Source organism: Pezoporus flaviventris, unplaced genomic scaffold (assembly GCF_033815535.1).
Source record: "Pezoporus flaviventris isolate CSIRO_AGI_PZ_B2104156 unplaced genomic scaffold, CSIRO_AGI_Pfla_v1 ptg000005l, whole genome shotgun sequence".
Taxonomy (NCBI): Eukaryota; Metazoa; Chordata; class Aves; order Psittaciformes; family Psittacidae; genus Pezoporus; species Pezoporus flaviventris.
Window position 1 is genome coordinate 18,325,487 of NW_026892553.1, and position 243,793 is coordinate 18,569,279.

Consider the following 243,793-nt stretch of genomic DNA (forward strand, 5'->3'; position numbering starts at 1 on the left):
AAATCTTCCCTGAGGGGTTTAGGGAACAACACGATGTCACTCAGGCTGTGGCTCTGCAAGTGTCCCTTCCCCTGGTGCTGCCAGCAGGATGGCAGGGACACACTGGGTATGGGATGGAGGATGTGCGGCCAGGCAAGAAGAAGCAGGACCAGGAGGAGGTCACTGGTGGGAATGGAACCAGAGGCTCCTTATTCCCAGGCCCCCATGGTGCCAGCATCCCAAGGCACTGTCTATCCAGCTACCCCTTCAAACACAACCCTCAGCTCCCACCTCAGCCCTGAACACCTGGGCCAGGGCAACATCAGGGTGGGAAAAAGAAGCAGGGCTGCATCCAAAGGAGCGTGACCAGCAGGTTGAAGGAGGTGATCCTGCTCCTTCACTCTGCTCTTGTGAGACCTCACCTGGAGCATTGTGTGCAGTTCTGGTGTCCTCAACATAAAAAGGACATGGAACTGTTGGAACAAGTCCAGAGGAGGCCACGAGGATGCTCAGGGGACTGGAGCACCTCCTGTGTGAAGACAGGCTGAGAAAGTTGGGGCTGTTCAGCCTGGAGAAGAGAAGGCTGCGTGGAGACCTCAGAGCAGCTTTCCAGTGTCTGAAGGGGCCTATAGGGATGCTGGGGAGGGACTCTTCATTAGGGACTGGAGTGACAGGACAAGGGGTAACGGGTTCAAACTGAAACAGGGGAAGTTTAGATTGGATATAAGGAGGAAATTCTTTCCTGTTAGGGTGGTGAGGAACTGGAATGGGTTGCCCAGGGAAGCTGTGAATGCTCCATCCCTGGCAGTGTTCAAGACCAGGTTGGACGAGGCCTTGGGTGAGATGGTTTAGTGTGAGGTGTCCCTGCCCATGGCAGGGGGTTGGAACTGGATGATCTTAAGGTAATTTCAAACCCTAACTATTCTATGATTCTATGAGGACACCACTGTTGTGTGTCACTTGAAACAGAGGTGCTCATCAGCAGCACTGCTCTGTCAGGAAAATGGCCATCATCTACGAGGGAGAGGACAAATCAAACACACTGCACAAACTAATCCTGCACTGGCTGGAAGATGAGGTCTTTTTCATCCTTAATTTCTGTAATTCCCAGTCATGCTGAGCCTGATGCATCCTCATTTATAATGTAAGAGTTAAGGCTGGGGCAACAATTATTTTCAGGATCCTATAATCTCAACTGTAAAATTTCACCCCAGGCTGGAAATGAAAGAGCAAATCCTTCACTTTGGCATGAGCTGCATAAGACACAAAGCAGCTCCACTGCTAGCGAGTTACGCAGATATAAATGCACATTAGGTTCCCCACTTAACTTTGGTTTTCTGATCTTGAGCCAAAAATAAGATCTGAACCAAAATATGAATTTTTCATTGCGTGGTTCTGATTTAAGATGTAAAACCAGACTTGCGAGGCTGCATCTACCTGTTCCCCCCCACCTCCGGAGCCCTGGGGATGGGTTTGCTGAGCACACACCCTGCAGACAGCTACATCCTCTGCTGTGCTGCTGAAATGGCTTGCTCTGGTCCTGCTCTGGATCTGTACCTGGCTGCACGCTGCCAGCCAGCTCTAGGCATCAAGGGAAAGAAATCCCGGCTCCACACAGGAATATTAGCAAATCTTAGAATCACAGAATGGTTTGGGTTGGAAAGGACCTGAAGATCATTCGGTTCCAACCCCGAAGAGCAGCATTGGGAAGGTCTGCACAGCAGCACGCATCGATATGAACACAGGATCCCAGCCCTGTGTTCAGGGATCCCGTATGCAGCCTGGCTGCATTCTCTGCTCTGCTTCATGCAGCAGCGAGCTCTCCTGATGGAGCCACAGCGCTTTGGGAACACCCAGCCTCAGAGAGGACCTGGCTTGATGGGGAAGTTGAAGCTTTCCCAGGTCTGCTTCCCTCCAGACCTCAACAGGGAGGTGCTGGTTGAAAAGGGGATGCTCTGCCATGAGGGTGTTTGGGAAATCAGGATACATAAGCCCTGCAAAGCACAGCAAGCACTGAAACTGGGAACTGTTGGGACAGGGAAAGCAGACACCCACATGGATTGACGGATGGGGTTGGAACTGGATGATCTTAAGGTCCTTTCCAGCACAAACCATCCTATGATTCTATGATGCCAACAGCACCCACCACCAGAAACAGCCACCCGTGTGGGGAAGCCCAGCCATGGCACAGTGTGTGCTCTGCTCCTTTGGTTCAGCTTATTTTGTCCTTCTTTTTCTGGCTCTTTAAGGAAAAGCAGCATTCCCTGCCCCTGGATCACAGCCCAGCAGGTTGGGCAGGGCAGGCAGCGGGCACAGAGCCTGCCCAAGCACAGGGACACAGGAGAGGAGGTGGTCAAGGCTAAAGGAATGCAGCACTTCTTCTGGTCATAAAATCTGGCAGTGCTATGACAGGCTGGGGAAACATTAATTACTGCTATTGTTACTCCAGCCATTAAAAGGAGGAATGGTCCCTGCTCTGGAGATGTCTGCCCTGGTCTGGTCTGGGAAAGCATCCCAGGACAGCCCTTCTGAACCTGCTTAACATTCAGCTCATGTCCCAGCGCTGCCCTCACTGGGGCTGGAGTAAGCAAGTGCTTTCTCCAAGCAGAGCCAGACCAAGGCCACGCAGACACAGGGTGGGAGGAAGAACAACAGGGGAGGCTTTTCCCTGTCAAAATGCCTGAAGGACACAGCAAGGCTTTGCAGGAGAGCCCACGCTGTGGGGAGGAGATGATGGGTGGCAGAGCAGGCCACAAGGGAAAGGGAAGCAGTGAATCTGTGTGCAGCAGCAGACAGATGTGGGTGCAGAGCCTCAGGCCCCGTGTCTGCACCCACCAAAAGCACCCAAAACGAGCTTCATGCAGAGCCCTTCATCTGAACAGTGTGAATGGCTGATTTAAACCATCTGACTTACCTGGAACAGATGGTAGCAGGGTATGCTCTGTCTGCAGATAGTGAGGGGCAGCCCCAGACAGCACCAGAGTGGGATGTACCCCTGGTACCTGCCTGAAGAGTGGACACCCCATCACTAGGCAGCATTCAGCAGCTCCATGGGGACCTCCCTGGTGATGCTGATGATGCAAGAGGAAAGTCAGAGCCCCGGTCTCGAACCCAGCTGCAGTATTTACACACATGCATCAGTTTGAGAGATGACAGAATTATGTAATTTGCTCGGTACAGATTTGCTGCTCAATTTTGCAAACTGCAGCGTGTGTGCTGCGGATTGCTGCGAGTGTTTGTTTCTAAATACCAGATTAAATGGGCACATAAAATTACCGTAGCCTTGAGCTGATCCATTGCTCTATGACATTTAACGTTGGGTTGCATCAGTCATGCCGTGTTGCGCTGCATCACATAATGTAATGTGACATGACTGATGAAGCCAGACCTCCCGCTCCATCACCAGGGAAGCCTCACCAGCCTGAGTGCCATTGCTCAGACCGATGGCGCAGCTGGTGCTGCCGTGCTGCTGCTTCTCCATGGGCTCTCCATCCAGGAACCCCCAGGATGCACAGGCATGAGGGAGGGACAAACAGGATCACTGGAGCCTAAACATGCTGCAATAGGCTATTTCCTTTTGTTAACTCCTTCTTTTGGCTCTGGAGCTGCTCCACAATGTACTCGCTTGGGGCTCAGCATCCTCACTTATGCCTCAGCACCTCAGGGTTGAAATGCCTCCAGGCTGGCAGAGGGCTACACACCCTAAGTGGGCTGAGGAAATGGGGATGGAAATCCATGCTAAGCTTCAGGGAAGCAAAAATGGATTGAAGAGAGCATTAACTAAATCCCCCAGTGAAAGGAGCAAGGGGACTTGCTGTGCCGATGGTGCTGCCTTTGAAGCATGGGAGATAATGCTCCTCCTTGGGATGGGAGGGTGGAGGAAGCATAGGGACCTTGAACTGGATGGATGGAGGCGAAGGGGAAAGGACAAGTGCAAAGAGGCAGATAGAGCTGCCAAAGGGTGCCCTGCACCTCCTGTCTGTCCTGAACCTGCTCTGAGAGGGAGGTGAAGAAAATCACAGGATTTCTCTCCAAACCCATCATGGCTGTGTCATGGTTAAAGCTGTGCAAGCATCAAGTCCACCTCCGCAGGCACAGCTGTGCTGCAATGATGCAGCTCATCACTCTCGATGATGAGAGGGCGCCTACACCCTGCGAGGTCCCTGCTTCACCTCCCAGCATGGGCTGCAGCCTCGGCCTGGGATGCTCAGCCCCACGGCTTCTCCCTGCAGCTCCTTCTGGGCACAGCATGTAAATCAGAACAAGAAAATTATCTGGGTTAAAAATAACACAGATATAATCCTTTAAACTGCTGGGGAGGCAATCAAAATCACGATATTTAGGGATCTGCATGCAGTAGCTAAATGATGGTGTCTAAATTAGCATGGGGAGGAAGGTCCATGGGGCAGGGCCAAGGCAGTGGTCCACAGGTACCCTGCTCGCTGCCCCTTCACAGCAGAGCCAGGATCCAGCCCATGCCCACGCTCACCACCCCAGTCACACTCGGCAGAGACACAGTAAATTGTAGGAAGATGGAAGGAACAAAAGGAGCCAAACTGGCATTTAGTGCTTGGAACAAGTGTCATCCCCGGCAGAGCGTGCACAACTGCCTTCTAGAGAGCGGCGCAGGGCGCATTCCCTCACACAGCACTAAATAAGCACGAGTTATTCATTCACAACCACTCACAGAAGTTTCCACAAGTGATTATTGCCCACATGTGCCACTCCCCCTGGATGCTCAGCACCAAAGGCACGGCCGGAGCAGGGTCAGCCTGTTTTCTGCCCAGCACACCCGCAGCAGCATGCAGTGATATATCCAAACACATGCAGTGGGAAGGGAATGGGCATGTCACTGTAGTCCCTGGGTGCTTGCTGGTGCCTAAGGACTCCTGGGATGCACAGGTTTTAGACACCAAAATGCATGGGATTTAGGAGCCTCACCCCTGCTGAGCTCAGAGATGTGGGCTGGGACACAAAAGAATGTGCAAACACCCCAAACCACTATAGAAATGCTCCATGGAACCAGAACACTGAACCAGACAACTTCCTTAAGCCCAACATGGGGTTAAGCTTTGAAGCATCCTGCCACAGCGTTTTGCAGATGATAAAACTCCACTTGAGTTCAAGAAAAGAAAGGAAATGAGTAGGAGAAAATTCCCTTGTGGGCTGAGGCATCCCATCCCATCCCATCCAGCCCTCCGCAGTGCAAGAGCCCTTGGGGAAGTGATGGGATGGGTTTGCCTCTTCCTACGCTCTTCCCAGGGCTTTGGCCAAAGGACCAGCAGCTCGGGAGGGCCGGCCCTTTGCTGTGGCTGCTCTTAAATCCTTAAACCAGCTTAGTTTAAATGTCAGTGAAAGATCACAGAGTAAGAGCACATCCGTGCCTGGCCATCACGGTTCGGCTGACAGGAGGTAATTTGTTATGCTGCTCTAGCTCTAGCATCTGATCTGATCTCAGATGTTAACTTCTGTGTTGAAAACAGGGTATGGGTAATCCGGACACCAAAGGGGTCTGGAAAGCTTTGCTTGGGATAGAGGCAGTACCATCAAATTCCCTCTTACCTCTTTATTCCAGGCAAAGGTGGGGTTAAACCTCCCTCTGTGATCCTATATCTCAGTGTGTTCTTTAGCACCCTTCCATGAAGACTCGCAGTGCTGTAGGCGGTTGCAGGAGCACAGCCCCAGCACAGCTCTCCTCTCCTCTATGATTCTCTGGACACTGTAAATAAAAATCCATTTCTAAGGTCTCAAACCAATGAATTTTCCCCGTGGATCTTTACGGAGTTATTTAGTTCAAGCGCCTTTGTAATTGTGATGGATTGAGACAATCGGGCCCAGCCGTGGAGCGGGCAGCAGGAGGGAGCAAGCATGAACACGGACACTGGCTCGAGCCCCTGTAACAGATTCTATTTACACCAGGGACATCCATCAGGGCACGGCAGCCTGAGAGGCACATTCCATCTTCAGCTCAAGGGGGAACGATGATGGGAAGTGCAGCCCTGGGAACGAGCTTGTGTCAAGGGCTGTACGGAGGCAGGCTAAGGACTGCAGCCCGCCCCTTCGGACAACCCATGGGGCTTATACAGCAAAGTCACCAGAGCTGACTGTTGAGATTTAAAAGCCTCCCAAATCCAATCCTTTAAGGAAGAAGATAGAAAACTATGGCACTTCTGGGAAAAATAACTCGCTAATACACCCCAGCTGCTGAGAGTGAGGCAGTGGAAGCAGTGAGGAAGCTGCTACGGCACAATCTGCTGTGAGGTTTGATGCTAAGAACGAATGAATTAAATGTATAATTTTACACAGCACTTAAAAAAAAATCTATTTTCATTTTCAGAGATTGGATTTCCTCCTTGTCCTTCTCCCAGTTCATTTTCTCTCTCCTCGGCCTTATCCTGGTGATTTCTCATCGTGCTTCCAGCAAGTGTGAATGGTGAGTTGCTTTGCAAACTCTGCTCCCTCCAGACTTAGATTATTATTCGCTATTGATTCATTGCATCCATCCACAAAGATGTGTATTGCAAAATATCCAGGAGCAGTACAAGGAAAGCAATACAAAATACCATTAAAAATGTAAAGAACCAGTCATGCAGACAAAACACAAGATATGAGCAATGGCAGGTTCGTCAGGCTGCGGCATTGGCTCCCAGCTTCCCTTCAACATACCCTAAGGAATGTGAAGCTGCAGAAGAGAAAGAAAAGGCTTGTGTCTAATCCTGGCTTTGCCCACATAAGCACTTCCACAGGAGCAAAAGCAGCAGCCCTGGTAGGAGGTGGCAGCAGCAGGTCCAGCTCAGTCCAGCCAACAGAGGGGAATACACAGTGGCGTGCAGCAGGGAGAGATCCCAAATCCCCTAAAGCCCAGTCTCAGGCGTCCCGCTCTGGTTTCTAGTGATCTAGAGCACTCTGTGCAACGTACCCTGAGAACGTACCACCAAGAACATACCCTGTGGCTGCCCAAAGCCATGGATAACGTTAAGCTCCTCACAGAAGTACCTGGTTGTGAGAACCCGCAGCATCAGATTTACTGAAGGTGCTGTCCAATGGACCTCTGGATCCATTGGGAAGAGCAGCAAAGGCACTTTCCCACTGCCCTCGCTCTGCCTGTTGTAATCCAGATGTGCAGTTTAAAGCTCACCTTTGCAGACTCCTCTATGAGCAGCACCTCACAGTGATGCTCCAAGGGCACTTGGATATCCCAGTCTCCCTTCCCTTGGCCATTGCCTCCCGAGCTCACATTGCTCCTCATCCTGTGCATACAGAAAATGAAAGAGAAAGGAAGGGACAAAAACATGGCTCATTGTATACTCCAAGCAGAAAAACCTGTGTGCACAGAGCACACAAATCATCTAATTCAGGGATTTGCTTGTGGGAGTTTAATATTCATAATGCACCTATTTTTATTTTAGTGCTGCCCATGAATATAACTGAACAATTTCAGTTGATTAAAGGCAAAAAAGAAAGGAAATGCGAACACTGAGACAAACAAGCACCGACTGGGTGGTAAATAGAAACACTCAAGGGTTTAATTCCCTCAATAAGAGAAAGGAGGTGGCAGTGAGAGCAGAGAGCTCCTGCCATTGAATTCCTCAGGACCGATTGTTCCTGGTTGTATTCTCCTACAAATAGTTTACAGTGCTGATGTAGCTTTTGCTTTACAAATGGTTGTAGCCCCAGTGCAACACTGGAAGCTGTTCTTTGCCTATTAAATACAAGGCTAAATTCATGCCTTCCCTCCTGTGCAGCGCATCACTGCCACAGCTTCCCCTTGTAGTTCATATGTCCAGCTATGTGCCTATGTCCTGCTGCAGGGAGGCTGGGACCACTTCAGCAGCATCCAGGGGATGGGAGAATGCCACTGGGAATACAATCCCTCTTCCATCACTTAGCCCTGGTCCTTGCACCTCAGCACAGGGAAGCACCACCAGCATTGGGAGATGCGCTGTGCCCCGCTGCATCCCTGGCTTATTGCTGTGAGCATCCCTGGGTCCTTCTTTGTGGTACCAAACTAAAGGGCTCTGCATTAGGCAGCAATCTTGGGGAGGGAAAAGCAATTGATTTTCTGACTCCTGCTCAGATTTTCCACCAAATTTAACACCCTCCAAGTCATGCTCAAAACACAGGCTCTAAGAGCATCGGGCACTTATTGTTAAGGTTTATTTTATTATACAATATTACAGCCATTCGAGATAGATTGTATCCCCTGGCAGTTTCCTGAGAGTTCTTTTTTTTTTTCCCTTGTATTCATTAGAAGGAAAAGAAAGGGCTTGCAAAAAGTGGGAAATCCCCAATTTCACTTAAATTGAGAGCGTTTCAGAGACTTCACCTTCGAGAAGGCAGTGAGATAATTTACATTCTGACCTAGATTTCTAACCCAAATGTATTTGCCTGAATGTGAAATGACATTTCATTTGCTCAAGGGTTCTCTTTATTTATTTAATTATCAAAAGAAAGGGGGAGGGGGGGGTCGGGAGAATCTCAGATCCTACAAAAAGAGCTGGGAAAAGACAAAACGAATTCTCTGGTCACACATAAGTGAGGGAAGAGTGGTCCCTGAGAGGTGCCCACACATTGCTCCCTGTGAGTGGAGCAATGAGTCCAAATAAGCTCAAGCCTAGCTTCAGCAAGTGTTTTTGCCCAGTGGGACTTCAGCCCCCGTCACTCTGTGTTCTGGCCCATGTGGCACCAGGAGCTAAGATGACAGTGGGAAAGCCCAAGGATGTTTGCGATCATACAAGACATTTCCTAAATGTTTCCAGAAAGCTGGAGCCCCAAACAATGTGAAATCAAGATTTTATCATGAAGGAAAAATACTATCTCCATCTATGGGAGAGTCCATGAAACAGCTCTGAAAGACCTTCCCCAGCCACTGAACATTTTACCTGCAGTTTGGCACTTTCTGGGCTTCTTTCCCCACTAACTCAGTGCTGAGAATGGCCAAGAGCTGCTGTTATGCAGGATGAAGGAGAGCAGCATCCAGCAACACAAAAGGCAGAGATGGGAGTCCTGGTGACTCCATGCTTCCTATGGGCACCTCCAAGTCTCTTCCTTGCTTCCATCCTCCTCTAACTCACACCATTCCTGATGCCCTTATAATGCCTGATCTCACCAAGAACAGCCTGTGGCACTTAGTTCCATGTGATAATCTTTCCCTGTGCCTCCTCCCTCTCTGCACATCCCTGATGGAATCACGCTGTGTTGGGTGGCTTCCTGCTCCAGGAGGAACAAGGGCAGCAGCAGATCTGAGTCAGACAGCGTCAGGACTCTCTAGCAGCACCTTTAAAGACCCCCACCTAACACACTCTGTAAAAGGCATATAAGGAAGGAAGAAAGAGCCTTAATATTGCACCATGGAGCTAATCATCATAGGGAGAAGCCTTTGTGCACTGTGAAGAGCAGGTCAAAGCAGCTCAGCTCAAGTGCAGTCAACAGCCCCTTGTTCTGACACAAACAGATGCTCGGGGGGACAGATGAATGGGAAAAACAGGAGAAAATGATATAGTCATAAAGGAGCACCTTTGAATATGAGTGTGCTAAGATAAAACTGCCCCTGCCCTCCATCCGCTTACCAGCAGGTCCCTGGAATAGTTATTCCTGGTGTATGATGAGAAGCAAGTCATTAGCTCTGTACTTGCTGGCAGCCAATGCCTGACCTGCTGAACGCATCTGGCTAAGAGGTTTATTTTCCTCTATTCCTGACAGAGTCATCCTTCAAAAGGCACACATCTCTGTCCTTAGCACAGTCCTCTGAGGACAGGAGATGCTCAGAGAGATTCCAACTGAAACACCTGAAGTGTATCTGGGTTCCTTTCACTGGGAACCTCTTCCTCAGGATGCATGCATCCACCAACACGGTTTAAGAGCCACCAGGAGCTAAAACTCCCTTATGGCAACCATGGGGTGTCCCTGAGGAGCTCTCCTTTGCTGCTGAGCTTCTGGCCATCAGTGTTAGCCCCATCCTTGCAGCCTGCAGCTTCATCCACCCTGGAGGAGCCCTGTCCCTTGGCACCAGCCGACAACCACCCCGACCTGCATCCATCCCTCCCTTGTTCTGACTCGGAGATGCAGAGTCCAGCCCCTGCGTGAGGCTCATCTGGGTGTTAATGAGAGGGGCGAGTGTTTGCGCTCCACGGAGCTCCCATTGTTCCCGGCCCTTTGTCTTCCTGGCTGATGTTCACTGGCCACCTGCCTTCCTGCCCGGCCTTTGGAAAAGGGATTCTTTGTGTTCCTTTGTTGTTCTCCCTGCCCCAAGCTGCCCACGCCGCGGCGAGGCGCGCTCCAGCCTCTGACAGGAGCCAACAAAGAGGCAGGGATGCAGCTTGTCCAGACAGGGAGCGCAGCGGCACCGGGCCAGGGATGAGCAAGACTGAAGAGTGGGCATAGACTGCATCTCCCATGATAAAAGCAAACAGAATTAAACAAACACAGCAGAGGGAAGGTGTGAAAGTGAGCCTGATGCTCATTATGGGGAATATTCATGCGGTGGAGGCTACTCTTGAATTATATGGGAGCTTCTCAATGAGACAGGCAGTAAGCTTGGCCCCACCAGCCCCACACACCGTGCCCATCATGCCCAGTGCCCCTTGCACACCATGCAGCAGCAAAGGCTGCAGCCAGGACATGGGTTTGGTCTGGGTGTGTGGTGAGACACAGAGGTTGCACATTGAAGGCCAGGGTCTGCTCACAGCATCCCTCAGCAGCGTCTCAGCCCTAACAAGACCTGCTCCAGGCAGGAACATGGGTTGGTCAGGAGCATCCAGTTTCTATATGGCTCTTTGCATCATCCAGAGCCATTAGCTACAAAACTCCATGCCTTTTCTGCCATAGCAGTGGCTCCACGAGGCTGGAGCACTCCAGCCCCACATCCAGCAGGGATAATCCTAACGCTGTGAGCAGCTCGTGGCCAGCTGCCCAGCACACACACTGCTCCCTATTGGAACCCACTCTGCATCTCCTTCCCATGGCTTCCCTGTCAAGGAGGGGAACAGACACTCGGGTACCACTGAGGAGGGACTCATCTGGCACCAGCCACAATGAGCAGAGCTACAGCAAGAAGAGGCTTTGCAGCACAGGTCTGTTCTGATGCTCCGGAGCCACCTCCAGCCCACTCTGGGAGATGGGGTGCCTGCTCAGCACACACTCCTGCACTGACCTCTGCTCAGGACAGAAGACAAAGCTCTCCATGGACATAAAACCAGCACACTGAACTAAACAACATTGCCTGCTCAAAGCCTGCAGACTGTGAATGCAGTTAAGTGAATAGATTGCTCCCAGCTTCCCTGTACCCTCCTGGCCACAGCAGGTCTCATCCTGCATCACCCAATGCATCCCCAAACGCCCTCAGGTCAAAAACCCGGAGCTGAATTAACTATGGAAACCACATCCATGCATTTCTCCCACCAAACCCAGGCACCTGCAGAGCCAGCTCTACACTGACATTGCCCTGTCACAGCCTGCTCCTGCCCAGGTGGCACCTGGCTTTGGCTGCATCCCCTTCCCACCTGGAATGCTTGAGTACATGCTATACTGCTGAAGGAGATAACAGCTGGGAAGCTGCTTTACACTACAAGGAGCACTTGCATACAAAAAAAAAGCTTACAAAAAGCTGGTATAAGGAAGCTACTTAGTGCTGTAACTCCAACCTCGTGGAAGCAGAACGCATGCCACAGCGTACAGCTGGTAAGACCTAGCAGCGTAAGGTTTATTTTTCACCTAGGTTATTTTTTACCTCCCTCTAGTCCTTGATTTACCCTGCATGGGAGGATTAGCGCACTCCAAAGAGCCTGCAAAACGCTCTGCAGAAGAGTGCAAAAGCAGGGCAAGAGCATTTAGCAGAGATGAAACACACGTGTGTGCTCTGTGCTAGCGTTCACTGCTCCCGCAGGCTATCGAGAGGGCTGGAGGCAGCAGGGAGGGGCTGCAAGGAGCACTGGAGGAGAAGGAAGGGGTTGCTGGGGGGCCACACAAGCTGCTCCAAGTCTATTCCCCCCCCCTTTGCAATGGGAAGAGCATCACCTTGGCTTGCTCATCCTGCAGCTGTGTCCAGTGTGGGCACATCAGTTTGCCCCCTGCAGCCCAGGGAGCTGGCTGAGAGATGCAGCTCACCCCTTGGCCATGATGGGAACCAGTGTCCTTGGCCAGCACAGAAGGAAGGGAAGGACAGCAGGGCCAACCGCCCTCGAGGAGCTTGGCTTCCCACCATCACTAACAGGGACACAGCTGCGGTGCTGGGAAGTTGATGGCAAAAATCCCCTGGTGTCAGCACACTGCATGAAGGAGAGGGTGGGGGACCCCCCCCCCCATCTGGTTCCCATTCCCACCCTGTTAGCACATCATCCCCTGCACCTCATCCCAGGGTGCACGAGCACTCTCACCCTATCCAGAACAAGGAGCTGCAGCACAAAGAGAAGCACACCCCAGACACCCTCCCGCTGCTCGGCCCACAGGCTGGGTGATCAAAGCCTTGCTCTCCATGAGAGCTCATCCGGGAAGGTCCAGTGGGATGGAAAGCATCCATGGGGCAGCGGGGGGGGCTTTTAGCCCAATTTCCTCAGGAAATGAGGCCGGTTGAGTCACACTGTTAGTCACAGTGCCTAATGAACCCTGAGCCCCTTGGCCAGCTTACAGCTAATGACTGAAACGGGAGTCCTCGAGGTATCACATTGCTTTGGGGGTGCAGCACAGCCAGCTCCAAAGGGGGATGCAGGTACCAACATCACCCATCCCACTGCTTGTAAGACTGATGCAATTGGGAACCCCAAAAGGGAGGCTCACCCAAGTGAAACCCCACAGCATAAATGTGGGTACCACAAACATCAGGATGAGCTGTATCTCACTCGGAGGGGCTGTCAGCAGGAGCAGAGGGGTTTGCTCTGCTCTAGCCCTGCTTGCTGATTTATGTTTAAAACATAGACAATTAAATTACACGGGAGCTGATGCTGCTTAATGCATAAAGGCACTGAAATGCCAGACCTCATCGGGTTGCCATGTAAATCACCATGGTTAAGAGGGTAACGGACAGCACAGATAGCAGGGGCTGAGTGTGCATCACCCAAAACTCCCTGCCAGCAGCAGAGCCCAAGGGCTTCCCATGAGGATAAGCTGGGATGAAGGGGAGCAGCCCCACTGGGGCACAGCCAGCAATGGATGGGCTGGCATGGGGTGCTTGACACCCCAAGGGGGAATTAGCTGTGGGGATTACACCCCAAATCAGAGCCATCCAGAAGGGAGAGCCAGGCTCCAGCGATTTACACACCAAACGGGTCAGGTTGCGGTGAAGTGAAACCAAGATGAATAAAGGAATAATCAGAGATGCTGCAGGGATGGAATGGAAGGAAATAGCAGAGCATCCTGCTGGGAAACAGCACAAACCCTGCTGAGATCCAGGCAGGTTCCTCTGGGGCAGATTTAGGGTGCTTTACATGTCCCCTCACCCCAGTCACATCACCCTGCCAGCACTGGTGCTCAGCAGATGAATGCTGAGCTGATCGATCAGATGAACCAGCATTAAACTAAACCTTTAAGGTACAGCCCCATGCGGGTGATGGAGCACAGGAGGAGAGCCCCCGTGCTCACCCTGAGCACTGCCCCTGGCTCAAGCCAAGGCTGATGGAGCAGAGCACTGCCCGGCTGCCAGCCACATCAGGAGCTTTTGCAAATCACCATCCAAGCCATGCCAGGATGTCCTCCTGCAGGGAAGCGTTTGCTTCTCTCCGGGACGCAGCCCAGCCTGGGAAGCATCTGCAGATGTGCCAGTTCCCTAAATGCTATCACAGAAACAGGCTAGAAGCCACCAAGAGCAGTGATGCTTTGCTTTCCTCCCTTAACAAATCTGAGCACCGGACTTCTGCTGCTCAGTCACTTACTCATTGTGACAAAGCAGCTTTCCAGTGTCATGGAAGGAGTGGAGTGCAGGGAAGGAGTGGGAGACCAGGGGAGCAGCTCCCCTCCGCAGGTTTTCCCAGCAGCAGCAAGGGAACGCCTGGAGCTTTGGGGATTGCACAGGAAGCATTAGCACTGCCAAAGGTCACCCATTTCTACGAGAGCTCCACAATTCAAACAAGCAGCCCTTGGCAAAGCCAATTAGCAGCGAATGTGACAGATCTGGATGTTCTTTATGTAGCATCGAGCAAACAGCACCAGATTTCAGCCCCATCTAACAGGGACGCAGAGGCTGGCAGGGCCATGTGCCAGGTCACCTCTGCCCACTCAGTGCATTCAGTGTCCCCACGGGCATTGGGTCTCCTACAGCACCATAGGTTGTGGCAAAAAGAACACTCTGCAAATTACCACTGGTGCCACGGTGACAATCTCAACCCTTCCTTGGGCAGCTGAAATTATTGGGTAGTAAATTTAAGCTGGAAAAAACATAGGAAACCCTTTTCCACGCGGAACGCAATTACATGGAGCAGTTTATTACCACCAGATGTTGCAGCAGCCAAGAGCACAAGCTGCTTCGAAAGAGAGCAGACACATAAAGAGGGCAGGACATCAGCTGGCTACCAGGCCTGGCTGCCATCCCTGGCTCTGGGCATCCCCTTGCTGCTGGAAGCTGCCATAGGGAAGCTCAAGCCCTTGCTTCCAAGACCTTCTCCCTGGTGCCTGCTGCTGGCCAGTGCTGGAGGATGAGGATGGAGCTGAGCCCCAGGCTGGGCTGGCAGAGCCACCCTCGCGCTGCTCGCTGGTGGGAAGGAGCTAAAGAGCAAACCCTGAGACAACGGCACCCGGCAGGAGCCTGCAGTTATCCCGCTGTGCGCCGCGAGGCAGGAATGAGAGGGATGGTTAAGATCCAGGCATGAGCTGAGTGCTCCTGGTTGGGGGTGGCTGCCTGCAGAGGATGTGGAGCTGGCTTGTGAGATCAGTACAGTGTGCAGCGGGTCAGACCGTCCTCACAGCCTCCTATGGGGCTGTGGCAGACCATGGGGATGAATTCCACATGCCTGGGATGGACTGGAACCCATCCCAACAGCCCAGGGGTTCACATCAGTGCCCCCCACACACACACACCTGAGGACAAGGAAAACTACTCCATCCCCTTTGTGACCAATTGAAATCCAATGTGCTGTTGTGCTGCTCAGCACAAAACCACATGGCACTGTTGGATTAATCACTGCCACTCACTGGCACGGTTCACACACACATCAGCCCAGCAGGAGTAGTACCGAGCTTTGTCATGGCAGAAGTACTTCTCAGATATACATATAACAAACCTAACATCAAAGATCCTGAAAGGGAAACTTCTTTCAGATGATATCCCCGGCTCAGCCTCTACAGAGCACAAACAGAAGGGATGAATGATGCTGGAAACAACAGAGAGAAGTAAATTGTCTCCTCTGGATGAACTCAAGCTTAAAATCTAAAAGAGGATTTTGCTTGCTTTTGTCTCTGCTGAAAATCCACCTCCTCCATGGACAATACACGGTTGTTTGGGAGGCAAGAGGCAGCCGGAGAGCTGGGCTGGAGCTGGTCAAGCTCTGTGCGCAGCTCACCACAGAAACAATAGAACCTGAGCGCTTGCCTTCATCAGCCTATTCAGATCTCTATCCTAGCAATGGAATGTGTTACTTAACAGCAATAGGTCACACTCCTGAAGTGCCTTTTATTCAACAATCAAGACAACTCCACCAGTGCTCGCCTGCACCCCCAGCGACTTGAGAGTCTTGTCTCTCCCTCCAAGATGATCAAACAGAGGAAGAAGGAATCTGGAATGCAAATATGCCCAGGATGCTGGGGAGAGACTCTTCATTAGGGACTGTAGTGACAGGACAAGGGGTAATGGGTTAAAACTGAAACAGGGGAAGTCTTTGATATAAGGAGGAAATTCTTTCCTGTGAGGGTGGTGAGGCACTGGAATGGGTTGCCCAAGGAAGCTGTGAATGCTCCATCCCTGGCATTCACAGTTCTAGGCCAGGCTGGACAGAGCCTTGGGTGCCATGGTTTAGTGTGAGGTGTCCCTGCCCATGGCAGTGGGTTGGAACTGAATGATCTTAAGGTCCTTTCCAGCTACCTAGCTATTCTAGGATTCTATGAAATGGGCTTTGTAGGGTGGCGCTCAGACACCCACGGATGGTTCATACAGCATCCTGCTGGAGCCGGACAGAATAGCTTGGGATTCAAACCCTCACTGCAAACCACTTGTGCACAGTCCCCAGGGTGGCAAACGTGGCATGGCAGCATCGCACCCCTAAGGAAGCAGGAAACGAGAAACACCACTATCCAAAACGCAATGATGAGCCAAGGCTGGGAAACATGGAGCCAGGCCAGACCACGGCATGTCACGTAAGGAGAGGCATCCCCAGCCATCCTATAAATCGCTGGTTCTCCATTTAACAAGTGAGCATTAATATTTATTGCAGCATGTTCACAATTGTAAAGATCTTCATTTAAAATGTTTTGTGCCTCACACCCTGTCAGCAGGGAAAGCACTATAAGGCAGAAAGCAGGCTTGCAGGCTCTAATGCAAAGTGATGGCTCCAGCTTCAGAAGGCAAGCCTATTTCCAGCAGGAACATCTGCTCTTGGTGTGGAAAGCGGGTACCTAGTCGAGAAGGCTGGGAGCAGATGGAATGGGAACGTTTCTCCTCCTCCTGTCTCAGAGCCACAGCGAGCGAGGTTCACCACCTTGCCAGCTTGCCTGCTGGGTGATGCCACCATCCCAACCTGCATCCCTACGCTCGCTTCTCTTCTCGCTCCGAAGCGGGCAGCGAGCTGGGAGGAAAAGCGCTTTAATTGTTCAGTGCAGCAGGAGCAAAGCTGATTTGGATGTGGTGCCAGGAGCCACGCTGCTGGAGGCGATGCAGTTCTGCACCTCGCACATGTGGAGTCATGGCTGGCCTGGAGACGAGAGGTTTGCATGGCTGCATCACCAGCATCACGGGAGATGAGAGCTGCCTGCTCATCAGGAGGAGAGGTTGAACCAGCAAGGAGAAGGTGAGAGGACCGAGAAGCTACATAATGATTAAGGTGCAAAAGTGAGAAGAACTTAATGCTAAGATCTGTTAAACCTCCCTCTCGCAAAGCCTTATGCAGGTGCTTAACTTTGCAGGCTGCGAGTAATCCAATTAAAGTTGTTAAATCCCACCGAGCCTTACATGCAGGGGAATTAATGATGGCGCAAAGTTAAGCGCCCGCTTACCGGGTAAAAGAGTGTGAAAACGACCCCTGAGAAGAGAAAGCTTCGTGGCTTGGGACTTTTAGAAGCTGAGAAAAAACCCCACCATCAAATAGATCAGGAAACAATCTTGCGCTGGGGTGGAGGAAGCATTTGATGTGACCTGAAAGTCTCTTCCATCTCTGACTTCTATTAGTCTGTGACAAGACTTAAAAGGTCACCTAGTCCACCCCTTTGCTAATGCAGGATGATTCCCCACTGCACACTGCCTGCTACTTTGGCCACTCCAGTTTTAAATGAAAAGCCTTGCAAAACTTCCTCTTCCCAAGGACCATTATCCTCCCTATTCTAATGTGTTTCTTTTTGTCAATACTTCTGTCAGTATAATGAAATCCTCACTGTGCTAAATTGCTAAAAAAGATCTAAAAGTCGAATCTTCTTCTAATATGACATGAAAGTGCTAGTATAAAAATAGGATTGTATTAGCGATTCTCCACTGTATTGTATTAACATCCTATTTCAGCGGAGAGGCAGGACTGAATTATCTGCAGATTCTTCCAGCCACTACTCTTACAAAGCTGTGTATTTGGGGTTCAGAGCTGCATGACTTCCCATTACAGCAATACAATAAGAATCCTATGCGGCATGCAAAGTGCTGAGGCAGGAGCTTAGGGCACCTGCTCTTTCTTGCATCCAAGCAAGGCCCGCAGGCTCTGTGAAGGTGTGGAGGATGTGGAAAGAGGTGTGGGAAGGCAGCAGGATAAGGCTTGAGGCCCTGGGGGTAGGATATAGAATAGACAGGAGTCTAAGACAATGAAGGATTTATAACATCCACTGTGGAAGTGCGAAGTAGAGGAGGGATGGGGATGGAGTCCTGTGTCTCCTGCTCATGCTCAGCACTCTGGTCCAGCCCAGGTAAGAAGAGGAAGGATCTGGTGGCAGAGATTCAATACAATCAAAATGGGCATTTGTAGCAGTTTTGAAGGCATGCCAAGAAATTCAGCTGCCAGGAGGAGGAGGACTGATGCTCACAGCACACTTGAAGGAACAAACCTCCTGGCATCCTTCAGGAGGGATGAGGAGAAGCAGTGCAGGAGTTTGGGACCAGCATCCTCGGCTGGGAGCAGGGACAGACAGTGCCTGAGCAGGCAGAAAGCAGAGGGAGGCTCTGAGCTGTCTCCATCCCATCAGCACATCCCTGTTCCCAGCCTGTTCCCACTTTGTGCAAGCCATTTGCCTGCTGCTCAGCAGCAGATGCAGCGCTTTCCAACTGCACTGTGGCTTTGAACATGCTTTTAAACTAGAAACTCTGCACATCCCATCCCTACACCAGGATTCAGCAGAGTTTAATACAGTTAACATATTACATTGCAACAAATGCCAACACTAACATAGCACCAGTTTTTTTCCTTAAACCCAAGTCTGGATGCTTTGGAGACCCCTGAGCTTCATTGAAGCTGTTGGTAGCATCCCATCTACCAGGAATATAGAAAAAACAGCTTCATCTTTGTTCAGCCTGGTTCTAGTCACTATTTCTAGCAGCCATGCCCTCCCTGGGGTTTACAGGGGTTTATTTTCCCAACACATGCCCCCCTCCTTGCTATTCTTTTCCTTCCTTCCCCCCCCCCCCCCTTTACTGCATAGCAGAAAGCTATTGAGCAGCAAGCCAGTGGGAAGCCACAGCTATTGTATAACTGGTTTAGCTCCTTATCTGCTGAGGGGTCCTTTTGTGCTTGTGTTGAGGAAGGACATGCAGACAGCGCCTTTTATCACCAGCACAGCATCTCCAGAATGAAAGGAGAGGCAGCGGGGATGCAGATGTGACGTTAAAGCCTAAAACCCCACCATATGGTAAAGATTGCTTCAGCTACGGGCTGGTCAAGATGTTGACACTTTGGTTATGAAAAGCAATATGTATCTCTCTCTTGGTGGTTTCTGTTCAAATTAAATGCTTTGTATCAGGCAGAGAACTAATAAAGAGCCAGGTTTTCCCTCGACAGAGGAGTAGTTACAAATACGGAGTAATGTGAAAGCTGACTTGAAAATTACTATTCCCAAAGAGGCAATAAATGTAGAGATAAGATTTGCTTAGAGGGCTCGGGTGAGGTAAATGCTAAAGGTGCTGCTGGTGGGGGGGAGAGAATCCAAAGGGAATGGGCAGGAGAGAAAAAGCACCATTTAAAAACCTCAGTCTGACCTGTCAACATTTCTGTTAACACCAAACACCTCCTGGACATGAAGCACTGAAATCCCCTCTTTCCTGCAGCGAGGAATAAGCAAAGAGCCAGGATAAGGGACCTGGGCATACTGAAGCCAAAACAGCGAGGCACACCTTTGATAGGGATGAGCTGCCCCAACACCTATGTGGACACAGGGTGCGCTGCAGGCAGGGGCCCCACAGCCAGGGATGCGCTGGGAATGACCTGGGAATACGACTGCAGCAGCAGCACCAAGAGCCACGGAGGCGCAAACCCAGCCCCAAACCAGCCGAGGCTGCTCCTCCTCTGGAAGTGCCGCAATTCCTGCCTGGCTCAGGCTAAAATAAACTCACACATCAAATATTTAATCCCCGGAAGCCTCTTTCCCGAGGCTGCTCCCTGTGGCTGCGCATCCCGAGCACAGGATCCCATCCCGTGTGCTGAGCCCTGCATCTTCCGCAGCTTAATGCGAGTTAACAGCAGCGGCGATAACTTATTTAAGAGCAGATCAAGAACTACCCCGGCTCTCTTTGGAGACATCAAAAGCAGCTGAATGCTACGGGTATCCTCTGATAAAGACACAGCTTTGCTGTGCCATCTGCCTCAGGGGAGCCTCGCGGTGCCACCACAGGGATGCTGTCACACAGGGGTACCTGCCACCCTCCAGCCCCAGCATCATGGATGCTGGACCTGCTGCAGGTGGAGGGGAGCCAGGATAACCATTGTCGTGCCAGGGACCGCATCCTGCATGTGGCCCTGGTGGGTGCTCAGGCTGCCCAGGCAGCCCCCATCACCTGTGAGGAGGTGGGATGCAGTTGCCATGGCAACAGGAGGGGAAAAGAGGGGGGGGAAGTGAAAGGCTGTGGGTGTCAGTGCTGGGCACCATCCCTGTGCCATGGGGCAGGGGGATGCAGAGACATGGTGCAAACAGCCAGAGCTCACTCCTGCTTCATCAGCCAGGCTGGCCATCATCATGCTACACCTTCACACCTATGGGTGCCATCCCAGCAGAGGCAGGGAGTAAGCAAGGGGAGGGTTGAAGGATTCCCACTGACATTTAGGGCAGGACACTTCAGCCCCTGTCTCAATTACAAGCACAAGCATGTGGGGCTGGAGCAGAAGGACACCACAAGTGATGTGCTTTAATTGAGACCTTGGGAGCAGCTTGCTGGACAAGGACAAAAGCATCCTCCATCAGCAAATGGCATTTCCTCCCTGGGAACCAAAGCCCCATGGCCAAAAACTCCACCCCAGGCTGAGGCTGATAGGAGATTTGATATTGATTCACTGGGGCCAGGATTTCATCCTGTGATTTAAACCTAACTCCTCCAAAGAGAATAAGATCAATTTTACAGAGAATCAAATAAATAAAGAACAGCCTTTGAGCCAGCGTGCAGCAGAGGCAGGGAGGGGAGGGGAAAAAAGGCTCTTTCCTTATCAGGGAAGTTAAAGAAAGGAGAGAGAACAGAAAGGAACCTGGAGAATGCTGTTTGCTCATTTTCCCTTTCCCAGTCAAAACAACCCCGCCTCTGCCTGCTCTCTGCATGGGTACCAAGGGAGCAGCAGCAGGTTTCTCATAGCAGGGCTGGGATGAAGCAGCCCTATGGTCCCTGGACCCCTAACCTGGCCCTTGCCATGCAGCCCCTGCCCTATGGAGCTGCCTCAGCACTGCGGAGCGGGTCTGACGTGCTGGGGTCTCATGCCAGCACAGCCTGACACAAGTGATGGGAGATGCTTGAACACACGGGTGATACAGCATCTGCCTGCGTGGGCTGGGAAGCTGCCTCCTAAAGGGGCTGGGGAATGAGGGTGCATGGCAAAGCAGAGATCTGGGGGCTGGAAAGAGGAGGAAAGCAAGGGAGCAGGGCCACACCATGCAACCAGCACCCCTGTGGTCCGTGAAGCTGAAAACCCTTGCACTGAGCATCTCCCTTGGAGGTTCTATTATTGCGATTCCTTTTTTATTTCAGCCTTGGAACACCATCCATCACCCTCAGGCAGCACAGACCGGCCCTTGCCAAGGCTGCTGCTCTGCTCTTGCACCCTCTATCCTTAAAGCACTGAGATAACGATGAGTTTCCTCCATCCTAAAGCTTTCCAAGGGATCAGGTTTGCCTTTGCCCCTCTGCTGCCATCCCAGCCACCTTCCCTCACCCAGCACCCATAGCAGAGGCTCCTGCAGGCAGCGATCCCCTGCCCATTATTTAACTGCAATCCAGAGACAATTTTTCTTGGGAAAAAGCTTTTAAGCTTGATCAGTGATGGGGTTAATATTGTTTGCCCTGTGTCTCAATCCTTTATCCGTATTAATGGATAGTGCCACGGCAGGGTTTTCTGCGGCAGGTTTTGCTTTGCTGGGGCTGCAGTGACAGATCACACCGCAGCCACCAACCACGTCCCCACAGAAGCTGCCCAGACACCCCCAACCACGGGGCGATGCTAAAGGGTCTATCCCCAGAGCAGCATCCATCCTGCTGCATCCCGTTCCGTACCCGAAGGAGCAGAGCACGGCAGTGGAGGTGAGCTCCGTACACCTGCCTGTGTTTGTTCGCTGATGGCTCTTTGGGGACCGCTCGGTTACATCATGCTCCGAAGAAAAGGACAACAACACAAAACAGAACCCAGATGCAGGTTAAAGCAGCGGAGGCTCCGCTGAGGCTGCCAGTGCCATTGGGTTTCTGCCCATGGCAAGGAAGTCACAGACAGCCGGTCCCACACCTTTCCCTATGGGAGCAGAGCCTGGATCTGGGAGCAATAACAACGCCGGATGGGGACCTTTGCTCCCCCCTGCAATACTCTGTTTGCAGAGCCCTGCTTCAAGCAGCAAGACATTATATATACATATTTTTGCTCAGTACTTTCAGGCCTTTGATCCCTCCAATTTATTTGTTCTTGTCTTTGTGGGCTTAGCAGTCAAAGTGTATGATAATTCATTGCTGTTAATCCAATTTGGCTCCATTTTGATAGCCCAGTTTAACATAAAATATAACATAAAACAGTGTCCAGAAGACACAGAAATGAGATGCACATCTATGATCTGGCTCTGAAGCCCCTACCACTGAACCAGTGAGGGCTGGCTGCTTTCTTTGCTAGCTCATTCTCCCTGGCTTCACTGAGCTGGTCTTGGCTGAGCCCCTCACCACAGCCATGGGGGGGGGTCTGCAGCACAGCACTATACAACCTCTGTACGATCAGCCACCAGCACAGCATCACCTGAGGATGCTGGGGGCTCAAGAGACCCCAGGCTGTGTCCCCAGGGGCAGTTCTGGGGGGCAGCAGCTCCCAGATCTCCCATTTATCGCCAAAGTGCTTGGACCTCACTGGGGCTTGCTCCAGCTCATGAGCCTTGGAGCAGGGACCAGCAGCGCTCCCAAACAGGCGTGCTGGGGAGCAGCATCCCTCTCCATCCGTCCGCAGCAGCCACTCCATCGCACTTCCTGGCACTGTTACTGATGCAAACTTCAACCCTGCTGCTGCTGCCTCAGCAGAGGAGACGCTGCAGCTCTTTGGGGAGTGCCGGAGGGGACAGGGATGGCAGCGGTGGCACGGCGGGGACATGTCACCAACCTGACATCGCTGAGCTCCCAACGGCATTGGAGGAGGGGTGTTAAAGCAGGAGCCAGCCCAGCGCCTGCAAGATCCCATCAGGTTCTGGGGCCAGATGTACTGGGGTGCCTGGGGAGGCTTCAGACCCATTTCAGGTCTCAGGCTGGGCTCTGCATTGCCCCAGTGAGCCCCGCCGCAGGCAGGCAGCCCCACATCCTTTGCCTGCCTTCCTCCACCTCACTGCTCACCAAAGCCATTCCCCGCAAACAGCATCAGTTCCTACCTGGGAGGTGAGCCCATGGTGCTGGCCCTGGGTCCCCAGCTTCGGGATGCTGCAGCACAGCCCCCACAACCTCTTCAGGCATGGACACCCACCTGCAAACCAGCCCAGACAAGCAGCAGCCTCCCCGCACAGCCTGCCTTTACCTCCTCTGACCCACCTGCCAAACATCTTGCTAACGAGGGTCAAATCACTGCTGGGTGCTGTGCAAACACAGCTCCACCTGTGCTGGAACTGACCCAGGGCATTGGCCAGACCCCCTTTACCATGGGGTTACAGTGGTGGGGGGCCCATGCAGGCATGGTTAAACTGCTGCCCTCTGCCCCCTGTGTGCCCCAGCCATACAGGGTGATGCTCGGCCTCAGCTCAAGCATCTTCCCACCCCAGGGAAGGGGCTTCTCATGTTGCTGCTCTTGTTCCGGTTCCACTTTAGTGTCACCCTGGCTGAGTCACTGAATGAGCAGAGGCCACTGGGGAGGACATTTACTCCCGTTAGCCACAGAGCTCTTGGATGCTCCATGCATTAACGTGCTCCATCAATCCAGAGGCAGTGGATGCTCCTCGCCATCTCCCCATAGTGTCCTGAAATAGGGAAGAAAAGTCCTCTTCTGTACCATGCATCCCGTGTGTGTTGGAGATGGGGGGGATGTTGGGATGGTGACAGCCCCTTCTTAGGGGGGAAAGCTCTACCTGAGCTTTGCAGCTTCTTGGGTGCCAAACAGGGGGAGCAGGATGGCAATGGGCTGGGGTAGCACCCAGGGGACCACACGGACCCTCAGCCATGTGCTGACATCTGCAGGACCTGGAGCCCATCAAAGCAAACCCACTCAGGCGTGTTTAACCAAACACTTACTTTCCATTTTATTCAATAATTGCTTTAATACTAAAATGCATCGGATGCTCAAAGCAGAGAAAAGAAAATCACATTGAGGTGGAAAACAAAGTTCTCGGATGGGAAAATAAAAACCCCAACCCAGTGTGGTTCACCATTGAAACAGAACTGTAATAACTTAATAAAGCTGCTTTATCATCTTCATAAAATAGACAGAATGGTGCTGCTTCTTTTTATCCATGTTGCTGTTTACAATGAGTCAATCACTGTGGAAATGTACATAACATACAGATCAGCATATACAACAATTGATTCTTCATATACTCGGCAACGGAGACACACCATGACGAGACGCGCCGCGCTCAGTCCCGCGGCAGCCCTGCCTGCTGGCATCCCGGCTCCCACCAGATTAGCCGGTGTGGAAAACCAGGTTGCAATGGGTGTGTTTGAAGGTTCTACCCCAGCTTAGATCAGCTGAACATCAGCTGATGCTCGTGAAGGATCCGTCTGGGCAGTGCTTGCAGCCGGGCTCACAGGCTGGACCAGGCATCCCCCAGAGCTGGAGCAACCAAGATCATCAGTTTCCCCCAACGACAGACAAATGTGTTTCCATTCATCATTAGGTATTATTTTCCCCCCTCCCCATCCCGAGAATAATTCCAACATATTCATCAGACAGCATGTTCTTTACAAAAGGAACTGGTTCTCTCCTATTTGAAAAAGGAAAAATAGAAATGAATAGAAAGGAATTCACTTCTGCACAACATGTGATCATCCACAGGCCACCTCCAGCTTCACAACACACAGGCAATGGCAACAACCTCAGCAGGACGGTGCTCATCCTCCCCATCCCTCCATCATCCCATCCTTAGGGAAAGGCTCCCCATGGAGCAGGGAAGTGTCCCTGAGCCAGCACGGATGGGGGGGGGGGGGGGGGGGGTGGGTCACCCCCAGGGATGCTCCAGATGGTCCTCATCATGCTCGGGGGACAATCGTAGGTGGGTGCTGCTCTCCTGGGTAACGGGAAGCACAGCGAGTGTGCCTGCAGGAAACCCAGCAGATCCCAGCGATTCTTCCTAAACCAAATCTGAGGACAGGTTTCAGTTACTCAAAAGCACCATAATTACATCTGGAACCCCTTTCCCAAGCGCTCCCTGCCCACCCCACAGCTCAGAATGGTTTTGCACGGACAGTTTCAATGCAACAAGGAAAATGACCCCGAAACAGATTTGCTCAGGAGCCCTGAACTTATCTCCAGTGGCACAGAGGGACAGTGACAGGGGTAGCAACAGACTCAGGAGCCTCTCCCCTTGGCCCTGCACAGTGAGGATGTGCCAGGAAGGGCCCCTCACTCAGCATCCCTGGCTGCAGCCCGGAAAACTGGTGTTTAAATGTTTTCTTGGAGGCATAAGGGTTTAGTGACCTCTTTAGTTCCCCCTTTTAATGCAGAATTATTTCACATCCCTCCTCGGCTGCGCTGTTATTCAGGGTGGCACGGAACGTTAACGTCTCCTCTGGGTGAATTACAGAATGTTCCTGGTGGGTTTGTTCTCTGTTCCTTTTCAGTTAGCATCTACTTTTCATCCAAAGCACCGGGCTGGTGCTGGCAGCTCTGCAGGCAGAGGGCAATGCTCAACAAGAACCAACAGCCAGGGCTCCTTGGGCAGCTGGAGGTGATGGTGATGATAATGGGGAACCTGAAATGGGGGGCAGCCAGCTCCCATCCTGCTGGAGGTGGGGACAGACAATGAGGTGATGTGAGGCTGCTGCCTTGCAAAGCCAAGAGCCCATCCTTGGCAGTGTTCAAGGCCAGGCTGGACGGGGTTTGGAGCAACCCGCTCTAGTGGAAGGTGTCCCTGCACACGGCATCTGGATGAGCTTTAAGGTCCCTTCCAACCCAAAGCAGTCTGGGATTCTATGATCTGACATCACAGGCTCTGTCACTCAGCAAACACATACAAGAAGCTTTTTCTCCCCTAAAGAGCTGACAAAACCAGGTAACATCAGCATAAACCCAGCCTCACAGTTCCAGAACATCCAGTTACTGCAACAGCCCCGAGCCAGCCCCTTTCTTCTTTGCTTGTGTTAGAAAAATACACACATTTGGGGAAAAGAAACACAGATTGAAATGACAGCAGTAACAGCACACAGGCAGGAACAGAAAGAACATATCCCTGAAAAATGGGCTCAAACTCCAGAAGAGAGGGGAAAATCCCTGTTTCCCTTTCCAGAGGGATGCAGGACATCATGTTAGCGCGTGGGATGGGAGCTGAATGAGGTAGTCATCAACACCAGCGAGGGAAGCATCACAAATCCCATCTTTTGTCAGTTCTTTCCCAATTCCTGGCCCTAGGAAGTGGCAAGGGGAACAGAGTGACTGCAGACCTGCCTGGGACCAGCCACGCCTTCAGGCAGGATCCATCTGCCCTGAAGAAATAAAAGCTGGAGCTTCATGTAATTTGGAGGATAGTAATCACTGGAGCTTGTTTTCTTGTTGATGTTTTTCACTTAAAGAAATCAAAGTAACACGTTTCTTATCATAAGATGTAGACCTAGAAAGACTCTTTCTCTAGAAACCACTGATCTCAACTTGCTGGTACAGCAAACATTGGCAAGAGCTATGTATTTCCCCTTCCATAATCCATTTTCAATTCTAGGAAACATCATTTGGGGGAGGAAAATCTGTCCAGTGAAGGGTTAATCACAACAGTAATACACTAATTGTGTATTATAAATCATAATGGTAATACACTAACTGCAATCCTCCTACCTCACTGAGGAATCATCACTGCTAGAGAGCAGGGAGCTGTGAAGCCCCTTTCCCTCTCTCCCTTCTACAAAGGGGCTATGGAAGTAGCTCAGTTTTGGAATCATTTTTATATGAGTAAATTTGTACCCACACAAAAAAAAGAAAAAGTCCTTAATTCTGAGCAAAAATAATGAATTGCTTTAATTTTCTCTCCATTAAGAAGGCACATTAATTGAATTAGTAGCATTGTTACATATCACCTGTCTGCCCCTAAATTAACGTCGCTATTGCTCATTCCATACTTATTTATGATGCAGGGACGGAAAGAAATCAGAACAGCCTGAAATCCATGCCATGGTGACACATACAGACACATACTTGGCATAATCACGCCTGGGAAATGCTGACTTGGAAGTGTGTGCCTAATTGAGAAGGTGATTGAGATCTCTTCAATAATTCCATCCCTTTGGCTTGGATACGATTGGAGACGGGGGATAGCTAAACCTGGGAACTGGAAAAAACCCAAACCAACCAACTCGTGGAAAAAAAGCTTTCCATGCATTGCCTTGAAATAATGGAAAAGAAATGGGGAAGGGGAAAAGTTCAGCACAGCGCATCCAACAACTGCAATCCAGGCAGAAATTCCCCCCAAAACCTCTTCCCTTAATGCCCTGGCACTGCCCTGCAGGAGCTGGGGGAGGCTTCAGGTGATGGAGGGCTGGGAGAAGCGCTGGCTCCAGCAGGTTGCAGGCTGCAGGGTCCCCAAAGTTTAGGTTAGATGATGGTGAATTATGTTTCTTTCCATTTTTGTTAAGCTTGGAAGCCTTTTGCCATCACCAGACATACAGGAATTTGCAATATCAAATACAGGAATAGTACAGAGAAGCATGTGACAGCAAAAGGATTCATAAATGCAGGGGGGTCCATAGCAAAATAGCAACATCTTGAAATACAAACAGCGTCGTGTTGGGTGAATGAACACTCACCCGAGTGTCACATTGAGCAGTGGCACGCAGGGAACGGCCGCTGCTCTGACTGGACTACAAAACCACCAGGGTGATGACTAGAGGTCTGGATAAGGAATTTGCCATTCAATTCTCTCCAGGAATGGGAATTGATATAAAAATATAGAAACTCCGAGGAGGGGACACCGAGCGCTGCAGGGGACCACGGAAGGGGAACGTCTCACCTCTGCCCCCCACCACCCAAAAGCAAACCACCAGCTACTTTGCTCGGGCTGCACGCCCCTGCTGCCTGTTGAGCCAAGTGGGATTGTCACATTAACGATAGCTTCATTTATAAACAATACATTTAGGGAAAGCTTTTAAATACAGCAATCTGTGAACCATTGGTAAGCGGTAAAAACAATCTGCGCTGGGAGTCGTGCGGTCCCTCCTCATCCTCCTCTTCCTCCTCCTCTCACCGGGTGCTGCTCAGAGGACGATGTCTTTTAGTCTCCGGGCGCCGGGTGAGTCCTTATCCCGGCGTTCCTGCAGGAGCGGGTTGCCCTCCTGCCCGCCGCTCTCACTGTCCGCCCCGCGGGGCTCTGCCTCCGTCGGCCGGGAAGGACCAGTGTTCCCAAAGGGCTCCCGTTCCCGGTTGCCGGCGCAGTGCCCGGCACTGTACGGAGCCGACGGCTTGCCGGCCAAAGGGCTCTTCAGGTGGAGGGGCGAGGTGACGGGGCTGACGGCCTCGCAGCCGTTGCCCGCCTCGCGGACGGCGCCGCTCACCTTGGGGCTGCAGGCGGCCGGGTCCACCGTTCTTTTGCCTTTGGGGTTGGCGAGGCGCTCCTCGGCCAGGGGCTCAGCGCCCTCCTTGCCGAAGGTGGCGAAGGTCCTTTTTGTGCTGCAGTCTGCGTAAGGCTCCGCGTCCACCGCCGTGGCCTCGATGGACAGCGCGATGACGTTCCTCCCGTGCTCCGGGGACTTGGCGCGGCTGGGGACGGCGCCGCGGGGCATCCAGCACCGGTCCGAGTGGCCCAGGATGCGGCACTCCTCCCTGCAATGGAATCCCTCGCTCTGCTCTGCGGGGAGAGAACACAAGGGGTGGTGAACGGGGGAAACCGTGCTGTACCCCAACCTGCCCCACCGAGCCAGGCGCTGGGCATCACTCCTGTCCCATACAGCAGCCACCTACCGAGCAGCAGCTACCCTACCCTATACAGCTCTTAAGGCAAGGCTTGGAAGAGGGATCTTTGCTGCTGTAAAGGCTGGGGTTCCGTTTCCAACAGGCTCTGTGTCATCTGCCACAGCCAGACACGCAGCCTAAGGAATGGTGTCGGATGTGAATCCCACACCGCAGGGCCGTCCTGCCTGTTGAGCCCCTCTGAGTCAGCAGGTTCTGGGTTTAGTAACCAGCACTAAAAGACACCCTATTTTAAGCTTGGTTTGATGTGGCATTTAAGCTTGACTTTTTACAGAGGGGAGAAGGAGCAGAGGGAGGAGGGAGGGAGTTCTTTTCTTCCTGGTGTATACGGGTGGTTTCAGTTTTTGTTCAGTCCCCGCTGACCTCCCACACAACGGAGGCTTCATAAATCTCTGCGACTGCCCACTCCAGTGAAGATTAAATGTGTCATTCCCAGCGCTTGGGCTTTATTCATATGAAAGCAATAAAGATCCCGTCCCTGGACTTGGGGCTGTCCCGGCACCACTTCACAGGGCTGAATTATGGAGTGGTGGTTTAACTCTTCCCAAGGACTTTCCATACCCAGGTATGAGCTCTCCTAGGCAAGTGCAAACACTTGTGCCTGGTGCTTGTGTGCATGCCTGTGCTGCCAGCTGATCCCAAGGGACTGCACGGCCTCAGGCCCCCATCATGGATGGACAAACAGGCTCAGGGAAGCAGCTAGGCTCAGCCAAGTGCAGAGTTCGACATCACAGAATCATAGAATGGTTTGTGTTTGAAGGGAGCTTAAAGCTTATGCAGTCCCAACCCCTGCCACAGGCAGGGACACCTTCCACTAGAGCAGCTTGCTCCAAGCCCTTGTGTTCAACCTGGTCTTGAACACTGCCAGGGATGGGGCAGCCACAGCTTCTCTGGGCACCCTGTGCCAGTGCCTTAGCACCCTCATGTAAGGAACTTTTTCCTTATATCCAACCTAAATCTCCCCTGTTTCAGTGTGAACCCATCACCCTTTGTCCTATTGCTACAGTCCCTGATGAAGAGTCCCTCTCCAGCATCCTTATAGCCCCCTTCAGACACTGGAAGCTGCTCTGAGGTCTCCACGCAGCTTCTCCAGGCTGAACAGACCCAGTGCTCTCTGCCTGTCTCTATATCAGAGGTGCTCCAGTCCCTGATCATCCTCGTGGCCTCCTCTGGACTTGTTCCAACAGCTCCATGTTCTTCCTATGTTGGGGACACTGCACACAGTACTCCAAGTGGGGTCTCATGAGAGCAAACCCAGGAGCCTCCCCATCCCCAGCCTTTGCTGAGCATCAAGCCACCCAACACCACAGGCTGCTTCCCAGTCTCAATTTACAACTTCTCTTTCATTTGATAAACACTTATAATCCCAGCTCACCCTCATAAAGCACAACCTTTCCCTACACAAAGATGGAGCTCCTTCCTCCCATAACCTATACACACGCAGAGCAGCATTAAAGCACTAATACCATTGCCCACACGAGACCGTGCTTGGTCGGTGCCGGTTTGATGGATGGAGGGCTGTGAAGGTGCACACTCAGCCTGGCTTTCCTTCCTGTCTGCCTGCAAACGGCTCATTTTGATGCTCTGTACATCTGTGTGCATAACCTCCACTCCTCAGACACATTGGTATTTCCACCACATTCGAGCACTAGGGCGGCTGATAAAAATTCTCAGCACATAACACAATGCACCAAAATATGAGCAGCTTAACACTTCCCGAGAATAAATGAGTAAAAGGCAGACCTCAAAACACAGAAAGAAAGGAAGGAAAAGGATGTTTTTAAAGGAGAAGCCAATTAATTGAAAACTCTATAGGTAAAACATCAGCTTTTTCTCTGCCTCAGAGCAGGGACCCGGTGGTGCGGAGCATGGCTGGGTTTGGCAGCCACCTTTACAGCCCTTTGAGGGAAGGATGCTCTGAGCCTTACATGCAGATCTGCACCAAAATCTAAAAGCCCACGCTCTCGTGCTTTGATCGCCTTAATTTCAGGTGCTTGAGCAGAATGGAGAGGAAAAAACACCCCAAAAGATTGCTCAGGACGTGTTGCTGCCTGCCTGTTTATCCCCAGCCTAACTGCAAAAGGGGCACAGGCACACAGAGGTGTGTGGTGTGGCTGTGAGAGCACAGGACTTGGTGAGGGCTGGAGGAGCAACAGAAGCATCTTGGGTTCTCATCCCCAGTGAGACACTGATTCTTTGTGCTGTGTGACCTTGGGCATGTGGCTGGAGCACTCATCACTTCAGTCTCTCCACAAACATGGAATGCTGGATCCGGGCATCTGCTGGGATGGCTGGTCCAGTGTGGGCATAAGGGGACCTGCTGCTCCTCACCTTCCTCATCCAGCATCATGGCTCAACCCCAACTCCATGGGACTACTGCAGCAGAGGCAAACCCCCACCTTGACCCATTTATTCCAAGCTGCCTCATTTTACAGTTAAAAACAATGCTTACTGCACTGCAAGTGGATATTCCTCAAACCCTAGAAAGGGCCCTGTGCTTTAAGAAAGGTTTTATTAAAGACCACTGGTGTGGTACCTATCCACTGGGGAGATGATAAGCTTTGGACACCAAGATACTTGTAATAAGTCACACCAGTGGCAGTTGCAATGCAAGCAGGAGAAGAGATGAGAAGTATTAAATCATACCATTTCAACTGTTTGGTTTAGGAAGGGAATGTAATAAGTACAAAAGACACTGGGCTGACAGGCAGAGGGGCAGGTGTCACCATGCATCCACACACCTGAAGACAACAGGTCGCTCCATGGCGTATTCTGCCTCTCTGCTCCTGTCCCCACTGCAAATCTCAGCTTTGGTCTGTAGGGACCATATCCCACATCCTGCTCCTGGGGACAACACATGTCCAGGCTGACCAGAGCAGCAGAGACCTGCAAGAGCCCTGAGCAGCAGCTGCTTCTCTATGGCAGAATAAGGATATTCAGCTACTCATCTTAACCCTGTAGTTTCTACACCACAAGCACGCCCCATTGATATACAGGAACATCACACCACTCCTCTGCTTTCCCAGGTCCAAAGTAGGGAAGCTCAAAGGGGTCTAGGCTCTTCAGTGTGCTGAACCCAGGGCTGCCATCTCGCATCCTCCTCCTGTGCAAGAGGAGCTGCTGCCCCAAAGCATAGGCAGGCACGGAGCTGCTGTTCACTTTGCAGGTAGGTCTGACTCACCCAGCCTCAATGGCACCCAGGACGGTCATTCACATACACAGGCTCTTTATTGTACTGTTCTGCCTTGTTTTTTTACCACTTTAACAATCAGAAATAGGACAACAGGAAATTCTTTTACAGCCCTGGACCTGCCCTAGTCAATACAACTGCTACTATCGTATTGTCTGCACTGAAAAATGCTCAATGCAAGAAGCAAAGCCCAGGTAGTAACAACTGCAGGTTCCCACTGATGGCAAGGCTTGAGTGAGATGGAGTGGGGCCAGAGGAGAGGCAAAGGGAGGAGGAAACCACAGAGGGACAGCGCTGGGTGAGCATCACCGCAGCTTTGGTGCTGCTCTGCAGCCACCGCATCCTGAAAAGGGGTCCCCAAAGAGCCCAATGCAGCCAGATGGCAAGGACTGAGGGGGAACAACATGGCCTAGGGCTGTGCAAGCCACACTGAGCTGGGCTGAGCTCTTAGGAGCTGTGATGAGAATCCTATTGCAAACCTGGCTGTAGGAATACCCATGTTGCACGTAGGTGGTCCAGAGAGATTCTATACATAGGTGATGGCTGTGCCCAAGAGGTCCTGCAGCAGCAGTGTCCATATTCCAGCCTGTCCGCCTTGTTTCAGAGCACCTTAGGGCAGGTCCTAAGGTACAAAGCATCCTGGCAGAAGCCTCGCCATCAAATGAGCAGTTACTCAGAAGTCAGGCTTGGCAGACAAAAACGTGTCACTGCTAAATGTAAGCTTTCAGCTAGCAAATGTGAAATAAACGAAATCCAACAGCCACCTCTGGAATAAACATGCTCCTTAGCAAGTACAGCAAAACCCATGCTGAGCTCCAGATTTCAAACCTGCTCTACTCGCACCTTAGGGGACCAGCACAAAGACAACTAATAACAAGCCCCAGCCAGCCCTTGTGCTGCCTGCGGGGTGTGAGTCAGGCTGAAGGCTGCCAAGAACTGCAGGAAGACGTGGTGGGAGATAAGCCACCATGAGCAGACACACAGCCCATGTCACTGGTGGGGAATGGGAGCTGGGGACAATGGCACGGTGACACAAGAGGCACGGAGCTGCCATGAAACACTGGGGCTGCCCCAGTTCCTGGGGCTGAAGTGCTCAGCCGAGACCCTCAGCAATTCCCAATCCCACTTGGCCAACAGAGCAGGGAGATGCGATGGATGCTAAGAGCTGGAAGGCTCCAGGAGAAGCGTGGGGTGGGCACTGGAGCAACAGAGCCTCCAGCACTCCCCTCATTAAAAGGCAGGATTAATGAACATCCAGGGTGTACAAGCGCTTCCAGCCTCCTATTCAAAGCCTGCAGCATCCCTGCAGCAGAACAACACGAAGCCGGTGCGCAAGGCACCCATTCAGCTCTCAGAGCAATTGAATTATCTCCAGTGGAATCTCAGCACTGGCCAAAGAGACAAAGTTAAATCGTAGCAAGGTGCAAGTGCCTGGGAATGTAATATTCCTGATAAATGGCCAGATGACATGTGCTGTTATACAATCTAAGGTGCAATTTGGGCGATGACAATAGTCCCTGGAGTTTCCATTTTCAAAGAGCCGCTCAGTTCAATCCAATCCATGTCAGAGCAGCTTTGCCGAGGTAAGTAAGTAGAACTCATTTGTGCTATTACATGGGAAGCAAGGAAAAGGAGCAGAGGAGTCACTTGAGAATGAAAAAGAAGGAAAAAAGAGAAATCACAGCCCCACTGGGACGTGCTGGGGGTGCACGGGTGAACAGCGTGCTGGAGCAAGGCATGCGTGTCCATCCCTTGACCAGTACCACAGGTACCCTTGTGCTGGAGAGTGGCTTTATCTTCACATTGGGGTGTTTCTTCAGCAATCCTGTGATTATCCTGCAATCAGGATGACACTGCTCCTGGGTACAGCAAACAGCACGATCATTAAAAAATTCATTTCAAAATCTTCCTGGAAGCTAATAAATTTTACAGCAGTTTCAATCCTTTCTCATTGCAACAAAGAAAAGCTTAGTTCCAGACAAATTAAAAGTAAATTGATTGCCTAAGGGGAATCTATTCAAATATCACTTTTCCATGTTCGAAATCTCTTCCTGAAACAAGAAGAGGAGAGCCAGGGAGAGCCGGCACGGGAACAGTGTGGAAAAGCACATCATTAAATCTCAGTTCATGAAACTAAAGGGAGTAGGGGGATAAAATCAAACTTAAAATAAAATGCAAATGCCTCACTGGGGTGCGGGACGAACGTTTGTGATGGAATTGATGAATAATAAATAGGAATAAATAGTAAACACGCAGGGATCAAACACTGCTGCTGCTGTTTACTCATGGTTAGCCATCTTTCATGGACAATGCACAACTGCATTATTTAGCACGCCTCTTCCAGCTACTTTGGGGGGTTCTTTTCAACTCCCAGCACCTTCGTTTGCTCAGGGATAGATGCCACAGGGCACAAGGCACATCCCCCTTGGAGCCCACCTCCCCTGCATCCCACCAGGAGCTCGGAAGCAGAAACCCACTGCATCACACTCCAGATAAACTAATAAGCTCGAGCAAAATACAAACAGTCCCCAGCCATGGTTCATCATCTGCTTGTAAATTAAGACTCTGCACCTCTCCCTTATCTCCTGTAATAGCATAACATCAGGAAACAAGAGGTGGGGAACAGTGCATTATATTTTTGACCTATGGGCTTTTACAGTGCCTTCTTCACCTTCCCTAATAAGAAATCTCTAGTCAGTGTAGAAATGTAATCCTGGCATGGCTTCCCTTGCACAATGCTCTGAGGATGCTAATAACCAGGGACAGTGACAAATGCTCTTTAACACAACGAGGAGCCTTTATTTCCCTCTCTTTTGCTACTGTTGGGGATTTATGCAAGCTAAAAAATGCTGTCTTTTTAAGCCTGGATTGTCTGTCCCAATGCAGGGGGTCAGCAGTGCTTGGGCAAAGCAAATGCCTGCAAGGAATTCTTTTAATGGAACAAGGGATGCGAATTAGATTAATTTATCAGGCAATTGCTTATAAGGACCCATGGCTGAATGCAGCTCATAGGCAGCCTTTCTGTAATGGTCAAGAAAGATGTGATGGGCTTGCTCTGAGCTGCTGCACGCCTTCCCTCTTCCCCTGCTCTGCATGACCGTTGATAACACCATTTCATCTGCCGTTGATGCCTGTATCATCAACGAAAACTGACACATCTGTATCATCAATGAAAACTGCACTTGAGAGGGCTAAGGATAGGTTTGATGCAGGTGGGAAACCACCTTCCTGGGCATGCTGAAGCTTTTGGAATGAGAAGGCTCAGGGAAGAAGGGCAGTCACCCAAGGCAAGAGGAGCTGGTGTCTGGGCACGCCGTGTGCTGCAGCGGAGTCAGACCCAGAAGGTATTAGAGGCTGAAATGCAATTTAATGCTGGCTGCCCCCCTTTATCCGGGACCACGGGCCAATCCCCACCTCATTCACAAGGCAGAATTAATTCCCTTTCAGAGGGGCCAGCAGAACACACCATTTAAACTCCAATTAATCCTTCCCGTAAGTGGTCCGTAGAGCTCGTGATGGCCCCTGAGTGGTGGGGATTTCACCTCTGAAACTCCACTACTCCTGCCTCAGTACAGGGCTCATTAGCATCCTAACTGATAGGATGCAGGATCTGGTCCTCAGAGAGGAGAACACTCCGGGATCCGACAGACCTTTTCCATCTCAAACCATTACAGCCCCGTAATTCATCGGCACGGCTCCCATTAATGCTAATGGCAGTTACTGCACGAGTGCAGAATACAACCCTTTGACTTCATTACTGGAATTCAATTTCATTAACGCTGGATACAGAGGGATTGTCCTAAATACACTCTTTCTTATATTTTTTTCATGTTAATGTAACCATTTGAGTATATTATACCCTGCAGAGATGGAAACATTTCTAGTCTGTTTAAACACATTTCCCACAATTGGGAGCAAAACTTTGTCTCCGTTTATGCCTTTGACACCAGCTGCCTCCCATTTAATGGGACTTTAGTCACTAAAGCAAATTAATCCAAAGGTTACTTTTCTCTGCTATTGTCAGGAAACAGACGAATGCACCCATTCTGGTGGGGTAATGTAGGACCAGCCAAGCAGCCACGTTCCAAAGGCAGCAATAGATCGAATTATCACCCTGTCCCATTCAAAATTAGGCATTGCTCAGAAAACAGCTACTTGATAAAGATCCAGCAAACCAGGAATTGCAGTCGGGGGAGATAAGAAGCAATTCCCAACTGCTTGTACCAGGCCAGCTCCTGGCCCAGCCCCTGTCGGAGCAGCATCCCTGCCCTCACTGCAGCCATACCCATGTGCACCCACAGTGAATGCATGACCGCAACCAGCACCAGAACAACCCATCCTCATCCTCTTCCCACAGGGATGCAGATGGTGCCAGCAGGAGCAGGGATGCTAATGAGACCCCTGCCTGCTCAGCTGCCCAACACAGCCTTCCCTTCCCTAAGAGGTGGCTGGTGCTTCCATACAACAAGTAAGAAATAAAGGAGCCGAGGTTGTAAAGGCTGATACATAATTTACTCCTATTATCAAGATTAAACACATCTTTGCATGCTTAGCATAAACCAACTGCCTTTCCCCAGCTTTCTCAAGGACACACATAAACTTCATTATTATCTAAATAATCAAAAGAGGATTTCAATGGAATATTTAACTGTCTGCCTACTGGAAACTCACAGCCTTAATCTAACACTGATCCTCTGTTGTCCTTCATGTAAATATTGTTGGGATGTCAGCCAAAGCCTAGGGAAGCGAGCTTCATCTTGGTGGATGGGAATCTCTCGTGTCAGATACAGTCAGCCTGAATAATGAGACCTACAGCTTGCCAAAACCTACAGCCTCGCTGTCTGTTCCAGCCATTGAACGCGCTCAGAAACCCAGTGGCACCAGCCCAGCAGTCTACAGATCCCAATCAACTATCAATAGCTTAAGTGTAAGTGATTGTGTATGAAGTATGAGCCAAATGTGTTTCCTTTCTCAGTTTTAGGACTTCCAGTATTGTTATTGCACCAGTTATGCTTGCACGGAATTAATCACAGACGTACCCACAAGGCAAAACAATCTGAGGAGCTCTTTGTACTTTGTGGAAGTGTGCAGCTCTGAAGAGGAGAGGGAGCTGGAAGGCTTCCCAGCGCGATGGGGCGTTCCCCACCGTGGGGAGATCACTGGGGAATTAGGGAATTTTCCCCTTTTTGTTTTGTCTTAACCAAAAGCATTGGTTGCTGGCTGCCTCCCATCATGACATTGACCTCTCGCTCCTCCACCCTGGAGCCCAGCAGTATTCCCTCCTCCCTGGTGCTCTACTTCAAGTCTTATTTCAGATGAACACAGCGCTTTTCCAAGCTGGTGGATCCTCTCCTTGGAAGCACAGGGATGTCCTGTGATGAGATGCTGGCACAGGGGTGGAAGCATCAGATCTACATGTAGGGCTCAAATGAGGCTCCAGCTCCAACAAGGATACAGTGATGTCAGAGGAATGCCAGACATGGGTTACACTGGCCCCATGGCCACCAAGACAGATCGCGGCGTTGCCAAAGCCTGGGCATCCAGCCCATTTAATTCAGCCAAAACTTTGTTCTGGCAATTAAGTTTACCTTCATTAATTAAGAGTGTGATCACAGGGTATAAATATGCATGTAAAATTACTATGAGGCCAAGAGTCAAATCTGAAACCTCATTATCAACCTTGGGAAACTACATTACCTGCGAGTCATGGACAAGCTCAATTTCCAGCAATGCAGGTGGGGTCCCATCCCATCCCATCTGATCCCATCTATCCCATCCCATTGTCCCCACAGCCACTGGGGAGAGATGGAGAACAAGCCCTCGAGTTTGCCTGGGGCTGTAAACTGCAGGGAGACAGCTGAACATCAGGGATGGAAAATGATCGGATTTCCATGGCCTATGTAAGTACTGCAAGAAACACTCCATGGCTCCATCCCTCCTGGCCAAACCGATGCCAGCCCTTGGGTACTGATGCTGAGTCCAGTGCACGCTGCCCAGGGGGTCTGCCAGGACCTCCCTTCCTGTGATTCCAATGCAGGGGGCAGAGGCTGCTGGACCACAGAGGACATGTGCCCCAACCTCTGCCTGCACAGCCTTGGATGATTTCCGACTGCTCCGAGGCACATTCCTGCAGTGCTGCCCCGAGGTCAGGATGGATTGTGTTGGCTCCTGGCTCTGGTTCACAGGGCTGTCAGCTAAATTGCACCATGGCATCATTACTCCTGGTGATGCTGTGACAGACAGACAGAGCCCAGCTGGATTCTCAAAACCTAAGCACTTTGCAACACTGACAGGCAAGAAAAAAACAACCCACATCCCTCTTAGTCTGAGCAGGCTTTATCTGGAAACAGCCAAAGCTGGTAGGTGTAAAACCCCACAAAGTCATTCCTCCTCAACCACTTTTCTGACCAAACCTTTTAGCTGTCACTGGGAAATAAAGAGTGATAGGTACCAGCCCCAGCTGGCGTTACCTGCTGAGTCTAGTCCCCACCACATCCTTAGCGCAGCCTTGCTGCAAAGGGATAAAGCAAGGCTGGGATGACTGATGTGATTTGGAGCTTTCAGACAAAGTTAGTGTGAGAAGAGTCAAGTTCATTACATTGGAGTTCACCACAGGGCTTCAGAATCCCAGAAGATGATGATGCTGGGGCTGGGCGCCCACTTTGGACCACCGTAAGTGGGTAGGTTTAATCCAAATGTGTACTTCTGAGGTTGGAATCAGCCTGGTTTCCCCCTCCCTGAGCACAAGAAGGGGATGCAATGAAAGGCAGGCAGCGTGGTTCTGCTGGAGCCTCTCTCTAGGGACCCACCCTCGCTGTCTGCAGCACACAGATGTAATGCTGCCTCTTTGCCACTGCATGCTCACCTCGCTTCTGAAACACTTACACATGCAGCATGCATTAGAATTAAAAAAACATTAAACCTCGGGAAGGAAAAACTTTGACAAGATGCGTAATATACTAACTATAATTAATTAAATTGGATGAGGCACTGGGGGACAAGCGAAGAGTGGATGGAGACTGCTCTTGGAAACGGGATGGTAATGCACTAATGTTCAGCGTGTCCCATTAAGTAAGAAACGGCCTTGGAAGAGGTGAGGATGAGCGACTGGGGCTTCAAGAGATGGCACCAGCCAGCTGGGCACCTCGGATGCATAACAAAGGAGGTGATAGCATGAAATGCGGCTCTAAAAAGGATATAATGAAAGTGGAAAAGGCACCCAAGAGATGGAAGAGCAAAAATGCTATGCAGGCTGCTAAACAGCAATGCCCTACCAGTGACAGCATCCTCCAGAGTGATCCTCTCACCTACCCCACCAGAGCTTGGGGTGATGGACCAGCTTCAGCACCCAGCACCAGCTCCTCAGGGCCAGCAGAGGCATCAGGGCAGGGAAGAGGAGATTAATCCTGGAAAGCATCTGCCTCTCTGTGGGGTTATTCTTTAGTTATTTGTAGCCCTGGGCATGGTTCCGTAGTGTGGGGTAGTGCCCTGCAGCATCCATCCCCCCCCCCGGCAGAAGCTGAGCTGGGGTGGGAAGCAGCAAGCAAAGCTAGGGCTGGGCATCAAAGGCACCCCCAGTTGACACAGCAAGCAGAACATGATGAGACAGCCACAGTCTGGCTGTTCAGCAGGACAAAGTTTTAACAGGCTTAACAACAGCATCAGCACTCATCATTAGGCAATTACAACTGCTGAAAGTTGACAAAGCACCAGGACCAAATGAATTATCTCCCCAAATCCTGCAGGCAGGAGCATGGAAAAAGTCATTGTCAACAGCCTCTGATAGCTCACCGGGTGCAGGAGCAGTAACTAAAAACTAAAGGGCTGCTTGTTCACTTGCTGTTTGGAGAGATAAAAGGGAAAGGCCAGGAAATGAGGTTTGCAAAAACACTCTCATCATTTAGGGAGCGGCGGGAGGGAAGGTCCTGGAAACACTGATACAGCCAGGATTGCTCAGGCCCTGGGGACGTCTGATTCAGTGAGGATGGAGCTGTGTGCGTGCAGAAAGAGAAGGCACATTTTGACTGGGGGAGCTCACTCCTGAATCATCCCCAGTGTGGTTACTTGCTCCATCCTCCACATCCCAGCGCTGCCCAAGGGATCTGCAGAGCTCAATCCACGTAGGACCACTGTGACTCCCTGCTCTGCTCCCTTGCAAAGCAGGGGATGCTCAGCTTTGTCACACTGCGCTTCTCAAGCACAGCCCTTCACTTTGAGTGACTAGGCATGCTTTTAGGAAACACATGCAAATGTGATTTAAAGACTCTAAAGTGATACAGAATATATCACATCCCTTGGGTACCTGTTCCAGGGGGTAATTATTCTAATTCCTGAAATCATGTGTCTCATTTGCAGCTAGAATTTTCCAAGGCAAGCCTCCATCCTCCAGCATCCTCTGCCTGGTTCTGAATCAGAGAGATGCTCCGCAGCAGATGTCATCTCCCTAAGTTCACTTCTGAACACAGCTGACCGATGTCTCAAGCAAAGTTCAGAGCACATCCCCTGAGGATGCCATCTCTCCTGGGTCCTATTACAAGCCCAATGGTCTCAGCTGAAAAGAGTCCTGCTGGATTCAAAAGGTTTTGAGTCAGGTCTTAAATCTCCAGACATGTGTTTGGAGAGAGAAAGCCAATGCCTTCAGCTATACCCAGAAGCTCCTGATGCAGAACAGCCTCCAGGAAGCAAGGAGACATTTGTGCACTGATAAAGCATATCTTCTTCGCATGCTTGGCCTAGCTCGGTGGTCCCTGCAGGCACATCTATCCAGTGTAGGGCTTGAGGGGCTTTATATAGTGAATTAATTGGACATATCTACCCAGCAGCAATGGAGGATGTCTGACAATGAGGAAATGGGAGGCGGAACTGTTCATTTTACTTACTTGTCTTCACCAGTGTGAGGTTCCTGGACCCTAATGGGTCAAAGTATTTACAGGAATGACTATACTTTCCCAAAAGGACATGTAGCTAAAGGGTGGAACAGATACAAGGATTCCTTTGGATTGTACAAGATCCCTTCCATTGCAAGATGAAAGCGACTTCCCAGAGCCCAGCAGCTCACCAGACAAGAGCAACCCTAGAGGCAAGATGAGCATCTTTATGAGGCTCAGAAGTACCCAGACAAAGCAGAGCTGAAGGTGGAAGTAAGTGACAAACAAGGCAAAACATGGGTTATACTTGAGCTGTTTGTGTCTCCCTGGCATTTGGATGAGCTGGATACAAGCATCCCAGCTACCTGTTCTCCTGACAGCACTGAAAGGAAACAAAAGTTTGGAACAAGCCAAACACATTCAATTTGCCTGAATAATTTAGGCTGCTGAGTTATCATGTGCCTCATGGACTGTCATCGAGAGCAGCTCTATTGCAGAGGAATGATCTGTAAATCAATGCATCCCAGGGACCAAACTAATCAGAGAGCGGCTGCAAAAGCACCGCCTGTCACAACAGATGCAGGACATGGAAGTCAATGGGTGACTGCCATGAGGCAGATGCAGCCCCACGCTCCAGGGATGGCTTCTGGGAGCATCAGGAAGACACGGCTCCTGTTGAACCGTGCTGGTGAGCAGCAATGGCAGCAGCATGAACAGCTCAGCTGGTAAACACAGTGAAAACCAGAACAAAGTCCTGTATATATATACATATGTATATATATATATATACATAGGGCCCACACTGGGACCCACCTGAGTGTGCCAGACCCTCCCAAAGGTATGTATGTGCATCACTAATGCACCTACCGCTCCCAAACACACAGCTGGCTCTCTAAACTTTCCTGAATTACTACTATGCACTGATTTGATTTCAGGTTTCCAGCTCAGCTCCTCTCCCCGAACAGAAGCTGCCCCTTTATACCTCCTCACTGAGCTGTATCAAATCCAAAAGCCCATTTAGTGGAGTTGAGAAAAGCCATTCCTCTCGCAGGGCAAATCCGGAGGCTCCTCGCCTGGCTGAGGAGCGGTTTGACTGCTAAACCAGCTGACTGAAAACGTGCCCGAGCAGATGAGGCAGCACTGTCTGTTCTCCTTGCACCAGCCACCCTCCTGCCTCGATCTACAATGAAACTGATGCTTCCAAAGCAGTCAGAGGGAATCAAGCACCAACAACCTTCATAGACTCAGAATGAATCCCAGACTAGTTTGGGTTCGAAAGGACCTTAAAGCTCCTCCAGCTCCAACCCCTGCCACGGGCAGGGACACCTTCCACGAGAGCAGCTTGCTCCAAACCCCTGTGTCCAACCTGACCTTGAACACTGCCAGGGATGGGGCAGCCACAGCTTCTCTGGGCACCCTGTGCCAGCGCCTCAGCACCCTCACAGGGAAGAGCTTCTGCCTAAGAGCTCAGCTCAGTCTCCCCTCGGGCAGGTTAAAGCCATTCCCCTTGGCCTGTCCCTACATCCCTTGCCCAAAGCCCCTCTCCAGCTTTCCTGCAGCCCCCTTGGGCACTGGAGCTGCTCTCAGGTCAGGCTCCATGGACTTCAGAACCTGCAGCTGACACAACTGTTCCTGCAGCCACGTTCCTTCAACTCAAGGCTGCGGTGACAGCTTTCAAAAGGCTGAGAGAACATCACTGAGTGTCCTGTCCTGGCTTGGGTCTAACGGTTCTGTCTCAAAGAACAGCAGAGGAACCCATCTCCAAAAGGCACAGGAGTGCAGAGCACCACTTTATTTCACGTGCAGGATCAGTGCAGGTGCTGTTTCACTTGTACTTCATCCTGCAGAGCAGCACGGAGCCCTGCTGAAAGCCGAGAGCATCACCCAGCACATGCACAGCCGCGACAGCAGCAGCGCTGCTGAAATCACAGCGGGGTTACTCCACACAAGAGCCTTGGGGCATTTCTGCACAGGGGGAAGGTGCCCAAGGGAGAACCTTCAGGTCTGGGCACTCTGATGCCCAACGCTGCAGCCTTCCCCATCCCGCCTTGGGGACCAGCTCCCCGCAGCAACGGGAGGCAGCATGGCCCCAGCAGCACAGGCCAAAGGCAAATACAGTTGGGGTCACTTCTCAGCTCTAAACAGCTCCCTCCAGGAGAAGACAACGCGGCTTTCGAGCAGCTTCTGCTGCCTTCCCCTTCCTGTTGCCAGGAGATGGGCACCGTGCATGGAACCCTCACGGAACCCTCATGGAACCCTCATGGAACACTGATGTCACAGTGATGCTGGAGGACTTGAGGGGCTGCTGGGGCCACAGCCCTTCAGTCTGCTGAGCAGCAGGACCCAGTCTGGCTGCTTGGGGGACTTCTGGAGCCAAGGGCAGGAACCAAGTGGTTTTGGAGACGTCTTCAGGGGAAGCATCCTCAGCTTCGGCCATGCCTCGAAGAGGTGACACGGGAGCACCTTGGGCTGCTGCCACCGCACCTCCCACAAAAGAAAACTCCCTTCAGGGTTTGCCTGATGAACCCTGGGCCCTGACCATGCGATTTTGTGTTTCAGAGACCTCTGCACCCGACTCCTTCCCCGTTGCCCTATGGAAGCTCGTCACCTGCCTCCAGTTCCACTCCATCTGGTGGGGGGACAACGGGAGCTGCGTGGTTATCGCAGATAACCTCTTTGAAAGGGAAGTGCTTGGGAAGAAGGGAGCACGTCGGGTCCTTAAGGCTGAGAGCATGAATGAGTTCCTCGACCGGCTCCACCTCCATGGCTTCTGCAGGATGGAGGAGGACATGGTGATATCTGTGCCCATCAGGGAGCTGCGGGCAGTAGCAGCAGGGCCGTTTGTGGGACAGGTACGTTGGTTCCTCACACACAAAAGAACCCTCAATCATCCTGTGGCAGCTGCTCAAGGCTGACAAGATACACGGCAGCACCACCATTATTGCCAACAGGCCCATGCCACACTCAGGTGCTCTAAAACGAGACCTGTCTGGGTTTCTCCATTGGATTTTAGGCTTTTGAAGACCCTACACTTCTCTGCTCCCAGCAGCTGGAAACACAAGGGTGGTTCTGACTGACCAAAACTCTACCCTCACATTGCATTCAGCCAGAACAGCTGAGCTTTAAAATGCCCCAGAAAGTCCTTTTGAACACCCGTGGGTGCCTTTTCCAATGCAGATGCCCAGTTACCGGATCTCTGTCTCTCTCCTCCTTGCACCGATGCCAACTGACTCCTCCCCTTTGCATTTTGTAGCTGCTCTTCTTCTACCACCCCTACTTCCAGCGGGATTACCCCAACCTCAGCAAGATCCAGGGGATGGCAGAAAGAGCCATGGAGCAGCTGAGAGCGGCCACTGCAGCCCCGCCGGGCACCAGCGTCGAGGGCACCAGGCAGAGGAGACGCCGGCGTGGTGCTGAGCCTGGTGCAGGAGCTGCAGAGGAGCAGCACAACACCCAGCCCTCTGCAGCCACCCGCTCCACCCGCACCAGGCTCAGGGCTGCTGCAACCACCCCAAGAGACACCAGCGGCCCCTCTGCCCCAAAACGTAGGCATAGGTAGATAGGAACAGCCATAGAGTAGAGATAGGGAATAGGTTAGGGTAGGAGTAAGTTACTGTTGTTGGGGTTTCAATAGGTTATAGGTTAGGATAGGGGTAAGCAGCTCTGTTGTTTGTTCTTCTCTAGAATTAACTTCTCTTAGAATCACAGAATTATAGGATATAGGTCAATAAAAGCTGCCGTGTGCTGTCTCTGCAGTCTCACAGTCGCTGTCTCCACACCCAGGCCGGGGGTTGCCTTCAGGGACGTGAAGGGTTTGGCTCCAGCCACAAAAGCCAAAGGTCCCAGTTCAATGTCAGAGGTTCTGCCCAAGCTGCTCTGCAAGGCAGGGGAGTGCAGGAGCAGCCTGGCTGCTCGGCTTCTCCTCTGCACCTTAAAGATGACCTCAAAGCTCCTCCAGCTCCAACCCCTGCCACGGGCAGGGACACCTTCCACGAGAGCAGCTTGCTCCAAGCCCCTGTGTCCAACCTGCCCTTGAACACTGCCAGGGATGGGGCAGCCACAGCTTCTCTGGGCACCCTGTGCCAGCGCCTCAGCACCCTCACAGGGAAGAGCTTCTGCCTAAGAGCTCAGCTCAGTCTCCCCTCGGGCAGGTTAAAGCCATTCCCCTTGCCCTGTCCCTCCATCCCTTGTCCCAAGCCCCTCTCCAGCTTTCCTGCAGCCCCTTCAGGCACTGGAGCTGCTCTAAGGTCTCCCTTTCAGGAGCCTTCTCTTGTCCAGGCTGACCCAGCCCAGCTCTCTCAGCCTGGCTCCAGAGCAGAGCTGCTCCAGCCCTCGCAGCATCTCCGTGGGTTCCTCTGGCCTCACTCCAACAGCTCCACATCCCTCTTGTGCTGTTGCCCCAGAGCTGGACCAAGATTGCAGGGGGGTCTCCAAAACCAACCACCAAATCCCCAGCACACACCGACCAAAGTCTCCCCCCCGGAAAGGGCCAGAAGCAGATGATCAGAACCCCATGGGACCAAGCATCTCTCACTTTGCAGGCAGTCCTGCCCCAGGGAACCTCCTGCTCCTGTCCTCACACCTCCACCCATGTGCTAGGGTAGCTTTGTGGTGTGCAGCTCCCCAGTGCTTCCACAAGGCACAAGGTAGCATCTGTGGTGACATCTCACCAAATGATCCAAGATAGTTTTCTCCAGCTGGGACTGATTGAATATAGCCTGGGCACCGGATGATGTGGGAAATCAGTCGTAGCTGAACACAAATTGCATGCATAGAGGTAATTACTGCAGCACAAGGTTGGTAGCACCACTACCCACATGACAGCGTATCTCAGCAATTTTCATTTCCTATTGCTTCAATTCAGAGAGGAGGTTTTGTCATCTTTTATTTTTTTTTTATGGTTCAATTTTCTCCTTTTCCTACAGGGACTGACATTAACCCAGGATTTCTCCAGGGTAAAGCTCCCCTTTCACTCCAGCCATCCCACATGTGGGATATCCATATCCAGATGTCCTCCCATTTACACCACCCAGACTTCAAGCCCAAACCATCTCACCCTGATGCCTCTTCCCTACCCCAAGTGTGACTGTCACTGCCTGATGTGATGTGACACAGTGGGGACCACCGGTCACCTGCTGCCAGCAGTGGGTATTGGTAATGGAACACAACATGCGAGTAGCTAATGAAGCTGGTCACAAAGCAAGTCGTTCTTCACACTTGAGAAAGGGTGAAAATAAGGAAAATGGAGTAAAAAAGGGTTTCTTTTGAAAAATAGAAACACTAATGCTGAGAGTAGGGAAGCTGATCATTACTATTACAGATACTCAGCAAAAATAAGGCCATGCTATACTTACTGTAATTACACACATTGTGGCTAGCATATATCTATAATATACTTCCCATAGAGAACTTATTTCCCAAACAGACACAGGGATTAAATGCAGGATGGAGAAGGAAATCACTGAGCAAGGGCAACACAAACCCAGGCAAGCCCTGGCACAGCTTCTGCTGCACAGCCCAGCCCACTGTACCTTATACCCGCGTGTCTGTGTGAGAAAAGGCAGCCAAACTCCTTCCTAATTCCATGACCCATTTAAACCTACCTGCTCTCTCACATTCATATATGCTGTATGAGAAATAAAACATAGCACTTCCCAGCTTTGAGTGGCAGCACTTCCCTTAAGACGGATAAAAGCTTCAAGTTCTCTGCTGTTTGGTGCCAATTATTACAGAGTTTTGACTTATATATTATTACATAGATCACTTAGTAAAACAACCTACATACACACCCAGTGGTACATCTCCCGTTAGCAGTTATCTGCTGGAACTGAAGCAGTTTAGACACTCACCCATAGGCACCGATGGGTGCAGCCAGGGGAGATGCAGCTCCCTGCCCTATATGCAGCTGAGCGCAAGTGTAATTAAGAGTTATTGCTAATGCACTAATTGCTAATTGCACCATATCGGGGGGGGGGGGGGGGGGGGGGGGGGGGAACCCAACTTGTACCACCCCTATAGAGATGCTGTTCCAGCGCTGCACCAACTGTTTCAGCACAAGGGGATTTAGCCTGATGGCAGCCCATGCCCAGAGGCTGCTCTGAAGCTCACCGTACCCGGGCAGTGCACTGTTTGTGGTGGTGATTATTCCTTTAATAAAGGACCCTGTATTTTCCAGCGGCTGCAAAATTGATGCGGGTTGCCATGGTAAGCACACACTTTCCCATTTAGCAGCATAAGAGACAGCTTTGTCTAATTCACTGATTTCAGATGATTTCTCACCCCGAGAGCAAGTCGCTCGAGTTACAGGAGTCACCTGTTGTTTAGTCAATCTGGCAATTTTAATTAGAATAAATTCGGATGATTCCTCTTTGCAACACTTAGAGCTGCTCTGCCACCGGAATGCCGAGATGCCGGTAAATTATACGGGCTCCAATCACATCTCCTTCTTTTTGCTGTTTTAATTACAGTAGCATCGCGGCATTAATCATGGAAGCCTCTGTTAAACAAGTAACAGCCATCCTCCATCATAATTAAAAAGAAAGGCCAAGCAAACAGGAGCTCTGGAGTTTAGCACATTTCCTCTGAAAATTGTATTTTGACTTCCGAGTTTCCCAAACACTACTTTTATTTGGCTCTAATTAGTGCTGTGAAGGAAACACCGAAAGGTTAATAAGAGATGGTTAGTTTGTAATGCAAGTTTCCTGGTGCCAGCCCCAGCAGTTCTGTCTGTTTTCAGAGTCATTAACGATGTAGATTGATTACAGGAGGAGATGGGGAAGCGCTGCCTTGCTGCGTTAGCAGAAGGTTTGGGTTTATTCCTATACCTTCCCTACTGTTAAATACGATGGCCATTACCTTGACCATTTTGCTAGTCTTAACTGCTGTGAGACACAAAGTGTTAATGGTTTCCTTAGAGGTTACTGGCAAAGGGAAGGAAAAAAAATAGTCCACGTGAGCCCTTTTTTGGCTTGTTTATAAGGGAAAAGGAAACTGCAGACTTGACTGAGCTGTTTATTTATCTTAGAAATACTTGAAACCCCAAGTATTGTGCAGTGGGTTTGGACAAGGATGCTCTGGGAGAGCCAGGGTTACTGAACACCACCCCGTCCTTCAGCTGAACCCTGGCTAGGATCTTCTCTGCTTGGGCTGGAGTTTAGGAGCAGTGAACAAACTTAAGCACAAACAGAAGCTGAAAGCCTCTAATCACAGATACCACTCCTCCATAGCTCCATTCACCAGCAAAAATCTGGGTAAGCAGTAACTAAATTTGACAAAATCTCATTAAAAAGCACAATAAACCAGGAGAAACCCTCCAACTTTCTGGGTGGATCATTCATCCATCCTAAACCTACACAACAGGGCACGGAGCCAAGTGTTAATTTTCCTCACAAAGTTGCCAAAATGTTCACATCTGGTGAGTGTTTTCTGTGCTGGGATGGCAAGGACTTGAGGAGCTAAAGGTTGTTACTCCCATGACCCTGGACTGAGTAACTTTGCTGATGAAGACGTTGCAAGAATTAGCTTTGAAGGAAGGAACCTGAAAACTGAAGAAAGAGTGCCAGGAATGTGGGATATATGATAATGCTTCTTAAGCAAACAAAGGAGCTTACACATCTGTTTGCTATTTAGCTCTGCTGTTGCAGAAAGGGCTTGGTGTTCATTTACTGCTATGGCTATGACTTCAGTGTCACCCCTGCCCCACCAACAGTTTGCAGCAAGGAAACTCCAAGTTCTCCAAGCTGTGCTCAGTGCTACAGAGCTGTGAACCTGAGGAAGAAGTAACATGAGAGATCTGGCTGTGCATGGATTAAACCTCCTCAAGTGACTGCCATCCCATTCTGCTGCAATGCAACAACCAGATCCGCTGCCCAACGCAGCTACATTCATAGCCATAGATGTAGACACCAAAGATACTACATTGAGTAACGATACTGGGCGCTGGGGAGGATGGAGAGAGCGTGTACAAAGCATCAGTAACCACCACGCAGCCATGCATGAGCTGACTGAGCTGCTCAATACATAATCATTTAAAAGCATAGGAATCACAAGACAAGTAACTCCTCTTCCCAAAGCCCAGCTTAGCCGCTTGTCATAAATAATCCTTCTCTGGGGCTTCAAAATACTGTGAGAAGCTGCCTGCTCCCTCCAGGCTGGCCACTGCAGGAGCACCACTGAGCTCACCAAGGCTGCTGTGCTGAGCCATCCACACCATAATACAGAAATCAGAAGAGCTGTAATAATTGACATTGCTCTGTAAAGAGAGCTTACAGCATTTATCCATCTTAAGGGATGTGCTGCCACTCACACATGGATGCTGTACTTTGTCTTGTGCTGCATATATGAATACAAGAAAGTAGGTATTTTTGCTAATTTGAAGAAACTTGCAGAGAAATGCAGCTGTATTTCCAGGCCTCCAAAGCCTTAGAGTATGTCACTTAGGTCTTCACGTACATACAGCTCTACAGAAAGGCTTTTCTGCAGAGTAAAAGGGAGTTGCAGGTGGAACGACTGCTGGAAATCAGCTTAAAAATTCAAGTTCCTAATACCTGTGTTTGCCTCCAGTTAATACTATTAGTCATGTTCTCAGTTCAAGACTGAAATGCACCCAGATCCTATGGAGATGAGCATAAGAACCAACTGGAATATTCTAGATAAAGCCTCATCCCTGAAACGATGATGTACCTGAACAATTGGGGATGCAACCAGCAAGAAAGCTTTCAGTGAATATCCTGTGCCTGGCTCCCCTTCACATCCAAGCCTATTCCTACACTGTGCAATAGGAGAAAGACTCAAAGTAAGCATAAAACACAACCCATTTCTATACAAAGAAGCCTTCATCTTGCTGAGTTTATGAGACTCAGGCACAATTAAACTACCTACGTGAGCAAAGCTCCTCAGCTGTGGCAATGTATGCAGGGTCAGGTCTGAGCCGATGACATGCCAACCTTTACTGCTGATCTGGCACCAGGGAAGTGGAAGTGATGCTTTTAGAAGCAATTCTCTGTAAAGACACATCACTGATGTTGCTTAAAAACCCTCTCGCTTTGATTTTTTCACTCTTTTATGGCTGTGGTGACTATTTCTTTTTTGTGATTAATGTGTGTTTATTATTTGTCTGTTTTCTTTCAGATGCTATTTTTACCTTACACAGTGAACCACTGCTTCTATGATTCATTGAGTCAATGTTTTTCCTTCTACAACTGATGGCACAAGTACTGGCCAGCACTGGGAATTAAGGTAAGTTCGAAATCTGTTGCTTCTAACGTTAAAACCGCCTATGTAAAATAGTTCCTTTCTGACGTTTATGCTGGCATAGAGCTCCTATGACCTATAGAGGACAAGTACGGCTCTGGATCAAAGCAAGTGAAAAAGGTAATGGAAAACATTTAAGGAGATCCAGGTGTCTGTATCCATCCACAAAACAAGCCAAAATACTATGTTGGGAAGAGGGTAAAGGGATTTAAAGAAGAAAAAGAAGTCCCGGTATGAGCAAAACCAAGGGAGGAATAACTACCTGAATGATAAAACAGAGTATCTAGCCTCAAAGATGCTAATTCAGGTCCTGAGGGATCTAATCAACCTCTTTGTTGAAGTAAAGATAAAACTTTTTGACAGCAAACGCTTTCTGATAAAATGGAATTTTCAATTACCCTGCAGAACATCTGCTCCGCACTGCCATTTCCCGGGAAAAGCATTGCCACCCTCTGCAGGGTTGGAAACGTCTCACACTGAGATTCCCCCATTCACTCCTGATGGCAAAGCTCCTGTAGCCCCCAGATCACCCACCACTGGGCACAGAGGTGATGGTAATGGTGAGCCTCCTGCCTGGCACCTCACCTCCTTATGGAAATCAGGGTTTGCTCCAGTGCAGGACTTTGAGACAAGGTTACACCAGGACATGGAGAAAACCCACCTCACACTGCAGTTCAACAGGGCAAAGTGCTGAGTCCTGCACTTGGGTCATAACAACCCCCTGCAATGCTACAGGACTGGGGAAGAGAGGCTGGAAAGCTGCTCATGGAAAAGGACCTGGCGGTGCTGACTGATGGAGCTGAACATGAGCAGCTCGTGCCCAGGCAGCCAGGAAGCCCCCAGCATCCTGGTCTGTATCAGCACCAGTGCGGCAGCAGGATTGTACCCCTGCACTGGGCACTGGTGAGGCTGCAGCTTGAGTCCTGTGCTCAGCTCCAGGCCCCTCACTGCAAGAGAGATATTGAGGTGCTGGAGCAGGGCCAGAGAAGGGCAATGGAGCTGGTGCAGGGCCTGGAGCACAAGTGTGATGGGGAACGGCTGAGGGACCTGGGGGGTTCAGTCTGGAGAAGAGAAGGCTCAGGGGGGACCTGATGGCTCCCTACAACTGCCTGAGAAGAGGATGGAGCCAGGAGGGGCTGGGCTCTGCTCCCAAGGAACAAGGGATGGGACAAGAGGAAACGGCCTCAAGCTGCCCCAGGGCAGGTTTAGATGGAGCTGAGGAACAATTCCTTCCCCAGAGGGTGCACAGGCATTGGAACAGGCTGCCCAGGGCAGGGCTGGAGTCACCGGCCCTGCAAGTGTTCACACACCGTGGAGATGAGGCCTCAGTGCCATGGGTTAGTGGCGGCCTTGGCAGTGCTGGGGTAAGGGTTGGACTGGATGAACTTAAAGCTTTTTTCCAACCTGGTTCATTCTGTGGTTCTATGAAATAAGCTGAGATACAACAGGCAAACCCAAGATTTATCCCCCAGCTTCTCCATCCACCCCAAAACATCACTGAGATCTAAGAGCCCCTTGCAAACCTCTCTTTTTCAACTAATCCTCATGGAAGTTCAGCTGAGGACACTGTTAGGGGAGGATGCACATAAACTTCTAGTAGTGCTGAACACCTCTCCAAACAAACAAACAGCTCAACAGCAGGCAGGCAATGCGGCAATGGCACAAGGTGGAGCGGTGCCATGCCCGCCTCCCTCAGCATCCCATTTGGTGTCAATTAGCAGGGGAAGGAAAACAATTCCAGGCCATAATAAACTCCAAATTGGGCACATATTAGAGCAATTAAAGGCATCTTTTCAACTGATGAATTTATAATCAATAATTAAGATCCTGAGGTAAAGAGGGACTGGGCAGAAGTCCTGCTCCCAAAATAAGGGACGTGGCTGAGCTCCAGGCAGTATTTCTGATGACCTGCTGCTACCCACTACAGCTCAACACCCTCTGTGCTGTGGTTTGCCATTTTTTCTGGGAATCTAGGTCATTTCCAACGGGAAAAAGAGGGCTTCTGCCAGCAGGACTGGCAGCTGGTGACACTCCCACCCAAGAGTGGCACCGGGGCAGTGAAGGACAGTGCTGATGCACTGGTTTAAGAACACTAAAGATGCTTGGACCCACCCACGCCTACCTCTGTCTGCAGGAAATCCAGCTTCTCAGTAGGCAAAGCCTGGAGGGACAGGTCTGCACTAAGCCCTTCAGTGCCAGCACAGAGGAATCATCCTCTACACCTGATTTCTGCCAACCAATGTCTTCCCTTGGGAGAGGCAGGACTACCCACAGGCAAAGATTCCCAAATCATCGGGATGAGGTCTGAGAGCTGGCCACTCACAAAGGACTCGTAGTGTTAGAAGCCAAGATCCAAGCTCAGAATGGGGTCACCTCTCTGGGCTCCCAGGCAAGAGATCATCAGCATCAATGAGCAAACTCTGACAACTCTGCCACCCTGCTCCTATGGGATTACATGAGATGTGGTTCAGGCACAGACAGTGAGTGAAGGCAAACCATGGGGATAGGAGCTGCCAGGCTCAGGGATGTGGTTGGCCCACTGGTCCTGTACATCCTTGGCACTGAACTTGTGTTTCCTCCCCACCCTGCCACTCTGACCCGAAATGGGATACAAATTACCATGCCCAAACCATCGCTTTAATCAGGCAGTTATCACCATCATCTCAGCATCTTGATTTTCCTGATTATATTCTGCAGTCCCTGCTCAACAAATCAGCTCAGAAAATATTCTCTTTAACCTTCCTTTTCAGCTTCTGTGACAGTAACTGCTAACTTCCCTGCCTGCTGCTCCCCTCACTGCTCCAACACCACCCTGACAACCTCAGAGGCAAGTTCCATATGGGACATGAAGAACAGGATCCACATTCCTCACGGCAATGCAGTTTTCCTCCCCAGAATAAATCACAGCCAAGAGCACCAACCCCTGGCCATCGCAGCCAGACCCACAGGCTGCCCTTGGAAAAACTCCTGATTTTGGGGAGGGTATTTTAGATGCAATGAAGAGTTCACATTTCAATGGATTGGCCTGTCTATATTTCCATCTGAGTCCTGCGACGAGCTCTGCCTCCAACTCATCCTCTGTAACTTATTTGCATTGTTATCTGGTGCACAGCAGAGCCAGCACGCAGACTTATCACAAATGTAATCCCTGTAAAACCCTATCTGCAGCCCGTTGAGATTGGGGTCTTTTTATTTTTCCCCAAGAAATGTGACCAAAAAGAATTAGCAGATGTTGCTCAGACCATTCAACGGGACAGGAATCAATTATGAACATTCCTGCTCCTACAGTCCTCCCTTTCTGCAAAAAGCATCTTAGGAGACCCTCTCCTGATCAGAATGAAAGGGCATTCCTTTGTAGCAGAAGAATAATAAATGATAGCTATCAGCCTGCGTTTTCTGACACGCAGGATTAAGCTGCCACTGTACACTTATATAAATGTTTAATTCTTTTCATCTCTGGCCACAGTAGGCTTGTCTGGAAATACATTATCGCTGCGGATGCCATCCCTCTCCAATTAGTGTGGCTGGCAGTGTGGAATGGGTGGGTGACCTCCATGTCCCCCTCCTCACAGAGTCTTACAGGGTTAACTATGGCCATTTAGCAGACTCTATGGAGAATTAATACAGCGATCAGCTCCTCTCCAGAAGGAACAACCACATTCGGTGGCACAGATGGCAAGAACTCTCTCTCCCCCGTTTGACTCTCTTATGACAGCAAAACAAAGGCTTTTAATGATGTTTACCATGAATTGAATTAAACAGCTGAAGACCAGTACATAATCACAGCATTTTGTTTTCATATCCTTAAGTCTTTTAGCAGTGGGGCTTCCAGTTGAGATTCAGCTACAGCTTATCTCAAGATATAGCCAAGCGCCCTGAGGCTCCCCAGCACCAAACCACATTCAGGCTCCTTAATTGAAAAAGACAGGATGTTTGCATAGGATGTCTGCATCCGTCAGGCATTAAAAGTGACAGTCATGCCCAAGTACAAATGAAGGCTTGGGCTCAGCTGAACTCCTCTGACTTCTTTCCTCCAAGCTAATACCAGTCTGGTTTTGGAGCAGGACATCATTCCTACACATGGGGATGCGAAAGAGCTGAAACCCTGTCGCCTATTCAGGGGAGAAGATACAAACCCTCACCCACTGACCTGAGCTAATCCCTTGTGGGATGCCTAACTAACTGCTTGCACGCTCTGATGACCTTTAGGAAATGTTGCCTGGAGAGCACGTGGAGAGCATGGTGAAGGTGAACTGTGCGAGTCCCACAGAGAAGCACTGGCACGGACCAGCGCCAGCCCCTGCAGTTCCTGCCCTAATCCCAACTCTGCCACTTGCTGTCAGGCAGATGCTCAAGGCCTTGAGTTTGTGCCTGTGAAACAGAGGATAATCCTAACTGCTTGCTTACCTGACAGGCATGGAGTGAAGATTAACATCTGTGTACCTGGCATTCAGCATTATCCCCAGCAAGCACTAAGCATCCCTAATGTGCACTCACCGAGGCAGCACCAGAGCCACCAACGAGGCACAAGGGAGCTGGGGTGACGCTGGGCAGCACCACAGGACACACATCAGTGACTCACCTTGCTCGGGCCCCTGGGATCCCATGGAGGGGACGCTGGTGTTCAGCACGTCATTGACGGCCGTGTCGCAGTAGAGGCCCCGCTGGACATCATGCTCGCTGTCCGTCTGGTCGCTCTCCTCGTGCCCGCTGTCCTTCAGGCTGTTCCCCTCCAAGTCCTTGAACGTGGAGCTGCTGGGGGAGACACAGCTGTGATTTACTGGATGAGACGAGCAGCCCCATCACCCCGCAATGAGACCTGTGGTGATGGCACGGCTGCCGCCTCGTGCTCTGCAGAGACAGGGATGTCCCCAGCATGGGAGCAACCTGCTCTAGTGGAAGGTGTCCCTGCCTGTGGGCAGGGGGTTGGAACTGGATGAGCTTTAAGGTCCCTTCCAACCCAAACCAGTCTGGGATTATATGAGACCTGCACCCAGGGGCTGATGTGGCGTGAGAAGCCGTGGCCTGTGCTTCAAAGCCCCAAAGAGCTGGAGGTTTTCATTACTTTGAAAAGCCCTTTTGCGTCTCCACGGAAACCAAGCAGACCACCTACCATCTGATGCTTTGCAAAGCCATGCGAAGGGGGGCTCTGAAACCCATCTAAATTGGTAAACCCTCAAACATGACTTTTTAAGTAAAGATGTCCCTGTTGAAGCCACTGACTTTGATTCCAGGCGACATCAAAGAGTTTTTAAGTTTAGAAAGCACTACAAATGTACAATGCATTTGTGTGTGCATGGATGAGAGAGAGAGGCAGGCAGGCAACACAGGGAAAGTACAAATAGATTAATTAAAGTGCTTGGGTTTGAGGAGATTCACTCACCAGAGATAGGAGAGCTACAGCATCTTCATAAAGACAAAGGATGAAAATGATGCCACACTGTGTTACAGACAGTATTTCTTGTTCTTAGATGTCTGCACAGCGTTCCCAACACCCGTTGTACTTAAGATACAAGACAAAGGGGGGGAAACGCTGTCCTACCCGGAGCTGCTGTTCAGCAGGCGCAGGCAACCCCTGTTACAACGCATTTATCTTCCCCGCAGTGAACCAGAGGGGAATGCAGCAGCCACACGACACGTCTCTAAAGGATGGGCAGGTCTTGGGGAATCAGCAGCAGCAGCAGTTCCCAAACAATACAGCCTGGGAGCAAGCCCTGCTGCAGCAGCAGGAGTGCTGCTTGCCTTTATCTTAGGTGTGAATGAGGGAAGATTAATAGATTTGGTTTTTTCCCCTCTGCCTGGGGGATGTGGCGTGGCGTGGCGCATCTCTCTCCCAATCCCATTAGCATCTTTAAACACCACGAGCCACGCAGGCAAATATACCTTCCCTTGGCTAGCTGTACCCGGGCTGCTTAAACAATGCGCTCACAGCTCCTTGTATTTTTAAGATGTAAAGAAATGGGATGTCAGCCAGGCAGATAACTGGGTATTTTTCCTGCTCGGATCCCATCTCCACATTTGAGGGATAGCTCCTGCTCTCTACTGCACCCCTGCTACGCAGAGCGCCCGGGTACAGGCATGGGTATAGCTTGGTGGCTGCACACTTCTGCTGGTCCATAGCCGGTGGCCGCGTCCTGCGCTGCATCCTGCACAGGCAGAGAGCCCCTCCAGTGCTGCACAGCCGCCTCCTGAGCAGGATGGATCGTGGTGTGTCAGTGCCTTTCCCTGCCTCCAAGCAGCCAGGAGGCAGAGCCTGCCCCGCAGGGGGATGCTCACACAATCCACTGGGGTTCAGCCGGATCACTCTGGTGTTAACCTCCCAGCAACATTCCTTCACCACTGCTGAGCTGAGGATACGAGGATTTTATCCAAAGGGTTAAGTTCCCTCAAGGGCAGTTGCCAGGTCGCAGCTGAACTGATGATTTCCTTTTTACCATGGAAGAAAACAGCCTGGCTACGTGCTGCTTTGCCTCAGTGGTCAAACTAAAACAGTGAGTGTGCATCCAACCCAATCACCTGCCCCCAGATGAGCTTTACTTCTGGGTTCTCTTTCCCCTCACCTCACATGGCAGGGAGATCATGATCCAGACCGACCATTCCATTCCTATGCACTCAAATAGCATAAACTTTATGAATGTGAAAGTTGTCAGGGTAACAGCACTCCACCTCACGCACTGCAACTTCCCAGCGCCAAAGAGATGGAAAGAAAGACTTCCCCTTATTGCAAACCAAGAGCAATGGGACTTAATAGGAAGTAAATACTGTTTTGAAAAGCAAACTGTTACTCTGGAAATGTTTTACCTATTAGAAAAGGCAAACGGTATATAACACAGTAAGGAAGAACACCGAATAATCAGGATTTGGCTGGGCAAAGCCTACGTACCTCTTTATTAAATGAGCTCTGCTGTTCACGTAGTTGGAATCAAAGGAGTAGTTTTCAGTCTGGAAGGAGGAAAAGAAAAGGGAGATGGTTACAAGCCTGGTATCCCCATGACTGGGAATAGCAGGGGCAGGACAAAAGCCAGCACACCCCACAGGAGGGAAGCAGCATCCTGGCACAGGACAGGTCCAGTGAGTGAGATGAAGCCAGGCACAGAATCCTCCCATCCCTGTTGGGTCTATCCAACACAAAAAGTCTGGCTGGTGACCACAGACCAATTTGCAAAGAAGAAACAATGTGACTACGCTGTGTTACAAAACTAATTGCTTTTAATTCCCTGACGGACTCCGTTCCGTGTGTGTCAATCTGACTGGAAGTTCAAAAGGTATTTTTCTTATTAGTGTATAATTAACGTGTTAAAATATTTATTGCATAGATATGTAAATGCCAGCAAGGTAATCCCCTGCCAGGGAATTTCATGCGGGCACTTTTCTTTGTTCTACATCATTTCATTTGCAGAGACACTGGGCTCTGCTAGTAATAAAAGAGCAAACAACGGATGACATGCTTAAAAGTTGGAGGGGAGTGAAAGCAGGGCAGAGAAGTCAATGGAGCTGTTATTTGCAAGCAAACCCCACTCACGCGCTCTGCTCCTGAAGCATTGTCTTTTAACCTCATGTTACACAGCCCTGCATTTCTGGAGCTCGGAGCAGGTAAGGAATCAAACCAAGCAATGAGAAGGTAGGGAAGAGAGGAGGGTGTTACCATGCAAGAGGCCATGGTGGGAGCCGTGAGGTGGGATGCAGTGGTAGGTGCCTGCTAGGATGTGGTGGGAGACGCATGGTAGGAGGTGGTAGGAGATGCACAGCGGGATGTGGTGGGACCTGTGCAGTGCAATGGAGTGGTAGGTGCATGGTAGGAGGTGATGGGAGATGCATGGTACGAGCTGAGAGTCACACTGGAAGCCATGTGGAGGGACATGGTGAGATCTGCATGCCCTTGCCAGGATCCTTCCTGGGTTTCAGGGCCCCACAAGGGTGAAGGTCTCTTTCTATGAGTCAGGCACCCCACTCCATCCATCCATCCACCCAAAGTGCCCCAGGATCCGCAGGGATCCCACCTGGGCCCACACCAGCATCACCCCTGGACAGGAGGATGCTCCTTGTCCCCACTAGGCCTCCTGGCCAGTATAAGAGGCAATCTCCTCTTCTCCCTTCCTCCGGGCTGACAGCAATGTCCCCTAGGACACAACTGGGGACATCCACCTTTCCCACATCCCTGTCCTGCCTCCTCTGTGCCGCAGCTCCTCCTCACCCCAGCCCCACAACCACTCTCCTTCCCAAAGAGCCGCTCCGGGACACCACGGCCTGTTTTTATGCCAATTATGAACATGGTAAAAATAAATGCATGCATCTTTAATGTCTCAATAAATAAAGGCAAGCAGAGTCTGCTGCTAACGTAATCACAACGGCAGGATGCAGGGAGCAGGGCCGCCGCAGCCGAGCCCGATGTGAAATCCAATCGTACCCCAGTAGAGGTTACACTGCCCTGCCAAGATAATGAAGCAAAGGCAGCCCTGGTTCAGCGTAACCTTTGCTGGAATAGAGCACAATGTCTAATTTACCAAAGAGGAACCTCCCGGAGAGAAACACGCGAGGAGCTGGGAGCCGGGGGAGCCGGCACAGCTCCGTTATTGCTTTCACACTGTAATTACTGCTGGAGAGTCACGCAGGAGATTTACTGCACAGCCACCGGTCCCTGCAGCTCCTGCATCCGTGGTCCTGCAGGATGGCTTTGATGAGTAGAGCTCAGGAGCAGACAGACACAGGTGTTTTTAAATACAGGATGCCCGAGGCTTTAAATGCCACAGAAAATGCCTGATCTGGAGTTTATCCATCAATCTTGGCGCTGCCATCTTAAGGGGAACACATAGCATCCCCCCTCAGCAGCCCCATGGGAGATGCCAGGCCTGCAAACTGGCTCTGAGGGCAGCTGAGTGATGGAGCAATGGAGGGATCAGAGTAACCCCTGCTTGGTGGGGAGCCCCCTCCATCACACTGTGCTGGTGGACATAGGAATGGCTCCAGCAAGCCCAGAGACTCAGCTGACTCCATCCTTGTGTCCCTGGCCCCATTGCTGTGCCCAGCAGTAGCCTGAGACCCCCTGCACCCACCACCACCTCCATCAACTTCAACCCTATATCCGTGCACATCTCAGCCCTGAGAAAGCCAGAAGGGAGGACCCAGAGAGCAAATTCCAATGTATACAAGTACACCACAGAGCTTTAAAGTGCTCAGAGCACTGATGACGCAGGGACCAGGGCTGGGGGACCAAGGGATACAGGGGATGCTCAACCAGTGCCACTGAAACCCCACAGAAGGTGGAGGAAACACCACACATGCTGCCACTACATGTCCTTTGGCAGCCCAGATACAGACCTCACACTAAATCCCCTCTGACCAACATCACTGGGAGCTTTGCTATTGATTTCTGACCAAAAATAGATGACCAAATCCTGGCTTGACTGAAATCATTCACCAACAGCAAATACAATTGATGGACTGGAGTTATGTCCTTCCCATGAGGACTCCCTGCTCCACATGTTCCCCTGCTCGGGATGCTCCACACCACCTCACTAACACAACCCACAGCTCCAAGACCACACATGGGTTCCCGCGGGGTTGATCCCAGCATCCGTTCCCAGGCTCCAAATCCCCCCGTGCCACCGAGAGCAGGACAACCGATGCTAATTACTCCCAGATTGTGGACAAACCAAGGAATAAGCCAGTCACAGGGATGGGAAATGTGCTTCCCTGGGTGAGGGCTGCCTGTCCTGCCTGCATCAGCATGGTACCCTGCAGCTCCTCAGCCATGGGATTACCCATCAAGGTTATCCCCATGCAGACTAAGGGATCAAACCAGAAAAAGATAAACAAGAAATGAGGTTTTTCATGGAGAAGGGCTGCTTTCTACCTTGTAGTATTCAATTGAAGCTCACTTGATTTCATTCCAGTTCATCCCGCGCAGTGCAATTACTTATAAACAGAGGCAAAGCGACGGGAAGGAGATGCCAACATTTCCAATGTGTCAACATTTTAATTGGGAAAGGATCTGCTCCCTCTCTTAATGAGGCCCAAAGAACAAAGTCAAAGCATGGAAAAGGGAAAAGGTTAGGCTGAGGAACGCGTACTCTTCACAAAGCATCATCGAGAGCCCAGCCCTCATCTTCTCCATCGTTTTGGCAAAAGCAAACAAACCATTACTTCCTCAGCAATACTCCTATAGGGATCAAAGCGGAGCCCAGCCTCCAGCCCAGCCTCTCCTTTCCATGTCCAGAGATGGGTACGGCAAGGACCTCCCGAACAGTGCTGCCAATGCTCATAAAGGATTCTCATGCTTGTCAGGATCAGCTCCGGTGCTTTGCAGAAGGCAAACAAGGCACTTCAAAGCATCAGGAACAGTACCCAGCATCAAATCCTTGCTCTCAGCCTGCATCCCCCTTGGCGGAGACAAACCCTGATGATCTTTGGGCTTGGGATTTGCTTTCCAGACGCAGGCACAATGGTGTCAATGCCATCAAAGGCAGAGCCCTGGCTTGGTGAACAGCTTACCAGGGCCTAATTTGAAAACTGCTTTTAACTGCTGCCTTAGCAACACAAATACAAATATAACAACAGCCACGTTCGGAACGGAGCAATCAGCAGGGAAATTCTAAACTTGCCCTTTTTTTCCCTCACCCAGCTGCTGCTTTCAGATGAGGATTGCCAATTCCATTACATTAGGGGAAAAAAGGATGTACTAACCTCAGGACAACTCTTCCTGACCTGTAAACTGGAGGGGGGTGACTTGCCCGTTAGTAAATGGTCTGTTAGCAACAGGGCGCTGCTCTAACGGCTGCTCACTCTCTGCCTTAGAAACAGAATGAAACCCCTGAGCATCTAAAGGAGGTTTAAAGGGAATTACTGCAGGTTCCAGAGGAAGGGTCAGTGAGCTGTGGGGACTCAGGGCACAACCAGGCCTTAGAATGATGGAGAATAGAGAATGCAGGCTGGGGTCAGTCCTCAGGATGTGTCCCTGCCAGAACATGCCCAGGACCTGGCTCCTTCTCACTCTTCCCTCTTTTTCAGCTATTCCAAATGTGGTTTCTTCCCAAGCCAAACTCAATGGAGGTGAAAACCCAGCTTTCCTTGCTGTGTCCAGGCTCTTGATGGTCCACACATCAGCCCCCAGCAAAGTCCATGGTTGTTGGAAGCTGGACCCATCTCTGCTGACCCGAAGTGACAGGTATCCATCCCTGCGCCAGCCTCTGCCTCGGAAGCATCTCACACAGTGGGGTTTTGCCCTTCTTCTCACTTCAGGGTGAAAACACTTCTATCTTCCTACAAATTACTGTAAACCTGCTGCAACCTCCTGCCAAAGCATGTAGGGACCCTTCACACAATCAGCTTCATAAAAATGACACATTTAGCACCACTTTTTCAGGGTTATCCCTTGAGCCTTTTCTTTCCCCCCTCTGTGCCTTGCTAATAAAGCTAGCATGTCACCCTTTATTATCAAAACCCAAAGCAGACCTTTCTCCAAGGCTGCAATGTGCATCTCTTCTTTTGGGTTTCAGAAAATCCTCCCAAAACGTGCAATAACTCATCTCTGCGTCAAGCTGCATGTCTTCATCAGGCACAGCAGGCTCCTGACCTTCCCTCCATGCTGCAGGCATCATAAGGGACCACAGAAATGGCACATCCTTCCCCAAAAGCCATTGGCCTTTCCTGTTGGGAAGAGCAGGGGTTGTAAGACCTCTTCTCCTGTCTCCTTGGTCCTGTTCTCCACAGGACACTCAATCACAGTTCCAGAATCTGCAATAAAACTGTTGCTGCCTGTTAGGAGAACTCGCCAGCACTTCATTCTTATGGTTTGAACTCTATTGCAGGTGACAGAGAATTCATGCAAACAAAATAAAACCATTCCAGCTGCACTTGGGAAACGGGGAAAATACCAAAGCAGGGACCAGGTCAATTGAAGTACGCATCAGCAATGAGGGAAAGTCATTATCATTTAGCAAGCTGCTTATTTACCCCATGGGAAATAAATAAGCAGCCTGAGACTCCTTCCTGCCGGGAGCAGGCACGGTCTGAAACCCCATCAAACACCAAAAGCAGCCCCATGGCCCTGACGGGAACAACCAAGCTCGTCCTGATGCTCTCACACTCAGCAGTGCAACTGGGTTCTCTCTCCACACACAGCAGGAGACTCATCACATCCAGCTCCAGGCTGGGAGCAGATCATAGAATGGTTCGGGTTGGAAAGGACCTGAAGATCATCCAGTTCCAACCCCCTGCCATGGGCAGGGATACCTCACACTAGACCATGTCACCCAAGGAGAGCATCAGTCAGAGCTGGAGAGCAGCCTGGATGAGCCCCGCAGAGCCCGACCCACTGAAGAGCTCTGCTCCTCCTTCCCATGCTCACCACCAGCTCTGCTCAGGCACTGACAGCACTGGCAACATCTGCAACCATGGGTGAGGGTCCTGAGCACCACGGCCACAGCCTGGGAACATGCAGCAGGAAACAGACCCCTATCTCCTGGTTCCTCACTCTCCAGCATCAGCATCTCCCAGCATGGTGGGTATCTGAGATGTAACAGCAGCATCAGCCCAAGGCTTCTGGTTAAACACTACCCAAATAGCTCCTGGTGCTTGCACCATTGGGGAAACTCAGCACATGTCAACGGGAACAGGGCAGAGACCGATGCCTGCAGTACCCTAAGGAGCCCACCATGCTCTCCTCCATCAGCCAAGGTGTGCTTGGGGACCCCCAGCCTTTGGAAAGGACCCAGCTGGTCAATAGTCCCCATCGGCAGCACTGGAGCACAAGCTGAGGCACAGATGCTCCTCTGCTGCGTCAAGAGCCCCCGGCAACCTGGAAGGAAAACCTGAAGCAATTCAGCTCTTACCAAGGAGCATTTCAAAGGCAGTCACCTGGAGGGGTTCAATAAAGGTTAAAAGGATCTGACCTCTGGCATCTCCCTTTGCAGCCATCTCCCTCCACCCCAGCCCACTTCTAAAGCCTCTAACACAGGAGATTGAAAACTGTAAGCTCCCAGCAGAGTGTCTCTGAAGAAATAAGTGCGTTCAGCATCTGATATTGATGGTTTATAATTAGATGTAATACAGCAGATGATTTCCCTGCCCTTGATCAATGAAACCAGGGTTGGGTTTGGGGTTGGGCTTTTTTGCAGGCACTCTTGATTGCTGCCTAACCCAAATGGAGCTTTGCCTCGCTCGGTTCAGCAAGAACGAGCAGAGATGAGGATGTGCAAACACAGCATCCATTTAGATTTACTATCCCCGCAATATAAACAGAGTATTTATTTCTGGCCTTTTAAGCACTAATTCCAGATTTAATGAGGGACAATGAACATTCCTCAGAGCCAGGCTCCGGGCCTTGCTTAACACCACCGACCCTCTCATTACAACTGCAGCTTAAATAAAGGGCATTTGGTACTGATGGCCATTATTAAACACTGAAGAAACAGAGTCCAGCCTCCATTTTCTCTTGATGAAATAAAAAGCATTGCAGAGAAATCACTGGGAGAGTTCATCCTTTAGCATCACCCTGTTCATCACAATGAGAAGTGTCAAACCACGTTGTATTACGGCGCAGGCTGCCCACTAATCCACACTGAACTCCTGTCCCCTCCCCAAATAAATACAGGGTTTGGCATATTTAGTGTGAAAATGGATCAGAGGCAGGAGGCAAGGAGCTGCTGTGATGTGATTTCAAAACAAGGGCATAGGATTAGAAACCCAGACTGAATCCCGGGAGCGGCAACACACAAGGAAGCCATAATTACACTCCTGAAAGCCACAAATAGTGTCGCCCAATTGAATTTGTCAACACATCCGAAATGTACTGTATGGTTATGAGCAGCACAGATGCAATAATAAAGAGCTTTCCTTACATTCAGATGGCATCTATAACCCAAAAGCTCTTTGGTGGCCATAGCACAAGGATCCCTCCAGCAGCACCACCACCTGGCACTTACAACCCCCTCCACAAATCAACCAAAAAGCAAAATACTGACCCAAAATGGGGACATGCTTTCTAAAGAAGTTCATATCATTGCCTTCCCTGGACTACGAGGATGGTGATGCTCTAGCAGCTGCCCAATAGGGCTGGGACAAGAGGGATTTGGGGGCAGCAGAGGCAATGCCACCCTCCCATGTGTGCACTAATAGGCACAGACCTGAGCTCACCAGCTTTCTGCATGGGGGTACAGCCTTAATATGCCAAGGAAAATTCCCTGCAGGGATGGAGTAGCCAATAAACCTAATAAAGGTGTGTTTCCCATCACCTATGCCTGGGACTGTGCAATTGATCTGTGCATGCAGCTTCCAGCGCGGACTTTCACCCCTCTTTAAGCAGTGTGAGAAACAACATGGATCTAATCAGCAGCCCTAGGGTAATGGGGCATGACTTGGAGGTTTGTTAAAACCCCTTCCCGAAGTGTCCTTTCCTGCCTCCTGCCATTAGGAATGAAAACAAATAGAGCAGAGGGACCTGTTTCTAACTGTTCCCATCGCTGGGACTAAATAAACCTCCTCGTCAGTCACCTTCTAGAGCAGCGGGTCAGGGTGATGTGCTTGGGAGGGAGCAGGAGAAATCACACATTTGTCACTGCAGAGCAAAAATGGGAAGGAGAAAGCAAAACCCAGAATCACTGCAGCTGAGTTAAAAACAACAAAGGCGTGAGATGCTCCTGCCCTCAAGGCACATCCGGGGTGATGGGTGCCGGGGCACTTGCAATAGGGCAAGGTGCTTAAGCAGTGTCATGGGGGCACCTCGCTTTGCTTCTGCATCCCAGAGGAGACGGGGACACCCCCTGAAGCACCCCAGGATGATGGGGCTGGAGGCAGCTGAAGTGTTTCCTGCTTTGTGGGTGAGCAGGGAGGAATTGGGATGGGGGTAGCAAAATCCATGTGGTGGGAGCAAGGGCAGGATGGGCACATGGGGACCTCAGCCCTGCAAGCCCCATTTCTCCTGGGGTTTTGGGCAAGCAGCAAGTACTTCTCCTATCCATCATCTACACACCCCATATGTTTTCATCCTCATTAGAGGCCTGATCCAGCCCCCTTGTGCGCCCCCAGCACGTGCACATCCATAGCCGCTCTGGAGTGATGCCTCCACACCATGCAGCTAACATTCCCTGGCAATGGGGGATGATAAGAGGGAGGTGAGCACTGCCCCACGTGCCCGTCGTGTTATCATGTACACTGCTATCTACAACTGCACAGCAAGGGTCCCTATCAGGGCAGCCTCGGCCAGCTCAAAGCTTCAAGGGGACTTTGCTCACAACAAATTTATTTAGCAAAACAAGTTTTCCCCTGGTTTATTCATTTTCCCTGACTTGGGCTGGAAAAGGCAGGTCTGCAGCCCACAGAATTACCCTGCAGCCACGAGACAGGCAGCAAACCTGAGCAGGACTGGCCTTCCTTCCTGCTGCCATCGCTGCCATAGAATCATAGAATGGTTTGGGTTGGAAAGGGCCCTAAGATCATCCAGTTCCAACCCCCTGTCATGGGCAGGGACACCTCACACTAGACCATGCTGCCCCAGGCTCTGTCCAAGCTGGCCTTGAACACTACCAGGGATGGAGCATTTATCACTCCTCTGGGCACTCTGAGCCAGCGCCTCAGCATCCTCACAGGGAAGAACTTCTTCCTTAGATCTAACCTGAATTTCCCCTGTTTCAGTTTGAACCCATCACCCTTTGTCCTATCACTACAGTCCCTGATGAAGAGTCCCTCTGCAGCACCCCTGTATCCCCCTTCAGACACTGGAAGCTGCTCTGAGGTCTCCACACAGCCTCTCTTCTCCAGGCTGAACAACCCCACCTTTCCTAGTCCTCAGCACCATGTCCAGAGCCCGGGTGGGAATCAGGATGCAAAGCCTGGCTCAACTCAGCTCCCCTCAAAACCTGCTACCCCAAAGGTACCACACTGGCTCCAGCACCCTTGGGGACACACAGCAACCTCCACAGAGCCCCTCATCCCCTCTGAGCCATGCTGCCAGCTCAGGGATGCTGGGAAATGAGGAACGCAGCCCAATAGGAGCCAACTGTAGGGAACTAAATGACACGAAAGAGCTCTCCCGGTGCGGGGATCTCTGTTCTGGATGCCCCCTTCCACCACCATGCTGCCCTCTCCCACTGCCCGACAGCCACCCCACATCATTAAGAGCCCAGTAAACACAGCCCACTGGTTATTACAAAGATGCCAAACCCTTCCTAGTTCTTGTTCCTCCCAGTTAATGTACCATAGCCGAGGATAAATTGCTATTACAAGGAACTAAAAATAAACCTGTTTCAGAGGCCATAATTGGCTTGTCTTGTTGGGCTTTTTAAGGAGCCAAAGTACCAGTTCCAGGCTATTAGCCCTAAGGTTGTAAGAGAACGGTGTAAAATATTTCTTCATTAAACCCCTACCTTCTCCATAGAGGGGCTTCTCTTTAGGGGATTTTTCCCCTCTTTTCCTTCTTCGTTTTGTTTTTCTTCCTTTTCTTGTTAAAAGATGTGTGCTATTGAATAAGCTTTAGTTAAAAGACGTCTTTGGAAGCCCAGAGGTGATATAAATAGACAGGGCTCAGTGCAGCTGGAGAACCAGCCAGAGCCTTCGCTCATCTATTCAGGTCGTTTTTCCACACCACTTACAGAACATTCCTCATTCTCCTCTGTAATCCTGGGTCATTTTTAATCATCAACACCAAACATTGCAGTCCTCAGGGAGAAGGTGCCCTGTGCAAGCACTCAGTGCGCTGCATGGGATGGGGACTGTCACCATTGCACTGCCCTGCAAGGCACCCAGGGGTGCACAGGGTGCTCCATAGGGTGAGGGCTAGGGGGGTTTTAATTTCTGAGACTGCACCTCAATTCCTGTGCTCAGCTCTGGGCCCCTCACTACAGGAGAGACATCGAGGTGCTGGAGCAGGGCCACAGAAGGGCAATGGAGCTGGTGCAGGGCCTGGAGCACAAGTGTGATGGGGAACAGCTGAGGGACCTGGGGGTTCAGTGTGGAGAAGAGAAGGCTCAGGGGGGACCTGATCGCTCCCTACAACTGCCTGAGAAGAGGATGGAGCCAGGAGGGGCTGGGCTCTGCTCCCAAGGAACAAGGGATGGGACAAGAGGAAACGGCCTCAAGCTGCCCCAGGGCAGGTTTAGATGGAGCTGAGGAACAATTCCTTCCCCAGAGGGTGCTCAGGCATTGGAACAGGCTGCCCAGGGCAGGGCTGCAGTCACCGTCCCTACAAGTGTTCACAGCCCGTGGAGATGAGGCCTCAGTGCCATGGGTTAACGGTGGCCTTGGCAGTGCTGGGGAACAGTTGGTCTCAACGATCTTGAAGTTCCTTTCCAACCCGGTTGATTCTATGATTCTAAGAGCTTTAGTTGCCACCATTACTCAATACCAGCAACAACCATGGCAAAACCAAAAGCATCTGCAAACCCCATCAGCAAGACCCCTCTGCCACAACCCCCTGGAGCAGCATAGCACTAAAATAAATAACGATATCAACGGTGATGATGACCACTCTCTAAATAACATTGCACAGCAGGGGAACCGCAGCAGAAACATCACAACATGGCCTTTTTCTCCCTGCTCTCACACAAGGAAAGGGACGGCACATTGAAACAACAACCCAACGGGTATTTACTGCTTTGGTTTTGCAATGGGAAGGTTCCTGCTAGAAGAAGACTATTTCTGTTAGGTACAATTGCTAATTTTTGATGGTGTCTAAGCAATACCTTGTTAAAAAGGGCAAAACAACAGTTATTAATTACCCTAATTAACCCAATTCATAAGACACATTTGTGTGGCTGTCATGACAACTGCTTTGACTAACTTGCCAAGAATAGCTTAGCTGTCCATTCAAATAAATCCCTGATAATTACTAGTCTGGTTTGCTGGGCTTCTGTGATAATAATAATTAGTGCTACTGTACAGAAGGGTCACACTAAACAGTTTATGAATGATGCATTTCGCATGGCGATTCCATGAGTCACGCAGCAGCCAGCACATGGAGCAGCCACGCTTCCAATGCGGCCAGAAGGGAGCCTCTGCCTGCTCGGTATGGGGACAGCATGGTGGGATGAGAGGAGAAGTCATTATGGTTGGAGGAGAAAGAACCAAGGGGTTGGGTGAAGGTGGATGGCCACCAAAGTGTCTCCTCGACAGCATGGGCGTTCATCTGTCTGTCCAGTCAACACAAGACAGGAGATGGTACTCGCTTCTAATGGAGGCACTGATAGATAAAAAGCTTTCAAGCTTGACCTGTTGCATGTTGGTATCTCACTTCACCACCTCATGTCCCTCCCTATCAGTGACTTCTGATTTTGGCAAACTTCCTCATTATTAGAATCATAGAATCAACCAGGTTGGAAAAGACCTTCAAGGTCATCAAGACCAACCATTCCCCAGCACTGCTGAGGCCACCATGGCACTGAGGCCTCGTCTCCACGGTGTGTGAACACTTGCAGGGATGGTGACTGCAGCCCTGCCCTGGGCAGCCTGTTCCAATGCCTGAGCACCCTCTGGGGAAGGAATTGTTCCTCAGCTCCATCTAAACCTGCCCTGGGGCAGCTTGAGGCCATTTCCTCTTGTCCCATCCCTTGTTCCTTGGGAGTAGAGCCCAGCCCCTCCTGGCTCCCTCCTCCTGTCAGGCAGTTGTAGGGAGCGATCACGTCCCCCCTGAGCCTTCTCTTCTCCAGACTGAACCCCCCATGTCCCTCAGCCGTTCCTCATTAGGTTTCAGGATCAACGACAAAGGAAGGGCCAGGTCACCAAAGGGAACGTGAGCTGGGAATGGGCAGCTCCAGCCCTCTCTGTCTCCATCTCTGCAGGGAGGAACCCTCCAACCTGCGATCTGGGTCTCCCCATGAGCAGCTACAGCTCAGCTCTCCATCACTGCTCTGAGGCTGATGAAGGCACCAGAAGCAATTTTCTGTAGCACCAGGGCTATCTCCCCCAGCACTTTCCTGTACTCCTGATGAGGCCATGCTTTCACACACCTTCAGCTAGACCCAGCAAATGCCATTTCTGCTTTGCTGAGGTCTGTAGATGAAAACCAATCCATGGGATTCCCTATGGCTGCATCTATACAGAGGGGACAGGACCACAGTGACCCCACCACCAACACTGCAAAACCCCAGGCAGAGAGGGGAGCAGGGCAGGGACAGAGACAACACGCTCACAATTAATACAGAGACAGATGTCAGCTCCATGGAACTCTATGAAATCACCCTATTTAGAATAAATTCTGATTAAACACCACATATGGTCCTTATTGTCCATCCCCTGTTACCTATCACAAGAGGCGTCCGCATGCAAAAAGGGTTTTAATCTGCAAGTATTTGTCTGTTAGAGCCCTCTCCCCCCCCTCAACTTGCAATTATTCGTATTGATTGACTTTAAGAGAGCACCATGCACATGCCTCAAGCTGCCACGCGCCGAGCAAACAAGGGAACAACGCTGGGCTGCGCTGTAATCATTACCAGGGCGAGCAATTGCCCTGTCACACATGGCAGGTTATGGCTTCAGACTGGAGGCAGCAAGGCCAGATGAACACTTAAAAGGTCGTTACAGTGTGAAGAGTAAGGATGTAGAAATGACACCTCCTTTCTCAACCAATCTGCTCCCGGAGCATCACCCAGCTATGCAGAGATTTCATCTCATCAAGCCTAAGGAGTCATCGGAGGGAGGGACACAGGTTTGTGTCCTCTTTGCGTGCCAAAATAAGCTTTGATGAGGACATCTTTGACGTGTGGGGGAGATGGATCTGAGGTCCTGAGAAGGATTTCAGTGCTGGACCCCCAGCCCTGGTTGAGAGTACTTGCTAAAGGACGAGGTGCTTTCATCCACCCAGTGAGAAATGAGGGAAACCTGATGCTGAGCAGAACCTTCCCCAGTTTTCCCAAGTGAAGTTTGCAGCTCAGTTCAATATGTTAGTGCCTAATGAAGGTTTCCCCCATCCTCTGCAGGGTATAATCATTTTCCTCCTAATGAGCATGTGTTAATGGCATATTAATGCTGACAACAACCAAGTGCGGAGAACAGGAGATGAACATATTCCAAAATTCATCTTTTTTTTTCCCTCCTAAACAAAGGAATCCAAAGCAAGCCCCAGCCCAGTGGGATGCCTGTGGCTCCCACAATGACGCTGCCAGCTCTGGTCCATGGGCTCACCACAGGATGCAGAGCCCATATGGGACCACGGCTTTGGTTTCTCATCAACCCAACCCCTGCAATTAATTGATGTACATGAAGGATCTCAGCCCATGCATGGTACTAACCTCCTCAAAGGGGACACAACCACAGTGGGGGCTGCACAAGAAAGAAGAGGAACCACTTGCAAACGTCTGGAGAGGCATTCCACCAGGCAGACAGACAGGTTTGGATGCTGTTTCTAAGCCAACAGCCGCGTGGATTTGATTACTAAATGTCACTGAAGCTGGGCTCCTGCCAGAGCATCCAGATGTGAATCTGAATATGAAAAGTCTAGGAGGGAGGAGGTGACAAGAGTCGCAGGCACTAAGCCCACATCTGGGCTTGCATGACCAAGTTTATGTGAGGCATGGAAAAGAACACTCGTAAGATGGGTGTTTTCCTGCTTTTTCACCTTTGTGAAGGTAAAACACCGAGAGCTCCCCAAAAGCAGCATCCTTCTGCCCATGGGTGTGCTGCCAAGCGCTGCAGGGAGGTGTGGAAGCTTAATTCCCTAACTGTCCAACTCCCGTGTGCTCCCACCAGCACATGCATTTAGAGGTCCAGATCAATAATCGATGCTTGAATCAATAACAGGGAATTTAGCTACATTATAAACCCAGTAAAATCAGCCAATACTGAGAAATGACTATTGAGTCCTGTGTTTTCTGTACTCACTTAGTCTAATAATGGTGAATGATATTTTCCAAGTACATTATTCAGCAATAAAACCGCCGAATTATTTGATCTCTTTCTAACCTTTATGATTCTAAGCACTCTTTTTGACCCAGATTGAACGAGGCAACATCTGCAGAGCCTTTCACAAAATTGTACTCGGCGTGCACTATTGTAGGTCCGCTGCCAAAGATAAATGTTATTATTTTAAAGCCATCATCCTCCTAATAGATGAGCGCACTGCATTAGCATAGCCTGCAGAGCTCGAGCAGAGGGTGAGAAAATGCCAGAGGGTTTTTGCTTAATGGAATTTTACATACCTGACTTAGGATGGGTTAATGCAATCCACCAACACCGGAGTTTTACAACCTGCCCTGTGGCATACACCTGCCATTACAAAAGATGGTTTAATCCAACAAGCTCCAGAGCGCCGGGAGAACCAGGAGGGATTCACGTCCTGATCTCTGGGGGCCAACGGGATGTCAAGACAAAGACCTCATCTACCTGGCTGCAATGCATACTAGGCTACCTGTCCCAGACCTGCATGAGGAGCTGGGGGTGAGGAGAAGGGGTGGCTGGGGTCCCCTACAGCATGCTGAGGGCTTCCATCAGAGGTATGGAAGCACGAATCACTGCAGCATTAGCAGTCGCCGCTCTCCAGCCTTCACCAGCCTAACGAGAACTCAACGTAATTCCATGTTAATTCCAAGGCTAAGTACTAATCACTTGTCTGGCTGACATAAGCCATTACTTCACTCCAAATTGAGACTAGAAACTATAGGGAGACACCGAAGCAGGAACACTGAAGTCTATTCTCTCTCAAACCCTCTGACAGGTGCCATGAGCATGCTCTGCCCCAACAGGAAGAGCAAAATTGGGAGCCATCAACATCATCAGCATCCATTTGCTGAGCTCCCAGTGATGCTCTCCTGAGGATAATGAGGACCATGGGGGACCCCAGAAGACCCTTATATCGCAGCCCTGCTAGGGTAGCACTGCCTGCAGAGCACCCCATCCATCACTGAGTCAGAGCACACTCTAATTTAAATCATAATTACACTTATAAGTACACAGATTACAACTATTTATGCTACAAATAAGACCATCCCCTACTTTAATTAACAGAAAATGATTGGAACTCAACTATAGCCCCTACTGGGAACAATATCTAATCATTTATTGAAGTGAGGCTGTGCCTGGACCCATAGGCAGCCTGGCAGGGAAGAGGGAACGGGCAGGGATGGGGTCCCCTATCCAAGCCCTTGCATGGAAGTGGGAGAGAGGGATGAGAGGTCTCCCAGAGGAGATGGAGGGCTCATCGCCCAAAGAGCCTCAGGATGGAGGCAGGCAGGGAGCTCTGCCATTGCCAGATGATGGGAATTTAGCGAAGATCCAAGCAGGGCACCCTCAGTGAGGGCAGGAGCCCCAAGGACCCAGGAGGACACATGGCTGAGGAGCTTCTCTGGCTCAAAGCCCTCGGGAGGGACTTCAGGACATGGCAGCTGGAAGATACAGCTCTATCCATGGAGAAAAGTGAGTGTGCATAAGGTTACTCAAAGGCTACGTGCGCTTGGCCTTACAATGCCTTTGGATGCAGCATGAGCTTTATGCAAACTGAACGACAGGGAGAAACCACAGCACCCAAATAGCTCAATACAGCAGGAGTTCACTTGGAAACTCCCCCAAAAAAGGCCAGACGTAGTGTGCAAGACCATCCTCCTGATGTCATTTAAGAACCCTCAAAACTTACTACAAATCTTGCCTAATTTAAGGGAAAATTCTTCTCTGCCATGTAAATTTAGCTGCAGGAGGGTTTTTTATAGACTCAGCGAGGAAGAGTTATGCATCAGAAATAGGCATCAGAAATTCAGATTTACTAAAAGGAGAACAAAAACGAGCCTCTCTGCTTTCAGCAAGTGAGCCATAAACCCCAATCCAGCAGCATAAAACCAACTGAGATATATATATGGTTATACAATGTATTATATTCTTATTTAGATAATTAGGTATAATATGGAATAATTCTAGACACACTTTTTATATGGTTATAAATATTTTGTGTGTATCAGAGCATATTGTCTATAATATATATCATATACAGTATGCAATATATAACAATATAATCATATTCCTGTTGAGCACCCTAGGTCTTGCCATCAGAGGAGAAGGTTTTTACCGCTAAATACAGCTTGGCTACTGCCACCGCACCACACACCATCCCCAATTCCTCTAAGGACCCTTGCAGCAAACACCCTTGGTCCCACCTATCCAGGACCCCACTGCAGGCTGGAAAACCCTTGGAAAAGCCAAAGGGGTGCCAGGATAGGGTTGCAGCCCCATATCACCCATAGAAAACATACATGATTTAGTGATGAAGTTGGCAGCGTAGGTTTGGATGATCTTAATGATCTTTTCCAACCTAAATGACTCCATGAAGAGCCAAAGTGTGTTGAACCAAAGGTTTGCCCAAGACGCAGCGAGTGTGGCCATCAGTGAGATGTGGTTAAATGGGAATGGGAGCTGGCATGTGTATCCTTGCTGCAAGGTATTCAAATGAGGTTTTCCACACAGATTGCTCAGAGCGATTACATTAGGAGAAGTGTAATTTGGTTAGGCTGACCTTGGCATGGAATAGAGAGCTGCTGATTTCCATAATGTCAGCATCCGATGCTCCGAGAGGTCAGGGAACATGCAGTGATACACAGAACTCTCTGGGAGTCGTTAAGCCGTGGGATTTGCTGGGAGTTGCCATTTCAGGGCACATTGGGAGTGAGTATGGAGAGCATCCAGGTTGGTTTGGGGTGGGCCTGGCAGGGTCTGCTGAGCTTTCCCTAGGGAGAGGATACCCAGTGGCTACCTAAAGCTGAAAGCATCACTCCTCTTGGGTGGGCTCCCGAAGGATGAATGCTGCTGTTAGCTCCTAGACAGGGATACCCAGGTATGGGAATGCCGAGGCACAGATGGAGCCGTGACCTGTGCTTACCCAGCGCGGTGCACATCGCAGGCACAAAAAGTGCTGAGTTACAGTGACCTCCCAAGGAGAAAGCAAGACTGGCAACGCTGGCTGCGAAGTCAGCCTTCTGCCTAGCGGAGCATCGGCGCTGATCATGCTTTAATTATTATCCCTGCTCAAAATAAGCCTCATTCCAAGAGCCTGGCACGCCTCAGCACGGCACACTTTCTCCGGGTTGGAACACACCTCCTTTCCTTTCTCCCCTTCCCCTGCTCTATCCACAGTATTACTCAGAAGCAAGCCAAATCCCTTCCAATTATGTATCGTGACATCTCCCCAGCGTTACACTAAAGCAAGGCCCTTTGCTTCTAAACGGCATGGTTTATAACAAATTGTCTGTTAGACCAGACAGAAAGTGATTTCCTCAAACCCAGCATATTAAAGTGAGTACATTCATTCTGGTTGTAACACACCAAATGTGATTACAACAGACACTTTGGGGGCTTTTTAAGGCTAGCAGAGAAGAGGAGGATAAGCTGGAGGGGAAGAAAGAATTGACAAGTAGAGAAATGACAGAGAGAGAGGAGCAGCCACGCTGATTTCATTCCTCCCAAAACAAAACTCTTTGTGTGCTGTAGAAATGTGCTTTAGTTAACACCACCAGATAGCCAGAGCAGAAACTGCCGCTGCTGCCTGCAACGAAAATTGCTCTATTGTGCTTCGAAACCCATTTTCTATAGTGAGGAGAACGCTTTCCAGGTAGTAAAAAACCACATCTGAAACCAACAGGGCCTTATCCTGCAACTGTTGCTCGCTCAAATAATCCCCACTGCCACCAGGAGCCCCAATGAAATCAGTGTGAGTGAGGATTACAGGGGAGTGTATCAAGGTTGGGGGATTAGACCGGGATTATCACTAACACCAGTAATTCCCCATCCTATTGATGGTGGTTACCAGCTCAGGAGGTGGCAGATCCCCACGGACATGACCCCCATGGACAGACCTGGGCCTGGGGCTTGTCACCATGTGGGGACCCAAAGGATTCTGCCTTGATCATCTCAAACCTACCAAAGCAGCACCAGAGCAAGGCCATGCCTTATCCTCATTCTGCTTATAGTCTAAGGGCAGTGCTGCTGCTTACCTTCCCTGCTGCTGCCAGAGCAGAGCCATCTGGACCCCCAGAGAGCATCAATCCCGCACCTTCATGCCAATTCCACCTCTGGAATTCCCCCACCCCTGTTTCACACCTCTTCGCCTCTCCCATGCTGGGTTCTGCTGGGTCACTGTGGCCCCAGGTCAGAGCAAGGGGCAGAGAGAGCTGTGGTATCCCAGGGGATGCTCCCTGTTCCTGGGAATCACACAATGCATCAGCATCGTTTCCCAAAGCGGCACAGATTTTGGATGTCAAACTGCCTCTGAAACCCAGATGCAGCCATTGCACACACAGAGTTTTCTTTTAAAACCACCAAGTCAAGACCGAGGCATGGAAGTGTTACCCAAGGGTGGCTGCTCGACATGCGAGTCGTGTCCCAGGCATCCTAAAAGGCTGGGCATTCAGACCACTTTCCACACCAACCCAATGCAAACTGCATTTTTATCAAGGCACCCATTCCTTTTGATATTTAGTCTCCTGGTACAACTTTCAGTAATAAACATGCAAAACCTAACAACAAGCCCTTTTGGTTTCAAAGCTGACTTCTCCTCCGGCTCAGCAGGAAGACAAAGGAAAGCCCTCGGCAGCAGCAGAGCTCTGACCGGCAATGCCCTCGCGGCTCCAACATGTCCCACTCTCCCTCCTGCTAAACAAGTCCAAACACTAACGGGGCCCAAGCCTCCCGCTGTCAGCCACAATCACCAGAGCTGCTCATAACACTTCCTGCCATCACTGCCTACAGCCACGAGGATGCTCAAAGGCCACAGGCAGGCATCCCTGAGTGGTACCCAAGAGGCCAGAACCCCCCCACCCAGGATGTCCCCCACTGCCTCCCGATGCTGTCTTGGCAGCCAAGCCCTGACCCAAAGGGAAAAGTTTATCAAGGATCACCCCAAACTTGTTTTGCAGCCCCTGCATTAGCTACTGTTTAACCCTTCCTGTATCATCAGGGGAAGATGGGGAGCACCAAGGAGCACAGTTACCACCAGCACAGCACCACAAGCCCCGGGACCTGCCACCACGGCAGGGAGGACACAGTTCCTGAAGCTCCACAAACAACCCAGCCTCGGCGACTTGTACTTCAGGGCATAAGGCAAATAAAGCTCACATTAAAGACCAGCTACACTGCAAACCCACTACTGCTTAGGACAGCATGTGTCTGCAGACGTTTACTCCCAGCCACAACCATCATATGCTACATGACACCACCATAGACACATTTACCTCCCTATTTTATCTTTTATCAACCGATACTTTGCCTTCCCATCAGGAAAAGTCACTCCTCGGTGGAGCAGCATCAATATCTCCATGATGCTGACACCTCATAAGGGCTCCCTGGGGAAACGCCGGCAGCATCATCACCGGAGGCGATTCAAACCAGCCCAGACAAAGTCCCACCAGATGTACTGCAGGGGAAGGTTTGGCTCTGGAAACTCCGGGCTGGAATTGTATTTATTAAATCATCACCACCTGGAGGTGTACCAATAGCACATCATCACACTGCAATGCTTGCTAAGGCAGTGACAGGCTGCGATGAGTAAGAAGCTGTAACGGTCCTCTGGACATGTGAAAGCATCTTTTATGGTGTTTCTGTGTCATCCTGTGTGCCAGACCATGGCTGTCACTCCAGTCACCACTAATCCTCCTGCCCCTTAGGTAGAACCCACACCACCAGCGAGATAATTTTCCTTGCAATAGCTGGGAGCATAACACTGGGACTCTGCCAAAAAACCATAGACGTTCCCACCCTAACCCAAACTTCCAAACAGCCTGCAGTTGGGATTTCTCCTCCCCGTGCCCTGGCCCTGCTCTTTTGTCCAAAAGCATCCCCAGGGAGCAAGCAGATCCCTGCCAGGACATGCTGCTCTCCCAGACAGCATCCACCCCAGGGCTGCTGTCCGTTAGCAGGACTGGAGAGCATCAGCTGCTGGAGGGCATGTTCTAAGCTGACACTCCATAGCAGCCATTACAAAAGACAAATGTATTTCTCACAGTGCATGCCACCAGCACAAGAGTTGGGGATGGAGAAACAATGCAAAGCAACAAGCATCCCAGCTCCCTCACATGAGGGTGCACAGGGCATGGGGACCTCCACACGCTGCCAGACCCCAGGCTAACCGCTGCATTGAGGAGGGACATGGTCAGTGCTGCCTCCTGCCCTCCGCTGCCTGTTAACTTCATCAGCTGAGCTATGATGTTCCCAATGGTCCTTCCCTCCTTCCTGGCACCACAGACTGCTGCCAGCGTGTGCTGCTGGCTAATGCCAGCGTGGGATGGGTTTTATGACTGCATTTTGTCTGTGGCAATGAATCACAGGCTGACAGGGTGCTCCCACACCAAGGCACCAGCCAGAGATATGCTTGAGACACCTCTCCAAAGGACATCGCTCGAGGAAGGCAGGAATTCCCCAGCATCCCAACAGTGATGGTCGCTCACAGCTTGGCATGTGTCCCCCAGGCTGCTGGGTACCCTGAGCCCCTGCTGGTACTCAGTAAAGAGCACAGGCAAATCTGAGCATCAATAGACATCCCCTAATATATGAAGGGTGATGTTTCCCATTCCCAGCCTACCTGGGCACAGCACAAGGAGAGAAGCCAGCTTCAGTAACAGCTCTTCTGCCTTATTTGACCACAGACAGGCTTATCCCAGATGGCTCCCATTCACACTTGGATGCAACATCCCTGCCCCTTCCCACTGGGATACAGAATCAATCAGGCTGGAAAAGACCTTTCAGCTCATCCAGTCCAACCATTGCCCAGCACTGCCAAGTCCACCACTAAACCATGTCACTAAAGGCCTCATCTACATGGTTTGTGAATGCTTCCAGGGACAGTGACTCCAGCACTGCCCTGGGCAGCCTGCTCCAAAGCCTGATTATCCTTTTCACTTGGGAGCAGAAGAGCCCACTCAAGCCCTATGGCTGGATACATGCAAGTAGACTATGTTAGTGCTTATACCCAGGTCATTTCCACTCTCAAAGCTCAAAGCTGCACCTCCACTTTGAGCAACAGACATTTGGGCTGAAGCATCCTAAAACTGGTCCAACACTCATATGTGACCTCTTGGGAGCTGGTTCTGCAGCCTCAGCAGAGGTTAAACACCAGGGTTCAATGAACATATCACCAATACACACAGAGCAGGATGAGGCCCACCAGCACAAGCCCTCTCCAGCAGCCTTGAAGGCTTCCAAAGAGGGCCATGCTCTGCTCTCCATAGCACAAGGATAAATGTGAAGCAGCTCCACTGTCTCCAGCAGCACTGTTTTGCATTTACACCAGCACACTGAACGCAAAACAGAGCGAGCCATAAATATTTCAGCTGCTTTTTCAGCTTTGTTACTCCGTTCAAAGCAGGAAACATGACAAACCTTTGATTGTTTTGCTTAATACCAAACAATAATTCAAAGAGAGACAAACAAGCAACATTAAATGATGCCTGTGATATACAGGAAAGCCAATGAATTAGAAGAACCTGATGAGGATGGTGTGGATCCAAGCAGCCCCTTTCCCTGCCTTCAGCATCCCTCCCATGCCTGCATGGTGAGGGGACAGCAGGGCCAGGCAGTGACAATGGGGCACCCCCAGCACAACCCATTGCCTCCAGAACAACAACCACCAGCACTGCTTTCAATGCCCGCCTAAAAACCTCCTGTGAAGGCAATGAGTGTCTCCTCCCTTGAGCATCTCCACACTCCAAACCCACCTGCAAAGCATCCACCACAGCCTGGCCTGACCTGACCATGCCAGCATCCCTGCCTGGGCATCTCTAAGGCTCTCTGCAGCGCTTGGAGGTGAAACATCCACCATGACCACATGTTGGGGCTGTCCCAGAGCCCGCAGCTTCCATCCTCCATCAGTCCCTTGCTCCAGAGCATCCAACACCCAAAGCCAGCATTGCCCATCGCTCAACACATCCTTTGGGCAGCGCTTACACCAACAGCACAAACCTGCTCCGGATGCCCAAGGGGTACCAACACTCACCTCCGGCAGCGGCATCCCGTTGATGATGAGGTCGGGCTGCTGGGGGCTCTGCCCCGTGAAGGTGTGATGGTAGATGTGGTTGGAGCCGGCGTTCCTGTTGTTCTGGCTCTCCACATTGAGGAAGGTGCTTTCGGAGCGGCGGCAGCCCAGCGGCAGGGTCTGCTGGTGGTAGTCGAAGTAGTTGAGGGATGAAGTGAGAGAGGAGCAGCTGACAACGTTCATTTTATCCGTCTCCTCCACGTCCCGCGGCACCAGGCGGATATCATTCTTGCTGATCTTCTTCTTCTTGCTTGATTTCTTCTGATGCCCATAGGAGTACTCTGCGATTCTGGGGGACAGAATGGAAATGAACAGCTGAGAGCATCCTGAACCTGCCCCGCTAAATACACATGCAGAAACCCAGAGGGCTTGGCCCCCATCTCCATGTAGGCTTCTTAGTCATGCACATTACGTCATGTTTCGGGTCTGGTGGCACGACACCATCTTTAGCTTATTTTCATATGTATGATGCTTGCAGGTCAAATATGGAAAGTAATGGGAAGGAAGAATATGCCTCTGGGGTTTTATCCTAGTGTTTGTGATTGCTGATATTTAGCTACTAGGAGTAAAGTCCAGCCTGCAGAGGAGAAAAATGGGGATGTTAAAATCAGTTTCCATGAACTGAAAAGGGTACCTGAATTCATTTCCATGCAGACTAAGGATTCTAAACGGGATTTAATTTGGTCCCCATAATGCAAATTCAAAATGAATAGAGCATTTTTTTTTCCCCTAGTTCATTTTCCACAGCAGTAAATAAAGCAGACCCAGAAGCAGCCTGAGCTGGCAAGCTCAAGACTCTCACACTCCAAAGGCTGTTTGTTTATTAATGCCTTACCCAATTTGCTGCTGTGTAGGCTATCTCCTGATAATACCCGATAACCCAAAAGCTCTTCTCCAACCGCATCCTCTTCATCCCTCACCCCCTGACACGCACACCCCCTTCTGCTGGGAGATGCTTTTTGCCTCCTGGAAATCGGAGAGCAACAACCGTGTTTTGCAAAGAGAAATGATCCTTTTTGACCTTCTTTTTCTCTTTCCTCACTGAAAGCTTGTTTTTCTCTGCCTTTCTTTCCCTCTTTCGCTTCCCACCTGCCAAAGGAACCGACTGATGAAGTGCCTTGTTTGCCTTCTACAAAGCACCGGAGGGAGAAAGTTACCCTTAAGACAGCAGCCGAGCAAATAACCATAAATACATGACCGCATCTCGCAGGAACTGGGGATGCTCAGCTCAGAGTGGCTCCTTTTTCCAAATGCCAATGCCCCACAGATGGATTTGCACATGCACAGCACAGGGCAGCTCGATACTTCCCAGGGAAGCACATCAAATGCTATCCCTAGTCAGGAATGCACATCTGAAAGTGAGGACTTTGCTTTTCTCGTGGTTATGATAACAGCATTTAAAAATAAAGGGGGAAAATTCCCATAGCTGCAACAGAAATAATGGGATGAATAAATAACACAGTTTTATCTAGGAAGGCAAATATTGGACAAATCTTCTTGTTCCAGGAAGCTAATTGCCTGAGCATGAAAACGCCACCAAGTCGAACAGCTCTCATATAACCTGATGTGCCTCATAAATTAACCCATTTTATGAAGCCTCTCCAGCAGCTCTGCCGGGGAACCTCTCAGATAAGGCTCTGCAAAGCCCAAAGGCACGCAGGCAGTGCAGGGAGAGGGTGCCCATGGTCACCATGAGCCTACCTGGTGCTTCTCCACCTCTGCAGCCAGCTTCTCCTGCTCAGATGCGCGCTGATAAGAGCCCGTGCATCGCCCGGAGCATGCAGATAAATCAGGGGAAGGCAGGGATTCCTGTCGTGCCACCAATCTATACGTTGCTGCCTCATCTAGCAGTGCTTGATGAAGCTTTAATTGTTCTGTTTGCCTCAGTGTTTTAAGTTTGGCAACGGGAGAACCCAGTTATTTCCTGCAGGCATTCATTTTGCTGTCCCTTCTCTATTGACCAATTATTTAATTAAACTGCACTTCATTAATCCCGAAGCCATCACAGCAAACCCAGAGTTTATACCGATGTGTGAAGCTATTAGGGGCTACCACCACGGTGTGATTTTTATCCATTCAGCTCCTATTCTCATTGAACGGGCCAAGCTGGCACGAAATCTGCTGGATGAGCTTTCACTTGAAGCCTGACATCCCATAATACAGCACAGACCGACCTTTATTTGCAGATGATTTTTTCCCCCATTGAGAAAAAAGGCTTTAAGCTGTGAAAACGGGGCATAAAACCCAAACTCTCCACCATTATTCCTGCTTAAATAAAAGTTTAAGGACTGCACATGCCCCCCCCCCCCCCGCCACAGAATTGCCGGGGGCCAGCGTTGCGTTTCCAAGGTAGAGCCAAATTAATTCCCATCCCTCCCCTCCGAAACGACTCGGAGCCCAAGGAATGGAGAAGTCATGGCTATTTCACTAGTAACAGGATTAAACCATTTATGAGGCATTGCAGCTGCTCTTTTATGGCATCTGATTGATATTCATGTGTGGTTAGCATTTGTCTCCTAACTTGTGTAACACAGAGAATAGTAAAAGAGAGACAATAATCGCCGGGCTGTTACATATTCAGGGGGATGGATTTCCCCTATCACCCTTTCAGCAGCACTGGGCACGGGGCTGACCTCCCCTCCGGCATTTCGGACCTAAGAGCACGCATCCAGCCAGGGCAAAATCCCTCCTCGGCCCCATTGCTCCCAGTCCAACCGGCCGTGCCGGGTGCCGGAGCAGAGGATCGGGGTGAAAAGGGGTGATTTGGGGCACTATTCCCTCCAGCTGGCCCCAGGAGGAGCCACATCGGGTGCACAATGGCTCTTTTGAACAGCGAGCAAGGGCTCGGGGAAGGTCTGCAGCGGGGATGCTGCGGTGGTCGGGGGCTTCCCCCCCCCCCCCATTGTGAGCTATGGGAGAGGCGCTGGGAATGGGGGGCTGCCCGCGGGAGCCAGCCATGCCTCTGGCAAAGTGTTGTCCTCCCGCTCCCTGCGACGGGGATGCTGCAACAGATTGTCAAGCTGCACGATTAAGTGGATCTGTTACTCGGCACGGATTTGAGCTCTCCTCCCAGGGAGCAATTCCTTAAAGCTTCGCAGGGAATCTTCCTAGAGGAACCTCACTTTTATCCCTAAAGGAAATCTATCCCCCTCCAGGCCCTCCCTTAAGGATACAGCAGCAAAGGGAAAAGTGAGCGTGGTGGCAAAAATCAAAGCAGGGTGCACAGAAGAAAAAGAGGTCTTTACCTGCAGTTGTAGGTCCTGATTTCCTTGTTATCCCTTTTGCACTTGACTGCCACGAAGATCATGGTGACAAAAAGAATGGCTGCGATAGACCCCAGGGCAATAATGAAAATCAGAGAGAGGTTAACAGATCCTATGGACTCCTGGGCATCCAGGGCTGGAGACAGGTATATCAAAATCAAGGCGGAAGCCGACAGAGATGTTTTCCCATGGTCGTGAGCCACCACAATCAGCTCATAGGCTGTCTTGGCATTCTCCCCAAAGGCTCTGGTGGTCCTTATCTCTCCATTGACCTGGTCTATCTCAAAAAACCCTCTGTCTCCTTCCACCATTTCATAGGAGAGTCTGCCATTTTCACCCTCATCATAATCGTCTGCCTTGACCACGGTGACCAGGTAGCCGACCCCTGCGTTCCTGGGGATGTACACCTCCGCCGTCCCATTGACCAGCGGTGGGGCTGTGATCACCGGGGTGTTGTCATTGACATCCAGGACAATCACCCTCACAGTGGCATTGCTCTGCAGAGAGGGGTTACCCCCATCTTTTGCCAAGACCTTGAACTCAAAGGCCTTTGTCTGTTCGTGATTGAAGGACCTCAAAGCATAGATATCTCCAGAGTTGGGGTTGATGGAGACATAGGTGAAGACAGGCATGTCCCTGACTTGGGAGGGCACAATCTGGTAGGAGACACTGCCATTGAGGCCCAGGTCAGGGTCCCTGGCAGAGACAGAGAGGAGATAGGCCCCCGGGGTGTTGTTCTCCTGCACGATCACCTGGTAATAGGGCTTGGAGAAGTGGGGATGGTTGTCATTCTCATCGGTGATCTTGACAGTGAAGGACTTGGTGGCCTGCAGGGAGGGAACGCCGTTGTCCCTGGCCTGGATGGTGAGGTTGTACTGGTCCCTCTGCTCCCGGTCCAGCCGCCCATCCACCAGGATAGTGGAGAAGCTCTCGTATTCCTGGAGCCGGAAGGGCACATTGCCCAGGAGCTTGCACTGCACACGCCCATTGGCCCCGGAGTCGCGGTCCGAGACACGCACCAAGGCAATGACATAGCCCGGTGGGGCGTTTTCGCTCACCTCCACCAGCTCGCTGTTGACAGAGAGCAGGTTGATGAGCGGTGGGTTGTCATTGGCATCCTGGACGCTGATGGTCACTTTGCAATGGGCGGGGATGGAGTTAGGCCCCAAGTCCTTGGCCTGCACGTCCAGCTCATAGACGTGACCCTCCTCATAGTCAATGGCACCGCTCACGGTGATGAGGCCACTCTGCGGGTCGATCTGGAAGAGCTCCCGTGCCCTCTCGGAGACATAACTATGGAAAGAGTAGAGGACCTGGCCATTGGTGCCCTCATCCGGGTCGGAGGCGTTGAGGCGGATAACTGGTGTGCCCGGCGGGGCGTTCTCAGGCACGCTGACGGTGTAGGCCGGCTCCTCGAAGAGCGGGTTGTTGTCATTGGAGTCAATGACGCGGATGCTGAGCTCCACCGTGCCAAAATTGGGCGGGTCACCCCCGTCCAACGCCGTGATCACGTAGCTGTAGTGGGACTGGGTCTCGCGGTCCAGGCTCTTCTCCACCACCAGCTCGGCAAAGCGGGACCCATCGCCCCGCGTCTTGGTCTCCAGCCCAAAGAGGTCATTGGGGGTGATCTCGTAGCTCTGCACACCAAAGCTGCCCGAGTCCGGGTCGTAGGCGCTCTCCAGAGGCACCCGGGTGCCGGGGCTGGCCGTCTCCGAGATCTCCAGCTCAATCTGGTCGGTGGGGAAGCTGGGCGCGTTGTCGTTGAGGTCCTTGATCTCCAGCTTGATCACGCAGATCTCCATGGAGCTGGACATCACCTCCAGCGAGATGATGCACTTGGGGCTCTGCCGGCACAGCAGGTCCCGGTCGATCTTCTGCTTGGTCACCAGCAACCCGGACCCGGGGCTGATGTCCACCAGATGGGGGGCCGAGTTGGAGACCACCCGGAAGGCAGCGGGCTGCCGGGGGTCCAGCACGAAACCGGCGTCCCGGGCGTCCTTGGCGACGTTGGCGATCACCGTGCCGGCCCGCTGCTCCTCCTCCACCGAGTACTTGAGGTTGACGAGGGCCCCGGCGCCGGCCCACAGCAAGGCGGCCCCCAGCAGCGCCGGGAGAGCCCCCATCGCCGCCGCGCCGCGCCCCGACGGCCGCCGGCCGCCCGCCTCAGGGCCCCGCCGCCCTCATGCGGGCAGCGCCCGCCGGGCTGCCCCGGCGGCGGGCGAGCGGGCGGGTGCGGGCACCGGAGCCGCGGTCCCCCGCGTCCACGCACCGCCGCCCGCTCAGGCGCTCCGAGCAGGCAGCGCCGCGGAGGGGCCGGGCATGGCGTGCGGGAGCGGGGCGCCGAACAGAGCCGAGCGGAGCGGTGCCGAACCGAACCGAACCGAGCGGAGCCGAGTAGTGCCGAGCGGTTCCGAGCCCGCTCCCGCCGGCGCTCGCTGCGGCGGCCGCTCGCCACTGCCCGCAGTCCGGAGCGCCGGCGGGCGGCGCGGGGGCGGGCGGCGGTGAGTGACAGCCAATGGGCGCTCGGGGGCGGGGCCAGCACGCCAAGCCGCAGCCAATGGGATGGCTCCGAGCCGCGCTACCGGCCGGCGGGGCGGAGCCAAGGCGGGACCCGCGGAGCGGAGCGGCCGGGAGCGGGGCAGGGTGGCCCCGCGGGGCCCAGCCCGCACCGGAGCCCCGAGGCTGCGGCAGCCGCTGCCTGCCCGCGGGCACCGATGGGTCCCTCTTCGGGGGCCCCTCCAGGCACCGGGATCACCCCCAGGCCCCTTCAGTCGCTTCCCGCTCGGGAAGCAGTGAGCCCCACGAATGCGTCCCGGCTGCACGGGTTGGGTTCCACGGGAGCCGGCCTGAGACCCGGGACTGCCGCGCGCTCCCGGGCGGCTGCAGCCTCGGCAGCGCTCGCTGCTCGCTCCTGGTTACTGGGGAGCGCCACGGTACCGGTTCCAGCCGAAATCACCCCTCCTGCCTTACCTCGGGTCCCCGCCGTGCCACGCAAGCTCCCGGGCCCTCATTAAGGGGCACAGGGAAGGTGTTCCCGGGCCCGGAGGCGGGGCTGCCCCGGCGCTGGTGGCGCCCAGCCTGGAGCCTGCCGGCTGCACACCCTCACACACGCCGTTCTCCGCCCCGAGGCTCCAAGCTGGGGGGGCCGGGGGCCGGCGCGTCCCTGCGGCACACCGCCCCGGGAGCCCGCCGGTCGATAGCGGCGAGCCGGCGCCGCGGCAGGGAAAGCAGCGGGACGGGGGGCCCGGCCAGAGCTGCCGCAGCGCAGGCCCCATCGGGGCGGTGGGCAGCGGGAGCCGGCGCCTCGCCGGTGCAGCTCCCCCCCACCCCCGGCCGTGTGAGCCCGTTCGTCCGCCTGTCCCCGCCCGGCCCCGGCCTGGCCGCGCCGTCGGGCCCCGCTGCGCCTTCCCAGGCACAACGGTGCCATCTAGCGGCCAATGTCGGGATGCGGAGCGGCAGGGACCGCACCACACCGCGGGAATCGGGAACCCGTCTGGCCCACACGATGCATGGGGAGCTACGGGGTACCCCATCCACGGCACCATTCCCTCGGGACAGCATCCATCCATCGATACCATCCCCATCCACAGACACCATTCCCTTGGGACAACATCCATCCATGGATACTATCCCCCCTGGACATCCCCATCCATAGACACCATTCCCTTGGGACAACATCCATTCATTGATACCATCCCCATCCATAGACACCATTCCCTCGGGACAACATCCATCCATGGATACCATCCCCAGGGACACCACCACCTCCAGGGGGGACACCGTACCCCTAGCCCCCGCCCCCCCCCCCCTTTCTTCCCTAGGGGATATAGGGTCCACCTGCTCCCGGAGGAAGGGAGTGAGGCACAAAGAAGAAAGAAGAGTCTTTACCAGTTTTTTTTCCCCCCCCAGAAAACAGCAGCGTGGATCACCATGACCTGGGAATGGGGCAGGCAGACGTGGCTGGAGCCTTTGCTCCCGCATCCTTGAAGTCTTCTTCGGAAACATACTTTTTGATGACTCAAATCCATGTGGATTGAAAACCTGGCTGAAAGCTCATAAACAAAGGGTAATTAGAAACAGGGGGGGGTGTTTACGGGGTACTGCTGGGATCTAGGTTAGGCCTGCTCTCATTTACTACCCTCATTAATGACCTGGAAAGAGGGAGTAAACTACGCATTAACGAATTTGGCAGAGGATGCTGTGGCTGGGAGTTGCTGTGAACTCCAACAAGCACAGAAAATTAACACCAAAAGGGCCTGGTGAGATCAGAAACAGGGGCAGAAAGAGCAGTGCCCTCAACAACTGCGTGCAAATGGGACACAAATGGGTGCAAATGGGAGTAATGATGGGCAGCCAAGCACCCAGGTGACACCCCAGTGATCGTCTGTGTGACAGCAACGAGGACCCAGGAGCCTGCAGCATCAGGCCAGCCCCTGGTGTTGCTCCAAGAGCCCATGGAAACACTGGGATGCTCAGGTGTGGCTGGAGCTGGAGCCCATCAGCACCAATGAATTGGCCGCAGTTCAGAGGGAAGCCACACAAAGGATCAAAGGCACAGAGAGACTGATATCCAAAGGCAGATTAAAAGGCTTAAACATATATATCACTTGGTTAAGAGCTGGCCATGGGGAGACAAACTTAAGAGCCTTACAATCCGGCTGGAGTAAATAGGGAGGGAAGGAATTATTGTCGGGAGTACAAGGGGCATCACCACAAGAGATGACAGGAAATGAAGAAATGGAGTGTTTAGGTTGAATGTCACAGAGGGGGAAAAAAATCCCCTCTGCCGACAGGGATTGCGATGTGGTTCCCTGGAGGGAAAGAGTTCTGTGGCTGCAGATAGTTGAAACCAGACAGGATCAGGCTGAATAGAAAGGGATCAGCCCCTGGCAGTGGATGAGCAGAGGAGCGAGAGCTGGGCAGGGATGCACCTCCTTTTCCAGGGCTTCTTCCACTGGAATTTGTCTTTCTGTATCACAGACCTGCATTTTGTATTCCTTTCCAAATACCTATTTCTGCTGCTGTAAAGGGAACCACTGGCACAATGGATGCTGTGCCCGATGGATGCTGTGCCAGGCCATGTGTAGCTTGAAAAGGACCTGAAATCAGAAACACTTCATCTCCATAGAGGTATGGAGGGGGATTAAGTGACTGGTACAAGGGTTCTGAGTGGGTCCATGGTGTATAACCCCTGTGTCAGTATCCCTGAAGCACAGGGTCCCCTGCAGGTTTGGCTTCTGTAGAGAATAGTTTGGGTTGGAAGGAACCTTAAAGATCATCTAAATGAACTAGAACTTGTATCTCAATGGCCTTCTGCAGATGGTCTCCAGGTGACCAAGAAGAAGCCAGGCTGCACAGCACCTATAACCTTGGCTAACTCTCCGTCCTTTCACCCTCAGCTAACACTCAGCTTGCCAGAGGCTGTGGCAGGATCCCTTCAGAATAGACCAGGCATCGATTGCATGCCCACCCCTCCCTGTCTCCTGCCTCACTGGAGGTCTGCGAGGGCTGTCAACAAAATGGATTAATAGTCCTATTATCAGTTCAGATGGATAGCCAGGGCGAGGAGAAAACATCGCGTCCCAGAGAACTCAAGTAGGCACATTAATAAAGATGCCACACATTGGCTCTGAAACCTAAACACTTCGCTCCACTCCTTGCAACACAATTAGTTTATCCAAAGCCTGACTTTCCTGTTGTGATGTGCCTGTCAATGCCCAGAGGGCATGGGCAGGGAGGTGCTGGCAATGTGGTCCCCATGTCCATGGTCACTGGGGAGCTGCATCATCCCCCTTGGTACCGGTGTGCTGCCCTCAACATCAGGATGCGGGTCTGGAGGGAGCAGCGCTGTGACCTGTCACTCACCCGGCTCACTGATGGGTACAGGAAGCGTGTAATGAAGATACTGGCTCTGCCCACGCTGTAAAATAAGGAAAGCTTTTAATTAAAAGCAAGTGGTGCAGCTTGCAGCCCTTTGTTTGAGTGCTAATGCGAACGACTTTCCAGCCCAGCACTCAGAGCTGTCTCCCTTGTACCTGTCAGAAAGTAAATCTCAGGATCTCAAACATGTATATTTAAAACTATGGTATCAGCAGGCTGTCAAGCCTGAGGTTTTTTATTCAACATCCCCTGTGCAGGGGGTGAGAGAGAAGGACAAGCAGGGGATGACACTGCAGACCGGGCAGCGCGATGCTCTCATCCGTCTCATCCCCTGCCTGCATCTTCCATGCTGCTGCAGAGGCTGGTGGGGTCTGGGGCTCAACACCCACCCTGCCTCTCTCCATAGCAAAGGCTTCCTGATGCCCTGCCCCAGCCATCCATCCTCATCACTACTGCAGCAATGGGGACCCATCTCCCCCAGCACCCCATTGCTCCAACACACATGCACAAAATAGGTCTAAAGCTGAAGATTTTGTGTTAAACATCAAAGACCACCTTTATCTTTTTAATTTTTCAGAGCCTTTCTTTTAATTTCACATTTCTGAAGTGTTGTTTTTCCCCCTTTCCCGGCACCTTTCCCTTTCAGCTACTGGGTGAAGTCAAATAAATGATGTAGGTTTATTCCCCCCACCCCTCCTTTCTTTGCTTATCCAGTTCTGCAAAACTTGAAAGCTTTTCAAAGCACCTGGGTGTCAGGAGTTACAGTTTAGGCTTGTGCTGCTTTTTTCTGCTTTCCCCTAGCAATGTTTCTAATATCACAGCAAAGCAGAAAGAAAACATAAAACCCCGTAGCACAGAGAAAGAAAATGAAGCAATAGGAAAACACACAGCAAAATCCCTCAGCCATCAGCCAGCTGCTGCGCGTGGAGAAAGAGAAGGCCTGAAAAGGAGAGAAAAGACAATATTGTTTGTATGGGGGTGTCTGGAGAATAAGACAAAATGCTCAGCTTAGAACTAAGCATGCTTTTTTCCCCCCTCTCCTAATGTGGGAATTCAATGCATGTCCACCCCCAAGAGGTTTGGGAATGAAGGCAGTCCCTGCCCATCAGCACTCCAAGAGCCAAGCTTTATCGAGCATCCGCTCGCCTCGCAGACATCCCTGTGTAACTCTGCTTGCACACGATGCAGATAAGGGACCACTGCTATAAAATATTGAGTCCTTAGACTACAAAACCCCTGTCTTTCACAGCTGAGATGGAACTTTATTTGTAGTGCAGCAATTCCACCCCAGTCAGCAGGGTTCTCTGGCTGTTAGCAAGGGCAGCGCCCGGCATGCTCCTGCCACAGCAGAGGTTAAAGAGCCAAAGGGAGGACAGCATCACTCCAAGCGATTCGATAAGCTCCTATCACTCAATAGTTTAATTCACTTTTACTGATGCAGCATCTTTTATCAGAGATTACATAATGCTGAATAATCACGGAGTCCACAATGCAGAGCCAGACAGGCAGTTATAATCTGATTTACAGCCTGTATTAAAGCAGTGGCAGGTGCAGAGCTGGTTCTCTGCTCCCACACTGGTGCTGGTCCAGAGGAAACCTGCTGGAGCCACTCCTGATGTGCACAGCCTGCCTGGAAGCAAAGAGTGGGGAGAAGCAGCACTAATAGGATGGTGCTTTCTGGAGGTACCAATGGAGCCTGGCAGGCTCATCACATGGGAAGGAAGGCAGCACAGGGTGCAGCAGGGAGCTGGGCTGCACTGGGCAGAGTTAAGGGTAAGACAATCAGGATAGACCATGGAATTCCAGCCTGGTTTGTGTTGGAAAGGACCTTGAAGCTCATCCAGTTCATACCCCAACACCTTCCACTACAGCAGGTTGTTCCAAGCCCTGTCCAACCTGGCCCAGGGATGGGGCAGCCACAGCTTCCCTGGGCACCATGTGCCAGTGCATTAATATGGTCTATTAAAGTGCAAAGTAAAACACACTGCATGATTCAAGGGGCTGTAATAGGTGTTGCAGCCTCTCCCACATTTCGCTGGCCCATGTCCCACAACTACCCAGTGGCTACTTGATGGCTCTCAGGCCATTTCCCACAGGGCACATTAGGAGATGTTAATGCCAGAAGCAGCATCTCTGGTGCTGCATCAGCTGAGAGGCCAGGATGGAGCAGGGTAACAAGTATCCCCATTGGGACAGGGGATAGAGTGAGCACCAGGCGCACTACTGAGCCCTCATCACCACCCAGGTCAGCATCCAGCACCAAACAGCACCCTCAGAGGTGACCGACAGCCATCCCATGGCCTGCTGCAGGGTCACATCAATAAGAACCATGCAGCTCAGTTGATTTAATCCCATCCTTCACAAGAAAAGGTGACCTGAGGGTCTGAACAGAGCTGCTGGCCCCGCTCCGGGATGCTCCGCCATCGCCACAGCACACCTGCACTAGCAGCCTGTGGGGAGACACAAGTTCCAGCCATGCCGGCTCAATATTTCCCTTGCAAGCAATTCCAGCACATAAACCCTTCAACCAGGATAACCTTGTGATCAAATGGCCAACAGAGAAAAGTGCTTAATATTATCCACTCCAGATAATGAGCCGTATTTCCAGCACAGGCCCCAAACACCCATCACCACGCACTAAATGCCACGCAATTGCCTGCACAACAAGTTAAGCAAAGATTAAAAGCGAGGAGGAGAGAAGAGGGAGAGCAGACAAGGAAGCACAAGGCAATTGCAATCTGTGCCATTGGAGCGTGCCGGAGCAGGGGAGCGCTGCAATGCAGCTCAGGGCACAGTTGTGTGGTGGATGTTTGGGATGGGGGCTTGGATGCCTGCCTGCCTTTACAAACCATGCGTGCTGGTACCCACACGGGTGAGGAACAGACAGGGTTTACATCACAGCAATGACATGGATGAGTTAGAGGCAACCAAACTTTGCTCTGCAGAAGCCCCTTTCCCTGCTGGCAAAGGTTATCCTATGTGATGGGAGAATCTCTGCTCTTCCTGCCCTGCTTACAAATAGCCCATCTTAATTCAGCCTCTGGGTTCTTGCATGGGCAAACAGATAGCGAAGGTCAGGGGAATAGAGACAAGAGAGAAAGGGCAGTGATTTAGAGAAATAGAGCAGTGTGCCTGCTCTGAGTGGCTACAAATAGAGCCCAGCAACCTGCTCAGTGCTCCAGCACCATCCATTCCACCTTCAAACCAGTCACAAACACAATTAAATCACTTGTTCTACATTCTCCTTTCTACTTTTCTCCCTCTTTATTCCTACATCCCACCCCCTGGGGTGGGAAAGAGACTGCCATGCTTCCCTCTTCCAGCAGGGATTAGATAGCTGGCCCTGGCAGAGAGCTCACAGCTCCTAAGCATTCACTTGCTCTTCCACCAGAGCCACAGGGCTCCTGCCCAGCAGGCAGCAGACAGGAGAGAGCATTCCTGGGATATACAGCTCTTGCTGCAGCCCTGAGCACCAGCTGGGAGATTCCAGGAGCATTCCTTATCCGGAGCAGCCGATGCAGATGTGCAGCAGCCACAGGGCCAGGCGCCAGCTCCATCCCACATCCCACCAAGGTGCTTGCATTTGGGATACTGGCTCTGGATCCTCACTGATACTGGTTAGCAGCATCCTGCAGTTTGGTGTTTCTGATGCTGCCTGTATCCCACACCAGCAGCCAGCAGTCCAGGCACTGATCCCGACATGCCCCTCCCCATCACTCCCTTCTCTGAATGCAGATGTAGGGAAGTCACAGAATTCACCCATCAAAGCCCCATCTCCCCCCCCAGCATCACCACATTGACCATTTTCACCCACCAAAACGAGACTCACACATGAGGGCACCTCACCTGCACCATCTGATGTTCCCACACTACAGCATAACCAGGCTATGGGTGGTGTTCCAGCAGAGCACTCTGAGATGTGAATGGCACACATTGCCTATGAGAGAAGGGAGAAAAAGCTTGGAAAATGCCTGGAATCTGGGCTCTTCAGATGGCTACACACTGTCAGACAAGGCCTGGCGTAGCTTACCATAACTAAACCTAGGGTGGATGCTGTTCCAAGCAGTGATTAATACTCTGCTAGGATTTGTTGTGTCATGGTGATAACCAAACATGGTGTCTCATGAAGATTCCAGATGGCTGGCATGGAGCAGAGCCCCCAGCCAGCCACCAGCATGCCCAGAGCCAGTGCTGGCTGCTCTAGTGCAGGTGGGTACCACAAGCTCCTTGTTTGTGGGATAATCACATCCTGGCAGGGAATGGCCCCTGCTGCTGCCCTGGTGCTACTTGAGCTGCTCCCAGAGCCTTGCAGGACAGGCACAGTGCTGGATACAGGGACAGTGTGCAGGCAGGATGGCTGATTACTGATTCCTGTCCTGAAGGGAGCCCTGTCACCAGCCTTGCATCAGGCGCATCTCCACAGCAAATCCCTGGACTTCATTTCCAGCAGGATTGTCAGGACAAAGCCTTCCTCTTGCAGCCCAAGCTGGTCCTTCTCCCCGTCCCCAGCCTGCAAACCTCATCTGCTCCAGGGCAGTGAGACATCACCCTTCATGCAGCCAAAACAGCAGCTATAGTGATGGAAAGCATGAAGTATAGTCTATCGAGAGGCCACCCTCTTGTTATGGAGCGAGTACAGGCAACCCAGACAGGCTTCTTTCCACTGCACCATGGCCAACATGGATCCTGTCCTTCGGAGAAGGACATGGCAGGGAGGTGGCAACTGCTTCCCATCCAACAGCTCACATCACTCATCCCCTTGGAAAGCAGCAGATCTTGGCTGTCCACACTATCAGGTACCAGCATCTCCATGTCTGCTGATGCCAACACATCCTCCAGTGAGAGGTAAGAATAAAAGCGAGTCCAGCTGGGCCGCAAGATATATTGTTTGGATCGGGCTGAGAATCACTTATGTGGTGTTCTATTAACCATAATGGATAGCTGTGCCTGGTAAAGTGAGTAATAACCTTGTTTAAAGGATCGCTCTTGAATCACAGCATGTTGTTGCCAATGCTGCAAACCCCCCTCTCTGCTCTGCAGGCCAAATCCTGTCCTGGAGCAAGAGAAGACCACAGATCAGGTAGGAATAGCTTCCTGCCCTATTAGTATTATTCTTTAAAAGAACTGGAGGTAACATGACAGGCTGCATCCTCCATCTCACAGTCCCTTTGGTTTGCCCACTTCATCTCACCTCAGTCCATCAGGAGAGCTGTCTCACCCAGCCTGCTGCTCTCCAGCCAGCTCTGGTGTTCCATGAGGACAGAGCTCGGCCTGGGGTAAATGGTCAGTGCCTAATGGAAAGAAATAGAGGAAAAAGTGGTTTACCTCAGCCAAACCTGTATTCTTTAAGCTGCTATTTTGTGATCATCTATCATTTTCATCTATTAACAGTGAAAGATGAATCTGTTTTGTGTTCATCTTGTTTACAGGTGATGTAAACAGGACTGGTCTATTAGAGGGCATCTTTGGAAGCTTCATGTTCCCACCATCATGGGTGACCCCTAAAGCAAGGGGGGCACACAGCATCCTACCTGACACAGGAGCTGCCTTTTGAGACCTGCTCCAACGTGCGACCCGCTGAGGAGCGGCAAAGCCAGCTTTGCAATGGTGGGACACCTCAGTGCCATCCCCCTTGCTTCGGTCAAAGAATAGGCACCCAGACACCATGCAGAACTGGGACCAGGGATCCAGGCTTGGGACCAATGGGGAAGGCACTGGGATGCTAGAGAAAGCAGTTGCCCATAGCACATCTCCATGTACATGCCCTCTTGGAACATCCCCTCCCTGGTTTTCCATCCAGCCCAGGACCCTCATGCAGGTGAGGTGTGGCAGTGACTCAGGGCACCGAGCACTCCTGCAGCCAGGGAATAAACCATCATTCCCATTAACATGACCATGTTCAAAGGGGGAAGCAGCACTTGTGTGGTGCACTATGTGAAAATAGTCCCCCCCCCGGCAGAGACTTAATATCTGTCAATGATTTACTTTAATTAGCAAGCAATCAGCTGCGGAGCCAGGGCTGGCACTGGGTGACACTGAGGGTCCTGATGGAGGAAGCCACTGATGGGAGCCATCACCCACACAGGGCATCCCAAAACCTGCGTTGCGCTGGGAGGATGCACCACAGAGCCAGGTCAGCTGTCCCTCTGTGTCTGTCTGCCCATAGGGGAAGGCCAGGACACCCAGCCCATGACCAAGATGAGGTTTCCAGGCCTGAAGAATGAAAACAGAGCTCCTTGGAATCCTGCCTGCCTTCCCAAGCAAGGCTTGTGGCTGCTTGCACGGCCAGGAATAGAGGCTCACCCCGCATTGGGATGGAGGACCCCATATACCCAGCAACACCACTGCTCAGCCTCCTGTGAGCAACACATAAAGGGAAATAAACACCAAAGAGTCCTCTTGCAATGCACGTAAATGCCACAGGGACCGTTGTCTTTAATGTGAGCCAGTTCCCCCCTGGGAGCCTCCTTTGAACTCCGTTTCCCTCCAAGCCTGGAAGCATATCTTGCTTTTCCTCGCTGCTATCAAGGCCAGCAGCACAGGGGGCTGTCCCCTGCTGCGCTCCCCAAGGGGATGCTCCTGCCCCGCATGGCAATGAAGCACACTCAGGTCTGAATAAGTCACTTATCTCCAGCAATCACAGCCACCACCGTGTGCCCACCGGGTCTGGCTGTTGCTATCATGCGGGCACTGAGATTGCCATGGCTTCGGGCACCTGCACATCATGAGCTGATACAGACAGATCTGGTTTAGGCGTTGCGCAGATTCGCAGCAAACAGGTTATTGGAGGCATTTAGCCCTCTTTTTATTCATTAACAGAGTTCAAACATACTTTGATTTCCTTCATATTTGCTCATTATATGGAATTGCACAGGGATGCTCTAATGAGGATGTTGCGGAGCAGGGACTGCTGTAAAAAGGCAGGCAGGGAGCAGCCACAGCACATCCCTGCTCCGGCCCCGACACGCTCTGCAGGATGGAAACCTGGCAAGGATTCAGGCTCCTACCACCACCCCCCAGACCTCCTCTTCCTGCAGGCTTTGCTGCGAGCAGACTCTGCTCCAGACACAAGCACTTGCTGAGAGCAATTTAAAAGGGTTTGCAAACACCAGCATCGTTCTTATTGAAACAAACACCCAGCAATCTGGGCCGTGCCCCCAGAGCACCAGCGCTGGGAAAGAGCACAGCTGCCCAGCTGGATCCGACACGGGGCCACAGCAGTGGGGTCAGAGGCACTTGGACACAGGCAGCCTCCTGCCTGTACCCACAGCAGCAACAGGACCAGGCTGATGGCACTGAAGTCTCCTTATCATGTAGTGGAGGGCATGAGAGGAAACCCCATCACTACAACATGTGGTAGGAGCACCTCAGGCAGGGTAGACAATGGGGTGGGAGGTCTCTGTGGGTACCAAGCACTGCTTCTCCATGCTCTCATCAGTATCTGCACAGATAACAAAGCTCCATGCACACCAGACCACCAAGCAGAGCAGGGCCACGAGATGCCTCCTTTCCCTGCTTCTTCAGCCACATCCCTGACCTGGATCAGGAGGTCCGAGTGTGATCAGATGGGAGAACCATGGGGTGAGATCAAACCCCTTGTTAATCCTGATAACGCCAAGAAGGAGCATCACTGACACTGCCACATCCACCAGCCTGCAGAGGAAAGTCCCACCTGGAGCACAGTGGGGTCCCTGGGATGAGCAGCCACTACAGGGGGTTCCAAACAAGGATCCAAGCAGGAAGCTGCTGTGCAGATGCTCCCAACCACTGTGTGGACCGAACATCCCGCTGTAACATTTGGCTATTTCACGTACATCGCACAAGGCGGGTTTATTCTGGGAATTGCACAGTGATGGATAGCTCGATGCAAGGAAAGGCCATCACACACTATAAAAAGCTGCGCAGCCTTCCTGCCTGCTCCGTGCTCTGTGACAAACCATCTGCTTTGCCCACACCTCCCTTTGTTTATCCTGCTCTGCTCAGCTGAAATTAGACTTGACAAAAGCAATTTCTCCCCATCAACTTGGAGAAGCCGAGCAGTAAAGCTGCCGTGCACGATGCCATAGAAACCTGGGCTGCTCCAGCCCCATCGGCCTCCCCGTGCACCACACAGAGCCTGTGAAGTGCCCAGCTGCAGTGGGAAGATCCCTCCTGCACACGCCAAAGGAGAAACACAGATGGATTCAGCCATGGGAGATGCACTTCGCAAGCAAGAGCCTTGTTTTATTCCCATCCCCTCCCCTTGGATTCAGAAGCACAAAGTGGCCCCTTTGATGAGAGAAGCACATTGGGATGGATCTGGAATGATTTCCCGTTCAGGGAGGAAGCAGCTTATTTTCTCAGGGAATGCTTTTGGAGTGTTTGAGAACCTTCTGGGTTGTATTGACACTGCTAAAGCACTTCCCAGCTCCAAGCAATGCAGAACACGGGGCCAGGCTGCAGGCACAGATGTAGCTGGCACCAAGCCTGCAGGATTCAGTCCCCCAGCACTTAAGCTCTGACAACTCACCTGCATGGAGCTGGGAATGCTGCAGGATGGGCGAGAGCCCCTCACCTCGAGGTGCTGGAACACATCCCCCCTTTAAACACAGCAACCTGTTTGCATCCCAGTGCAGAAGCCAGGAGCCCAGGGCACAGAGTGCAGGACCTTCATATCTCTCCATCCAATTCCTTTAGACATTAAATAGCACATGGCCTTTTTACTCTGAGATGCTATCAGTGTTGCAGGAAGGCCTTGCAGGAGCCCCCTGACTCACTGGAGCCCATTGATGCTGGCTGCAAGGATGAGGTTCTGCAGGGCAAAGATGCAGCAAAGAATGGGGACCATGGGATGTTACAGCCCTTCTGCTCGCTGCAGCCACAGCTGGAGGGTCAGGAGACCTCCAGAGCATGCAAGGAGACCAAGGGGCTCTTGAGGTGGGAGCAGAGCCTCATCTAGGTTGCACCTTCCATAGGGATACATGGCTCCCTGACCACCTCAGACAGCGAGGAGAGCTCTCACTGCTCAGGTGAGACTCAAATGGAGGGTTCCTTGATTCCCAGCCAGTGTTTAACTGCCTCCCTCTTACATAGGAAGCCCCACAGGAGCAGGGAATCACAGCCCTGCAGCCAGGGATGCCAGGCACTCCCTGCCACCAATCCATCAGGATGACTGCCCTGATTGCATTGCACACCAAGGGGCAGATAAAGCCCTCTGCAGCAAGGTGAAAGCAGGGTGACAACACCAGCAAATCAATAGGGCGGTTCTGGATTTGCATAGGATGCATTACCTTAGGCTCTGGATCTGCTCCCAGGTTTGTCCAGGATAAGCAAGATTAGATCTGGATCAATCTTGGGCTTACCAGGGCTAAGCAAGATTAGACCATGGATCAGTGTCCATATTGATCATGTAATTTGTCACTCCTACACTTGGGAATACCCCCCCCCCAGTGCAGTGAATGGAGCACGAGGCAGGGGAGATGCCAGCCCTGCTCCCCTCACTAATTCATTAGCCATGTCATTCACTCAGCACAGTCTTTGTTTCCTGGGATAACGTACTTAACATTCAGCAGCACGCTCTTCCCCACGGTTAAATAGAAGCAGAGATTTACCCCCGGACATATATTATGCATTGAAACAGTATTTCAGGCATTGGAGCTGGAATTCACCTGACTCCTCATTTAACCATGGCTAATGAGGCTCCACAACAGCACCCCAGGAATGCTCCAGCCAGAATGAGAGCCAGAGGGACCAGGACACTGGGATGGCACAAGCAGGAGAAGGAAGCCAAGCATCCACAGAAGCTGGGTACTCAAAGGGAATGGGGAATGATCCACAATGCCACTGTGGCCAATTTTGGTGTCTGGGATGGGGACATGGCCTCATCCTGACCTTGCTGAGTTGCCACTAGACTTTGGAGGGTTTGATGATGATAGCAACTGGTTGGTGTTATTTGCATGAGCTGCTTTTAATGCATCCCTGATGCTAAGAGTTAGAAGGAATCAAAGGCTTCACAAACCTTATGGCAGTCTTAGGGACAAGCAGGGAAGAGAGGAGGGCTGTCCTGGCCTCCCAAGCCTGCTCCTCCTTAGGGAACAGCGGGAAGTTATTTCTGCAATATGACAACAGGATCAGCCAGGAGGAAATGACATGAGAGTAATGAAATAACAGTGTTCTGTGGGCTGAGCAGGGCAGGATATAGCCCTGGCAGCTTGCTGAGCATCAGGCAGGGGGGGGGCACTGACACCAGCCTTCTGCCTGCATCTCTCCTGTGCCCTGGTCCCCTCCTGGGCAAGGGAGGGTCATTTGTAGGTGCAGAGACAACCAAACCACAGCTCTCTGTTTGCAGTAGGATGAATGCAGTGCTTGGCACTCAGTTATCCAGACACATCTCCCAAATTCCTCTGCAAGTTTTCCCAAGGTATCCATGTCCTCCTGTTATTGACTGTACTACTGAAAGCTTCATCTGCTGTAGATGAGCATCCTCATGTGCATGGCTCATAACACCAATAAATCACTATTGACACTGTCAACAGCAAGATCCTGCTGCAAAGAGCTGATGGTGATGGGACCGTGGCCCCCCAATATCCCTTTCCCACCCCATCCTCAGAGCAAGTCCAGGGTCTGAGCTTTTCCTGCCCCAGGAGCCCAACCACCTTCCACAGGCACCAGTCCCTGCACACAGCCCTGCACACAAGCAGGGCTTTTCCCCTGCTTATCCCAGTGAATACGTTTCAGTTAATCCAATTTGCTCCCACATTGAGCAGCATCAAACACAGCAGCTGCCAACCAAATATTAAAGGTACAAAGCAAGCAGCTCCAGCCCTTTGCTGGTGGTTGGGGAGAGAAGGCTCAACACAGGCATCCGCACATTACATAGGGCAAGCAATTCCCCTGGCCCCCTGAGATACAGCTGGGGTACGGCAGCCATCAGCAGCAATAACAGGGGCAAAGGAGTAAATCACATTTGTACATCCTCCTGCCTGTGCTTCTCTGCATTATTGAAAAGAAAATATTCTCTTCTGGTCTTTATTCCTTCCCTTTCACACTTACTCCTGGTGCTGGTGAGGGAACTAAAGCAAAATCTCCAAGCCCAGGTTTCAGTGATGTGAAGCCATGCTCTGGGTCTGATCAAGCTCTAGGAAATCACCCCAGTTTCTGCAGTGGGACAGAGCTGGCTCTTGGATCAGAGGAACACGGAGCAGCACACACCTGTGCTCAGCAGAGCCACGCATTGACTGAAAGCCCATTGCACCCTGACCTGCAGATCAGGTCCAAACTCTGGGAAGAGCCTTTCACAGGGAGTAGACCCACAGGCACTCTGACCTGACCAGGACCATCACAAGCACTGAGAAGGACCAAGACAAGGCAAGAGCTGGGAGCCCCCATGACCAGGCAGCATTTGGAGCAGAGGGCAAGGATTGCACACCAGCACAAGTTCTCCATCCTTACTTGAGCAGCAGATGGGCCCACACCACTTGATGCCCTGTGGCCGCAGTATCACTGTCTCTGCACCTATAAACCTCCAACACGAGCATCCTGCAGGAGCAGCATCACTTCCCACAGCACAACCACTGCTGACCTGCTCCATCTCAGTGTGCCCTATGGGCAGGACTGACCCAGGGCAGCCCATGCATGGTGGGGAACAGGCAGAGGAAATTCAGGGGGCACACATAGGGCCAGGAGGTGAGAGCAGGCACCAGCATCACTATTGGAAAGCCTTTCCCTCCACTGACTTACTAAATTAATCCATTTACAGCAGTGGATTTGAGCCACTTTCCCTATGCCTCACATTTGGCTTTCACATAGTGGGATTAAGTTGGGAAGGAAGTGGGAGCAGAGACATGAGCACCTCTGGGTGCTGCTGCACACCTATTGCCTGACCCTGGCAGGACCTGAGCCTCCTCACAACTCTCCATCCTCCAAAGCATCTCCCATCAAGGGAAAGCAATGGAGAAGCCCCAGACGCATTGGGGTGCAGCACTGGACTGGCCTGAGGTGCTCCAGCAGCCTCCATCAGAGGCCCTTCATGCTTTGGAGATGGGAGAAAGCAGCTTGGTGGGGAGGTTTCTCCTCGCTGTCATTAACCTGACATAATGCCTTTCCTGCTGGCAGCTTTCAGGCTCAGCAGGTTTGTTATGAAATTCATTATCAGATATTGCAATCACAGTCACCTTTATCGGGCCCTGCATCTGCAATAATTAGGCCAATAAATACTGATTTATAAAAACAACAAGCAGGAACTCCCAGTGAGCAAGAAAAATGTGCTTCCCCCAACAGCCGCTTGCTCACAGGACACAACACCCTGCGAGAGAGGCAGAAACCAATCACTGCAGGTGACAGCCAAGTTGAGCTCATTCCCCTGGGGTTTTCCACTTGCCAGCCAACACCTCGCCAAGAAAAGACCCCATGGCCAGCAATGGGATGGAGGGGTCCAGCCCCATTGCCTGCACAGAGCCGAGAGGGAGCAGGGAGATGCTGGGGCTGCAGTGGGAGGGGAGGATGGTGTCAGAGAGGTGAAGAGGACAGAGGAAGTGGGAGAAACCAGGAGGGAATGCAGGAACAAAGCAAAAGAGGAGAGGAAAACCCAACAGAAGGGAAGCACCTTGGCAGGGAGGGAGAAAAAAGAGATCCCTGCAAGGAATAGCAAAGGGAGAGCGGAGTAATAGGGAAAGAGGAAGAGATGGAGCTTCAGACCTTAATGGTAAGAGCAGAAGGGAAGGAGAGAGGAGAAAATAAGGTGTCACCTGAAAGGAGGTCATGCAGATGCTTTCTGCATGCTCAGACTGCTCCAAAGGCTCAGCCTGCTGCAGATGGGCTCTTTGGGATTGTGACACTAAAACAGACCCCCATGGTGCATCGGGGGGATGGCAAAGGCAGGAACACCCCATGCAAAGGTGTGCAATCATGACCCCAAAGGCAAAGACTCACAGGCAAGGAAAGAGCTGAGCTTCAGAGGACAGAGACAGTGGGAAACAGAAGGGAGCCATCCACAGCATCAGTGCCCCAGCATCAATGGGGTGCGAGCCAGCCCTCTCACAAAGGCCAGGTTGGAGGCTTTGGGCTGGGAGAGCCCCATCCAGGATCAGAGCACTGGGACTCTGGTACCTCCCAGAAGGGCAATGCCTGAGTCATGTGGGGTTGAGCAGGGTCGCAGTCACGGTGGGACAGCCCTCAGCAGCTCCCACTGCCACCAGGCACAGCCCTGCAGCTCCAGGACCCCCCTATTTGCCCCAGGCCAGGGCTGCATCCCAAGGCTGCCGGGCAGGAAGGGCTCCGGTGGCACAGCAGCAGCTCTGTGCCATGGCCCCAGCAGCCAGCCCGCTCCCGCAGGCGGGTGCTCGGTGTGTGCCACAGTACATCAGCACCAATATGCTTGTCATCTCCCCTGCACACCCCCATTGCAGCCCATCTGTGCTCACACATGGCTGAGGAGGAGGAGGACATCCCTTAGCCCCATCGCAGCGCAGGCACACAGCCCAGCCTGGCACGAGCACTGCTCCCCTGCAGGAGCGGGGCTGGGGGATGCACACAGCTTTGCCATAGCCCCACAGCTTACCTGCATGCACTGGAGCATCCTCTGCTCTGCTGCCCACCTTCTGCATCTATGCCCCAGTTTCCTGGTCCTTCTTCAGCGGTGTCTCCATGCTGCTTTACCTGCCTCTCAAGCTCAGCTGCTGCCTCTTTCTCAGCTCTCATATGCACAACCATAGCTCTGTGGTCCTCATCCCTATACTTCTGGAGCCCAGCAGCCTCCCTTTTCTCACCAAGAACCACAGGATCACAGTCCAAACCCCTCTGCTCCCTTCCCATCCCCTATATACCCACCAAGGCAGGGGCAGCTGGGCAGCATTAGCTCCAGCCCCTTTGCTCATGGAGAGCACCTGGAGCCCCAGATGGAAGCACTGCTGTTCCCTAACTGGGTATCCCTAGGTCCTCCCCACTGGTGAGCATCAGAGGGGAGCCAGCACCAGTGATGAACCCCAAAATGCATAGAGCTGCAGAGCTTTCCACTGCTTTTCCCTTTTAGGACCAGAGACGGGCAATCTGCTGACTGGGTTCATTTTATTTATTTTATTGATTTCTAAAATAGCTGTTTTTTTTCCCCAAAAGGACCCTGGGGCAGCGAACAGCTTTGCTCTGTGTGTTAGAGCTGGGAGAGAGGAAGGAGCAGAGCTCGGGGTGCAGGGAAAACAGCACAGAGACATCACTGAGGAAAGAGCAGGCAAATCCCCATCTCCTGCGCCTCGGGATCTCCCGCAAAACCTCAGCACTCCCAGGAGACCTGGGTATTCCTCCTGCCACCGCTGGGACACTGCGGATGCGTGTGGTCTCAGAGGAAAAACGATGCTCACAGCATCACAGCGCAATTAATCACGAAGGCCGTCAACGGGAGAGTCAATGACAATCAAAGACAAATGAACTGTGTTCGGATTCCTCGCTTTAATGGGTTCCTTCTTGATCAGAGCCATCTCAGCTCTGTCTTTAGTAAATAAACAACATAAATACGTGTATCAGCTGACAGTAGGATAACTGGAGCTTGCGTGCTCAGTTCAGCAGGCGCTCGTGTGACACTGAACTGATTCAGTGGGAAATGCTCAGTGTGTTAATGCTAAATGGTTTAGGGTTACTAAGCAGTGATAACACCGGTTATGCTCTTCATATAATCCCAGCACCGTGCAGCAAAAAGTGGTCTTTTCCCTGTGGGCTTCCCACAGTTGAGTTCATGACCAAGGGGAGAATCATGGGACCCCGGATTGGTTTAGGTTGGAAGGGACCTTAAAGCTCCTCCAGTTCCAACCCGTGCCACGGGCAGGGACACCTTCCACTAGAGCAGCTTGCTCCAAGCCCCTGTGTCCAACCTGCCCTTGAACACTGCCAGGGATGGGGCAGCCACAGCTTCTCTGGGCACCTGTCGTGGTTTAAACCCAGTCAGGCAATTCGTTCGCTCACTTCCCCCCCCTTTCTTGCCCTCCCCCTGCTCTCGGAGGGACGGAGAGGAGAATCCTCAGCACCCTCACAGGGAACAGCTTCTGCCTTATATCCAGTCTGAACTTCCCCTGTTTCAGTTTGAACCCATCACCCCTTGTCCTATTGCTGCAGTCCCTGAGGAAGAGTCCCTCTGCATTCTTGTATAGGTCCTTTCAGTCCATGGAAGGGGAACCTGGTCCCTCTTCCTGCACCAGTGTTCTTATTGCTGCTGCTGGAGAAGCCCAGAGCATCCATCCTGCAACACGTCCCCATATACCTGAGCACATCTGCACTCCCTCGAGAAACCAGGCTGGCCTCATGCACAGTCATCCCAGAATGACCTGCTTCTACTTGAGCAGGCTGGGATTGCTCCCAATGGAGCACCCGCATCACCCTGAGCACCCATCTTCTGCCATGGAACCCAGCCACAGCCTCTGTCCTGTGTTGTCCTGTGTTACTGCAGGGCAGAGGGAGACACCTTTCACTCCCCAAGTCATCCTCTCCTTGGTTTCCTCTCTCTGAGAGCAGCTGGGAGCTATTCCTTAACATTTCTTAACCTATTCCTAAGGAAATGCTTTTCGGTGTGACACCAATACACACATAGCTTCCCATTACATTCCAGTAGGAAGTAGCTCTTTCATGGGAGAAGCGATTTATGGTAATGCAGGATTATGGGTTTGGTCTTTGCATTATAGATATTCAAAGCCTGGTGGAAATCAAGCATCATGTCAGCATCCCCTATAGACAAGCTAAACCTTGTGCATGGGCAAGCATTGCTGAGGAAGTCAAGTGTCTGAAATACACCTGGGCACTCACCTGGTAGAACAGAGGCATGGAATTGTCATTCATCAAGATGAAACCAGCATTAGGATAAAGCTCCTTGGTGCTGTTAATAACTTGTGTTGCCGAGGGAGTCACAAGAGCACCAATAAGGCAGACACCCCCCTGAGCTCCCGGGAGCAAGGTTTCCATGGGCTGTGAACAAGGAGAGGTGTGTGTCTCCGGTAATAACTTTCTGAGCGGCTCCATCAGAACAGCCACCACGAATTCATCTCTTTCTGTTCTCTCCAAAAGCTTTGTCAGCTCAGAACGAGCTGCTCTGGCTACACAGCATCGCCATGGCCACGTGCATCCCCAGCCCAGCTCCCCAAGCAGTTCCATCATAATGATGAGTTTCTTAACTTCAATCAGGGATGTCTCTGGAGTTCCCTATGACAACGTGAACTTAAGATAAACAATGAATGATGAATAGGCCAATTACTGCAGCATCCCTTCGCTGAGGCCGTATGTGGCTGGTTGATAAGAGGAGATACGCATCCTCTCATCTGGCAAATGTTACAGAAAGTGGGATGGTTTGAAGCAGAAATGGTTCCATCTAATCAGGCGCTGGCTAATGAGCAATTTCCTTTTAGGTGTGATTTGTCCCTCTCTCTGTGCGCTGTCTGGGATGCTAGAAGTGAGGAGGGAGCCGGCAGCCCTGCTGATGTGTGTGCAAATGCATCCACCTGGTGTAAATCCCCTCCCTCTGTCCCCACAGCAGGTCCCAGTCCAGGGCACAACAAGAGCAGGAGGTGGCCAAGGGCTGTGTGATGGTTCTGTACGTCTCTCCCAAAGGCAAGGAAGCCATTCCTGAGAGACCCACCCGGAGCAGGGAACAGCCCTTCCATAAAGCTACCTCCAGCTTGCTCTGACCTTCCTGTGTGCAACAGCAAAATGGGACAGACACCTTGGAGCAGGGCTGCAGGAGAGGGGATGGACACCTTGGACTGTGGCTGAGGCCTAAGGGACAGACACCTTGGGCTGTGACTGTGGGACCAGACAATGGACACTAAACCACAGCTGAGGACTAAGGGAGAGGTACCTTGGACCAGTGCTGCAGGACCAGGTGCAGATGCTTTGGATCATGACTTCAGGACCAGGGGACAGACACCTTGCCCTGGACGATGCATTCTGGGGCTGGAGCACCCAGAAGAGCAAAGCAAGAGGCATTTCCCTATTGAGACTCCCCCCAGAAGCACCAAAGGAGAAGAAGCAAAGGGATGGATCCAGTATGGTCCCTTCAAGTGCTGACGCTCAGTGTTGCTTCCCTGGCTCCATTACTGCCACCACAGCACTCTGCAGCCAGAGTCCCACAGTAAATGAGATGATTTACTTACTACCTATGGAATTGCCCAATTAATTCACTATCCACATTAATATTATGGCTCGTTTTTAACTTTACTGTCTCCATCGTTCCAATTTAGTGCTGCTCGGAGATGCTGCCGCTGACCTTAATGGGTTTTTCATTATAACAAAGAGCACCATATTAATCACCAGGGGGTTCCAGCTGGAGGCTGCTGCTTGAGCCCCATTGCTTTGGGAACCTGCTTTTTAGTGGTTTGGGGACCTATTTTACTCCTTCCAGGCTTCTCACCCTTACACCGTGTACAAACCCTTGTGCTGTCCAGGAGGAATCAGTTGGTACCACACTTCCAGGCACGGAGACTTGATGCAGCAGTCGAGCTACACTGAGGATGTGTAGAGAACTGAAAGGATGCACCAGTCGTCGCCAATGAGCCTCTTATTGCCCTGTATAGAAATCAAATGGCTTTTAATCATTTCAAATGTTCTTCTGGGTATCAATTAGTCACACGTTAATATCAGTATTGCTTCTCTTCCGCAGCTCGCATCAGATTAAATTCTCCCCTGTCATATACACTGGCGCTCATTAGCTTCCAGGAAAATTAGTGATTGTTCCCTTTCCATTGGCACTGATGGGAGATTTCCATCAGAACTGCTTTTTATACAGAGAACCTGATTGTCATCTTAAAGGGGGTTTTTTCCCCCCTCAAAAAATGTTGTCTTTTCATGGAAAGTCCTTTATTTTTTTCTTTATCTGACACCCTGAATGCTGAGACAGAGGATTAGGAAATGGAGGGGAAAAGACATTCCTGAGCAGCATTGTAGACTCATAGAATGGTTTGGGTTGGAAAGGACCTTAAGATCATCCAGTTCCAACCCCCTGCCATGGGCAGAGATGCCTTATACTAGACCAAGTTGCTCCAAACCCCGTCCAACCAGGCCTTGAACACTGTCAAGGATGGAGCATTCACTTCTTTGGGCAACCTCCTGTGGTTTCTGTCCCTCTCTGCATCCCAAGTATCCATCTCCCTGTTGGGATCCAGCGGCTGTCACACAGCGCTCAGCTGCTGAGGGGAAGGTCTACTTGGTTTGCCCAGTGACTTGCTGCCCTGGTTCAAGGTTGGATACTTATAATGGTTTCTATGGAGGGGTCCCATCCTGCTCCCTGCATGGGGGTCAGGACGCATGGGGCTGGCTGCACATGCATGCGCTGTGTGTGCCTGCACTGTGTGTGCTCAACCCCATTGCTCCCCGTCCCCTGGGCCAGCAGTGCCCAGCAGGCTGCAGCAAGATGAGGTCTCCATCCCAGTGGTGAGACCCCTGATGCTCCATCCCCACCACTCCATCCCCATCACTCCATCCCCACTACTCACCAAGCTCTGGAATGGTATTTATGGAGTTTTATTAACTCCCAGCCTGGAGGTTCTCACCCCTTCCAGCTGATTCCACTGCCTGACTCCTGCTGGCATTCCAGTGATTGCCATTAAAAACCTTGACATTCCCTTACAACAGCAATAAACCAATCATGCTTAATTTACTTTACGAGTGGTATTTGCAGTGTTCCCTGTGCCCCCAGTGGGGGCATTGTGAAGATGGGCTGCTCTGCTGATCGGTTGTGCCTGCTTAGTGGCACAGCTGCAATCCTCTCCTACCATCACAGCTGTCTTTCAACTGAGCTGCTCCAAAGTTTTCCTTTGAAACCCTGATTTTGACAGGGAAAGAAAGCACTTCCCAATACTTCAGTTTCCAATGAATAACAAAGGCTTCCAGGGGGAACTTTCTGCTGGGAAGTGAGGACACACAGCCCATATCTGCACAGGGTTACTGCATTTAGATTCCCCAAACCTTTTGGGTGCTTTCAAAGGCTGCCTGCGGTTGCTGCTCTCCATTGAAGAGGGATGTTTCTCCTCCAAATAACCTGCTGTCTTTCACTCCTCAGTATGGTTCCCTTCTGTTATTGGCCTCTCCAACATTACACTAACCCCTCCTTGGTGTGTTTTACATCCTGGAGTAACTGGCACTGGCTTAAGGGAAGGGGAGATGGCAAAGCCAGCACTGGACCTACTAAAAGCAATTTCTCTATTCCCCACCCTGAGCCAAGCCCAATGTGGGTTTTCTTTTATAGCAGTGCAGTTTTAATGAGTGCATGATGCACTCCGGGTTTATATTAGATGAACAGCTTGGAAAAGCAGCCCGTGCCAGCTCCTCGACACCAGGGAGCCTCATCCTGTTCAGACTAGAAACTCTGTGCTGGATTGCTGGGAGTCTTCCTTCAGATGGGTTCATTTCCACGCAGAAACGGTGCGATTGCAACAAATGGGAACTCTGGAATGTCGAGACAAATAGAAAACTTAGTCAGGAAATTCCTGGCTAAGCCAATGGGGCGGCAGAACGCACTCCATGGGGAGAGCTCGGGCTTCATACTACATTGCTGTGGGCTGGCAGTGAGTGCATGCACAGCCATGCATCCATATGTGCATGTACACACCCACACATCTGTGCATGCACGCCATACATACATATGCACATTCATGCACTCACACATATGTGCATGTACACACCCACACATCTGTGCATGCACACCATACATACATATGCACACTCATGCACTCACACATCTGTGCATGTACACACCCACACATCTGTGCATGCACACCATACATACATATGCACACTCATGCACTCACACATCTGTGCATGTACACACCCACACATCTGTGCATGCACACCATACATACATATGCACACTCATGCACTCACACATCTGTGCATGTACACACCCACACATCTGTGCATGCACACCATACATACATATGCACACTCATGCACTCACACATCTGTGCATGCACACCATACATACATATGCACACTCATGCACTCACACATATGTACATGAACACACCCATACATATATGCATGCACACCATACATACATATGCACACTCATGCACCCACACATATGTGCATGAACACACCCATACATATATGCATGCACACCATACATACATATGCACACTCATGCACTCACACATATGTGCATGAACACACCCATACGCACGTGTATGCACACCATATATACATATGCACACGCACACACCCATGCCCACCCATGCACAACCATGGCCATGTACACATGTTCCCCTGCCATGCCATGTCCCCATGCCATGCAGGAACCCCACGGGCATCTCCTGGGCTGCAGAAGTGCCCCTGGATCATGTAATCATATAATCATGGAATCATAGTATCATAGAATCATGGAATCATAGGATCACAGACTAGTTTGTATTGGAAGGGAGCAGCTCCCAAGAGCAGCAGTGCCCGCATCCCCACAGCTCAGGGGTGTCCAGGAGCCCTTGCCCATCCATCAGCGCACAGGCAGCAGCAGCGTTGGGCCGGAGCAGCACAGAACCCTGTGCCCTGCCCATGGCCGATGGACACCGCACCGCGCCGCTCCATGCAGGCTCCTCTCCAAAGGCTTGGGAATGGCGTGCGAGCAGGCAGCGCTGCGGGAGCTGCCGGGGGAAGCTGCTGCACCGTCAGGACCCGGCCCTCCCTGCTGCATGTGCAGCGCAGAGCCGCTGTGACTCCACCTCGGAGCGGGCTCGCACACGGAGGAGACGATGGGAGGCACGGCTCGGGACAGCCCGGAGGACTGCCGCTTTCTGGATGTGAGTTCAGGGCTCGCCTTGCTGCTCTGCACCCCTGCAGCTTGTCAGTGTCTGATACCCGTGTGTGCGTGCCCCTCCTTGGGTCACCGGCACCAAACATCGCTCTTTGTCACTCCTTAGGCAGAAGCATCCAAGAGGCGGAAGAGGACCTGCTCCAGGTACCAGGTCTGCGGGCTGCTCTTCAGCGTGCTGTTCATCTCTCTTATCCTCATATTCTTTGGTGTCAAATACCTGCGGAACCCAGCGCCCAGAAAAGTAAGTAACAACTCTCTGATCCAGCATTACAGAGTGCTGCTTCCCCAGACAGAGCCTTCCCCCATCCCCAAACCACCGAAACTGTTAACTACACCCCAAAACCCAGGCGACTTCACAAAGATGCACTTCCTTAGACCACAAGTATTCATGAGCCATTTAGAAATGTCTTTATTATTCATAACTAGCTTTTACTTTGTACAGGCTGGGGTTTATTTCTCTCTGCCACCGCATTCTGACAATTAGAGGGGATGGGAGCTATGCCATGAAGAGTTAAAGTTACTCTTATTCCACCGGCAGCAAATTTCATGACAAGTAAGAAAATATTTTCCATTTCATTTCAATTATCTTGCCAGAAACTGGTGGAAAAGTCATTATGCCACCGCATAAAGAGGAGAGAAAGCCAGGACGCGGCCGTGATGGATTGTCATGGGCTGTATTTCTTACTTTAATGTGTCTGCAATGCGAGGGGACGCTGAGACGGATTAGCTTGTGGAGGAGTTCCTGCTAACTGGATTGGGCTCCTTTATTCCCAGCTCCCCAGACAGACGCTGCTCTAAGTGCCGAGTGTGTCGGGGGCAGCAGCAGGGCTGCACGTCTCCCATACATCTCTGCCCAGGGTCTTGGCAATCCTGCCTTTTATTTCCTTCTGTACCCCAAGCAAATCACTTAACCTTGAATCATAGAATTAGCACTGACGCCAACAGCTCAGTGCTCCTCATCCTCCTTTGAGTGTCCATGCCCACTGAGGAGGCCTTGCTTTGCACCCTGGCACCAGCGGGTCTTGCCAGCTCTCCAGCATCCCCATGCACAGACAAAGTGACCCCTTTCCCACATGGAATCTCCTCGCTCCTCCCATGCTGGAGCCACAGCATCCCGTCCAAGCTGCCCTCCTGCTGGGCAGAGGAAGCACCCTGCTTGCTGGAAACTTGGTCTTTTTATCAGCAAATAGAAATAAATACCTCCTAAAAGAAAAGAAGCAGCAATCAAAGCCATATGTGCCGGTGGGCTCCTGCCAAGACCGCTATAAAGCCTCCACTGTTCCTCGAAGAGCAGGGTGAGTGCCAGCTCTTAACCCCTGGAGGGGAGGTTCTTTCTGGGCCATTGAGCCATTGCTTCAGCCTCATAGCTCCAGCCCCCAGCATCCTCACTGGGGGGCACCGGAGGAGGATGGAGCCTGGTGGCATCTCTGGAAGCCCTTCACAAGGCCTAAGGAAGCAAAGGTGTTCCTGCAGTGGAGCTGCATGGGATGCTCCTGGTGTCCAACATCATTGGTGTCCATGGGCTGGAGAGCTGGGCCGGCAATCCTGTGGGAAAAGCCAGATTCAGGAGGCTGGAACTTCCTAACACTCAGAACTCTAAACCAAGGGGAATCAAGCTCTTTGAAGAGCAAAAACCCCTCCAAGCTCCCTTCATGAAACCAGGGAGTGGAAAAAAGGCTTTAAAGACCTGTTCCTCTGAGGGGTGGCCTCTGCTTGGCAGCATCCAACACAGCAAGCGTCACCTTTAGTCCTATAACATCTCATAGCTCTCTGAGCATCATGAGCCAGCAAAGTCCAAATGGGTTACCTGACCTCTGCAATGGCAAAAGTCATTCTTCATAGATGGAGAGGCACTCGAAGATAAGGTACCACCCAGGATCCTAACCCCTGGAAGTTATTTATGGCACTGAGTGCACTTTGTCAGGCAGAATCAACAGGTTTCCAGCCATTTTAGGCTGCAGGCTCTTTCTGCCATGCCATTACATCCATTGTGGCTATATATCTTTAGAAAAGCCTCCTGCTGACTAAAAGGAGATGCTCATGGATGCCCAGGCGCTCATCGCTCTTCTAGTTTTAAGCAGAGGTAAAGGTACCTGGCAGTTACCACCTGCATGGCCAGTTCAGCACACAGGCTGCAAAACAGGGGATGCTGATGCTGCAGGCACAGATGAGAGCCTCTGAACACCCTCACGGGGAGGGATGTGCAAGAACCAGGGGACCCTGAAAGGGGGATTGGGTTGGGGTTTCAGAGTGCTCCTTTACCAGCTCCACAGCTTTGCCAGGGGATTAATAGAGCATCCCCATCCCTGTGCCTCCATTATCCCCCTCTCCTGTGGCTTTGGAGGGGATCTGCACAAGCCCTTTCCTTCCACATGACACCATTAGATTTAGGAAGCGAGACTCCCCGAGGCTCAGTGCCAGCGGGATCACTTTTGTGTTTCAAATAGCATCTGCCACTGCTCATTCCTTAAGGGTCAGGCATCCGCAGAGACTGGAGCGCTGCGGGGCGGGCTGCGTGCGGTGAGCACCTGAGAGCAGCAGAGGGCTGCTCCACCGGCACGGCTCCCCCCGGCTCCCGCAGGGATGAGTGCTGACGGGAAGCCGGCTGCTACGCCCCAGAGCTCTTCACCAGCCCTGGAGGAGGGCTTTGATCCGCAGGCAATCCCTCATCTCCTCCAGGCAGAGAGAGGATTTACCTCGGCTTTTCCAGGACAAACGGAAAGTGCAGTGATGGAGCAAGGGAGCCAAGGATGCAGTGATGGAGCAAGGGAGCTGGGGATACAGTGCTGGAGCAAGCAAGCTAGGGATACGGTGGTGGAGCAAGGGAGCTGGGGATGCAGTGCTGGAGCAAGGGAGCCAGGGATGCAGTGCTGGAGCAAGCAAGCTGGGGTTACAGTGCTGGAGCAAGCAAGCTGGGGATGTAGAGATGGAGCAAGGGAGCCAGGGATGCAGTGATGGAGCAAGCAAGCTGGGGTTACAGTGCTGGAGCAAGCAAGCTGGGGATGTAGTGATGGAGCAAATGAGACAGGGATGCAGTGATGGAGCAAGTGAGACAGGGATGCAGTGATGGAGCAAATGAGACAGGGATGCAGTGATGGAGCAAATGAGACAGGGATGCAGTGATGGAGCAAATGAGACAGGGATGCAGTGATGGAGCAAATGAGACAGGGATGTGGTGATGGAGCAAGCAAGACAGGGATACAGGGATGGAGCAAGGGAGCTGGGGATGCAGTGATGGAGCAAGTGAGACAGGGATGCAGTGTTGGAGCAAGAAAGTGAGGTCCCTTGGGCTCTGGACTTCACTCCAGCCTGGGATGTATGCCCAGGCTCATGCCACAGAAAGCGCCGGCAAAGGCTGAGCCATGGCCAAGCTCTTGGTGCAAGTGTGAGATGATCATCTCCCAGGTTTGACATCCATGTCCCCACACAGCCTGGCCCCATCCCGCCCTTCTTCCCACCCCTGGTGCCTGGGAGCTGTTTCTCCTTTCACTATCCAGGCTACCATCCTGGCTCAGAGCTGCCCTGGTGCAGGGTACCCAGAACCATCCTGCTCACCCACTGGCCAGTGGGTGAATTCAGGTCAGGCTGAGCCAACCACTGTGTGGTTCTGTCCCTCGCAGGTTTATGACATGGAACACACGTTCTTCAGCCACGGTGAGAAGAAGAAGATTGTGATGGAGATCGACCCACTGGCCAGGACAGAGACCTTCAGCAGCGGGAACGGCAGCGAGGAAATCCTGGAGATCCATGACTTCAAAAACGTGAGTGCAGCAGGGTTTATCCTTGGGACCATGCAGCAGGACCAATGGGATCCTTTAGGACACCACAGGTCACTGGAGCAAGCCCCAGCCCTGTGTCAGGGAGAGCAATACCCACATGCAGCATCCCTGGGGATGCTCTCAAAGGGAAAGAGATGTGTATCTACATAAGCTTCCACCGGTATTTAATAGTGGAGTGGTTCAGTTCCAACAAGATGCATCTCTAAAAGCAAGCCCCAGTTATTGGATTTACCCTTGCGAAGGAACGCAATCACCATCAATCTATCCGAGCCCTGTGCATCTTTCTGTCTGCAGAGCATTAAACCCTCATGACAATGTTGTAGGGCTCTCTCTGAAACCTAATTGAAATGTGTAGGGAAATATCCTGTGCGGTGACATATGGCAAAACTTTAAGCTAATAGCCTGGCAGGAACCGGGGGCTGGATGTTCATATACCCATAACGGTCAGATGCTCTTCTGCATGTTTTTATTGGTGATAACCACAGCTCCTGAGAGTTATAAGGAGAAGGGGAGCAAAGGAAAATGTTATTGCTGTCTGCCTTCAAATATCTGTAAAAAGACCAATTCTCCCAACCCATAAAGTGCAAATCCCTTAGGAGAACCTCTTTGTGCACCTTAGCACCACTGCTGAGTGGGGTTTGCACAAGAACATCAATGGGAAAAGCACAACAAAACCCTCAACCTGCTGCCCCTACAGGGATGCAGAGGGACTCTTCATCAGGGACCGTAGCAATAGGACAAGGGGTGATGGGCTCAAACTGAAACAGGGGAAGTTCAGGTTAGATCTAAGGAAGAAGTTCCTTAATGTGAGGGTGCTGAGGCGCTGGCACAGGGTGCCCAGAGAAGCTGTGGCTGCCCCATCCCTGGCAGTGTTCAAGGGCAGGTTGGACACAGGGACTTGGAGCAAGCTGCTCTAGTGGAAGGGGTCCCTGCCCGTGGCAGGGGTTGGAACTGGATGACCTTAAGGTCCTTTCCAACCCAAACCATTCAATGATTCTATGCACGCTCAATACAACAGGGTTATTTCTCCTGCTTTGCCCTGACTGCTTGTTTGCTGTTTGTTCTGATGCTGTAGGGAATAACCGGCATCTTCTTTGTGGGACTTCAAAAATGCTTCATCAAAACTCAGACTAAAGTCCTGCCTGAGACGACAGAGGCCAAGATCCCAGAGCTTGAGGTAGGTGCATAAAGCAGGACACCCTCGTGTTCCCAGTGAAACCCCCTCATGTGCCCAGCACTGGGAGCACAGCACCGTCCCCACCACCCTCCCATCTGCTTCTGCCTTCCAATGATGCTGCAAGAAAGGAATAATGAGTTCTGATCGCTTCATAAAACGATCTTGTTTCAGAGGATTGCTTCTAAAAACAAGTGGAAAGAGGCAGGATTAGGCTGCCGGCAGGCAGAAACCTCTCAGCACAATACCGCAGATCAAGAACAATAATCCTGTTGTAGTCAAAAGGTCGCAAGGCAGCTCAGGATTAGCAGGCACTGAGAAGTCAATCAGATTGGCTTCTCCCAGAACTGAGCCTCGTGTTCTCAAGCAGAATGAGGCAGAAGTAATGAATTTAAAAGAGCAGCCACGTTTAAGGAGTGGGATTTGGGAGCGTGCCTGGCGCGCAGCCCTGGAGGTGGGAAGCACGGGGCTGGGGACGCCTCCCTGTCCTGTGTGAATCCATACATTGGTGTTGTGAAAGGTGTCTGTGCCCATGGCAGGGGCTGGAACCGGGTAAGCTTTGAGGTCCCTTCCAACACAAACCACTCTGGGATTCTATGGTTCTACGGCTTTAACCCCTCTCTGACAGCCTATCCTCAGCTCAGTGCCTCGAAAGCATCCTTACTTGTCCCCATCCCCAAGCTCACTATGGTGGCACAGCCCCCCCACCTCCCCCTTTGAGGGATGCAGGGTGTTAGCACTCTGAGCCCCCCCAGGAAAGCCGTTGAAGATGAAGCACCAGCAGGACACGTGTTTGAATCCAAGTGTGGGCAGAAGCGATTCCCTGAATCCTGACCCAGATTCCCAGATGCTGATTCTTTGATTATGCCATAAGATGCCCATGGATCTCTTCAGCTACCACTGTAAAAGGGAGACGATTTCCCTGGCTTCAGCTGAACATTGCCCTGGGTTGAGAGCTGCAATGTAAAACCCAGCCAGATAAATATCCTTCAGGCAGCATCTCTCCAGCCTGGCTGCTTTCACCATAGGCTCCAAAGACCCAGACCTTGTCATGTTAATGATGCTCTGCAGTGCAGGATGCGACCAATCCAGCCACACAGGGAGAGAAACCCAGCTCCATGCCCTGCAGGAGGCAGAGGATGCTGCCCTGTGGTAGGGAATGGGAGCCAGGATAGGACTTGCACCCAGAGCAAGGTGAGGAGCACAAGGAAGAGGGGTTTTCCAACCTGAATCCTAAGGGATTCAAGTTCTGGGGGTGGCATCCCCCTAGCTCTGCCCCACTGATGCTGCCCAACCCTCTGGCCCCACAGAATCTCACAGCACTTAGGTTGCGTTGGCTCTTCCCTAAGACTTCCCAAAACCATAAGGACAAGCTCCAGAAGAGAAACACAGCTCCAGATGCCTCCTGGAAAGCAAAGAGATGCCATTTGCCAGCTTGCTCTATGGGCTACCACCACCACCACACACAAGTGGCCTCGGCAGATAGCTCAGCGCAGACCCGCTCAATAGTCTTTATATATCTCCCTCCCTAAGCGCCTGCCAAAACACACCGTGGGCTAATGCAAGGGCAGAGACATGTGCTATAAATTACAGTCTATGGCCGCGCAAAGGAGTTCTGTGAGGAATAAATTAAAGCGTTCGATCACAAAATCAGCAGCAGAAGGAGAGAGAAATTAAATAGTAAGAGAAAAGCAGAGGGGAGATGCCTTAATCTTGGGTTTGAAATGAGCTGGGGCGCTCCAGAAGGCTCCTCCAGATGGTGGGGACCACGCAGGAGAAGGCTGTTGAAGCATGATGAACAGGGAGAGGAGAGCAGGGGGGTGGTGGCTGAAAGCAGGTAGGGGAGATGGGGCTCATGATGGGAACAGTAGGGCGTTGCATGTGCATTGGGTGAGCACCACAAGGCAGATGAAGCCAAGCTGCTCTCTGGGATGGGAGAGGCGCCTCTGGGTAAGCCGAGGGGAGCACAGGGTGTCTCACCATGCAGGGGTGAAATGTGGCTCTTCTTCCAGGGAGAAGAAATCACGACCACGTACTTGGAGCAGTCCGTGGTCTGGGTGCCCGGGGAAAAGCCCATCCAGAACAAGGAGTTCCTCAAGAGCTCCAAGATCTTTGACATCTGCAGAAACGTGACCATCTACTGGATCCACCCCACGCCCATAGCAGGTACAGGGAAACATCCCCCATCCAAAGCACATGGGAGCCCCCTCGCTGGGACCAGCCCCATCACCCACCATGTCCCCCAGTGCGGCAGGAACCCATTTCCAGGGGCTTATTGTACAACTCAGACATGAACATGATGTCAACCATGACCAGGAGAGCATGATCAGTGCAACAACAGGAGCTGAAGTTTCTCTCTGCTGGCTCCCCACTGCCCTGCACTTCGCAGAGCGGCCACTTGCCTTTCTCATAACAAGGCAAAACTAAACCCTAAACCCTTTGTACCTGTAAAGAAGCCAGTGCTGCTGGAAATGGGAACACCTCAATGCTCATCACTGCGGGAACACCTGAGCACGAGCAGATGTCTGCATCTAAATCACACAACGGGGTTGCAGCTCCGGCTGCCCATTACAGAGCCCTCACAGAGGTTGTGATCTCTGAGATGTGCCAGTGCAATTACCCACTCACTACCCCAATTCTGAGCTGGTTTCAAGCACCCTCCCTCTGCTCTGCAGCCGTCGAGGAGCATCTCATCCCACATGGGTACCACTCAGCTCATAGCCACTGATGCTCCTGGGAGCAAGTGGGCAGCAGAGATCCCCACTGCACAGGGAGGGAGGCTGCTGGCCCCTTTCTCCTCAGTCCCCACCATCAGACCCCATCTGCGGTTGGGTTTCAGCAAAGGAAATCAATGTCACGGTGGTGCTGGGCCTAATCTGCCCCAAATCATGTCACTTTGCTGGGGCTCTGTAAGTTCCCCCCGCAGCAGCACCATGAGGAGGTGCTTCCCCACAGCATGATGATAATGCAAACACCACCCATGGGTACCCACCACCCACGAGCACAGGGAGGGGACAGGACATGCCTTCTCTACCCTTTCCTCTCACCATATTACCTCCCACAGCCCTTCCAGGCTTGGTGACAGCAAGAGGCAATGGAGTGCAGCTAGTTTGCTGGCGGGCTTTTCTTGTGCCTTAGCACCAGATTTCGGCACATTAATACCTGCTGCTGCGTTTGTCCCTCTGCTCCCTGCTTGTTGACAGCAACATTTGGGCTCTTCCTGCAGCTCCTGAGCTGGCCAACCTCGAAGGGGCAGCAGAAGAAGACCCTGAGCTGCTCGTGGACAACCAGAGGTGGTTGGATGGGGGGAGCGAACATGAGGTGGAGAAGGATGCGCAGCCAGGGCCCAAGCGCCACGCACGGCAGCTCACCGAGGAGGACCTGCCCATCAATGACTATGTGAGTGCAGGGAATCACACCATGGGGTGTCCTGGTCATGGTCTCAGGGTGTCATGTGTGTCCCGGGGTGTCCTGGCTCTACTCTTTGGGATGTCCTGTCCATGTCCCTTGGGATGTCCTGTCCATGCTCCTGAGGTGTCCTGCCCATGTTCCTTGGGATGTCCTGTCCATGCTCCTGGGGTGTCCTGTCCATGTTCCTTGGGATGTCCTGTCCATGCTCTGGGATGCCCTGTCCATGTTCCTTGGGATGTCCTGCCCATGTTCCTTGGGATGTCCTGTCCATGTTCCTTGGGATGTCCTGTCCATGTTCCTTGGGATGTCCTGTCCATGTTCTTTGGGATGTCCTGCCCATGGTCCTTGGGATGTCCTGCCCATGCTCCTGGGGATGTCCTGCCCATGCTCTGGGATGTCCTGCCCATGTTCATTGGGATGTCCTGTCCATGTTCCTTGGGATGTCCTGCCCATGTTCCTTGGGATGTCCTGCCCATGTTCCTTGGGATGTCCTGCCCATGTTCATTGGGATGTCCTGTCCATGTTCCTTGGGATGTCCTGCCCATGCTCTGGGATGTCCTGCCCATGTTCCTTGGGATGTCCTGCCCATGTTCCTTGGGATGTCCTGCCCATGCTCCGGGATGCCTCGGTCACACATCCCCCTGGCTGTGCTGACACTGCTCTCCCTGGCAGTCGGAGAACGGGCTGGAGTTCCACCCGCTGTGGGACGAGCGCGGGTACTGCTGCGCCCAGTGCCGCCGCGCCAACCGCTACTGCCGGCGGGTCTGCGAGCCCCTGCTGGGCTACTACCCCTACCCCTACTGCTACCAGGGCGGCAGGGTCATCTGCCGCATCATCATGCCCTGCAACTGGTGGATCGCTCGGATGCTGGGCAGGGTGTAGGCTCAGATCCTGCCCGTGCCCACCTCGCACCCATCTGGAGGCATCCCGACATACCCAACATGCAGGTCATTACCTGATTGGGTGCTGCCAACCACAGCACCCTCACCATGCACACACCGCCTGCCCGCTGGCATCCTGCGCTGCGCTATGGGGCTGGATGGTCCGTGTGCTCACACATCCCCGCTGCAGGGATGCGTGGTCCCCCTCCCAAGTGCTGTGGGGTCCATGCTGAAGCGCATCGTGGCCACGCTGAGCGGCAAGAGGCAAACAATAAACATCTTGTATGAGCGATTGCAAAGAAAATGGGAAGTCATTTAGTCTCAGCCTGGGATGCTTAATGGGTCTGGGAGTGATCTAATTGCTCAGCTGCCTCATCACAAGCATCCATAACTCAAGGAGCAGGACTGCCAGCGCTCACCTCATTGGGAACGTGCCGAGGTCCCTAATTTGCTCCTTGATGGTGCTGGGAGTTGTTCAGTTCATCTCGACCTGCTGTTCCAGCACGCTCTGATGTGCTCAGTGACAGCTCCAGTCCCATTAGGAGTCATGTGGGCAATGGGTAGGCAGGAGCTTCCCTGGAGAACCGGGTGGCCAAAGCCAGAGGGAGCAAAGGTCAGGCCCTGCTCGGTGCCACTGTGCTGGGTGCCAGCCATGGTGTCCCTGGTGCTGCCAGGCCCTCCCTGCATCCCTGCGGCTCCCATGGGGATGTAAGCACGTTTTAAGGGCAGCTCCCTCCATCCCTGCTCACAGCTGTGCTGAGCGGAGCAGCAGAGCTCCACATATGGCATCCCAAGGGACACCAACAGCCCTGGTGAAACCACGTGTTTCTGATGCGTCCCTCAAGACATTTATCCCCATGAGAGGGGAGGTCTGAATGCAGCGGGGACATGTGAAACCCACCCAGACACAGCTGTTGCAGGAAACCAGCCCGTGCTCGTGTCCTGGCTCAGTGGGTCCAGTCTCATCACCAAAGTACATCAGTGCCTTTGCCAGGACAGCATGGCATTCCCCCAGCACACGCCTGTACCTCTGGCATACACTGATGTCTCTGCAAATTAAAGTGAGGTGCCTGCGTAAGCACTGTTTAACTGGGTGAGATCTGCACCCTCTGATGGGTGCCTGTCTCTGGCCACAGGGACCAGCAGTGCTGGTTTTGGAACCTCTGGGCTCCCTAAGCCACTCTCTAACAACATCACCCCATACCTGTGGAAGGAAGCTGCCAGCAGAGGCAGGCACAATTCCCTCTGACACGGATGGGTTCATCCAGACCTGGCCCTGCTTCTCACGTGCTCCCGTCTCCCTCCATCCATCAACCGCTGTGAGCCCATCTCTCCAATCTGGTTTCCATGCTCTGACGCACGCTGCCCGACCCGGGAGGCTTTCGGTGCTGGCAGAGCTCTGATTGACTCACCTGGGTTCAATGCAACACACCAGGGTTTCGGGTGTTCCCTTTGGGTTCCTCCGTCAGCAGCGGGTCATTGCAGCACCATGGGGCAGCTCAGCCAGGCGTGCGCTGACAGAGCCACTGCTCCTACCCATGGCTTAACCACTCCTTTTCCACCTTCCGCTGTGCTCCAAGCCACAGCCCGTGTCACTTCCACCCTCCAGACCCAAGAAGCCCCCAAGGAGGGGGGGTTTCACTGCACCACATGGCACCAGCAAGGCAAAGCTGCCTGACAAACAGCCTCAAGATGAGCAGTATCAAACGAACACGGATGCTTCAGTGCATGTTTCTTACCCAGAGGAGAGGCTGGGCACAAGCTCCAGCAGCTCTGCCCTGCCCCTTGCTCTCAGTGATCCACACATTTACATGGGGTTGGGATGCTCCAGGCCTTCTGCTCCAGCACTGTTACACAAGCACTGTTATGAAGAACTTCAATTACAGGAGTTACTGGTAAGCAGGAGTGCACCAGTGAGCACTGGCGCTGTGAGCTGCAATGGTCCAGAGCTTACCGGTTGGCCTGGGGCAGCCACATCATCTCCCAGTGGGGTTTGCTGCTCTCCACAGTGCCAGGAGATGGAAAGAAAAGCCAAGGTGGTTTCACAGGGTAAAATATCTTAATATTTATTGTGTGTCAGGACGAGAGAGTTCTATTCAATACATAAAATGAGTTAAAGCAGCACGTAATACTGACAATCAAGTCACAGCTGACTCGGTGCAAGGACACCTACCAAAGGAAAGGCACCAGGAGCTATATCACCAGACCTTGCTACAGCTTACAAAGAATCACTATGGCCTGTACTTCAGAAAGTACAACTATAAAGAAGTATATAAACCCCAGGGCAGGGATGAGACAGAAGAGCTTGGCATCAAGCAGAGACCTTGCTGAGCCAAGGGCTTTGGGCAGACAGCGTGGGTTGGAACAGGGCAACAGCCCCATCTCAAGAGCAACCGCATCCAGAGGGGCTGCTGGAGATGAGGAAAGTGTTGCTTTCCCGATGGAGGCACTGAGAGGAGCACCAGGAGTCCCACAAGGCACAGCACCGAGCCAACGGAGGAGCATGCTTGCTGTAACCACCGCAGCTACACTGATTACCCCACACGGTGGCACAGCAGAGTAGTGTCAGGACGAGTCCCCGAGCACACCAGGACAAGGCTGTGCTCGTTCCTAAGAGCTAGGTGAGAGGATCAGTCAGTTCAAAGCAAGATTTCCCGAAGCGACATCCAGAGGAAAATTGGAGGTGGTGGAGAGCCATGGAGAGCACACCCTGCAACACATGGAACAGCGTTAGCAGAGCAGGCTGGGCTATGCACAGCTTACAATGAATCATAGAATGGACTGGGTTGAAGGGACCTTAAAGCTCCTCCAGCTCCAACCCCTGCCACGGGCAGGGACACCTTCCACTAGAGCAGCTTGCTCCAAGCCCCTGTGTCCAACCTGCCCTTGAACACTGCCAGGGATGGGGCAGCCACAGCTTCTCTGGGCACCCTGTGCCAGCGCCTCAGCACCCTCACAGGGAAGAGCTTCTGCCTAAGAGCTCATCTCAGTCTCCCCTCGGGCAGGTTAAAGCCATTCCCCTTGGCCTGTCCCTACATCCCTTGTCCCAAGCCCCTCTCCAGCTTTCCTGCAGCCCCTTCAGGCACTGGAGCTGCTCTCAGGTCTCCCCTTCAGGAGCCTTCTCCAGGCTGCCCCAGCCCAGCTCTCTCAGCCTGGCTCCAGAGCAGAGCTGCTCCAGCCCTCGCAGCATCTCCATGGCCTCCTCTGGACTCACTCCAGCAGCTCCACGTCCCTCTTGTGCTGCTGCCCCAGAGCTGGACCAGGACTGCAGAGGGGGTCTCCACAGACAGCAGCAGAGGGGGTTGAATCCCCTCCCTCAACTGGCAGCTCATGCTCTGGGGACGCAGCCCAGCACACATGACAGCACATACTGCCTTGCCCCCTATCCCCACACCCCCATGTGGTACCCACCACCATGCTGAGGGTCCCCAGGGGTGACCAGGCAGCAGCCAGGGATGCAGAGGCTGCCCGTTGCACTTACATCACTGGACAGACTTACCTGGCCACAGCCACAGTGTGCTGGAGGCCACCTACACCATCTCGTACTGATTGTTGGTGATGTACTGGGACAGGCAGCAGGCGAGAATGATGCCAACCAACTGAAAAAGAGAAAACACACATCAGAGGTAGCCACAACCAGGATACGGTGGTTTTTAGGGGTAAAGCTTGATATATTGCTCCAGAACTCCAGTATTATAAAATCCAAGCATGGACAGTGGGATTTACAAACCACAACACGGGCTGCTTTGCCCTGCTTTGGAATAACTGAGAGGCTGAAGCAGAGCATCCTGCAGACATCAGCCAAACAAGCTCCCCACACGAGATGCTCCTCATCCCATCCGGTTACATTTTGCTTCATGAAGCATCTACTGTTTTATGGCAATTCTGGAGACTACATAGATCTCAGGAGCATCACAGCCAATTACACAGCCACTAGAGAACAGCAGCCACTTCTCCCCGTGGCAAGGACAAGGTTGGTGTTTTCCCATCAGCATCTGAAGGACACGCTCTTGTTATCACAACACGTCCTCCCAGCCCCTGTGCAGACATTTGGGGCCACATCCTGCTGGAGTCTGACCTACACAAGCAAAGTTAAAGGCACATTTGCATGATGGGTCCCAGCCGGCTGCATGGCTCAGCTTGCTGGAAGAGGGATAAAAGCCAGGAACCGGTAACAATTCCCAAGCCTGGCATCAGCCGGGGTAATTCGGGATCTGGGAGAGTGCAGCTCACCACTGTCTGTATGTTGTCACGTCTCAGTGACCCCACAGCTCACTGAGAAGGACAGTGTGGTCAGTGGCGCAGCAGCTCCAGCTCTCGGTCTCTCCCAGTTCCATCCAAAAACACTTGGAAGCACAAGCAACAGCCAGGAGCTGCGGCTCCCACCTCTCCCCCAGTTCAACCCATCTCTTACTGGGAACACACAGCAACGTGCTTGTTAGGGAAGGAATATCCTAGTGGGGTTCCTTCCCCCCGTGCTGGCGCAGGTCGACTTCCACCTGGAAGTTCATACCACAGCCTGTACGTGCTGGATAACGAAGGTGAATTCCAGCCCCTCTGAGGTCAAGGCCATCCCAGAGCCCAGGCTGCAGAGCATCGGAAAACCCTCGGCACTTCGGGAAACCTCACCACGGCGTCAGCGCGCCCAATGCTCAGTCTATGGGAGGGGCCCAGGGGCCCCTTGTTTCCTGATGGGATAAAGCCTGCTGGAGCAGGGGCTGGCGAGCACGCTCCTGCTGCAGCTCCTGCAGGAAGTGTCCCGCGGGATAAAGGAGGGTTTGGGGAGGACACAGAGGACAGGGTAAGTGGCACCGGTGGTGCCCTCCACAGGCACTCACAGGCATGCAGCCACGCTGAAGTGATGCCAAAACACCTCCCTGCTGAAGAGGAAGGTCAGCGGCTAGGAAAAGGAAGGGCACACATCCGACCCCAACAGCAAACGCAGGGGGTTTGCCCAGCACAGGCTCCATCTGGTTTTCCCTGAAGCCAGCTGTTTGAGGCAGGAGCTCTGTTCTCAAACAACCTGGGCTCGTGGAAACAGAGCTGGTGCTTCAGCACAGGGTTTAAGAGACTGGGGACAGCACTACAGTGAGGTTAAACCCAAGGGGAACCTGCGGGATGGATGCTCCTCCCTGGCTGACACAGCCCGTGCCTTTTGTACACGCACCAGCCTTTGTGCAGGGGTTAAACACCTCCAGAGACACAGCAGTGCCTGCGCTCCTCCTGTGCCAGGCAAGGCAGGCTTACCTGGGAGCACGCAATGCCAAAGGAGATTCCAGCCACAATGCTCATCTTCGACTCCATCACTGACGTGACCAGGAAGAAACACCCCTGCAAAGGAGGGAAAGCAGGCACGTGGCTGCAGTGCTTATCACCACAGCACACACCAGCGCCAGGGGAAGACGCTCCCATTCTCCTGCCTGACCTTGTCAAAGTCCTTCCCCTATCAGTGAGCAGCTCCCAGCCCAGCAGCGTTATCAAAGGGAGGGCTGCCCGTGGGCTGCTCCCAAGGGAACTGGGTTGAGCAAGGTGCTCCTGGTCCTTGCCTTGAAGCAGTGACTCATCAGAGGTACATCCCTTGCATCACCTGCAGGGTGAGGTCACCCCTGCCTGCGCAGCACTGGGGCAGGCAGACGTCAGCAGTGCCCATACTTCACTGGGAAATTACCTTCTTATTCAGCTGCACACAAACGCTTGGGTCTGGCTGGTCCCTGAGCTCCAAAGGAGGAGTGGAGGGGACACGAGACACAAGGAAGGGCTCATTTCTCTCTACCATACCCCCACATCCACCCTAGGGGAATTCCTGGGCTGCAGGGAGCAGTTCTTTCCAGCTACATCAGGAAGGACAAGCCCTTCTCCACCCATCCAGCTCTGCCCTGCACACCTCTAGGACAGGCAGAGGGATTTGCTGAGCTTCACTTACGTCCACAAACACCTTCAGCTTGGCCTTGCCCAGGTCTTTCAGGTCCTCCTCTGAGCAGTCGTCCTGGCTCCTGCAGCAGCTCTGGGGGATGCCTCTCTGGGTGAAGTATTCAGTTCTCTCCCAGTCCGAGTAGTTCTGCACCCCACAGCAGTGCAGCTGGAGGGGGAAGGACAGTCACCCATATCCTACCATCACTCCCATGCCCTTACCTCCCCACAAACTGCCCCCATCTCACCCAGCATCTCCCAAACTCAAACCTCCACGGTGCAGAACCATTCTCCCACCGCCACTGTGGAGCACTCACGGTTCTCTGGATGGTGTCAACAGCCTCGCTGTGCCGATCCGCAGTCACATTATAGCCCTTCAAGGCCAGGTTGAGGTTACTCTCAAAGTTGGTCTTGATCTGCAACAGAGAGGTCTCTGCGGTGCTGCCAACCCCTCCCGTGCTTGGGGACCCATGGCCCCATGTTAGTCACCTCTTGGTGATGGCAGCAATGAGTCTGGCCATGGCCAGCAGACGTTCCCTGTCCCCAGGCAGGTAAAGGCTGTATTCAAGGGCAGGCTGGGATGCTGTGTGTGTGTAATAACAAGGATGTGCGCGGTGCCGGTCCCCCCCAAGAGGCTGCTCCGTGGTGCAGGAAGCCTCAGAGGCTTTCATTTAATGATTTAATTACAGAAATCACCGCAGAAGATAGACCAAAGCCAGGAATTAAAGTCCAGGCTACTCAGCCTGTTCTGGTGAAGGGGCAGCATACACCCAGCCTCTCCCCTACGGGGACCTTACGGGTCCTTGAGGACCAGGTTGGATGGGGCTTGGAGCACCCTGCTCTAGTGGAAGGTGTCCCTGCCCGTGGCAGGGGTTGGAGCTGGATGAGCTTTAAGGCTCCTTCTAACCCAAACCATTCCATGTTCTATGGTCTTACAGGGACCAAGCTGCTCTTTGGGCCAGTTTAAACCCATTTTAACTAAAGCAAGCACTGCTGCCACTGGTCCCTCCAGTGCCATCACTGTACCTGGGTTAACACCAGCACCAGAGTGGCTCCACATCACCAGCACCAGACTCACCTCGTGCCTGAAGACGAACCCCACGACAGCGGCCACCAGGACAATGAGGAAAATGAGGGACAGGAGCATGGCATACTGCGGGCAGAAAGGACGGGGTGGGACGGGCCAGATGGGATGGGGCAGGATAGGATGGGATGGGGTTGGGATGCAGTAGGGTGGGAAAGGGTTGTGATGGGGTAAGATGGGATGTGGCTGGGATGGGGTAAAATGGGATAGGGTTGGGGTTGTGGTGGGGTAGGATGGGAATGGGTTGCGATGGGGTAAGATGGGACAGGGCAGGGTAGGACAGGATGGGGTTGGGATGGGGTAGGGTATGTCAAGGTTGGGATGAGGTAGGGCAGGACACGGTTGTGATGGGGTAGGACAGGACTGGGATGGGGTAAGATGGAACTGGACTGGGATGGGGTAGAACAGGACGGGTTGTGGTGGGGTTTGATGGGACAGGGTTGCGATGGGGTAAGATGGGACAGAGCTAGGGTTAGGGACAGGACAGGGTTGGGATGGGGTAGGATATGTCAAGTTGGGATGAGGTAGGGCGAGACAGGGTTGTGATGGGGTAGGACAGGACAGGGCTGGGATGGGGTAAAATGGAACGGGATTGGGTTTGGGTAAAATGGGATGGGTTGTGGTGGTGTAGGATGGGACAGGGTTGTGATGGGGTAAGATGGGACAGGGCTAGGGTAGGACAGGATGGGCTTGGGATGGGGTAGGGTATGTCAAGGTTGGGATGAGGTAGGGCAGGACAGGGTTGTGATGGGGTAGAACAGGACAGGGCTGGGATGGGGTAACATGAAACAGGACTGGGATGGGGTAGAATGGGATGGGTTGTGGTGGGGTAGGATGGGACAGGGTTGTGATGGGGTAAGATGGGACAGAGCTAGGGTTAGGGACAGGACAGGGTTGGGATGGGGTGGGATATGTCAAGGTTGGGATGAGGTAGGGCAGGACGGGGTTGTGATATGATAGGATGGGACAGGGCTGGGATGGGGTAAGATGGGACAGGGCTGCAATGGGGTAAGATGGGACAGGGCTAGGGCTAGGGTTAGGGACAGGATGGGGTAGGACATGTCAAGGTTGGGATGAGGTAGGGCAGGACAGGGATAGGATGGGACAGGGCTGCAATGGGGTAAGATGGGACAGGGCTAGGGTTAGGGACAGGATGGGGTTGCAATAGGGTAGGACATGTCAAGGTTTGGATGAGGTAGGGCAGGACAGGGTTGTGACGGGGTAGGACGGGACAGGTCTGTGGTGGGGTAGGACAGGAGGGAGTTGCGATGGGGTGGGCTTGGGATGGCGTGGGGAAGGCTGGAGTAGGATGGGCCGGGGAAGCGAGGTTGGGGACGTGCCGGGAGGGGTCAGGAGCGGATGGGGTCCATCCCAGCCATGGCACGCACCAGCTTGAGCATCCACGTGCTGCCGCGGCAGGTGGCGAAGCAGCCGAAGGTGCCCAGGAGCACCACGACGGTGCCGGCGCCCGCCAGCACGAAGGGGACGTTGGTGGCCTTCTCGTCCAGCAGCGAGAAGTACACGGCGAGGCTCACGCTGCCCCACACGCCCACCGCCAGCAGCACGATGCCCGACACCTGCGGGCACGGGGCACAGCTCGCCACTGTCGCGACAGGGCGGCGCGGGCGCGACAGGCGGCGGGGCCGGGGCGGGCTCTCACCCAGAAGACGAAGGTGTAGGTGAGCAGGACGCTCTTGAGGCAGGTGATCACCGGCTTCGTCTGCAGCCGCCGCGACGGAGACGCCATGGCCGACACGGGCCGAACGCAGCCGAACACGCTCCGCCCCGCTCCGCGCCGCGCCGGAGCCGCCCGAGCGCTGCCGGAGCCGCCCGAGCGCTCACGGAAATGGCCGAGCGCGACCGAAGGCGTTGGCGCTGCGCCCCGGTGTGGCGCTCCTCCCTCCACGTGTCGCCCCCTGCAGGCTACTTGCCGCCAGTGCATCGCCTCCCGCGTGCCCTATGTCACCCACTGCTTGCCCACGCCACCCAGTCCTTGCTCTCCTGCCCTGTACCACCCCCTGCCTGTCCTATGTCACCTCCTGTCTGCCCCATGCCCCCACTCCCTGCCCTCCTGCCCCACCACTGCCGATACAACCCAACGCCACCATGGACCCCCGCTCCATCCCGTATGTCCCCCCCAGCAGAGCAGGGACCAGCCGGAGCAGCCACCATAGGGCGGGCACCCCATCCCCTCCCCGGGGGTGTCCCCACACATGGCCTCTTGCCTCCCCCGCTGCCAGGCCAGCTGTGCTGTTAATTACACTGCTGGCTGCCACATAATTAGTGCATTCACACAGAGCCCCCCCCCCCCCCCCCCCCCCCCTCCTCCCCACGCCAGCTCTACCTGCCCATGCCAGGCTCATCCCTCTCCCGCCCTCATCACCGTGCTCCAGACCCCAAACCCCAGGCAGCGGCTGCCTCCTCCCATCCAGCCCCATGGACTCGGGTCCTAAGGACCGTGCTTCATTACCTCTGCGCCGCGGGGCTGAACCTCAGCTGGAAAACAGCTCCCAGCTGGAAGCGTTTGCCTCCGGACCGCGCTCGGAGCCCGCGGCTGCAGCGGGGCTCTCCCTCCCTCCTAGCACAAAGGGTCCTGAATCCCAGGGGTTCATCTTTAGCATCCCGGAACCCCATTCCCGGAGCTTGGCACAGGCTCGGCTCTCCCCTGTGTCCAAACAGGCTCCTGGCTCTGCTTGAGAAGTGAAAGGATCCCGCAACCTTCCAAAGCCCGGGAGAAGCCGGAGGTGCGTTGGAAAACGGGAGATCCTGGGACTTGTTATTTTTAACAATCCCATCGTTTTGGGCCTGACTCACGGCTTTTGAATGCTCGGGACGGGCAGCAGAGGGGAGAAGTAGGCTTGCTGAGCGCAGGCAGCAGGGCCCTGGTCCTGCCCCCAGCCCTGCACGGCCCCCAGCATGGCGCAGGATGCGGCCCCCATCCTGCTGGTTGTCCTGGCCAGGCTGGTGTCATCCACGTGGCATGAAGGTGAGTGCTGGGCTCCATGGGGATGCAGCCTGCGGGGTCCTGCTCCCATCGGGGGCTCGCAGTGGGGATGGAGGGAGGGGAGCAGGGTGTGGGTGACGGGGAGAGCAGCGGTGCCTGTGGGGTATGGGGCGCTGTGGGGGAGCAGAGCGGGTGCTGGGAGGCACCCAGAGAGGAGTAAAACGAGCCCTGCATCGTGCGTGCAGCGTTCCCGCTGACCCCCTGCTCCCACGGGACATCGCATGCAGATGTTTGCTTGGATCAAGCACTCAGTCCCACAGCGGGGTCAGGGATCAATGCCTTTGTCCTGTTTGGGGGGGTTCCCCCTTCCCTGCTCCCATCCCTATCCCATTCCCATCCCCTTGCCATTATGCCAGCACCGCTGGCTCAGGATGCTCCTACCCAGTGTCCCCAGGTGAGAAGGAACAGCAGGGGAATGTCGCAATGAAATGGCACATCTGCCTGCAGGGACACAGTGTCATCCATCCATAGAGCCCTGGTGAGGGGCTCGGTAGCCCCCCAGGAAGCATCCTTGCTTGGGGGGGGTCACTGACATCCCCACCACCAGCCCCATGGATGCCAACCCTGCCCCGGTCCCCTCCGCTCCCCAAGGCAGCGTGGGAAGCACATTGGGATGAAAGGCTTGTGGGAACGAGTGGGCAACTTCATGGAGCTTGGGGGAAGCAGCAGGGAATCGCTCCATAATAAAGTTCATGTCGGAAAGATTTGTAATGGAGTTTCCTCCCCGGGGCTGCTGCTGGGAATGGGCTCAGGGGATATCCCCTTCCTAAAGCCTGGAGCAGGGTGAAGGGGAGTTGCAGCCACAGCAGGGCTGCTGCTTTACCCGGGGTCCCTTCTCTCCCAACCCATCGGGAGCAGGGAGCGCGGTGGGATGGAATGGGATGGGATGGATGATGTCGAGGAGGGGGCCAGCGGAAACAGAGCGGAAACGTGAGCTCAGAGCTGGGGAATGCCGTGGCTGCTGCGGCGCCGAAGGGGAGGACAAAGCCCTCGGCCCCTGCCTGCTGGTCCCTGGCCCATGGCGGGACATGAGGATGGTGCAAGGCTGTCCTCCCCCTATCCCTGGGGCCATGGGTGGTGTGAGGCCAGCCCTTCCAGCAGCTTCATGCTCCCTGATGGGAGCGGGGAGGCTGCAGCATCCCTCGCCTTGGCCAGGGGCTCCACTGGGATGAGGGGGCAGCTCTGTTCCTTTGGGATGCTGGATGGTGCCACGGAGCGGGTGGAAGCACTTCCCAGCAGCGCAAAGCCAGGGGTCGGTGCCAGCCCGCTCTGTGCCAGTGCCTGTTTCCTGCCATAACCACGGCTCCTGCCACTGTTTAGTCTGCAGCCGGTGCCAGCACACACAGTGTCACTGGGGACTGGGCTCACTGTCTGCCAGGCTTAACCCTTGCTAGCAGCCCCAGGAGCAGCAGGACAGGGACGGGAATCTCTCGTTGGGATGTTTCAGTGCCGGGGGGTGCACGGAGGCATCATCACCTGGGTGCTGCTTCAACCACAAACCATGGCACAGCAGCCTCCTTATCTCTTTCCTCCTCCCCAGGGTCTGGCTACTACCCCTCCGAGAGCCACACCAACGAGGTGTACACGGAGGACGTGCCCCCAGAGCCTGCCCTGGACTACCACCGAGGTACCCTCACCCCAACCCATCCCTCGGGGCTCCCCACGGGCACACTGGGTCACCGCGGGGCCGGGTACCCCCCTCACTTGGCTCCTGCCCCACAGTGCCGCAGTGGTGCGCCACGCTCAGCATCCACCGCGGCGATGCCACCTGCTACTCGCCCCGCGGCGGCTCCTACCGCAGCACCCTGGGTACCCGCTGCGAGCTGAGCTGTGCCCGCGGGTACCGGCTGGTGGGGCCCAGCGCCGTGCAGTGCCTGCCCAGCCGCCACTGGTCCGGGATGGCGTACTGCCGACGTGAGTGAGCCCCGGCATCCCCAGTGCGTGCCCTGCCCTCGGGTATGGCCCGGGAACCGCACCCCTCCTCCCTCCCCTCTTGGCTTTGTCCATGGCAGAGATCCGGTGCCACGTGCTGCCCGCGGTGCTGCGTGGCTCCTACGTGTGCTCGGCCGGGGTGCAGATGGATTCCCGCTGTGACTACTCCTGCCTGCCCGGGTATCAGCTGGAGGGGGACCGGAGCCGGGTCTGCATGGAGGATGGGCGCTGGAGCGGCAGCGAGCCAGTCTGTGTAGGTAAATTCTCACCCTCTGTCCTCACAGCGCCATGCATGCAAGGAGAGGTCACCTCCATCCCTGGGGTGCTGCAGGTATCACCTCCACATCCCACCCAGGTATTGCTAGGTACCAGCTCCTGCACCTCGTGTACTTGGGTCCCTATCAGTGATGCTCCCAGAGGCGCTGTTATTCCCAAAGCATGGGTAGTGCAGGGCACATTGGTCCAGGATTGAGGCATTCCACAGCAGGTCTTGCTGACTCTAGGATGCATGTGCTATGCATCCTGGAGCACAGCACCCTGGGGTGTCCAAGCACTGGTACCCAGCTCTCACAGCCCAGCCCCAGCACTCACAGCCTCCCTGACTGCCTCTCGTCCCTGTGGGCAGACATAGAGCCTCCCAAGATCCGCTGCCCGGATTCCCGGGAGCGCATAGCCGAGCCTGGCAAGTTGACTGCCATCGTCTACTGGGACCCCCCCCGTGTGAAGGACTCTGCGGATGGCATCATCAAGAGGTGAGGTGAAGATGCTGCGGGCATTGCTGGCTATGGACTGTGCTGGGTACCACTGATGGAGAAACCCATCTGCTGGATGCAGGGTGATGCTGCGGGGCCTGGAGCCCGGCTCGGAATTCCCTGAAGGAGAGCACATCATCCGCTACACAGCCTATGACCAGGCCTACAACAGAGCCAGCTGCAAGTTCAGTATCCGTGTCCAAGGTGAAGCCATCCCCAGGCTCCTCACCCCATAGCTGGGACCATGCCCCATCGCCCCCAGCCCTCACCACAGCCTTCCCCTCCGCAGTGAGGCGCTGCCCTGTGCTGAAGCCCCCGCAGAATGGGCACCTCTCCTGCACCTCCGACGGCAACAACTACGGGGCTACCTGCGAGTACCAGTGCGATGGGGGCTACGAGCGCGTGGGGACCTCCCTGCGGGTCTGCCAGTCCACACAGCAGTGGACGGGCTCCCAGCCCATCTGTGCACGTAGGTGTGGGGCAGGGTGAAGGGATGGGGAAGGGGCGAGGGGGTGAAACCCTCCCCACACGCTCCCCTCTCGCCCCAGCCATGCAGATCAACACGGATGTGAGCTCGGCCGCCAGCCTGCTGGACCAGTTCCATGAGAAGCGCCGTCTCCTCATCATCTCAGCCCCCGACCCCTCCAACCGCTACTACAAGATGCAGATGTCCATGCTGCAGGTGAGGAGACTCTCCCGCTGCCCCCCTTCCCACCTCCACTCCAGCAGCCCATCACCATCACCCCTCCCATCCACAGCAAGCTGCCTGCGGGCTGGACCTGCGTCACGTCACCACTGTGGAGCTGGTGGGGCAGCTGCCGCACGAGGTGGGACGCATCCGGGAGCACCGGCTCTCCCCTGGCATCATTGAGGAGCTCAGGTGAGAGGGGGGCCATCCCTTACCTTGGCTGTGGGCAAACCAACCCAGCTCCAACCTGTTGTGCTGTAGGGGCTTGCGCACCACCATTAGGTCTGAATGCAGCATCCCCAGACCTGAGGAAGCGATGGGAGCCAACACCCCCAGAGAACACAAGCATTGTTGGATGGGGTGGGCAGGCTCAGCCCTCCATGCACCCCCCCTCCAGCCTTAATCCCAGCTCCCCTTGCACCCCCTCAGGCAGTTCCTGCGTCTCACCCGCTCCCACTTCAACGTGGTGCTGCTGGACAAGGGGGGCATGGACCGGGAACGCTACATCCGCCCCGTGAACCCCGACGAGCTCTTTGTGTTCATCGACAGCTACCTGCTGAGCGAGCAGGAGGCGGCTTGGCGGGCGCAGAGCGGGGACCCCTGTGACTGAGGCAGCGATGGGACCCCCTCGGACACCTCCCTTCCTGCTTTCCTTGTCGCCCACTGCAGAGGAGGAGCAGGGAGCTGCAGGGAAGGGGAGCCCCGTGCCCGATGCTCTGGCACAGAGCACGGCTGGGGCCATGTGCTGTAGGTGGGGTGGCTCACCAGGACCTTGGTGGGAGACACTGGAGGGCCTCTGCTCAACGCCAGGGCAGGGGGGACAGGCAGGGCAATAAATAGCCTCTAATAGAGCAGCTTCACCATCATCATCCTCACCCCGTGCACAAGCTGAACCCGCTCCCTATGGCCCGGGTCAGCCCTGCTGGGCAGGGTCCTGCCATAAAGTCTGTATTCAAAGCTACAGCCCCACGCTCAGCACAGCCAGCAGCAGCCCACCGAGGGCTCAACATCTCACCCTGCCCCTTGCTTCCCCTTACCAGCTACAGGCACCCTTCCTGGGAGCAGTTCTGGCAATAGAATTAACTTGAAATAAACATATTTGTTATTAAAAGTCAGTGCTGGAAGAAGGTGTGTTGAGGACAGGCTTGGGAATGAATGCTTCCTGGGGAACACCATCCCCAGGTGACCCTGCGTGGCTCCATCCTGGCCGTCTCCAACACCATCATCATCCCCAGCCAGGGCTGGGATGTGCAGGGCTGCCCCAGTCCTGCAAGCAGTTGGCAGGAGAAGGCAAGGAGGGAGCAGACTGTGAAACCCAGGGGGTGGGAGGAAGAAGAATGGAAAGGACTAAAAACCCAACCACATCCCAAAGCATTCTGCCTGCGGGGAAATAAAGGGAGGGTCCACAAGGACTCCAGTTCAGCCTGAAAGCTGCTGCAAAGCCTAAGACAAAAGGAGAACCCTTTAAACAAAGCTGGGCCAAGAAGACTTTCTGCCCGAGCCTGTTTAGAGGTGATGTTTATTAAAGCGTAAGGATAAACCAGAACAACCCACGTCTGGCAGCTCTGCTGGGCCATGCAGTGACTGTATTCCTGAGTCCCAGTGCCTACAGCTTCAGCTTGGCCATGGTGGAGCGGAGCTGGAGCGTCCCCTCTGCCCACGAGCCCGGGTACTGACACATCTTCTGCCATAGGTTCAGCTCCTCGCCCGTGGAGTCCATCCAGTCCACAGCTTGCCCATTGCTCATGCCTGTGGGAAGGATGGATGTCGGCAGAAATCACTGCCCCTGCCTGCAGCGAGGCAGCCCCAGGCAGGGCTGCTTGTGCCCATGCTTTGATGGACCCCAGGGTTCCTCGTGCCCATGCTTTGATGGACCCCAGGGTTCCTCATCCCCATGGTTTGATGGGCCCCAGGGCTCCTCATCCCCATGGTTTGATGGGACCCAGGGATCCCTGTCCCCATGGTTTGATGGACACCAGGGCTCCTCATCCCCATGGTTTGATGGGACCCAGGGATCCCTGTCCCCATGGTTTGATGGACACCAGGGCTCCTCATCCCCATGGTTTGATGGGACCCAGGGATCCCTGTCCCCATGGTTTGATGGACACCAGGGCTCCTCACCATTGCCCACTCCAAGCCGGACACCCCCAAGGAAGTCATTGCTGGACAGTGGCTCCCTGTCCCAGACCGTCAGCTCCAGGCAGATGTGCTGCAGGTCCTCGGGGTTGATGCCGGTGTAGACGAAGGTGTGGTTGTAATGAGGGTTCAGGGTCTTCTTCACCACCGGCGTCTTCCTCTTGGAGGCTTTGGTCTTGTGCGGCAGGAGGTAGCTGGGGAAGCAGCCCCTTGGGTTTAGCAGCATGGCCTGAGCCCACCTTCCCTCACAGGGCTTGGGAACAGGGACCACTGCAAGGGGCTGGGGCTCTGCTCTGCCTCCTCTAAAGCTCCTCAGCAGGCTGCAAGCAGCCTAAGGATGGGCGAGGGCAAGGACCAGAGGCTGCTCATCCCAGCTATGCTGCCTGGTGGCTGTGGTGGCAGTTGGAGCCCTGCCCTGCACACAGTATCCCACCATCACCTCTCAACCAGCAGAACCCAGGGGATTTGGTACCAGGAGCATCTTCCCTCTGGGCAGACAGCAGAGTCCCTGCCCTCCCCACATCCCCACAGCAGCGCTGGGAAGTGCCCTGGGGTGCAGCCAGGGAGCACAGTGCCCATCCAGGAACCACACTCACCCCTTGACAAAGCTGTCTGAGGTCCCCCCGGATTTGGCAGCCGTGAGGTTCCTGGCTTCTTTGATCCAGACCTGGAGCTCACCACCTTCCCCTGTTTTGCCTGGGAAAAGCCCACCACAGCAACAATCAATCAACCCTCATTTCCACCACCTTTCTAGCAAGGTCTTGATGAACACATTAGACTCAGGCACAGATCCCAGCTAGATCCATCCCTTACTGATGAGGTGAGGGCAGACAACTGGTCCAGCCCCATGAAGGCACTGGGACCACTCGGCCAGCCTGAGGACAGCCAGGTCTGCCCCGACCCAAAGCATCATTGCAAGCACAGCAGAAGGGAAGGCTGCAGTGGCACCATGCAAGAAACCCGCCCAGACCCAGCTCTCGTGGCCACAAGCAGGTCCCACACACTACACATTGATCCACAGCACTCACCCTTCCTGCCGTTCCCAGCCACAGGGTGCTTGGGAGATGGGATGTACTTCATGGACACGACCAGCTCCCCCTTGTACTGGTGAAGGCCAGCAGCATCCACCCCAATCTGCAAAGAGAAAGACTTAAACACTGCTGGAGGGTGAAGTGGACATGGTGGTGGTCTGGCCTGCCTGCAGCACCTCCCCATGCTGTGCCAAAGGGCCTGGCCTCTCCTAGATGTGGTTTAGCTGGTACAAATGCCTATGGACCATCCACAGCATCACCAGCTCAGACTTTGGGATCCTTCTTTGGCTCCATCACTTCCCTTAAGAAACCCTGTTTAGGGGTTTCCACAAGCCCCAACATCCCAAAACTGAGCCCACACTATGAGTTGGTCCAGAGAACCAGCCTCAAGCCCAGCAGCAGCGTCTGTTGCCAGGGAGCTGCAGTAAGGCCATCCCTGCTTTGCTCTGGAATCACAGCAGGATGTCCAGGCCAATTTCCGCCATTTGTTTCCCTGCATTGGCTCCAACTCCTCCCAGTTGGGGCAGAGCCAGGAAACAGCATGGAAATACTTGATGGAGCAGAGACAAGCTTCACAGCATCACACAGGGGACTTAGCGAGGAAAAGAAGGGGGCCTCTCTGCCCTTATGTCCTATGACAGCTTTGCTGCCTGCTGCTGGGGGCTTCACTTCCCCAAGGGTCTGACTTGAAACAAGCCTTTGGCAGCTCCCGCATCCCCCTGCATCCCGCACCGAGGTCTCCGCACCGCCCCGGGCAGAGGGATGCAGAGGGATGCTGCGGGCGCAGGGCAGCACCTTGCCGTGCAGGGGCAGGAACTCCTCCAGGTGCCTCTGGAAGTCCCAGGCGTGCAGCGGCACCTCCACCTCACCCAGGAACGTGTTGCGGCCAAAGCGGTCGTGGTGCCAGACCGAGAACTGCAGCGTCCTCTCGGGCAGCAGGGACCTGTGGATCTCGTACTAGGAGGGAGACAGGAGATGCCCTGTGAGCAGCCTGAGCGCACGCATCAGGAGCGATGGGTGCACACAGGATGCTTGTCATCCTTCCCAACCTCAAAGTGCTGGGGCAGTGGTGCAGGAGACCATGCTCTCCCCAGAGCCCATACAGAGGCAGGACCAGGACTCATGGCATCCAGCCATCCCACCCCATCCCACCACAAGCAGAGCTCTGCCAGGCCGCCGAGCCTCAGGTGGTGAAACCTCAGCAAACACAGGGCTGCAGGAGCCTGGGAACCAAACTAATTCCCACTTTCCATCCCTGCCTCCCTAGGGATGCGCCGCCAGGCTCAAGCATGGAGCCAGCCAGTCCTATCACCTTATGGAGGCTGCAGTGGGGATGGTGAAGGGCAGCACCGTGTGTCTCTGGGCTCAGAACTGCCTTATCTCTGCCCCAGCAGCCACGCTGCTTCCCTCCAACCACTGCAACCTTCCTGCAGTGGGTCCAGGAGCCTTGTCCATGGAAAGCAGTGCACAGGGTAAGCAGAACCAAGCCCTGGGGGTTGCCACAGGACCAGGAAGGCAGCCTGTGACCACATCCACATCTGCACCTCCACCCCACCACGGCCCCAGGGCTTGACACCACAGCCCCATCAGAGTCCCGAGTGGGTCTTCCCAGCCTTCAGGGTGTTTGGATATGGGTCCTCTGCAGAGCCAACCCCGCCATGGTTTGGAGCACATCCCTCCCCTGGTTGGTCCAGCAGCATCCCCAGGGCTGAAAGCCCGCATCCCAGCTATCCCCATCACCTTGAGCAGCTCATTGTACAGGGGGTTGATGGTGTTGCGTTTGATGGTTGTCTTGCGCTTCCCCTGCCGGGATTTGTCAGGCAGGAGGTAGGTCTTCACGTACCTGATGGGAGGAACAGCACCGAGGTCTCACCACAGCTGACCCGCCGAGCCTCCCAGGGCAACCCCAGACCTCCTGCCCCGCCAAGACAGCCCCCCCCAACCCAGCCATCACCCCACGGCTCTCACGGGTTGGAGCGCTTCTTGCCCTCGTCCCCATAGGCCAGCTGGCGGCACTCCTTCACGTGGATGAACAGGGTTTGCGTCTTCTGCTCGTAGCTCAAGGAGAAGGAGATCCCCCCGGTGACCGCGACGCTGCCGAAGTCCCCGGCCTCACTGTAAATGCTGACCATGCTCCCCAGTGTGCTCTGGAAGACACAGCAGGGCTGAGCCAGTGCAGCATCACTCATAGTCCCTCCTCATCCTCAGCAAGGCCTCTTCTGCACAGCCACCCTCATCCCCGTGGTTGGGAATGGATGCTAAGTGCATCCCATCGCATGCAGGCTCCATAGAAGAGCTGGGCCTCCTTGTTTTGATTCCCTTCAAGCCCCCATACCCACATCTCTTGTCCATGCAGCCCAGAGGCTGCCCACCCTGCCTCCCTCACACCCATTCCCCTTCTCCATCAACTCTTCCTGCAGCAGAGCAGAGCAGAGCATGGCCCCACGCCATGGGGACTCTGGAATAGGCTGCTGAGGGTAGTGGTAGAATCACCATCCCTGGAAGTGCTCAAAACCACGTAGATGAGGCCCTCAGTGACACGGGTTAGTGATGGCCTTGGGGTGACGTTTGGACTCGATGATCTTAAAGCTCTTTTCCAACCTGGTTTATTCTATGATTCCATGACTCACGGAGGAGGTGCCGCTGCGCAGGCTGCCCCGGGCCACCCTCTGCCGATGGATCTCCACCAGGTTATCAATGTCCTCCTCCTCCTCCTCCTGCAAGGAGATGGACCAGCCATGCATGGGGAGCATCACCAGCCAGGCAGCCAGCTCCATGGCATGATGAGGGTCTCACCAGCTCTGTGTTGAGGCCTGGGACCGACTTGCTCCTGTCCCCCAAAGTGCTGCCTTCCCCCACAAAGTCCTCGGGGCGCAGATCGATCACTGACTTGGTGTAATCTGCACAAGGGATGGGGAGGAGGGAGGCAGTGGTGCGGGACACGCACAGCCCTGCTGCTCCCACCTGCACCAAAAGCCCACCACCCATGCCAGCACCTAAACCCCCCTGCACCGCACACAGCGCTCACCTGCCGGCCTCACCACCCGACGTGGGTTCTTCTTGAACATCATTTCCTGCTCATCCAAGGCGCTGCTGCGGCTTCCCACGGCAGCACCCTGCAGAGGACAGGTCCCGTCAGAGCAAGGCAGGGATGGGCATCCCATGGGGATCCCGGTCCTACAGCCAGCACAGGGCACGCACCCGTCCGGAGAACACGTGCTTGGAGTGGAGAGGGAGGGTCAGGCTGGAGGCAGCAGGTCCTGCTGGTGCAGGAACCTGTTTTCCATCTCGGAGAGGGGCGGCTCTCTCCAGGGAGTTACTCCTGTGGAGGACATGGAAAGGTTTGTCCCAGGCCAGGGGCAGAGCTGGGAGAACAAGGGCTGGCCAGGATGTGCCATCTCCCCACAAGCTCCCTGGAGCACAGGACCTGCCTGCCTACAGACAGGCTTCAGCCCAGCTCCCCCTCACTAGGCTGGGAGAACCACACTCCATATAAAGGTCCTTATCCAACCCACCCAGGGAGCCCCTCACCTGCCTCCCAGCCCACCAGGACTCGGTCTGTAGCCATCCAGGCTCATGTTTTCCATGGATTCTGTGTCGCTTTTGCCATCCCGAGGGTCTGAGGCATCTGGAAACAAGCTGCAGACAAACCAAACCACAGGTATGTCCTGTTTGGCGAGGAGGAGGGACTGAGAGGGAGCTGCTGTGCCAACACCGAGCCAAGCAGCATCGCTCCCATCCCTGTGGCAGATGCCTGGGGCTTCAAGCAGAGCAGACAGCGGGATCCTCACCTGGGCCCCTCCCGCAGTGCTGGGGGGCTCTGCTTCTGCACTGGGGAGGAGCTTTTGGGCTCCCCAAGCTGGGCTTTCTGGAGGAGGGTTTGTCCCACGGTCTCCCTTTTGTTGGCTGGAAGGAGAGAGGCATCAGGAGAACCAATGCACCAAGCCCATCGCCTGGAGCAGGAGCTGCTCCCAGCCAACCAGGGAAAGCTGGAGCATCCAGAGGGCCAGGATGCAGGAGCAGGCATGACTGTGGCACCCCTACCTGCTGCCTTGTGGCGCAGGGACAGCCGCACCATGTCACTGCCCAGGCGGTTGGCGAAGCGGTTCACCCTCTGGTCATAGAACCAGTCGCCTGTTGTCTTCTTCAACTCGCTGCAGGGCAGGGAGGCAGTGAGGGTGGGGAGGGGGGCACCCCAACACCACCCTCAGTGCTGCCACCAGGCAAAGAGAGCATGATCACAGTGGGCACATTCAGCAGGTGATGATGCACTGGGCAGATGATGGACCCAGCTACATTGCCAGCAAACATGGGAGCAAGATGGGGTTTATAGGACAAGAACAGCCAAGAGGAAGGACCTAGGGTGCTCTAAACACAGGATGACAAGGGGCACGGGGGTATGCTGAAGTAAAGTAAGGGGGGGAAAGGAACAGGATGGCATGAAGACCCAAGAGTGGGTCACAACCCAGCTCTCCATCACCCAACCATGGATGCCCACCCTGGGAAGTGACAGCAGAGACATCTGCCCTGCACTGAAGAAGACGAGCAGGGGTAGGCAAGGACCACGGGGTATCAAGCTGGGGTAAGTGGGGCCAGGAGGGGCATGCAGCAGTCCCAGCCCGGGTACTCACGCCTCCTTGGAGCAGACTTTGCAGCGCCAGGCGCTGTTGGGGCCGTACGTGCGGCAGTCCCGACACACCAAGTGGTTGCAGCCCCGGCAAGTGTTGGCCTTGGGGCTGACCCGGCCCAGGCTCTGCTGGCAGCGGGCACACGTCCGCTCGCTATAGCGCTGGCTGCCGCGCTTGGCCCCCTTCCGACGGATCTCCAGCAGCTCGTTCTTGAGACGCCTGCTCGGACCCCAGCAGTGTCAGAGCCGCGACGGCCCCCACGGCCCCTCGGAGCAAGGTCCGGCCCCAGCCTCACCTGATCCTCCTCTCCTCCGCTTTGCGGAGCTCCTCATCGCGCTGCAGGACCTGCAGGATCAAATCCTTCTCCACATCCGACAGGAAGGACAGATCCACGGCCTCCGACATCGCTCCGCCCGGGATCGCTCGCTCTCAACCAGCAGTATCCGGACGCGTCCGTACTGGGAGCAATGCCCGCTCTCAGCACAGCCGCATCCCGGCTCGCAGCCCCGCCGGGTGCCCCGGTGCCCGCAGCCGGGGCAGGGCTGGCTGCCTCCTCCTCCCAGCCCCGAGCGCCCGCACCCAGCCGCCTCCCGGCCCTGCCCAGGGCACGGCGCTGCCGCGGGCCGCCCGCCAGCCCCGCTGACCTCAGCCGGCTCTGCGGGACCCAGTACGGCCCAGAGGGGGAAGAGCTGCCCCGGGCTGCTGCACCCACTCACCTCTCCCCCCCCCCACACACACACCCGGGGCGGCGGGGGCAGGATCCGGCCGGGCTCCGCACCGCAGCGCCCACCCCGACGGAGCCGGTCCCGGAGCGCCCACCCGGGGGTCTCTGCACACCCGACGGCAGCGGTGAACCGAGGCACGGACGGCGGCTGGGAGCGGCTGCTAGCGAGCCCGATGGGAGGGACCTTCCTGCCGAGCCCGGGGACAAGAGGAGCGAAGGGACGGGACCGGGAAACAACGACGACACCGACCCGGGCCGCCGGGGCGGGCACAGGTGGCAGCCCCGAGCCTGACCGGGACGGGAAGGAAGGGAACACCCCCCCCCCCCCCCCCCCCCGCTCCCCCGGTACCTGCCTTGGCTCCGGCCGGCGCCTCCCGGCAGCGGCGGGGAGGGAAGGGAGAGGGCGGTGCCGCCTCCTTAAAGGCACCGCACCCGCCGCACCTCCGGCACCGACGGCGCGGCCCGGGCGGGAGGCGGCGCCCGGCGCGTCCAACCCCGCGGTTGGGGCTCAGCAGCCGCCTCCCCTCGGGCACAGCTCCGGGTCCCCGGGGACGGCTCCCCCCGGCACGGCCCGCTCGGTGCCTGGAGCGGGGCGCGCTGCCCCCGCTGCTCCCCTGCACGCAGCCCGATGTGAGGGCAGCTCCTCCCAGAGAGCGCACACAGGCCGGTACGAAGGGTACAGCCACCCGAACTGCCCCTCGGGGTCCCCGGGGTGCCCTGCACGACAGCAGGCTGTGGATTGAGACCCGAGCACCACGGCCACGGTGTCCCCAAGCCCTGCCCGCAGCAGGGGACGGCCTCCCTGCAAGGCTCCAGTCTCTGTCCTTGTCCTTTGTGGGCAGATGTGGTTCCTAACAGGCTCCTTGTGCTCGCAGCGGCACAGGCAATAGGGAAACAGGACGAGGCGTGGGGCTCACAGCGTGGGAAGGTGGCTTCTTGGCATGCAGGGTGTGGGAGTGAGCTGGGAGCAGCCCCAAAGCAGACGAGAGGGCTCTGCCCACACGCTGGCTGCATCCCAGGGATCCCTGCCCTAGGACAGAGGTTCCCAGTGCTGCAGGAGGGGATGGGACATCTACATAGGGGAAGATGCACCGAGACACCAAAGGGCCTGGGGGAGATCCCTCAGGGATGGAGGCTTCTCTGTCACGCAGGTACAGACACAAGGCTCACACAGAGGGCTTTGCGCTCACAGGTAGAGCTTGAGAGCAGAGACTTTGTTCCCCGAGGCCCAGAACACAGCACCCTAAGACTCAACCTCCTCAGGCCATACCCCCACACTGGCACCAGTGTTCATGTTTTAAATGGACACCAACACAAGAGGTAAGAAACATCCTTATTTCTGCAGAAAGATGAGAAGAAACCGAGATGAACAGACCTGGTTCCAGTACACTGAAAAAGCACATTGGTAATGGAGACACAATGCCTGTCCCTGACTTGCTGAAATGAAAAGCAGCAGGAATCCAGCATTTATTTAACCCTGTGGCTCTCTCCTGCGTGAAAATGGAGCTGAAAGTGCCACCATGTGTCCAAGGCAGTGATGGGCAGGACTGGAGCGCTCTCAGCCCCAGCTTGCTCCATCCTCAGCCTGGATATGGCTCCTGGAGGGATATCCCATGGGAGTGCATTCTCTGGTGCCACCGCAAGGCACTGCCACTGGGAACGAGGGGATGCAAAGCACATCCAAGCTATCAGCAGGCAGTGGTGGCATCTCCCACCACCCGTGCTCCGGCATCACCGTCCTGTGGGATCTGGAGTGATGGGGGAGCTGGCAGTGGGTTCTGTGAGCAGTGTTGGCCGGCACTCGAGGTCCAGCACGAGGTGATGCACATGGGGTGCATAGGACTTCACCGCCTCGATGTGCAGGATGCTGGTTCTCCACGACTGCCCATGCAGCTCTGCCAGCAGCCCCCGGATCCGTGATGCTGTGGCTTCAGCCCATCTCTCCCACTCAGGTCTGATCCTGGCCCTCTGCTTCTCCTTCCCACCACCCTCTGCTGGGTGCTGTGCTCCTCCATCAGGGCTGGATCCTGCTGGGACAGACTCCACGTTGTGATGGATGTGGAGAACACCACCCGTGGCCTTCTTGAGGACGCGGCATGCCACCGGCCAGCCCTCCTCCGAGCTGGGAATGAGCCCCAGGTTCACCCTGTCTGCCACGTCCCGCAGCTCCAGCTGGAAGGAGAGACAAGGGGTGGTGAGGGGATACAGTGCAGGGATGGGGTCCGTGGCTGGGGGCAGCACTCACCTCTCGGCTGTCCCCATGGTGCACATGGCAGCGGTCCTGCACGCCGTTCAGCACCAGGTTCCTCCGCAGGGCCTCCACGGCGTGGCTGTTCCACTCGCAGGCGTGGGCAAAGGCGGCTGCCGCGTGAACCAGGTAGGGCAGGGTGAAATAGCCAATGCCTGGGGGGGCAGGAGGTGGCAGCAGCTGAGGGAAGGGTCCAGGCACCTCCCCTGGGGCAGGGTGGGATGTGATTGACACCCTGGGTCTCTGAACCTGGTCTGCTCCGGGTAGGAACAAGCCCAGACACTGGGGAATGGAAATTCATCCCTCCCTCCTCCTCAAGAACAAACTCTGTCCTATTTACACAGAAGCTTATTTTACTTAAAACAGGTGAAGTTCAGGTTAGATATAAGGAAGAAGCTGTTCCCTGTGCGGGTGCCGAGGCACTGGCACAGGGTGCCCAGAGAAGCTGTGGCTGCCCCATCTCTGGCAGTGTTCAAGGGCAGGTTGGACACAGGGGCTTGGAGCAAGCTGCTCTAGTGGAAGGTGTCCCTGCCTGTGGCAGGGGGTGGAACTGGAATATCTGAAGTTCCTTTCCTTCATGAAAGTGTATCCATACACATGAAAGTGTATCCATACAGGTTCAGGAGCCTTTCAGAAATGATATGAGGGCAAATCTTTCCCCTGGATCCACCTGATTCCCATGACCAGAACTAGGTACACAGCAGTGCAAGGTCATCTGAACTGTTCAAAGGCACCGGGGACACAGGAGGGACAGCAGTGCCAAGTTAACTGAGGGCTCACAGACCATGCAGGAGCTCTAAGCCTGGGTATTTTTCCAATCCAGACTGGAAATGAAGTTCCACATCCACCTGGATGCCACGGGTCCCCGCACCACTGCTCTCTGCCCTGCCAAACCCCTCCATTACCTGCATAGAGATCCACCAGCACCTCCCCGGCGCAGGGCAGCGATGCCACCCGCAGCTTCTCCGTGATGTTGCCCGGCGAGAACATGCACTTGGTCACATCAAACGTGTACCTGGGAGACACCACGGACCCGGTGAGGGCAGCTCCTTCCCTGCAGGGGCCACATCCTGCACCGCAGCTCCTGCCCTACCTGATCCCATTGTCTACGTGCTCCACCCAGGGGTCCTGGCCCAGCAGCAGGGTGACACTGGGGGACCGCATCCCGCCTGCCAATACCCGTCCTCTCCTGGCCAGCCGCCGCGCACCCAGCGCTGATGCCACCGTCTCCCAAAGCACTGGACCTGCAGCACATCCATCCCGGGAGCTTTGGGAAGAGCGCTGCAGGCAGGATGGGGCCGGCAGACCCCGTCCCCCTTACCCAGCTGCTCCCAGGGCGCAGCCCTGAGGCTGTCCTCGCTCAGCAGCACCAGGTCCCCGTGGCGCTGCCAGGCACGGGGCACATCTCGCTCCAGCTCCTCCGACCAGCTCTCGCCCAGCAGCCGCCGCAGCTCATCCCGCAGCCTCTGGGCAGGCGTCCGCCGGCGGAGTGCCCTGGAGGGGGTGGGATCCTGCGGGAGGGATGGGGCACGTGGGGATGAGACCTTCCCATTCTATAGGGGGTTGCCCCATCCAGGGGCTGTCCCAACCTGGATGCGGACCAGCTCACAGGGCATCTCCTGCGGCAGGCTCTGCAGGGAGAGCTTCTCCTCCAGTACGGGCAGTGCCACATGGCCCCCTGGCACCTCCTGCAGCTGGTAGCGCTTATCCAGGAGCTGCTCCGCTTCCAGATGCTCCCTGCAAGGCCAAGGCATGGATAGGTCCTCCCCAGACCCACAGCCTCCCCCCACTGCAGGGAAGAGACCCCCGGGTGTGGGGCTGGCCCCCTTTGCTTGCACCCTGAGCAGACACAGGGCTCCTCATTCCCCCCTCCAGGCTCACCTGAGGCGCTGGGCGAACCGTGGCTCTGTGGCCAGTGCAGGGATGGGAACGGGGGCATCCATGGTCTCCATCCTGCCAAGCCCCAGGATGGAAGGATGTCACCGGCCGGCAGGGATGTGGCTGCTTATCAAAAGGGCACAGGCTGCAATGGAGAGCCAGGGTCCCTGTCACTGCCATGCAAGATCTGGCTGCCCTGGAGAGCAGCCCGTGACAGGGACAGTGGGGTACCCAAGGGGATGGGATCCTCTGGGGAGGGGATGGGATTGGGTGCTGCATGGAATGGGGTGTGCCAGGTGGTGGGGTACCTGCTGGGATGGGGTGCCCGAGTGATGGGGTGCACCGGGGTGGGATTCCCGGGGGATAAGGGCTGACGTACCAATGGATGCGATACCGGGGGTGGGATACCCGGAAGGCTCCGTCCTAGGGCCGGTGCCGGGGCTGGATTGCTATGGCCGCGGGGCTGCCCCGGGAGCCGACACCTCGTGTAAGGGTGTCCCGGGAAGGGCTCCGCAAGGACCCAGCGCCCCTCGGCCCAGTGTCCCTGTACCCCAATATCCCGGTACCCCAACATCCCGGTACCCCAACATCCCGGTATCCCAACATCCCGCTATCCCAACATCCCGGTACCCCAACATCCCGGTATCCCAACATCCCGCTATCCCAACATCCCGGTACCCCAACATCCCGGTATCCCAACATCCCGCTATCCCAACATCCCGGTACCCCAAAATCCCGGTACCCCAACATCCCACTATCCCAACATCCCGGTACCCCAACATCCCGGTATCCCAACATCCCGGTACCCCAACATCCCGGTATCCCAACATCCCGGTACCCCAACATCCCGGTATCCCGCCCGCTCCGCTCCTACCGTGTTTCCGGCCGGCTCGCTTTCCCCGGTACACCGCCGCCTCCACGTGAGCTGCGGCGGGAAGCGGAAGCGGGGGGCCGGTTGCGGTGCCGGACCCTGCAGCGCCATGGCGGGGCTGTCGGTGCGGGACCCGGCCGTGGACCGCTCCCTGCGCTCCGTGTTCGGTCAGCGCCGCGGGGCCGGGGCAGGGATAGGGGCAGGGATGAGGGCGGGCGTTGGGGCGAGCGGACCGGCCGGGCCCGGGGTCGCCCCCCTCGCTGACCGGTGCCCGCTGTCTGTGTCCCGCAGTGGGGAACATCCCGTACGAAGCCACCGAGGAGCAGCTCAAGGACATCTTCTCGGAGGTCGGGCCCGTGGTCAGCTTTAGGTGAGGGTGGCGGCTCCCTCCGCGCTTCCTTTAGGGGACGGTGGCAGCGGAGCGGCGCGGCCTTGAGGCTGTGGGGGGCCAGGCAGTGAGGTCCTGCACCGGGGTTCCCTAGGGATGCAGGGCATAACGACCCTAGCACAACAGCCCGTGGTGGTGGGGTGGAACTGGGTGGCTTTAAGGCCCTTTCCAACCCAAATTGTTCAGTGATTCCATGGGGTCTCCAGGCTGGAGGCACTGGTGGCGCGGAGCTGGGGCAGGTAAGTCTTTAGGTCCTGCTGAGGCTCTGTGCAAAGGGATGGGATTGCTCCACAGGGATGTTTTCTTGTCTTGGCACCAGGCTTCAGAGAGCTCTCAGTGAAGGGTTTGGGAGTTCCAGGAGCAGCCAGTCCGGTTCTGTGTCCCCAGAAGTTGCCTTTGTGGGGTTATGGGAAGCACAGGGCTTATGCTGGTGGCTTTTCTGACACTGGGGCTTTGGAAACAGCCATCAGGCCGGATCCAGGAGGCTTTTGGCTCTCGGTTAGGGCTTGACCTGACTCCGATGCCTTCGCTCCTGCATGGTGCACCCCAACATCCCTTTTCAAGCCCTGGGGAGCGGTGGGCAATGCTCGGTGCCTGCACTGCCCTCAGCGGTGTGGTTCTCTCCTCCTCACTCGGCAGGCTGGTGTATGACAGGGAGACAGGCAAACCCAAAGGCTATGGCTTCTGTGAGTACCAGGACCAGGAGACAGCGCTCAGCGCCATGCGGAACCTCAACGGGCGCGAGTTCAGCGGCAGGGCCCTGCGCGTCGACAACGCCGCCAGCGAAAAGAACAAGGAAGAGCTAAAGAGTGAGTGTGAGCTCTGTGCTGGAGAGGGCACTGCTGCCGTGCTGGGCCTGCCCTTCTCAGCATTACATATGTGCCTCTTCCATGGAGCCGGCAGAGAGACTCATGGAAGCAGGCTCACAGAGCTGGCCTGCTCCAAGCGATGCAGCAAGTAGTTTTGCAGAGGGATGCATGGCCTCGGCTGTTTTCTCTCCCAGATGATCCTGTTTTCATTGCTTCCCTTATGATGGTGTGGGGCTTCCCCTTCTGATGAGACCATTACAGACAGTTCATGTTGCCATAGGAGGTCACGAACTCTATTGCAGGCTTGGGGACAGGCGCACCCATCATAGAGTCACCCTACGGGGACCCTGTCAGTCCTGAAGATGCCCCTGAATCCATCAGCCGGGCGGTAGCCAGCCTGCCACCCGAGCAAATGTTTGAGCTCATGAAGCAGATGAAGGTGAGTGGAAGGCTGCACCCTATGAGCACAGCTTCTGTCATGGCTGCAGCCCTTGTGTCTTGCTGGAGCTCTGATCTCGTGTGTCTTCTCAGCTGTGTGTCCAGAACAGCCCCCAGGAAGCCAGGAACATGCTGCTGCAGAACCCCCAGCTGGCTTATGCCCTGCTGCAAGCCCAAGTGGTCATGAGGATCGTGGACCCAGAGATAGCACTGGTTTGTCCCTTGCTGCCTTGTCCAGGGTTGGTTGGATATTGGTGGCAGCCCATTGAGGGTGGAAGAAAACTCCTTTCTCCTTCTTCTGCCCTTAGAAAATCCTGCATCGCCAGACCAGCGTTCCTCCTCTGATCTCAGGCAACCAGCAGGCAGTGCCAGGGCCAGGACCTGGACCAGGACCAGGGCCTGGGCCAGGGCCAAACGCGCAGCTGAACCCACAGAATACCCCCTCGTCCCAGCCACAGCCCATAGTAAGAGCCTACGCAATGCACGAGCTGTGCAGGGCAGAGCTGGGCATTGCCAGCTCCAGCTCTCCCAGCTGGGGGGCCTGTGCCTGGCTGCTGGGGCTTCCCTGAGCTCTGGTTTCTCTCTGGGCAGGGTGGGATGCACGTGAACGGCGCTCCCCCTCTGATGCAGCCACCCATGCAGGGAGGAGTGCCAGCCCCAGGACAGATGGCAGCCGCTGTGCAGGGCCCCGGGCCCATGGCTCCAGGAGGTGAGTCCTGAATGGGTCCTGAAGACAGACCCCCCCCATAGCCAGAGGCTTGGCTCTATGAGAGCACACATAGTCCCATACTGTGTGTTGTGGCTGTGGCTGCTGCCAGCAGCAGTCCAGAGAGTTGGCTTATCCCTGTGTTCAAGTAAACCTCCAGATCCTTGCCCGGGACTGGGAAGGTATTTGGGGACAAAGGAGTCTGATATTAGCGCAGGGATGGTTGAGGAGGGCTCTGATCTCTTCCTGTTCCCCCTCAGGTGGGATGCAGCCGCAGGTTGGGATGCCAGGTGGAGGACCTGTCCCATTGGAGCGTGGACAAGGTAAAACGCACATGGGTCAGTGCTGTGTGCCCTGTGAGCCTCCAGTGAGGACCGGGCTATGGATGCTGAGCAGAGCTGCACCAAGAGCCCCTGCCAGCTCCCTGCAGCCTTCCCATCCCTGTACCTGCGTCTGTTCGCTTAGGCGCAAGGCTGCGGCACCAGCTCTCCTGCTCCCCAACAACACACACACCACTTTGTTCTGTGCCATGTTGTGCTCTGGAAGCCAGGAGAGCTGCCAGCCCCTGCAGAGCCCACCGAGGGGGACATGCCTGTGTTTTCCACCTCTCTGTGAGCCCGTGTCTGTCCCTGTGCTTGTGCAGGCCGGCAGAGCTTGCCCTTCTCTGGTCCCTGTCCTGCTCCTCCGCTGCCTGGGTGCTGGGAAGCAGCTTGAGCTGCAGCCGCGTCGCCGTGCCCGGCAGAGGGAGCTGGGCCCTCGCTTTTGCATGCACCGAGAGGGCGAGGCTTGGCAGGGAACTTCCCAGGGAATGATGCTTGCCTTTCCCTCCGCAGGCACGGTCTGTACGGCCCAGCCCCGCAGCCGGATTCCTTACGGTGCACCCGCCGGGTTCCCGTTCTCCCAGTAATGAGGCACGCAGGCACTTGACACCCCTGTTGCCTTGACTTGTATCATAGGCCTTGTTTCAAGGAACCTGTTCTGAGCCCCTCTGGTCTTAGGGGCATTGGACTCTTTGTTTTCTTTGGGGTGGGCACCATCTTCCTGAGAGCAACCAGGTAGTTCTTGGCACCCAGAAGGTTTGGAGCAGGCAGAAAGCTGGCACTGGGGAGTGCTGTGGGGAGCTGTGAGCAGGGGCAGGAGCTGGCTGTGCATCGTGGGGCACAGCATGGCCCTGCAGCATGCCCGTTGTCTCAGCAGGATGTCCTCTTGCCTTGCATGTCACACAGTGAGTGAGGGAAGGGTTGTGCCAAGCAGTCTGTCACACCTGTAGTGGAAGAGGTTGATCAAGCCAGATGAGCATCCCCATAGGTTTTCCTAGGGGACTCGAGGAGCGGAGGTGACCCTGCACTGTCCCAGAGCTGAGTGCATGTGTGCATACACTATTTACGTGTCTGCTCTTCTCCCTCTCTTCCTGCTGCTTGCCCAGGGAACCTGCAGCTCTCGCCCGTGGGACCTGCCAGGCCTGCGTCTATCGAGCGCGTTCAAGGTATCCCAGTATCCGCCTGCTCCCTGCTGCCATGGAGCTCGTGTGGAGTGTGCAGAGAGCAGCGCTCCCTCCGCTGTGCTCAGGGGCTGCCAGGTCCCTCTGTGTGCCCTGCTTGAGAGGAGGAGGCAAGGCGTCCTCTGGGGCTGGAGGAGAGAACAGGCTAGGGCCAGGCACTAGTAGAAACGGGGAGCCTGCTTGAGAGCACCTTTGTTTAGGATCCAGCCCCCTTTGACACCTCACTACCAGGTCTTGCTTTGCTCCTGGCCCCACATCAGCAGGGTTTTGATGCCTGTGCTTGTAGGGCTTGCCATGGGGGCACCCATGCTTAGTTTGGCCACTTGGAGCTATAAGAACCCTGAGGCAGAGCCAGAGAGGGATGAAGCCAGCAGCCAGAGAAGGGGTTTTGGTGCGCTGTGGCCCTGTGTGAGGGGCTGCCCCCTTGGCAGTCAGCACGGCTCACCCACCCGCACCAGGGGAGCAGTGTGGGGCTGCCCCAGACCCCAAGAGCACTGGGGGACAGTGTCAGCACCGCACTGGTCATGCAGATCCTCACGAGCTCTTGTGTGTCTCCCTGGCAGTGCCCATGCCAGACCCGAGGGCCCCTATGCAGCGTGGACCTCTACCTGCTAGTGGCCCGCCGCCCCGAGGCCTTTTGGGAGATGCCCCGAATGACCCTCGCGGAGGGACCCTGCTCTCAGTCACTGGAGAAGTGGAGCCCAGGTGAGGGGAGAGGGAAGGAGAGGAGCTCTTGGCACCATCCCCTGCCCAAGGGTGACCTCTCGCTGAGGACAGGGATGGCACCGTGTGTGGTGTTGCCCATGGGGGCTGGCCCGATTCCCCGGGGACGGGGCATCCCCGGGGTGGTGGCAGCAGCCCTGTGGTATGGGGCTCACAGCGCCTGTCCCTGTGCCAGCCTCACCCTCCTCCCCTGCGCCCGGCTTCGGGGGCACATCCCAGCACTCTGCCCAGGCCGTGCCAAGCCAGCCAAGTCTGATTCACAACTCTCTCGCTTTTTCTCCTCCTCCTGCTTTGCTCTTCTCGTCTCTCTGCGTCAGAGGTTACCTTGGGCCGCCCCACCAAGGAGCCCCTATGCACCATATGCCTGGGCATGACAGCCGGGGCCCCCCTCATGAGATGAGGGGGGGACCCATGGGAGAACCCCGACCACTGATGGGAGAGCCGCGGGGGCCCTTGATGGATGCTCGAGGTGAGAGAGGGGGCATGAAATAATGGGTGGCTTTAAAGAGCACAGACAAGGAGTCAGAATGGAGCCCACTGCCCCAGCAGGAGACACAGGAAGGGGTTTGGGCAGTGGAACAACTGACTCCAGGGCAAGGAGGGACAGTCCCATGGGGTAAAAGTCTTCTTCCAGGCATGTCCCCTCTGCCCCAAGGCCTGCACCTTCTAGCCCCCAGACACAGGAGGTAGGGAACTTGCTCCATGCTCCCTGAATCACTGCTTTCTCCAACATCTTGCCTTGTCTTTCCTCTGCAGTTGGGAGAGATCCCCGAGGGCTGGAGCCACGAGGATTGGAACCACGAGGGCTGGAGCCCCGGGTGATGGAGGCACGAGCCCTGGAAGCACGAGCCCTGGAAGCGCGAGGGCTGGAGCCAAGAGTGCTGGAAGCCAGGGCTATGGAGGCCAGGGTCATGGAGCAACGGGGCTTGGAGCCTCGAGGGCCTGGTCCCAACCCACGTGGCCCCATGCCTGGTGGGATACAGGGTCCTGGGCCGCTTAGCATGGGAGCCAGTGGCCCGCAGGGGCCCCGCCAGGTACACACAGCACCTCTGCTCAGTTGGATGCTGGTGGTGTCTTGTAGATAGGGGCTGGGTGGGGATTGATCACATCCTGCAGCAGCAGCACCTCTGGCAGTGCAAGCCTTTGGTTGGTGGCTCTTAAGGAGTCAGGGCATCCACCCATCTCCACAGGCACTGCCCATCTGTTGGGGACAGGACAGGGCTTGGGCCTCTCCACCTCCTTTTGATGTGCAGGAGTTGGAGGAGCAGGAGAGTTCATAAAACCCATGTGTCTTCATGCTCTGGTGTCTTCAGGCTGGCCATGAGGGCGTCCATCGGATCATCTGCTTTATGTTCCTGTATTCACATGGCTGAGTCCAGTGACTCCTTGGTCCTTACCTCATCTCTTGCGCTCACAGGTTCCTAACATGGCAGGGGCAGGCATGCAGGGAGGAGGCATTCCCGGAGCAGGAGTCCAGGGAGCTGGTCAGCCCGGAGGCTTTAGCCCTGGGCAGAGCCAGGTCACCCCCCAGGATCACGAGAAGGTGAGAGGCCAAAAGCGAAAGGGTGAGACACTGGGAGCAGCACTTCCTATGTGCCTCACGGTGGTGGGAGCAGCCGTTCCTGGCTCTGGTAACCCTGTCTCTGACTGTCCCCTGTCCCCACAGGCAGCTCTGATCATGCAGGTTCTGCAGCTGACAGCAGACCAGATCGCCATGCTGCCCCCGGAGCAGCGCCAGAGCATCCTCATTCTGAAGGAGCAAATCCAGAAGTCCACAGGAGCACCGTGACAAGGTGATGTCCTTAACCCAGCCTCTGCCTGCTCCCCTTCAGTGAACCAGAGCTCAAAGTGGGGCTCTGTTGTTCCTCTCAATGCTGGGCTCACTCTTCTGCTTCCTTCTTGCAGCACTGGCTGGTGTGTGGTGAAGGTGATGCTCCATGGCAGCTGCTTCCCGTTGCTGTCTGAGCTGATGCTGCGTTTGGGAGAGGTTTCTCCTCCCCCCCTCACATTTTCCTTTCCCATTCATCTTTGTGTTTTCCTATGTGTATATTTTATGAATGTTTGAAATAAAGTGGGAGGAGGGTTTGAATAAAGTCATGTCTCTGGTTGCCTTGTTTGGTCTCTCATGAAGGCCGAATGGGACTGTTCGGTTCTGGGAGCATCCAGGCTAATACAAACCACTCGCCTTCCTCTCTTCTCCCAGCACCAGAGCAAGGATGGATTCCTGATGTGCCATGCTGTTCACAGCTCTCCACAGGGGGTAAGCAAAGGGCAGGGTGGGGAGCTCGGCTTTCTATCCTGTAAGTGATACAGCAATCGGATACCACTCCAGCCTGCTCGGGGAGGGTGGTTTTCCCTCTTCCCTGCATATGCTGGAGCAGGATTTGGTGCCTTTGTGTGAGCTGCATTTGGATCATGGGATGGTTTGTGTTGGAAGGGACCTCAGAGCTCATCCAGCTCCAACCCCTGCCATGAGCAGGGACACCTTCCACTGGAGCAGCTTGCTCCAAGCCCCTGTGTCCAACCTGCCCTTGAACACTGCCACAGCTTCTCTGGGCACCCTGTGCCAGCGCCTCAGCACCCTCACAGGGAAGAGCTTCTGCCTAAGAGCTCATCTCAGTCTGCCCTCGGGCAGGTTAAAGCCATTCCCCTTGGCCTGTCCCTCCATCCCTTGTCCCAAGCCCCTCTCCAGGTTTCCTGCAGCCCCTTCAGGCACTGGAGCTGCTCTCAGGTCTCCCCTTCAGGAGCGTTCTCTTCTCCAGGCTGACCCAGCCCAGCTGTCTCAGCCTGGCTCCAGAGCAGAGCTGCTCCAGCCCTTGCATCTCCATGGCCTCTGGACTCACTCCAACTGCAAGTCCCTCTTCTCTTGTGCTGTTGCTCCAGAGTCGGATCAGGACTGCAGTGGGGGTCTTCCCCCGAGCGCAGCAGAGGGGGGAAGAGTACCTACACAGAGGCTTTAGTGCAAATGAAATCAGGTTTAATGTGCCCTTTCACGCAGAGGACTGCTTAAACCCGGAGGGACACGCTTATCCCCAGTGCCTGCTCAGCACAGCCATGTCCCCTCCCCGTCCCACAGTTCTGCCCAGCCTGCTGGGTGCTCCTGCTTCTTCCCACTGCTGCAGCAGCATCATCGCAGCATGTGCCTCTGGTTTATCAATGGGGATCCATGCCGAGCAGTCTTTGACCCTCAAGTTTCTCATGGAGAAGGATTCTTGCCTTGTCTCGCCTGGCTTCAGTGCATGTACCCATCAGGAGATGCTTACCCCAGGCACGGGGGATGAGGTGAGATGCGTGGTCCCCTGCCCGCGGGGCTCCCATTCTGGCTGCCTCTTAGAAGTTCTCCTTGTTGAAGTAGAATTTGACCTTCCTGGGGTCCAGGCTGGAGTGCTGGTGGCAAGACTTCTGCAGGCTCTTCGCCAAGGCCCCCGGCCCGCAGAGGAACACACCAACCACCGACCTGCACACAGCATGGGGGCATCAGCACCAGGTAAGGGCTCAGGGAGGATGGGTGCCCCCAGCACCCTCAGCCCCCTGCCCTGCTCTCACCTGGGGTGTGCTGCAGCCACGGCTGTGAACTCACTGTTCCACATGGGCCGCCCGAAGATGGTTTTGTGCCTGAGCCCCGTCACTGTGTCCACAGCAGTGTCGAAGCGCAGCGCCACGTTGTTGGCCTGGCCAGAGCAGGGCAGTGAGGACCCTGCCACCACCCCTGGGCCCAGCAATGGTCCCCCACCATGGAGGAGCATCCAGTGCTGATGCCCACCATACGCCACTGCCTGCAAGCCATTGCCATGGTTCTCCTGGGCCACCCCATGTCCCTGCCTTGCCCATGGTCAACTCACAATGCTGGTGTCCCAGCCAGTGAGGAAGAGGCGGTAGGTGAGGAAGTCAGCCTTGCCCGACTCGGCCATCTTCTGCTCCAGCGAGGCAAGCAGGTCATTGAACCAGGCAAAGGCTCCTGTGTCCCGGCAGAGCCAGTAGAAGTAGATCTGGGATGCAGAAAGGGATTGCTTGCAGTAGAGCAGAGCAGGAGGGATGGAAGGATGACGTGTCAAACGAACCCACGCTGCTCCCATGGGAAAATCCGTACCTTCTTGGTCTTGAGGGTCTGGTCACCCTGCTGGAACTTGTACCAGATGGACTTCAGGACGGAGGCAAAAGGGGTGACACCGATACCTGCTCCCACCAGCATAGCTACCTCATACTGGAACACGTCTTCGCTGGCTGTGCCGAAGGGACCATCCACCTCGATCCTGGCCAGGGAATGATCTGGATAAGAAGCTGGGCCTCCCCACATCAGCCCATTTGAGTGGGCTGCAGCCTACCTGGGCATCTCCAGCTTCTGCTGCTGGAAGGTGTCGATGAGGCGCTCGGTCCAGTCTCCAGCCGCTCGGATGTGGATGGAGAAGAAGTCCTCCTCGGGCGCAGAGGTGAGGGTGAAGGGATGCCACTCCAGCAGGGAGATGGAGGGGCAGTTGACAAAGATGTACTGCCCCACTTCCATGCGGAACCCCTTCTTCTGCATCTGCAGCTCCAGCACGCGAGCAGGGTGCATCACCACCTATGGGGAGGGATGGGGCTCAGCACCCAGAATGGCTCCTGTCCATCTCCCCATGGCCATCATGGCAAGGAGCTTCAACACGTGCTCCTGCTCCACACACCTTGGTGACAACCACCTTCTGCCGCGCACGCCAGACCCGCAAGATCCGCTCGAAGATGTAGAGGAGGACAGGGGCCAGGACCCACTTCCAGGACTGTGGGATGGAGGAGAGCAAAGGGCTGGAGCATCCCAAGGGAAAGGGAAGAGCTTCTCCCCCTGCCTCCATCCCAGCACTGCCCTACCTCGGCAGGGATGCTCCCGAACTCGGGGTCCTTGCAGCAGTCATGGTTGCAGTGCTTGTCCTTGTGTGTGAGGTACTGGGCGCAGTGGTGTGGATGCACCTCCTTGATGCTCTCCTCTGTCTGTCCACGCACCAGCCCGCTGTGGGGAGATGAAGGTTGAGCCCGGCTCATGTCCCCTTGTTCAGGGTTTAGCCTCAATGCGTGAAGCCAACTGGGAATGGGGACCCCAACTCCCTGCTGCCCAGGGCCTTACGCGATGCCATGGATGACAAGCCCAGCAAAGTAGATGATGAAGAGGTGATGCGTGTACCAGAAGACTTCAAAGTAGTTCCTGCGGATGAACTCGGTGGAGGACGTGACCATGAGGATGAGTGCCAGTGTGATGATGACCCCTGTCAGCCCTGGGATGGTGGTGAAGGTCACGTACTCGACGGTCTATAGGAACAGCAGGATGGGTTAGGGATGCAGGGGCTGGTGGTGATGGGGAGCTGGATGCCAGGGTCACGCTCACCGTCTGGTTGGAGTGGATGGGGTTCAGCCACTTGTTGCTGCCCTGCAGGTGCATCTTGGAGAGGACAGCGGGCAGGCTGCTGTCCGTGGCCTGCTGGCTGCCGTTGTAGCGCTCCAGGTTGAAGAGGTGGGCAATGGTGTGCACGGCTGGCAGGGGACAGGCAGTCACTGCATGGTCACCTCCCGGTCCCCACCATACCCCAGCCTGCGCAGGGCAGTACCTGTGAGCAGGGCCAGGGTGTACGCCACCAGCTTGTGGAAGGTGAGGTTGTGGTCCAGCTGCTTCCGCAGTGTCCGCCGGCAGCACTGAGGGACAGGCAGGGGCTTGGGATGGGGATAGGGATGGGGATAGGGATGGGGATGGCTGTGCCACCGTGGAGCACTCACCGAGCAGGTCCCGCGGAGGAAGGAGAGGAGGTTGCGGCACACGGGCAGCAGGATCAGCATGCTGTTGAAGTTGAGGCACTTGGCTGATGCTCGAGCCCATGCCAAGGCGGACTGGGGAAAGAAGGAGGAGGGATGAGCGCTGCTGTTCCATGCCACAGGTTGGGTACGTCTGCCTGCAGCCGTGCTGCTCAGCATGGGGCTTGGGCGGGATGGGGTTGAGCGATGCTGACATGGGGAATGGGAGGTGGAGTGATGCTGGGGTGGAGACTGGGAAGAGGGGTGCTGCTGAGCCAGGAAAGGGCAGTTTTGCCCCCAAAGGGTGGTCAGGCATTGTAACAGGCTTCCCAAGGGAAGTGGGTGGAACCAGCAACCCTGGAAGTGTTCAGATCCATGTAGATGAGGCCCTCAGTGGCATGGGTTAGTAGTGGCCTTGGCAGTGCTGGGGAATAGTTGGTCTCAGTGATCTTAAAGGTCTTATCCAACCTATACAATCCTATGCAAGGAGAAGGACTGGGAGGGGGTGATGCTGGGCTGAGACATGACAGGGACCAGCATGGGCTGTGGACTGGGATGGAGCAGGCTGGGAGAGGGCAGGACAAGGAAGGGGCATGGTTGCTGCAGGGGAAAACCTTACCCCGAGGATGGCCCTGGTGTAGAAATACCGCGCATCCCGGTCGAAGAACAGGAAGTAGTAAGTGAAGAGGAAGATGTTGATGCCCAGCCAGGCTGCCTGTGGGGACAAGCCGCGGCCTCATGAGGGACCCTCCTTTGCCCCTAGCATGAGGGTGCATCAGGACAGTGCAGCCCTTCCTGCTCCATATGAGCTGCAGCAGCACATGGGGACAAAGGTGGGGAGGATGAGTCTAGCAAAAGGACCATTGGGTCACTGCAGCCCTGTGCATCACCCTGATAAGGAAGGAGGAAAAGTGGGTGCATATCCCAAGGGTGGTTGGGGCTGCATGGGGAAGACGCTGGGAGGAGGAAGTTTCAGCCCCATGGCACTGCCAGCCTGTGCCCAACCCTGCTGCACCCCACAGCAGCTCTCTCACAGCCACAGAGAGCTCCCAAAGCCCCTCTGTCTTGTGTTGTTTTCTTTAAGTAGTTTAAAGAAGTGAAGATGACCGGATGAGAGCTGGGCTGGTCCAGCCTGGAGAAGAGAAGGCTCCTGAAGGGGAGATCTGAGAGCAGCTCCAGTGCCTGAAGGGGCTGCAGGAAAGCTGGAGAGGGGCTTGGGACAAGGACCTGTAGGGACAGGCCAAGGGGAATGGCTTTAACCTGCCCGAGGGGAGACTGAGATGAGCTCTTAGGCAGAAGCTCTTCCCTGTGAGAGTGCTGAGGCTCTGGCACAGGGTGCCCAGAGAAGCTGTGGCTGCCCCATCCCTGGCAGTGTTCAAGGGCAGGTTGGACACAGGGGCTTGGAGCAAGCTGCTCCAGTGTAAGGTGTCCCTGCCCGTGGCAAGGGATTGGAACTGGATGAGCTTTAAGGTCCCTTCCAACACATTCCATGATTTTAAGCTGCACATCCCCGTTTCTCATGCACTTGCAGCTCCTTCCAAGCGGTGCCACCCAGATGAGCCCCATAACAGCAGTGATGCCGTGACACAGCACCAGTCATCCACAGTGTCCACCATCACCTAGTGCAGGCTCTCACAGGAGCTTTCTGCTTTCCCATGGGGAGAAGACATTCCCAACCAAAGCAGCCAGGCAAGTGATACCATTTTTAAGCTTTATCTCAGGATCCCCCCTTTCCTTAAGCTTTAGGAGCCCCATCCCTTCCTGGCCACCGGTGCTTTGCAGGTTGGCTGAGCAGAGGGGATGCTTGTCTCTCCCTGCCCATCAGCCCCCTTTTCCCCCTGCGATCCCCCCAGCCCATGCTCCCCATAGCCCCCTGCATTGTCCCCAGCCCCACACACTCACGAGGACCGCAGCAGAGAACCAGTGGTTGACCAGCCAGTTGCCCATGGTGCACTGTCAGGTCCGGTGCTGCCTGCCCGGGGCTTTATGGAGGCAGCGGCAGCCCCGGCCATGGGAGCAGCTCCTCAGGGACTTTCCCCTGAGGAGCCTTTGAGGAAATGCGGGCTGGTTTCAAAGGCCGCCTTCCAGGAAGGCAGGGCTGACCCAGGCAGACAGCCCTGACATCAGTCCCCTGCGCCGGATGGGTACAGTCACCGTGGAGGGGTTCCCTATGGCACCATGGCTGGGTGCTGCAGGGCATCAGGGTGCTCCTTGTGCATGTTTGCACTATTTGGGGACAAAATGGGCTTTTCTGAAGGGAATTTCCTGGTGGGAGGAAGGTGCAGAGGGTTCAGCTCTGTTGTGCTGCTCCCGGCCTTCCTCACCAGCCTTCACTGCCTCTGTGCTACAAGAAACCATTGGAGGAGGAGGAGAAGCATCCCAGCACTGTGCTGATGCCAGGATCCAACCCAGGGATCCACTCCAGGGTGGGTGAATTAAGACTGAGCACCAGCGGTGCTGCACCTCCATGAGCGCCCTCAGCCTGGCACCAGCATCCTCCTAACTGAGCTGACCCCACAAAGGATGCTGGGGAGGGGGGTGGCACACTCCTGATTTGGCACCGGGATGCCCGGGTCACATCAGCATCCCTGCTGCTGTGCCAGCCACCCTTCCTCTCCTGCCTGCCCTCCACTGCAGCGTCCTGAGCCCTGCGGTGCTGGGTGCTTGGCTGGGAACAGCACCTGGGGCCTGGAGGAACAGGTTGGGCAGGATTGCTCCTCACCGCCTCGCGCCTGGCCCGCAGCCATGGCCACGCTGAGGGAGGTGCAGGATGAGGCAGGCCCCTCTCCTGCCATGCTCCTGCCTCTTCCCGGCTCCATTGTGGGGCTCCCCCTTTACCCCAGTACCCACTGGCACAGCCCCTGCTTGGTACCCGTGAGCACAATCAATGGGTGCGCACCCATGCCAGCCCCGGCGCGACGGTGATGGTCCCACCCTCACATGAGTCAGTGCCAGCACCCGGACACGCAGCCACAGCAGAGGTTCTTTACTGCTTAAAACAGTCCCGCTGGCCCCGTGTCCCCAGGGTCACTGTGTGTACCGCAGCGGGCAGCTTGGGGTGTCAGGGCACCTATAGGGCTGTGCACTGCACAGCGGCTGCTTGCAGCGGCAGTTTGAGCATCCCAAAGTCCTTTGTGTCCATGTGCGCGGCAGGCACACACACGTTCCTGTCCCCATGGCACTGTGGGATGTGCAGGGACCAAGGGCCAGCAGTGCTTGGTCTGTGCCACGTCTGCCAGCACATCTCTGCGTCCATAGCCGGGTGCTGGCTGTCCCTCAGACGATGCTGTGCCTCACACCAGGCTCATACGGTGCTTCGAGGTGCAGAGGGGTCCCCGACGGGCGCCGGCGACAGCAAACACAGTGCAAGAAGTCAGCAACGTTGTGCTGGAAGAGCTGTCGGCAGGGATGCAGGTACTGGAAGAAGAGGAGCATGAAGTAGATGCCCAGGCAGTAGCCGAGGAGCAGCTGCACCACCAGCAGCGGCGTGCAGACGTTCTCGTAGACATCCGTCTTGAAGAAGTACCAGAGGACGACGAGGGCCGTGTTCTCCATCAGCCGTGCCACGTAGTACACAGCCAAGCGGCCCCAGTCCTGGGACTTGTCAATGAGGTCCCTATCAGCCAGCTTGAGCTGCACGGCTGACCAGCAGAACATGTTGATGCTGGCGTAGAGGAGGGTGAAGGCGCAAAGCACCACCACGGTGCCCACGCGGCTGAAGTTCTTCTCGATGTTGTCGGGCAGGCGGGTGCCGCTGCGCCAGAACTGCACCCAAGGCATGAAGAAGACGATCAGCAGGTTGGCCAGGGCGATGGGGATGATCCAGTGCTTGAAGACGGTGCTGAAGAGCACGAGGACGGCCACGCGCGTGGAGATCTCCAGGCTGCGCCACAGCACGATGCAGAGGAAGGCCAGCGGCCGCAGCTGGACCTTGTAGTCATCGTACTTGACCTGGATGGACAGGACGTTGCAGACGAGGGCTCCGTAGGTGACTGACACGAGGCAGATGCCCATGAGGACCGCTGCAAAGAGAGAGGACAGAGCAGTCAGGCAGCGCTGGGGACTGTAGCCCACCGTTCACCCCAAGAGCATCTCGAGAGCCGGCCTCATCCAGGGGCAAGATAGAATCATAGAACCAGAGAATGGTTTGGGTTGGAAAGCACCTTAAGGTCGTCCAGTTCCAACCCCCTGCCATGGCAGGGACACCTCACACTAAACCATGGCACCCAAGGCTCTGTCCAACCTGGCCTTGAGCACCACCAGGGATGGAGCATTCACAACCTCCCTGGGCAACCCATTCCAGTGCCTCATCACCCTCACAGTAAAGAGCTTCCTCCTTATATCTAACCTGAACTTCCCCTGTTTAAGTTTGCACTCATCACCCCTAGTCTTATCACTCAGGATGAAGATCATTCATACGGAACATTGGCAGCTGCTCCCATTCACTGCAGCCAGGAAAACTGCAATGGAACAAATGGGAAGTATCTGGTCCCAGTTGTGCCATGCCAGTGGTGATGGCTGTGAGATGCAGGACTGAGCTCAGGCACCCGAGCTGCAAGGGAATGACCTGGAATGTGCCAACCTGGATTCACCTCCTGCATCTGCTGCTGGAGGGGCACTGGTGCTCATCCTCCCTCTGATGCTTCCATTCCCTAAAACCCCCTTTCAGGGGGATATGGCCAAGGAGGGGGTCTCTATGGGGCATCCCCCATGTTCACTCTTCCATGGGCACAGCTCTGGGCTCCCAGCCCGGCCACAGAGTAGGTTGGTGAGGGCAGCTCCGTCCCCAGGCGCTGCACCGCTGTGGTGCAAGAGCTCCTGCGTGTCTGGCTCAGCAGCATGCCGAAGTGGGAGTTAAGAGCTTGCTCCGGCACATCCAGCCCCGAGCTCATAAACATCCTGGGAGCAGGCAAAGGAGCCTGGGAGTGGAAGCGCGGGACTGGGAGCTGCGGCTGTTGGGAGAGGCGCAGAAATAGATCCAACGGAGGGGCTGTGAGGAACCCAGAGCATTCTATTCTATTTCCATCTATTTCTACTTGATCTATTTCTGTCATTGGAAATAGATCCAATAGAGGGGCTGTGAGGAAGCCAGAGCATGTAGCTGGCTGGAAAACAACAACAACTGCTGCAGACTGGAGCAACGTGGGGCAGGGACATGGCATTTTCATGGGACAGGCCACTGGGTGCATGGATGGCCCTGTAGTGCAGATATCTGTGAGCAGCAGGGCTGGGAGTAGCATGTCCAGCTCTTCCCGCTTTCCCAAGCGTCACATCCAGGTGGAGAGCACAGAGTGGGAAAAGCAAACCAGGGATGGATGAGTGCAGGTCGTGCTCCACGTTATCCAGTGGCCACCATCCCCGCAGAGCTCTGTGGGACGCCAACCACCACCCATAGCTATGGGGCCTGTCCCTGTGGGTCCCCACACACCAGGCACCCTTACCTCGGGCAGCAGGGACGTACTTCTCCAGGATGCTGATATAGAGCTGGACGCTGAGCTGCGGCGTGGAGCCCAGGAAGGCCTGGATGACCGCCATGCGCTTGAAGGCGTTGCGGTGCGTGGCCAGGCGCCGCTCCGAGTGACCCATCTCCTGCTCCATCTCCACCTCGTAGCCCTTCCGCAGCCGCCGCTTGCGGGTGATGGTGACGTAGGGCTCCTCCTGCCTCCCCGACCAGCAGTACACCAGCAGAGCCTCCATGCACCTGCAAGGATGTGGCAGTGTCACCCACAGCCTCATGTGCCCCCCCCCCCAGTGCATCCAGACCCTCTTCACCCAGTGCTGGATGGACCCTGACCCTGCTGAGAGCAGCCCAAATGATGTGAGTGAGCATTCAGTAGTGCTGCGGGCAGTCCCTGGCCTTCGGATGTCAGGATGAGGGCAGGATATCAGGATGAGGACAGGGTCACACCAGGACCGTGGGGATGCCCGGTGGTCACTTCTCTGCTCCAGCACTCAGGGTGAAGCATGTAGGGCAGGGGGACAACAACCACCCCAGCGAGGGATGCAACAACTGATGCAAGAAGGGCAGCATCCAGGGTACAAAACCGTAGCTCTTCTCAGAATGAGAGCTACAGGAAGTTGTTCATCACTCTTGGGCTCCGTTTCCCTCACTGACACAAAAAGCATGCCTTCCTCTAAGCAGAGGTGAGAGAAGCTTCTGATACCACTTTTGATCTCTCCTCTTGTAGAAGGCTTCTACGTTTCCTCCTTGGTGGGGATGGCAGGAAGGGGAGCGCAGGGTGAAGCTGTGTGTGCCATGGAGAGATAAGAGAGCGCTTCCGCAACCGCTTCCCCGCAGGACACCCTCATGTGTGCGCAGGGGATGTGGGTTCCTGCCACGAGGGAGGACCCCCCTCCCCTCCACACACAGCCATGCAGTGGGGTGCACGGGCTGGAGGCAATCAGCAGAGGAGGACCCATCCAAGAGGCTTGGCTCCCACCCAGGGATGAGCTGGCTCTGGGGCCAATGGGATGTAATTATCTGTGAGTGCTCATTAGGGCAGCAGAAGTTGCTCTGTTTCAGACCCAAATGGAATGAGGTTTCTGGGTACGTTCTCTTGCCAGATGAGGCCAACGCTCATGGCTCACTGCAACCTCTAACGGGAAAACGGCTCAGTCCATAAAGTCTGGCTCCATGAGCAGTCCCAGCAGTCCCAGTGCCCTGCCAGACCTTCTCAGCTCCATTACCAGCCCAGCGAGCAGCCTTCCCTGAGCATCTCTGGCTGGCTCTTGCAAGTGGCCAAGTACTATCATCATCATCTGATGCATCACCATGGGTCAGCATGGGCTGATGTGCCCCCACAGCCCATCAAACGGCTGATGGCACCGAGGTGAGGCTCCCCGGTACCCTCTGAAGATGAAACATCACAACAAGGATGTCTCCAGCACCCTGCTTGTTCCTGGTGCCACAGGAAGTGTGGTACAGGCCATGGTGTGCCCCAAAGTGTGCCCTTGGGGCAGGACCCGTTGGAGATGGTGGCTCTGCCATGCTGCCCATAGCACCCTCTGTGTGCTCTCATGGAGCAGGGTGCCCGGGGTGGCACAGCCCAGGGAGGCTCCACAGCATTCCCAAGCAGTGAGAGATCAGCACTTCTCTGGCTTGTGCAACACCCACCTCCTCTCCCAGCATGGTTCAGCGGACCCCAGCTTCCACACCAGCCCCACTCCTGCACCAAGCCCCTCTCTCCACGGCCCAAAGCTGGCACCAGGACTGGGGACCTTTGGAGGGGGGGGCAGGACCCATGTCACCTCAAGCACGCAGCCAGGATTTACATCTGTGCTGCCAGCCTAAGCAAGAACAGGACAAAACCCAGAGGCAAAGGGAGCAGTTGGGCTGCAGGAAGCAGCAGTAGGAAGAGCCTTTAGAGCAGCTGAGATGCAACAGGCTGGCAGAGCCGAGTCGTGCCTGGAGGAGAGCAGGCAGCAACCCCTGGGGAGGACCGTGGCACCACCGGGTGCAGGTGGCCGAGCACAAGACCCCCATGGGACAGGAGCAGCAGAGCCCCCAGGGAGGAACAGGATGGGGACACATCAGGAGCAGCTCCGGGCTTGCCGGGAGAGACCCTGCTCTCACCCGGTGCCTGCTGGGGGGGGGTCCCCTCATCTCTATAGGGTATCCCCGCATCCCTGCCGGGGGTCCCCGCATCCCCGCTGCGCTCACCTGATGATGGGCCCGAGCTGGAGCAGATGCATGAGCCCGATGAGGGGCCGGTCGCGGCTGATGTCGCGGTGCACGAAGATGAGCGTGAGCTGCACCAGCACGGACGGGCAGAGCATGAAGAAGATGGTGAGCGCCAGCCAGAAGCGGTCGTCGGAGTGGCTGTAGGAGAAGCAGAGCACGGCGGCGGCCGCGCTCTCCCCGCAGAACAGCGCCGTCGAGAACACGATGCCGAGCGGCAGCTTCGGCCGCAGCGGGGCGGCGGGCGGGCAGCCCCCGCTCGGGCCGTCCATCGCGGCCCCGGCCCGGCCGCTCAGCCCCGCCGCGGCCACATCCCGGGCTGCAGAGGGGAGAGGAGCCGCGCTCAGGGCGGAGCGGGGCTCCCCCGCCGCTCCGTGCCGCCGCGGGTTCCCTGCCCCGGCCCCACCGAGCCGAGCCGAGCCCGGCGGGGCGGGGACGGGACGCACCGGCAGCCCTAAGGGCCCGCCCCGACCGGAGCAGGGGGCGGGACACCCCGGGCAGGGACCCTCCCGGTGCGGTACCGGGGTGCCCACCCGTGTGGAGGCCCCTGCCCGAGGAGCCCCAGCTCCCCTATCCCAGGATCCTCCTTCCCTGCCTCTGCCGGGTGCCCCCATTCCAGGACATCCCCAACACGGCCAGGACCCCCACCCCAAACCACCCCACCAGCCCAGGGCACCCCAGCAGCACCCACAACCCCATCAGCCATAGCCCTGCCAGCCCCCCCTGCAGCCCCCAAGCACCCTCCCTGGGACCTCCCTGCAAAGTCCTGGCTCCCTTGTGTCCTGGCAGCCATCAGCACCCCAAAGTGCCGCTACATGGGGGGGCCACCCAGACAAGGGCTCTCATCCCTAGAGACAGCGGGGTCCCACCACGGGGCAGGGAGCAGGCTGGTATTAAGCAAGTTGAGCTGCAGCAGGGGCATCCCTTTGGGTCTGCAGGCAGCTGGGGTGGGTCTCGAAGTCTGAGGAGGGTGTTACAGCAGAGATGTGGCTCTTGCATCCTGGATGCTCCCAGCTCCAGGTAGGAATTAGTAAAGACCACACTGTCCTACAGCTGAGCAACAGGGTGCTTTTCCCATTGCCTTCAAGAACACACTTTCAAGGTGATGGGATATATGACCTCACTGATGGAGCCTTTGCTGAGCCCACCATTCAGCCCCACATCCACTGTGTCTGTGGTTCAGCCCAGGGCAGCAAGCTGAGCCCCACACCTCAGTCACCACGCAGCCATGAGGTCCCTGCTCTGCCCATCATGCACTGAGACCCTCACCCCTGCCTTTCCCTCACAAGCGGTGGTGCTGGCACCATGATGCCCATGTGCTGCCTTCCCAAGCATGCACTGCCTGCCAGGTTACTCAGTCCAGCCTGGGCACACGCTGGCTGTCTGGGAGAGGTGGGACAAGGCACGGAGCGTTTGAGGTCAGCTGTTTTCCCCTGGTTTAGGCAGACTTCCAGTCTTAGGTAGCTTTTAAATCCCTCAGCAGCCAGACCTTCTCACAGGGAGGTGCCCACGCTGCATCCATCACTCACCCAGCCCCATACAAGCCAAAAGCATGAACCCTCCCAAGCCCCCCACACAAGTTCCCCCTCTTTTACCGGGCTTATCAGTGGCAAAGCTGGGAATGAAACCATCTGAGCCCTCCAAGGCTGCGTCTCCCCAATGGCAGCTCTCACTCAGAAGCAATCCCGGTCTCAGCACTTTTCCTTCCAAGCAGCTGAGGAGCTGCTTTGGGAAGCCACAAACACCATGAGCTCACAGGGACTGGCCTGACCGGCGCAGACAGGGACCCACGTGTCATTGCTCAGCTCTGGTATGACAATCATGTATTTTCCAGCTGGTTTTGGAAACAGCTTCTCCAAAAAGAACCCCAGTGGGACAGAGGGCAAAGGGAACAGCATCCAAAGGAAGGAGCCGGATGCTGTGGATACCCGGATGGGAGCTGCGCATAGGCCTGGATGGGCACTCAGACAGTGACAGGGCACTGCCAACTGTGCCCACACCTCTGTAGTAGCAGAGCAAGGGGCAACTCACACCATTTATGCAACTTCCATTTATCCAAATTAAAAGCATCCCCCAGGAGCCTGGCAGGGCACCAAGCCCTCGGCTGAGCAATGCCTGGGCTCCGACTCATCCCATTGATGATTTCATCTTCCCTTGTTTCGTGATGAAATGAGCAATTGTTTAAGCACTCAAGAATTCCAGACCTGCTTCAGGGAGCGCCGGCGCCCATGATGGGAATGGCGGGATGAAGCCTCACCGCGCTTCCCACACCAGCTATTATCCCATTTTCTGACCCAAGCAGCGGGCTGTGTTCTGGTGCACGCTGTGAGTCACCCCTCCAGCCTAACCCTACCTGGCCGCGGTGTAAACAGCAGGCCATAAACACTCCCTGTGTCACAGATAGCACCAAACACCCTGTCCCCATTGCCACCGCCGCTCCCTGGACCCGTTCTTCTGCCTGCAATCCCAGCACGGCTTTAGTGACACTGAAGGATATCCCACCCTTGTGTCCCCATCTGCAGTGCCTGGATGCTGGGCCAGAACCCTGGAGCAGAACTGGGGCTGGATGGGGTGAATGTGATGCAGAACTAGCATGGAAGTGCCCATCAGGATATAAGCCAAGGTGCCAAACAGACGGGGACTGTGCTGGCATCTCTAGGACCACTTAGGAAAGTGAAGGGGTTTCAATGGTTCACTTCTGTTTGGGTTGTAAGGGGCCTTAAAGCTCATCCAGTTCCAACCGCCTGCCATGGGGTTCCCAAAGTCCTGCCACCAGTGCCGGATGTCAGTGCTGGAGAGCATCCCAGCTCCATTGTTTTCTTAATCCCAGCCTGCATTATTTTGTCAGTCCCGGTGTTCACACGCATTGAACCCGGGGCTGTGGCAGGGGTGTCTGCCTGCCGGGATTTGATGCCTATGAGAGCCTGGGCTGAGCGTGGGGTGGGAGCAGGCTCCAGCTCTGAAAATAGCCGTGTGTGCTTTACACATGCCTGGCGGCTCAGCTCCTGTAAAAGGAGAAGAAATGGGAATGGGAGGCAGCTCCTTGCCAGAGCCCTTAAAGAGCCCAGGTAGGATCGCAGCCCGCGGGCTCTGCTCTCCGGTCCTTGCCGCACCGCACTAGGACCCGGAGCGGCTCTCGGAGCCAAGCGCACGGTGCCGGCTTCCCAAATATAGCCCAGCACTTAGCGTGGAGCGGGGGGTGTGGGGACCACGCTGCCCTTTCGGCCCCAAACCACCCCGGCAACACGCTCCGAGGAGGATTAAACAGCATGGAGCGATGGCGAGGACGTGCTGGATGAGATGGAAATCAGTGTTCCCTGGCTCCGCACGCCCTGAGCAGGGACCTCACCGTGTTCCCAGGAATCTCTGAGCCGGGAATGCTTTACTTAGTTTGGAAATAGCTTTGCTGGTTTTGACAGCCTGAGCTGTTTGGATTCTGCATCGCTGCCTCAGTAACTCAGCTGCCTATTTTCCTGCCCCAGCTGTCTGTGGAATAGTTTCTGGTTGGGGAAATATTTCTTTCCGTTTACTTCATCATGAGACTGCTTTTACCAGCCCAGTTCCTCATGCAGCTTCTCCCCCTTATCCTGCTGGGATATAAACTCATGGCTGCCCTGAGGAGCTCATCCCTCTGTATCTCGCGGCAGGGCTAGGCCCATAAAGCAGGCACCCTGTGCTCCTCTGGCATGGGCCAAGCCACTCCTGGCTTCAATTCTTTAACGAGGAAAGAGTTACCATCTTCAAGGTAACTTCAACACATTTATAGGTGTTTGCGATAGTTATAGGTGGTGCCTCTTTGGGTACAGTCCCAGCTCAGGCACCGGGTGATGCTGTAACAGTAAACCAGGGAAGGAAGGGTTAAAATGACTTTAATTAACCGATTCCTCTGGTCCCGCCTCCTGTAAGAGTATACAGCTCACCCTGCTTACCCAGCCAGGAGGCACTGCACATGCCCAGGCATCCTGGCAGGCCGGAGGGATGGGTTACACTGTCCTTCGCTGCACTGTAATGCTCTCAGCAAAACCACTGTAGGAGCCTAGGTAGGGCTTGTAGCCTTCAAAGGGGCATCATAAAGCTGGCATCCTCCGCAGGCGCCAGGGAATGACACAGACCCCAGTCAAATCCAAGCCTCTGCTGGGAATTTGTGTGTGCTCTGGCTGGGAAGCACCCATCTGGAAATGGGGTTAGAAGCACCCAGCTCCCTGCACACACCTCCCCTGTGCCTGTGCCTGCTGCGGGGTGGTGGTAGTGATGGAGGGGGAGCAAAGAGAGCTCTAGAAAAGCAACTTTCTGTGCCTAAAATAGCTCAGAGAGTGGTTGCTGGGCTGGTGGTGGGGAACACAACCGGATTCCACTGTGCTTGGTGCCGGTGTGGAAGCCATGGTGCAATCCTGCTTTACTCCCTGCCACCGTGCCAGCAAACACCCCCGGTGCCCATTGCCACCAGGTCTGCGTGGCACAGGCTGTAATTATCTTGCATTTCCAGCCTGACCGCGGGGCCTTCGTCTGTAATTAGCTCTTGGGATTTAGGAGCTCGTAGGATCCGGGTTATCGGTAACCACCAGAGCCGTGCTGGGATTTAAAGGGACGGCGCATCTCTCGGCGCTGCCTTCGTGTGCCGCCTCGGAGGCATTCAACAGAGAGATGAGTCCCTCCCCAAAGGCTGGGCATGCCCTCGCCCTGCTTTTTTGGCCACAGTCGATGCGATCCCAAGCAAAGCAGAACAGCTTGGAAATATTCCTGCCAGGCTTTATTGTCCTTGCCATCACCTCGGCTTTCATCACCCCACGATAAATGCTACAGGCAGCCCCCATAGCACTGCACTGGTCACTGCTTTCCCTTGCAAGCCATCATTCCTCATGTGCAAGCTCCCCATCTCTGCCACTGCCGTCCCCCTCACTCAGCCCCTCACCTTGGGGTCTCATCGGGGTTCCTGACGCCAGCTCGGGTACATACTCACAGGGTCTAGTGAAGCCAAGGCAGGGCAGCCCGCCAGCCCGTGTCCATCTGTGCTCCAATTCCGTCCTGTGCTCTCGCCTCCTTCCCTCGCCCGCGGCACTCCAGCGAGGCAGAAATAGCCCCAAAACACGTGCTGCCTTCCGGGAAGCGATGCCAGGGGCTGAGCAGCCCCAGTGCCCCGGGCACAGCCTTCCCTGGGGGGCTCCGGTGATGGCTCCAGCGAGGAACACCTCCAGTTATCCACCAAGAGGATAGATTCTGCCTCGGAGTTTCTCACCTGGCAACAGTCACCAAGGAAACCCAGGCGGCGGGTACCCACTGGCACTGCCCGGGGGGTCCCTGCCGTGCTGGATGAGGGGCTCCCTCTGCTCTCTGCGTGTCTCTATGGGATGAGGGCCAGTCTCTGCTCTGCAACCTGAGCCCATGGAGCTGGGCATGGCCCTCACGCCACCGCTTGGGATTCAAGGGAGGGTTCTGCCAGGTTTGGGATGGGTTTGGAGGGTTTCCCAGCCTCTGTGCCCATTGTGGTACGTGGGGAGGTGACCTGGAGCTGCTCCAGGCTCCCGGGGGTTCCCAGTCGCTGGCACCAGGGATTCGGGGCACTTGTGTTAACAGCAGCAGAGCACCCATTGCTCTGGAAATCCATTGGCGCTGGAGGGACACCAGCTCTTGCTGCCCCTCAGGAGGCTGTGCGTGCCTCCAGGGCTGCCTGACACGTGGCAATCCCTATGGATAACATCCTCTGGTCATACCTCTTCCCGGCCCCTGCCTGGCTCTCACTGGCAGTGCTACCCCTAGGTGCAAAGGCAGGCGTTATCGCTTCCAGCAAGTCCTTTTGGCCCTGGTGCAGCTAATTCTGGTACAGCAAAAAGCTTCCTGCAAACCTGGCACTGCTGCTGGTCCCATAATGGGAACAACTGCTCCCAACATAACAGGAGCTGACTGGGGACAGGGCTGTGTCCCATCAGCAGCATGGGGTGAACAACAGCCCCAAAGATTGTTGTGTGTGGCTGTGATACGGTGCAGGAACCTCATCAATCATTAACCACCAGCGGCTCCCTGCCCATGGTGTGGCTCTGGGCAGCTCCTCACCCAGTGCAGTGTGTGAGGCTGCGGTGAGGGGCTGTGCTTGGGCTTGCTCCCTGGGTCACCAAGGAGCTGTGGGATACCTCGAAGCATCTCAGCATCCTTGGCACGTGGCTGAGGCTCTGATGGTCAAGGTAGTGCTGCTGGCGCTGGGTGGTTTAGCACAGACCCAGGTGAGCTGGTGGGATCCTTGTTTGGTCCCCAGTGTGGCTTTGGAAGGTCTCGGGTCATAGAATCATGGAGTCATGGAGCGGTTTGGGTTGGAAGGGACCTTAAAGCCCTGTCCAACCTGGATTTGAACACTGCCAGCTCATGTTGAGCTTTTTATTCCCTGCCCCATTGTCTGAGGGTCCCCACCACCTCCCTGCTCCCAGCCAGGTGCCTGCTTGGGCTGGTTGGTGTTCCTCTTGCAGGCAGCACAGGACCTATTGATGCTCAGGGTGTGCGTCATTAGCATGAAGGACCAGCAGTGAGCAGTGATGTCTCACAGCCTGGCACAGAGGGTGGGCAATGGAGCCGTGCACGCCATGTGGGGCCACAGAGAAGCATCCACACAGGGATTAGGCAGCAAGAAGCCAGGGGCACTATTGGATAGAGCAGGCATTAACTCATCTGACAATCCCATGGCTGCCAGGCCACGTCCCTGCCACTTAAGCCACTGATGGAGACACAAAGCAGCCAGGTGGGTAATGCAGTGCTGTGCCATGCTGTGCCATGCCACCCAATGTGGTGGGCAGCCCCATGGCACTCCATGTCCCAGTGGCCACCGGCCTGGGACGACCCACTGGGATTAGGGAAGCTGCGAAGAGTAAACCATTTAAATCCAGATTAGGTTTAAGCAGATGCTGAGCAAAGGGGATGTGAGAGGCCAGCACAGCAGGGACGAGAAGGTAAGAGGCTGCTTGGATGCAAGAAGGGGCTGATGGGGGTCCAGACCCATGGGGCATCGCCAGTGGGGCTGGGAATGGGGTGAGGTGCTCCCTGACATGTGGAGAACAGAAGAGGATGAAGCATGGGGACACAGCAGGCTCCTCACTTCATAGGTGCTGAAGAGAAGCCAGCCCTCCCCACGGAGCATGTTCCACCTCTTCTCCCACTGCTGGTCGTGGCTGCAGGCCATACAGGAGCCCATCAGGTAGGTCCCTGTGTGCTCTCCTTGGGGATTCCCGGAGGGATTTATCCATGAGTTTATCAGTGAGGGCACTGATGCAGGAGCACTGCAGAGCTGTGCTCATTGCGGGGACTGACCCCAGCTGCGGAGCAAGGCACACGTGTGTCCTCACAGGCAGGAGCTGGGCAGGCAGGGGTGGGAGCACTGCCAGTGGGATTCCCCCTGTGCGGTGTCAGCGGCTTCCTGGAAAAGCCAGGGAGGATGTGGATTCCTGAAGGGAAACCCGGAGAGGGGCTTTGGACAAGGGACAGGCCAAGGGGAATGGCTTTAACCTGCCAGAGGGGAGACTGAGATGAGCTCTTAGGCAGAAGCTCTTCCCTGTGAGGGTGCTGAGGCGCTGGCACAGGGTGCCCAGAGAAGCTGTGGCTGCCCCATCCCTGGCAGTGCTCAAGGGCAGGTTGGACACAGGGGCTTGGAGCAAGCTGCTCTAGTGGAAGGGGTCCCTGCCAGTGGCAGGGGTTGGAGCTGGAGGAGCTTTGAGGTCCTTTCCAACCCAAAGCAGGCTGGGATTTGCATGTGTTGGGAGACCCGGGTTAATTCCCTGGGGATGGCGCTGCCCCAGCCTGGGCAGACCCTGCAGCAGTGAGAGGGTTTATGGCCTTGTCCTGCCAACCAGGACACGTTGCTGTAATGCCAGCAGCAGGGCTGGCACACCCACAGTGTGTTTAAGGAAGCAAACAACACTGGGAATCGCTGCTGAGGCTTCTCAACACCAGGGGAAATGTTCTGTGCATCGCTGCAGACCAAACAGGGTGGTTTAGCAGCAGGAAAAACCTCCTGAGCCCAGGCAGATGCTCATAAAATGTCCTTGCTACCTCTCCCTGGCTGCGTGAACCCCCAGCCCTCTGACAAGGAGGGGCACAAAGAGCAATCATTAACTGTTTGCGTGTAAGGAGCAATCATTTTGGCTTGTGTATATCATTGCTTAATCCTCTGTGATATGAAAAGGAATCCTTGCTGTACATAGCACGTTGAAGGCTCCCCATTGTGGCTGTCCCGTTGTGCTGGGAGGGGTTCCAGCAGCCTGTGCCTGCCCTCATCCTCAGCTCATCCGTAGCCTGTGTCACCATCCTGCCTCTGTCCTGGGGTAGGATTTAATCATAGAAGCCCTGGAGCCAGCAGTGGTCAGTGGTCCCCAAGGGAGCACAGCCTTTCTCTGGGATGCGCACATCCCGTTGTCACTCCACAGGAAGGTCACACTCCTTGTGTTGGGGCTGGACAACGCTGGGAAAACCTCCGTCATCATGGACCTAGACAGAGGTAAGGAGCTGCACTGCCCCAGAGCCAGCCTTGGCTGGAGGCAGCAGCTTTATGGTCCTTTGCAACCAAGAGCTTGAGCCTTGAAGGACCAAGCCCCATCTGCTGCCGGCAGTGGGATCGGGAGCAGGAGGCACACAGCACAGGGATGCTGCGGGCTCACTGCACCGGCTCTCTGCCCTCTCCTGCTCACAGCGCTGCCCAGCGAGGTGCTGCCCACGGCACAGCCCGGCCAGACCCGCCTGAGGGTGGAGCGCTTCGAGGTGACCCTGCTGGACCTGCCCGGGGCCCCGCGCTCCCGCAGCGCCTGGCGCAGTCACTACAGCGCAGCCCATGGGCTCCTCTTCGTGCTGGACTCCAGCGACCTGGCACGGATGGAGGAGGCTCGCAGGGTCCTGAGCCGCGTCCTGAGCCACCCTGATGTCTCCGGGAAGCCCCTCTTATTGTAAGGCTGGGTCCCAGAGATGTGACCTGCAGGGTTCGTGGTGAAGGAGGGAGCGGGGACTCGTTGCTGGGATTGTGGGGTGTGCGACTTGGATGCTGAAGGGATGTGGTACCTAAGGGGCTGTTGAGAGGATGCTGGGACAAGGGGACCCCAGTGATGCTCTAGGGGTATCCCTGGGGATGGGGTTTCAGTGCCTGGTAAAGGCTTGGGCAACACTTCACCTAATCATAGCCAAACGGGGAGAAAGCATCCAGCCTTCCCTGCGGCCAGACGCCCAGAGGCCGCGGTGATGGTCACGCTTCTCTCTCCCCATGTCCTAGGCTGGCCAACAAGCAAGACACAGCGTCTGCCCTGCTGCCCTGCGAGCTGATCGAGCGCCTGTCCCTGGAGCGGCTGGTCAACGAGAACCGCTCTCCCTGCCGCATCGTGAGTGCGGGGCTGCCCCGCTCCCGGTGCCCGCTCCGCGGTGCCCGTCGGGGTTAACCGTGCCCCTCCACCGCAGGAGCCCTGTGCCGCCAAGCGGGGCCCCTCCTCCGGCCCGCCCCGCACCACGCTGCAGGGGCTGCGCTGGCTCCTCCGCACCATCCCCGCCGCCCCAGCCCCACCGCCCGCCGCCGCTCCGTTGCCCGACCCCGGCCCCAGGGCAGCTCGCAGCCGCCAGCCCGCCCGCAGGTTGGTACGGGGGTCCTGGGGTGCCCGTCCCTGTTTCCCGTTGTCCCCATCCCCATCCTTCTCTGTGTTCTCGCCCCAGCAGGGACCCACCGCTCCCCGCGGAGGATGCCCGAGAGGGCACGGGGATAACGGGAGAGTACCGGCCGCCGCGGCCCGTGCCTCGCCTCCTGCCCCTGGTGAGAGCCCCCCCTCGGATGAGATGGGGTGGGATGGGATGGGATGGGATGGGGTGGGATGGGATGGAAGGGGAGTTCCGACGCCTTCCCTCACCCCCCCTTATCCTGCCCAGGAGGACAGCGCTAAGGGCGCCGGGAGGAAGAAGAGGAAGGTGAAGGTGAGGAAGAAGGGCCTGGGGCAGCCAAGCCCAGCCGAGGAGCCGGAGGGACCAGGAGGAGGGGGTGACAGCCGAGCGGGGGCTGCCGGGGGGCTGCTGCCCCCCAACAGGGTTGGGCAGGAGGAGCTGGTTCCCACTGTGATGGCCACCCCGCACCCAGGTGAGAGGGGCTGCGGTGCTGCACTGCACATAGGGACCCCAGAGCCACCCCACAGGGTGTTCTGGGGACAACACCGCAGTGTGCTGCGCCACCGGTCCCTGCCACCTCCATCAGCTTTGGTTGCAGATCAGCTGAGCACAGAGCAGGGTCGCAAAGATCCAGCTGGGAAGAAGAGAGACATCCCAGAGCATCTCTGCAGGGGCTGATGTGTGGAGGTGATGGAGGACTGCACCAGCAGCAGTCCTCTCAGCTGATTTGGTGACAATCGCATCCCTGCTCTGGTGTAGCTCCTGACATTGTGCATTTCTTCATCCAGTGCAGGCCATGAAGAAGAAAAAGAAGAAGAAAATCAAGAATAAAATCAAGTCGCAGGATCCTGCCGTGGAGCAGCAGCATGAGGAGGTCTCAAGCACCTTCGGTTCGTATTTCCCAGGGCAGATGTTGCTGAAAAGCACTTGGGGTCTGTCCTGGTAGCAAAGGGGCATAAGGTGTGCAGGAGCCCTTGGCCATGGGGTGCTTGGTGTGGGGACAGCACAAGCAAGTGCTGCTGCAGGGCGGGGGGGGCTGTTGGGGAGGCAGATGAGCCACCTCTGGGATGTGGGGAGGCCACACGAGTGCCCTGTGCTGGAGCCTGAGTGTCCTTGCTCAGCACAGGCTGCCTGCTGGGCCCGGAAGCTGCCCCTGTGCTCAGCCCTGACCACTTCCCTCCTGCAGATCTGTACCACCGGGCGATGCTGGCTCTGAAGATGAGGCAGGAGCAGAGGAAGCAGCCGTCTGCCATTGCCCCCTGAGCGGGGACAGCACATCCCAAGGGACGTGTGGCTCCAAGGAACCCCACACTGCAGTGGGACTCACGCTCAGGCAGGGCTTGTGGGGTGCTTGGCCAGGGCTGACAGTCCTGGGGCATGAACAACATCATTGTCCTCTGCATGGCTGGAAAACCAGGGATCGCAGGAGCGAGCCAAAGCCCCTTTGTAAGATGTCTCTCTGGCAGCAGGGCTGCAGTCCTGAATGAAAGGGGAACAGCGGCTACTTCCCAACCCTGTGTTAGTATTCTGTGGAAGGCTCGATCTGAACCCAGCTCAGTCTGTGGGAAAGAGGAAGATCGGAGCAGGCATCCCAGGGGAAAAGCCTGTTTTGAGCTGACCTGTGCCCAGGCAAAGCTGTCTGTGCAGGTCAGGGGTTCGCTCAGCCCCTCATTCAGTCCCTGGTTGCAGCTGGACAAGTCTCCTTTCCTGCTGGTGAAGGTGGTCATGGAGGGTCTGCAGAAGAGCTTCATCCACCCCCACTGGCATCACTGACAGTGGGCACCTTGCAGCCCTGCTGGTGTGTGCTCTGAGACAGGACCACGAGCAGCATCTGCATCCCAACACATCCGTGTCCAGCGAAGTGATGCTATTGCAGGGACTGCGCTGTATCCAGAGGGCTCTGGGTTGGTCCATGTGCTGGGAAACAATCCCTCAGCCCAGGAAACACTGGACATGAAGTCACTGGTGCAGCAGTTTTCCTTTCCCAGCTTGACCCGTGCTCAGCAGCACAACCTGAATCAGCTCTGCTCCCGTGGTTACTGATTAACAGGCACTGCCTTTGTGGTCCGGGGGAAGAACAGTCACCAAAGCCCTTCCCTGGGCAGGGCTGAGAAGGGAAAAGAAGAGAAACTGCGGCTGCTCTACCTTGCCAGCCTGCTGTGAAGTCTGCCTCACTCAGATTCAACTGCCAGTGACACAGCTGCCAGTGACCATGAAGGTCATGAAGGTCCCTTCCAACCCTAACTCATGGTTCTATGACATGGGGATTAATAGACAGCAAATAGGAATAGCACAGATTAATACTGGCCTACAAATACAACACTTTTAGTAACCCATTGTCTCTGTGTCGTGGAGATCCCTGCGGCGCTGGTGCTGTGAGTGATGTGGGAGGGCGAAGCAGGGACCTGTGCCTGTGGTAGAGCCCCTTCTCCTATGGTCGGGGCTATGTGTGCCCCCCATGGGGACCCACAGGCTGCCAATCAGGCTCCTTCCAATGGGTCACTTCCATGGGGTGCTCCCTGTGCCTCCTGGTGGTTTGGATCCTTGGTATGGGCACCAAAGCTGGAGAAGACACCAGTGAGACCAGTGCAAAGGCAGAACTGGCCTGGCTGGTGCTGCGGGGCAGCTGAATGAAACTTGCCCTGGGAGTGAGCTCTGAGAAACCGGTTCTGTTCATCTCACACACTTTCCCCTGATCCCCAGTGAGGGATGCAGACAGGCGGTTCTAATGTATTCCAAATGCAACCCCCTTTATCCTCCTGTTTCCATGGCTGTAGAGCCGCTAATCCCTACAACAGCCAGGAGACAATCCTGGTCTGCACCTACCAAGAATTTTTATCTTCTATAGAAGGTGAGCAGTAACTACTCTGTGTTAAAAATGGCCTTTCCCAAAGCCAGAAACATCTCAGAAATGAGATCTCCTCTCGGGACCTATGTGATCAAAGATAAACTGAAAGTGTCAATTAAGGGCCATAGGCAATGGGCTGGGCTGCTCCTGCCATGTGTGAAGAGCAGTGATTGGAGCAGGAGGTGCACGCTGGGGTGGGCAGGGCTCCTTTTGCCATTGTTCTCTTCCTGCTATCCATCTTACGGCCTTACAGCTCAGTAACCAGCAAGGGAAGGAGGTGTGCTTGGTCCTGCTGCCAGTGGGGTGAGGTGCAGCTCTGCCCAGGCCGGTCCCAGCATGTCCCATCTGCTGGCGGGTGCACCCAGCAGCAGTGCTTGTCTTGGGAACACGTCCCATGGGGGACTGGCACCTTCCCACAGATCCTGGGTTTGTTGGGAAGCGCTGAGCCTCCAAGTGCCAAGAAAAATGAAGTGATGCAGCAGCAACCAGCTCAGGGAGATCCATCCTCTGTCTGTCGATGCAGGAAGTCAGTGGTACCAATAGCATCTTATGCAAGGAGCAGCTTTGCATTAATCCATTTCATACTACCTGGCACATCCTTCTGTGCAGGTTTCCTAAGGGGCTGGCTCAGGTGGGTTGGGCCAGGCAAAAGCTGGTTCCTGCTTCCACAGGTGTTTATCCTGGGCTGTGGATGTGTTTATAGCAACCTGGTGACACAGGAGTGTGTTTTACATGTCTGGATCCCGCTTCCCCTCGATGGTGCTCATTCAGGGTACCATTTGTCATGGCCACCAGCAGCTCTCTCCATGGCACGTGTCCTTCTAAGCCTGAAGGATGGAGGGAAACAGGGAGGCTGCGCTTGTCTGAGCTTTGCAAGTTGCTGATGGAGCTGTGTGGTGATGGGAGGAGGTGAGGAGCTGTTACAGGGAGTGCCTGTGGGCACACACCTACGTCTGGTCCCACCTCCTCACATCAGCACTGCTTTGCACAAGCGGGTTTTTGCCTGATGCCTGTTGTCACCATTGAAATTGAACTGTGTGGGATGAAGTCTGAAGGAGAGGAGGAGGAGTGCGGCTCCGTTGAGAAGAGGGGTGGGGAGAACAGGGCTTGGGCAGTGATAAATGCACTGCCCAGCCCTCCTGTGTACAGGGCATCAGGAAGAGATGGGGGAGAGCAGGGCAGATGGGACCATGTGGCCCTGGCCCTGTTGTGCTGCCTCCCAGATCTTTACCCTGCTGGGCTTAACCAGCACTTACGCTTCATTGTCACCCTTCCTTGCTCCTCTGTACCCCCAGGAGAGGATGAGGAAGGTGATGTTGACTCTGAAATCCCCACTGAGAGTTCTTGACGTGTCCCACAGATGCGGCCAGGGCAGGACATCCCCCATGGCAAGCTGCGTGAGGATACACAAGCATCTCCTTCTATACCACCGCTGTTGTATGGTATTCATAAAAAACCAAATCATGTATATTTTTCCCCCCTATATGAGCCTTGCTGGGGCAGTGTGAGCCACCATGGGTCTCACCATCATTTCCAGCTTTCCAGAGATGCTTTGGGAATCGGGCTTCCTGGCATCTGCAGTGAGGATACGCCACGCTCCAAGGGACAGGACAGGGGAGGTGAGACCAGGTTTGGGATGCTCCATGTGTCAGGGCTTTTTGTCCACTCCTTCATTAACTCTAAAGTGCAGGAGAGGGAGCCAGAGACTGGGATTTGAACATTGCCCAGAGAAGCTGTGGCTGCCCCATCCCTGGCAGTGCTCAAGGCCAGGCTGGACACAGGGGCTTGGAGCAAGTTGCTCTAGTGGAAGGGGTCCCTGCCCGTGGCAGGGGTTGGAGCTGGAGGAGCTTTGAAGTCCCTTCCAACCCAAACCACTCTGGGATTTAGTGCTGTAAAGGCAATTGAATGCAAACAACACTTGCTAAAGGGTGTGTTGTGAGGCAAATGCAATGGGCCACATCCTGCAGGGTGCCTGCAGGTGCTCCTCATTCCCTCCCTACAATTGCCATCACAAGTTGTAGGGCATATATATAGAGCTAGGGCAAGCCTAGGGCTCTCTCAAGGTGGTGAAGGTCTTTCCCATGCAGCTCTCTTCTCTCTGTTCTGCCTGAAAGGTAAAATGCTAATGAACTTATAGCAGTAGTAATGAGCTGCTCTTGCCCTACAGCAGTAGTAGCTGGTGGGACTGAGCAGCCTTTGCTCCCTGGCTTTGCCATCCCCTTTGATAGGGCTGGATGTATCACAAGCATGCTGACCAGGCAGTGCTGAGGTTTGGAGGCCTTTCTCAGGTTGCACTGTTGCTGAAAGCTGATTGTGGTATGTATGTACTTAAATAGATATATATGAACAAGGATAGTGGGTTTTAAACCTCAGAATGAGTGGCTGGGTTGGTGAAAGCCTGCGGTGGGTGGGGTTTGCAGCTTGAGAAGTTGGTTGTTATATACATAGAGGATGTTCAGGTTGGATATAAGGAAGAAACTGCTCCCTGTGAGAGTGCTGAGGTGCTGGCACAGGGTGCCCAGAGAAGCTGTGGCTGCCCCATCCCTGGCAGTGTTCAAGGGCAGGTTGGACACAGGGGCTTGGAGCAAGCTGCTCCAGTGGAAGGTGTCCCTGCCCGTGGCAGGGGTTGGAGCTGGAGGATTTTTGAGGTCACTTCCAACCCAAACCAGGCTGTGGTCCTGTGGTTCTATGTACACTCTCCCATGGCTGCAGCTCCTGCCCTTTGTCTCAGGTGGGCTGGGAGCCAGCAGGCTCCTGTGGCAGTTTCCCAGCTGAGTCAGAAGGAAGAAGCATTGGGAAACACTCGTGTTTCTTCTGGGTAAGCGCTCCAGGACAGGGCTGATCTCCATGGCAGCAGTCACAGCATGGGCTGAAAGGTGCTGGTATGTGATGTCGGGGCAGCTTGCCCTCTTCCAGCTCTCACTGAACGGTGAATGGCCGTGAACAGGGGTTCTGCTGGGTATTTGTCAGCTGTAGATCCTCTGTTGTATCCCATTAAAGATGAGAGCTGGGGTGTTTGCTGTCATGTATCCTGCCAAGCTCTTGGGGAAAAGCAAGGCAATCAGGTGAGAGTAACTCCTTAAGCTGCTCTTAATTCTTATGGAAGAAGCTATGAGGACTTTGCAGGGACAGAGATGGTAGCGAGGACTGGGAATGAAGGAAACATGAAAACTCTCCCTTGCTAGGTTAAATGAGCCTTGTTGGAGATGTTTTTGCTGGCAGGAGGAGGAAGGATGGAATCAAATCTGTTTAATGGGCACCCTTGTCTCAGGGCGCAAGGGAATGTACTGGGGTCTGAGCTATATGGGTTTGTCACAACACGGACCAAATATATTTGGTGTTCCCCCCTTATGAAAAGCTTGGTTTTAAAAGGGGAGATTTTCAACTAAAACTGATGGTGTTTCCTAAGTTACCACTCCAAGTCACTGTGTATTTGAATAGGCTTTAAGGGGAAAGCACCTCTTGAGAAAGACTTGGTGTATTAATTGGCTTTTGCTCCAGAGCATCACTGGATATGGGATCAAGAGCCCCACTTGTTTTCATTTTAAAGTCCTCTGCAGTGCTCAGAGCTCAGGTCTTGTCTGTAGGAGAACTTTCACCTCATTAAACTGCATTTGTGTTTCAGTGCAGCTGGGTTTAGCAAGACCCTAGCCCCAGCCCCTGACCTGGTGGTGTGAATCTGTTTCTGGACCCTGCATTAGGCTTTACAACTCCTCTTCTAAGCTTAGCACAGCTGTAGAAAGATGATGGGGGTGATTTTGTAGGTGTTTGAGGTACAATTGGTGCACAGGCCTGCAGAGACCAGCATCTGAGCTCTGTGCCCTATTCCAGCAATCCAGCTGCTGATGGAGTGATAAACTCATTTCAGGTGGACTTGGGGTGGAGGAAAGCATGTGCAAATCCCCTTGTTCCATGGACACTGCAGCAAGGATGCTGCTGCTGAGTCTACTCCATAGTGCTCAGTGCAGGCTCTGAATTTGCCTTTTTCCAGGAAAGCTGAGGAAAGCTCAGAAGCATTCCCTGGGAGGCCCCTGCTGCAGGCTGTGACTTCCCAGGGGAGGCTGTAAGCCCAAAGCAGATGGTTTTGACACAGGCTGGACAGAAGGGCTTTGGAAACTGGCACTGTGATGCTCTCAGTGCTTGTCAGGCCCAACTGATCCAGGGGAATGGGATGCATGGGGCCCAAGGGAAGCACTGAGGAATGCCTCATGTGAACCCCTCTGCAGACAGTTACTGGCTTCCTTCCCTCGTGTATGTGTTGCAAGGATGATGTAATTCCTTCTTGTAACACCCTCAATGGTATGCTGGATACTCATTTGCCATTCCCGGTCCTGGATGAGACCTGCTTTACCAGACAGAGAAGCACAAGGGGAGGATGAAGCCTACAGCATGTCCTGGTGAGGGGCAGTGGGAAATACCCATGGATGTCAGCAGCTAAAGGCTGTGTGTAGAGCCCCAGCAGATACAGTGTTTGGGTGGCTTTGGCCTCTTTGAGAAAGCCAGAGCCCCCGGTCCCGTGCCCATCAGTCAGCCCTGTGTGGACAGGATAAGCAGAGACCACACTGCAGGGTTGAAGGTGGATTTGAAGGTCTCTGTGTGAACAGACCAGGATCCTGCCTTGGGATCTGCTGGCAAAAATGCTCTCCATGTGAAGCAACCGTTGTCACCAGATCCGTGAAGGATCTGCCCTCTTCAGAAGGAGGGTTGGGATAATGGTGTTGTCAGCTCCTCCTGCATGGCAGGGAAAGGCTCCCATGGACTGGAATAGAGCCCTGCCAGTGTCTGCACAGTGCAGTCACTAGGGCAGCCCTGAGCATGGACTCAGACTTTCCCAGATGAAAATGGCCTAGGGATGGTTCTCAGAGGGACAGGAATCGCTTCCAAAGTGGGTAGCTGTGATGGTGGTCAGAGAGTGCCTTTTCCATGATCTTGCTCCCCAGTGCCAGAGTAAGCTCCACAAGCTGCCCGCATCAGCTGTCAATCCAAACAATTGGATTAACGAGGTCTACTTCAAGATATCACCACATTAAAGGTAAACCTGCAGTAGTCATCAGGAGGTGGGATGGATCATGAAGCAATGCGTCTCCATGGACTTCATACACCTCCGAGTGCCCTGAAAATCCATACCCCGGTTCTAGGGCACAGCAAGCTGCTGGCCTGCTCTACAGACAGCTCTCATCCTCCAACCAGCCACACGATGGCAGAAGAAGCAAAGAGCATCCCCAAAAGAAGGGGTTTAGCTAAAACAAAGCAGCGAGGCTGTATACGTGCGTCCTAAGATTAGCGGGGGATGCTGGCTCTGGCCTCTTGTGAATCTACCTACCAAGCACTGAGGTCCAAAAGCTTCCGTTGCTGTCAGTATTAAAAACAAAGGTTTCAGGACTTAAACTGTCCTGTGAAAGGTTGTAATGGACTCTCCCAAGTAGTGAGCAGCTCATAGCAATCCCTTAGGTCACTCTGAGTTAATGCCCTGGTTGGCAGGCTATCAAGGAAAGCTTGGCTGATGGACCAGATAACTAGTTTCTGATGCTAATTGAAGTGATGTGTCTCAAGTGAGCTGTATTGTGCAGAATTCCCCTTGGGATCTGCCCCTTGTGGTTCCATTGCCATGGGCAGGGCATGTGCGGATGCAGGAGGCCCCTTTGGTACCCCTGTGTGTTATCTGCATGGGGACCAGCTGTCTGTGGTGTTAAAAGGGGCATTAAAAGCAGATTCCCATGTAAAAGACCTGAGCGCTGAGGCAGTTGTTCCCGAATCAGCGGCTGAATCACCCAGGCTGTTCGAGGGTGTGAAAAGCCCAGTCAGGGCTCTCCTTGTTCCTCTCTGTGGGCATGGTTTCTGCTGAGATAGGGGTTTCGCTGCCCGAGGGCACTGTGTCAGCAGCTAAAGGGGAGGTGACAGTGGCCTTGGTTTCTCCAGTGAAATCCTGCCTTTGCTGTGCAGGGTAAATAGGGAGATGGACGGATTTAAGCAGTCTGGTTCATGGAAGGAGCCTGGTTCTTGCTCTGGATGAGCAGGGGAGACCTGCTTCATCTGCAAGCTCCTTGGAAAAGAGGCAGGGATATGCTCTTTAATACCTTGGTCACAGACATTGTTGGCAATGCATTAAAGATGATGAATAACCTGTTTAATGCTTAATTCTGTATCACAATGTTGCATTTTAGTTCTAATTCCAGCAAACCTCTCTAAAAATAAGGACATCAGCATTCCAAACTAAACTGGATAGGGGCTGCAGCTTGCAAGCGTGAGAGATGAGGAGTAACTGCATCTCTAGGAACACACTGAAGGGCAAAATATACTTATTTTTCTTCTATAGGCCAGGTAAGCCAGGCTGCCTTGGCAACAATGGGTGCCTGGCCACAAAGGCTGGTGGATCACCATACATCACTGCTCTGTTCAACACGCAAGCAGGGAACACATGGGAGAACAACAGCTCCCTCTTCTAGCCAACAGAAACAGGCTTGATATCCATCAGAAAAGTAACAAAAGAGCAGCGCCAAAGGTCTAAGTTTAGTTCTCTGCTGCTGTTTTGTGGGGAGGGAAGCCTGGAACTGAGCTGGTCGGGCATTATGTGAAGGTGTTGAACAATCCCCATTCATTATGTAGGATGTGTTTAAAAGTGCTGAGCATTGTTTCCTGGTTTCCTCTGTTGTGGTTAGGCTTTTGTGTGGCAAGGTAAGGAGCAGTGCAGCTGCACAAGGAGGAGCGGAAGGGTTGCACTGACACACAGGTGGTGCTTCATAGAGCAGACATGGTGGTTTGAGCCTTGGTCATGGAATCGGGGAACGGTTTGGGTTGGAAAGGAGCATAAAACTCATCCAGTTCCAGCCAAAACACCTTCCATAGAGCAGCTTGCCACAAGCCCCTGTGTCCAGCCTGGCCTTGAACACTGCCAGGGATGGGGCAGCTACAGCTTCCCTGGGCACCCTGTGCCAGCACCTCAGCACCCTCATAGCAAATCACTGCGGTGCTATTCTTGCTTTTAAAATGCCAAGTGAGAATCTCTGTGTTTTCCAGGTCTCTGGAAGCCCATAGCTGTCCTCTAGGCCCGGTTGTGGTGCAACGAGGTGAGTTTTGCTCGGTGTCTGGGGAGAAGCCTGCTTTCAAACTGGAGCGATGCTGGCTGCTGAAATGGAGGTGGCTCCTGGGTGTTGGGACTGAGCAGCCCTCTGTTTCCTACAGATCTCTGGGGCTGTTAGCAAGGGACAGCACCAGGAAAACTCTCTACCCTGTGCTGTTACTGAGGATATTGCTCCAGAAAAGGCTGTTTTACCATCAGGCAATAGCAATGTCAAAAACATAATAGGATTTGTTAGGTTACATCTTGTCTTTCTCAATTCTGGTGGTTTATGTGGAAACACTCCCCTGCTCTGTACCCTCTGCACTGGGGAGATGCTCCCTTGAGGAAGCATTTCAGCTAAGTGCTGTTCCCGCTAGTGTTATCTCAACCGGGAGGGAAGAGGGATGTGGGTTTGGCTTGTGTGTAGCCAAAAGAATGGGAACGCTGGGAAGAACTGGTCAGCTTCTGTGCCCGGGCATTGCAAAGCTGCAACAGGAGTGAGCCCGGACTTGCTCTTCGGCTGCTTTACCCACCCAACGCTGTCCCTTCGGGATGCACTCGCGGGGATGCGCATGGAGCCTCCCGGGAGCAGTTTGCCGCGGGAAGAAGGAAACACCTTCCCTGGTCAGTCTTGGCTCGGGGGCAGCGCTCCGAGGTGCTTGTGATGCTCGAGCATCGCGGCAGTGACTGCGCTTCTGTGCCAGGGCGTTATCCCGTTAAGGACCAGCGCTTCGCGGGGCGGGCAGCGGGGCTGCCGCTATCTCCATCCGCAAGACGAACCCCGGGGGCTGTGCGGGCTCCCCCCGCCGGCCCCGTCCCGCACTACAGCTCCCAGCCTGCTCCGGGGCGGGCGGCGGCGGGACAAAAGCGGGGGCGCGGGGGAAGTGCCTGCAGCCGAGCGGGGCCGGGCCGGGCCGAGCTACGCCGTTCCGTGCCGGGCTTTGCCGTGCGGTGCAGCGCGGCGGGGCCCCGCCACCATGGACCGAGCGGGGATGCGGCGGTGAGGGCGGCGGGGCCGGGCGCTGCCGCGATGCTCCGCCGCAGCCTCAGCCGCCTGGTGAGTGCGGGGCCCGGGCGGGAGGAGCTCGCTGTTGCTGTTGCTGCCGTTTCCTGCTGGTATTTCCCGTTTAGCGGTGGTTTTCCCGGGGTGCGGGGTCTGGGTGCAGCGCTCCCGATGGGAGCCGCAGGGGAACCCCGCGGCAGGGCCCTGCCGCGCTGCGGCTCCAAGCGGGAACTTGCTGTTGCTGTCAGTGCCAGTTCTTTCATTTCCCACCCCAAAACGTAGAGGAGGGCACGTCCCGGTGCCTGGAAGCACGCACGCAACCCGCGGGTTTATCCTGGTGGGATGCAGGGCACTTGGAAGGGTGCTCCCCGCCGCTTTGCCACCCGGGTACCTTAGAACCCCTCCCGGTGCCACATAAGCGGCTCGGAGATTTCGCCGTGACCTCATTGCTTGGCCTGAACTCTGTAATTACTCATTTTTTCCCTCTTCCACAGCAAGTGCGCTGAACCCGGTGTTTTAACAGCTCTTTCAGGAGCTCCTCTTTATCTACTGGTGTCATTTATCGTGCGGTGCGTGGTTCCCAAAGTTCCTGGAGTTTATACACCAGGCGTGTGTGGTTAGAGCAGCAAAGGCATCCATGGAGGTTCAGGAGCCGTTCCCTGAGGCACACTGCACCTCTTGGCCCCCCATTACCTGCCAGAATAATGGGCTCTGCCTGCAAGGCCGGAACCCCCGGGAGATGCATTCCCATATCCACTTTTGGTGTGGAGCGAGCTGTTTGGGCTGGATTTCCAGCCTTTCTGCACGGGGGACTCTAATCTCAGCCTGAAGTCTGGAGGCTGCTCTGCAGCAGTTCTGAAGGGGGGAAGAAACGGTTCGTTTTCCCGTTTGCAGGCTGTGTTTCTGTTGCAGGCTCTGGGTTAGCCCTGTGGAGAGCACACCTACTGCAGCTGCTGGTTTGCAGCCCTGGGGACAAATGGCTCTAATCTCAGTTTCTGGCTTTGATGGCTTTCGGTTTACCTCTGCCTTGTGTTATGTGTTTCCTGCCCCAGGAGGTGGTTGGAGTATGGAGCATCTCCTCTGAGTGCAGCTAAAAGTGTTGCTGAGGGGTTTTGGACCTTGTTTTCCGCATACTGGCTTTGAGAGTAGCGTTTGGGCAGTTGAGCTGTGTTTGTTATCAAACTCATGCATGGGTCCCTCAGCCATGGGCAGATAGCAGCTCCCACTGTGCTGCAGTGGCTCTGCCCTGTCCCCAGCCTTGCAGGGTCTGCCAGGAGCTTTGGGTCCCTGCTCCTGATCTATGGAGGAGAGGATGACCCATGGTGTTGGTCCTGACGGGCAGCATGGGGCTTTAAGTGATGCTTCTCTTCTGGCAGTGGCATTGCCACTGCAGTTGTGGCTGCCCCATCCCTGGCAGTGTTCAGGGGCTTGGAGCAAGCTGCACTAGTGGAAGGTGTCCCTGCCCGTGGCAGGGGTTGGAGCTGGATGGGCTTTAAGGTCCTTTTAACATAACATAAACCAGTCTGGGATTGTATGATTCTGTGTTCTTAAAGGCTGCAGTTTATCTGACACTTAAGATCCCATAGGGCTACTTAGACTAACATTGTCACCTCTTCACCCTGTGGTCTCTGTCAGAGGCTCAAATACCAATGGATATTAAACCCTGTTTTCAGATGTATTTCGCAGCTTAGGGATGGTGAATGTGCCTTGCCCTGTCAACATGAGTGTTCTGTTATCCTAACCTAACTTCTTATCCTGGATAGAGTATGCAAGGGGATGTTTAAACAAGCCAGAAGGACAGAGTGGTGTATATGGGGCTGCTTTGCTGCCCAGGGGTACAGCCTGATGCTCTGTGCAGAAACAAATTGGGTTCTGAACTTCAGTTTACACTGCTGAAATCATCCCTGCTGAAAGCAGAGAGGGGTTGGGATCACTGTGGGGAGGCAGGATTGAATTGCCGCAGGTAATCCACTTTCAGGACACACTGTTCACTTGGAAATACAACTTCAATTCTTTCTTGGGAATGGATTCTGCCATCGGAGTCTTATTTATAGTCTCATGCTCCTTGTATGGCTGCTGTGGGGAGGATTGCGGAGTAGAGTAGGAAAGTGCGTTGGTGACCGGGGAGTTTGGATCCGTCACCTTGTGTAGGATTTCGGGATGAGTGATACTCACTTCCAGCCTCCCTTGGCAGCACCTGGGAGCTGCTGGTCCCTGAGTCATGCCTCAGAGACAGTGTGCTTGTTTTCCCTTAACGGCTTCTCCTGGGTTTTTCCAGAGGTAGGGCTGTGTGCATCCGTCGGGCCACGGCTACAGCGCAGCTGTGCCGGTGCTGATCCAGCTGCTGGGAGAAGTAAGTGAGAAACGCAGCAAGAGAAGTTGCTGATGCCCCCGTTGTTTTCGGTTCTTCCTCCCATTTGACTTGTATTTCAACTGTCGCCCTGATCAGTGCAGGAAGGGTGGGGAGCACCCATGGGTGCTGTTCCGCCCTCTCGGGATGCCCGGTGTTGGCTGAGCATCCCGCCTGGGTCTCTTGCCTCTGTGGTCCCTGGTATTTTCCTTCTCTTGTTTAAAACCCAGGGTAACAACAAGCACTCTATAATTGGGAGCAGAAATTGTGTGTGTTTGTGCAGGGTCTAACAGGACCATTGCTGTGTTATTCCCTTTTAATTAAATACCCTGGGGCCTGATCCTCTTTGCTGCCCTTGCCCTGGTAAATCCCTTGTGCTTAGCAAGTGCTGGGCTGGTTGTGAGCTGCTGGCTCTCGAGAACATTGCTTGATGCTGAGGGAAAGAAGATCCCTCTTAGATGGGCACGTGGTGCTTGTCCCTGGGCTGGACCTGTGTTGTGACTTGGTGCCTTTGTCTTGTTCTAATCATGTTCCTTTACTGGTCTCCTGGGGTCTCCAGTGATGGGGGTACCCCTGAGTTGGTTATGGGGCTGTGTGGGGCCCTCCAATGGGACTTGGCAGCTTCCCTGGGTCAGGACCTGTTCCTTGTTGTCCCCACTGGAGCACGTTGCAGAGGGACAGTAAGGAAAGCACAGGGGGTTGCTTGGTGCAGCCCTAAAGCCTTTGTAACCGTTACTCCTAATTTGCATGCTCAGTGATGCTTTCACTTGGAGCTTATTTTACCTAATGTGAAAACCAGTGTGTGACCACCCCGGGGCAGGGTTGAAGGGATGGGCACTCAAGGCTGGCTTTAATGTCACCTATGGGGGGGGGGTGTCCCAGGCAGGCTCCCCTTGCTCTGCATCCCCTGGCTGTGGCCACTGTGCTGCCACCAGAAGGGTTCCTGTCATTGAAGTCGTTCCAAGTGTCACAAATCTCATTTCCAAACCCTTACCCTTCCCAAAGTGGTGTGGGACCGATCCTGTGCCTGTGGATGGGGGCTTATATATGGACAAGTGGTGCCTGGTGTGGGATTTAGGGCTCCGTTGAGGCTTTGCTGTAGTTCTGCAAACCCAGCCTGTAGTCCTCCCATCCTTACATAGCAGGGGGAGAAAGGCTGGTGCTGCTGTGGGGAGGGTCGGTTTGGGATGTCCCACCACAGGCAGAGCCATTGGCAGGACCAGCACAGGGTGGTTTGTCCCCTTGTGTCATAGGATGCTTTGTGGAAGGGACCTTAAAGCTCATCTGGCTCCAACCCCCTGGCACAGGCAGGGACCCCTTCCACTAGAGCAGGATGCTCCAAGCCCCTGTGTCCAACCTGCCCTTGAACACTGCCAGGGATGGGGCAGCCACAACCTTGCTGGCCCCAAAGCCTTGGGGAAGAATAGAGGCAGGAGGAAGGTCTCAGAGAAGGTGTGTGTTGATCTAAGAGGTGTGTACTGGAGCCTGGGGAGGTGATTCAAGCCTGGGAAGAAGTGGGGCATGCAGTGGAGGACTACGGGGCATGTCCTACCTAGTGCTCTGCAGGAAAAACACCCCCATTGAGACCCATTCAACCAGCAGGCAATGAGAAATGGCCCAAAGTCCCTTTATAGAAGGGGAATAGAGTCCCCATTGGCTTTGGGGAGTGGGTGAGGAGGGGCAGTGGGAGATGTCTGAGCGCGGGGTGGAGGATGCTGGTTTTGGTTTACGCTCCCGTCTCTGAGTTTTGCAGCAAATGTGTAATAAAGTCTATTTTAGGACCCGGAGCACATCTGTGATTTTCTTTCACGCTTGCCTTTTTATAGAGAGTGTGAACCAAACATGCCAGTGTGTGACTGCAGTTCCCAGTCTAATAGGAAAGAAGAGCATAGGTGGGAGTTGGAACCCTTTCCCCCCCCACTCCAGCTATGTTAACACCTTGAGAGTGAGTCTCTATGTCAAATACCTTGTACCTGGCTCCAGCTGGCACCAGATTTTGCTTCCATTGATGTGACCAAACCCTACAGCAGCGAGGGTTGGGGTTGGGGGATCTCTGTTCTGCTTCCAAACAGTGTGGATTTCAATTGAGTGACTTTGTTTCTTGGCTGGAATTTATGGTGTTTGTTTAACCTGATAAGGACCAGTTCCCCTTTAGCAGCTCGCGTGTGACCACAGAGACATCAAGAGGCTCAAATGGGGAACCTGGAGCTGCAAAAGGCTCTTTCCCACTGCTGCAGTCCTGTATGGATGCCCTTACCCTGGAAAATAGGGACACGGGGGTTGGAACTCGATGATCTTAAGGTTCTTTCCAACCCTAACCATCCTATGGGAGTTTCTCAGGTCCCTGTACCCATCTCTTTAACCTTTCACAGCAGTGTCCTAACCATAGCCTTACTCCCAGAAATAGCTCAACCATTTGCCTATAAATACATAAAACTCAAACAAAAACCTCCTTTCCCTTCACTGGACAAGCAGCTGCATGAAAGATTCATGTGTGTAGTTAAAGTTTGGAGAGGTTGGGAATCGCTGTAAGGGGGGGATTGGAGAGCACTGGTCAAACATTAATGGGAAATGGGGCTGCCAGTTAAACCTGTGCTGTGCAGAAACTTCCCAGTGGGGAGGAACACATGTCTCGAGGCTGTGTTTTATTCATCACTCAGCATCATTTGTGCCTCCAGTTGCATAGAAGAGTAATAATGATAGTGTGGGCTGTGTGGGGAAGGTCCGGAGCTGCAGCTGAAGGCATGGCAATCTGCTTTTAACAACCAAAACTGTAAAAGCAAACAGGCTGGCTATTAATAGCAAGCTTTTCAGCTTTGCCTCTGATTTCATCCTGTTGCCTTTGGGTTGTGCACTTCCTTTCCGAGTAAAACTGCCGCTTTCTGGCTGTGACCGTTGATCTCCTCTGTAAGAGAGAGGTTTCTGTGTTAATACCAGTTAGCAGCCAAGCTGCTGGAGACTGTTGGTGGCTTCTGTAAGCCAGGAGGAATCGTCACACCAAAGTTAGTTGTTGTCCTGCCAGTGGCCAAGCTTGTAGCGATGCAGGATGGGTCCATGTGAGCATCCTCCTCCCGTGGTACCCACGCTTCTTGCATCTCTTATCTGCAGAGATATGCAACAGGAAAGCATCATCTGGCTGCTAGTTCCTCGTGGTGTGGGACTGTGTATCCCCCTGGGGGACATTAACCCACTGTCCTTGTGGGGTGGACAAGGAACATGGGCATGGGGTGGCTGAGTGCACTGTTAACCCCTTTGCCCTGCCTTGGCAGCATTTGCTTGGGGGTTTCTAAGGGAGTTTCCTGTATGTATGTAGCTGTGTGTAGGAGGTGGGTGCTGGGCCTGGAGGGTGCTGTGGAGGTTTTCCTGGGTGAGTTTCCCAGCTTGGATGGTGGCTTTGGTGCCCTTCTCCCCTAAAGTGTCCTCTGAGCCCCACTGAGCCCTGCCCAGGGAAGTGGGTTAGGCTGTGGAAGGAGCAGGCGGCTGCTTTTGCCCTATGCCCAGACATCTTATCCCATAGTGAACTTAGAAAACACTTATCTATGGGTTCAGATTTAAATCTGCTTCTCATTGTCCATCCCATGGCCATCTCTTCAGCCTGGGGAAGAGAAGGCTCTTAAAGGGAGACCTTACAGCAGCTCCAGTGCCTGAAGGGGCTGCAGGAAAGCTGGAGAGGGGCTTTGGACAAGGGCCTGGAGGGACAGGCCAAGGGGAATGGCTTTAACCTGCCCGAGGGGAGACTGAGATGAGCTCTTAGGCAGAAGCTCTTCCCTGTGAGGGTGCTGAGGCGCTGGCACAGGGTGCCCAGAGAAGCTGTGGCTGCCCCATCCCTCGCAGGGGTTATTTGGTTTTTCCCCTTGTTAACCCGGAGCTTTGCAGCTTTCTCTACCTGTGGGGCCATGCAGAGGCTGATCCCAGCAGCTGAGGGTGCTGGGCTGTGGTTCTTTGCTGCCCGTTGGTGATGAACCACTGTGTTGAGAAGCCTTACGCTGCTGGGTGGTTGTTAGCAGTGATGCTGCATGAAGGATGCGTCCGTGGAGATGCTGTGCTCAGACTGTGTCCTCCTCTTGGGGACACCGTGCTGGTTAGAAAGTGTGTCCTGCTCCCTGGAAATAGGGAACAGGGACACTGCTGCTCATGTTGCTGATGACTATAAGCCATTTCTTTTCTCTTCCATAGTTTTGCTCTCCTGGGTCTCCTGCGCCCTTTTTGCAGGCTGGCCCTACAACTACAAGGCAGTCCCTGCTGCTTTCAGTGTAACCATCACACTGCAGCTTGCTGAGTTGCTTTGAATTATCGAGTATCCCACCAGTGGCTTGTTCACTACTTGGTTACCATTTGATTTGGGCACTTAGCATTTGGCTTTTTGCAATAAACTTCACTCCAAGACTTGTGCATGGAGCTGTTAACACGGATTGCCATCACCCTTACAGGGTAGGAGGGTGATGTTGGTACTGCAGGGGATGGGCATGCTGTTTTAAGCTTGGTTTACTAACTTGTAGCCTGGGGAAACAGTGAAACTTCCCTGCTTTAAAAGGTCTCCTGCCTTTTCCCAGCTCCTGTCTGGCTGCTGCATCAGGAAAAGCCTGTTCTGCCCACAGGCTGCAGTGACTTCAATATATATATGCATTAAATATACATGTATACAATGTGTATGCATTAATTATGTATATGTGCAATATATAGGTGCATTAAATACGTATTTTTGTATATGGGCTCTTTCTTGGGATAATTTGTAGAATCCCGTGGCTTTAGTCATTCATTTTGAGGTGGAATTCCAGCTGAAGCCAGTTTAATCTAAAGGCATGCCTGCTCTTGACATCCAGTGGTAATGGATAGCGGCTGTGGTTCAGAGATGTTTGTCCTGCTCTCCTTACTGAAAGCCTAATGCACTTAGTTCAGATCCGGCTGTTTGTCAAGGGCTCTTTCCTCTCCTCCTGCAGCAGAAAGGAGGGATGAGCACCCGCCAGGCCCTCATAGCCAGGTAGTTTGAGAGCAGATCAGGCTCCTTGGTGTTTCTCACAACTCAAACAGGTTTCCTGTCAAGCTCCTTTGTGGCCTTGGATGAGTAATGCTTTGCTGTGTGCTTTTCCCTTGTGATTTCAGCTGAATTGTGCAGCATCTATAGGTGAAAGGGCCCTTAGGCTTGGTAATTCCTAGCTGTGTATTTTCAAAGGGGCAGCAAGCTGTCTTTATGTCTGGCCTATCTTAAAGCACGCTGTATACCTTCATAAGGTGATATAAAGCTATTAAAGCAGGAAGCAGAGGCAACACTCACTTGGTAGATGTAATTTGTTTGCAGTATTGTGGCAGAGGCACTGATTTGCAAGCCAGAGGGATGCTATTTGTCTTGTTAAGGCTCTAGAAGAGCTGAGTAAGATGTGCAACAGGCCAGACTATGCTATTTGAAGCTGCTTTTTCCCTTTCTTTGGTATTGCAATCCAAGATCTTTTCAGCAGTAATAAAACCCAAGCACCAACAGGCTGCAGTGATGGCTTAAAAGGGAAGAAATCATTATAAAATCTCACTGCTGGGAAATTAAATGCAGGGAGAACACAAAATGCACTTTGTGAGCAGCCCTGCCACCTTTTGGGGTGATTTCTGGGGAATTCCTTCCCAGTGTTCATACAAAGCCAAGCTACCTGTAGTGCCCTGAGCACTGCATTGGGGCTGCACTGGGGGTACCTGCTCAAAGCAGGCTTGCTGTTATATGGGCTGCAAAGCCAAGCTTAGAATGCAATAGTGATTGATTTCTAATGTTTCAGTGGTGTTTTGCATGTCAGTCTTGTTCACTCCGAGTTGTGGATGTGTTATTCCTATTTATTTAGCCCTTTACTTCCAGCTCACCTTTTCTTACACATGTTTGCTGAGGGAGTGCACTAGAATTAGCTGTGATACCCAGAGGGCATCATCCTTGCATCAGCCAAATCAATACTCTCGAGCACATAGAATCAACCAGGTTGTAAAAGACCTTTAGGATCATCAAGCCCAACCTTTACCCCAGCTCTGCCAAGTCCACCACTAAACCATATCACTAAGACAGTTTCTGCGGGTGGTTTCCTCCTGGGCAGTTGAATGGATGGAAGTGGGACTTTCCACTTGACAAGTACCATTCCAGTAAGTGCAGGGTGGGAGGATCAGATGTGCAAAGAGAGGAAACATTGGGTTTGAGCTTGTCTTGTAACTGTGAGGGTAGGAACGCCATGATCCCAGTGTTTAGGGAAAGCAGTGGATGGGGATGGCTGTGAGTCATCTCCCAGGATGCTGCCCTGTTCTGCAGCTGATGGACCACACTGAAACCCTTTGAGCACCAAGCCCAGCATCCTGGGGCTGTCCCAGACCTTGCCTCCATGTCCCTGTGGATAAGTGGATTTTCTTCCCACCGCAAAATGCAGTGCTGGTGTTGCTCAGTGCGGATGCTTGGTCAGCCTCAGGCAGGTTGTGCTTCACTGGGGCTGCTCTGCAGCCGCTTCACCCAGCCTGGCAGGAACACGAGCCAAAAGGATTTCCTGAAGATAAACAGTTCGAGGCCACATGTTGAGGATTTCTGTCCTGACTGGGTGGATTGCACTGATTCAGTATCCTCGTGTAACTGTGCCTGCAGCCCCAGGGGTGAAACTGCTGGTTACTGCAGTATCTGGACATAAAATGCTCCCAGGGAGATCTAGGGCTGATTTTGGATGTGGAACAATGGGTGAAGTAGGTGATTTCTCCTTCTCTTAGCTTTTTATCTCCTGCTACTTCTGTAAAGACATTTCTCTTCAGTAGATCACAGGGTGGGTTAGAAAAATGCAGCTTTTTGGGTTTTTTTTGAGTTGAAAAACTTTATCTGAATGGAGGGGCTGGGACCTTTGGGTACCCGTTGTAGTACTGGTGATGATCACCCCATGATGCTGGTGTGGGGCTCAGTCATCTCATGATGCCTGGACCTGCCCTCCCATCCCTCTGGGTACATGGGAAGTAGGACATCCTCCCTGCAGAAAGCTTTACCTGGGGGATGCAGGTTGGGCAGCCCTCTGGGTACCAGCTTCTGGGCTGCTGCAGTGATAGCATCTGCAGCATCGTCGGCCCCTGTTGGTGAGCATCCTTGCTTCCATAAGGAAAGGGAGGAAACTGCTTTGGGAAATGGGTTCCTCACTGGTCATTCGTTAGCCTGGCTCTGAAATGATGGGAAAACTTAAGGGGCAAAATACTTGTAGGAGGCAGAGGTCAGAGTAAAGCCTGGCTGGGCTGGGATGCACAACATGGTATTTAGGGTGCATTTTTGTCTCCGGAGCTGAAGAGCTCAGGCTTTGGAGGACCAGAGGCAATGGGAAAACCATCAAATTACAGCTCTGTTGGCTGATGCAAGCTGGACAACTGCAAATTTAGAGGTTTTTTTCCAGTTTGCTCTTATTTTAGCTTTTGCCAGGGCAAATCACTGCTCTGCAGAGCTTGTGCCCTGCTAAAATAGCTGCCGATGAGCAGACATATGCGCACAGCTTGAGCAGGAGGTTCGGAGATGGGAAGACCTCGTTGTATTTGCTTTGTGACCTCTGCAAAACATTTGGCTCTTGTTCAATGTCCTTTTTCAGTTCTCGAGTTTGAAGTGTTCCTATGAGCCTGAATTCTCAATGCTGGCAGCGTGCTGCTTGGACTTTTCCTTTGGACTGCCAAGAACAAAACCACTCTGCCTGTATTCCAAGATGAGCAAAGGGGAAGAAAGAGTTGAGATCCTGAAAACTTCCAGAGGTTGAATGCTTTGAAGCAGGAGCAAGCGATTTCCCATAAGCCAGCAGCACTGAAATGATGCTGTCCCAGCAGATGGCTGCTGGCTTTGGTGTATGGTTTTCTGCATCGTATGTGAATCTGACAGCAAACGGAAGCTGTGATCCATAAGGAGAGGGCTGGACCATGCTGTAAATGTGTTATCTAGGGAAAGAAACTTGTATTTCCTCTCTCCACCCTTCCTAAATCTTTCAAGGAGCCCTTTCCCCTGTTCCCTCCGCCCTGCCCTGTCTGTCTCTGCTTTTATCAGTGCCTTTATTTGTCCAAGTTAGCTTTTCCAGGAAACTCAGCCTGGTTGGGCTCTGCTGTTCTCCAGCCCATCGTCCTTGATGAAGGTGACCTTCCTGCATGCCCGTATAGTGAAACAGCATGTCCAAGGGACAGGGCAGACAAAGGGACAGGCTCTGGCCAGGGCTACTTGCATCAATGGATGCACTTCAACTGGTATTAAGGATGTGGCAGTGTGGGTTGATAATGCTGTGCTACGTATCATCCACCACAAGGTCATCTCCATGAGCACCACGGACGAAGTCTGGGTGTTGAGCCCCATCGTGTGTTGACCATGGTTTAAAGGACAAAGTGTTGGTCCTTTTATAAATGCCAGAGAAGCTGTGGCTGCCCCATCCCTGGCAGTGTTCAAGGGCAGGTTGGACACAAGGGCTTGGAGCAAGCTGCTCCAGTGGAAGGGGTCCCTGCCCGTGGCAGGGGTTGGAGCTGGAGGAGCTTTGAGGTCATCTTTAAGGTGCAGAGAAGCCGAGCAGCCAGGCTGCTCCTGCACTCCCCTGCCTTGCAGAGCAGCACGGGCAGAGCCTCTGACATTGAACTGGGACCTTTGGCTTTTGTGGCTGGAGCCAAACCCTTTAAGGTCCCTTCCAACCCAACCAGTTCTATGGTTCTGTTGTTTTCTATTGTCTCCCCTTTGCTCTTGCATGTTGTTCTGCTTTGTCTGGGGATCACATGGGTTTCTTCTGCTTAGGGATGAGCAGCTGAAGTCCTCTCCAGTGGAGATGAGCTTGGAGCTGTGTTCACTTTCAGCCCTTTCTCTTAGACCTGGGGACTCTTTGTATTTGAAGTGCACTGTTTTTCTGTCCCAGAGGGCTGTGCGTGTTATTGACCCTTTCCCATAGGGGAGGGCACTGGGGTTGATCCCGATCGATGGAATTCTCTCTCTACATCAGGACATCTCCCTAAAAATGTGGTCGCTGTGGGTAAGCATAGACTGAGATGTTGAATTATTAAGGCTTTACTCAGAGCATCGCTTGTACTGAAATGACTAAGGACAAAGAGGGAAAGAAACATTGGCAGGAATCTAATTCAATTCAATAGATACTGGGTGGGCAATGAGGTCGCTGTGCTGGGAGAGGCTTTTCCAGGGCAGTTTGGGGGTGCAATGCTAAATGTATGGAGGCTTTTTAGCCTTGTGGATGTGTTTTCCGTGGTGGCTCTGCACTAAAGGAGCCGGGAGCTGGAACAGGCTGTGTTTGGAGGTGGTGTTATTTCTGCAGGCTTTTTTGGTAAACCAGGTCGTCTTCTCATCTACTTCTGTGATAAATGGAGCAATACGGGAGTGATTTGGCTTTAAACCATTCACGAGTTCTAAACTGTGTAATGTGATTGAATCTTTCCCCTTGCATCTATTTAATATAAGCTGTGATTTCATTGAAAGGGCTGAGCTTTGCGCTCGTACTGTATAATTACCTCTTGTTTTAGCAGATGACTCCTTTAAAATGCCTGTGGTTTATATTAGGCCTTATTTTCCCTCTGTGTTATTTAGTGTTTACTTTGCTGCTTGAAGATATCGCCAGCAAACAGGAAAGGAGTTCCTTTTGCTCAGTTCGTTCTCATTAGGTGCTTTCTGAGACTGCAGTGAAGGGAACGATGGGGATATGTCTTTTTCTGCCACTGTATCTCTGGAAACAGGGCCAGCAGGTAGCACAGACATTTGTTTTCCATATGGAGGATATAATTAAACCCTGTGTTTTGTAGCTGCCCTAGAAATAGCTCACTTCAAGTGGCTTCTTGTCAGCGGTGGCTGCAGAGCACGAGTTCACCTCTCCTGTTGAACTCGGTCTCACTCCATTAATTTTTACCCAGGTTTGCTAATTTTTACCCAGTTCTGCAGTTTTTCCTGAGTGCCAGGTCCTGTGCCTGCTGCTGTGATGGATTCCCAGGAATACAGGGAAAGAGGAGCTTTTCCAGGCAGGAGCTGCTGTGCTGGGGCAGGACATCCATGTGGGAAAGGGGCATGAAGGGAGGCTTGTCTAAGCTCAGGCAAAGAATCTGGGGAGTGGTGTGGGCTGTGAACGTAATTCTGCCATCTCTGTGTGATGCTCCAACGACTTCAAGTCATAAATGATGCTGGGTCATTAGTTGCATCCATTGGCTTTTATAGCCCTGATCTGGTGCCCTTTAAATCGTACCTGTTCCTGACTCCTCAAGAATAGCTTATAGCAAAATGCCAAGCCTCAGTTGGCCTATTGATGTGTGTTGATGGGCTTTTTAAATGCGGACAAGATACAAGAGCATTATCCCACATGCCCTCTTTTCAGAACTGCTGCTTTGGGCAGTAAGTGAGCTTTATACCAAGTTGAAAGCACAGGGAAGTTGGGTTACATGGAGATACTTAACAGGAATATGTTCTGTATCTGGATTTATCCATGGCGCGAGGAGGGGTGTAGTACAGCGGCACTCTGCCCTGCTGTGTGTGCCTGTGTCAGTGGCGATGATGCTGTTATTGATTACTGCAGCCTGGGCACCTGGTCCTGCTTGAGGTGTGCAGTGAGGATTGATGGTGAGCTGCCAGCTCGAGAGGATGCTCCTGGCAGGACAGCATCACTACCCTCATCTTTACCTCCTGTGATTTGTGTTTCACTCTGTAGGTGTTGTCTTCCAGCTGAGCTCCTTCAGGGGACATCTGGTTTGGATGCCCTCTTGAGTGATTAACTCAGTGATGGACTGGCTGAGATGCTGAGGGAGTGGAACATGAGCCCTGAACTGAACCTTGAATCGCTGCAGGAGAGACCTGCATCCCTAGGGCTGTTCTTCAGGTGATGCAGGCAGGCCAGTGGTTCTTCTCAAGAGCAACCTCCTCCTCTCCATCCTTTTGATTCCTGGGGTGTGTGGTGTCTCTCAGGTGCTGTTGGGAACTCATCTGGGTTACTGGGGCTCCCAACAGCACCCCCAGACCCTCATGTGAGCAGTCTGACCCCACTCATCCCTATGGATCACTCCGGTCTCCCAGCGCTCCTGTGTACACCATGCCTGAGGCACAGGGAGGTGATGCAGGTGTATGGGGGGAGCACAGTCCTGTTTCCCTCCAGTAATCCTTTTGGCAGGCTTGGCTCTAAACAGCAGAAGAAACTGGCTTTTACTTGCACGAGCTGACCCTTGTGCTGTGGACCATGGGCTTTATAAAGCCCCGCAGGCAACGAGGCTGCTGTTTGAATTGGATCCAAGAAATATTTTCTTCCTTTTTTTTTTCTATCAGAATTAATTTTTTTTTGATGAAAAGCAGCTGGGAAAAGTCTCTAAATCCTCTCCCTGCTGATCTGCATGGGTTATGGTTTTCCCCAAAGCCTCGCAGTTACTCCCTAAATCTCCTCTTAGGTCTCCGCTGAGAGCTGTTATTAAGACTTAGCAGTCTATTAGCGAGCTGTTGGAGGTGGGCTTGTCAAAGTAAGAGCTTGTAATTGCTGAGCTGAGCCAGCACCTTGTGCGGGGCTGTGGGATGGTGGAGGGAGTGGGGAGTGAAATGCCAGGAGAGGTGATGGGAGTCTGGGTAGACCAGAGAGTGAGGACTTGTCCCTGTACCACCAGTGCAGAGGGCTCCAGTGCACCATGGATCTCTGTGGGATGTGCTTCATAGAATCCCAGACTGGTTTGGGTGGGAAGGGACCTCGAAGCTCCTCCAGCTCCAACCCCTGCCACGGGCAGGGACACCTTCCACTAGAGCAGCTTGCTCCAAGCCCCTGTGTCCAACCTGCCCTTGAACACTGCCAGGGATGGGGCAGCCACAGCTTCTCTGGGCACCCTGTGCCAGCGCCTCAGCACCCTCACAGGGAAGAGCTTCTGCCTAAGAGCTCATCTCAGTCTCCCCTCGGGCAGGTTAAAGCCATTCCCCTTGGCCTGTCCCTCCATCCCTTGTCCCAAGCCCCTCTCCAGGTTTCCTGCAGCCCCTTCAGGCACTGGAGCTGCTCTCAGGTCTCCCCTTCAGGAGCCTTCTCTTCTCCAGGCTGCCCCAGCCCAGCTCTCTCAGCCTGGCTCCAGAGCAGAGCTGCTCCAGCCCTCGCAGCATCTCCGTGGCCTCCTCTGGACTCCAACAGCTCCATGTCCGTAACTGAAGGGGAGTTGAGGGGTGAAAGCCCTGGGACTTCACATCTCCAGGTTTTCCATGGCTATTTATGGATACTCTTGCCCAGTGAATCCCTGTGTATGTATTTCCAGGACTGTTTTAACCACAGCTCTGTTGTTCCCATGTCAATGCCTGTGTTGGGCAAACCCTCACCCTTCCCATCACCCCGCTGGCAGCATGGCAGGGAAGCTCTCATTTCCTCCCCAAGCCGGAGGGATGCTTGCCAGGCACGAGCCTGGCTCCAGCTCCTGCCTGGGGATGTGACAGGGACTTCATGCTTGGGGACAGTCTGTCCCTGCTCCTCGGCGCTGCTGTGGCACGGATGAATGGCTCTGGCTTTCACTCCCGGGGTGCATGTTGGCAAGACCAATAGCTGCGACATCCGTAATGCAGCAGATGCATCAGGGAACCTTTTTGGGGTCTAGTTTCTCATTCAGATGTGCTGTTTGCTGCTGTGGGTAGTGGTGACGAGGCTGGGCAGGTGGTGTTCCCTAACTGGGATCCAGATGTGCCTGGTCCATGTTTGGGGCCAGCCAGATGTGCCCAGTGGAGATAGGAGCTGCCTGGGTGCTGGTGTCTGCTGCAGGCTCTACATCCAGGAGATGTAGGGACATGGTGTAGGGCTGCAAGAAGCTTTGTTCTTCTGCTCCTAGCATCATCCCCTGGAGGCTTGAGGATGCTGTAGTGTGTAAAAGCACTGCTGTGATTAAAGGTGCTGCAGACATTGGTGGGGAGCCAGGGAAAGGAAGAGCTACTGCTTCCTTTGGGCAGATCCTGCTCCTGGAGCAGCCAGATCCATTCAATTGCCACTGCTCCAGGTACATGGACAGGGCTTAGGTTTTTACCTTTTAATTTGTTTAGGCTTTTCCTTTTGGTGTTTTACCCTTTCCCAAGCATCGCTCCCAGGCCTTGCTGCTCAGCATGGCTTTTGAGAGTGCCTTTTCTCTAGCTGGGTTTCACTTGACAAGCTCCCTGCAATGGGCCCTTTGGATAACCAGGATGCTGAGCCGGAGCCAGGGCTGAGCCCATGATGGGCAGCTGACACAGGGCAGGGATTTGGCATTTGTGGCAGCTGCCCTGGTGGGGTTTCAAAGCAAACAAGCTCTAGGGTTGAAGATTAATTATTAAGTGGAGAACGAACAGTGTCTGCCCGTGCTTTAGCAGCCGTGTCACCTGTTTATGCCCTTGAACCGTGAACAGTGACAAATCCTCTCATGTTCTAAAATCCACAACTCTAAAACCCCCTTAGTTTGGCCTAAGATCACGCTTTGTAAGTGTTCTAAGGCCACACTTTGTAAGTTTAAGTTTGACCTTGCAATAGACTTCCTGGTGCCAGCTCTCCTCCCTTGGCTGTGAGCATCTGTGGCAGGGACATTTGTTGTATGCGAGGTGGAACCTGGACAGAATGAAAAGCTGGTTTTTAACCTATTGCAGTTTTGTTGCTTTTCAAAGGAGGCTTTTCCAGTCCACAGGGAGCCTCGAGGGTGCTGGAAGCTGATGGAAACAGAGCCCATGGTGATGGGCTCCTGTAAAGCCACTTTGCTTCCCTTCTAAGGTTTTCTGCTGCAGTTCCCCTCATCCTTCCCGTGGTGCTGCAGGGCAGCAAGCCCAGGTTATCACTCACTGGTGACATCTCCTTCTGCTTTAAAATAAACCCCCAGTAAGACAAGCGGGCACTGCTGGCACCCCACATGTCTTTTGGGAAGCTTGGGATGTGAAACAGCTTTGTTAGTTCTGGTTTTATTGGAGATATTACAATAGCAGAAGTGCACCTTTTTTAAGGCTAGATCCCAGTTCTTTGAGCACCAGAGTGGTGTTGGGCTGTTTAGGGTGGACTTGAGGATTTGACAGGAAAGCAAGCGTTAAGGAGGGTGCAGTTCCCATTGTACCCATGAGGTCCAGGTTTAAAGCCTGTGTAGAGACCCAAGGGCTCTGCAGGTTGGATCTAGGAAGAGATGTGTAGCAGGTAAATTATATTCCTCATGACTTAAAGTGCTTGGTCAAGGTATATTCTCCTTTGAGAAGGAAAACTCGCCTGGCAGATGGGCACAGCCTGCAATCATGGCATCATGGAAAGTGTCCCTGCCCATGGCAGGGGGTTGGAACTGGGGGATCTTTAAGGTCCTTTGCAACCCAGGCCATTCTGTGATTAGCTGCCCTGCATAGGGCAGGAGCACAGTGAACACGAGCAGGGACTTGTCCTGGTGGGATGTAGCATGGGCTGTTCCTGGGGGGGTCAGTGGCTGAGCAGTGGTGGGGACCCCAGGTTGTAGGCTTGGTATTGTATTGGTTTTGCTTTATGACCTTATGTGTGCTTCTGCTCTGCATCCTTTTGCAGGAGCAGAGAAGGGAACTTTTAAGGTTCCAGCCACCTTATTTCCAGTGAACACTGCGGTGCATTCAGCTAGAAGCCGTTAAAGCAAATACTTGACCTTTTTTTTTGAGCTAAAAGCTGATTTTCCCCCTTCCTGTTGCTCCACAGTGTGCTGGGGAGGAGAAGCGGGTCGGTACACGCACCGTGGTGGTCGGGCACCGGCCGGTCTTGGAAACGGATGCGTACGTGGCACAGAAGTTCTGCGACAACAGGATTGTCTCCTCCAAGGTGAGCTTGATCCCCTTGTCCAGAGCAACTTGGGGACTCTGGATTCCTCAAGGATGGATAGCAGGGTCTCTTTGCAAGTGGAGCAGCCTGGTACATACTGTACACCACAGCTCCAGCCTCTCTATTGGTCTCTTTTCCTTCCTATCAATCCCAGTGGGGGTGTGTACAAGTTCCTTTCTTCTGGGCTGGATGAGAGCAAAGCACATGGACACATTGGGTTTATGGGGTTGGGTTGGTTTGATTTGGGTTTTTCTTTTAAATGTCTCCTGGCATTCCCTTTGGGAAGAGAGGACAGGTTAAGTGTAACGCAGCATGAGGCGCCAGCAGCTCAGATTTGCAGAAGGCAGTGGGAATGCTATTTTATAAATGGATAGGAAAACACAATTCCCTTATTTCTGTTTTTGTTCCATGGATTATTTTTTTTTCTCTCCTGAGATAGGACAAAAATAACCATGCTCTGTTTATCCCTTGGGATGAAAGGGGAAACATTCAGACAGTATTAATGCAGCTTTTGTTTATGGTGGAGAGCTGCGATGACACCCATCTGCCTTCTGCTTAGCTTTTTCTTTCCATGACATTCATGAAGCTGTTTCAAAAGCTTCGAAGCCAATTTGAGGGAAATATCAAACAAGTGGCATCCCATATTGTCAACACAGCTGGATACAGATTATGTCGCTTAGGATTCAGGATGCTCGGCATGCAGTCAGGCTTCGGTTTCATGTCCTTGAGCTGTAAGGGGGGTTTTCCTTCTCCTTTCCTTTTTTATACAGCTTGGATCTTATTTGTATTTATGTCTGTGCTGTCTCAGCTTATGCTGAGGAAAGGTTTTACATGTTTAACTTGTGTAGCTTTCCCATTGATGCTTCCCTGGCACACAAGAGGGTCCTTCCTGTTTCAGTTCCCTCTCTGACAATGCTTTGCTTTAGCACTAATTCTGCTTCTTCCCTAGTTTATTCTTGAATGTGGTGTCCTTGCTGTTTTTTCTCCATTTACATTTGCTGGGCATGGACTTTTCTTACCTGACCAGTCTTTTCTTATCAAATGGACACTGGTCTTAAGACTTAGCTGCTTATTACTGCTTGAGGCAGACTGAGAGATCAGGTATTAGACCCATTATCTTCCACGTTGTTCTTAAGTTCCACATGTTCTCCAAAGCAAATGATTCAGCAGCCTTCTTAAAATGATAATGAGCCACAATCTAATAAAACATTTATGTGGGCAACAGGGCTTTCTTTTAATGGAAAGCAGCCCTAAGATGGGTTTTGGAATCTCAGCAGTGTGCGTTGCCTCTTCATGAAATCAGATCTACCTAGAAGCTGTCTGCTGGAACAGATCCTGGTTTTATCTTCCCTTCACCATCTCCAGCCATGTGCTTTGGGTTATTTTGACAAAAGAGATATAGTTGCCTGCTTTAAAGCAAAGAAACAAAGCTGTGAGACACCCCCAATGTTTAAGGATCCGACAGAGAGGACTGGACCTGGGTGTAGAAGCAGGAGCTCAGTGGTACCCATCGTGCTCCTGGTTTTGAAGCAGGGACCTGGACCTTTCCCTGGAGCACACCAGACACGTTGCTGTGGTGCTCCTTGCTGGGTTAAAGCACCAACCCCTTTCCTGTTCTGTGCAGATGCTTCCCCTTTTGTAGCTGTAGTGCCTTGGTGTGTTGGTGACCCCCCTTGTCTCCCTGCAGTACACCCTCTGGAACTTCCTCCCGAAGAACCTGTTCGAGCAGTTTAGAAGAATTGCCAACTTCTACTTCCTCATCATCTTCCTCGTGCAGGTAAGAGCTTTGCCAGGGGTGGCTTTCATGCACGCACAGCTTGAACAAGAATGGAGGTTCAAAAGTGGCCGTGGTGCTTAGAAAGAGATGTTTGGGCTCTTTTTTAGTGGGAAGCTCTGTTACAATTGAGGCTCGCCAAGCATTAAGGAGTTGGGGACTGCCTGAGATGATGTTTGACTGCTACAACAATCAAAAAGCTATGATAACTCTTTCAGTGTTGAGATCAGTCAACTGGTGACAATATATTTGATGCTACAGAATTAAGGTCTAGTTTTTTTTGGTCACCTTTATTACTTCTGTTGTGTTTTCCCAAGTTATGTGATATCTGTGTATCTTGGTTATAGGGAGTTTCCAGGCAAGCAGAAGAGACAGGCTATACTCGGGCAAATGCATAGCTTGAGCTTTGGGAAGGTGAAGCTGCTTTAGGGCTGAAGGCAGGCATTAGAACACTACCCGAGCAAATTAAATGGCACTGTGGGGCTACTAAGCAGCCTGCTGTTAGATGGACTTCTCTGGGGTTTGGTGCTTCATATCTGGGGTATCACTGTCTTCTAGGCTGTGTGTTTAAGAGATGAGTGTCTAAAGTGCTTTATCCTTGCAGTAAAGAGTTATGATTTGTAGTCATTTCAGTGGCTGCTGCAGAGGGGGGATCCCGGGATAACGGCCATGGATGGCTCATCCTGGCAGCATCACATGAAAAGCTGATCTTCCCGGCATCATCTGGCTCACCTCCATCTCCTGATTCCACTGGCCTTGCTCCATTTTGTCAGGCTGAATTTGTAATCTGCCTTGAACCCAAGTGATGCCCTGGAGTTGGGATGTCCTTTTTGTGTAGCTGGTCATTTAGGGATGCAGTGTCATGTTTTATCTTCGACCCTCTGGCCGTGAAGAACATGGGATGTTCTTGTTTTAGACTTCCAAAACCAGTTGCAGTTCAGCTTCTTGCCCATTTTAAGCACAGGTTTATGCAGGTGAGAAGAACCTGGCTTTCCCTCCTTGGTTTTATTCTGTGGGCACCTTTAAAATAGGGAAGCAACCCTCATGCTCTATTAGAGAAACAACAAACCCAAGTGAACTAAACCCAACCTGACAGCACTAATACACTTGCTGCTGTATAGAGTAACCGACTGCCCCTGGGTGCTTGTTGTTCTGGGATGCCACTTGCCTTAAAAAAGCACTCAAGGCCACTCCATTCACTTAAAATACCAAGGGTTATAGCTCAATAAATGGTATCTATAGCTTAAATGTTGCTGCTTATCTTTAAATTAATGGAATTGCCCTATGTGCTGCATGAGAAGTATCACAGCGCTTGGGGGTTGCTTGGTGCATCTGCTCTACCTGCTGCTGAAACCCTTTATCAAAATGGCAATCAATGATTCCAAATGCAGCTCTTGTTTTAGAGAGAGGAAGTACATGCATTAAACATAAAACACCTATAGAGCACTAACAATAGTGCTTTGGTTCATCTACTGCAACACTCAGAGGAAACTGAGAGTAAGCTCCTGGTGGAAGAGGCTGGTTTGGAGTAAGCACAGTCCAAGTGTGTTTGTAGGCAGACCAAGCTGATGGCAGAAAGTTAATTTAGGAGGTGCCAGGGATGAAAAATGTCCCTTGTGGTTGATGGAGGTGACTTCTGGACTGTGTTTTCCAGTCTCCTAAACAATGAGTTAGGAAGAAACTATTAAATAACAAGATTTTGTCACTTTTAAGTGGATCCAAATGCAGCTGCTGAAGTCCTGAAACAGCTCAAAAATAGCTTCAAAGGAGTCTGCCTTTGATGTTCTGGCTTGTTGCTTCTGTGTCCCTCGGCTTTCTACCAGCCACAAAGGGGAAGAGCAGTATTCAGCCACGGGATGTGCTGGGAATGCAGTGTCCAAACACATAAATGAGTTATTCCAGGGACTTCATCTCATGTTTGTGCTCCTGTGTCTATAAAACAGTGTTTGTATGGACAGAAATCATTTTGTTCAAGCAAAATACATACAACTGTGTCTTCAGTGCCTTTGTCTTTGTCAGCTAAAAGCCAAAGTTCCTTTGGTATTCCCAAGATCCGACTTGCCTATATTTCAGTGATGCCACCCTGGTGACTGGCCATTACATGTGCTGTGTGCAATGTGTCCATGGATCTATCCTCGCTTGGGGTTGTTATTCCAAAGTCTTGTTTCTACCTTTACACCAATTGGAATGAGCCAGGGCTTTGTGTTCCTGGAAGTATTTGTTGTGCTTATCTTGGTTCATACTTAACTCATACACCCCTTACCTGGCTGCTTCTTGGGGTGTATTCCTTCCACTTCAATACCTTCTGGCTCTTCTCACTGTGGCTGCAGTACTGCAGGGTAGCCTTGCAGAGTACAGGGTTAAAATCCATGTAGCTTCCTGCCAGCTGATAAGAGCAGCCCTGTCCTTAGCACAGCTTTCTGCAGGCAGCCCAAAACAATACATGTACAGATGCTGCTGTTTGTGAGCCTGCCAGGGAAGTGCAAACAAGCAGAGGCAGACAAAGCCCCTTTGTGGGCACACAAAGCCTCTCCACTGAGGTTCCCCCTCTCCACAGCTCTCGCCATCTGCCTCTTGTGCTCCCATCCTCTGCAGAGACAGCAGGAAAATGGCCAAATGAAGGGGGAGCAGGAGGGCAGCTTGTCCTCCCCTTACGTTATTCCCTCCTAGTTATGAGCCTGTTCTCATGTTCATACCCTTCAGGCCAGCTCATGATACAGTCAGAACCTGCAGCCTGAAGGTTTAGTTAATGATGAAGGAGCCTGGATTTGCTGCTTGAGTGCCACACTGAGCTCAGGAAGGATCCAGCTATCTACCCCCGAGGCAGTCGCTGTGCTTAAATCATGCTTAGAACTCCAAATTGGAGAGCTTGAAGGCAAAGTGTGGATTTCTGTTTTACTTAATATTCAGGTTCCATTCTGCAGTGTATTTCATAGGTCATTTGGGCTGATGCATGTTATTTTTAACCTCTGAGTGTTGATAGTTCAAGGCAATGGGTATTGTCCTCCCTCTCATAACCAGCTGTGTTTTAGGTTTCAGATGTGCTCCATCTTCACTATTAAAGAGGAGAAACAGCCCTCCTGTGGCTCAGTGAGAAATTGGGGCGTTTCTCCCTTCATTCATTGCTTCTGCCTCTCCCCATCCTCCTTCCTTGCCTCAGTCCTCTGCAGAGCACCCCATGGTGGGAGCAGGCTTGTTGGCATCCGCACTTTGAATACTTGTGCTTATGTAGCCCATCTTCATTAGCCCATTCATCCAGGCTTTTGTTTCCCACTAGAGCAAGGTCAAATGTAGGTTTTAAGCTACTTCTGATAGGGGTTTTTCCCACCCAAGGATATCCCATGGTATTCAGGAGGAGGTGGTAGAGATGGAGGAGAGCACTCCTGGGGATGCTTGCGTGATCCCTTCTCATGTGCCCCTTCCTTCTCTGATGGGTTGTTACGTACACCCAGTGGGACAAGCACCATTCTTCCTGTTACCAGAGTTCTTGCTGCTTCTGCTTCCTGCAACCCACTTGTCAGCAGTACATTTCTTCTCTCTGCAGGTGATAGTGGACACCCCGACCAGCCCGGTGACCAGTGGCCTCCCTCTCTTCTTCGTCATCACTGTCACAGCTATCAAACAGGTACCAGTGTCAGCATGGGGAGAGGAAGATGCTCTTTGGGACTTGTGGTAGGGGAAAACCATGAATGTGTGTCTGAATACACTCTGAAGTTGCCAAAATGGGCTGATAGGTTTGGTGAACCCTTCTCAGGAGGTGAGGCGTGTCTGCTGGTGCTTTGCAAGAGAGGCTGCAGAGCACCAGTTGAGTGTGGTTATTGGTATCTCTTGGCAATATGAAGCATCTCTGTAGGCACTGTTGTAAGCAAACTGTGAGGGTCAGTAAAGGTTACAGCTGAATTTTTCTTCTCTCTTTAGAAACACTCTCTGAGTCTTTGCAGAGCCACACTCTAAATGTAGCCCACACTCTGCTCCCATGGTGGTAAATGGAAAGGACAGTTTCTGTTCAGCCACTCAGCTGCTGAAAACGTGTGTCCTCATCTTGTTGGTGTTAAAAGCCCTTTTTCCTCCCACTGTATGGACATGGGCCATTAAAAATATCCTCTACAGGGGGATTGAATGATAAAAGAAGCTTCTTCTACAGGGGTCAGAAAGGGAGAGCAGGAGTAAAGCCCATTTGCTTCCAATCTGAATGTTTCATTCTTTCACTAAGAACTGAAGAGGAAGAGTCTCATCCTGCGTTACCATAGGGAAGAGTTGCAGGGTGCTAAGTGTATTATTCATATTATCAGCCCGTTCTTGCCAACGTTGAGGATAATAGCAACACGTTACAGTGGCTGAGCTGCTCGTTGCATGCACTGCATATAGATTGTGTGTGTTATTTTTAATCTGTTCTGAATCTGTCAAATATGCATATGAAGTTATTAAAATAAATTGATTCAGTCTGAGCCGCTTTGGTGGATGCTTTGTCACGCACGAAGGAGGTCTGAGGGCTGCTTGGTTTATTCATTGTTTTAATATCTCTCCTCTCCATCCCTACTCATCCTCTTGTGTTAGTTTGCTTGCTTCCTCATGAGTTTGTGTCGCCTGTGTTTGCGTGCCTAGGGATACGAGGACTGGCTGAGGCACAGAGCTGACAACGAAGTGAACAAAAGCAATGTGTTCATTGTGGAAAATGCAAAGCAAGTGCGGAAGGAGAGTGAAAAAATCAAGGTAACTCTTCACAGAGAAACTCGCGTGTGGGTATCACTGAAGCCGATGGCAACGCGAGGGTGTGGAAACGGGAGCAGGGAGGAGGGATGCGCTGAGGTTAGAGCTGCCCCAGTGAGCTCACTGTCAGGTGAGGTGCTCCAGGAGCTGTTCCTGGTTCAAGAGAGAAGCTGCCTTTTGTTTGATTGCTTTTGAAAAGCTGTCTCACAAAAGCTGTACCGGGGCTGACAAGTGACAGATCCGTCAGCGCTCTGCGCTTCCCCGGGACAGGCAGTCCTCTTTCATTTCCAGCTCTCCCAAGGACACCAGGAAAGTACACTTAGCTTTGACATTAATTTATCACATCGCACTTCAGACAAGTGCAGTCTCTTGCTCTATAAAGATTTAGCAGAGGAATAAACACTGTGCCACGTGGGCACTGTGAGCTGGACGGACCTATTGGGCTGTACAGTGATGCTCGGGGACCGACATGCCTCTTGAATCCTGATTTCCCTTTTAGCCAACATTGTTTGTTCTAGGTTTTGAGAGAAGCTAAATCTGCGACCATCTATTGACAACAGTAAAGCTCTTCATCTAAAAAGCTTCCTTTTCTCCAGGTTGGAGACATAGTAGAAGTGAAAGCAGATGAGACCTTCCCCTGTGACTTGATATTTCTGGCCTCGAGCAGCACTGATGGGACGTGTTATGTCACTACAGCCAGCCTCGATGGCGAGTCCAATTTCAAGGTGATGGGAATGGATGGGGCAGAGTTTGGGGGGTGATGCTTGGAGGTAGTGGGGGCCTGGAGCTGAAGGTGTGCTGGCAGAGGGTTTGTGTGTGTGTAAGTGGTGGGTGCTCCCACGGAGCCCATCCCCGTGGCTGTATTTAACAGCTCTTCCCTCTGTCTGCTCCCTGTGCGTCAGCACCGAGGGCCCCTGGGGGTTGTTTTCTGCTTTATCTCCACCAGCCATTTCTGCTGATACTGCCCCAAATGGCACTGATGTTCATTGAGGCAGCTTCACTGCCTTGTGCCCATCATGGGAAGTGTGTTAGTGCTTCCCTGCTCCAGCCCCGTGTTGGTAAAGCAGTGCCTGCAGCTGCTTCAGCTCCCTTTCCAGGACATGCCAATGTGTTTGGTGCTTAACTCAGCTTTCCCAGTGCGGTCAGGGACTTTTTGAGGCAGTATTTCCAGATCCGTTTGGGGAATTCTTCACCAGCGTGAGAAGAACATCGCCTCTGGGGTTTTTTGTTCTCCCTTTCTCTGAATCAGGGCCTGGAATTTAATACCAGTCTCGCTCAGGATGGATCTCCTCCTCAGCTTTAATTCCTTTATTCATGCCGCCTTCTCTAACCTGGGGAAAGAAGCAGTAACAGCAAAAAACCCTGATAGGCATCAGAAGGCATGAACATTTCATTGCACTTGTGTGTCAGAAATACTTACTCCTGCAGTTGCTAGTGTCTGTATAAGACTGGAAGGTACTTCAAAATGACCTGATTCATTCCAGCGTGCTCTGAAGTCGGTGGGAATGCTGTTATCAATCTGATGAGTATGGTACGGGCTCTGTGGCTTGTCTCTTTATGGGTGGCTGTTAATCAGTGCTGGAAATCCTGTGTAGGAGCTGGTGCAGTGCTGGTGCACCAGACTGGTTCCAGTAGTGAAGTGGAGCTTTGAAGTGGCTTGAGGCTGGGAATAGATAACCATGTTAAACAGGCAATGGCTTACTTGTGTCAGGTGTATTGTATGCCTGAGCTCACACAACCTCAGAGTCCTGGATGTTACTGACTTTTGAGTCCCAAGTGCAGTGCAGAATTGCTGTATCAAGCACTGCAGTCGGTTTTCTTCTTGGTTTCTGGATTCCTGTAGATGACTGGGAGCTGTCTCCTGTTTCTTGACGAGATGAAGAGGAAGGGCATAGAAAAGGTGGTGCTGTTTGGGGAAATAGGTTTAACATGAGGAACCAGGGTTTGCTGCACAAAGAGGGTCAGGGAAGCGCTGCACAAAGAGGGTCAGGGAAGCACTGCCCAAACCTCATCCACACTGGTATCCGCTGGCCACCTGGTGGGGATTTTTGTTTTTGGGGCATGTCAGGTCAAAGATGTGGGAAGGATGCCCGATAAGGTGAAACTGGAGCAGAACTATAGAGCGGATCTTGTCAGGGCTCTTTGAAGCACAAATCCTCAGTCATAGGTTACCTAAAAGAACATGTGTTTTCTAAATCCATTAAGGGACCCAGGGTGTAGAGATTGTGGAGCTGAAGCTTTCAAGTCCCACTTGGTAATTGCACAGCATCCATGGTGACAGCAGCATCACCCCCCCTAAAAGGGCAGGGTTTGGTACCGGGCACAGCTTTGCATCATGTTTCCCAAACCCCATGGTTTATACCAGAGGTGTTTGTGTGTTTGTGTCTCTGCTTCCCATACAAAAAGCCAGGCAGGCTCCCACACCAGCACAAAGGTGGGCATTGCTGATGCCATGACCACAGTGCGTGGAGCGTAACGGTCCCCCTGGGATGCGGACGTAAGGAGCGGAGGAGCTTTGTGATGGATTTGTTGCTGGGGAGGGATGGATGGAGGCAGCCTGCCGTGCAGCCGCCGTGACTTGGAGCTCTGAGTAGCTCCTATAAATAGAGCCCGGGAGGCAGCGAGCGGATCCTTTGTGGGCTTTCCAGTTAATTGTGAGAGATGAACCTTCGCAACAGCGGCTGCTAAAAATAGGCTGGAGTCTGACAGCGCTCTGCCTGGTCCCTGTGCGCCCGAGCTGCTGTCTGGTTACCCTCAGGAGCATCGGATCAGTGGTCCCCGGGGGCACCTGCAGCATCACCCCACCCTAGGGACAAGCCAAAGATGCTCTGCTTCTGGTGCACGCCTTCCTCAGCAGCTCATTCCCTCTGTGGATTCTCTTAAACTTACAGACTTCAGTCTATCACTGAGAGATGCTCTGTGGGAGCAGGGTGAGGGTTTGGGTGAGCTGCTGGTGCTGACAAGGCTTTGCTGGTGGTGTTTTAAGTAATGGGGTATAAAACCTGGGCATTGGGTTGCTGGGGGCTCGTGGTGACGCTGTGCTTCTCTGCCCAGACTCACTATGCAGTGCGGGATACCACTGTGCTCTGCACGGATGAAGCCATCGACACCCTCACTGCTACGATTGAGTGTGAACAGCCACAGCCTGACCTCTACAAGTGAGTCTGCCTGTCCTACCCCTCCTGCCCTGCAGCTGCCTGGTGTCATCTCCCCACAGACACCTGAGTACCACCAGTTAGGGGATCTAATAAAGGGGGAATGGCTTTAAGATGAAAGAGAGGAGATTGAGCTCTTAGGCAGAAGCTCTTCCCTGTGAGGGTGCTGAGGCGCTGGCACAGGGTGCCCAGAGAAGCTGTGGCTGCCCCATCCCTGGCAGTGTTCAAGGGCAGGTTGGACACAGGGGCTTGGAGCAAGCTGCTCTAGTGGAAGGTGTCCCTGCCCATGGCAGGGGTTGGAGCTGGAGGAGCTTTGAAGTCCCTCCAACACAAACCAGGCTGGGGTTCTGTGAAGTTCCAATTCAACAAAGCGAAGGGTGTTTTCATCAGAGACCAAAAGGTTCCCAAGGCAGTGATAAGCTGCCAGGCTTCTCCCATATGAGGATGGGTGAAGCGGACACTGCGCTGCTTCAGGGCTTGGTTCCTTTGCAGCAAATCCTCCCTGATGCAACACTTGGCATGATGGAATGAGCTATTCTTTGTTGGCTCAGCTGGGGTCATGGTCCATGTGTCCATCCTCAGGCCACTCTGCTTCCCAATTAAAACGCACTGGGCTGAATGACTTCCAGGATAATTGGTCCTTGTGGTTAAATCCCTTGAAGGAGGGTTGCTGGGTTCTGTGCTCTGTAATGGGGATGTGCTGGGGTGCACCGACATGGTCAGGTACTGCTGCTGCTACTGGCTATCCCTGGCCATGAGGGCCGTGTGGCTTCTCCCTGCCCTGCACGCAGCCACCCTGCTGAAGCATTGAACTCTCAAATGCACATGTTTGTGTTTGCTTCCATCTCATTGCTTCTGTTTAGTGTGTTTCTGGTAGGTCTTTGTGAAGTGTTTGTAATATAAGTTCCTCATGTTTTTATTGCAGGTTTGTTGGAAGAATCATCATCTACAGAAGTAACCAAGAGCCCGTAGCCAGGTTGGTCTTGCAGCCCTCTCACTGGCCCTTCTCAAAGAGGTTGGAATTTCAAGGATCTGAACTTGTGCTGCTATCATTAGGGTTTTTCTTTAACCCTAAATGGTGGCTTTTGCTTTAACCACTCCAAGTATTTCATTACTAAGGGAGGCCTGTAGTCAACCTCTCTACTTACTACCCTGCTGTGATTTGTTTGAACCCCTCTTGGGGAAGGACCACTGGTAATGTCCTCCCTGCTGGTGGGGAACAAATCTACCAGGCAATTGCCAAATGCTGTTACTCAAAGGGAAGCAGAAACTTAAACTTCACAGTGTTTCAGGTAAAATATAAGCAAATTATGTTTGTAAGTCACCAAACCCCAGAATGATGCTGGGTGTGATTTGTGCTGTGGTTTGTCTGTCTGGTCCCTAGAAGCAACAGAGGGTCGTGGGTAGGGGTTTCAAAGAGAACTGAAAACATGAATGGGAGCAAAATAAGCCATCAGTTTTGGTGCCATTGATTGGCTGTGTTAGAATGGGCAGGTTTTTGAAGCCTTCCAAATCTGGTTTTTATGTAAGTATGGAACGTAGTAGATCTGAACATTTTGCACATATTCCTCAAAAGCCTTATTGATAATCCCCCATTCAATCTGGAACTTTGAGCACCAAGAATAGTCTGTGTGAGATAAAATGGAGATATAAGTATATAAAGAGAGAAAGAAACTCAAGCAATGCCCAAATTAACACACAAATCCAGTAATCGGGTCTAAAGAACATCTGTTTAGCTTTATGGTCTATCTCTGGGTCTAAATTCTAAAGCAGTTTGAATGCCCTATGAGTGATGTAACGCTATAACTTCTTCTACTTCAGGTCTTTGGGTCCTGAAAACCTGTTGCTGAAAGGTGCTACCCTCAAAAATACCAAGAAGATTTATGGTGAACAGTTATTATTATATCTATTTACATAGTTTGGATAAATAATGGCAAACGTAGGTGTCCATCACTAAATCTGGAGAGGGAATGCAGTTACATTTGGTATGCGAGCTGATTGCAAAGGTGAAGGGGGAAATCGGGAGGTGCTGGTGATATCTGCAGTACTGCCAAGCTGTGCAGGTTGTGTTAATACACCTGAACAAGCTTTTCTTGTTGCCTGAGATGGGAAAAGCAGGGAATTGATCCCAGATCCTTTGCTGAGAACGTGCTGGGATCACAGTCCCAGACACTTGTGATTGAGGATGATGCTGCTAGGGAAGACTGAAGGCTTTTCTGACTGTATGTGATCCATAGGCTCCTGCTCAGTGCTCTGGGATATATGCAGTTACATTACTTAGCAGCCTTGGAGGTTTCTGTAGCTGAGTGGTTCTTGTGCAATGCCCCTTCCTAAGACTTGAGTTTCATGTAAATGCTGGTGCCCCATACGTGTAAGTGCAAGCTGGGTCCGTCTGGGGCTGCAAGTGCCTTATGAGCCCTGCTTTAATACCCTGTAGGAGTTGCAGTCTATACTGGAATGGAAACGAAAATGGCTTTGAACTACCAAGGGAAGTCTCAGAAACGATCTGCTGTAGAAAAGTGAGTATTTCTCATCTGCAAAAGATGGGTAAAGCGTTTGGGTTTGGTTTGGGTTTTAATGGATGACTTGTAGAGAAATAATCCCCTAATCTGCTGCCTTTTGTTTCAGGTGCTCTCTGATTGCAAAGAAAATCTGTGTATTTGATTGTTATCTTTCAAGAAGCTGCATCGCTTAATAGCTGTGTTATTTAAGGGAAACAAAGTTAAGAGATGTTAATATACATGAACTGACCCTGAATATCAAAAGCTCTTGTTCTGTAATTCCCTTCTTAAAAGGAAGTCTTGTTCCTGCTTCTTTGCGTGGTTTTCTCTATAAAAATAGCTGCAAGAACTGAAAGACTAAACCTGTTTTTCAGATCTATCAACGCTTTCTTGATAGTGTATTTGTGCATCCTATTGAGCAAGGCCACTGTGTGCACCACTCTGAAGTATGTGTGGCAGAGTAATCCCTTTAATGATGAGCCTTGGTACAATGAAAAGACCAAAAAAGAGAGGGAGACCTTCAAGGTAAGGGGATTTGTGTTTCAGCCCCTCCTCTGGCTTTATTTGGATGGGTTTATTTAGTGTGATAGAGTCTATTGCGAGCCCAGTGAGCCCTGTGGCTGTTGTTTCCTTCTGTCTCTCCTGCTCTTTGTGTTTCTTTCCTGCCTCTCTCGTGTTTGTGCACTGCAGTGCTTGCATGGAGCAAGGCAAAGCATAAATACTCTCTATCATAGAAACACAGCAGCCAATTTAACCTGGATCCTTATCTGAACTCGAGCTATCTTTGAGCTTTGAGTAGGCAAACTTGAATTGGGGTCACGTCAACCAGCTTCCTCAACTTGCTGAGACACAGGCAGTCAAGCCTGAAAGAGTGAGTGGAACTGGATAGAGATTGGTGATTTAATAGATTGAGTAGTATTTACAGGGATGTCACTGCATCAGTTGTACCTTTCCGTAGCTTGCTCCTTGTTCCTATTGCTTGAGATCAGAATGAGCCTGTACTCTGGTGTATTTTGGAGAGGAATAGAGGAGTATACTTGAATAAAACGTTGTTTGATCACTGTTAAGTAGTGAGATGCGCTCTTGTGTTCTACCCTTGTAGATCTCCAGAAGACAGTGAGATTTCTGCATCAAAGGAGATTGGAATTTGGCTTTGTATCTTAGCTGTATTTTCAGGTTGTCTTTTTTCGTTTAACATTAGAGAAAAGCTCTGTAAACCCCCAGAAATGTTGATGCAAATCACCCCGAATGGGCACCGACTGCATCATCTTCTCCTTCTTTTCCATCCCAGGTCCTGCGGATGTTCACAGACTTCTTGTCATTCATGGTCCTCTTCAATTTCATTATCCCAGTCTCCATGTACGTTACGGTGGAGATGCAGAAGTTCTTGGGCTCCTTCTTCATCTCCTGGGACAAGGAGATGTATGATGAGGAAATAAAAGAGGGGGCCTTGGTGAACACCTCGGACCTGAACGAAGAGCTTGGGCAGGTCAGAACATTCCCTGTTTGCATCTGCTTGGGTGAAAACATCCTCCCTGCTAGAACCTTTGTTGTAGCAGCCCTTTGTGGTCCCCTCAGGGCAGAGCTTCAGCCGGTCTGGTGGCACTTTCCATTTAATGTGATTCCACTCGCTCCATGAAACGGATAAGGTTATAAATAGTGCATGAAAGAGCAGGAATTGGGTCATGCCAATTGTTTCCATATCGGGGAATATCGGGCGCAGGGCTCTGCCTGTCGGGATGGTTTTGCTTTCACTGCCTCCATTTGAAGATGAAAACCCTGATGTCCCTTCAAGGACTGATGAAAACTGCATGCCCGGAGAGATGTGCATGAGACAGCTCAGGCTTCCCTCTCCTTATCTGCGTGAGGAGAGGCTGAGTTGGAGGGTCTGTGTAGTGCCTCCAGCTTCTTATTTGGCTTTAAACCCCATAAGCAAGTATTTGGAGTAGCAATTACCTGATTTAAATGCAGCACCAAGATGAAAAGCCCCCAAAGGAGGCAGCGGACCTGCAGCAACAGCTGTAGAAGCACTAGAACCTATAGCAAAGGACCCAATAAAGAGGATGAGGGGAAAGAGATGAGCATGGAAATGGATTTCAGTCTTCAGGCACCCGTGCAATGGGCTGGAGAGCAAAAAGAAGCTGCCCTGAGGAGCGAAGTAGTAGAATACACAGTGGTGTAACTCCTATTGGGTGTGTTTTGGAGGGGCCAGGTTAGGATAGCAGCAAAGTACTCCCCACCATTGGCAGAGGAGCAGTAAAATGCCCCAGGCTTGCTGTTTTGGGGGGTTCCTCTGGTGCATGGGTCTGGGGTGCAGTGGGGCAGCCTGCTTGCTTGCTTCTAGGTGGAATATGTCTTCACGGACAAAACCGGGACCTTGACAGAGAACAGCATGGAGTTCATTGAGTGCTGCATCGATGGGCACAAGTACAAGGACTGCATTTCGGAGGTGGATGGCTTCTCTCAGACCGATGGACCCCTGAAGTACTATGGCAAAGCAGAAAAGGTAGGGAATGTGCGTGTTGATGGCTGTTAGGGGCTTGTGATCACCTCCTGGCTGGGTAAATACAGCCAAAAGAGTGGGTGTTGGTGATGTGGTTTTAAAGCGTGCACACACCAAAAGCACCACCAAGGGCTGTGAGGTGGGCTCGGTGCATCCATCCCTGGTGGTGTTGAAGGCCAGCTTGGAGAGAGCCTTGGGTGGCGTGGTTTAGTGTGAGGTGTCCCTGCCCATGGCAGGGGGTTGGAACTGGATGATCTTAAGGTCTTTTCCAACCCTAACTATTCTATGATTCTATGGTGTTAAGCTGGTAACAAGCCCTCCTTTCCTCCTGCCTAGAGCCGTGAGGAGCTGTTCCTGCGAGCCCTCTGCCTGTGCCACACTGTCCAGATCAAGGAAGCAGACCAAGTGGATGGGCTGATGGGGCAACCAGAACGCAAATACACCTACATCTCCTCTTCCCCAGATGAGATTGCTTTGGTGAAAGGCGCGGAAAAGTAAGGATATGAAGGTGTTGGGGTGTTTCATTCCCTCTCTTTGGTGAGGGTTATATGAAGGAAATAGGCCCCTTTCCCCAGTCAAGACCACAGCTCTCCATGGGAAGCACATTGTGATACCACCACTGGGCCTGACCCTCAGCTCTGTGAAGCACTGTGAGCCTGTGGGTTTAGATGAGTTCCCTGTAACAGGGATGCTTTGCAAAGGGTCTTCCCTGAGCAGCTTCTTGGTGCTGCAGAGCCTGGCTGGGGCAGAGGCTCCTTTGCTGGAGCCCCCCATAGCCATGTGTTTTAACCCACAAGAAACAGAGAACAGTAACTGTGTGCATACTGCAGCCAGCTTGCATCCTTGGTGTGCAGTGGCAAAATAACGGGCTGGATTGTTGTTACCAAACCCACATTGGGATCCTGCCAAAGATGCTCAAGGTCGGGTTGGATGGGGTTTTGATCAACCTGCTCTAGTGGAAGGTGTCCCTGCCCGTGGCAGGGGGTTGGAACTGGATGAGCTTTAAGGTCCCCACCAGCCCAAACCACTCTATGCTATTTCCAGCCCCTAAGTTTTAGACAGAGCCTGTTGCAGCCATATGTACTTGCCCATGGCTTGTAAATGTGCTGGAGACCCAGGGGGCTGCATTCAGAGGCTTTCAGCATCTGTGCACTGCGATGCCCAGCTCCCCAGGTCCTGGGAGTGCTGCCAGCACGTCATAGCAGGCTCTGCATGGAGCAGGCAAACATGACTCTTCATTAGAGACTGTAGTGACAGGACAAGGGGTAATGGGTTAAAACTGAAACAGGGGAAGTTTAGCTTGGATATAAGGAGGAAATTCTTTCGTGTTAGGGTGGTGAGGCACTGGAATGGGTTGCCCAGGGAGGTTGTGAATGCTCCATCCCTGGCAGTGTTCAAGACCAGGTTGGACGAGGCCTTTGGTGATATGGTTTAGTGTGAGGTGTCCCTGCCCATGGCAGGGGGGTTGGAACTGGATGATCTTAAGGTCCTTTCCAATCCTAACCATTCTATGATTCTATGGTCCAGTCAGGCTTTTTAGCTCAGGCTCCCTAACTTCATTGTCCTCCTCTGTCGTGCAGGAGGTGAAACGAGAACGTTGTGAATGTCTGACCTGTGCCAACGGGTGTTTTCAATGTTGTTCTGTCCTTTTGTTTATTGACAGGTATGGTTTCACTTTTCTAGGACTCGAAAATGATTTCATGAAAATCCGAAACCAAAAGAACGAAACTGAAATGTAAGTGCTGGGGGGGGGGGGGGATGATGCTGATGAGGAGCAGGGCTGCTTGTGCTGCACTGCCTCCCACCCAGCCTACATTGAGTGTGGTCCACGTGGCCAACCTGGCAAGGGCAGAGCTGTTCCTTTGTGAGGGCTGTTGGCCCGTGCTGACCTGTCCCCAAACTCACATCCCTTTCACAGAGTGCAGCCCAGCAGGGTGCAGGATGAAAGGTTTAGCTTGCAAAAAGCTGCTGGTGGCTTTAATGGTGTCTAAATTCAGGTCCCTTTAGTGCCCACAGTCTCTTGCGTGTATCCGTCATCCATACCCCGCTGTGCAAGTGGCTGCTGGGATACATGGGGTGGTTGCTGACCTTATGGGGCCTCACAGCAGGGTGCTGTAACCGTGAACTGTGTGATGTGGCTGCTATCCCTGTCACTCTTTTCCCTTTCTGAGCTGATAATAATGAGATTTCCCCCTGTGCTCACAGCTTGGGGGACATCCAAGGATCCCTGACCTAATCCAGGCACTTCCTGAGACCTTGCCTTCCCAAGCAAGTTTCACTTCTTGCTGCCCTTATGGTGGAACTCCTTATTTGAATGTTGGAGGCAGTGTCTCTGCCCTGCAGTACACGGGGCTGCAGCCTGAGCTCAGTGCACTGCTGGGCACCAGCACCCTCAGCCCCATGTTCAGAGCAGCACCGGAGGGGGTTTTACTCCACATTCTTGTGCAGTAGCTGTAAAAAGCACGTTGCCCAGTGTAGGGTGTATTGATTCCTGCAGCAAGACTCAGTGATTTTATGTCTTAAATAGCTGGTTTTCTTCTACTGAGTCTAAGCTGCTTGATTCTCTTCTGAAGGTACCAACTTCTCCATGTGTTGAACTTCGATCCTGTCCGTCGCCGTATGAGCGTCATTGTGAGAACCACCACAGGTACAGTTAAAATGCATTTCTGGACTCATACATGTGTGCATATGTACAAATATAGAACACATCCTTTACTGCTGTAACCCAGAGGCAAAGCTATGAGGTTTTCTAAGCTGCTCTAAGTTCTGTAGTGGGGCTGGCTGGGATAGAGTTGATTTTCTCCATAGCAGCCACTGGGGACCAGCAGCAGTTGGGGGGGGGGTGGGAAATGACCTATGGAAAGCTGCTGCTGGACTTGTTCCAGCCTGAAAGTACAAATACATGGGGGGAGAAGTGAGACCCATCCCCTAAGTAGGATGGGATTTCATGGGGATAGGAGACAGAAACTCAGAGGTCACCATCCATCTCAAGTGTCAGGCCCAAAAGGTTATGGGATGCTGGGTTTATCCTCCCTAGAAAGGTTGCCAGAGTTTTGAAATAGGAAAAACTCAACTGCTGTGTGCAGCCTGTTGAAGAAAGCTTGCTCAGAGGCAGAAGGGACACCCCATGTCCAGCCTGAGGGCACGAAGGCTTTGCACAGGTTAGTGTAAGGCCTCTGGGCTTCCAGCAGTTCTGCCTTTAGTCCTGCCAGATTTTCTCCCTCTGCATCACTTGCTGGAGCTATTGAAGCTGTGAAGTCTCTCTACAGCATGTGATGGCTATAAACTATTTATAATTTGCTTTTAGGGAAGTTGCTTCTCTTCTGTAAAGGAGCAGACTCCTCAATTTTTCCAAGGGTGCAGCAAGAAGAAATCCAACAAACAAAAGTCCACGTGGACCGCAATGCTATGGTGAGCTCGTGGATGGAATTTGGCTGGCTCCTGGGGTCAGGAAAGCCTTATTCCAAACATAGGGATGTGGCCTTGCTTTGGAGGGAAGTGTTGAAAATCCAAGTGTCACTTCATATTGGTTTGAAGCCAGGCTTTTTTCCTTTTCTGTTTCGTTGGCTTCCACCTTTAGTTGAGCTTTGGTTTACTTATATGGTCTCCATCACGGTTGTGTCCAAGCATCTCCCATGCCTGTTAAAAATAGACATAATAAGAGCAGGCTGTTTACTGTGGGGAGAGAAGTGCCTGGTCCCAGTCGTAGTCCCTGCTCTCCCTGCTGGATGCACGCTCTCAGCACTAGTCCTTCTCTCTGCCATATTAGATGCACATAATAATCAGAAGCAAGGTTACTCTGATAGGGAGAAGTTACCGTATAAACACAGAGAAATTGGTCTTTTAAGCCAAGAAATGGTCATTGCTGTCAGGGTCAGCACTGCCAGGAAGCACTGATTGGTGGAGAAAAGCACTAACCCTCAAGTGGGGAGTGGAGAAAACCTGCTTCTAGAGCACTTGTCCACTTCATTTTCCCTCTTTCCCCTACCAGGATGGCTACAGAACGCTGTGCGTGGCCTTCAAAGAGCTCACTCAAAAGGAGTATGACAAAATAGACAAACAACTGAATGAAGCAAAGATGGCTCTGCAGGACAGGGAGGAAAAGATGGCAAAGGTTTTTGAAGACACAGAAGCAGACATGCACTTGATTGGGGCTACAGCTGTAGAAGACAGGTAAAGAGGTGGCCATCACCACCAGCACTGTGGTATCGCTGTGGTGGAGCTGAGCATCCAGGCGGATGCTGGGAGTGTCCAGGACAATTAATTACTCCGTGGCACAACCATTACACAGTGCCCTAGTTGCTAAAATTGGCTGGTGTAGTAAGAATTAGGATTTATTAATGAAACTACGGAAGTACTTGAGCTTCTAGAGGGTGAATTAAGCACGCAGCGTTAATTTGCACATCAAAACAGATCCCGTTTCGCTTGCAGATGTAGTAACCGCATGCGTAAACGAAACTCTTACTCTTGACTTGAGGTCTCGCAGTGTAAAGCAGCGATTGCGTCTTTTGGCTGCAAATAACAGCTTGGGATTGCTGACTTCTAATCCTTATTCCTATGGCAGTGGTCTCTCCAGCACAGGGGATAATCAACCGGCTTGTCTTGAGCTGGTGTTTCCTACCTGCAGAGTAAGGGCTCTGTGGATTCAGCAAGGCCCAGCCCATGAAGTGATGCTTTGCTCCTTCTCGCAGGCTGCAGGAGCAGTTGGCAGAGACGATCGAAGCTCTGCATGCAGCTGGCATGAAGGTCTGGGTGCTGACAGGAGACAAGATGGAAACTGCCAAGTCCACGTGCTACGCCTGCAGGCTCTTCCAGACCAGCACCGAGCTGCTGGAGCTGACGGCGAGGACGGTGGGCGACAGCGAGAGGAAGGAGGATCGGCTCCATGAGCTGCTGATGGAGTACCACAAAAAACTGATTCAGGATGTTCCCAAAAGCCGGGGGGGACTGAAGAGGTGAGTGAGCAAGAGGACGCGGCCCGTGCGTGTTTTGGGTGTAGGTACAAAGCCTATAGAGACTGGCCCTGGGGACTGGCTCCTTCACTCTGCCGTCATCTCTGGTTAGCAGTTGGTTTTGAACTCAGTTACACAGTTCTGTTAGTAAAGGGTGCATGTTAAATCCAAGCTTTTTAAGATTGCTTGATGGGATGGGGTGAAGATAAATACAGAAGTGATTTTGGAGCAGCTCTGCCCTGGAGCCAGGCTGAGAGAGCTGGGCTGGTCCAGCCTGGAGAAGAGAAGGCTCCTGAAGGGGAGACCTGAGAGCAGCTCCAGTGCCTGAAGGGGCTGCAGGAAACCTGGAGAGGGGCTTGGGACAAGGGATGTAGGGACAGGCCAAGGGGAATGGCTTTAACCTGCCCGAGGGGAGACTGAGATGAGCTCTTAGGCAGAAGCTCTTCCCTGTGAGGGTGCTGAGGTGCTGGCACAGGGTGCCCAGAGAAGCTGTGGCTGCCCCATCCCTGGCAGTGTTCAAGGGCAGGTTGGACACAGGGGCTTGGAGCAAGCTGCTCTAGTGGAAGGTGTCCCTGCCTGTGGCAGGGGTTGGAGCTGGAGGAGCTCTGAGGTCCCTTCCCTCCCAAACCAGTCTGGGATTCTATGATTCTATGATTTTGAATAGCCTTTGTTTGAGAACGTAGAAGACCAAGTCAGAATATATCCAGATCTGATTGATGTCAACCACCTAAATGGCTTTAATCTGCAAAGTGCCCATGGGGATTTTTTTGTCAAAGGAACACTTTGCTTTCAATTTGACGAGAAATGATGCCATTTAGATCAGAAATGTTTATTCAGAGCAGCTTCAAGTGTGTAAAGGGGCCTCCGAGGGTGCCAGAGAGGGATCCTTCATCAGGGACTGCAGTGATAGGACAAGGAGTGATGGGTTTGCACTGGAGCACAAGAAGTTCAGTTGAGGAATGAGGCAGATTCTTCCCTGTGAGGGTGCTGAGGCGCTGGCACAGGGTGCCCAGGGAAGTGGTAAATGCTGCATCCCTGGCAGTGTTCAAGTCCTGGTGGGACAGAGCCTTGGGAGCCATGGTGTGGTGTGCAGTGTCATTGCCCATGGCAGGGAGCTTGGAGCTAGAAGCTCCTAAAATCCTTTCCAACCCTAACTATCCTACAACTAAACTAAACTAAACTACAACTATCCTATAATTCTATGATTCTAAGAGAAGTTAATTCTAGAGAAGAACAAACAACAGAGCTGCTTACCCCTATCCTAACCTATAACCTATTGAAACCCCAACAACAGTAACTTACTTCTATACTAACCTATAACCTATTGAAACCCCCAAAACAACTGTAACTTACTCCTACACTAACCTATAACCTATTGAAACCCCAACAACAGTAACTTACTCCTACACTAACCTATACTCTATCTCTACTCTATAGCTGTTCCTATCTACCTACGCCTACGTTTTGGGGCAGAGGGGCCGCTGGTGTCTGTTGGGGTGGGTGCAGCACCCCTGAGCCTGGTGCGGGTGGAGCGGGTGGCTGCAGAGGGCTGGGTGTTGTGCTGCTCCTCTGCAGCTCCTGCACCAGGCTCAGCACCACGCTGGCGTCTCCTCTGCCTGGTACCCTTGACGCTGGTGCCCATGGGGGCTGCAGTGGCCGCTCTCAGCTGCTCCATGGCTCTTTCTGCCATCCCCTGGATCTTGCTGAGGTTGGGGTAATCCCGCTGGAAGTAGGGGTGGTAGAAGAAGAGCAGCTACAAAATGCAAAGGGGAGGAGTCAGTTGGCATCGGTGCAAGGAGGAGAGAGACAGAGATCCGGTAACTGGGCATCTGCATGGGAAAAGGCACCCGCGGGTGTTCAAAAGGACTTTCTGGGGCATTTTAAAGCTCAGCTGTTCTGGCTGAATGCAATGAGAGGGTAGAGTTTTGGTCAGTCAGAACCACCCTTGTGTTTCCAGCTGCTGGGAGCAGAGAAGTGTAGGGTCTTCAAAAGCCTAAAATCCAATGGAGAAACCCAAATAGGTCTCGTTTTAGAGCACCTGAGTGTGGCATGGGCCTGTTGGCAATAATGGTGGTGCTGCCGTGTATCTTGTCAGCACTGAGCAGCTGCCACAGGATGATTGAGGGTTCTTTTGTGTGCGGAGGAACCAACGTACCTGTCCCAGAGCAGGCCCTGCTGCTGCTACTGCCCGCAGCTCCCTGATGGGCACAGATATCACCATGTCCTCTGGCATCCTATAAAACCCATGGAGGTGGAGCCGGTCGAGGAACTCATTCATGCTCTCAGCCTTAAGGACCCGACGTGCTCCCTTCTTCCCAAGCACTTCCCTTTCAAAGAGGTTATCTGCGATAACCACGCAGCTCCCGTTGTCCCCCCACCAGATGGAGTGGAACTGGAGGCAGGTGACGAGCTTCCATAGGGCAACGGGGAAGGATTCGGGTGCAGAGGTCTCTGAAACACAAAATTGCATGGTCAGGGCCCAGGGTTCATCAGGCAAACCCTGAAGGGAGTTTTCTTTTCTGGGAGGTGCGGTGGCAGCAGCCCAAGGTGCTCCCGTGTCACCTCTTCGAGGCATGGCCGAAGCTGAGGATGCTTCCCCTGAAGACGTCTCCAAAACCACTTGGTTCCTGCCCTTGGCTCCAGAAGTCCCCCGAGCAGCCAGACTGGGTCCTGCTGCTCAGCAGACTGAAGGGCTGCGGCCCCAGCAGCCCCTCAAGTCCTCCAGCATCACTGTGACATCAGTGTTCCATGAGGGTTCCGTGAGGGTTCCGTGAGGGTTCCATGCACGGTGCCCATCTCCTGGCAACAGGAAGGGGAAGGCAGCAGAAGTTGCTCGAAAGCCGCGTTGTCTTCTCCTGGAGAGAGCTGATTAGAGCTGAGAAGTGACCCCAACTGTATTTGCCTTTGGCCTGTGCTGCTGGGGCCGTGCTGCCTCCCGTTGCCGCGGGGAGCTGGTCCCCAAGGCGGGATGGGGAAGGCTGCAGCGTTGGGCATCAGAGTGCCCAGACCTGAAGGTTCTCCCTTGGGCACCTTCCCCCTGTGCAGAAATGCCCCAAGGCTCTTGTGTGGAGTAACCCCGCTGTGATTTCAGCAGCGCTGCTGCTGTCGCGGCTGTGCATGTGCTGGGTGATGCTCTCGGCTTTCAGCAGGGCTCCGTGCTGCTCTGCAGGATGAAGTACAAGTGAAACAGCACCTGCACTGATCCTGCACATGAAATAAAGTGGTGCTCTGCACTCCTGTGCCTTTTGGGGATGGGTTCCTCTGCTGTTCTTTGAGACAGAACCGTTAGACCCAAGCCAGGACAGGACACTCAGTGATGTTCTCTCAGCCTTTTGAAAGCCGTCACCCCAGTCTTGAGTTGAAGGAACGTGGCTGCAGGAACAGTTGTGTCAGCTGCAGGTTCTGAAGTCCATGGAGCCTGACCTGAGAGCAGCTCCAGTGCCCAAAGGGGCTGCAAGAAACCTGGAGAGGGGCTTTGGACAAGGGATGTAGGGACAGGCCAAGGGGAATGGCTTGAACCTGCCCGAGGGGAGACTGAGATGAGCTCTTAGGCAGAAGCTCTTCCCTGTGAGGGTGCTGAGGCGCTGGCACAGGGTGCCCAGAGAAGCTGTGGCTGCCCCATCCCTGGCAGTGTTCAAGGGCAGGTTGGACACAGGGGCTTGGAGCAAGCTGCTCTAGTGGAAGGTGTCCCTGCCCGTGGCAGGGGTTGCAGCTGGATGAGCTTTGAGGTCCCTTCCAACACAACCCGTTCTATGAGGCAAGCAGTTAACTTCCTCAAATCTGATTTTGTTTCAAACATGTTCCTTGCATTCCAGAAGCTGGACCTTGACCCAAGAGTATGGCCTGATTATAGATGGCTCAACGCTGTCGCTGATACTGAACCCTTCTCAGGACTCTGGTTCTAGTAATTACAAGAACATCTTTCTGCAGATCTGCTTGAAGTGTGCTGCAGTCCTGTGCTGCCGGATGGCTCCTTTGCAGAAAGCACAGGTATTCACGCTGCTTTTAATGGGCTGAAGCACATCACTGTGTGATGTGATGCACCTTTAATCCATCAGCTGGGGCTTGACCTGATCATGATCACCTAGGACTTCTACAGCCTTATGTGTAAGCCTCATCTGAACTTGGGAGTGTGATGGGAACACATCAGTCTTTCAAACCCTTTGTTTAATATGCCTGCAGGAAGCCACAAACCCAAGCCAAGTAGAATTAAGCAAATCCCCCTCTTTTTTTTTTCCTTTCCAAATTCCACAAGTGGAGTCCATGACTTCCTCACTCCAGTGGATGGGATCCAAGCCTGATAAGCAGCGTGTTTCTGCCCCTCTTCCACATGGGAGGGTTTCCTGCCCTCAAAACGCATGAGAATTCCCATCTTTGGGAGAACAGGGACTGGCAGCAGTGAAGGGGGGGATGCTGCTGCCTGGCAGTTGGTTTTTAAATGCAGTCCTTCATCCCTGTGCAGCTGGATCCTGGCTTTTGCTCTGGCTGGTGACAGAGAAGGAAGTAACAAGGAGGTTTATTGCTGTGAACCCACCTGGTGTTATTTTGTCTAGTTGTTTGTCCTGGGGGGCTCTTGCAAATGGGGCAGTTTTGGGGCTCTGGAGGCTTTTTAACTGAATGTTTGGTTTCTGCTCTGTCCTTTGTTGGTTTAGATTGTGCGGATGGTGAAGAACACCAAAGGGAGCCCGATAACCCTCTCCATAGGGGATGGTGCAAACGATGTCAGTATGATTCTAGAAGCACACGTTGGAATAGGTAAGACCCCCTGATAACACCCATCTGATGCCTAAGAGCTGTCTGCTGTTGCCTGGGGCTCAGTCAGTGTTTCTGGTTGCACATGGCTACACTGATCCCACTGGAAAATGCAGGAAGTCTGCTGCTGTTTTCTTTGGAGCCAGGTTTGGCTGGATATCATCATGTACTGCTCACCTTTAATAGCACCACTCTCTTCATCAGTCATAGCTACAGATGGCCTTCAAAAATGCTACAGCCACCTTGAAGGTGGTAAAGGTTGGTTGCTGCTCAGAGAATAAAGGCACAAGCAGCAGACTGATGGTGATTACCAGCAGTCGTGGCACAGGCAGTGCAATGAAAACACCAGACTGTATTAGGGTAGCTGGTCACAGCTGCCAGTAACTCCACTGTGCACCCACATGTGTTTCCTGGGGGCTGATGCTCAGTTCTGTTGTATGCCCTGTGTGTGTGACATTGAACCACTGGAGACCTTTGTAGTAAAGAAGGGTTGATGGAAGGGAAAGAGCAGTCTCTTTATTTGGGGCTGTTGGAAATGCCACAGTGCCCTCTAATGAATGAGGTCCCAGGGCAGTTGGGTTGGATGTGGCTTTTGAGAGAACAAAACTGCCTTTCTTGAGCTCAGCTCTGCGGGTACATCTGAAACAACCAGGCATGTGCTGTGGAATAACCAGGCTGGGAGAGATATGGGCAAGCCCTGGGGAAACCAATTCCTTATCTGTTATCGGGTTTGCTGAGATACGCTGCCCCACACTCTTCCATAGGAGCTCAAGACAGCTCAACCTAAATATAGCTTGAGAAACTCCAGAGGCAGGTCTGAGTGGTGTGGAGCCAAAACCATGCTGAGGATTGCAGCATGTCAGTGTGTTACTCTCCTGAGGCACTGAGAGGGAAATACTGTGTTATGTCATGCCCCAAGACAGTGATGTGAACAAGCCTAGTGGGTAGCATTTGTCCAGATTAACCCTTTGCCATAGCATCTTCCCAGGTTCCAGTCCCTTAGGGATTACCCTATACCATAGCATCACCCCAGATTTCAGTCCTTTAGGGATTACCCTATACCATAGCATCACCCCAGATTTCAGTCCTTTAGGGATTACCCTATACCATAGCATCACCCCAGATTTCAGTCCTTTAGGGATTACCCTATACCATAGCATCAGACCAGATTTCAGTCCTTTAGGGATTACCCTATACCATAGCATCAGACCAGATTCCAGTACGCTGGGGATTAACCCTATACCACAGCATCAATCTAGATTCCAGTACATTAGGGATTAACCCTATACCACAGCATCAATCCAGATTCCAGTACGTTAGGGATTAACTCTATGCCACAGCATCAGTCCAGATTCCAGTCCCATAAGAATTATCCCTATACCACAGCATCAGTCCAGATTCCAGTCCCTTAGGAATTAACCCTATACCACAGCATCAGCCCATATTCCACTCCATTAGGGATTAACCCTATCCTGTGGCATCAATCCAGATTCCAGTCCATTAGGGATTAACCCCTTGCCATGCTTCTGTCTCCAGGTATAAAAGGCAAAGAAGGACGTCAGGCTTCCAGAAACAGTGACTATGCTGTGCCAAAGTTTAAACATTTAAGAAAATTGCTACTAGCACATGGGCATTTATACTATGTGAGAATTGCACACCTTGTACAGTATTTCTTCTATAAGGTAAGGATGTGTGTGCAGTTTATGCCTTTGCTTGTGCTATGGATTCCTTCAGTAAGAGAAACAAATAATAAGCAGGGTCATCTGTAGCTCTGTTTTCCTTCCCTGGATCAGGACATGGCTCTGCCATGTGCCTGTCAATTGGAACTACTGCTTACAAGGGAATGTGAGCATGGTTTTCTTCTGCAGATACTAACTGCTCCTTGGGTTAGTTTTGTGCTTGGTGGAAGACAGTGCCCTGGTTTGTCTGGTAGCGTCGTGTCGGGCACCAATGGCTGGTAATGGGAGCAATGATTTGGATTTAGGCTGAGGAGTCCTCACTTCCCTGCTCACTGCTTGTCCTTTGTTTCCCCAGAACCTCTGCTTCATCCTGCCGCAGTTTTTATACCAGTTCTTCTGTGGATTCTCACAGCAGGTAACTTCCAGTGACGTGTCTGTGGAGCCAGGATACAAAGCAAGTGGCGCAATGAGGTGTCCTAGCAGAGACTTGGCTTATAGCACCCTCTCCCTTCCTCACCTTGCTTTAGAGGGCAGTAGGAGCTGACCTTATTGCTAAATGCTGTTATCTAAAGCATAATATGTTTGAGACCCATAGCTGAAAAGAAAGAAATCTGCTTTCTTTCCTTTCCCATCCGCCACCCAGGAATAAGTAATGAGAGAGGGGTTTAGCTGGTTTCTCACCACCCGATTTTGCTGCTTCTGCTCCTCTTAAATGAAGCAGTTTTCAAAGAAGCCCTGATTTGTTCCCCTGTGCTGCATTTCCCTGCATTGAAAGTGTCTCTTAAAAGGCAGAACAGCTCATTCTTTTATGACAGCCTTTAAAAAGAGACATCCCAAGTGTCATCACTTGCTTAGCCCAAGCGAGCGTCAGAGGGGCAGTTCAGTGCGGAGAGCCGGGTTCACGTGCTTGGAGACGAGAGCTTTGGCCTTTGTGTCAGCTTAATGGGCTTTTGTGTCTGTTTGGGCTCTGAAGCAATGGTGAGGAAGGGTAAATGATAGGAGATAATTCCCTGCTTCTCTTGGCAGAAGCACTTGCCTTTTTTTCCCCCCTCTTTAAAAGAAGAAGCTGTAGTTCCTCTAAACCAGTCCAGCCTTTAGAGAGTCACAGGAGACATCAAGTGTATTAATAGAACCAGCAGCACAAGAGCAGCCACAGGAAAGCTGTGAGAAGGGCTGTTGAATCATGGTTTTCTGCAGAATGAGCTGGAGATGAGACCAGCCAGTTACAAAACTTCCTGGCCATGGGAGCAGGGTCCTGGCCATGCAGCTTGCATTGGATGGAGCATGACCCCTATCAAATGGAACCATCCCATGTGGCTGTGACAAAGGGATGAATCTGTAGGGTGCATACAGAGGCAATGGCTTGAAACTTTGAATCTCTTTGTGGGAGACTTCTAAAGTGGAACTTCTGTCTCATTTGACCCTTTCTTCCTCTTTCAAGCCACTGTACGATGCTGCTTATCTTACCATGTACAACATCTGCTTCACATCGCTACCCATCCTGGCTTACAGCCTCCTGGAGCAGCACATCAACATCGACACGCTGACCTCGGATCCTCAGCTCTATATGTAAGTAGTGCTGGACTGGGTAAGCCTGTGCACAACTTGGTTAACCATGGTTTAAGTTGTGTTGGTGCAGGAGCGTGAGCAGGTGTCAGCACCTGTGTTGGCAATGGGGTCACCATGAGCTGCAGAAAAGGCTGTTTGTGTCCCTGCTGGCTCTGTGTTAGAGCTGAGCAATGTCCTATTTACTGCCTATTCCTAGAACAGTATTTGGTCTGGCCAATTGCACTGCTGTGTCTCTGTAAGAAAAATGAACTCTAGGTGGAATTCTTCATCCACAGGAAAAATCAATCCATTCACCTTAGCTTTGGGCCAGGCAGCGTGAGCCAAGCCGATGATAAAGCATGTAATGGATGGAGGGAAGATCTGCCTTTCAGGGGGAAAAAAAGGTCCTTTTGTTTTGAGAAAGACAAATGTTTCTGAAGCCCAGCTCAGGCAGGTAGTTTCTCAGCTTGTCTGAATGGATATCATCCCCCAGGCCTCCCCTCCAAAGGCCAAATACTCAGGGCCTGTTACCAGGGAATTCTGCTCTTTGATCCACACACTCAGAGTTTCCTGCTGCATTGCCCAGGAAAAAGGCAGTTTAAGAGGAGATGCCTCCCTCTGCTTTGCTGGTTGCTTTCTCCCCTTCCTTGGTTGCAGTGGGGAGAGGATCCAGCCTCCCATGGAAACAGAGATGCTTCCCATCTTCCTCCCACCCTTGCCCATGTACTCACACTTGGGTGCAGCCCTTCAGGAAGGACTACGGAAGATGCTTTTGGGGGGAGGACCCTGTTCATGCATTCCTGCTAATTCCCTTGATGGGCAGCAAGCACAGGTTGGGACTGCTTTGGCCACTGCCCTGTGCAAGCCCTGTCACCATCATAAGATGCTCTTCAGCATGGAGGAGCTGTGTGTGGCAGGACCGTGCTCAAGCCAAGAGTGATGCCTTTGCAGGGTCAGGGTGGGGAATCAGACATCACACAGCCTAAAGGTGTTGTGTGAATGTTACTTTAGGTATGGAAAACTCCGAATGCAACAAGCACTGTGAGGGTAGGAAAGGACTTGGGTGCTTTTGAAGTGAGTGCTCAGATCTGTGATTGATTAGACCGCCGTGTTCCTCCACTGGTATGGCAAAATGCCACCTCTTGTACCTTTAAATAGGTAACTGAATATTGTGTGACATAGACCAGTAACAACAGCCCCGTGCATTGGGCTGGTGACTGATCTCTGGGCTCTGTTCATTGAGGGAAAGCATGAATTGTGCAGGCAGGTAGCTGCAGGTTGAATAGTCATGCCTATGTATGTGCTGCTGAATGCAGGACTGCTGCTGTGTGCGGTGCTGAGCTGCTGCACTGCAGATCTCTAGTCTGAGGGGCTGTAAAAGCCTGTTTACGATGAGCACCACAGGACTTCAGTGTGGATGCAAAACAGAGCTCACAGAGGGACGTCTTTTCCCTCTTTGCAATAAAAAAGCCCCGCTTACAGTCTGCTTTATCCATGCTCTTTACTCATGCCCAGATTGTGGTATGCTAGAGCCCTGTTGCTGCATCATCGTGCACAGGATTCAATAGGGGATTGGTTTAGAAACTGCAGTTTTAGGAGCCCAGCACCACACCTGTTTGCAAGGTGCATCTTGCTGGGAATCCATGTATTGCTTTAACAGTTAAGGGTTAAAATGAGAAAAAATGGGGATTTTTGGTGCTTTTCTCCCCCATCAATCTTCAGATTTTAAAGAAAGTCATCTGAAAAGATAAAGATGCAGGAAACTTTGACTCCCTCCTGCCCTGATAGCTGCCCCCCGCTCCCTGGGCTCTGCGCGTGGTCCATGCACAGCTCTGCCCATCGTGCATCCCTTTGCTGCTGCCTCTGTACCAGATCTCATCCATCCAACATTCTAAGCCTCCTGCTGCAGCCCCCGTGTTAAAAACACCCTCCAAACGATTCGGGAGGTTATTTTCAGACAGACACCGCTTCCAGGAATGGGCTTTGCAGAGCTTTTCTCAACCAGGGAGCTGGTGCATTCAGCAAGAAGAGGGGAGCACACAACGCATTCACTACATGCCATGTGGCTGCTCTGGTTTTGGAATTGAGCAGTTGATATCAGACAGTGTGCTTGGTGCAGGGGGTGTGGGAGAGGCTCAGGGTGGTGTAAGAGCTGTTCCCTTTGGGCTGGGTTTTGTTTTGATAAGGAGAAAATATGCTGAACCTCATACGGTCACTCATGACCAGCAGCTGCTTATAGCAGACATCTGTGGCAGGTATTTGTGTTTCACCTCCTTGTCCCCTACAGCAAGGGCTTGCTCCAAAGCTGATCTCCTGGCTGCAAAGGGCTTTACAGCACATCCTGAACGTGATGGTGATGTTCTCATTGCTCCCTCTTTTGGCAGGAAGGTTTCTGATAACGCCATGCTGCAGTGGAGGCCGTTCCTGTACTGGACCTTTCTGGGCGCCTTTGAAGGACTCGTGTTTTTCTTTGGGGTTTATTTTCTTTTCCAGAACTCATCGTTGGAAGATAATGGAAAGGTAATGCCACCAAAACACACCCAAAGGCGGAGAGTGATGACTGCTGCTTCTGTGCCCTGCCTCTCTCTACGCCTGGCGGGGAATAGCTACATGCTTAATCTGTGCGGTGTCTCGAGTCTTGTCCGATGGCGTAGCCTTGCTTATGGTGTGATTCTGCAGCAAATGCTTGAGATGAAACGTTTCCCAAATCGCCATGGAAACAGGGCCGAGCTGGTTAAACTCGCTAGGTAAAAGAACTAAGTCTCACACACAGCTTTATTCCAGCCCAGCGAGCTTTGCACAGCCTATTCCGTGGTTCCGTGTGATGCCAGGCAATGGCCCAGGGCAGGAGGAGGTTAAAAAAGAAATTGGATTTCTCTTCTTTTCCCTTTTTTCTTTCTTTCTTTTAATTCTGCTGGTTCACTGAGTACACAGCTAAGCCCTGGTGCAGACGTGGTGGCCTGGGCTGTCTCAGGACCCTTTCCCCACGGGGGTATGCAGTGTGTTATCCCATCTCCATCGATGGGAAGCCTCCTTCCACCATCACTTCTGGCTCTGGAGAATACCTTAGGCTTTTTTAGCAGCAAACACTTGGAAAAAAGCTGATGAAATTTATGTGTCTGCATATGTTGCATCAGTGCCAACATTTATAGCCCCAGCTACATGTAGTCAAGCCCCCGTATTGTAGATTCAGTGCTTTTCTGTATTTATAGCCATTCAGGTTGTATTTAGTAGAACATGAAGCACTGATTTGTTCTGCAAATGCCTTCAGAGGTCAAGTCTGTGTGGCACTAAAAGAAGCTGTGTGGTTATGTCCTGTTCTGTTGACACTTCTGCCTGTGAGAACTGCTACCAGCAATTGTTCATGGTATCCATGTCTGTTTGACTGACTCCTTTTTTGCTCCTATTGACTTTAATTTTTGTTGCATTGTGTGGAAGCTTTTACATTTCACTTTCTGTTTTGATGTATGCATTCAGGTCTTGACAGCCTTTGGTAAGCATCCCTCCCATTCATTGCCATCATTTGGACTCATAGACAGTATCTGCTTTTCTCTGTTGTGCATAGTCACTAGTTACCTGCAACCCAAACCAGATGGCAGAATACACACTGGTGCCTTCTGCAAACTGAGACGATGAGCAGAGGTGTTGCAAGAAAGCAGAAACTGAGTAAATTACCAAGAAATCATGGCATACAGGTGGTCCAATGACTTGTATTGACATTGCTGTTAGTAGGAGGTTGTACCTGTCACCATCCCAGCTCTGGGTCCTCCGTCTGTGTGGCACTGCATGGCACAGGGTAGAGTAGTGGGTAGCAATCTCCTCTCTGAGCATCAACACCCTGTAGTAGTTGCTCCATCCCATCCTTCCCATCCGGCCCCTGCTTGCACCCCTGTCCTCATCGTTGTTGCTGTGCCTCTCCAAGGAGATGGACGCAGACACCTGTGGCAATGTAACGTGTTTTCCAGGTTTTTGGGAATTGGACCTTTGGGACGATTGTTTTCACTGTGCTGGTGTTCACCGTCACGCTGAAGGTGAGGATCTGCCTTCCTTCTGCAGGCACTTGGAGTAATTTCCCAATGCATGTGGATGTGCTGTCAGATCATGCAGTAAATGTGTTGAAGATGGAGTTTCTAGGACTTCCCACCGCTTAAATCTTCTCTTCCATAGAGGAAGAACTTCCTCACTGACCATTTGTGTAGCCTGTGGTCTGTATTCCTGGGCTGTACTAGTCTAAAGTATTTATGTCTTAAACTATTATCCCATTATTTGGCCTCTTTTGAGAGCTTCAGTTGGTTGTGGTTGATTTCTCCCCACACTTTTACACCTTGGCATTCGGTTCAAGCAAGAGAGCAGCAATAGAGACCTTGTGTTTGTCCACCTTGTTTCAGACATGGCTTAAACAAGCACCAGAAGGATCACAGAAGCACATCTGTCAGATAACAGCAGCAAATCTGCTTTGTTTCCCAGAGCATTCCAGAAGGAACAGTTTGCATAAGACCTTACAAAAAGTCTTTTATGCTTGGTTCCGGACAGCAGGTGGTGGCAGGAGGCAATTACAGACCCTGTAACCTTTAGACATCTCTTCCCTGTCACAGCAGAGCTTGTATCAGATTTATCCTATTAAAAAGTGTCAGTTAGAGTTAGAACCTCACTGGTTCCCTGTTGATGTTGTGCCAATCTGTATTGAAAATGCCTGCACTAATAACAGGGGAGACTGAGATGAGATCTTAGGCAGAAGCTCTTCCCTGTGAGGGTGCTGAGGCGCTGGCACAGGGTGCCCAGAGAAGCTGTGGCTGCCCCATCCCTGGCAGTGTTCAAGGGCAGGTTGGACACAGGGGCTTGGAGCAAGCTGCTCTAGTGGAAGGTGTCCCTGCCCGTGGCAGGGGTTGGAGCTGGATCAGCTTTAAGGTCCCTTGGTGCTATGATTCTGTGTTCCCTGGTGCATGTGTACAGAGGTAGCTCTTTGGAGAACCTTCAACCTTAATGTGAAACCAGCCTGAGATGTCACATAAATACAATGAGGTGTGCTCTACATGTAATGCCTGTTCTCTGTCTCTCTTTGATACTCACACAGCTAGCACTAGATACCCGATTCTGGACGTGGATGAACCACTTTGTGATCTGGGGCTCCCTTGCCTTCTATGTGTTTTTCTCATTCTTCTGGGGAGGAGTCATTTGGCAAGTATCTGTTCTTCTTTCCCTGGTGCTTTCCTAGGGGAATGCCCAGCACTGGCTTTGTGAGAGGCATGGCTGCAGCATCCCCTCATTTGGGTTATCCAGTGATTTATGGATGTCAGGGTGTGCGCAGCCATGCTCCTTTCTCTACTGGGAAGGGAAGGGCTGGTATCTCCATCCAATTCACACTGAAGGCTGGTGCTGGAGGAGGGCTGTTGCATGATGAGATGTGCTGGAGGAGGTCTGTCAGCCTGAAAGCAGATAAAGTCCTCGTTGTCATTGAAGTGCTTGGGTTTGGCAAGAGGTGGTTTGCTTTTCTGCCTTTGAGGTCATTTCTGGTCCTGAGGCCCTTGTCCTTCATTTGGAGGTTTTGGGATAAATATTTCAGGATCTGTTTGTGCATGTAGATGGGAACGAAAGGAAGAACTGATGGGAGATACAAAAGGGAAGGAGCAGATGAGGCAGATGCAGAGCAAGAGGACCCAGCACTCTGGGGCAGCTTAAGAGGGAGAAAATAAGCAGGATAAAAACACAGATCCTGCTGCTGAAATCCTGGATCTGATGAGGAGAAGGAATTCTCATGGATTTGAATGCAACCAGGATTTTAGTCTTCATGTCTCGCAAAAGCAGGAAAGCAAATGTACATTGCAAGTACTATTAACTTCCCGTTTTCCATGCTGGAATTAGACGTTCATGTTGACATTCACAGCAGAGAGCATCTCCCATTTTACACCTTTGCTTTCCCATGGGCTAATCCCATGGGTTGTTGACTCAATCCCTGATCCAGCAGCCTCCTAATAAAGATGGGCAATTGATTTAAACAGTTCAATTGAGGGTCACAGGCTTTGTTTAACTCTTCATCGTTCCCAATCAACAGATGGAGACCTGAGATCTAACCAGGCTTCTGTGTTGCGATGTGTGAGTGTTCCACTGGTGTGTTTAACTCTCATAGCTCCGTATTTTGGAGTTAATGCACTTTGTGTTATTTATGAGGCATTTTTCATAAGCATCTGCCAGTTCCCCCCCATCATCAAGGGAGGGAAGAAACAACAAATAACCTGTGGGGGGGTACCAAGAGTCTCTGGATTCCCTCTATCAAAAGCAAACCAGAAGCTATAGCAAAGCCCAAAGTTGAAATGAAATGATTTGTTTTTTGACAAGGGGAATAATTTCTCTTTCAGTGATAGCAGCAAAATTCAAACCCCTCCACACCCTGGAACAAAACAGATGTGGAAGATGCAGAACGCATCATGTAAGGTGACAGGACCTCCAGCACTAGTGCAGCTGAAGGCAGGAGATGCGCTGGTAGCGGATGGGCAGTGTGTGTCTGTGCTGTACCCATCCCCATCTGAAAGGGAGGTGTTACTGCTGATAGTGTGATCTGCGCCTGCTGTGATTCTGACCTTCGTGGGGAGCTTGTGTTAACCCCAATGTATTTGTATCCTTTCTCTTTCAGGCCTTTCTTGAAGCAGCAAAGAATGTATTTTGTATTTGCCCACATGCTGACTTCAGTTTCCACGTGGCTGGCAATAATCCTCCTGATTTTTATCAGCCTCTTCCCAGAGATTCTTCTAATAGTTTTCAAAAGTATGAAAGAGAAGAGCCATCAGGTAAGGAGCAAGGGGATGCATTTATTGCGCTGTATTTTTAGGCTTCAGCACCAGCTGAACCTGTAGCAGCGCCGTGCGCCACTCGCACCTCGAGGAAGGCTTTCTAGAGTCTCATCTCACTCTTTCACATGCCAGAAATGTCAGGAAGCTCATCTAAAAATACTGCCTTGTCTGTAGTGAGGAGAGACTCACTTTCCTTGGCTGCCTTCACTGGATGGAAACTGCTATCTCTTGTGAAATGCGATGTCCCTTTCGAACCTGAGCTGATCAGCAAACCCCTCGTATTGTGTCCTGCAGAAATTCATGTCAGAAAGCACACCCATGGTGTTCCCCTTGAGTCTGTCCTCGGGTGTTGGGGCAGGGAGATCAGGGTAAGGTCTTGTCATGTCTGCCCACTCCCCTTAATAACCAAGGGTTTGTACTGTGCTAGCCTGCAGTGAGAAGGTCTCCTTCAAAGCGGTCTGGTTCCTTAACAGCTCTCCTCTGCTGCTATAGAGGAGGAGGAGGGCTTGATTTAGCAGTGGAAGCCATCTCCTGCAAGTTGTTTTTGCCACTCCTGCAGATGGTGAATGCCAGCAGTGCCGGGCTCAGTACTCGCACCCTGCTGAGTCCTTCCCTTGCTCTCTGCTTGCCCAGTGGTGCTCAGCATCCCTGCAGCACTGCACTGTCACCCCAGCCATGCCCCCCGCTGCTCCCTGTGCCTGCCCTCCCTCCTGCAGCCCTTCTTTCCCTGCAGCAGCAGCAGCAGCAAGTCCTGCCTTGGGTTAGAACGTGGTGCCTTGCCATTGGGTTTCATGTCCTTAGGCAGTGCTAGGGCAAGGAGAAGGGACAGGGGCCGGTGCTGTTAGTGTGGGATAACCCCTGTGCTGACACCCAGCAGATGCTTTGGTGGTTCCTGGAAGGTAACGCAGACCAGCACTGTGGTGCCCAGCATGGGTGGCCATGTCCCAGGAGACCATAGGATGACCTTCCAAACACTGAGGTTTGAAATAGGCTTCTCCCGTTGAAACTCTTGTATGCTGCGAGGTTTCAGTGCAATTTCCTCACCTGGGATAACTTGTTATCTTGGGTCCTTATTATAAATGATAATAGAAGGAGACTGATTTGGGTTGGAAGGGACCTCAAAGGTGCTCCAGCTCCAACCCCTGCCACGGGCAGGGACCCCTTCCACTAGAGCAGCTTGCTCCAAGCCCCTGTGTCCAACCTGACCTTGAACACTGCCAGGGATGGGGCAGCCACAGCTTCTCTGGGCACCCTGTGCCAGCGCCTCAGCACCCTCACAGGGAAGAGCTTCTGCCTAAGAGCTCATCTCAGTCTCCCCTCTGGCAGGTTAAAGCCATTCCCCTTGGCCTGTCCCTACATCCCTTGTCCAAAGCCCCTCTCCAGGTTTCCTGTAGCCCCTTTGGGCACTGGAGCTGCTCTAAGGTCTCCCTTTCAGGAGCCTTCTCTTGTCCAGGCTGACCCAGCCCAGCTCTCAGCCATCTCAGCCTGATAATAATCTCAATTTAAAAAGCCTCAATGAAGTAGTAAATGTTTTCCTCTCCCATAACATTCCAAGTACAAGTTTGGCCCAGTGTCAGTGGATTGAGATGTGTATCTGCAAGACAAAAACCCCCTCAAACCATTCAAGTTGAAAGCGATAGAGATGGCTGAAGAAGTGTGGTTGAATTCTTTGAGGCTCCGTGTAATTTCCTCCCATTAAATATGATTTAGTAGTTTCCAGCTTGACACCCCCATTGAATAGGCTGGGAGTGAGTTGAGGAGGGTGACCTGGAAGGGTGACCCGGGGGTTTCTGAGCCCAGCCTCAACTCCCCTAAGAGGAGGAGGAGGAGCAGCCTTCAGCACTTGGCCAGGGGATCCATTCCCTTGAGCAATGCTTGCTTTCAGGCGTCCTTTAGATGTGTTAAAAAAGGCTCTTGTGAAATGATTTAGCAAAGCAAAGTACGTGTCAACCAGAGAGGTCTCTTCATATGTGCATTCCAAACTAAGCACGGGCTGAGCTGTATTTAAATGTACAGTTTGAGCTTTGGAAGATGCCTGCAGCAGATACGAGCTCTAGATGTCTGTGTCAGCAGTCAGGCGCCAAAGTCAGTCCCTTTGTTTGTAAAGGCATCTAAGACCAGGTTAGATGGTTTCAAATCAAGAGCCTTTATGAATATGCTAACATTAATATTGGGGATCGGTTTCCCATGGGGAGAATTAAAGGACAAACAGGATGAGGGGTGTTATTTAGGTGCCTGAACCCCCAGGTTGGCAGCTGAGGGTCCCCTTTGGAATGGGAGGATAGAGTTGAAGGCAGGTCAATGGGTATTTGCCCTTAAGTCAATAGGACAGGGATCCACCCCAAGTTCCCTATAACAGCGCATTGGCTCTGCTCAGTCTTTATTACACTTCCTGTGTGGAAACACGTTTTCCTTTTGTTTTCCTTTCTTTATCCTGTTTTACTGCATTTGTGTTTGCCTCGGTTTCTGCCTTTCTTGTACTGCAATTTTCTGTCTTTTGTGCTGTTGTGAACCAGGTAACGAAGCGCCTTCCTTCCTCAGGAACATCCACTATCTTCATGCTTTCTCAAACTTCCAGCAATCACAGCTTTTCTTGGAGTGAATAAGGTGATTTCCTTTCTGAGTCACTATGTGTTGCTTGCTCTACTGCTTTTTTTCCTAACGCCTAACTCCTGGAAACCTATGTTTAGATTTGCTCACCCAGCAAAACCTTGCTTTCCCTTCTCCTTTTGCTTTAATTTAGATCTTTTGCTTTAATACTTAGGCTGTCTCTTCCCCTTCAGTCTCCAGCTGCACCTCAGGTGGATGAGCTGGTCGTGCTCAGGATGTCCAAGTAGGGTGGATGCAGCCAATGCTGATTCACTCTCCCCGGCTGTAGTTTTGTGTGTTAGTGGACTAGATGCAAACTACTCTAAAGTGTTGGACAAGGTGGATTCGACATTGATGGTCCTCTGGAGGATTTGGCAAACAGCTCAGCATTGTTTGATGTAGGAGGAGGTCCCCAAGTGCCCATCTTGCTCCATGCATCACAGAACCCCAGCCTGGTTTGTGTTGGAAGGGACCTTAAAGCTCATCCAGCTCCAACCCCTGCCATGGGCAGGGACACCTTCCACTAGAGCAGCTTGCTTCAGGTTTCCTGTCACCCCTTTAGGCACTAGAGCTGCCCTAAGGTGTCCCCTTAAGGAGCCTTCTCCAGGCTGACCCAGCCCAGCTCTCTCAGCCTGGCTCCAGGAGCAGAGGTACCACTTGTCAGTGCTACTGTTTGTCCAAGTGAATAAGCTGCTATACTCAACCCTTACAACAAGGGATGGTCTCTGACTTGCTGACCATGGGGATGGTGGGGCTACCCCACAGCACAGTGCCTTGAGTCCATGTCTCAAGCATTTGGTTTCACTGCAGACCTCCAGTATTGCTCCCTGTTTTAAGATACCAGTTATGTGAAGATCATGGATGGTTTCCTCCTCCCTCAAAAGCGCTTGTAACATAAACCTCACCCAAAGGTGACCATTTCAGGGCTACTTTCTGAATATCCTCTGTGCCTCCTGCACTGCAGAACCCATCCAGTATTAATAACCATGGTATTTAGAGTGTGTGTATTGCTCCATCCCTTAGGATGTGACTTAGCTGTCAAATGGTGTGTGTCTTGTATAGTTTGACCATTAGGCAGGGGTGTGTGTTGCATGTTCTATAAGTCTCTTTGCCTCGCTGTTGCAGAGCAGCAGGAAGGCACCTGATTCAGTGTCGGCCAGACCTTCTGTCAGACCACTTCTTTTCAGAACATTCTCAGATGAGTCTAATGTGTTGTAACAGGTACCCTATCCAAAGGAGTTGGGATGGTTTTCAAAGGCATCGATTAACCAACTGTAACCTCCCCAGATCAATTAAACTGTGGTTCTTGTAATCCTCTTGACTGTCGGTGTGGGGCAGCTGTCCTTGTGGAAGGGAGATGCAATGCTTGGGATGCATTTTAATGTGGGGATGTTGTGCTGTCCAGCCTCTGCAGCATCCTGGACGTGCACAGATCCTCTCACACTGAAATGTTTTGCAGTACGTAAATAAAGCTCTCAATAGAACTCATATTTTAGTCTGATGTTAACAGATAATTTAATGTGAGAATGCAGCCGGGGAATCCTGCTGTCTGGTAATAAAAGCTAACACTGGTGTATTTACAGTGAAGCATTCAAGTGTCAGCTATTAAAATGATTCCAATATTGCATCTGAATGGTATCAAACCTCCTTTTTCTAGGGTGCATGCTCTGTCGGATAGAAATAAGTACGTTTTAATTCATCTGCATAGATTGATACTAAACACATGTACTTGTCTATGTCAGCGTATGCCTCAGTGTCTGTATGTACATACGCACACAGAGAGCATCCTGGTACAAGCTGATTTGAAATGTCGTAGTAAGCTGGTAGCAGGGTAAAACAGTAAAAGTGCCTGATTGAATTCACACTTTTTAGGTGGAATATTATGTAGCTGCAAGCCTAAAACTGCAGGTTTGGGGCAAAGCTCTCCTGCAGCCACTTCAGAAGCGAGCAGTGTAAGCGGGCTGGCACGGAGAGCCAGGCTTGCAATGCCTCCAATGCATCTGGCATGGATCCTGAGCCGTGATCCCTCCCCACAGACGTTAGGTGGTGCTCTCCACTGCCATATACTGGTGCTGGAGACGGCTGGGCTGGGGCAGAAAGGGAGGTAGGCACCACGTTTGGACTTTATGCAGCGTTTGCTGTCCTGTTACTTGTGAATGACATTTGGCACTTTTACCACGGGCTGATCTTTCTTCTTCTCCTATGAAATGTGAAGTATTTTCCTCTAAAAATAACCCAGGAAAAGGTTTGGGAGTTTTGGGAATGTGGCAATTGCAATACACGTGTGTTTTCCTTCTGATTTTTGCAGACTGACCCCTTTGATCTGCCTATGTTAGTCTCGTACAAACGTATAGAGAATGGTTACGTGAAGAATGAAGATGCTGTTACTAATCTGGCAGAAAGATATCCTCTCAGGATACTTTGAAGTGCTCCATGCAGACACTGCATCTTGTCACGCTGTAGGAAAAACCATGGTTTTAACCTTACAGTTCTCTTTAGTCTCACCAAGAACAGTAAGTGGCCATGCTGATAAAGCAGTAGCCAGGGCACTGGCCCCACGGTACCCGTTTGTCTTTGGTCTTGCGGCATCCCCACACCCCCAGAAATTAAACCTACCAAATTCTACATCATTGGAGGCTGAGAAAGCATCTTTAGGAATTCATCCAAAACGGCAGTAATTGAAGTGCAAGGGAGCAACGCCAGCCCCATTTCATACGGGGGCTTCCTCTGCCCATTGCAGATCTGTCCAAGCAGAGAGCTGCTGAAGTCTCTTGCTCTGCCTGACCAAAGAAGTAGCACAGACTTATACCCCATAACAGCCCTTTGGGCTCCCCAAAGGCACGGGAAGAGCCTGCTCCTGCAGATGCAGCATCCTGCAGATGCAGCCCTGTGAGCATCCCGCCTGGTGCCAGGGCTGCCCCCTCCCAACTGTGGGTTGCCAGATGCACATGGCAGAAATACTTGAAAATCCAGGAGGAATCTTCACCGACAGTGCATAGTGCTCAGTCACATACATCCCTCCTCTGGGAATGGCTGGAAGCAGCCTGTGGTCCATCTGCAGTGATGGTGTCCATATGGAGAAGCGCTTGATGCTCAGGAAGCGCCTGAGCATCCTTCTGCAGACTGCTTGCTGGTGGGTTAATCCCTGATGGAGGGGGAAGAAAAGATCCTTTTCCCTCGTGCTGTGGCTGTTTGTGATGGAAGGAAGCTGTCGTGGATGTTGGAAGTTGGGCTGTGCTGAGCCATTTTGCCCGGGCTCATGTGGTTGTGCTTACATTGCTGCACTGTGCAGTTGCTTCAACACTTTAAAGGCCTGAGTGACAGTGCAGCCCTTGGATGATCCCGGGGGACATGGGCTGTGCCTGTAATCCTGCAGGCTTATCAAACTGCATCTTGAGTTATTTGCACTAAGAAAAAAAAGAAGCCGGTTTGAAAATGAAAGGAATGCAGGAACTTGGATTTCATTTTACGTTTTCTTTGGGTTTTAAATTGGCATGTTCTTTTTAATTCTACCTGTACTATGGTCGCGGGAACTTTCCTCTTTAGGCTGAGGTGAGGTGCCTGATGTGATGTTTGGTTTCATTCTTTTCTCTGATACATGGAAAAAGCAGCTTTTTTCATTGCGTGAAGTCATAAGCAGTGATGGAGCACCCTGTGTGCCACCACTGCTGGGTGTGAAGGTCCCTCCTCATGCTGCTTTCCCTTGGCCCCAGTGCGCTGCAGAGGAACTGGTGTGGGAAGTGTTGGAGCCTCATTCCAGAGGGGCTGTGTTTGGCTCCTGCTCACTCAGGCTTTGTGTCGCTTACGTGCAAAGAAACAACCCTTTGGGACTAGATGAAGATGCCATTCAGCAGATTTCATTGAGTCTTGCTCTCCAGCTGCAATCCCTGAGCTCCATCTCTTGTCTCCGGTGGAAGCAGGATGCGGATCAGCTCAGGCAGGTTGTGGTGTGCATCACGAGGACTTTGCTATGGGCCTTATGTGAGTGTGAAAGGGATGTGGCCAGTCCCTGTGGCCAGTGGCTGCTCTTCTGTCACCCAGCATGGGAGGGGATGTACGGACAGGACCACTGTATTATACACACTGCACTGGCCTCGATGCAAGTGGTGTTCGTTAGCAACCTCAGCTCGCCTCCTTGCTGCATGCAAGTAAGGAGCTGCACTTCCAGCATGTGTCCCATGGGCAAAGCTTTTATTTTTCCTTCTTTTTTTTTCCTTTTCCTAGCTCATTTCATGGACCTAGACTTCAACTTGCAGACCTTGTCCCATTCTCAACTTTTCTTGCTAAAATGTGGTGCCTACAGATGAAGCATACGATGACTACAATGAAGATAAGCTCTATATGCCAAATCTAACCTTTCTCCTTAAATATACAGTTGCTGACTTGTGTTTACATAACCTTTAAAATGCGGGCGCTGAAATGCCTGATTCCTGTGATTCAAAACCATTCCAAGCCCGGATGGTCCCAAGCCTGCCACCTTGCTTCTCGGTTTGTTTCGTGTCGTGCTCTGTTCCTGCGGTCAAAGTCTGTTCCTGTGGAGGTTTTGCTGGTTACGTTAGTGGGAACAGAGCAAAGCTTGCCATGTGTGTGTGAACTGTCCCAGTAAAGCCACAGAAACGGGCTCATTTCTGCTGCCTGTTTTGAGATGGAGCCTTCTGAGAACCAAATCTTTCTCTTCCCGTTTCCAAGTGTCCAGTCTCAGGATGGAGCGAGCCATTGCAATAGCTGTATGTTCAAACCCAAGGCAGGTGTGCTGAGGGGTGGGTTGGAATTAATGGGAGGCATCTTTGGAGTGAAATTCAGGTTTTCTTGGGCTTGGCTCTTCAGCTAGTGCACTGGTGGGGTGTTGGGCAGAAGAAGCTGATCCTCATCGTTCAGAAACAGCAGAAGTGAAATTCCTGTTGCTGTGGATGATTTGAGATCAGGGCAAATAGGAGACCCCTTTTGGGTTGAAAAGGGAAGAAAAAGTGGTGGTAGGAACTGTAGGGTGTAAGCCAGCGGGATGCTGGAGTGGGTAACCCAACAGTGTGATGCTGTGATTGTTCATGTCCCGTACACACACTGCACTGGTATAGTACTCATTAGTGAGCTAAAAGGTCAGTACAGGCTTATCGGTGGGAAAACCTGAAGGAAAAAAGGCTGGGGTTTCTTCATCAGAACTGATTGAAGCTTAATCCCCGGCTAGTGACACTGCAAGATAAGAAATGTAATTAAGATTCCCTCTAAAACTGCTTTATGATAAGGGAGGAACTTGGTGTAGTCACAGCTACTTCTCAGAAACTAACCCTGCTCCTTCTGAGGATGTTAGGAATGACTTGGAACTGCAGAAAAGCTTCAAATTGAATTTGTGTACACACAGATTGAAAACTTACTGAATACTGCACCATTTATCCAATTGCCCAGCTCTGGGGTTTTTAAAACCATGTAGTATATAGAAGGTGTAAATTCTATACAGGCAACAAGAAGATACATTTTCAGCTTCTTGCAAGAATATATATATATATATAAAGAGGACTGCAACCTTACATTTTTTCACTTAAATGCAATTTTATACATTTATGTTGCTTTATATAAAAAGGAACTTGAATGTGAATGTTACCTTTTCTGAATGCAACTTGCTCTTTTTTCATTACAGAGACTTTTGTTTGAAGTAATCAATAAACTTTGGTATGTTGTTCTGATTCATAAGATATATTCGTCTTGTCTCCTTGGGTGCTAGTTTTAGTGTGGGCCTTTTCCAAGGCAGCACAAGAGGGACTGTGGGCATTTTCACTGGGGGGTGATGCCAGCAAAGCCATACTTGGTTTTCTGATGGGAACTACTGGTTGCTTCGCATTTTGTGTGTTTTCCAGCAGGTTACTAACAATTCACTCTTAGTAGCTGCTACACTTAGCTGCCCTATGTGCTCTGACCCCATTTCCCTCAAAACTCATGTCAAATTAGGACAGTCCTGTGAATGAAAGGAATAAACTGATTTATCATTATAGAGGAGTTAAATGTCAGCTAATGCTCCGAGTTTAGGAACTGCCTAAAACAGCACAGGTCCACGTGCCTGACTTCCATACAGGCACAAAGAGTTGTTCTTAATGCTGTGCATTGGTTCTGCCGTGGCTGCCTGTAATAAATGAGCTGCGTTTTTAGGTCGAAGGCTA

The 243,793-nt window shown here is 53.1% G+C and overlaps 11 protein-coding genes and 1 long non-coding RNA gene across 30 annotated transcripts; 5 read left to right on the forward strand and 7 right to left on the reverse strand.

Moving 5' to 3' along the window:
- Positions 1-23,948: 23,948 nt before the first annotated feature.
- PCDH19 (protocadherin 19) lies at positions 23,949-84,489 on the reverse strand. 2 transcript variants are annotated; one of them, XM_061446162.1, is made up of 5 exons: positions 82,323-84,489; positions 79,039-79,366; positions 57,031-57,089; positions 54,730-54,899; positions 23,949-28,716 (listed from the first exon to the last, which is right to left on the reverse strand). In XM_061446162.1, the coding sequence occupies exons 1-5, from the start codon at positions 84,461-84,463 to the stop codon at positions 28,127-28,129; spliced, it is 3,288 nt and encodes a 1,095-aa protein (XP_061302146.1). In that variant the 5' UTR covers positions 84,464-84,489; the 3' UTR covers positions 23,949-28,126. The 2 variants fall into 2 exon arrangements, with proteins under 2 accessions (XP_061302146.1, XP_061302145.1); XM_061446161.1 differs by having other exon boundaries at positions 54,730-54,902.
- A 7,264-nt stretch (positions 84,490-91,753) lies between these two features.
- Positions 91,754-101,908, reverse strand: LOC133265222 (uncharacterized). Its single transcript, XR_009741904.1, has 3 exons — positions 101,758-101,908; positions 93,439-93,511; positions 91,754-93,273 (listed from the first exon to the last, which is right to left on the reverse strand). It is a non-coding gene; the product is annotated as an uncharacterized LOC133265222 (long non-coding RNA).
- Positions 101,909-108,843: 6,935 nt separating this feature from the next.
- On the forward strand, positions 108,844-118,258 carry TNMD (tenomodulin). Of its 2 annotated transcripts, XM_061445520.1 has the most exons (7): positions 108,844-108,958; positions 109,079-109,213; positions 112,593-112,733; positions 113,827-113,928; positions 115,938-116,091; positions 117,152-117,324; positions 118,009-118,258. In XM_061445520.1, the coding sequence occupies exons 1-7, from the start codon at positions 108,911-108,913 to the stop codon at positions 118,216-118,218; spliced, it is 963 nt and encodes a 320-aa protein (XP_061301504.1). In that variant the 5' UTR covers positions 108,844-108,910; the 3' UTR covers positions 118,219-118,258. The 2 variants fall into 2 exon arrangements, with proteins under 2 accessions (XP_061301504.1, XP_061301505.1); XM_061445521.1 differs by lacking the exon at positions 113,827-113,928.
- Positions 118,259-120,263: 2,005 nt separating this feature from the next.
- On the reverse strand, positions 120,264-127,018 carry TSPAN6 (tetraspanin 6). 2 transcript variants are annotated; one of them, XM_061446166.1, is made up of 8 exons: positions 126,872-127,018; positions 126,600-126,788; positions 125,206-125,280; positions 124,445-124,543; positions 124,141-124,296; positions 123,465-123,548; positions 121,717-121,816; positions 120,264-120,927 (listed from the first exon to the last, which is right to left on the reverse strand). In XM_061446166.1, exons 1-7 carry the CDS (start codon positions 126,956-126,958, stop codon positions 121,748-121,750), a joined length of 759 nt encoding a protein of 252 aa, XP_061302150.1. In that variant the 5' UTR covers positions 126,959-127,018; the 3' UTR covers positions 120,264-120,927; positions 121,717-121,747. The 2 variants fall into 2 exon arrangements, with proteins under 2 accessions (XP_061302150.1, XP_061302151.1); XM_061446167.1 differs by lacking the exon at positions 125,206-125,280.
- A 916-nt stretch (positions 127,019-127,934) lies between these two features.
- On the forward strand, positions 127,935-132,690 carry SRPX2 (sushi repeat containing protein X-linked 2). The gene is made up of 10 exons (XM_061446165.1): positions 127,935-128,197; positions 129,756-129,842; positions 129,938-130,129; positions 130,228-130,404; positions 130,773-130,899; positions 130,982-131,103; positions 131,189-131,368; positions 131,448-131,581; positions 131,658-131,779; positions 132,017-132,690. Exons 1-10 carry the CDS (start codon positions 128,128-128,130, stop codon positions 132,195-132,197), a joined length of 1,392 nt encoding a protein of 463 aa, XP_061302149.1. The 5' UTR covers positions 127,935-128,127; the 3' UTR covers positions 132,198-132,690.
- A 345-nt stretch (positions 132,691-133,035) lies between these two features.
- SYTL4 (synaptotagmin like 4) lies at positions 133,036-140,569 on the reverse strand. 2 transcript variants are annotated; one of them, XM_061446164.1, is made up of 17 exons: positions 140,456-140,569; positions 139,678-139,840; positions 139,386-139,601; positions 138,799-138,908; positions 138,546-138,660; positions 138,286-138,393; positions 137,956-138,076; positions 137,783-137,870; positions 137,551-137,654; positions 137,385-137,471; positions 136,723-136,901; positions 136,495-136,597; positions 135,550-135,711; positions 134,752-134,857; positions 134,320-134,419; positions 133,709-133,917; positions 133,036-133,336 (listed from the first exon to the last, which is right to left on the reverse strand). In XM_061446164.1, exons 2-17 carry the CDS (start codon positions 139,785-139,787, stop codon positions 133,194-133,196), a joined length of 2,061 nt encoding a protein of 686 aa, XP_061302148.1. In that variant the 5' UTR covers positions 139,788-139,840; positions 140,456-140,569; the 3' UTR covers positions 133,036-133,193. The 2 variants fall into 2 exon arrangements, with proteins under 2 accessions (XP_061302148.1, XP_061302147.1); XM_061446163.1 differs by lacking the exon at positions 140,456-140,569 and having other exon boundaries at positions 139,678-140,013.
- Positions 140,570-141,427: 858 nt separating this feature from the next.
- Positions 141,428-145,140, reverse strand: TRMT12 (tRNA methyltransferase 12 homolog). Of its 2 annotated transcripts, none has more exons than XM_061446169.1 (8): positions 145,107-145,140; positions 144,236-144,358; positions 143,944-144,091; positions 143,676-143,848; positions 143,448-143,598; positions 143,260-143,369; positions 142,352-142,509; positions 141,428-142,278 (listed from the first exon to the last, which is right to left on the reverse strand). In XM_061446169.1, exons 2-8 carry the CDS (start codon positions 144,291-144,293, stop codon positions 141,838-141,840), a joined length of 1,239 nt encoding a protein of 412 aa, XP_061302153.1. In that variant the 5' UTR covers positions 144,294-144,358; positions 145,107-145,140; the 3' UTR covers positions 141,428-141,837. The 2 variants fall into 2 exon arrangements, with proteins under 2 accessions (XP_061302153.1, XP_061302152.1); XM_061446168.1 differs by having other exon boundaries at positions 143,676-143,865.
- Positions 145,141-145,186: 46 nt separating this feature from the next.
- CSTF2 (cleavage stimulation factor subunit 2) lies at positions 145,187-151,761 on the forward strand. Of its 5 annotated transcripts, none has more exons than XM_061446170.1 (15): positions 145,187-145,270; positions 145,395-145,473; positions 146,131-146,300; positions 146,603-146,739; positions 146,832-146,951; positions 147,047-147,202; positions 147,330-147,447; positions 147,705-147,767; positions 148,871-148,930; positions 149,509-149,650; positions 149,986-150,137; positions 150,425-150,702; positions 151,086-151,211; positions 151,335-151,461; positions 151,574-151,761. In XM_061446170.1, the coding sequence occupies exons 1-14, from the start codon at positions 145,213-145,215 to the stop codon at positions 151,455-151,457; spliced, it is 1,782 nt and encodes a 593-aa protein (XP_061302154.1). In that variant the 5' UTR covers positions 145,187-145,212; the 3' UTR covers positions 151,458-151,461; positions 151,574-151,761. The 5 variants fall into 5 exon arrangements, with proteins under 5 accessions (XP_061302154.1, XP_061302155.1, XP_061302156.1 ...); XM_061446171.1 differs by having other exon boundaries at positions 147,381-147,447; XM_061446172.1 differs by lacking the exon at positions 148,871-148,930.
- An 898-nt stretch (positions 151,762-152,659) lies between these two features.
- Positions 152,660-158,136, reverse strand: NOX1 (NADPH oxidase 1). 2 transcript variants are annotated; one of them, XM_061445523.1, is made up of 12 exons: positions 157,325-158,136; positions 155,408-155,518; positions 155,242-155,326; positions 155,022-155,167; positions 154,764-154,945; positions 154,511-154,649; positions 154,330-154,422; positions 153,994-154,229; positions 153,759-153,921; positions 153,511-153,657; positions 153,215-153,339; positions 152,660-153,125 (listed from the first exon to the last, which is right to left on the reverse strand). In XM_061445523.1, exons 1-12 carry the CDS (start codon positions 157,367-157,369, stop codon positions 152,999-153,001), a joined length of 1,599 nt encoding a protein of 532 aa, XP_061301507.1. In that variant the 5' UTR covers positions 157,370-158,136; the 3' UTR covers positions 152,660-152,998. The 2 variants fall into 2 exon arrangements, with proteins under 2 accessions (XP_061301507.1, XP_061301506.1); XM_061445522.1 differs by lacking the exon at positions 157,325-158,136 and adding an exon at positions 156,042-156,165 and having other exon boundaries at positions 155,022-155,326.
- A 257-nt stretch (positions 158,137-158,393) lies between these two features.
- XKRX (XK related X-linked) lies at positions 158,394-168,295 on the reverse strand. The gene is made up of 4 exons (XM_061446175.1): positions 168,061-168,295; positions 163,083-163,419; positions 160,864-161,123; positions 158,394-159,444 (listed from the first exon to the last, which is right to left on the reverse strand). Exons 2-4 carry the CDS (start codon positions 163,370-163,372, stop codon positions 158,699-158,701), a joined length of 1,296 nt encoding a protein of 431 aa, XP_061302159.1. The 5' UTR covers positions 163,373-163,419; positions 168,061-168,295; the 3' UTR covers positions 158,394-158,698.
- A 1,898-nt stretch (positions 168,296-170,193) lies between these two features.
- On the forward strand, positions 170,194-174,481 carry ARL13A (ADP ribosylation factor like GTPase 13A). 4 transcript variants are annotated; one of them, XM_061446177.1, is made up of 8 exons: positions 170,194-170,280; positions 171,506-171,576; positions 171,769-172,018; positions 172,339-172,444; positions 172,521-172,866; positions 172,980-173,399; positions 173,501-173,602; positions 173,899-174,481. In XM_061446177.1, exons 1-6 carry the CDS (start codon positions 170,222-170,224, stop codon positions 172,991-172,993), a joined length of 846 nt encoding a protein of 281 aa, XP_061302161.1. In that variant the 5' UTR covers positions 170,194-170,221; the 3' UTR covers positions 172,994-173,399; positions 173,501-173,602; positions 173,899-174,481. The 4 variants fall into 4 exon arrangements, with proteins under 4 accessions (XP_061302161.1, XP_061302162.1, XP_061302163.1 ...); XM_061446178.1 differs by having other exon boundaries at positions 172,980-173,184; XM_061446179.1 differs by having other exon boundaries at positions 172,980-173,024.
- A 9,018-nt stretch (positions 174,482-183,499) lies between these two features.
- Positions 183,500-243,329, forward strand: ATP11C (ATPase phospholipid transporting 11C). 6 transcript variants are annotated; one of them, XM_061446183.1, is made up of 30 exons: positions 183,500-183,677; positions 200,571-200,690; positions 202,378-202,467; positions 206,009-206,089; positions 207,070-207,177; positions 207,771-207,899; positions 210,229-210,332; positions 211,255-211,305; positions 212,151-212,215; positions 212,767-212,848; positions 213,205-213,355; positions 214,122-214,319; positions 215,175-215,336; positions 215,670-215,827; positions 216,997-217,068; positions 217,907-217,980; positions 218,641-218,744; positions 219,325-219,506; positions 220,025-220,288; positions 224,101-224,275; positions 224,938-225,040; positions 226,574-226,719; positions 227,072-227,131; positions 228,158-228,285; positions 230,649-230,784; positions 232,230-232,295; positions 233,339-233,442; positions 234,896-235,049; positions 237,569-237,659; positions 239,950-243,329. In XM_061446183.1, exons 1-29 carry the CDS (start codon positions 183,651-183,653, stop codon positions 237,656-237,658), a joined length of 3,384 nt encoding a protein of 1,127 aa, XP_061302167.1. In that variant the 5' UTR covers positions 183,500-183,650; the 3' UTR covers position 237,659; positions 239,950-243,329. The 6 variants fall into 6 exon arrangements, with proteins under 6 accessions (XP_061302167.1, XP_061302166.1, XP_061302168.1 ...); XM_061446182.1 differs by lacking the exon at positions 237,569-237,659 and adding an exon at positions 238,767-238,862; XM_061446184.1 differs by lacking the exon at positions 239,950-243,329 and adding an exon at positions 238,767-238,862.
- Positions 243,330-243,793: the final 464 nt, after the last annotated feature.

Bases quoted from the DNA above. Each gene is read 5' to 3' on its own strand.
- PCDH19 (XM_061446161.1), bottom strand. From the start codon at position 84,463: ATGGGGGCTCTCCCGGCGCTGCTGGGGGCCGCCTTGCTGTGGGCCGGC. The intron at 54,903-57,030 runs GTACGTAGGCTT...TGTCTCCCCCAG, and splicing joins AGAGCTCATTTAATAAAGAG to CAGCTCCACGTTCAAGGACT. The intron at 28,717-54,729 runs GTGAGTCACTGA...CTCTCCCCGCAG, and splicing joins ATCCCAGGGGCCCGAGCAAG to AGCAGAGCGAGGGATTCCAT.
- TNMD (XM_061445520.1), top strand. From the start codon at position 108,911: ATGGGAGGCACGGCTCGGGACAGCCCGGAGGACTGCCGCTTTCTGGAT. The intron at 113,929-115,937 runs GTAGGTGCATAA...CTCTTCTTCCAG, and splicing joins CCAAGATCCCAGAGCTTGAG to GGAGAAGAAATCACGACCAC. The intron at 116,092-117,151 runs GTACAGGGAAAC...CTCTTCCTGCAG, and splicing joins CCACCCCACGCCCATAGCAG to CTCCTGAGCTGGCCAACCTC.
- TSPAN6 (XM_061446166.1), bottom strand. From the start codon at position 126,958: ATGGCGTCTCCGTCGCGGCGGCTGCAGACGAAGCCGGTGATCACCTGC. The intron at 126,789-126,871 runs GTGAGAGCCCGC...CCGTGCCCGCAG, and splicing joins CCTACACCTTCGTCTTCTGG to GTGTCGGGCATCGTGCTGCT. The intron at 124,297-124,444 runs GTGAGTGCTCCA...TTCCCCCTCCAG, and splicing joins TTGACACCATCCAGAGAACC to CTGCACTGCTGTGGGGTGCA.
- SRPX2 (XM_061446165.1), top strand. From the start codon at position 128,128: ATGGCGCAGGATGCGGCCCCCATCCTGCTGGTTGTCCTGGCCAGGCTG. The intron at 129,843-129,937 runs GTACCCTCACCC...CCTGCCCCACAG, and splicing joins TGCCCTGGACTACCACCGAG to TGCCGCAGTGGTGCGCCACG. The intron at 130,405-130,772 runs GTAAATTCTCAC...CCCTGTGGGCAG, and splicing joins CAGCGAGCCAGTCTGTGTAG to ACATAGAGCCTCCCAAGATC.
- SYTL4 (XM_061446164.1), bottom strand. From the start codon at position 139,787: ATGTCGGAGGCCGTGGATCTGTCCTTCCTGTCGGATGTGGAGAAGGAT. The intron at 139,602-139,677 runs GTGAGGCTGGGG...GGGTCCGAGCAG, and splicing joins GCGGAGGAGAGGAGGATCAG to GCGTCTCAAGAACGAGCTGC. The intron at 138,909-139,385 runs GTGAGTACCCGG...CCTGCCCTGCAG, and splicing joins AAAGTCTGCTCCAAGGAGGC to CGAGTTGAAGAAGACAACAG.
- TRMT12 (XM_061446168.1), bottom strand. From the start codon at position 144,306: ATGGAGACCATGGATGCCCCCGTTCCCATCCCTGCACTGGCCACAGAG. The intron at 144,092-144,235 runs GTGAGCCTGGAG...TTGGCCTTGCAG, and splicing joins CGGTTCGCCCAGCGCCTCAG to GGAGCATCTGGAAGCGGAGC. The intron at 142,510-143,259 runs GTAATGGAGGGG...CTGCCCCCCCAG, and splicing joins GCTGGTGGATCTCTATGCAG to GCATTGGCTATTTCACCCTG.
- CSTF2 (XM_061446170.1), top strand. From the start codon at position 145,213: ATGGCGGGGCTGTCGGTGCGGGACCCGGCCGTGGACCGCTCCCTGCGC. The intron at 146,301-146,602 runs GTGAGTGTGAGC...ACTCTATTGCAG, and splicing joins GAACAAGGAAGAGCTAAAGA to GCTTGGGGACAGGCGCACCC. The intron at 146,952-147,046 runs GTTTGTCCCTTG...TTCTGCCCTTAG, and splicing joins TGGACCCAGAGATAGCACTG to AAAATCCTGCATCGCCAGAC.
- NOX1 (XM_061445522.1), bottom strand. From the start codon at position 156,162: ATGAGGCCGCGGCTTGTCCCCACAGGCAGCCTGGCTGGGCATCAACAT. The intron at 155,327-155,407 runs GTGAGTGCTCCA...CCTGTCCCTCAG, and splicing joins TCCTCCGCGGGACCTGCTCG to TGCTGCCGGCGGACACTGCG. The intron at 154,946-155,021 runs GTGAGCGTGACC...CTGTTCCTATAG, and splicing joins CCATCCACTCCAACCAGACG to ACCGTCGAGTACGTGACCTT.
- XKRX (XM_061446175.1), bottom strand. From the start codon at position 163,372: ATGGACGGCCCGAGCGGGGGCTGCCCGCCCGCCGCCCCGCTGCGGCCG. The intron at 161,124-163,082 runs GTGAGCGCAGCG...ACATCCTTGCAG, and splicing joins CAGCTCGGGCCCATCATCAG to GTGCATGGAGGCTCTGCTGG. The intron at 159,445-160,863 runs GTAAGGGTGCCT...CTCTCTTTGCAG, and splicing joins GTACGTCCCTGCTGCCCGAG to CGGTCCTCATGGGCATCTGC.
- ARL13A (XM_061446176.1), top strand. From the start codon at position 170,222: ATGTTCCACCTCTTCTCCCACTGCTGGTCGTGGCTGCAGGCCATACAG. The intron at 170,281-171,505 runs GTAGGTCCCTGT...GTCACTCCACAG, and splicing joins GCCATACAGGAGCCCATCAG to GAAGGTCACACTCCTTGTGT. The intron at 172,019-172,338 runs GTAAGGCTGGGT...CCCATGTCCTAG, and splicing joins TCCGGGAAGCCCCTCTTATT to GCTGGCCAACAAGCAAGACA.
- ATP11C (XM_061446180.1), top strand. From the start codon at position 183,651: ATGCTCCGCCGCAGCCTCAGCCGCCTG. The intron at 202,468-206,008 runs GTAAGAGCTTTG...TTCTCTCTGCAG, and splicing joins TCATCATCTTCCTCGTGCAG to GTGATAGTGGACACCCCGAC. The intron at 233,443-234,895 runs GCAAGTATCTGT...TTTCTCTTTCAG, and splicing joins TTCTGGGGAGGAGTCATTTG to GCCTTTCTTGAAGCAGCAAA.